The sequence below is a fragment of the Eulemur rufifrons genome, chromosome 20, assembly GCF_041146395.1.
Source record: "Eulemur rufifrons isolate Redbay chromosome 20, OSU_ERuf_1, whole genome shotgun sequence".
Classification (NCBI taxonomy): domain Eukaryota; kingdom Metazoa; phylum Chordata; class Mammalia; order Primates; family Lemuridae; genus Eulemur; species Eulemur rufifrons.
In genome coordinates this window covers 15,554,701-15,828,655 of record NC_091002.1, presented here as the reverse complement: position 1 = coordinate 15,828,655, position 273,955 = coordinate 15,554,701, and the positions used below count along the sequence as shown (strand labels likewise).

The following is a 273,955-nucleotide window of genomic DNA, read 5'->3' as shown; positions in this document are numbered from 1 at the left end:
TGCAGTGTGGGTGTGTCCTGTGGCCCCAGAGGGTGATCACAGAGCCAGTAGTTCAATGGACCCCGCCAAACGGTTGCTTTCGGGGCCATGGAGTGAACATGGGTGGTCTCAGTCCGTTCGGGCTGCCATAACAGAATGCCATCCGGGGTGGGGAACCTGCAGCCTTCTGATTTCAAGAATGTTCTTTTTTAAGCACCAAAAGAAGCAGAAAAGCCACATCTTTCTCTGTTGCACCCATTTTAATAAAATATTTGCTCTGTAAAATTTGGATTCAGTCAAAAGGCCACACTTAAGGACCTAGAAGGCCACATGTGGCCTTAAGGCTGCAGGCTGCCCGAGTGGCTTATGACAATAGAAATGTATTCCTCATCGTCTAGAGGCCAGGAGGTCCAAGGTCAAGGCCCCAGCAGATGTGGTGTCTGGTGAGGGCCCCCTTCCTGGTTCGTGGGCGTCCATCCTCTCGCTGTGTCCTCGCGGGGCAGGAGGCGCAGGGAGCTCCTAGTGGATCCCAGTCAGGAGGGGTCTGCCCTCGGGACCTGCTCGTCTCCCAAAGGCTCCACCTCCAAGTGCCATCATGTCAGGGGTTAAGGGGTCAACATACGAATTTTGGGGGGACGCAGGCATTCGGGCCACAGCACCGACTGCAGCAGGTGCTATTTGTGTCCCACCCAGGTCCCCTCTCCCGGCCAGAGCCCACCCCAGCTCCCGAGCGTCAGCTGCTGTAGCTCACAGCTGCCCTATCCCAGACTGATCGGGAGGTTGTGTCCCCAGAGCGGCCTGCAGCTAGTGACCAAATCATGGAGAAGCCGGCCCTGTGGCACCTCCGCACTCGGAGTGGCCGTGGGATCAGGCTGGAATGGCCCTGGCTGCAACACCGCCTGCCCTGCCCTTAGGACTTTACTCCCCTTCTGAGTGCACCCACTCGGCAAACCACTGGAACCAGAATCCCCATCGAAGGCTCTGTGTGTTTCTGTGGAGAGGGACCTGTGAACCAGCTGGGAATAGTGGGGCCACATCAGTGATGTCCCGCATTTCACTGGCTCTGGCTTTATCTGCAAATGTGCAAATGCAAGACTTTCAGTGTCTGAACACAACCCAAGCCCCAGCCAAGGGGCGTCCTCTTTCCTGGGAAGCAACGTGTGCTGCATTTTTCTGTTCCATCCTGCGGTGATGGTGGCCACAAGCCATGGAGCTGCAGAGAGCCCAATGCCACACTCACTGTAACAGCCCTGAGGTCCCTTCCCTGGATGCTCCCTCCCCCGCTGTGGTCCCTGCCTCTCCGTCCCGGAACTGCCAGCCCTGGATCCCACAGCTTTGTTGTGGGCCAGGCACTCCTGCAGCGGCAGTATCTGCCGTCTGCCAGGGCCGGGCCGTGGTCGGGGCCCGCCACATCTCAAGGCCACGTGCTATTGCTGGACCCTAGAGCAGTGGCCCTGACGTTGTGAAAACCTTTCCCTCCTCTGCCTGCAGCCTGTCCCCACTATCCAGGGAGCTGCCCCAGGGACCAGCACCGCTCACCCTTCCCGGTGCTTGGGCCTGCTTCAGGCTCCATCCCACACCTCTGCCTACACACCCGCGTCCTAGCAGGGGGCACCACCTGAGCCCAGGCTGACACTCCTGCCCCAGGACGAAGGCATGGCGGGCCCCAGATTGCCCAGCAATAATTCCTCCCTGGAGAGAGACGTGAATTTCCTTATTAGACTGCAATGTGGACAACATGGCATGGGTTAATTTTTTGATTAATTTTCAGATGAATGCTAAAATTCATGATGCTAAAATTCAATTTGTTCATTCAGCAAGAACACAAACAACTGAGCTGTTACTCTCTGCCAGGCCCTCGGCTGAGCACGTGGAATCAGACACAGATCCAGCCCCCGGGAGCACTTAAGGTCCAGCTGGGAAGGCAGAGAAGGAAAACCTAATTTTATAATTAATTAAATATTAGTAACTTGACATTATAAACCATAAAAATATAAAATTAAAGATACCGTGTGACCAGTGCAAGAAGGGAGAGTTGGGGGAATGCAGAAGAGGGCGGGATCTTGGAGGCTTCCCTGGTGACACCTGGGCTATGCCCTGACCAATGACTAGGGTGGGGTTAGGACTGACACGTGCTCCAGCGTGCCACGCTTTCCCGTTTGTATGTAGCATGCATGTATTAATACTTGTGCATATGTGTGTGGTAATGTGCATGTCTGCATGGTGTGTTTGGTGAGTCCAGGATATATATATATATATGTATGGTATGTGGTATGCATATGTGTAGCTGGTGTGCATGTGTGTTAGCACACACCTAAGCACAGCACCAAAACACATACAGATACATGCACACATATACCACACAAACACACCCACACACGTCAAACCCACACATCGGCACATCACACACGCCTACACCATGCAAACATATACACATGCACATGCATAGCAAACATATGCATAGCACATGGACACACACCACCACACAGCACATGCATGCCATGTGCACACATATACCATGCAATACAGACTACACACATGTCAACAAGCATACCACACTCATACATGCAAGGCCACCACACCCATATACACATACCACATAAACATCCCCCACATCCCTACCCACTAGACACACAAGTGCATCTTGCACACACATGCCCATCACATGCACACACACATGCATTCACACACACAAACCACACAACTGTTCACACTGGTATACAGCATGTGCATATACATGCATCAGCACGGGAATTATCTGTTCCTGAAAGTTTGAAAGAACTCACTTGCAAAAAAGATCTGGTGTGCTATTATAGATTCAAGGTTTTTTAAAAAATTGCTCAACACATCAGTTATCACTCAACCCTGCTTCCCAAATTGCCCAGAACTAATAACCCTGAATCCACTAGATGCCGGAGGGCAATCACTCCCAGCGAGCGAGAGAGGTGCTCTGCTATGATGGTTAAAAGTGAGGGCTTTGGACACAGCCTGCCTGGGAAAACACTGACTCACCTGCCCGCAAATTGTCTGAGTTTGGGCCAGTTTCTTAACTTCTCCATTTCCTCATATGTAACTTGGGGATAGCAGTCTCCTCTTGAAAGGGCTGTTGCACCAATGAGATAAAATATGTAAATTTCTTAGAATAGTATTATCATTATCATTATTATTCAATCTCCACACCAGAAGGTCAAGTTCTTGTATTATGCACTAGTCAGGATGTGCTAGGCGATGCTGTGGTAGCAACTCCCGACACCTCAGTGGCTTAACGCGGTACAGTTTATTTCTGGCTCGTTCTGGCCCTGATGCTTTTGGACGGTTCTCCTCCAAGCCTCTGAGAACACTGGGGGATCCAGGGCTCTTCTCTGCGATGGCTCTGCCACCCCCTCGGCCCTCAAGTCCTCCCCTGTATCCTCTGCGGCAGCCAGCCAATGGCAGGGGAGCAGAAGACTGTGCAGAAGATCTGGGAACGAGGCCTGGAGGTGACACATGTCACTGCTTCCATTTTCCGATGGTCAGAACTGGTCAGCAGGGCCGGGAAATGGAATCTTCCTGGAGAAAAATGCAAGTTTGTGGAACTCACAGCAATAGTTTCGCCATATACTGTAACAAATTTTCACATGAAGGACATGTTGCCCAGAGAGGTCGAGGTACTTGTTGGAGGCCACATAATTAAATGGAGCTGAGAAGTAAAATGACATCAGACCCCAATCTGTCCTCTTTCCAAATTTCTTACACTTGCACGCGGGAAGGAGTCCCTGCAGGAGGGCTGGGGCTTGACTTGCAGATGGTCCCAGAGCATCACTTTACACACAGCCCTAGCAAGCTCTGCCTTCCGGCTGTGAGCATATTAAAGAGGTCAGCAAGAAATTTCTCCTAGAGGCCGGCACACTAAACGGGTGAGAAGTAACGCTGGGCAGCGTGGGGAGAAACAGGGAAATGATGAAGCAGACACGGGAACTCAAGAAACGTGGCAATCTGGGGACATTCAGCACAGGATCAAACTGTCCTACACACACGCACTGCCCCTGTGGGCATCGGCACAAACACCTCGGCCCGGTATACTTTAAAGTAATGGCTGGATACGCAGCATTTGGGAAGGAATTTCGTCTAGCCTGCTTACAACTTTTTCTTAAGTGTCAACATTTCTGGGGGATGTGTATGGACTACTGGACACATTTATTTCTGCAAAATGGCTTCTATCCTGGCAAAGGGGACCGGATGAGCTGTCACTGTCCTTCAGATGAAGGGGTGTGGGCACAGTCTGGAGAGAGATGGCTTGGTTCAGAGTGTGAACCCCAGCAGGGCAGGACCAGAGAGGCTTCAGGCACAATGGAGGTTGCACAGCATCTGGCAAGAAGCAGAAACTGTGGGTGGCCACAGCCTTGGGGCTCTAGGACAACTGTGCCCTTCCTGCCTGTGACACTTGGGAAACTGTCCACCTGGAGGTTTGATTTCCTCATATGAAAAGCGGTGATGGTAACAGCAATGGCTCTGCTTAATGATTAAGTGAGAAAATCGGTGTGAATCACCCGAAACAATTTAATAAGTGTTGTTTGCTTGTCTCTCTAGGCCTTACTCTCCTCATCTGAGAAATGGGACTACTCTTACCCATCCCACAAAACGATTGTTAGCATCACAAGCGATGGCATGTGTGAAGATGTCTGGCTCCTAACAAATCATATTCTTGTTTATTATGATGTGGGCTTTTTTTTACCTGGACCTGAGAGTCAAAAGACCAGTGCCGCCCTTAATCTCTCTGGCCTCCGTCTCACTCTGCATGCAGGGGTCAAGCCTCGCCTCTCCTGTCCCCTTCCCTCCTGTTTTGTTCCCGCTACCGTAAGGCACCGCCACCCCCCACCCGCCTGCCCCTCTCTCTCTCTGCCCTCCTGGCTTTGCCTGTGTTTGACCTTAGACCTTAGCGCTACGCTTCCCAGTGGAGGACGGCTGCCCTCCAGAGGTTCCTGTTAAACACAAAACCAGATTAGTGGGCAGTTAGCAGATACTGATAAACTGTTAAGTGCCATGAGAAAGTGATGTCTTCTGCCTGGCCTCCATCCAAGCCCCGACTCCTACCACCTGGGGCTAAATATTCCCAACTCTTTTTGTAATTAAACAAATAAATATGCAGACATTGCTCTGTCTGGATATTTCTACTGTCTTTAAATATCATGTATTCACTTCTTTCTGTGGAAAAGAGGGGCTTAGTGCTCCACCCCGACCTGCCCCTGTGCCCCATCTTCCCAGTGAAGCTGAACAGTAACTGCAGTTCGTGGATAGTCCAGGCTCACGTAATCTCTCTTCTGTCACTCGTGTTTGCTGATGGGCCAAGCTGTGTGCTTGAATTATATTTTTTCCTTACACAATTTTTTTGCTTTTATTTTCTGTTTTTGATGTGCTTGATTTTCCTCTCTCTCAGTCACCAGTTCTTCCCCAAATCTCACAGAACAGGGAACTTCTCTCTGAACACGGTCAGGCCCTCTGTGCTCCAGCCGGGTCTCTCTTTCTCTAGGCAGATGACAGCTGTCAGCTGAACCTCCCTTTCACTGTTATTAATAGCAAATTCCTCGCCTTTCTCTGCTGATGGGGCCTCACCCCTCTGGATTCCCTCCATCCCTCTTTATTGTTTGGCTTCTTTGCTGAGGTAGAGCACATCTTCCGGGCGCTTTCTAAGCAAGGATATGTGGGAAATAAATTTGCAGTTCACAAATGTTTGCTTTCTACCCTCACCCTTGGTTGATGGTTTGAGTGGGCAGAGCCTTCTAGGCCAAAAGGAACTTTCTCACTGAATGTCGAAGGCATTGCCTCCTTGCTGTTGAAGAGTCGGATGTTATTCTGCCTCCCATTTCTTTCAACTTTGCTTACTTTTTGCCCCCTTCTCTAGTAACTTTTTGGTTTTCTCTTTATCCACTATATCTTGAAATTTCCCAGGGATGCACATTTAGCTGGGTGTTTTCTCCTTATACTGGTGCTGGGTGGACCCTTCCGATCTGAAGAGTGCTAGATTGTAGCTCCCGTCCAACTTCTTTGATCTTACTCCTAGACTATATTTTTAAACTTTTAAACCAAGAATTTGGCTTCTTTGTGTTCTCGTCCACGAAGAAATGGTGGTTCTCTTTGCTAATAGCAAGAGTGCGAGGAACAGAGCGCTCAGTTAATCCCCCCACTTGCCTGTCTTACCCTGGGGACAGTAGGGCATAGGAGGGTGGTCTCCCAGCACCTTCATCTCCCCGTCTTGGGCTGGCTCTAGCCACAGACTTACATCCTCAGCTCAGCCAGCCCTGCCTAAGCCCCTGCCAAGCCCACCTTTGATGAAGACAATGTAAGTCAGATCCAGCTGCCGTAACATCAGAAATGGCTTAAACAAGAGAAATTTATTTTCTCACAGTTCTAGAGACAAGAAGTCCAAGATCAAGGTTCCAGCAGACTTGGTTTCTTCTGAGGCCTCTCTCCTTGGCTTGCTGATGGCCACCTTCTCATCATGTCCTTGCATGGTCATCCCTCTGTGCACGCAGGCCCCTGGACACCAGGCAGATCGGATCAGGGCCCGCCCTAACAGCCTCATTAGAACTTAATCACCTCCTTGAAGACCCTATCTCCAAATACACCACTGGGGGTTAGGGCTTCAACATGGGGATTTTGGAGAACACAGTTCAGTCCATAACAGACAAGGAGCTCGATAAGGATTAGAAACCCCAGGATGCTGGTTAAGTCCAAGCATGGTTCACGGGCCAAGCAAAAGGAAACAGATGCAGGTCAGGAAGGATTCTGCTGAGTGCAGAGCAGTCACATCACTCTTCTAGGCGGACGCTGTGAAGTCCAAATGTGCCGCCCTCCACCTCCAGCTCAGCCTCGACCCCCCAGGAGACCCCCACGTCTTGCCAGGTGCCCGCATGCTGGCAGGGTGCAAAGGACACCTACTGATGTGTTGGGGTGGATGCTGCAGGACAGGGCTACTCCCCACATCTCCAGAAGGACCCCAGGCCACACCATGTGTCGCCTTACCGAGTGCCTTCCTAAACCCAAGCTTCCCCTCAGGTTTTTGTCTGGTGTCCGGTCCACAAAGTGTGGTTAATGTAAACGGAGTGAATAACCTGTTGTTAGCACCGGTGTAGCTGCAAGTCCAGATGACATCAGGGCCAGGCAGGTAATAGAAGCAGAGGGAGGAGACAGGGTGACATGCAGTCGGGAGGGCTGAGGACTCCGCTTAAGTGGAGAGCGACGCCTGCCCCAAAGCATTTAGATGGCATGTGTGCTAGCCCCCAACAGCGAGCAAACACAGACAAGCAAAACCAAGTTTGCCAACCACACCCAGCCTCCGCGCACCTAGTCCCTGACCTTTACTGAGTTGTGGTTAAGAACGTGGCTTTGAAGACAGACGCACAAACCCGATTTTGCATCTTAGCTTCTCCATGAAACACAGAGCTGTGTGAGGGATGTATGAAATAAAGCACGCAAAGCGCTCAGCGCAGGGCCCGAGGCATATAGTAAGTGCTTAATGAATAGTAGCTATTATTATTGTGGTAAATCAGAAGGAAGTAATGGTGATTTTTAAAATAATGGTGAGAGCCCTGCTGTGCGGGGTCATGGCGCCCCCTGGTGGTCGTGATCAAGAACTGCAGCGTGGTGTAGCAGACGTTACAATGGTTGGGAGCCAGGTTGCTCTTTAGAGTCAAACAGACAATGGGTTTGAATCCAGTTCTGCCACATGCAAGTAAGTAACACAGGTCATTCACCTCCACGCTTAGGCTCCACATGCAACCCCCTCTCCCGACAATTACGACCCGTGGAATGGCTCTGACAGTTTAATGAGACTGGGTAGTATCACCCGGCATGCAGTAAGTCCTTAATAAGTGCTGGCGATGATCCTAGCGTGACTGTAGCATGACCCCAGCACTCAGAGCACCCCGGCCCCACTGCGCCAACACCCTTCCATCTCATAAGAAGGCGAAAAAGGTACGTGCTTAGTTGTTATTATTTACTTTTTCTTTCATTGGGTGGCGGTGGGGAGCGGTTACTGTGGACTGGAGCCCCTGACCAAAAAAATAAAAATAAAAATAAAATAGATCCACTGTGGGTACCAGAATACTGAAGCCAAGTATTCCCTTGCATTAGGCATTAGGCATTGCTCTACCCAGACTTCTCTTTTAAACTGGAAGTTCCCCTGGAAGGACGACTGTTAGCCCCAAATACCCAGGTGAAGATGCGTTTATCAGCTGCCTCCCTCCCTGATAGGAGGGGCCTGGGGACGATGGAGGTAGGGGACACTTTGTGTTGTCATTGCCACTGGTTGGATCTCCCCCCAGGCCCCCGCCCCCAGCCATTGCTGTCATGCTGAGCTGGCGTCCTGCCTTCTCAGAGGCCAGGGCTGCCTAGGATGGGGGACTCTGTCTTCAAGCCAGCTGGGCCATCCCAGGAGGTGGGGAAGCAGAGACCGCAGGGGTCCCTCCCTGTGGCCCCGTGGAGCAGCTCCCTCCTCCAGCACGGCCCCCCACACCCTGCTAGTGCCTCCTTACAAAGTCCTCGGCTCTTTTTCCAGCAAACTGCAGCACTGTCTGTCCGGAAATCCAGGAAGAGCGGTCACCACTTGTTGTCTTGTCCTGCTGCTGAGATGGAGAACTATAACCAGGAACCACAGCTCATGTTGCCAGAGCGCTGTGTGCTGGGGCCTGGGCTGGGCATTGCAGACCAATCGCCTCACTTAATCACCTCGCCTACCCCGTGTGGGAGGCAACATAATTAATTATCTGCATTTCACAGATGAGGAAACTGAGGCTCACAGGGGCAAGTGGCTTGCCCAGGGTCACAGAGGTAGAGAGTGGTGGAGCCTGTGTGGGGACCAGGCCGTCTGACACCCACCCCTTCACCACGGTGGGACATCTGCCCCATGGGGAGCCGTGCCCTCCACCCCCAGATCCAGGGGCCTGCTGCAAACTGACCATTTGTCTCATGGACCAAGTTCCAACCCATTAACCCATTGCCAGATTGGACATAAAGGGACATAAACAGATCATCGAGCTGACTCTGACCACCCTGGTGAATGTAACTGGCCGAATGTATGACGGGTCATCACCAACTGATGGACAAACATTTGGCTTGGAAAAGCCATGACCCAGCAAGAATAATCTTTGCTCTTTGAAAGACCTTAATTTTTTTATTTTTAAAATGTTAAACTTTCAAAAAAATTGAGGTATAATTTACATCCTCTAAAATGTCCAGATTGAGGAGTTTTGACAGATGCATATGTCGCCACCGTCCCAGTCAAGATACAGAACATTCCCCTCCCCCCAGAAATCCCCCACTCCCCCTTCCAGCCAGTCTCTGCCCTCCTGCCCCAGGCAATCCCTGTCCTGATTTCTATCACTATAGAGAGAATTTTCTAGAATTTCATATAAACACACGCATTCAGTATGTACTATTTATGTGTCTGCTTCTTTCTCTTAACATATTGGCTTTTAAACCCATCCACGTCATTGCCTGCGTATCTGATCTGTTGCTTTTTGTTTCCTGAACAGAAGTCACCATGGGGAAGAGAGCGCAGTTTGTTTTCCGTTCTCCTGTTGACAGTCATGTGTGTTGTTTCTCGTTTTTGGCAATTATGTCTAAAGCTGCTATGAATATTCTTGTGCAAATCTTGTGGACATATGTTTTCATTTATTTTCGGTAAATACGTGGGAGTGGAAATACTGGATCATAGGGTAGGTATATGTTTAACTTCAAAAAATCCCTGCCAACCGTCTTCCAAAGTGGGTGTACGATCTGGCCAACTAATTTTGACTACTCATGTGATAAGCCAGAATTACCTCCCGACTGACCTCCTTTCCGAACACCACGTGACTAATTAATTAGCTGGGCTTCCGGGGACAGGACAGGAATGGCTCCCAGAGACAGGCTGGATGCTGACCAGAAGCACAGGATGAAATTGGGGACATTGCCTGGTGGACTGGCCAGCCGCCTGTCTCCTGCTCGGGCCCCTCCTACAGGCTCTGGGGCCAAAGGACTTGTGGGGGGTCAGCCCTCCCAGCCCCCTCTATGGAGATCCTCAGCAAGATGCTCATTCAGTCCCTCACATCAGCGCCAGGTGGAAAGAACATGACCCAGGGTGCCCTGAGGCTGCAGGTGGCCAAGGGAGGTGGGAGGGAGAAGGCAGGACCTCTCCGGTCCCTACTGGAGCTCCGTGCTCAGGTGTGAGCTGTACGACCCCATGTGCACCTCGGGGCGGAGAGAGGGAATTAGCCGGCCTACAGGAGTGTGGGCAATACTGTTGGTAGCAGCCCCGCCCTGGCCTGCTGTCAGTTATCAATTGCTGCATAACTAAGTACCCCAAAACTTATGGCTTTAAGTGATAATTCTAGCTCATGATTCTGTGGGTTGACTAGGTGGCTCTCCTGCTCCATGGGGTTAGCTGGGGCACTAGGTCAGCTGGAGCTGGGGCATCCAACACGGCTTCTCTCCTCTACCCAGGGCTCAGCTGGGATGGCTGGAACATCTGGGGTTGACTGGGCATCCCTCTTTCTCCACCCACATGGCCTGTCCATGAGGCCAGCTTGGGCTTCCTCACAGCATGGTGGTCTTAGGGACACTGGACTTCTCACGGTGTAGTGGGCTGATTAGTGTCCCCTCAAACTCCATGTCTACCTAGAACCTCAGAATATGACCTTACTTGAAAATAGGGTCATTTCAGATGTAACTAGTTCAGATGTGGTCACACTGGATTAGGGTGGGCCCTAAATCCAGTGCCAGGTGTCCTTGTAAGAAGAGTAGGGGACACGCAGGGACGAAGGCCGTGTGACGAGAGAGGCAGAGATTGGAGTTATGCTGACACAAGCCAAGGAAGGCCAGGGTAGCCAGAAGCCACCGGAAGCCAGGAGAGAGGCATGGAACAGATTCTCCCTTGGAGCCCTTGGAAGGAACTAACCCTGCCAATGCCTTGATTTTGAACTTCTAGCCTTCAGAACTGTGAGAGGATAAATTCTTTGTGTTCTAAGACACCCGGTTTGTGGTACCTTGTTATGGCAGCCCTAGCAAACTAACACGCAGGGTGCCTTCTGCTCCAAGGATGAACCAGAAGCTACCAGTTACCTTAAAGGCTGAGCCCAGAACTGACACAGCGTCACTCTGCCACGGTCTACTGGCCAGGGCAGAGCTTGTCAACCCAGGCACTACTGACATTTGAATGGGCTAGTTCTTTGTTTGGTGGGGGTGGAGGAATTGGGGGAGGTATTTGTGCTGTAGGATGTTTAGCAAGATCCTTCATCTCCACCCACTAGACGTCAGTAGCACCCCCCTGCCCCCAGGAGTAGCAACCAAAATGTCCCCAGAGATTGCCCAATGTCCCCTAGAGGACAAAACCACCCAGGTGAAGAACTGGTGGGTAAAAGTAAGTAACCGGACCTGTGCAGATCCCAGGGGAGTGAACTACACAAAGCACGCGAAGACCGGAGTCTCACTGAAGAGGGAAGTTAATTTAAAAGATTCAGATACTATTTTATTTTCAAGGATAAAATAAGACATTCACAAGACGTGCTCTGAGGTTCTTTCCAGTTCTAAAACATAGCATGATTCTGAACGTATTTAGACAGCCAAAAATTATACTATAGATGTGACAAAATCCGGCAAGATGGTGATTTAAGAGGCAGCCCCAGCTCACTCTCTGTGTTAGTTTTCCACTGCTGCCCTCAAACATTACCGGAAATGTGGTGAATTTAAACAACACAAATTTGTTATCTTATTATCTCATGGTTCTGCAGGTCAGAGTCCAGCAGGAGCTCGCCGGGATGAGATCGCAGTGTCAGCAGGGCTGTGTGCCGTTCTGGGGGCTTTAGAGGAGAATCTTTGTCCTTCTAGTGTCCAGAACCCGGTGACGTTCCTTAGACAGGGCCCCTCCTCCATCCTCAAAGCCAGCAGCATAGCACCTATGTGACACTACATCCCTCATCACGTGTCCTCTGACCTCAGCTGGAAATGGCTGTCTCTTTTAAGGAATCATGTGATTAGAATGGGCCCCCCTCCTGGATAATCCAGGATAATCTTCGCAACTCAAGGTCCCATGATAGCAACCTTAATTGCACCTGCAACCTTAATTCCTTTTTGTATGTAAGGTACCACACCCACAGCTTCTGGGAACTAGGACATGGACATTCCTAGGGGAGACATTCTTCTTCCTACCATACTCTTTTCCACCGTCTTGAGAGTTACCCAAAATCTAGACCTAGCAGAATAGTGAAGTTTAGAAGGAGCATTTAATTTTTTTTTTAATTTTTATTAACCTTTTTTTTTTTTTTTTTGGTCAGATCAGCCCTATCCATCTCCTGTCCTGTCCCCAAAATCTCTGGGCCTGGAGCCTAAATGATCCTTTATTTCCTGTAAAACAAAACACGAGGCAGCAAAAGCTCATGTCTCCACCAGGCGTTAAGTGAGACCAAGGACTTCCTGTGCTCCCTGAAGGGGTCTAGTCAGTAGATGTTTTTTAATTACCCAGATCAGGGGCTGGTGAGCCTTTTTTGTAGGACCCAGAAAGTAAATATTTTAGGCTTTGCAGGCCACATGGTTATCTATCACGACTAGGCAACTCTGCCATGATGAAGGTTAAAAAAACATAAATAAATGAGCATAGCTGTGTTCCAATAGAACTTTATGACTCCGAAATGTGAATTTCACATAATTTTTCACATCATGAAATATCCTTCATTTCCCACTATAACCATTAAAAAATGTCAAAATCATTCTTAGCTTACAAAAACAGACAGCAGGCCAGATGTGGCCCCTCAGCTGTATTTTGCCAGGCCCCCCCCCCCCCCCCCCGATATGCACAAAAGGCTGCCCTCTGCTGAGCATGGCCTTATTTGGCTGAATATCATAGACCCGAAGCAAGCATGACTCAAATTCTGCAGCTGGGAGAGTATTTTTAAATGCAGCTACAAAGTTTTCCTAAATATCTGATGTATTTACAGTGGCCAACCTGTTAGATAAGAGCTCACAGGATATTTCGCTCCCTGCTGGTGTGCCCTGGTCAACACTTTTACATCCTGACCTACAGGAGGGCTCAGAGAAAACAATGGCCAAGAATAAGCAAAGGAAAACAATTACTGGGGAGATCAAGTACCTGCTCTATCACCAAGAGATGGTGGAGGGTGGAGGTCACAACGGTGGGCCCTGGAGTCAGGGTGACCCACTCAGGGGAAATTGTGTCATTTTTCTGGCCATCAGTGTCCCGATCTGTATGATGTGGGTAATGGTAGTGTCTGTCCATCTAATTATACTGCTGTTAGGATTAAATGTTATCACTGAAACACTTAGTGTCTGTTAGATTTTGTGTGGTTGTTGTTCTATCTCCATGATCTATCCTGAGGATTCGCTAGAATTGTGTCAACCTACCCATCCCAAACCAAACACTGCCAGCATAATTTGCAAGATATATTTAGTATAATTAAGATCTATTACAGAATCTCTGCCAACAAGTGGGATATTAGAGAAATGGCTATTGGTTAGTTATAAATAAAATTTTAAAAGTCAGGTATTTGTACAATATACCATATAATACAGGTTGAGTATCCCTAATCCAACAATCCACAATCCAGGATGCTCCAGAACTCAAAACTTCTTGAGCATTGACATGATTCAAAGAAAATGATCATTGGATTATTTTGGATTTCAGATTTTCTGATTAGGAATGCTCAACAAGTATTAATGCAAATATTCCAAAATCTGAAAAAATCCAAAATCCAAAACACTTCTTGTCCCAAGCATTTCAGATAAGGGATACTCAATCTGTAACATCTTATCAACTACAATAAATATACATACGGTTTCTGGCTTTCATAATACTTGGTCTTTGTCCCAATGTATTTTATAGGCACCTTCTGGGAACTAGTAGAACATAAAACATAGGTTTTTTTTAAAACACTTATTTTTATCTTATAGTGCTTCTTAAATTTTTCTCACATTTACATTGTGTTAATGATTTGTATTTTACTGTTGCATATTATATGTGAGAATGCTTTCAAACACTTTCATAGACCCAGAACTATTAATACTAGAAAATACATTGGTTTTTAAAAATTAAAATTCAGCAAATGGACCATAAACATTTATATGCCAGAAAAGAATGGATAAGGGATTAATATATTTTAAATATGTCAAATAATATTTTATTTGAAATATGTTGTACTAAGATATAAAGATATACTATTAATACATGTTGAGAAAATCTTTGAAGTTCTTTTTTTAGAATTCTAGCACATACTTACCTACTCATAAGTATTTGAAACCCACAACCCATATATACAAATGATATATAAAATTAGTCATACTTACAAACATAGTCCCTGCATAACTACGACGTTGCTCGTGTGTACACTGAACATAATATCCATTTGGTTATTTGTCCTGTTTGTGCTTTTCTAATGACCTTCATATTGCTTACAGAACAATTATTTATACATGAATATTTTATTAATTTTTCTAGAGAAAGTTGAGCACTATAGCTAAAATATGACAATAAATATATCATTAATTGGAAAACGCTTTTTCTTATATTTCTTAAAGTTGATGACTTCATGAAGAAGTCATTATTTTCTTCATTATTTGAAAAATAATGTCTCAATTCTTTATTGCTAGCTTTTGCCCATTAAAATTTTTCAAAGTTTTCATTCCTTTATTTATCCATCCTGGGAATCTGTGGGATGGATTTCCTGTCTTTGTGGCCTTCTTAGGGTATCTATTCTGTGAGTCCTCTGATTTCACGTTGAAGGGTGACTTTTGGTCAACCGATGTCCCATACATTCATTACATTCATAGGTTCATAGGGTTTTGCCCCTGTATGGGTTCTCTTGGTGTACAACAGGGCTGACTTCTGGCAGAAGGATTTCACATAGGTTATAGCCATAGATGTCACTACTGTGTCAATTCTCTGACATATAAGACTCGCCAATCTGCCAGAGGACTGACTCCATTCATGATACACACAAGATTTCTCACCTACGTGAGTCCTCTGAGGTGCATTGAGACGTGGTCTCTGCTAGAACAAATTACCACATTATATTTACACTCATGGGGCTTCTCCCTTAAACGAATTATCTGTCATATAAAGAAATCTGACTCCTGACTGAATGATTTTCCACGTTTATTATGCTTACAACTGTTTTCCCTCCAGTTGGGTACTTGAGTGAGGACATAGTTATTGCTTCTGGGTAAAAGTATTTCAAAAATGATAACATTTGCAGGATTTTTTTCCTACAGAGCAATAGTTCTGGCACTATTTAGGCATGTGTCAGAAGCGCCTTATGGAAACCTTATGAGTCCTTGCGGAAACAGTTTGCTGGGCCCACACCCAGAGTTTCTGATTTCGTAGGTCTGCCCAAGACTTTGCATTTCTGATATGTTCCCAGCCACTGCTGCTGCTGTTGCTGGTCCGGGAACCACACACTGAGAACCACGGCGACGTTAGTTTTCTGATGGACAAAAGGGGTTGACTTCCAGCTGGATGACTTCAGACACCACCTGCATGCACAGGGAGCCCCCTTGTGTGTACTCTCTCATGCATATCGAAGGGTGTCCTCGGACCAAATGATTTCGTCCATTTGTTACATTTATGGGGCTTATTGCCTGTGTGTGTTCTGCGATGTGCAGTGAGGGCTGACTTGTCAATGACAGATTTTCCGCATACCTTGCATTCCTGGCGTTTCTCTCATTTATGAGCTCTCTCACGTGCAGCGAGACCTGATCCCATGACACAGGATTCCCCACACCAACTGCATTCATAGGGTTCCCCCGCGTGTGTTCCCACACGTACAGCGACGGTTGTGTTATGCCTGAATTATCTTACACGTGATTTACACGCATAGGGTTTCTCATCTGCATGAGTTCTCCTATGATGTCCTCTGAGGATTTCTTTCTAAGCAAACGATTCCCCACATTCAATACATATTTCATACATTACATTGCATGTTTCAGACATTACATCACATATTACATACATTACATTTTCCCCCGTGTGTATTCTCTGATGTACAATAAGGGATGACTTGTTGGTGTAGGGTTTCCCACACACGTTACATGTATATCGTCTCTCTCCTGTATGAGTTCTCTGATGTAAAATGACACGTGACTTCCTACCAAAGAATTTTCCACATTCATCACACACACAATTTCTCACCTGGGTGAGTTCTATGACGTGCAACAGGATGTATCCTCTGCCGAAAGGATTTGCCACATTCGCTACATTAAGGTTTTCCCCCTGAAGGAATTCTCCGATGTACAAGATTTAACTGCTGCCTACATATTTCTCTGCATTCCTTACATTCATGGGTTTTTCCCTGGGTATGTTCTCTGACGGAAGACGGAGTCTGACTTGTCCCTGAGACCTTTACTACACTTAATATATTCATATGGTTTCTCTCCTTCAGAAATACTCTTCTATGTAATAAGGCTTTTAAACCAGATCCCTTAGATGCAAAAAGTTTCCTGTCAGAGTCTTTAATTGTAGAAAGTGTCCTCTATTGCTTAGTATCATGAATATTTTTGCCACATTCAGTGTTGTTACTGGGACATCTTTCTGTACAGTTTTCCTTTCCAAAAATTACTCCCACAAGTGGTTTCAAACTTTGTCCCTATGAGTCATTTTCATGGTAAATTTTACTTGCAGGAACAAGAGTTGAACTAAGGGCAAATATTTCTCAAGTCCATTACCTCTCTCTCTAAGCAGTGCTTTGTTTGGCAGGAGTGTAATTCCCTGCGATGCTCGTAAGTTCATGCATGGCACAAAACACCTGAAATGAATCCAGGACATGGCAGGGGCCAGGTCAGATTTCCCTAGAGCTGCCTGGAGTCAACCTGGAAGAGGAGGCCTCGCCCGGCTGTGTCCTGGGCCTGCGCCACCAGGGGGCGCTGTCTCGAACCAATCCTACCTGTCTCCCACCCCACCCCCACACACACACCCCCCTAGTCTGAAGACCCGCTGACCAGGCTGGCTGCCCGCCCCCTTCCCCTCTGTGGGTTTTAGCAATGTCCCTGCAGACTAAAACAATCCCCTCCTCCCTCCCACTCCCACCACCCCTCCTGTGGTTCCTCCAAGCCCACCCTTCTTCCTGAGGACCCTGGGATCATTCCAGAGTTTTGAAAACCTCTACCACTCCTAATCTACCTCATTTGAGTCTCACAACTGCATTGCCTATGGCCAGGGGCAGAGATCATAGTCTCTTTGGCAGAAGAGGAAACTGAGGCACAGAAAGAGGGAATGAGTGAGCGGAGCGGACGCGCAGCAAGGCAGTGGCGGTGCTGGGGAGGGAACCAGGGCTCCTGATGCGTGAACCATTGCGGGGCGTGCCTGAACTCCAGCCTACTGCTGGGTGGGGGACCCTGCCCTCCAATCCTCTTGCTGGGGCCACTGGCTTTGAGAGAAGCTTCATGAACAAGGCTCGTGTCCAAACAGCTCAAGGGAACTGCTCTCCTACCACTGATCTGCTGTGTATGTGACCCTGGGCAAGTCCCTTCTCTGAGCCGCTGTGGAGCGAGGAGATGGTATCTGCGCCCATTCTGAGATATTCTATGACTGTGTAACTGGGGCCTGAATCATCTCCACCCGTTTGGGGTTCCCGGGGTTCTCCATCAAAATGCAACAGGGCTTGCAACAGAGCTAACAGTACTGCACATGGTAACAGTAATGATACACATCTTCATTTTTCAACTGTGGCTGACTTTCCATGAGCTTCGCATTTAATGTAATGCTCACCACAACCCCCGGAACTAGGCACTCCTATTATCCCCATTTTACAGATGAGGAAACTGAGACTTGGAGAAGTGAAGAAAGCAGCTGAGCCAGGATTGGAGCCCAGGGGTCTCCACCTCAAAGGGCAGGCTCTTGCTTCTACTGTAAGCTGCACAGAGAAGTTTCTGGAAGTCTGCTTTAGAAACTCAAACTCCACTGCAAAAGGTCTGTGGTCTTTGAACTCCCCTCCAGAACTGAAGCCCCTCAGTTGCCCAAGAGGTACCAAGGGAACTGCAAGGGAGAGGGAGGATATGGACTGGTAGGATGGCGTCCCCAGCCTCCCCCCATCTCCTTCAGCCAGCCCCTCATCCTGGGCCCAGCAGCAGACACGGCAGCCCAGCCACGGCCCGTGAGCAGATGCAGGTTTATTATTGCACAGACTGGAGCATCCTGAACCCTCACCCCAAATGCCAGCCCCAAACCTAGGCCTGGGAGCCCTGGCAGCCAAAGGCTTGTCCCCAGCACTGGACCAGGCCATAAAACTAGGACAATAATCTCTGAGCTGAGGCCTGAGGCCTGTCAGCACCAAGCAGTGCTCCCCCCACCCCACCTCCCCATTCCCTAGGAGTCCAGAGAAGCCCAAACACAGATGCAGAGCCCTGGGCCTCGGGGGCTGGGGGCGGGAGGATCCGCAGCTCTTTTCCGCAGAGATGCAGTCCCAGATTCCAGCCAAGCCGTGAAGCCTCAGCAGTGCTTGAAGCAGCAAGTGTGAAGCTGGAGGAGAAGGTTCCCCAGTATTGCCTGGGGCAAGGGAAAGCTGGCTCCATCAGAAGCAAACTTCCAGGTCCCGGAGCTGCCTGGGGGGGTCGGCCACAACGCCAAAGCCCCAAGGTCCAGAGGCAGGACAGCAGCAGTTCCCTCCAGCTCTGCTTGGTGCCATCACCACATCCTTTCCCAGGCTTGGAGGGGCCTGGAAGCCCTGTCCCTCCCTCCTCCTGGAAGCAGGGAAACATGGCCCTTGGCCCCCACCCCAATCCCAGCAAGCACGAGGGCCAGGAGCCAACGTGGTACAAAACATCTTTAAGTGAGGTACATGCAAGTATTGTCTTCTGCCAAGCAAGCCGAAGGGGAGCCCCCCACTTGCTCCCCTCTTCCTGGGAAATGCTTCTTGACAAACAGCCCGTTTGCAGCACCTGCCTGAGGGTCTGCCCCAGGGAAACCTCCCTGGGCTTCCATCATGCTCCCCTGAGCTTGCAGTGGGCCCTGGTGGGGCAAGGGGACAAACCAATTCACAGGGCAACATGGCAGCTATATCCCGCCAGCCCCAGGGCTCCTGCATGTGACCCGTTAGCACCCCAAGCACACCGGAAACCCCACCCGCAACCCCAGCCTTAGCCTCAGACACACTGAAAAACAGGGGCCGACATAACTGCCCCTTAACCCCTCTTCCCACCCCCACCCCTGGCCACTGGGCTAGTGGCTTCCCAGCCAGAGACTCCATCATCTTCCCTCTTCTATTGGTCCAGAGGGGAAACTAACTGGACTGTTGGGAGGAGACAGAGCACTGTATTCTGGGATATTCAGACTGAGCTTGTCCATTTCCTGTTGTCCAGAACATCTGTAAGCAAAGGAGGGCATGTGCGCTGGGTCCAGAATGCACGAGAAAGGGCCTCGGCCCTGGTCTGAGGGGGTCTTCTGTGCCCACCACAAGGGATTTCAGCACCCCCTGACCCATCAGCTACCCCAGGAGGCCTCAGCCCACAGCCAGAGGGCTAAACTGAAGTGGGGGTGGGGTAGGAGGGAGGGGGGATCGCATTTAATATTAATATTCTGGTTAGGTGACTTCTCCCAAAACACACAAAAGCCCAGGGAGGGGGTGACCTAGGGGCAAGGTGGGGGAGTGGATGAGGACGAGGGACAGGAGCAGATCAGGAAGCTCAAGGGACCTCGGCTCTTCCCTTGGGGCTTCCCTTGTCCTGGGTGGAAAGCTCCCGGAGGTTCCCAGCTCACTCTATCCCTCTGGGCACCACCAGCCACCCAGCGCAGGCGCACAGGAGGCTCCTTGAACGTCTGCGGTGTGAATGTGAGCTGGACCCCCAGGCTCCGGGTCCAGAGTCCAGTCCTCCTTGGCCACCCTGCCTGGCATTGCAGAAAGATAGGTCCTCGTGTCCTCAGCAGGAACTCCTGGCTCTGCAAAGAGATAGCAACAGGGTCAGATGAGGGAGAGAGGACGGTACCCTGAGACTGAGTCACCTAACTCAGGCTTGGTCTTCTCTGGGGCAAGATCCCACCTCTGCATCCCCCAGGACAGCTTCAGCCCTTGGCCGGGACACTCAGCGGAATTGGAAACAAATCCTCCAGGGCTCCCCCGGCCCGGATGCCTGCCTCTGTTTATGTACACGTGCTGTTCCCTTTGCTGGTCACGCTCCCTTCCTTCCTCCTCCCCACTGTCATCGGGTTCATTCAGTGCCTGGAGGACGCATTCCCAGGTTCCCTCGGAAACGTGGAACCCATGGAGCCCAGCGGTCACCCCCACGGCAGCACCTGCCAGGCTAATATTGTCATTGGCTATTTACATGGTGACAACATAGACTCTCTTGGGACTCAATAAGAACTTCCAGCCCACCTAAGCTAGGATCAAAAAAGAGGGTCCTTGGCGGGGGGCTGGGCAAGAGGCAGAAAGTCTGTTAGCTTCACCAAGCACGGGATTTAGGCTGTAAATGCTGGTCCGAGCAGGAGAAAGATTTTGTCCGGTAAATACACCATCTTGAGACCAGTGAGGGTCACTCGCCTTCAGCTCAGCCCAGCCCACCCGTTCTCACAGGACCTTACGCAGCCCCCCAGCGCCACCCACCGTGGGGAGAAAACTGAGATGGAGCCCACTGACAGATGAAGGGGTGGGGCTTGGGGGGCAGAAAGTTAAGAACTGAGGAGGGAGAAGAGAGAAAGGGAGGGCAGAGAGTCCCACCATCCCAGGGGAACCCAGTCTAGATGGGGGGGGCCTGCAAACATTTGCTTACTGTTTGAACTGCAAGACTTGCACGTAATGAGCTGTGAATCACAGGTTTACTCCTAGAGCGGGAGGGAGTGATTATCCTAGCTCCCAGCAGGGCAGCTGCTCGGTAAATGTTGGTCAAATGAATGAATGGGCAAGTGAATGAAGGTCCAGTGCTTACCTGACAGACAGCAGAGACCCTGCAAATGCTGACCTAATGAAGCATGTGTGGTGGGGAGGGGCACGATCTGTCACACCCACACTCTGGGTCCCTGCTTCTGCTGGGCAATGGGCCTCAATCAGTCACAGGGCTGTCATCCAGTACCGAGTAAGCCCCTTGTCCTCCCACCCTGGAGCCCAGAATCCCCGCCCCTTCCTCCAGCTGGCCGCACCTGGCAGATGAGGGTCAGGTCAGGAGGTGCACGAAGAGGATGGCCAGGCCAATGTTCAGCAGGATCACCATGCAGATGAGGACGGTGTTGGGGACCTGGGAGCAGGGGAGAGAGGCTGCCTGAGTCCCTGTGACCTCTGAGACATTCCCACCCAGCTCACAGCAAGGCCGGACAGAGGAGCGGTTCCTACTTCTGGAAGTACCCTCCTAAGAGCACCCCCCACTTTATTCACTGCTGTATCCGTAATCTGGACGCCAGACCATCACAGCTGGAAGGATTCTTGGAAATAATTAATCAAATCCCTCAGGGTCCAGAGAGAGACAGGAACAGGTCCCAAACCACACAGCATGCAGACTTGGCCCTGGAACCCAGGGACCCTGCCTTCCCTACTGTTAATTCCTCTTGGGACACATTCTCCAGTCCCTCAGAGCCTAGCTTCAGTCCTGCTGCCGCCTTCCCTGGCTCCCAGCCTCCCGTAAGCCCTTCCTCCACCCCCAGGAAGCCCTCCCTGCTACATCTGGCGCAGCTACTGGTACCCAGCCCAAATCCCCCTGACCTGGCAGGGGCACCCAACCTCCAGCTGTTTAGGCTCCCAGCTGCCCCCTGCTCCAGGTAACTGCCTCTGCTGATGGGATACCAGATGCAAAGGTACCTGCCTCAAGGTAGGAAGACTGCCTTGGGTTTATGTTCCAAAGTCCTCTGTGGATAGGTCAAGGCTACACTCGGCTAATCCACAGCCCGGCTGGACTCGCCCCTGCCCTATCCTGCTTCCATCTCCCCCACCCCTGCAACCCCGAAATCACCCGCACCTGAATCCTGCCTCAAGCCCCACTACCTCCAGGGAACCCCTTGGATGCTCCTTGGCCAACTGCCTCACCTCTTCCACCTCCACCTCAGCCTCCGCCGCCAGCGCTGCCTCCTTCCGTGCCTTCTTCTTGGCCCCAGCCTTGGTCAGCCCACGGGCCTCAGTCTTGCGGGCCTTGGCCTTGGGCTCAGCTTTGGGGACGATGGGCTTGGGCTCCAGCTTGGCGGGGCTCTCCGGCGCGGGGCCTCGGAGCGCGGGGGCGTGCATCGGGGCGCTGGCCGGGGACGAGGGAGCGGTGGACGGGGACGAGGGCGTGGAGTCGGGCCCGGAGAGCTCGGGCTCCGGCTCGTCCTCGAAGGGCGGCGGCTCGGGCGGCGCGGTGCGCACGGCGTAGCTGTGGTAGCCCCGGTAAAGCGCCACCTCGGGCTCCTGCGACGGCGTGTGCGGCGGCGACGCTGGCGGCGCCTGCAGTGCCTCAATGGCCATGTGCTCCGTGGCCGGGCGCGCCGGGCTGCGGCGACCCGCGCCCTCGGACGGCGTGGCCGGCCGGCTGCCCTCGCCCCCGGGGTCACCGTTCCAGGCACCCGGGCCCAGCAGGCCGTCCTTGGACGCCCCGGGCCGGGGCCGCTTGGGCTGCGGGGGCGTCCCGGCCGGCGACGGGGGCCCACCCTCGGGCCGAGGGGTCTCGCGGTCGTGCAGCTGTGGGCTCTCGCGGAGTCGCTCCGGGAGGCCCGCGGCGCCCCGCTGGGGGGGCTCCAGCAGGCTCTCCGAGTTCTCCAGGATCTCCTGGAGCAGCCGGCGCTTCTGGTATTCCGGACCTGCCAGGGACACGGCAGGGAGGCTGGATGAACCCCGGGCCCCTGCTGGGTGATCCTGGGCCAGCCACCTAACCTCTCTGAGCCTCATTCATTTACTCAGCACTCAAATAGCACGGACCAAGTGCCAGGCACTGTTCTAAGCAATTTACAAATATTAACTCATTTAATCATTTTAGTAACCCTATGAAGTTGATGTTATTGTGAAATTCCATTTTACAGATGAAGATACAGAGAGGTTAAATCACTTGCCCAAAGTCACACAGCTGGCAAAGAGCAGAGCCAGGGCTAGCACCTGGGCAGTCTGGCTCTCGTGATCCTGTCAACTGTGACACTGGTCTTTCCGTTTCCTTATCTGAGAAGTGGGTCTAATCATACCCTTTTCATAAATACTAATGGAAGGATTAATTGAGAAAATGCATGTACAATGCTGAGCTCACTCCCTGGCACAAGCAGTTACAGCTGTTGCTGTGACCACTCAAGGCAGAGGCAAGGCAGAGGCAGCCAGCTAGTGTCGCTCTTCTGGTACCACCAGGGGGAGAGCTGTGACCAGAAGTGACTGATCCTCCCAGGCACAGGTCTGTGCCCCTGGGTTTTCCATCGAGTTTCCTTTGGTCTCCTTTCTACAGCCAGAATAATGTTTAGAAAATGCAAATCTAATCATGTCACTCATTCACTGCTGAGAATGCCAATCTCCTGCCCTCAGGGGCTCCCCCTCCCCATCCATGCTCAAAGTCTGTGTCAGGGCCGGGAGGGCCCCCTCCCTCTCACCACCCACTGCCTATTTTATGCTGCCTATTTATGCCACCGCCATGGCACTCTGTTCCAAGTTTCTGTGCCTTTGTACCTGCAGTCCCCTCCTTTCGATTCACCTGTCCCACCCAGCACTACCTGGTGCCATAGTTCTCAAAGTGTGGTCCCAGCCTGGCAGCATCCCCATCACCTGATCCTTAGAAACGCACATTCATGGCTCCACCCCTAACCTACTGAATCGGAAACTCTGGGGGTGGGCCCAGAAATCTGCGTCCAGATTGAGACCCACTGACTTGATAAAACTTGTTCAGCCTTCAAGGTTCAGCTCAAAGGGCCTCTCCCCAGCCTTCCCTAACACCTCCCCTTGCCTACAAGCGTTAATTGCTTCCTGTGAGCTGCCACCATCCCTGTCCTAATGGCACAGCACTCATCCTGCTGTGTGAAACTTAACCATAACAGTGAGACAACAGCCACAGTCATTGACAGCTTACTGTGGACTGGGCACGCACCTTACATGCATTTAATCCATTCATGAAAAAGTAGGCATTATCCTTACTCCCATTTTACAGATCAGGAAACTGAGGTTTCCGGAGGTTAAAGACCTTAAAGGTCTCACAGCTGGTAAGCAGTGGAGTTAGCATTTAAATGAACACAGTCCATTTGCATCCCCCCAACTATGTTGTCTTCATGACTTCCTGCTCCTCTAGATTTGGGACCCCACTTATGTGTTCCCAGAGCCCACACAGTGCCTGACACATGGACAGTGCTCAGTTAATGCCTGACTGAAACTGCTGAGCAAGTACAAGAAGCCCTTTGCTCCCTCATCCACCAGTGACCTCTCCTCACTAAGCTTCACTAGATCCAGCTGTCTGCCCTGCTTGCAGCAGAGAGAAGGGACAACCTGCAGTGCCTCTGCCACCCCGCCACAAGCTCTGCATGAAGGCAGCTGTGTGTCTCCACATCCCCTTGCATCATCCCATCTCACATTTAGGGGCTATCCCACCATGCCCCACAGTTTCCAAAACTCACAGGCATCCACGAACCCACTTGGGCATCTCAGCTTCCAGCGGGCAAAGAAAATTCCCACCCCAGGGACTTGTCCCCACCCTGTCCTGCCCATCCCTCCCTGGCTGGCCCTACCTGGCTGGTAGAAGTCCGGAGCCAGCTCCCTGGCTAAAGTGCGGGCAATGTTGGACTCCTGGTTGGCGGCCACAGCGGCCTGTTCCGAAGCTTCAGCTTTGGCCTTGGCGTGGCTTGTCCTAAGGAAACAACATGGTGGGAGGCTCAGGATCCCTCCAGAGAACCAGCCTTCTTCCCCATCTCCCCAACCCACAAAGAGACACCCTGGGCAGAGAGATCAGTCGCTCAGGCTCTCCACGAATATTTATTGGTGCTGTGCATTCCCCAGACCATTTCCTCTTCTTACTGGGCACACAGATAGACTACATTTCCCAGCCTCCCTTGCAGTTAGGTGTAGTCAGGTGACTGAGTTCTGCAGTGCATTGTGGGAAGACATAATAGATGCTATTTCCAGGCCTGGCCCATAAAAATTTCTGTGCCTTCTCTTTTTCTCCCCATTGCTGATTGAATGCAGAGGAGGCCGATGCCTCAGAACAGGGTGGTACTTAACCTCTTTTGTGTCACAGATCTCTCGGGCAGTGTGATGAAGCCTATGGACCCCTTTTCAGAATAATGTTTTAAAATGCATAAAATAGGCCGGGCACAGTGGCTTACGCCTGTAATCCTAGCACTCTGGGAGGCCAAGGCAGGTGGATCATTTGAGTTCAGGAGTTCAAGACCAGCCTGAGCAAGAGCGAGATCCCGTCTCTACTAAAAATAGAAAGAAATTAGCTGGACAACTAAAAATATATACAAAAAATTAGCCAGGCATGGTGGCGCATGCCTGTAGTCCCCGCTACTCGGGAGGCTGAGGCAGTAGGATTGCTTGAGCCCAGGAGTTTGAGGTTGCTGTGAGCTAGGCTGACGCCACGGCACTCTAGCCTGGGCAACAGAGTGAGACTCTGTCTCGGAAAAAAGAAAATGCATAAAATACATGGAATTACAAATGGATGCAGTTACACAGTAGAATAATATGTCATTTATTAACAAATTAAACAAAATACTATCAAATCTAATAACTACTGTAATTTAAAAGTATAGATTAGCATAAAGGATATTTTAAGGATATCTGCAACAACAGTAATGTGACACGAAAATATATGTGATTTCTGTATATCTATTGGTGACAAAGTCACAGATACTACTGCTGCCACTGTGGTTTATTGCCTACTTCCATAATTGAAGAAAATGCTAAATTTCAGTTAGAGGTTAGTAAAAATAGAGATGTAGCTTTTCCCATCTGTAGTAGACACTTTTGGTGCCCTACCCAGATCCCTTTATGGAGCAAATGTGCCCGCCCCCTAGCTGCGGAGTGTTGGCTGCTAATGGCTCATTGCTACCCCAGAGAATTGCAAGCAGCTTGTTCCAGAAATTAAAATACTGCCCCACCCCTCCCACCTAGGCAACCCACACTAATGTTCTTTCCCAAGAGGAAAAAACTGCAACCGCAGTAGGTACAATTCATTCTCCAGAGCCCCTGGTGGGTCAGACCACATCCTCACTCAGCTCTTCCCTATCCTACCCTGCTTCTCTCACTCCCCTCTCTCCTGAGAGTCTCCTCAATAAATCACTTGCACAAGAATCCCCATCTCAGGCTCTGCTTCTAGGGAATCTAACCAAAAACACCATCCAAGTTCATGGGCTCCCAAATTCTATCCACAGAAGCTCTTGTTGGACTCCAAGTAAGCGAAGCAGTGGAAGGAACCTGAGCCCATAAATGATTGCAGAGAGCAAAGCCCCCCTTCCATAGACCCCAGTTGAATGTGATACAAGCAAATCTTAAGCCTTTATTGCAGTAAGTACCTGAGATTTGGGAGATGTCTGTTTCAGCTGTCAGTCTAGACTAACAGTCTGTATTACCTACGATAATAATAATGGTCCTATTCCAAATGGGTCAGGCATGGTTCTAAAGGAGTTAAGAAGATTATCTCATGTAATCATCCTAATGCCTTAGGAAGCTGGTGTTGTTATATTATCCCTATGTTACAGAAAAGGAAACTGAGGCACAAACAGGTCAAGTAACTTGCCCCAGGCCGCAGAGTCATAAAGCACACAAGCTGGGATTCTGACCCAGGCAACAGGACTCCAGGACTTGTGCACTCGAGTGCTGTTCTGGAGCATGCGCTGGGAGCTGGGCCAGGAGCTGAGGACAGAGATTCCTGGGGACCAGTCAGGCCAGCTCCTGCCCTCACTGTTGGGTGAGGGAGCTGGATAGTAAACAAACCTGAAAAAGCAATTAAATAAAAAGTACGTAATTACAGTTGTGAAATGTGCCATGAAGGAAGAGTGTAGAACACAGTGGAAATGCAGAATAGAAAGACTTACTGCAGACTGGTGGTGCAGGTGGCTGGTCAGGGAAGGTTTCCTTGAGGATGTGATATTTAAGTTGAGACTTGAAGAAACACATACATTAGGCCCGTAAGAGGAGGGTGGGGACAGTGAGCCAGGTAGACAGAAAAGCCTGTGCAAGAGATGGGGCAAGAGCCTGGTGCCCCTGGGGAACTGCAAAGTCGAGTCAGAATGTCCACTCTCTGCAGATGAGTTAATTTCTCGGGGAGGTGATATGCACGTCTCTCTATCACAGTCTCCAGCACAGAACTGGGCCCACAGCAAGAGACAGAGATTTCCTTAAGTTCCTACTACATTCTAGGCCTTTTCTCTATTCCTTGCAATCCTCAAAACTGCTCGTGAGGTCGTTTTTACCTGGTTCTACTTCACAGGTGGGAAAACTGAGGCTCGGGGAGGTATCTTGCTACAGGATGCAAAATAATTAACATTTACAAAGCATTGACTATGTGCTGAGCGCTTTACGGAAACTAACTCATTTGAGATGTTATTACCATGGTCCCTCTTTGCAGAGGAGGAACCTGAGGCACAAGCAGCTCTTAACAATTCACTGAAACTCACACAGCTAGAAAGTAACAGAGTCAGGATTCAAACCAAGGCATTCTGGGATCCAGTGTCTGTCCCCTAACCACAGGCTGGACTTGCACTCAATAATGAGTAGTGGAGTTAGCTTTCAAGCCCGGAGCTGTCCTCTCCACCACGTCACACTGCCAGGTGACAGAATGCACACATGCACGCACTCAGGTGCGCACCCGTGCACGGGCAAGGAGGCAACCCAGGGAAGAGTTAAGAGCGGGGCAAATCACTGGTCCTGGATCCCAATTTTGGCTCTGCCAAGGCTGGGGATAAAGTGAGATGACTGAGGCACTCACCTCAGGCGCAGAATGTACAGGGATGCCAAAACAACTCAGTGATCCAGATGAATCATACTTTAATTTTTTAATTTTTTTTTTTTTGAGACAAAGTCTCGCTCTGTTGCCCAGGCTAGAGTGCCGTGGCATCAGCCTAGTTCACAGCAACCTCAAACTCCTGGGCTCAAGCGATCCTCCATCCTCCTGCCTCAGCCTCCTGAGTAGCTGGGACTACAGGCATGCACCACCATGCCCAGCTAATTTTTCTATATATATTTTTACCTGTCCATATAATTTCTTTCTATTTTTAGTAGAGACAGGGTCTCGCTCTTGCTCAGGCTGGTCTTGAACTCCTGAGCTCAAACGATCCGCCCGCCTCGGCCTCCCAGAGTGCTAGGATAGATGAATCATACTTTAGTGCAATACCTTTAAAAGTCAAAATTAATGCAAAAAAAATCCTTGATGAACAAACTATGAAGAAGATTTTAAAGAAAGACTGGATTGGACCCTGCACTTGAATCCCTCACTCACTCACCTCACCCTGGTCCCAACCCCACCGGGACGCTAGGACCTTGGGTGCACGGCTTTGCTTCGCTGTGCCTCAGTTTCTTCACTTGTAAAGTGGAGATAATAATTCTCCCCTCCTGAAGTTGCCATGAAGATGAAATGCAAGGCAGCATGCGGAAGTGTCTAGCCCAGATGATGATGATGGTGATGATGATGATGGTGGTGGCGATCGTGATGGTGAAGGAGCAGCAGGAGGAGGAGGGGAAGAATGACATTTGTACAATAAAACCGAGTGTGGGACATGCATATCCCAGGCTCATTTTTGCCTGCGCATAGGTATATGTGAGATAAAGTCCTAAACTTCGTAGAGCCACTTCCCTGGGAACCTGGAACCCCAGGTGGAGGGAGGAGGGAAAGGGCTGGCAAACCTTCAGACTGAGAGAATGTCCTTTTTTGGTCATGTGAGCTGAATGACGCTCATTTTCTTCTGCCTTCCGAAGCTGGGTGTGGGACTCCTCAGGCGGGAATGGCAGCCTCCCCCCAGAGCCCTGGAAGATTCTGGGGTTCAACTGTGAACCTCCAGGGCAGCCAGAACAGGGGTCTAATGAAGGTGGCCACCCAGCCCAGGTGATGAGGGCTGTGTGTGGGAAGGAGGCACGTCTGCCAGCCCCATCGGCCGGACGACTGAGCCCTCATCAGCCCTTCTCCCCCTGCCCGGCCCGCTCCGGTTCCACACCCGCCCTCCCCTCTCCTGCAACGTCCACAGCCAATCAGTCACCAACTCCTGCCTCTCCCACTCCCTTTATAGCTCTTGGATCTGCCGCCTCCCCACCCCTCGGCCATTCCTCCTGCAAAGCCCCCATCTGTCGCGTCCCTGACTGCAGGCTCACTCCTGCCGCGGTTCCCGCACACGGGGCACAGTGAGCTCGGGCACAGTGAGCTCGCTCACCCCACACCCCAGGTGACCTCACCTCTTGCTTAAAATCTTTGCAGGGCTTCCTACTGTGCTCAAAATAAAGTCCCAATCACAGGGCCTGGCCTTCAAGGCTCTCCAGACCCCCAGATCAAGGCAGCCTCGATGGAGCCTGGATGGGGTGTACCAGGCGGCTCACAGGGGGAGGGCAGGCTGAATTGCTGTGGCCCAGGGGCCACCACTTCTAGGCGGGGGCCACTCACAGCGTCCCCCACCCCCACATCCTCATCACCTGGGAGCTTATTGGAAATGCAGATTCTCAGGCTCCACCCCAGACCTACTGAATCAGAATTTGAGGGGAACGAGCCCAGGAATCTGTGTTTGATGACCCCTCCAAATGCCCCTGCTGCTCACTGAAGTTTGAGAAGCATGTGTTCTGCAGACAGAAAATTCAGCTCCGTCTTGGGCTGTTCCTGCCTGCTGAACCCCCACGGCCACCTGACCCCGGGAGCCGTGGATGTTTTTCTTTGAGTACCAAGTGTCCGTCCTGCCGTCCAGGCCCAGCTAGGGAAATGCAGGAACCTTTCCTGCTCCTCTGACCTCTCCCCATTTCCGTGCTGATGCCTCTGGGGGAGGGTCTTGAGGGGGGCTCTGACCCCGCTGGGGAGAAGGGAAGGGAGCAGTCACTGGGGCCAAGAGAGGGACAGGGAGGCAGCACTCTTCTTGATTTCATTTGGATTAACTTTTGTCAGCAGGGTTAAAAATAAGGCTGGTGGTTCTGGGATAGGGGCAAGGCTGTCACCCAACAGAGCCACTTCTGAGAGCACCCACCCCCACCCTGGCCTGCTTTCCCACCCCTGGCCCCCCAACTGCTTGGTGACAGCCAGCCTTGTTTCCCAGTTGTCTCCAGCAGGCATTGGTGGCTTTGTGGGGCCTTTCATGCGGCTTTTGCTCAGCCTGTTCTGCTCCTGCCACGCCCCTGCCCTTAAAGGACCAGCCCAAGACCCACTTCTACGCATTGGTTCGCTCACTGGATGCAACTTTATAGAGTGCCGACTAGGCGCTAGGCAGCGTTCTGAGCGCTGTGGGCACAGAAGCAAACCAAACATCTAAAAACCCCTTTGGAGGTTACATTCAGGGATCAGCAGATTACAGTGGTGGCTAGATCCAGCCCGCTGCCTGTTTTTGTACCAACCTTGAGCTAAGAATAGTTTTTGTATTTTTGAATGGTTGGAAAAAAACAAAAGAGTAATACTTTATGACACATGAAAATTATACGAAATTTAAATACCCATGTCCCTTGCTAGGCTTGGTGGCTTGCGCCTACCTATAATCCCAGCTCCTCAGGGGGCTGAGGCTGGAGGATCGCTTGAGGCCAGGAGTTCAAGATCAGCTGGCAGAACAGAGTGAGACTCTATCTCTCTAAAAAATAAAACAAAATAAAAATATCCATGTCCCTACAAATAAAGTTTTATTGGACACAGCCATGCTCAATCATACTGTCTAAAGTTAAGTAGTTGCCATAGAGACTATAAGACCTGCAAGCTACAAAGTATTTACCATCTGGCCCTTTAAAGAAAGAGTTTGCTGACCCCTGTTCTAATGTATTCACGCAACAAATGTCTCTTCTACTACTGTCCTTAATGATACTGATCTCATTTGCTGAGCACTTTGTGCCCAACTCTGTGCTATGGTCTCCTTTACGAATATATATGACCTCAGAGAGGTGGAGTCACTTTCTCAAGGTCACACAGCTAGAAAGCGAATCCGCCCAAGCTTTAAACCCACTACACCAAGCTGCCGCCCTGCCGGTACCAACTCTGGGCCAGGTCCTCCCCGTGCTGGGACCGAGGATGGGGATGAATAGCCTAGCAGCCGCCTGGGGAGCTCCCAGCCTATGGCAGCCCTGCCAGGCCACCCGGGCAAGGCTTCTGGGAATCAGCGGATGAACAGGGGCTCAGAGCAAAGGCCACGAACCGCATGGTGGAGTGGTGACGGGGGACAACTCCGGCCAGGTTGCCTGGGCACAGGTTCCGGCTCCGCTCCTGGTAACCTTGAGCCCCAGGCTCCTGGTCTGACATGGGGATGATGACAGCACCTGCCTAGGGAGCGCTGTAAGGAGTAAATCAGCTCACGGCCATGTGGCTCTTAGGCCCGCGGCCACCAAACAGGAAGTGCTATGGAAGTGCTTGTTACAGAAAACGGATGAGGAGCGCAGTTTTTTGGAGGCGACTAAAACCAAAATCCTGAATATACTAAATGCCACCGAACTGTTCACTTTAGAATGGGGGGAAAAAAAGTCCTTCAGCACAGGAAGCCCATGCTAGTTTGGAAGATGGGGGCGGAAAATCAGAGTCCCCAGCTCAGGCCTCCGTCGGCCTCCCGGAGGCTGCAGACATGGTCACAGGGACGTTGCTGCCAAGCGTCCTCCTGAAGTGGAGATGCTTCAGATGCCACTGCCCTGCCCTCGCCCAAAATAGCACCTTGGCCCTGGCTCTGGCTGGCCACGGCCACGCCCCCAGAACAATATGGTCAGCCCAAGCCAGAGGGGGAGCCACAGCTGGGTCCAGCCGCGGCCCACCAGCTCCCCGCGAGAGACCCTCCCCCGCAAGGATGTAGGCAAGGGCACAGCCAGGAAGCCTGACTGAGGGGGCCCCTCTCCCCTCCACCTGGGACTCCATTCATTCTCACGGAGCGAACGTGCGCTGACTCCCTGCTACCTGGGGCCCAGTACTGGGTGCTAGAGCGACAGACAGCGGTCAGCGAGGCAGGCGGTGCCCCACCAGGAAGGCCCGCCCCAGAGAGATTAAGGGACAAACTCAAGTCCAAATCGTGGCACCATCATGTTCTAGGTGTCTGACCTTTGCTCTCGGGCCTCAGTTTCTACAACTGTAAAACGGATAAGAATATTTATCTCACAAAATGACTGGGAGTCCAAAATAAGATAGTACAAAAGTGCTTAGCTAAACTGAACACTTAAATATCAGCTATCACTATTATTATTATCGTTTTTGTCATTATTACAATGACGCTTGCCAGCATTCCCTTCTAAAATTCTGCTGGTTGCCAACACATTGGGATACGCCATGTCGCCACCGTTCCGAGGCTCACTCACGGCGCAGCATGTACCAGCGCTTCATTCCTTCCCGCTGTCAAATAACAGTCCATTGTGTGGAGAAACCATATTTTATCTGTTCAACAGCTGATGGACACTGGGCTATTTCCACTTTTTGGTTATTATGAATAAGGCTGCTATGGACATCTGTGCACAAGTTTTCATTCCTCTTGGGCACATACCTAGGAACAGAATTGCTGCATCGTATGGTAACTCAATGTTTAACCTTTTGAGGACCTGCCACACTGGCTGTGCCATTTTACGTCCCATCAGTGACACACAAGGGTATCTGTATAGCCACAACCTCCTAAACACTTTTATTGTCTGTATTTTTTATGAGAACCATAATAGTGGTCGGTGAAGTGCTAACTCATTGTGGTTTTGATTTGCATTTCCCTGATGGCTAATGACGTTGAGCATCTTTTTATGTGTTTAATGACTGTGTGTCTATCTTCTTGGGAGAAATGTTTGTTCAGATCCTGGGCCCAATTTTAATTGGGTTTTTTTTGTCTTTTTATTACTGAGCTGTAAAATGTCTTTATATATTCTAATGCAAGTCACTTATCAGATATATGATTTGCAAATATTTTTTCCCATTCTGTGGGTTCTCTTTTCACTTTCTTGATGGTGTCCTTTGAAGCACAAAAGTCTTTAATTTTTCTATACTTTTCCTTAAATTTTATAGTTTTGCATAGAGGGATTATCTAAAGAAAATTTTTAATTTTAATGAAGTCCAATTTAGCTATTTTTCCTTTTGTTGTCTGGACTTTTAATGTCATGTCTAAGAAGGTTTTTCCTGACCCGAGGTCACAAAGATTTACTCTTATATCTTCTTCTAAGAGTTTTATGGCTTTAGCTCTTACATTTAGGTTTATGAACACTGCTTCCAGTAAGAAAAAATGGGAAATAATCTATGGGCTCATACCACCCTATGAGGTAGGTACTACCACCATTTGACAGGTGAGGAAACTGGGGCAGAGAGAGGTTAAGTCACTTGCCCATTATTGTCTTAATGAGAGCTCCTGCTCTCGGGGGATGTAGAGTCTGGCAAGAGACAGAACAGAGTGGAACAAACACGACTACAGAGGAGGAGAAAGCCCACTGGGTAGGCTATGTGTTCATAAATTGTATTTTATCTCGAGATTATATAAAATATATAGTATAAATATTAGATAACAATATATATTATAAAAATAAATTGGCAACTGGGCATGGTGGCACACGCCCGTAGTCCCAGTTACTCAGGAGGCTGAGGCAGGAGGATCACCTAAGCCCAAGAGTTGGAGGCTGCGGTGAGCTGTGATCGCACCACTGCACTCCAGCCTGGGCGACAGGGCAAGACCCTGTCTCTAAAATAAAATAAAATAAAATGGCTTTCTCATAGAAAATTTTGGAAAGTAAGCAGATTTTTTTAAAAAAGAAGTAAATGGCTATGAACATTTTGGTATTCTGAACTGGTTAAGAGCACCACTGTTGACTGTGGGTCACTTACTAAATTTCTCTGTGCTTCGATTTTCCCACCTGTAAAATGGGGATAGGAATAGCCCCCATCTCACAGGGGAGGATAACAGAGTGAACTAATGGACATAGAGTACGGAGCACAGGGCTTGGCACGCAGTAAGCTCTCTGCAGAGCTGTTCTAGTTGAAGCAGGGAGTGGAGTGGTGTTGGGTGCGGGTTCTGAGTCTGGGGGCTGTGCCACCCTCAGGCCCTCTGCAGACCCCTCTATCTTGGAAGCCCCGCTGCAATCCCCCCACCGTGGTGGTGGCCTCTTCCAGATCATGTTTCTCAGCGACCCTTCTCCCTTCTTAGCGACGAGCCCCGAGCCTGGTGAGAAGCCTCCCCCAGGGACCGAGGGGGTGTGCGACACCCTCAGCCTAGGAGGGGGACCAGCGTCACAAGAGCTGCTGCTCACTGAGCGCTAACTATGTGCCAGACACTCGAGCTAGGCAGTCGGCTGAATAACGGCCCCAAAGACACCCAATCCTGATTGCTGGAAGCTGGGGATGTTACTTTATACGGCAACAGGGGTTTTGCAGATGTGGTGAAATTAAGGATCTAGAGATGGGGACGTTATCCTGGATTACACAGGTGGCCCTAACTGTCATCACAAGCGTCCTGATCAGAGAAGAGGAGGTGGTGCTGTGATGATGGGGGCAGGGGCTGCAGGGAGGAGCTTCGAAGACGCAGGAGGGGCCGAGGAGTGCCGAGTGGCCACTGCGACTGGAAAAGGTGAAGAATCGGATTCTCCCCGGAAGCCTCCAGAAGCAACCGGCCCTGCTGCACCTTGACTTTAGCCCCATAAATCTGGTTTCAGACTTCCAACCTCCAGAACTAGAAGAAAATATGTCTGTATGGTTTGAATCCACCAAGTTTGTAGGCATTAGTTGTGGCAGCAACAGGAAACTAAAGCAACCTGTGTGTCACACGTCGTCCTTAAGACAAGCCGCTCTACAGGACAGGAGCACATCATCTGCCCCAGGCTCCTAACTAGTGAGTCCAGAGCCGGCTCCAGCCCAAACCCAGGTCTGTCTGGCAGCACAGCCTTTGCTGAGCCACACGCACGCCACACCACCTCAGCTCCAGCCCTCTTTCCAGAAGGGCTGTGTGACCTGGGCAAGTCACTTACCCTCTCTGTGCATCCATTTTCTGTTCTGAAAAATGAGGTGACAGGTAGATTTCTCAGATGGCTTCCGGTATTCACACCCTTGTGTAATCCCCTCCCCTCGAGTGTGGGCTGGACCTAGTAACATGTTTCTGATGAACACAATATAGCAAAAGCCATGGGATGTCACTTCCCTGATTAGTTTATAAAAGACATGAATTAGTTCTTGCTAGCAGACTCTCTTGCTAGCTTTGATGAATCAAGTGCCGGGTCGGAGAGGAACTGAGGTCCTTAGTCTAACAGGCTACAAAAAACCAGATGCTGCCAACAACCATGTGCTGGAATTTGGAACGAATCCTTCCCCAGTGGAGCCTTCAGATGAGACCACAGCCCCGGCCAACCCCGCCCAGAGCCAGAGGACCCAGTTCTCATGCCCTGATACCGACCTGCAGAACTGTAACACAACAAACGTGTGTTGTTTTAAGCTGCTCTGTCTGGGGATAATTTGTTATGCAGCAATAGATAACTAACACAAAAGAGACAATAATAATACCTACCTCACAGGGTTGTTATGAAAATTGAAGGAGTTGATATTCATAAAGGGCTAAAAACAGTGCCTTGCACTAGTAAGCACTAGAGAAGTGTTAGCTGTTTCTACTATACTTTTTTCACTGAAATAATTTTCCATGTTTCCATATATTCATATTTATTTCATATTGTTCAACCTTTTTTTTTTTCTTTAGAAATCTAGCATCTATATATTTTTGTGTCTCCTCCTGGGGATGGGGCCAACAGATACATTCAAACTGCGCAAAATGACACATGTACAAGGGTACTTATTGCAACACTGTAATAGCAAAAGTTTGGAAATAAACCCAAAGCCAGCAGGCGGGAACTGGTTAAGTATATGGTGCCATAGCCACTTGAAGGACTGCTATGGAGCCAAGACTAATAACGAGACTGATCTTTCTGTACTGACACATGCCAAGATACGGAAAGCTAAAAAGCAAAGTGTAAAAGAATGCATATCGTAATACTTGTGCAAACAAACAACCCATTTGCTCTTCTATATATAGAGTATTTGTGGAAGGACAGGTAAGAAACTGGTAGTACAGGTGGCCTACTGGGAAGGAAACTAGGTGGCTGCGACAGGGGTGGAGGGGAGGAGACAGACAGCATTTGGGCTGGTTATTTCCCTTGTGCCCCAGCTCTTCCCCTGCCCCACCCCAACCATTGCCCACCCTGCTCTGCGCCTGGCGAGACTCTTCTGCAGCCTGCGTCGCCCAGCACCTTGCTCAAGGCTTCCAGCACATCTAGTTGATGGCAATGGAGGCACCAGCAAGAGGCTGGAGGGCGGGAGGAGAGGGCGGTCCAGGTTCCCATTCCCCTCTCTCTTACTGCCCGACTCCCTCCTCCAGAGCCGCAGCTCTCTCCCCCAGGCTCCAGTATTCACATCATTCCCCCCTTGTCCCTTCAGACCTGGGTGCCAGCAGCTTCCTACAGAGGCTAAAGCAATCCATCTTGGATGCTACCTCAGCATGCTGACTTCCGACTAACCCCAGTTCTGGGAACACCTCTAAGATTCCTGCTTTCGGGTACTTAACATAAATCCTGCCCTTAGGCAAATTCTTGCCTTTCCCTGAGAGGCCGACTTCAATTGTCCTGCACATTCCTTCCCCACAGTACAGAAGCCCTGGGTCTCAGGGTGAAGGTGCGGGTGCCAGAGACCCACCTTCTCCTCCTGTGGCCACGGGGACGGGACATGGCTTCTGTTCGAAAGCCCCTATTAAGAGTTTCTTTCTGAGAAACGGGGTTTGTCAGCCTCTTGCTTCATCCTCTCAGCTTCCTCCGACTTTATGGGTAGGTTTGCACAGACCCACTCACCAGATGCCTTAACACTCCTTGTTAATTTTCTGCCCATCTCTCTGCAAGCAGTACCTTCATTAAACTCGCCTCAGTTAAACCTTGGAATCTACCCTTCCCTGCCAGGGCTCTGACTGATACAACCCTAATGTATCTTCTGAATGTGCACGTAGTATACTCAGTACAAAATAAATAAAAAATTTTATAAAAATCTAGCACCTATGGGTGCTAGGATTTTTAGAGGTATGGTTACTTTATTCCTTACAACAACCCTAAGGGGCAGGCATTGCTGTGTCTGCTCAGTGGACAGGGAAAGGAGGCTCCCAGCAGCAGTGTGACCTACGAGGGCAGCCACACAGCCGGGAAGCCCTGGGATGGGACTGCAGGTCGACCTGATTCCAAAGCCTGTGCTAAGCCTCAGTCAGTGCAGGATGGCCCTAGCTGATGTTCCAGTCTAACCTTGTGCCTACCCAGTGAGAAGAGGGAAAGGACTGGGTTAAAAATCCAAGTTTCCCAGGCTGGGACCAGCTCTATCTGATGTTCTCTAATGCCTTCTTAGAGCTGGAAAGCTCCACTGAGAGGTAGACAGGAGGTGATAATTAAAATATATATATAACTACCTGCTGTGCCAGGTGGTGAACCACTTAGTTGCTGGGTGCTGGGGAAGACTATGTCCTGCACAAGAGGACAAATGGACAGAACGGCAACAGCGGCCAGGGGATACTCAGGGGGCTCAGGACAGCTGCTAGTTACGACCAGTACAGAGTATTTCCATATTTAACAACTGGCATGACCCTGCTGGAGTGCCTAGCTGGATACTAACCCTGGATCTAAGTTTTCCCTCTTATGCCCCATCTGGTCCAGGAAACCTTCCCCAGAGGCCACTTCTAGCGATTTGGTCTTGACCTTCTGCTTAAGTCCCCACAGTGCCTTTCCCGGTACCTGGAGGATAACATGGAAATGCTTCAATATGACTTCAGACTTAGCTCCTGCCAGCCTCTCATCTGACTCCAAACTCAGCCTTCTAGGCAGACAGAAACTTCCAGTTCTTCAGATGTGCTCTGTTTATTGTTCCTACCCCGGGGCTTTTACATAGGTGGTTTCTTCTCCTGGGAACTCTTGTCCCAATCCCATCCTTCATTTCTTTACCTGGCGAACTCCTACTCATCCTTCAGAACCCTTTCCCAGGAAACTGCCAGATCTCTGCTCTTACAGTCTCCTGCACTTGGCTGCCAGGTTACTTTATCTTCCTTTTATTAGTCTGTGAGCCCCATAAGGGGCAGAAACTTCACTATTGTGTGCCTTCTACCAGACAGAGCCTGGCACGTAGCAGGCCTGTTTATCCCACAAATATTCAGACTTGCTAAGTATTTGTTGGATAAATGTTTTGTTATATGGATCACATATACTTGACCGTGAGAGCTGGAAGGACCCTCAGAAAGCATCTCACCTCATTTAATACCAACACAGTGGACAAGATGGGGAAACTGAGGCCTGGAGAAGCTTGTATGATCATTTTCAATTTTCAATAATTGAAAGTTAGCCATTATAATTGTTATTCTGATACAGGCATGTTGGAAGGATCACTTACTATGTGACAGCCCTATTCTAAGTGTGTGCACACATTACATCACTTTACCTGAACAACCACTTTATGAAACAGTTACTATTATTATAATCCTCAGTGTACAGATGGGGAAACTTGGGCTCTGAGTATTTCAATAACTGGCCCGAGGGCACACAGACAGCAAGGATGGGAACCCGGACAACCGGCACACACAGTGCTGCTCATGGGAGCCTTGGGTGATCAAGCCGACAGAAGAATGTGATCACGCACCAGGTGTTAACAGAGGGTAAAACCCCAGACCCCTTCCAGCCTCTTGCTCTGGGAACCCGGGAGGCTTCAGATGGCCTAGGAGTAGTGAATGTTTCTCTTTAGGAAACCACAGGTGGAACGAAGGCCCTGCCACCCTCTCCAGAGGGCCACGACTGTCACTGTGTCCGGGGAGGGAGACAGCCTGCTAGAAGGTGGCCTCACCATTTGCCTACTCTGCTCCTTGGGTGCAACCCAGCAGGAGGATGCTGAAGGCCCATCATCATCACCATCATCACCATCATAATCATCACCACCGTTATCAATAGGCAATACTTGCTGAGCACCTACTATGTGCCAGGCACTGTGCTAAAACACTCGCATGTGTTATCTCAACAAATACCCACAATATTCTCTAAAGCAGATTTATCCAACAATTGCAATTTCCAATCCCCATTTTATAGGTGAGAAGGTTATGTATCCCATCCAACTCACACAGCCAGTAAAGGGCAAAGCCAGGAATTTCAATGTGGCTTTACTCCAAAATGAGAAGATGAAAGCATGGTTAGTGTTGAAGTCAGATGACCTAGTTTCAAACCCCAGCACCCCCACTTCCAACTCGCATGACCTTTGCCAAGTCATAGAGCCTCTCCAAGTCTCAGTTTCCCCATCTGTAGAATGGGTTAATAATAGCACTTAGCTACCACTAACTAGACTTATCATAAAGATTAACTGAACTATGACATATGAAGTGTATGTTCATTCAGTTGTGATAAGTATTTACTAAGCACCTACTGTGTGCCAAGTCTTCGGCTAGATTCTGGGGGTACAGCAGTGAACAGGAGGGATGTACCTCCTGGAGCTTACAGACTAGCGTTGCCTGGTGCCCGGCATGTAGCAGGCACCCCATGAATGGTAGCTGCTACTTTTGTTACTTAGAGAGTGAGTTTTCTCCCAAGGGGTTGCACTTCCACCCTGGGGACGGCCTGCACAACCGAGAGCCTGCTGACTTAGCTCTGGGTAGGCTCTGCCCCTGCCCCACCCGCCCGGAGCCTGCGATGGCATCCCACAGGGCCCAAGTCAGCAGACATCTCCTGCCTAAATAAGGACAAGGCGCCCCAGGGAGCTTTCTGTGAGCCGGAGGAATGTGACAGCTGAGCCCTCCCTGCCCAGCAGCCTCCCCCGCCTCCGGCCCCTCCCCAGGTGGGGCCTGCTGGGGCATTCCAGCTTTTCCCAGAGCAGCCCCCAGAGCCACTGACACCTACTGGCACCCCACGTAGGCTGCTCTGAAAACTGATAAGGAGCTCTTAGGAATTCCAGGCAGCTCCATTTGTTCCTGGGGGCTGGCGACCCTGCCGTCACACGGACAGGAAAGGAAGGGGCCAAACCCAGCCCTGCCCTGGAAAACTACATCCCTTGGTTCGGAAAGCATTTCCAGAGATCTTATTTGGCCCCAGGCCCTGTGCCAGGCATGAGGGGTCCCCAGAAGGGATTCCAACCCTGTTGCTGTCTTTCCGTCATGGCAGTCATGACTGGGACAAGCCCCTGGATCCTGGTGGTGTGGGCCACGGGAAGACACATGCATTCAGGGCGTGGGGCCGGGAAAGGCATCCTAGAGAAGTTCTTCCTGAGGTTGGGCAGAACTCTGGCACCAGATGACGTGGGTTCTCCCCAGCCCTGTGACCGTGAGCAAATTACTATATTGCTCTGGACCTCTGTTTCCCCATCCGTGAAATGGGTATAATAATAGCACCAACCTCATAGGGTTGGGAGGATTAAATGGCTTGGTATTTAAAAGGTAAGAGGCCATATTCTCAGGCCTTGTTTAGGGTGACCAGAGAGTTTATCATTCAAACTAGAGCATCTGCGAGCGAAAGGCAGGCTATTCATGCAATTATACCCACATGAGCCAGGACCATCCCAGGCACGCAGGGCTGTGTGGTCATCCTGGCTGAGATCACACCAGGTGCCAAGTGAGACCAAAGATCTGTATAACCCTGCAGCAGTGAACATCACACTCAGCACACAGTAGGTGCACACGAAGGGTATTTAGGTTTTGTTTAACAGATCTGACCTTCAGATTTCCCAGGAACAATATATAACCTGTATGATGAAGACATTTAAAACCAAGACTTGAGCTAGAGTTCAAGCAAAAACTAAGGCATCCAATGCATTCATGAAGAGATGTTTACTAAGCCCTCTGCGTGCAGCCATGCCTAGCCCCTGGGGCGGTGAGATGAAGGGACAGCGGTGTTGTGGGGGGGGCAAACAAAGAAAGATTCCACTCCAGGGACCTGAACAATGAGCAAGGAGGTGGAGACAGGGCCTGAGACATAGAAAAGACACCATCAGGGAGGAATCAGGTCTCGGTGGGCCTGAGGGATGTGTTCCCAGGAGCAGAGGGGACTCAGACCTGGACAAAGGCAGAGGGGCAGCAGGAATGGGCGTGCTGAGGGGGGCGGGGTATGTCCTGGTGGCTAAGAACATAGGTCCTGACACCAGATGCGGGGGTGAGTCCCCTCCCCACCCTTAGGCACCGGGTCATGTGTGGCAACTCAGCCAACTCTACTCCCAATAGCAGTAAAACAGAGCTTCACCCTTCAGGGCCGCCCAGGGATCAGATGGGATGACGCCTGTGAAATTCCACTCCGCTCATGGCAGGTTGCAAATGGGGAAAGTAAAGGCCAGGAGGAAAGGATCCTTGTCTGTTTTGTTCATTGGTGAATCCCCAGCACCCACGATAGGGTCTGGCTCAGAGCCGATGCTTCTTAAAAATTGGCCAAATGAACAAACGTAGCTATTACTATTATTATCATCCTAGTTACCAGGCAGGGATAGGTCTGGCCTAGCGGGAACAGAGGAAAATGAAAAAAGGAACTTTTTACAGAGGAGGAAACAGGCCTAGACAGGTGAAGGGATTTGCCTGCGGTCTCGCTGCCAAGAAGTCACAGAGCAGGAACTGGCTCCCTGGCACTCTTCAAAGCCACCTCCTTCGTCCCTCTCCCTGCTGCCTTCTGTAAGTGTTTATTGGGCCCACTGAGTGTGTGCCTCGGACAAGGCAGCAGAGATAGAAGGAAACTTAAAACCAAAGTTCTGGCCATAAGGAGCTTATAGACTAAGAGGGAAAATCTAGAGGAAAACCACCCAGTTGGGAATGTCCAGGCTTCTCAAATAGAGCTCAGGAGAAAAAGGGACCCAGAAAGCTGAGACCGCTGAGCTACAGCCTGGAGCAGGGGAGAGATGAAGAGATCAGTTGCAGGCTGCGCCGTGGGCTGGAGGGGCCCGTGCGGGCTCCCGCCTGCTCCAGAGAGCTGACTGCTCACATGCGGACATCACACCGGCAGCCTGAAATCGGCCACAGTGGTGGGATTTGCACCACGGAAATGGGCCAGTTCTAGGACGCAGCGTTCTTCCTACTCTGGAGAGCTATTTAATCAGCACACCACCTCTCCTTGCAGACATGAGCTAGGAAGAAAGTTAACTGTCTCAGCCATCAGACCCTTATGTTTCACCTCTGCCCTGGACAATGTGACCTCCTAAGAAAAACAGATTCTTAGCTCTCTTGACAAACAGCTCTTGAAGTCTGCCACCTATGTCTACAAGAGGTCCCCTTCCCTGTTTATCACAGGACAATTCTCAGAGTGGGTCTTAGGCAGCATCTGTGTATAAAAGAAAACCTGTAATTTGCTCTGTGAAGGAGCTGAGGACTCTTACAGCCTGTATACAGGTGTCCTCTCTTCTCCCTGCATGCAATTCTTACAAAATGGCAAAATCTTATTTTAAATTCTGAGGCTGTGGTCTTATTTTCCAAAACTGTATGAGCTGCTCAGTCAGAGAAGAGAGGAAAGGGTGTTTTATTAATAAATAGCAGGAACAGCAAGAGCCAAGGTACAAAAAGATGTTAAAACACACATACATGCGTGTGCGTGTGCGCGCGCGCACACACACACACACACACACACACAGTGTTTAAGAAACTGAGAAAAGTTCAGCCTGACAATGACAAAAGTAAGTGCAGAACTAGGATGGAGGCAGGTGATAAAGGACCTCGAAGGCCACGTTCACTAAGCATGGCTGAGCCCAGCCTGCAGTCCACTAGCCAGCCCCCTCCTCCTCCTCCTCCCGGGCACACACCTAGATGGTCACGTGACTGGCTTCTCGTCAGTCTTCTGTGAGAGGACATCATGCACCCACTTCCTGGCTCAGCCAACACAAACCTCCCATGACCATCCGTGTGCTTTCCCTTTTTGCAGGCTTGATGCAGAAGAGCATGATGACCTTGGAAGCCACATGCTGCAGGTGGCAGAGCCACAAGGTGGAAGGAGCCTAGGTCCCTGAATGGAGGCACCCATTTAAGACTCAGGCAAGAAATAAACTTGGGCTGATTGGTTCTACATTTGTGTGTTTGTTTATTTCCTGTTTAGTGCAAACAAATGAAGGGATGGAGGAAGATGAGGGAAAGGTGGCAAAGGTGACCCTGTGCTCTTCTCGTCCAGGTTGGGTGGCTCCTATTGCAGTGCTCCACCAACAAGCCTCAGCCATGAGGTCAGTCATTTGCCATGGAGGACAGAGTGAGAGGAGGACATTGGTTCTCTTTGGGCAAGATTCAGGAAGGCACCTGTTTGTCTGAAAGTTTGTCCTTCTCTCATGAGAGCCCCTTGAGCCCACTGATGAGCCAGTCACTGATGAGCATTTAGTGAGTGCCTACTGTGCACAAGGCCTGCCTAAGCTTGGGCTCCTCTTACCCAAAGCCCCCTGGAGTCTAGTTCCTGGAGGACAGGCCCTTCCAAAGAGTGGCTTTCCCTCTCTCTGAGGCTCTGGGAAGGGAGAGAAGAGAAATGTCTTTCGGGCCAATGTCTCTAAAATGTGCTTACTACTCATATGACCAAGAATGACAGATGGTACTAGGCCATTCATTAAGTAATACTGCTCTTTTAAAATTCAATTTCAACCATCCTGATGGCATCAATAGGAAAGTCTCATTTGGTGCTAACATGTCTTTAACGCCTCTCTTAAACTGTTTTTTAACCGAGAGAGCACAGCAGCCCTTGAGTTTGAGCTTCTAGTAGACTGAGGGATGATTTAAGGATGTTCTGCTTCATTCTGGTTCTTTTCTTTTTCTTTTTTCTTTTTGGCTAACTTCTTTTAATTTCATACTGAATTTCTATTTACGGCAATGATCTAAGGTTCCTTTATAAAAATAAATTTAGGTTTAAGAAAGTTAAGATATTTTTTAAATAGGAAGGGAATGATAAACCAGAGGGCGTGTGGCTATGGAAGGTACACCAGTGACTGGCATTTGGGAAACCCTGCTGTCACACCTCTGTGCCTTTGCCCAGGCTGGTCCCTCTGTCTGCTCCTCCTTGCTGACCTCCCTGGGCTGCCTGGGACTCCCTCTGGGCTGAAGTCATCTCCCAAAGAATCCTCAGTAACAACAGCCGCACGTGACTGGGGCGTGGGAAATGTGCGAGGCAAGGAAGTGAATCTGGGCCGGTGTTTTTTCCCCAAGCACAAGGCAAGGAGAGCTCAGTGCTCTGGGAAATGGAGACTCACAGAGGGGCAGGAACTTGCCCAGGGTCATTCAGCAAACCAGTGGCAGAGGCCTTCTCACCCTGAAACAATGTGGACGGGCAGATAAAATGGAACAATCACTGGAGAGCCTTTGCTCCTGCAACTGCACTTTGGGGGAATTTATTCTAGAAATAGATTGCCCCAGGGGTAAAATGATGTGTGTGCAGCTTTCTCTAACACAGCAGAAGTCTGACAGCCACCGAAACAATTGTGTTCACTAACAGGGGCCTGATTAAATAACTTACAGCACAGCTGTATAATGGAATGCTGTGCAGGTATTAAAAAACTGATAAAGGTCTTTATTTGGAAAGATATAGAAAGATCTCCAATATATATACACAGCAAAGAGAAAAAAGCAAGGTTCAAAACAGTATGTATACACTACCTTTGCATAAGGAAGAGGAAAATAGGAATCTAAATACGCATTTACGTATACTAGGTCGAATCATATGAAATTGCCATTTTGCAGGCAAACCTGGTCATACAGTAGCAGTTTCATGTGTTCTGCCTTTATTCATAAATGCAGAAAGTGACTCTGGAAGGAAAGGAAGGACACTACAAACAGCAGTTGCCTGTGGGGTGCGGAGCCGCCAACAAGGTGCAACACGGAGAGGAGACAGACTCTTCATACTTCTGTAGCCGTGGGATTTGGAACCAAATGAATGTATGACATATTTTTTTAAATAAAGAAAAAAATGACTAGGTCCTCACAGTGCGGGTTTTCTGCAGCAGGATGGATGCCTATCCCATATATACCCCAGCTGGGGTGGTCAGGGAAGAACTGTGTAGACCTGGGCCCGGGGGAGCACCCCGGTTTAGCCTCTGACAGTTCCCTTCTAGAGGCCCCATTCTGTGGCATTTCCCACCCTCCACTTGCTGGGTCAGAGCTCAAGGGGCCCCTCCGCTTGGCCAGGCTCCCAGCAAGGCTACAGCAAGTCCCGTGGGGCCAAGGTTTTGGCGCCCGGCTGCCAAACCTTGTGGGTCATACCCCCTTCCCAGCTAGGGCGGCCCGAGGCCAGGCCCAATGGGAACAGCATGTCAGCAGATGCGATGGGTGGGTCCCTACAAAGACATGGCTTGGCCAAAGGTGGCTTTGGAGATGGATCCCCACTGCAGACCCTCCCTCCTACCTGTGGCCCACAGCACACAGCCTCTGGAGACCTAAGGAGAGAGATGTCCTTGGGGCAGCCACTGGGTGATCCCACAGAGAGCTCACTCTGTATAACTATTATCATTCTTATGCTAGTGATTCTCTCTGGTTCTTCATTAAATAATACCGGGAGAAATCACTGGAGTAAGAATAATAATAGTCATAATAATTAAAACAACTGCCACTATTGGATGACTACTGTGTGCCAAGCACGGGGCTCAGTACTTGACACCCTCAGCAGTAAATACTACATCAACTTCTACCACCTTCCACAACTGGGGAACTTGAGGCTCAGGGAAGTGACCTGCCCAAGGAATGAGTGTTATCTGACCCCAAAGCCTGTGCTCTTTTTTTTTTTTTTTTTTTTGAGACAGAGTCTCACTCTGTTGCCCAGGCTAGAGTGAGTGCCGTGGCATCAGCCTAGCTCACAGCAACCTCAGACTCCTGAGCTCAAGCGATCCTCCTGTCTCAGCCTCCCGAGTAGCTGGGACTACAGGCATGTGCCACTATGCCCGGCTAATTTTTTCTATATTTTTAGCTGTCTATATCATTTCTTTCTATTTTTAGTAGAGATGGGGTCTCGCTCTTGCTCAGGCTGGTCTCGAACTCCTGAGCTCAAACGATCCGCCCACCTCGGCCTCCCAGAGTGCTAGGATTACAGGCATGAGCCACCGCGCCCGGCCCAAAGCCTGTGCTCTTAACCGTAAATGACGCCTGTGCCTCTGTTTCTCCATCTGGAAAATGGACAGATTGAGGAGATGTGAAAGCAGAGGCAGAGTGAAGGGACTAGGGATGTGGTGATGAGGGAAGACTCAGGGGTGTTAAGGTCACGGTCTTTATTTTATGTAGTGACAGGGTCTTGCTATATTGCCCAGGCTGGTCTCAAACTCCTGGCCTCAAGCGATCCTCCTACCTTGGCCTCCTGCTGGGATTATAGGCCTGAGCCACCGCGCCTGGTCCCCAAGATCACAGTCTTAAAGTCTCTGCAGGGACCGTGGGGCAGACATCACTGGCTGCTCACCAGTACCCATTCTCTCCCTCCTTCCCACTAACAGCAGCCTAAGCTTGTTCAGAGAAGCAACGCGTCTGGCTAAAAATATTCACCTTCCCAGACTCCTCTGCACTAGGGAACGGTAAATCCCTGGGGTGGGTTTCGCTTCCCCAGGAAGAGAAGCTTTTGCATTTTGACCTCTGATCTCTGCCCTTCCGCTTCTTCCCTCCTGGAATACAGAGGCCAAGCTGGGGTGCAATGGCTGTCTTTAAATGTGAGGACAAAAGCCACACTCTAAAATGGCAGGAGGACAGGCAGATGGAGGTGGGTCGCTGAGGGTGTCACGGAGCTGCCACATCAGCCTGGCACTGCCTCTCGATCACATTATGTAGAAAGGAAGCCCAGGCCGGGCGCGGTGGCTCACGCCTGTAATCCTAGCACTCTGGGAGGCCGAGGCGGGTGGATTGCTCAAGGTCAGAAGTTCGAGACCAGCCTGAGCGAGACCCCGTCTCTACTAAAAATAGAAAGACATTATATGGACAACTAAAAATCTATATAGAAAAAATTAGCCGGGCATAGTGGCGCATGCCTGTAGTCCCAGCTACTCGGGAGGCTGAGGCAGTAGGATCGCTTAAGCCGCGGAGTCTGAGGTTGCTGTGAGCTAAGCTGACGCCACGGCACTCACTCTAGCCTGGGCAACAAAGTGAGACTCTGTCTCAAAAAAAAAAAAAAAAAAAAAAAAAAAAAAGAAAGGAAGCCCAGGGCTGAGGCAGCACAGACGGGTTCTATTTCCTGATTGATACAGTCCTCAAGGGCAGACCTGGGACCCACGGGGAGAAGCTACAGACAGGCACAAAGTCCTTTGGTTTCAGCAAATCCAAACAGCAAAGCTGTCCAAAGCTGGCCTGGACCGTCTCGAGGGATGGTGAGCGCCCCGTGCCTGGAGATATAGAAGCAGTGACCCAGTGACTTGGCAAGGATGACCAGAAAGGCATTTTGACATTGGCCTGGGTTGGAGCAAATGGCCTCTCACGCTTTAATCATACCCACTTTGGGAGGTGAGGAAAGGCCCCCAGGCCGCGTGCCCAGTTATGTATGGGCAAGTGCGCGCGCCCCACGGTGACCCGCAGGCCCCACCGCGGCACCGTCCAGTGGAACTTTCAGCAATGAGGAGCACGTTGTATACCCGTGCTGTCCGAGACAGTAGCTATCAAGTGCTTGAAACGCGGCTACTGCGACTGAGGAACAAAACGTTTCATGTATTTATTAATAATTTCAGTTTATTTAAATAGCCACATGTTGCCAGCGGCTCCCATCCTGAATAAGATAGCCGCGTGTCCCCAGCCCGCACGTCTCTGGCCTCTTGTCTTACCACCGTCTTCCCCCACTGCAGCCACACGGGCTCCTTGTTGTCCCCGGAGCACTCCAGGCACACGCCCACCGCAGAGCTTCCCCTGGCTGCTCCTTCTGCTGGGCCACTGTCCCCCGGAAGTCCCAGGGCTCACTCTCCCAACTCCCTGGCGTCTCTGCTTAAATGTCCATGACGCCTTTCTCAGTGAGGCCAGGCCCGACCACAGGCGCCCTGATTTGTTTATGCCTGTGTGTGGGCTGCCTCCCCAGGGAGCTCCGAGCACCATGAAGGCCAGGATCTGCAGGTTTCCTTCCCCAGGGCCTGGAACACTACTCGGCACGTAGTAGGCTCTCAAGAAATACGCGCTGAATGTGTTCAAAGGCTGAAATGAGTGAAATGGAGGGTGCCCTGTACTGCAGCGTTTTCGCATTATAAGATGTTTATGGCCTGACATCAGTCAGTCAACCAGGCTTCCGGAGCCTCACACACCTGCCAGGTGCCATGCCAGGTGCCGGTACCTGGGACTAGGGTGTCAGGGGCACATGAAACAGGGAACCCAGACAGGAACGGACTCAGAGCTTCCCTGAGGAAGGAACATTTGAGCTGAGTGAGGCCAGATGAACGAGCAGGTGTCAGTGAGAGAGCAGAAGTAAAGGAAAAGCATTTCAGGCAAAGGGAATAGCGTGTGCGAAGGGCTGTAGGCAGGAAAGAGAATGGTGCTTTGGAGGAACAGATCGAAGGTGAGTGACATGGGCTGGTGGGGTAAATGAGACAGGGCTGGTGGGGTAAATGAGACAGGGCTGGTGGGGTAAATAGAGCCAGACAGGAAGTGTCTTGGGGGCCAACGTAGGGAATCTGGAATTTCTCCTAAAAGCAGACAGCCCTGGGGCCGGCAACACATCCCCTCTGCTACCCCCAATCTCACGCACAGCTGTGGAGGGCAGTTCCACACAAGGCCAGACTACCCAGCACTGTTGGGGTCCCACCCAAGCACAGCTGTCACCTTGTGCCTGGAGCCTGCTCAGGTGCTGCAGGAGGCCCCTCACCCTCGCCCCAAGGCAAGCACAACCGGAAGTGGAGGGAGGTCTGTCCCAGGGGAAACGCTCTGTGACTGAGGCACCCGAGGCCATGTCCATCCTTCAGGTGGACAGTCCTAGGGTGCAGAGGTCCCAGCAGGATCCAGTCCCCGTGGTCTGCAGTCACGTCGCAATAGCACCCACTTGCACTGGCTCCTCCTTCCCTCCCTCACTCCCCCCCGCCCTCTCCCTCTCATCTCTTCCTTCCTGGCGTCACCTCCCAAATAAACTACCTGTGCCCAAATCCTTGTCTCATAATCTGCTTCTGCAGGAACCCAAACTAAGGGCTCCATGAAAGTTTTGTACATCAGAGTCGGTGCAGTGGCTCATGCCTATAATCCTAGCACTTTGGAAGGCCAAGGTGGGAGGATCACTTGAGGCCAGGAGTTCGAGATCCCATCAATATAAAAATACAAAAAAATTAGCCAGGCATGGTGGTGCGCCTGTAGTCCCAACTACTCAGGAGGCTGAGGCAGGAGGATCCCTTGAGCTCAGGAGTTCGAGGTTGCAGTGAGCTCTGATCGGGCCACTGCACTCCAGCCTGGGCAACAGAGTGAGACCCTATCTCTTAAAAAAAAAAAAAAAAAAAAAGTTAGTTTGGTACATCAGAGTGGCATGGGCAGGCTAACATTTTAAAAGCTCGGGCTGGCTGCTGTGTGAAGAAGAGTAGAGGGGCAGGAAGAGCCAGTGAGGGACCCCAGTGGTGGGGTGTGAGGAGCCAGTGGCCAGCACTGGGCTGGTGGCAGTGGAGAGAGAGAAGGGGCTGGAGACAAATGGGGCGCTTGGCTCCCCGTGGGAGCAGAGGCTCGGCAGGCAGCACGGGGCGGCGGGGCACAGCTTGGGTCGTGCCTGGCTGCAAGGACCAGCCCCGCTGACTGCCAGCCCTCGAGCCCGGCCTGGCTCCGAAGACCTATTGCAAGGGCACTATTTTTAGAGAGCTGGGTGTTTACTTGAGGGATTTGAAGGCTGGCTTTATTTTTAACTCCCCTCCCGAAAGCAGAGACTTGCTGGTATGGACTTAGGAAGTCAAGGGGAAGCTGGACTAGGCTTTGGAAACCCAGGGAGCCAAACGGCACTTGGGGAAGAACGAAGCTTGGAGAAGGAGCCCGCTGGCTTCACCGAGTTCCACTCGCCTCAGCCTCCGGGTGAGACGAACGGTGATCAGACTGGCCACACTCCCCACTTATCAAGCACCTGCCAAGCGCCACGACCACGCAAAGCCCTTTCCACATATCACCATAACCCTGGGGGCAGGGCCATTGCTGTCCCCATTCTGCAGATGAGGACAGTGAGGCTCAGAGAGGACTGAGGATGCTCGGTGGGCAAGTAACAGGGTGGGATTTGAACCCCAGTTTCTCAGTCTCCCCTCTCAGCGCTCTCAGCGCTCTGCCACGCAAAAGGACGGCTGGCACCAAGGTCTAGGCTCGGAAGAACGGCCTGGCTGGACAGTGACGGGAAATGCTAGAGCTGAGAGACCTTCTCTTCCCGCAGTGGGTAGGAGGGTGGAATCCGGATCAGAGAATCTGAAGCCCAAGCTGCGTCCGTCACTGTGAGTTGGGACTGGCCTCCTCCTCTGCGACATGGTTAACATAATAAACAGCACCTCCTTCACGAGGAGTAAATGAAATGACGCACGGAAAGGACCTCAGTGCAGAGCCCGGGAGGTGGCACCAGGAGAGGCCCCGCTCCGTGCCAGGCGCCGCCCTGAGGTCTTCACGCTTGTGAATGGCCACCTGATCCTCTCACAGGCCCCAGGAGGCAGGTTCCCCAGGGCCCTCACCTTGGAGATGAAGAACTGGAGGTACAGGAAGCTTAGGGGGACGTCCCTTGCCCAAAGCCATGAAGGCCAGTAGCAGCGCAGGACTAGGGCCCAGGCCGCCTGACCGCAGTCTGAGCTCTCAACACCCTGCACGGCCACCGGCATTCTCCCTATTACTGTCATTCCAACATTCTTGTGTCCCGGTCCTTCCAGCACTGACCCCCAGTCTCTGGCACTCAGCTCAGGTGCCAGAATCGGGGCCAAGCACGGGGCTCACCAGGAGGTGGGGACTGCCTCGCTTTTGGGGGGAGGGGCATTTTTCTCCCAAAGGTGCGGGGTGCTGTGTGCCTGTCTGTTCTCTGACTCTGCTCGTTAGGCTAAAATGTAAAGCTGGAAATGTTCCGGAGCTGGACCCTGAGCACGCTTTATAGGGCTGGGGGTGGAGGAGACACAACGTGCCTTTCCACCTCGCAGAACCCTGTCCCCTTCCCATTTGATTTATGAACTGTGACCTCCCTCACCCGGCCTTCTGGCCACACGCCTCTCTGCTCTGGCCCAGGCTCACTGCACAACCCTGGCTGGGTCTCTGCCCCTTTCTAGGGAGGCCTCAGTTTCTTCATCTGTGAAATGAACACATTAGGCCTCCCTAAGGTGCCTTCCAGCTCTGACCTGCTCTTTCTGAGGACCAATGGGAACATGCTGAGTCCTTTCTCTAGTTCTCTACTCTCCAAGCTTGGAAGGCCTGACTGCCCCAAACACATTGTCCCCGTAGTTCTAACATCTCCCTGCTGCCAGGGACCCCGGCAAGCCCTTCTCTCTCTCCCCAGACCACTCAGCCTTGGAGTCACAGCTGTCTCGTGTATGTCGCGAGAATCCAGCTCTGACAACTCAGGAAATTCCATTCTCCCCAATCCCCAGTGTCTGGGCGCAAAGGGATTCTGTCCATCTGAAATTCGCAAAGGAGGGATGTGATAAAGGCAGGAGCCTGGGGCCAGGGGCCTTTCCAACATCGCTAGCCCATCCTCAAGGAGTTCAACCCACTCAATGGAACGGGGCATCCAGGAATCGCAGGAGGTGAGCCGGAAACAGCGAGAACGAGGGCAAACTTTGCCTTGTGGGTCTGGGCAGTTGTTCGGAGTGGTGTTGAAGGTGGTCACTGGGTTCCCGGAACACCTGACTGTCTTTAAACAACTTGGCAAAGGTGCAAAGACTGTTGGCAGCGAGCGTGTGAGGAAAACTGTTCTCTTGTGGACTGTTGGTGGCTGAAAGGGTATAAATTTGGGGCAACCCTTTTGGGGGTTAACTGGGATTCTGATAACTAAAATGCACATTCCTTTTGACCCAGCAATTCCACTTGTAAGAATTTAACACGTAAATGTTGATCTGTATGTTCCCTGCAACGATTATTCTTTAAATACTGTTGAACATTCATTAGAGGGCTGGGGCGAGACACCGGACAGAGGTGTATGAATTATTTGTTTGTGTTAATTCACTCAAGGGAACTGTGGACACCAAATCTGCATTTCGACAGGGAATGGCAGGCATCAGTCCCTCGCAGAGACCCCGGTGGACTGGCACTACATGTCCAATGTATTCCAACGATGCCTGAATGTCCCTGATGGGACGCGTTGCCTGGCTGGGCCATCCCTTTGCCCAGCCACGTGAGTAAAGCTCTGTGTCCAGGGCTGCTCACTGCAGCCTTGTTTGTCATCATGAAAATATGAAGTGGTTTCCATCTCCACCAAGAGAGATCTGGTTAAATAAATCGTGGTACCACCACACTGCAGACCAGTGCACAGCTGTTAAAGAGAGTGAGGCCGATCTATGAGCATAGATGAACAGATCTCAAAAAGGCAAGTTGAAAAACATTAACGTAGGCAGTGCTAGTTACGAAAAAAACAAGAACAAACACAACCAGAATAGGTAAATGGAAGAATTCTCTAAGTGAACTGTTAACAATGGTTACGGTTCACAGGTGCAACTGGGTTGGATGCAGGCGAGCGGTTTTATTACTTTTTATTTTTCATTATTCTGACCTTCCTTAAATTTTAAGGACAAGTATATTGTTTAGAATAATGTGAAAAAAAAAAAGAAAAAGAAAGAGAAAAAGAGAAGCTCAGTGTATTTGATATGGCAGAGTAGGTGAGTGGCTTGGGACATAGACTTGGGGTCAGAATCTCAGCCTTGTCACTTACAAGCTATGTGACTATGGACATGTTAAAAAAAAAAAATCTCTGTGTGCTTCAGAATTAGATGAGCTAATTCAGCTGAACACTTAATGCCTGCTATGTACTAAGTCCTCAATAAATGCCATCCAAGAACGCTGGCCATTGTGATCTGAGGTCCCCTGGGACCCTGTGAGGCAGCTGAGGCCGAGACATGTTAACGGCAAGGAGGGGCTGAGCCCAGGCCAGCCCCAGGTCCTCGGCCTCCCGTCCCAGGGCCCTCCTGCTCTGCGTGCCTGCCTCTGTTTCCAACACAAGGTCTTCCCCTAACAGAGGACGAGGAAACAAGGAAACAAAGGATTCTTGGTTTCCATCCCACCTGCTGCCAATGTCCTGGATGCACAGAGGAAGATTGTGCAGGGCGAAGGCGACCCCAGCTGCCCTTGGAGGTGCTGCAGGATCTTGGGTTCATCACTGCCCTTCTCTGCCCGTCTGCTCTGTGCGCCCCCCATCCCCAGTCTAAGGTGCACGTGTCTCTACACCTGCAAGCCCCCTGACTCAGCACTGGGCAGAGTGCCACCTCAACGCTCGACACTGGGATTCTCATCATTAAAATGCACATTCTTTTTAACCCAGCAATTCTACTTGAAAGAACTTAATACATAAATTCTTCAGTTAGGAAAAAAAGAATACAAAAAAGATAATTTGACCAACTCTACCCCAAGCCCCTGGCCAGCCTCCTACTGGTGCCACCATGCCCCTCCGCCCCACCCAATGGCCCCGTCACATTTCAGGTCTCTGTTATCTCCCCAAATCCCTGTGGCAGGCTTCTCCCTGACCCCTGGCGCCTGCTGTGTGACCCCTCACTGTCACAGCCAGTGATAGCCAGAGGGGTCCTACCCTCCTGAATGGGCCACTCTCAGCTCTAGTGCCCACCCACCGCCTAGAGAGAGAGAGCCAAAGGGGACCCAGGGGCAGCATATAGCACATGCATGATTTATTTGGCCTACATAATATTTGTGCACATGCGTGTGTGTGTGCACACGTGCGTGTACATGTTCCCGTGTTGGTGGGTTTTCATGCACAGATGTGAGAGCTTTAGGGTACAGTGTCAAAGATGTTCTAGGTCTCTCTTGCTGCTTCTCTGTTGCTCCGTGTCACTCCCTGTTGCTCTGACTTCCCTTTTCCCCACCCTCTTCACCTCCTCCCTTTCCCTTCCGTGCCCCTCCCCTGCTCCCAAACCAAGTTCCCCTGATTTGTTATGCAAAGTACTTAAGAACTGGAAGATTCATACCAACCAGGCATTGTATGCCTCCTGATGTGATACAACGTCAAGTATACAGAACCATTTATTAAGTTTTCATGCCAGAAAAGTTGACCCTGAATCTGTTCTAGGTAGAATTTACAGTAAGTACGGGAAAGCAAGAAACAAGTTAAATAGTACCATTAGGAATCAACCCGACAAATCCAGAAGACGTCCTGTCATTAAAAACAGGAAGAGGATGACTCTGGATTAAGAGAGATTTAGGATATAGCTCCTAATCTGAAAAAGAAATTAAGAAAACAATCCCATTTATAATAGCAGCAAAAAGAATAATATATTTCAGAATAAATTTAACAAAAATTGTACACCGACAACAAAACATCACGGAAAGAAATTAAAGACCTAAATAAATGGAAAGATGCTCCATGTTCATGGATTGGAAGACTTAAAATTGTTAAAATGACAGTGTTCCCCAAATTGATGATCTACAGAGTCAACAGAAATCCCTATCAAAATTCCAGCTGCCTTTTTTCTTCTTACAGAAATTGACAAGCTGATGCTAAAATCCATGTGGAAATGCAAAGGACTCAAAATATCCAAGATAATCTTGAAAAAGAACAAAGTTGGAGGACTCACAATTCCCAATTTCAGAACTTAATACAATGCTACGGTAATCAAGACCAGCGCTGGGCGTAAGGATGGACATACAGATCAACGGAATAGAACTGAAAATCTGGAAATGAACTCCCACATTTATGACCAATTAATTTTCAACAATGGTGTCTAGACAACTCAATAGGGTAAAGAATAGACTTTTCCACAAATAGTGCTGGGATAACTGGACATCCACAAGCCAAAGAATGAAATTAGATTCCACACCATGTACAAAAATTAACTCAGAATGAAGGATAGACTTAAATGTAAGAGGTAAAACTAGAAGACTCTTAGAAAAAAATATAGGAATAGATTTTATTTTGTTTTTTCATTTTTTTATTCCTTCTCCTAACCAGTAGGAGTAGATTTTGTATTAGACGATGTTTTCTTAGGCCTGACACCAAAAACACAGGCAACACAAGGAAACACAGATAAACCGGACTTCATCAACATCAAAAACTTTCAGGGTTCCAAGGACACCATCGAGAAAGTGAAAAGACAACCCACAGAATGGGAAAAAATATTTGCAAACCATATCTCTGATACAGGACTTGTATCCAGTTGTAATATGTTACAACTTGATTAAAAAAAAAAGACAGGCCGGGCGCGGTGGCTCACGCCTGTAATCCTAGCACTCTGGGAGGCCGAGGTGGGCGGATCGTTTGAGCTCAGGAGTTCGAGACCAGCCTGAGCAAGAGCGAGACCCCATCTCTACTAAAAATAGAAAGAAATTATATAGACAGCTAAAAATATATATAGAAAAAATTAGCCGGGCATGGTGGCGCATGCCTGTAGTCCCAGCTACTCGGGAGGCTGAGACAGGAGGATCCTTTGAGCTCAGGAGATTGAGGTTGCTGTGAGCTAGGCTGACGCCATGGCACTCACTCTAGCCTGGGCCACAGAGTGAGACTCTGTCTCAAAAAAAAAAAAAAAAAAAAAAAAAAAAAAAAAAAAAAAAAAAAAAAAGACAAATACAGTTGTCCCTTGGTATCTGTACCTCCTCAGACACCAAATTCTGTGGATGCTCGAGTCCCTATATAAAATGGTATATTTGCATATAACTTGCATACATCCTCCCGTATATTTTATATCATCTCTAGATGACTTAAAATACCTAATACAATGTAAATGCTATGTAAATAGTTGTTATACTGTATTTTTTAATTTGCATTATTTTTTACTCAAATATTTTTGATCAGTGGTTGAATCTGGGGATGTGGAACCCACAGATATGGAGGGCCAGTTGTAACCCAATTTAAAAATGAGCAAAGGATTTGAATAGATACTTCTCCAAAGAAGATATATGAATAACCCACAAGCATAACAAAAGATGCTCAACATCATTAGTCCTCAGGGAACTGCAAATTAAAACCACAAGAAGAGAACTCCTTATTGGAACCAATGAGATAAGAAACATATTGAATAAATTTGGAGGAAGAAATAATTCATAATGAATTGTCGTTGATCTGGTAGGTATGAGGGTGGCTTTAGGCTTATGTAGGAAATGCCCTTATCTTCCACAGGTGCACTTTAAAGTACTTTGAGGTGAATTCTCTCATGATATCTAAAATTTACTTTAGGCTTTTTCAGAAAAAAAAAATAGATGTAAAAGAAGCAAATATGGCAAAATTGCTATCAATTGTTAAATCCAGTTAATGAGTAAATGGGTGTTCATTATATCAGTCTCTCTATTTTTATATATACTTGATGTTTTCAATAAAAAGTCAAAAAACAAAAGGTCTTATGCCAAAATGCAAATCTCCAGTTTCTCCTGAAACATCAAGAGCTGGGCTAGCACTGAATCCACGTTCCTACAGGGCAGCCGGTAGGGGCAGGAGAGAAGTGGCCGCCCCTCCCAAGGGGGCTTGAGGAGACCAGGTCCCCAAAGTCCCACCACCCTCTAGCCACTAGGACACAGACAGGCCTGCTACCTGCCTGGGCCCCGTAATATTTTAGTTTGTAACATGGTTCACCTGGCATTCAGAGCCCGTCCTAACCTGGCCCCAGGCTGCCTCCCCTGCCTATCTCTAATCTTCCCCCACTCACCCCAGCATTCTCAATGACTCATGGCTCCCAAAATACACCATGCAAATTCCTACCTCCATGCCTTTGCACATTCTCATTCCTCTACCTGGAACGACCTCGGTCTCCCACTTCACCTGGCAAACTCCCAGCCTGGCCCCTGCAGGGAGCATTCCCAGACCTCCCCAGGGATAGGTAGGTGCTCTCTGCTCTGGGGCCCAGCGCTTGCAGGTCGTTCCTCCCTCTGCTCCACCACTGACTGTGTCCAATCCCGTCTGGCTTCACCACAAGGCTGGGGGCCCTGGAGGATGCTGACCACACTCATTCACCCCTGGCTGCCCGGTACCCCAGCACGAGCCAGAGCAGAGTAAATGCTAATCAAAATTTGTAAAAGAAAACTGACCAAAGGTCAGATCATGCACAGTTAAGAGCATTCTAGAACTAGGTCACCTGGCTTCCTACTCAGCTATGTCCTATTTGAGACACTTACCCTATCTGTGCCTCAGTTTTTCCATCTGTAAAATAAGAATAATAGTACTTTCCTTATAGGGTTACTTTTAGGATAAAATAAGTCAATATACGTATGGTACTTAGAATCATGCCTGGCTCCCAGAAATGAGGACTATACGAATGCTTGTTACATTAAAATTAAATAAACAGGCTCAGACATGGGCAATTACCAAGACCCTCCCTTGGACTAGTTCAGGGCCAGGTCCTCTTCCCTCTGGGTGACCCATACGTATCCCGTGGCGGTGTGGAAATGAGTGTTGGCAGTGAGAAGTCACGGCTTGAAATGACACCAAATTCATCCTTCTCTTTTGTCAAGGAAAAAGCCCCGGGTAGGTGCCTGCAGCCCTTTCATACTAGTCCATCTCTTGCCAATGTCTCTTTTCTTTTTTTTCTCTTTTGAGACAGTCTCACTCTGTTCCCTGGGCCAGCACATTGACTGCCACATTAGAAAAAAAAATTTTTTTTCCTTGGGGCCATGGTGTTTTATTACAAAAATAGAATAAAAACTTCAAAAACAAAACGATCCTTTCTAATTTAATGAAAAATGTGTTATTTTTTATTGTTTTCTCTGTGTGAGTTATATGCAACTTGAAAAATAGTTCACATGGCTCCCAAGGTAGAGACCTGTGAGTTACATATGCTTCATGAGGCCCCAGGCTCAAAACTAGTGTGAGTTAAATACAACTCACACAGCAGTTAATGTGCTAGAGTGCAGTGGCATCACCATAGCTCACTGCAACCTCAAACTCCTGGGCTCATGCAATCCTCCTGCCTCAGCCTCCCTGGTAGCTGGGACTACAGGTTCATGCCACCACACCCAGTTAAATTTGTATTTTATCTTTTGTCCAGATGGGTTCTGGCTATGTTGCCTAGGCTGATCTTGAACTGCTGGCCTCAAGCAATCCTCCTGCCTTGGCCTCCCAAAGTGCTGGGATTATAGGCGTGAACCACCACGCCCGGCCGAATGTCTCTTTTTAGCAAAAAGAAAACAGACTTCAGGGCCGGGCGCGGTGGCTCACGCCTGTAATCCTAGCACTCTGGGAGGCCGAGGTGGGCGGATCGTTTGAGCTCAGGAGTTCGAGACCAGCCTGAGCAAGAGCGAGACCCCATCTCTACTAAAAATAGAAAGAAATTATATGGACAGCTAAAAATATATATAGAAAAAATTAGCCGGGCATGGTGGTGCATGCCTGTAGTCCCAGCTACTCGGGAGGCTGAGACAGAAGGATCCCTTGAGCTCAGGAGTTTGAGGTTGCTGTGAGCTGACGCCACGGCACTCACTCTAGCCTGGGCAACAAAGTGAGACTCTGTCTCAAAAAAAAAAAAAAAAAAAAAAGAAAACAGACTTCAGGTTCAGTGTCTTTGGCCATCAATAGTTTGACCCCAGATTTCAATAACATTGTTCTGTTTTCAGAACTCCCTGTGATATTGGTTTCCCATTTATAACAGTGATTAGAAAGTCTTCCTTTTCAATAAATGTACCTAAGTATGTTTAAGTAAGTTGATTTAAAGATGAAGACAAGAAGGTAAGTAGGGCCGGGCGCGGTGGCTCACGCCTGTAATCCTAGCACTCTGGGAGGCCGAGGCGGGTGGATCGCTCGAGGTCAGGAGTTCGAGACCAGCCTGAGCAAGAGTGAGACCCCATCTCTACTAAAAATAGAAAGAAATTATATGGACAACTAAAATATATATAGAAAAAAAAATTAGCCGGGCATGGTGGCGCATGCCTGTAGTCCCAGCTACTCGGGAGGCTGAGGCAGTAGGATCGCTTAAGCCCAGGAGTTTGAGGTTGCTGTGAGCTAGGCTGACACCACGGCACTCACTCTAGCCCAGGCAACAAAGCGAGACTCTGTCTCAAAAAAAAAAAAAAAAAAGAAGGTAAGTAGAAGTGGTACATGGATGTAGCGAAAACTGAAAGTCATGCAGAAGATGAAAGCTGGGGAAGCACAGTTGCAGGAACTGCAAGACAGGGCAGGGTCTTCCATGAGTGATTTTCCTTCTCAGGGGAGACTCTTGGGTCAGTGCAGAATGCTACATGATTCACAAGAACAGCTTGCACCTCCTTGCATGCCTTCAACAGGAACTGTTTATTTTACTCTCTTCAGCAACACTTTGAGGGAGGAATTAATATAATTCCCACTTGATCGAAAAGGAAAGCGAGCCCCAGAGAGGTAAGATCATTTGCCTGAGGTCACACAGCTTATAAGAGGCTGAATCCATATTCAAATTTGGGTCCATCCAATGCCACGGCCCACGCTCTTAGCCACTGTAAAAATGCACATTCTCTTAGCTCACCTGGAGACATTCAGCTGCCTGCAAGAGAGCTCCTCGCAAAACCAACTCCAACTTGCTCTCAACTTGGGAGTTTCCAGGGCCAGGTGGGGAAGAGATGGAGATGGAGGTGGGATCGGGGGACAGAAGACAGACCAGTTCAGCGAAGCCATCCTGGTATAAAATCTGAGATGTTCTGAACCTCACCCCTCACCCGGCACTCCCCCAGGCCAGCCCTAAACTCTGCCCTGGTGGCACAGCAACAATACTAGAACACTGGACAATGGCAATGGTGGCTAACATTTATTGAGCACTTCCTGCTTGCCAGCCCTGTGCTGAGTGCTTCATGTACGGACTCTGCTTTAACCCTTGTGAAAACACTTTTGAGGTAGATCTCCTCTCAGACATGAGGGAACTGAGGTCTGAGAAGAAGACGAGATATAGCAAGAGGCACCGTCAAAGCCTCACTCGTAGCTACTGACTGTGCTCCTTCCAGAAGAGGGCCATTTATCAGGCGTTGGCATGACAACCAAAGTTGCAAAGTTTAGGCGCCTCCCCTAACATCCCAGCTTCCCTCCGCGATCCAGGATCCATTACCTTAAAAGGCGTTACAACAAGAGTTCTTAGCCACAAAACCAGAAGACATGAATCTAATACCCCCTCGATCACTTAGTGGCTGTGGGTGTATCTTTATGTCTTTCTGCACCTCAGTTTTCCCGTATGATCAGTGAAAGAACTGGACTACCCTGCGTAGCAAAAGGAAAACAGACTTCAGGCTCAGTGTCTTTGGCCATCAATAGTTTGACCCCCGACTTCAATAACATTGTTCTATTTTCAGAACTCCCTGTGATATTGGTTTCCCATTTATAACAGTGATTAGAAAGTCTTCCTTTTCGATAAATGTACCTAACTATGTTTAAGTAAGTTGACCGCTGAATGGGTCTACAGCCATGCTGTCCAATAAAAATATAATATGAGTTGCATATGTCATTTTAAATGTTCTGGTAACCACATTAAAAAATGTAAGAAGAAACAGGTGAAATTAATTTCAAGAACATTTTTTTCTCTAACCCAATATATCTAAATATATAATCATTTCGATACGTAATCAATATTTTAAAAATTATTCACAGGTACCTTCACATTCTTTTCATACTAAGTCTCCAAAATCCAGTGTGAGTTTCACACCTGCTGCCCGTCTCCGTCCAGACCAGCACATGTCTAGAGCCCAGCAGCACCTGCCGCCGTGGCTACCATATTAGACAGCACAGGCAAGAATCTCTTTCAGTCCCCCATAGCCCATTTCAGAAAGAAGAGATGTCTCAGCTTTCTCCCTTCTCCTGGGAAAGATGTCCTGTTTGTAGTCTCTGGGCTGACAAGTTCCATGCAAGTCCCACCGTGGAGACAAACGCCAGCCCTGCCCGGGTGCGAGGTGGCTGGTGGCTGAAGGGTTGCTGCCCGTCCCGCTGCAGCCAGGTTACTCACAAAGCCCCGGGACAGGGAAGACACCCTGAGGAACAAGGCCACATCCCGCTTTTCCTCCTGACCCCCAAATTCCCTTAATTGGGATCTCAGCCTGAGCTTGAAACCGAGCCAGGCAGCACCCTGTCCCCATGGCACCAGCCCCCTGGGCACACAGGACTCCTTCCTCATACACACGAGGAATCCAGATCTCCCCGAGCACCCACACAGCAGCATCGAGTGCAAGAGGCTGGATGCCAACTTCTCAGTCCATAGTTCCTGGCTGTGGGCCTGGCAGCCTTCACGGTGGGAGCTCAACACCGCCACGTTCAAGTACGGCAGGTATTTATTGGCAGAAACGACAAGGAGCGTGGGGAAAGGAAGGGGGAATCCTTCTTTCTCCCCAAACTTCCATTTCCTCACCTTTAAAATCTAACACTGTTAGATGACAGCAAGGATTATTTTTACTGCTGGCTGTCCCGGGGCCAAGCATTTTACAGGCATTAGCTCATCTACTCCTTCTAACAACCCTATGAGGAAAGAGGATCCCATGTTCCGAGTGGTGAAGCAACTTGGACAAGGTCACACAGCTATTTAGAAGAGCCAGAGTTCCAATTCATGGTCTTTTGAATCAAGAGCCTAAGCTCTTACCTACTTTTCTCTGCCCTGTCCCAGGGTGGCCCAGGACACTCCAGGCTTACACCTGTTGTAACCATATACATTTGGTACAATTATTAAAAATGTTTCCTTTGGAGGAAGGGGCAAATCTTCCACACAGAAGAATTTCAAATAATATATGTAGATATTTCCTGGCTCAGGCCTATAATCCCAGCACTTTGGGAAGCCAAAGTAGGAGGGTCACTTGAGGCCAGGAGTTCAAGACCAGCCTGGCAACACAGCAAGACCATGTCTCTACAAAATATTTAAAAAAAGAAATTAGCTGGGCATGGTGGCATGCATCTATAGTCCCAGCTACTCGGGAGGCTGAGGCAGGAGGATTACCCTCACCCAAGCATTCGAGGTTGCAGTGAGCTATGATCATGCCACTGCACTCCAGCCTGGGTGACAGAATGAGACTCTATCTGTTTTTTTTGTTTTTTTTTTTTTTGTTGAGACAGAGTCTCACTTTGTTGCCCAGGCTAGAGTGAGTGCCGTGGCGTCAGCTTAGCTCACAGCAACCTCAGACTCCTCGGCTTAAGCGATCCTACTGCCTCAGCCTCCCGAGTAGCTGGGACTACAGGCATGCGCCACTATGCCCGGCTAATTTTTTCTATATAGATTTTTAGTTGTCCATATAATGTCTTTCCATTTTTAGTAGAGACGGGGTCTCGCTCAGGCTGGTCTCGAACTCCTGACCTTGAGCAATCCACCCGCCTCGGCCTCCCAGAGTGCTAGGATTACAGGCGTGAGCCACCGCGCCCGGCCTGAGACCCTATCTGTTAAAAAAAAAAAAAAAATTCCTTTCTCCAAAGGGTGCAGCTTAATTCCAGACCCTTCTCCCTCTTCAGTGTGGGCTGAACTTAATGTCTGATTCCAAAGTCAGAGTATAGAAAAAAGGAAATAGTAACTTAACATCAGAGAAACTGGCAGACACGACCTTACCTAAGTGATCAAGGTTAACATCACCGGCGCTAAGTCATGCTGATGTCATGGGCCCCCCTGATGTGACGTGATAAGAAGGGCATTTTGCCTCTGTGGTATTCTTCCCCAAATCTATAACCTCAGTCTAATTATAAGAAACATATCAGGGCCAGGCAGGGTGGCTCACACCTGTAATCCTAGCACTTTGGGAGGCTGAGGTGGGAGACTGCTTGAGCCCAGGAGTTTGAGACTAGCCTGGGCAACACAGCAAGACGCTGTCTCTACACAAACTTTTTTCTTTTTTTAAATTAGCGGGGCGTGGTGGTGTATGCCTGTAGTCCCAGCTACCTGGGAGGCTGAGGTGGGAGGATTGCTTGAGCCCAGGAGTTTGAGGCTGCAGTGAGCTATGAGCATGCCACTACACTCCAGCCTGGGTAGCAGAGTGAGACCCTATTTTGACAAAGGAAAAAAAAAAGAGAGAAAAGAAACATATCAGACAAACCCAAATTGAGGGACAGTCTACAAAATCTCTGACGAGTACTCTTCAAAACTGTCAACGTCATAAAAAACAAGGAAAGAATGAGAAACTATCACAGATCAGAGGAGACCAAGGAGACCTGACAACTTAATGCCATGTGGGATCTGACATGGAATCCTGGAATAGCAGAAGGACCTTAGTGGAAAAACTAGTGAAATTCCAGCACAGTCTGGAGGTTAGCGAACAGTAACGTACCAATGTTTGTTTTGACAAATGCATTACGGTAATGTAAGATGTTGACATAAGGGGTAGAGAGTACATGGGAACTTTTTGTACTATCTTTGCAACTTTATAAATCTAAAATTATCCCCACATAAAAGTTTTATTTTTAAAAAGTGCTCCCTTTTACTCACAAAAGTGTCCAGGTTTAGACGATAAATTATATGATCACTGGGTCATAAGCCTGGCTCTGCCTCTGTCTTGGACCATTGGTGCGGCTGTCACAGCACCTGAGGCTGGCTCATAGACGCCCAACAGAAATGTGCTGGCCAACAGCTCTGGAGGCTGGGAAGTCTAAGGTCAAGGCGCCAGCATGCGCGGTGTCTGGCGAGGCCACTCTCTTTCTCCAAGATGACACCTTGCATGCTGCATTCTCCGAAGGGAGGAAGGCTGGATCCTCACATGGCAGGAGGGCCAAGAGGTGAAAGGGGCCAAATTCACTTTTTTTTTTTTTTTTTAAAGAGATAGGCTCTCACTCTGCTGCCAGGCTGGAACCTTGAACTCCTGGGCTCAAGGGATCCTCCCAAATAGCTAAGACTATAGGTACATACCACCTTGCCCAGTTGATTTTTTTTTTTTTTTTTTTTTTTTGTGGAGACAGGGTCTCATTATGTTGTCCAGGCTGGTCTTGAACTCCTGGGCTCAAGTGATCTGCCCACCTTGGCCTCCCAAAGCACTGGGAGTACAGGTGTGAACCACTGTGCTCAGCCCAAACCTGCTCTTTTATCAGGGCTTTAATCCTACCGGTGAGGGTACAGCCCTCATAGCCTAATCCCCTCTCTCAATACTGTTACCAGACTGTTACCATGGCAATCTGCTTTTGACATGAGTTTTGGAGGTGACAAACATTCACACCACAGTAGCTTCTAACCAGGAAGTCTTAAGAAAATCAACCATACCTTCTTTCCCCCTTAATGATATTAACTGCTCACACATTCATGGAAGCTTACAAAGTTTAGAGACAGCAAGATGTGCTGGTTGAAGTTCTGGAATCAGAAAGCTAGGGGCTGCTGCCCTGGGTCCCCCACTTGCTTGCCAGGCGGTCCTGGGCACATGACATTCCTTCTCTGGGCCTCAGTTTCCACATCTGTCAAACCAATTCGTTGAATGATGACAACGACAAGTAATATTTACTAAGCTCGTGCTTGGTGTCCCGAACTGTGTAGGATCCATGATGGGCCACCCAGGTTCCTCTTCAGAACTGCAGGACTTACGTCTCCACTCCCAGCTGCTCAGAGAGCTGCCAGCTGTCAGCCCTCCCCAGAGACTGCCCTTGGCTGAAGACAGCTGTCCAGCCCCAGGACAAGTCCCTTTCTGGAAGGTAGCCTGCATCCAATGCAGAGGGTACAAAGATTCAGCTCCCTTACCCCAATTTGGGACAACACTGAAGGTCATCACTACCGCAGGGTGCTGCCTGCGGTCGGCTGAGACCTCTGCGGAGACTGCATCGCAGCCCGGCCTCTCCCCACTGCCCATTCCTGCTTCCTTCCCATCCCCGCAGTGCTGATCCTGAGAGCACTCCCTAGAAACTCCCTGCCCGCTAATCTGCATCTCCAAGTCTGCTTCCTGGGGAACTCACCTCGAGACAGGGCTAGGCACCACGGCACCTGCACTACCTTTCTTAAGATCAACCCTATCTTTACAGATGAGACAACTGAGATTAGAGATGAAAACTGATTTGCAAGGACATACAACTAAGAAATAGTGTTGCCACCGATGGCAAAACTGAAGCTCAGACAGGTCACTGAGCTCAAAGATGGTAGGGCCAGGATTTGGCCCTAGGTCTGCTTAACTCTGAAGAACACAGGCCCCTTTTCCAATAGGACTGCTATAGCCCCAGGACAGGTGAGTGCCTTGCACGACCCTCCTGTCGCACCCACTGCTGTCTCTGCACCTCACACCAAATGTGCAAAATGAGAATAACAGCAGTGCCTGCCTCACCAGGACCTTGTAGAGATTACGTGACTTATAAAAGTAAAGACCTCAGAACAGTGACTGGCACACAGGGAGACCTTCACAAGTGGTAGGTTAAAAACAAATCACATAAGCAACGTGAAGCTGCAACTGTGATATGCTCTCAGCATAGGTCCCGCAGTTGAGTGAGAGCCTTCCTGTCCTGGGGGGTTGGACCTCGTCAGCTCTCCGAGGGAGTCAGGCCTGACCTGAGCTTTGAAGGAGACGTAGAAATTAAGTGGGCAGGAAGAGGAAGGAGAGCAATCCAGGCAGAGGAAGTAGCATGAGCAAAAGCCCTGTGGCAGGAGGAACTGAAGAAGAATGATAAAAGGCCAGAGTTACCAGCACAGAGGAAAACAATCCAGGCCCAAGGCACAAATGGTAAAAAAGAAAAAAAAATGAGGCTGGATAGGAGTGTGGGAACCAGATTAGGAAAGGCCACTCACTAAATGTGACTTTGGACAAGTCACATTATCTCTCTGAGCTTCATTTAGCTCATCTGCAAAATGGAGTCTTATAAGGTTGTTAAGGGGAGTGAATGAGTCAAATATTTGTAAAGCACTTAAAATTGCCATGTGCCTAGTAGGTGCTGCAAATGTTTGCAGCCAACACTAGAAGCTTATCTGAAGTACAATGAGATGACTTAGAGGGGTCTGAACGTAGATGACAGAGCGGGTGCTCAGTGGATGGGAGGGTGGATTGATGCAGGGTTGGGTGGGTGGGTGAGTGAATGCAAGTGTGGATGGACTGTTGGGTGGAACTGTGGTTGGGTGACGGGGGTGGTTGGATAAGTGGAGGTAGTTGTGTGAATGGATGTGTGATTGCATGTCAAGATGGGTGGCTGGGTGGATGGAAACAGTTGAATGAGAGCAGGTGATTGGTGGATAAGGGGATGGATGAGTGGTAGAATGGGTGTCTGCATGTTCGGATGGATGTCTGAAGAGTTGAGTTGATGGTTAAGGTGGATAAAAGGATGGACATTGGATGGGTGGATGGGAGTGAGTAAGTGGTTGTGTGGATGAGTGGTTGTTCAGGTGGACATTAGAGGGGCTGCCTGACTGGAGATGGTTGGGTGGATGAAGAGAGTTGATCGGTGGGTGTTGGAGAAGTTAGGTGAATGAAGGGATTGGGTGGATTCGGATGGATGTCTGGGTGGCTGACTGTGTGGCTGGGTGGATGGATAGCTGACTGGATGGCTGAGTGGGTAAATAGAAAGTGGAGCGGGAGGGTGGGTGGCGTGGATGATTGGAGAGATGGTTGTTCGGGTGGATATTAGAAAGGTTGGGTGAAGAGAAGGCTTAAGCCAATGGAGGGATTGGGTGAGGCTCAGTGGATGGACGAGAGGATGAATGGTTGGGTGAACAGGTGACACCAGCTCCTGGAGAGCATCCAATTAACCCCCTAAAGATCATGGGGAACCCCTGACGGCAAAAGAAGCAGAAACTGCCTTGGAGACAGGGCCTCCTAGGTTGCCCTGCCCCAGGACCCCTGCCCCAGGACCCCTTCCCCGACTGGAGCCCATCCCATCCGCCCCCACCCAGGGTCCTACCTGGAGGCGGCGATCTCCGCCTTCTGGCGCGCGATGGCGGCCGCGCGCTGGGCGCCCTCCACACTGCGCTCCACCTTCTGGCGGACCTTGTTGCTCTTGAGCGGCAGCACGCGGCGCTTGGTGCCCTTGACCAGCACGTTGTGGCGGTACTTGCCCTCCTCGCGGTGGCCGTCGGGCAGCGTGGTGCAGCCGTAGCCGTGGCGCAGGTTGTCCAGCCACTCGCCCTCGTAGCGGAGGCCGCTGGAGCGCTCGCTCACGCCGAAGCCCGAGCGCTTGTCATTCTTCCACTCGCCCATGTAGGTCTCGGTGGTGGTGGCGTCGATGTCAGCCTCGAAGGGCGCGGCCTCGTCGGCGCCCTCGGCGCCCTCGCCCAGGCTGGCGGTGGAGGCGGCGTCGCTGGCGCCCGAGCTGAGGTCGCTCTTGAGGAAGCTGACGCGGCTGCGCTGGCTGCCCAGCGACGTGCGCGACTCGGTGCGCCGCAGCTTGCCCAGCAGCGCGCCCCGCTGGAACAGGCCGCCGCCCCTGGGCGCCCGCGCGGCCGCGTCGGCGTTGGCCAGCAGGCTGAGCGCGAAGCCGCCGCGCGGGATGGCCGGCGACGGCAGCGTCGGGCCGTCGGAGGCCGGCGAGGCGGGCGAGTCCGGGGCCACCGTGCCGTTGCTGTGCTCGCTGCGCAGGGACGACAGCGACGTGCGCAGCGGCGAGCGCACCACCACGGCCATCCCGTAGGGCACGCTCTGGCGCACGCCGTAGCCGTGGCGCATGCCGTTGGTGAACTGGCCCTGGTACGTCCCTGCGGGAGGAGAGGGTGCGTCAGTGGGGCGGCACGACGGGGCCCCGCGTGTGCACCGTGACTTGGTGTGCAAGGCGGGGCGGGGCTGACAGAGAGCACGAACAGCTGCGGGGGCAGAGAGTGCCAGGTTACTGTGCCCATGTGAGGTTAGCACGAGTGGGCAAGCCAGGAGGAGTCTGCACCGCGTTGTGAATATTTCCTCCGGTGGGAACATGGCAAGGTCACAAGTGTGCAAGATAAGGTGAAGCTGTGTGAGACAGAGTGTAGAAGTGCAAAGCTGTGCGAACAGGCAAGGCCCTGTGGGTGTGTGAGGTTACATGTGCATGCACAGTAATCCCAGCATCCCGGGGGAGGTGAACATTCAAGGTCATGAATGCATAAGCCAGCGAGTTTGCACGGTGGTGTGAAAGTGGGAGAACACAGGGCTGTGAGTGTGCGTATCTGTACCAGATGGTGTTTACAAGACACTTTCGTGGGCATGCATGTCAGTGTCTTTTGATCATGAATGTTCAGGTTGGTGTGTACATGGTGGGGTGAGTGCCTGAGGTCCCATGGAGGTGACATTAGGGATGTGTATGAGGTTCTGAGTGTGCAAGGCCATCTGAGTGTCAGAGAACAAATAGGAGGCACTCGAGGCTGAGTGTATGAGGTTGTGGGCGTTAGTGAAGCTGAGAGCACGTGAAACCAAACATACAAAGGATAGTGGTGTGTACAAGCAGGTGTCAGCGACCAAGGCCCTGCCGGTACCCAAGTCATGAGCTTCTGGAATGCTAGAGTTTGTTAGTAGGCCACACAAGCTTTATGAGTTGAAAGCCAGCACAGACTAGTGGTTGGGAGCTCAGATTCCAGAGCCAGGCTCCTGGGTCCAAATCCTGCCTCTGCCCTTCCCAGCTGTGTGACCTTGGGCAACTGACTTAACCTCTCTGTGCCTCAGCTTCCTCATCTGTCAGAGATAATAACTGCCTCTTACCTCATAAGGGTATTTTTTAGGTTTAAATGAGTTAATACCACTGAAAAACTCTGAACAAAAAGATGTTGAGGCAGGGTGCGGTGGCTCACACCTGTAATCCTAGCACCCTGGGAGGCCGAGGTGGGAGGATTGCTTGAGCTCAGGAGTTCAAGACCAGCCTAAGCAAGAGCGAGACTCCGTCTCTACTAAACATAAGAGATTAGCTGGGTGTCACAGCACACTTGTAGTCCCAGCTGCTCAGGAGGCTGAGGCAGGAGAATTGCCTGAGCCCAGGAGTTTGAGGTTGCTGAGAGTGATGACACCATTGCACTCTACCCAGGATGACAGAGTAAGACTCTGTCTTGAAAAAAAAAAAAAAAAAAAATTGTTGTGATACTGTGATTTTATAAAATTGTGCTAACATGTGAGGGCACCTAAGTTATATGAACAAACTGATACAGAGCTGCCAGAATAACCCCCATCCCAACCTGTGGTTCTTCCCAGGGCTCCATCCAAAACCTTCTCCCATTCTCCCTGGGTGAATGCACCATCCAGTGTTTTTTAATTGCCATCTGTGTCCTGCTAACTTCCCCAACCCCTTCCTCTCCCCTCTGCAGATGTCAGCTTGGAGATTGATGTCCCCATAAATGGGGATACACAGCCACCTCCAGGTCACATCTCCCCTCACCCACCCACACACACACCTGTGCCACCATCTTGGTCTCTCTCTCCCATGGCAGCACCACTGCCTCCATCCCCATACCTCCAGCACATAGAACAGCACCTGATACATAACGTTCACTGAACTGAAGGTAGAAATTAGGAGCCTTTGTTTTAAACACATGCTGATACTTTCCCCTGGTTAACAAAAGCCAAATGGCCTTCTTCCCATCAAATGCCCAAGAGCAGGATGGCTGGGTAACTGAAACAGCCAACCAGGGGAGGGACTCCTAAGCTCACCCCAACAGGCATGCCCTCATTCTGTCTTTTGCACTGGCTGTTCCCTCTGCCTGGGACTCTTTTCCTCAAATATCCTTCAAGTCTTTGCTCCGTGAGACCTACCCTGACCATGCTATAGAAAATTGCAATATGTCGGCACCTCACCCCAGCCAGCGCTCTGCTCCCTTTCTTACTTATCCTTTTTTTCCCCCAGAATTTCTCACCCTCTAACACACATATGACCTGTTTATTACATTTATTGCTTTTCTCCCCTTGCTAGAATGGAAGCTCCATGAAGACAGGGATCTTTTCTATTTTGTTCTCTGATGGATCCTGGGAACCTGGAGGCGTGCCTGGCACATAGACGTGCTCCACTGATGTCTGCAGGATGACTATCTGGGCCTGTCCACGGATCCATCTCATTGGGTGACCTTGGGAAACCCCCTTTCTTAAGGCCTCAGTTGCCTTGTCTATCAACGATGTGTTGGGTGAAAAGCTCTCTAGGCCTTGACCTAACTCTGAGATGCTGGGCTTCTAGAAATTGGGGCACTGAGCCTCTGGAGGCAAAGGACAGCACGTCTAGATGCCCCTGCACTGCCTGGTCCCTCCCAGCACGGGCTGCTCCAGCTCGGGGCCCCACCCCTACCCCCACCATAGCCCCTTCTGCATTAGGAGCCCCCATTAAGGATCAGGTCCAATGTCAAAGGCTCACTTAAACCTCTCAGCAGTCCTGTGAGGGAGGTCCCATGGTGATGCTTATTTCCAGGAGGGGAAGCTGGTGGTCTGAGAGGTAAAGCAACTTGACCAAAGAAGCAGGATCCAAACCTAAGTCCATCTGATACCAAAGCTCATGCTCTGAACCCATGGTTCTTAATCCTGGTGCACATTAGAAGCACCAGGGAAGCTTTCCAATAAAACAATGGGTCCCTAGGCCTCACCACCAGAAGTTCTGATTTAATCTGTCAGAGAAGGTCCCTGGTGCTCCCACGCCCTCTGTACAGCAGGAGGAGCAGCCAGAGGTGAGAGACATCTGGGCCCTCCTTCCCTTCAGTGACCAGCCTGGAAAAATGAAGGATCTTGAAATATCAGCTATAAAAGGGCCAAAGAGAAATGGAGAGGAGAGCATCGGGCGGGCTCTCCAAGAGGAAGATGCAAAAATGACCTCCACTGCATAGGTGGATTGGCGTCCAGAGAAGTTATGTGACTGGGAACACAACTGGGACTTGAACTAAGATCCAACTCAAGCTGAGCAAGTGGAGAAATGGGGCTCTTGTGGCAGGTGCAGTGACCAGAGAAATGAGAATGTCGTCCAACAGATGAAAACTGGGGAGACAGATAGATGAGGAACGAATGGGTTCCACTTTCCAAGCTCATTCACATGTGACCACATTGGATGGGGGCAGAATGGACATGGAGTCAACCTGGTTTCAAATATCATCTAAGCCATGGAACCCTGGACAAGTTCCTCCTTCTGATTCTCAGTTTCCTTATCTGGAAAATGAAAAAGTAATACCCACTTTGCAGGATTTTCTTGAGGATAAAAAATGAGACAACACAAAATGGAAACAACCCAAAAGTCCGTCATATGGCACGTAGATAAACAAATGGTAGCGCAGCCATGTGATGAAGTACTGTTTCGTGCAACACGTGGATGGATATCCAGAACATGCTAAGTGAATGAAGCCAGAGACAAAGGAGCAACAACTGTATGATTCCAATTACATGAAAGTCTGGGGGAAACTAACCTATGGTGGCACGAAGTGGATCTGTGGTTGCCAGGGGGGATCAAATGCAGAGGGAGCACAGGGGACTTTCTGAGTTGGTGGAAATGTGCTGTAGCTTGACTGTGCTGGTAGTTTACACAGGTGTATACATTTGTCACCAATGTATACTTCGAATGCATTTTATTGCATGGAAATTATACGTCAATAAAGTTGATTGTTTAAAAATTTAAGTAAATAAATTGTAAATAAAATTTAAGAAAAAAAACACCCATCAGGAAATCCGTCAGTTCTACTTTCTGAATGAATCTTGAATCCAGCCGCTTCTCACCACCTCCACTTCGACTAGGTGGTCTGAGCCACTGTTCTCTCTCACCTGGATTTTCATAGTCACTGCCACACTGGTCTCCTGCTTCTGCCCTTGCCCCTTCTACCTATTTCTAACACAGCAATCTGAGGGATTCTGTTCAAATATAGTAAGTCAGATTATGACACTGCATTGCCCCTTCTCACTCAGAGGAAAAGCTGAAGTCCTTAATGGCCCACAAGGCCCTACCTGACCTCATCCCCATTACCCCTCTGTTCCCTTCTCTTCCATTCTCCCCTTTCCCTCACTCCACTCTAGCCACAAAGGCCTCTTTGCTGTTCCTCCCACACTCTAGCCATGGGCCTGCCTCAGGACCTTTGCACGTGCTGTTCCCTCTGCCTGGAATGCTCTTCCTCCAGATATCTATGTGGCTCACCTCCTTGCCATCTTCAAGCCTTTACTCAGATGTCACCTGCTCAGTAAAGCCATCCCTGACCACACTATTTAAAATTACCACCCCTACCTAAGATTTTATATCTCCCTTCTCTGCTTTATTTTTCCTGGTAGCATATCTACTATAACATATATTTTGCTTTTTCTTTTGTTTATTGACCATCTCCCTTACTGGCATGCAAGCTCCATAAAGGCAGGGATTCCTTTCTGGTTTTGTTCACTGCAGTATCCTCAGTGTCTAGAACAGTGCCAAATAGGGACTCAATAAATATTTGTTGAATGAATGAGTGAATGAACCGCATACATTCTATAACAGTTTGCTTTCTGCTTTATCCCTCTGAAAACACCTCTGTGAAAATAACTGGAGAGGCATTGTATGGTGACTATTTTATAGACGAGAAAAAACTAAGGTCTGGCAAGGACAGAGGACTCATCTAAGATGACACAGCCAATAAACAAGCCAGAGGCAAAACTCACATCCATGCACATCTAGCTATGCTCCTTCCACGTCTTCTCAGAAGAAAGAAGAAAAAAATACGAAAGGAGAAAGTGAACAAGAATAGAGCAGAGAAGATGGAAAATTCAGGGATAGAGAGAAGACATCTAATCTCTGGGTTGGACGAGTTGGTGAAATTAAATCAGCCAACCTACCTTTAGCTTAAACTTGGCATGAAATGGGCTGACATGGTCCCTTTAAGCTCAGGAAAAAACTGAGATTGCAACAGGAGAGCTGCTCTTGGCCACCGGTTGGGGAGGAAACGGCCAGGCTATATTAGGAAACTTACAAGCAAGTGGCAAGAGGCACAGACACCCAAGGGAGGCTGGGAGTGACGGGGCCCTGGGAAGGGGGAAAAGCCAGCTGCTGGGGCCATCCCCAGCCTGACTCTCTCTAAGACAGGACAGTTCTCCCTGGGGACAGGAAGAACACATCCAAAGAAGGAAGACCCTGCCCACAGCCATCTGCAGAGAGGGACCCTCTGCAGAAGGCAGTGCCTCCTCTTGGGCTGCCCCCTCGCTAGGCTTTGTAAACCCTGCAGGGCTTCCTATTGTCCTCGGGGCAAGGACCAAGATCCTGGGCAGCCCACAAAGCCTGGCATGGGCTGCCCCTGCCACCTTCCCTGCCTCACCTTGAACTACTCTCTCGTCACACTCACCTTCGCACCCCAGGGACTTTGCACATGCTGTCCCCTTTTCTCAGTGTGCTCTTCTCCTCCCCCGTCCCCCTGGCCAACTTCTACTGATAATTCAAGCTTCAGTTTAATTGTGACTTCATCCAGGAAGATTCCTTGAGCCCCATTCCCTGAGCACTGCCGGAAACAGACACACGCTGTTATGCCACCCTTCTTAGCGCTTTCCCCTAGTGCGCTTACATAGTTATCATGACCATTCGTGCACTGTAAGCCGTCCCTACCTGCCTCTGGCTTCCAAGAGGGAGAGAGCCGTGTCTACCTTATTCCCACTACGATCCTAGCAGATGCCTTCAGTAAACATCTGATGAATTCGCAATCATTTCCTGAATGTCCTTTGAGGGGTAGAAACCACATCTCTTTTCCCTCGTGACTCAGCATGCAATAGGTGCTCAATAGTGAATGGCGGTGACTGCCAAGGGCGTTCAGGTCTAGATTCAGCAGCTCAAACCCTGGGCGTTACTGGGGTGCATGGAAAAGGCTAGAGAAGGCTGTAACCAAGGTAAATACAGTCCTGTCTCTCAGACAGGGCTCCTGAATTCAGTAAAACCGAAATATAGCCTTCTCCCTGCAGTTGCTCTGGTTTAGTATAGAATAACATGGATTTTAACCTTAGCTATGACACTGAGTCATTCTAAAACATGCATAAATTAATGAAGCCTGCTGAGCTTCCATTTGTCCTGTGAAATATTTACTTCATCTGGGCGTTCATTCATTCCTTCGGATTTGACAAGTATTTGCTATGGACCACACATTCATCATTCGAGGCGCTGGGATACAACGGTGAACTAAACATATGCAGTTGCTGCCCGCAAGGGGCTTGGAGTTGGGTGCCAGGGATAGGCTAAATTTAATTAACCAATCACAAAAATAAACACATGGCACCACAGCAATGGTCCAGAGGAGAGGTGATGCTCCAGGTCTTGAGTGGCAAGGAATGGGGAGGGTGGGTTGAAGAATATATGATCTATGGCCGGGCGCGGTGGCTCACGCCTGTAATCCTAGCACTCTGGGAGGCTGAGGTGGGTGGATCGTTTGAGCTCAGGAGTTCAAGACCAGCCTGAGCAAGAGCAAGACCCCATCTCTACTAAAAATAGAAGGAAATTAGCTGGACAACTAAAAATACATAGAAAAAATTATCCAGGCATGGTGGCGCATGCCTGTGGTCCCAGCTACTCGGGAGGCTGAGGCAGTAGGATTGCTTGAGCCCAGGAGTTTGAGGTTGCTGTGAGCTAGGCTGACGCCATGGCACTCTAGCCCGGGCAACAGAGTGAGACTCTGTCTCAAAAAAAGAAAAAAGAATATATGAACTATATGTGAGGCAGCTAACACCGTGCCTGGCACACAGGAAGTGCTCAATAAAGGCTAGCTTTTTGGCAGGTCAGTGTCTTGGCTCAGAAAAGCTGGTCTAGAAAGGATTAACTGGAAAGATGAAAAGGACCCAGGGAAGACAGAGAGAACTAAGAGGGAGAAAGTGAGACCAGCTCCCATTTTCTGCCTAGGTCGAGTTACGTGTAAGAAAGCACGTCCGTGCTCTGGAACACCCCGGTCTTGCTGTTTTGGGCACAACCCCTGACTCAGTGACACGGCCTCAGAGCTTCTGTCCCTGGGAGGAAGAAAATGTTGGGGTCCCTTCGTCTGCCTTCACGTCCCTAAACACACACTACAGAACAGTTTTGGAAGCCGTATGTGCAGTACAAGATCCACCTTCCTGGCCAGAGATTGTGACTTAGTTGATCTGGACATTGGAGTTTTTTTAAGGCAGCTCAGATTATTCAGATGTGCTTCCTGGGCTGGGAGCTGTAAAACCTCTCCACCGACCTCCAAGCAACCAGCACGCTGCATTCCTCCTATAAAACCTGCTACCTGACGCCCTTAGCGCATGGCTATTGCGGGCGGGTAGACTGTACTCTAGCAAGCCCTCATGCTTCGATACCCACATGTGAAGTCGTACAGTTATGTTAACACTGTTCCCCAACTCGTTGACTTCAGTTGTGTTCATTATTGAGACGATGCGGTGTATTAATATTTATCATGTAAACCAGTGAAAAATGAATGTGCCAAAAAAAAGAGTTTTGTTGTTTCTCTGAAAAGCCAAATGCTTTTGGATGTCTCTAAAGGAGAATCCCTGAAAACGCGTCCTCAAATTCAGTATGAATTAAATAACTATAAAAGATTGGGAATGAAATGATAAAAATCCAGATATTTTCTATGTTTGGATTGCTTTGCAAGTGCCTTTAACTTCTCATTCCACTTTAAAGAAACCAAAAGAAATGGGAAATTGTAGACTATACATCATGAGAAAGACAATGAGAAACTTCATTCAATAAAGACTTTGTCACCAAAAGATTAATGAATGAAAAATAAAGGTTGAATGAGTATACATTATACACATATGTGATTTAAATTAAAATAAAAAATTATAATGTTTGTATCTTTTTTATGTCTCTCAGCTTTCACTGACTCATTCAATTAACCAACTTACAACTGGTCTTGATGATATCAGATAAAAGGGCTTCTCCTGTGGTTTTAAACGTCAGTCTGAATACATGTGCTTTGACAAAGAGGTCTGTCTATCTCAGGAAGGAAGACACTATATGGATCATCAGGGCTAAGGCAAGGAAAATAAGCAAATAACCATATACCAATGGCCTCGGCATGTGATCTTATGTGAGACTTTCCCACAGGGTATGAATCCAGGGTTTGGATGAGTGTAGCCCAGAGGAAACTGTACTTTTTGTTCTTTTTCAGGGAAATGATGACTGTGGTCTGAGCCCCTGGATACTCCGCCTTTGCCCTTATCTGTAGGAATTTTCCCAACATGTTTGTGCAGGTCATTCAGTTCCAACCAAAAGGGGTCACCGTGGCAGCATATAGCCTCTGGAAGATAATCCCTGCTGTACAAACAAAGAATCCATTAGGACAAGATCTCCAAAAATGTGTTTCTCAAGATTTGGGTTTTTGTCGGGGGGGGGGGGGGGGGAACCACAACAGTTCTGAAGTCAAGAAAGTTTGAGAAAAATCAAAGTTAAATACAATGAAAGGTTTCCTTATCAGGGGACTTATCAGAACCCTTAATGTACTCATGAGTACCATGAATGTCCAAGAGGCAGATGTTATTTAATGAGAAGACACTTTTTGCAGAACATCTGCCAGGATTTGTGTTCCATTAAACCCACTTTGCACAACAGTAATTTTCTACGTCTTTGCTGATAGAACTTCAATTTTGTTCCAGTGTCCAGTCCTCCTCCATGAATTAGAGAGAGGTAAGCCTGTCTCCAATTCCAGGGATAAATCCTGATTGCTCTAAGCCAGGCTTTCGGGTCTATCCCCCTTGCCTATGATTGAATTAAACACGAGTACATGATGAAATCTGACATTGAGACCAAGGGAAAGTCAGCTGGGTAGGGGAGCAGGGGAGGCAGGAAAGAATTCTTTGCTCTTATGAAGAGATACATGTAGAGAAACACACCCTCTTCTTCTGCTGGATGTTGATGCATCTGGAGGTGGCCCCTGGAGCTATGGTAGCCATCTTGGGGCCATGAGGAGAGTTAGCTGAAAACAAAGCTGACCTTCTGTGGATGGCAGAGCAGAAAGCTGGCAGGAACCTGGGGTCCTTGTTGACGCTGTTGAGCCTTTGAGTTAACCAATCCTAGAGTTGCTCTACTTCTGGATTCTAGTTTACATGAGATCATAAATATCCTTCTTGTTTAAGTCTGTGCTGTCCAATATGGTAGCCACTAGCCACATGTGGAAATTGAACAGCACTGAATTTCAAAGAATTTTTGCAAAAAGAATGTAAAATATTTCATCAATAATTATATATTGATTATACACAGGAATGATATTTTGAATAATGGGTTAAATAAAATATATTAAAATTAATTTCACCCTTTTTAAATGTGGCTACTAGAAAATTTTAAATTACATACATAGCTCACATTATACGTCTCTTGGAAAGTACTGGTTTAAGTCATTTCTATTACCTGCAGACAAAAATAAATTCCCAATAGATAACAGGTATCATCATTCTGATTTTACAGTTGGAAAAACTGAAACTAAGAATTTAAGTGACTTGCTTATGATGACACAGTGTGGCAGTTGTTGGCAGTCACACTCAAGTGCCCTGATGAGTGCTTGTACCTCTAAGAATCTTAGAACATCCCTTACAAGGTAAAGGTTCAGAAGTCCTCACCTAAACCTCAGGTTTGGATATTTGCCCCTTTCCGAACCTCGTGTTGAATTTTCCTCCCCAATGTTGGGGCCTAATAGGAGGTGTTTGGGCCATGGTGGTGGATCCCTCACGAATAGATGAATGCCCTCCCTCAGGGGGTGAGTGAATTCTTGCTCTATTAGTTCCCAAGAGCTGGTTGTTAAGAATAGTATGGCACCTCCCTCCTCTCTCTCTCTCTCTCTCTCTCTCTCTCTTGCTTCCTCTCCCATCATGTGATCTCTGCACATACTAGCTCCCCCTCCACCTTCTGCCATGAGTGGAAGCATCCTGAGGCCCTCAGCAGAGGCAGATGCCCAATCTTGAACTTTCTAGCTGACAGAATCGTGAGCCAAATAAACCTGTTTTTTTATAAGGTACCCAGCCTCGGGTATTCCTTTGTAGCAACCTGAAACAGACTAATACTTCAAGGAGAGGCTAAGAGATCCAGAATCCATCTTGAGACAGAGAAGAGACGTGTGGGCCAGACCAGGGATTCTGCTCCAAATACAGAATGGACACTGACAACACCACCCATCTGGCCAGCGACACCTTCCTACTGCTAGGAAATCATCTGAGGTTGGAACGTCAGTGTCCTTAGGTGCTATGACTTGAATATTTGCTACCCACCCCCCCAAAGTCATGTTGAAACGTAATCTCCAATGTGGCAGTATTGAGAAGTGGGGCCTTTGAGAAATGATTGGGACATGAGGTCTCTGCCTTCGTGGATGGATTGATCTATTCATGGATTAATGGAATAATGGGGTGTCATGGGAGTGGGACTCGTGGCTTTATTAGAAGAGGAAGAGAGACCTGAGTTAGCAAATTCAGCCCCCTCCACATGTGCTGCCCTGCACGGCCTCAGGACTCTGCAGAGAGTCCCCACCAGAAAGAAGGCCCTTTGACCTTGGACTTCCCAGCCTCCAGAACGGTAAGAAATAAATTTCATTTCTTTTAAATTACCCAGTTTCAGGTATTCTGTTGTACGTAACAGAAAACAGACTAAGGCACTGGAGAACTGAACAGAGGTGGAGAGAAAGGAAACAGGACTTGCTCCTCTCCAGGGGTCTCCCTGGCCTGTCAATGTCCTTACCTGACAGTCCAGTCCTTTTGTGACCTGGTTCTGACTCACCTCCCCAGCCTTGTCTCCCCACATCCTTCAAAGCCCAGTTTCAAAGCCACCGTCTTTGGGAAACCAACTTCCTTCCTTATTACCTGGGACATTTGTCACTTCGTACTTTCTAGGGCAGCTCTCTTGTCTACGCCTTGTCTACTTTATCTACCAGCCATTCCTGGTCCTTCTTCAAATCCTCTCACATAGTATCAGATGTTAGTACAAGGTCTGTGGGCAGCCCCATGAAAATGTCATCAACAGATTCCATACAGGGTTTAAGATGGAGCATGCAGGTGTGGAGGAAGCACCAGAGAGTCCACGGTCAGCGGCTCTTGTCCAAGCACACCAAGGCTAGACCAGGTAGATCAGAAATGCAAATTGTGGTGAACAGGTATGCCCATGCCACGGACGTCATATAGATGCTTCTGAGTACAGGGGACTCATCCTGGCTGGGCTCTAACCCACTTTGAGAAAGACTATGGACCCAGCATCCCAGAGAAAGCAAGTCAGGGCTAAGACAGCTTTGGGGGCAGCAAAGAATAGTGGGAACTGCATGGGCTTTGGAAACAGATAGACCTGACTCTATGTCCACTTCTCTTGATCTCCACCCCATCCATCTAGTCCAAGCCATCCCAGTCTCCCTGGCTGACTGTAGTGGATCCTCCCTGTTCCCCACTTCAGTTGACCCTTTGCTGCTGCCAGAGTCACCTTCTTTATAAGATGCAGATCTCGACAGGCTACTTCCGCTCTTAAGATCCTTGTAGCTTCCCAGTGCCTGAGGACTGCCTTGGGTCAGGATCCCCAGGGAACAGAGTCTGAGGCTGAGGTTACAGGTGGTGATTTGGGGGTTAGAGTTCTCAAAGAGAACACCTGTAGGGAAGGGTGCAGGAGTTGGCAGTGGAAGAAGTTGAACATCTGCAGCAGAATCTCCAGCTGATCCCAAGGGGATGTCTTGAGCCGGAACAACCCTTCAGAGTTGCTGAACAGTGAAGCAAGGGGGCCAGGTCTTTGTATTCCTGTAGTGAACAGTGGCTGAAGCAACTGCTTTCGGTGAGGGCAGTGCCCAGCTGGGCACAGTTCAGCACCTTACACTCCTGGGAGCCACGGGATCGAGGCCCCTGGTCCTGAGGGGTATTTGAGGGTGTACACCAGAGTCTATCAGAAAGATGAAGTGCAAACTCCTCACTGTGACTCATGAAGCCCACATGATCTGGGTCCTGCCAACCTCTCCATCCTCATCGACCCCACTCCCCTCTCAGTCTCTGTGCTCAGGCCTTTGCTAGAACACGACATGCTCTGGGCTCATCTCCAAGCCTTTGCATTTGCTTTCCCTTCTGCCTGCCACAACGTGGTCTCCCCTGTCATCAACTTAACCCATATTCATCCTGCAGATCTCACCTTAAACATCACTTCCTCAAGGAAGCCTTCTCTGATTACCAGACTGGGCCAGGATCCCCTGTTATTAGTTCATAAACCCTTCCACTTCCCCTTCCAATGGTTTATCACACCTTGTAGCTAAATAACTGTTAGGTGCAGGTCTCTGCTGTTAGGATCATGCTCCTAAGGGCAGCAACAGAGTCTGCCTCGCCCACCACAGCATTCCCTGCACTCGATGCAATGACTAACACACGGAGGGCATTCAGCAGACACTGTCAGATGAATTAATGAGCACACAGCCTTGGACACGTTCTCTGAGTCTATCTCCTCTCAGTAAAGTGAGCGTAGCAAGTTTACCTTATATGGTTGCTGTATTACATGGGTTGTCTAGCAGAGATTTCAGGCTCTCCACAAATGTCAGCTCCCTTCATTTCAGGGGGAAAGGACTGGAAGGTGACCAGTCGTCCCAGTTTGCCTGAGACTGAAGTGTTTCCTGAGATGTGGGACTTCTCATGATAACACCAGGATAGTTCCAAGCAAACCAAGATGATTGGTCACCCTAAATTTGCATAAGAAGAAAAGAAGGGCATTTCATATTAGCACAATATTCAGGGGCATACTGGTAAACTAGCTTTTCAGGAAAAACAAAGCAGCCAACCTTGAGTTGAAGCACTAACCAATTTCCACCGTGTAAATTCTCCCACCATGGCTGGTCAAGCTACCAACAGTTGAACAGGCAGTTCTCAAAAATTCCTGAAAATTTAACAATGGGCTCTCATGAGCCAGTGAGAGCTGGCGCCAGCACCCCATATTTAATATGGACTATCAGATCCCTGATATCTGCAAATGTGCAACACAGTCATAGACAACCGCAACTCTGGTGTAAAAGACAATATCTCAATCCTGAGGAGGTTACAGCTGGAATGGAGCTTGAAGACCATTTAGTCCCAGGCAATAAGTAATCTGCTACCACATGGGCCATCTCACCATCTCTTCCCCATCCTGTGTCCACAGCAGACATTGCTAATCAATCATGATGCAGAATCCCAATATGGCCTCACCACTTCTCCAGGTAGCCACAGCCCATTAGCAGGTATTGTATCTGGGAGAAAATTGACTTGTCTTTGGGGTAAGTGTGGTCCTGCTCCCTCATTATACAGGGGAGGAAGCTTAGGCTCAGAGGGGTAGAAGGACACGCCCAAGGCCAAACAGCCCGCAGTAGGCTTATTTGGGACTAAAGAACAGATCTCTTGTCTCAATTGCTCTTTCAACTCTGCCTTGCCTTGAAGAGCTGAATACCCCAGAGCAGGGAGGATAAAAGGGGGACCATCTGGGATTCTGAGCCTAGACTCTGGGGAACTCTGCTTAAACCCCCCAAATCGCTTTTGCACTCTGAGGGCTTCTTATCATTTCTACATATAAATATTGTTTGGTGTGGGGAGGGAGAACTTTTTAAAAATTATAAAAGTCATTAAGCTTTTATAGACGAGTACATAAAATAAATCACCTCTGTACTGTCATCTCCCTAGAGGTGACCACTGTTAACAATTTCGGTCCTTCAGCCAGGCTCACGGGCTCATGCCTATAATCCTAGCACTCTGGGAGGCCAAGGCGGGAGGATTGCTTGAGGTCAGGAGTTCGAGACCAGCCTGAGCAAGAGCAAGACCTCATCTATACTAAAAAATAGAAGGAAATTACCTGGACAACTAAAAATATATAGAGAAAAAAAAATTAGCCGGGCATGGTGGCACATGCCTGTAGTCCCAGCGAGTTGGGAGGCTGAGGCAGGAGGATTGCTTCAGCCCAGGAGTTTGAGGTTGCTGTGAGCTAGGCTGACACCACGGCACTCTAGCCAGGGCAAACGAGTGAGACTTTGTCTCCAAAAAAAAAAAACAAAAAACAATTTAGGTCCTTCCAGGCCTTCTTCTATTCATTTATGAGCATATACATGTCACAAACAGGTGAAATGGTAGCTGTTCTCCACCTCTGAGAACACTACCTAGCACATGGTAGGCACTCAACAAATATTTGTCAAATGGCTTTTGTTCACTTAAAATGCCTTAGATTCCTTTTCATATGTGTATAGGTGGGTCTACCTCTGTCTTTTTAAATGGCTTTCATACTTCATCACATGGTCTCATGAATTAATTTAAGTCGCTTTGGTGAGCATTTAGATGGCATTACGTTTTCCCCATAGCAATCCCAAGGCTTTGCTCCCTGGCTCTCCTGCAAGGGTGGCACCAAAGTCCCTTCCCATGCCTTCCAAATGCTGCCGTCCATCAAATCTCCACAGTCTCTGGTTTCCTGGGATCACCGACAGACAACCCAAAGCAAAGGGGCTGGCGGCGTTTGTGACCGGTTCCTGGGAGCAGGGTCGGGTTGCAGCGGGTGGATGACAAGTCCCTTCCCCTGCAAGGCTCCACCACCCCCACCCCAGAGGCTGCTGCCCCAGACGATGCCCCACAGCTCACACAAGCAGCAGAGGATTAGCCAGGTGACATGGCCTGGGTGCTGACAGCCTCGGGCTGTGTACTGGGTGACAGCCCCTTTGCCAGGCCCTGGATCAGCTCAGCACCTGAGGGCCTGGGAAACCAGAAAAAATTGTTTGTGCAGGAGGAAAAGGGGCCATGTGGGTAGAGTCTGGGTTCAAAAGGAGGCCCACCCTGCCTGAGCTCAGACCTGCCCACAGCCCCCATGCCCGTAGGCATGTCTCACCCGCGGTGTCCAACACCAAACTTCTGACCTTCCTTCCATAAACCTCACCCCATCTCAGTTCACGCCTGGGAACCACCCTTGACTCCTGTTTCTCTCACTCTTCTGCGCAATCTGTCAGCACAACCGACCAGCCCTTCCTTCAAATGCCACTTCTCACCAGCTCGCCTGCTACGGGACAATGGTCTCAGCCGCCATCCCCTCCCACCGGTGTCATTGCAGTAAACTCACTAACTGGTCTCAACGCTGCCTCCCCCTAACCCCATCCCCAAACAGGCTCTTCTTAATGTAGGAGCTAAAGAATTCAGATCTTGTCACTTTTAACCTTTTTATTAATTAATTAATTAATTTATTTATTTTTGAGACAGAGTCTCACTCTGTTGCCTGGGCTAGAGTGCCGTGGCATCAGCCTAGCTCACAGCAACCTCAAACTCCTGGGCTCAGACCATCCTCCTGGCTCAGTCTCCCGAGTAGCTGGGACTACAGGCATGCGTCACCATGCCCGGCTAATTTTTTCTATATATTTTTTAGTTGTCCAGCTAATTTTCTTTCTATTTTTAGTAGAGATGGGGTCTCGCTCTTGCTCAGGCTGGTCTTGAACTCCTGAGCTCAAACGATCCTTCTGCCTCGGCCTCCCAGAGTGCTAGGATTACAGGTGTGAGCCACCGCGCCCGGCCCAGATCTTGTCACTTTTGTCGTTCCCATTTTTCTCAGCATAAAAGCCAAAATCTTCCAATGGCCTATGAGGCCCTGCACAAACTACCCTCTCCCCACACCCTCCTGGCAGGAATAGTATACAGATGGTGTCATGTCCTTCTCTGCACGTCCCGTCATGGGTACATGCTGACAGTTTGTCCAGTCACTGATGATGTTAAATTTGATCACTTTGTTAAGAAGGTATCCATAAAGAATTCCAATGTAATTAAAAATAAAAGCAATAGGCCGGGCGCGGTGGCTCACGCCTGTAATCCTAGCACTCTGGTAGGCCGAGGCGGGTGGATCGCTCAAGGTCAGCAGTTCGAGACCAGCCTGAGCAAGAGCGAGACCCCGTCTCTACTAAAAATAGAAAGAAATTATATGGACAACTAAAAATATATATATACAAAAAAAAAATTAGCCGGGCATGGTGGCGCATGCCTGTAGTCCCAGCTACTCGGGAGGCTGAGGCAGTAGGATCGCTTAAGCCCAGGAGTTTGAGGTTGCTGTGAGCTAGACTGATGCCACGGCACTCACTCTAGCCCGGGCAACAGAGTGAGACTCTGTCTCAAAAAAATAAATAAAGAAAGAAAGAAAGAAAGAAAGAAAGAAAAAATAAAAGCAATAAAAGCATGAAACATGCCAAACAGGTTGCATGCGGCCCTCAGTCTACACTGTCCCTGGCCATGGTCAGTAGCCAGCACTGGCGTGAAGGCCTCCCAGGCACAGGGTGTCACTGGTGGCCTAGAAAGGGTCGTTCTGGAGTTCCTGCTGCCCATGGATTGCTCGGTGGGTTCTGCCAGGCCCGGGTCTGTGCCAGTCAACTCTCTTCAGCTCCCCCTTAAGCAGGGAGTGGAAGTTACTCAGCAGCCAAGAAGGCCAGACCCAGCCGCCCACCTACTCTGTGGCTCTGGCTTGGGAATGGACAGGACAGAACAAGGCCAGCCCTCTAGTCTACAGCAGGAAACAACGCTGTCCCCCTCACCCCGCACTCCACCCTCAGCCAGGGTCCTCCGAAAATGACACTTGACATTCCTCACAAGGGTGTGGCTTGCAAGACCTGGTCCCGGGAACAGCTGCTGGGGGCACGGAATGATCAGGCCCTGGAAACAAGCAAGCTCGGTGAATCCCAAAGGCCTGGCCCTGGACAGGGGCACGTCTGCAGAGACTTAGCCAATCGGACACATGAATCACTGAAAACAAGGCCACCGAGAGGAAAGACTGATTATGTCTCCTTTCCTGTCTTGCCGAGGGTCCGCTCTGCTCCCCCGGGGTCTCCAGACCATGCCAAGAAGCTGCCGAGACGGCGACTCAGCTGGCTGTCACGCTGACCCCTGGCTGTGAACTGGGACATGAGATTTTCAAGATGAGGTTAAATTATGCTGATTCTACATTCGAAATGGAATCGTGCCTGGCATGGATTCGACAGATACTAACAGGACTAAGCAAATCAAAGTCTTGTCATCTTAACTGCTCCAAAGTCAAAAACCAATTTTTGTGCTCAAATATTCTCCCAAAGACAGGGACAGTGATGGTTCAGGCCACCCTGAATTAATTCACCCTTTGGAGTAGGAAGGACATACAAGAAAAACATATATTTTGACATTTTCTTTTTCTTTTCTTTTCTTTTCTTTCTTTTCTTTTCTTTTTTTTTTTTTTTTTTTTTTTTTTTTGAGACAGAGTCTTGCTTTGTTGCCTGGGCTAGAGTGAGTGCTGTGGCATCAGCCTAGCTCACAGCAACCTCAAACTCCTGGGCTTAAGCAATCCTCCTGCCTCAGCCTCCCGAGTAGCTGGGACTACAGGCATGCACCACCATGTCCAGCTAATTTTTTTTATATATTTTTAATTGTCCAGATAATTTCTTTCTATTTTTAGTAGAGACGGGGTCTCGCTCTTGCTCAGGCTGGTCTGGAACTCCTGACCTCGAGCAATCCTCCCACCTCAGCCTCCCAGAGTGCTAGGATTACAGGCGTGAGCCACCGCGCCCGGCCTTATTTTGGCATTTTCTATGTGCCAGGATGCCAAGTGCTTTATATGTATATCTCCTTTCATTATCTCAACCCATATTCTGAGAGAGATTTTGACATCCCCAATGGAATAAAGGAAACGGAAGCTCAGAGAGGCTACATGACGTGCCCACGTTCACAGAGCTAAGAACCGGCACAGCTGGGATTTGAGCCCTGCTCTAGAGTGTTTAAGTACCACGTCTCCCTTTAGTAATATCAGATTGTCTTAGGACCTCTACATGTGATTTTTAATAGCAATCAAGAATTTTTAAATTAAAAAAGATACTCCTTTTAAACCTGAAAATCAAAAACAAACAAACCAAAAAAAAACCCTCACTTAAAACCAAGACATTAATTTAGCAAGGTAAAAGCATTCAAAGTCAATATACAGAGCTAATTGTATTTCTATAAACTAGCAATGAACAATTGAAAAAAATAAAGTTTAAATGCCATTTGCAATATCATAAAAAAACAAACTACTTAGGGATAAAATTAGCAAAAGATGTGCAAGACAGTGAAAACTCCAAAACACCACTGAGTGGAATTAAAGACTTATATAGGGACCTACACCAGGTGTGTGGGCTGGAAGACTCACCGCTGATGACAGGTCCATTCTTTCAACGTGATGTATAGGTCTAATACAATCACAATCAAAATCCCAGCAGGCTTTTTTATAAATCAACAAGCTGATTTTATAATGTATGTGGCAATGGAAATAACCTAGAATAATACAATCTTGAACAAGAAGAGCAAAGTTGGACGATTTCCTCTGTCTGCTTTTAAGATAATATAAAGCTACAGTAACTGAGGCGGCACGGCATTGGTATAAAGATAGACAAATAGATCAATAGAAACGATATTCTAAAAAATAAAAAGAAAAAAAAGATATTCTTTGGGGGAGCAAATAATAAATAAATATCGAGGTTAAGTTCCTTCAAGCTTATCTCTGCAAGGAACACATCGCACAGGCCCAGAGAATGTGACACCAGGTATTACTGCTCAGTCCTCTCTCCTGGCAAAGTCACTTAGCTCCTGCGTTCCGTGGACTAAAATGAACTCAAGTCGTTAGCTTTGGACAGGAGAAAGAAAACTGGATCCAGAGCACAGAAGCTTGGGTTTTTGACCCAATTGTCACAGTTAAACACAGAAGCTTCATCTTTTCAGCATGTAATATTAAAATAATAATGAAAGCATTAACACATGCCAAACTCTAAGAGCTTTACGCATATCAGGGCATTATTTAATTCTCACAACAAGATAAAATAAAAGAGAAAATAGCAAGCACTGCATGTAGGAAGGGAAATACTGGTTCGTGATGGTTTGTTTCAGTTTTACATTTTTGTAGCTGTGTGTAGATATAGAATTCCACTGTGAAATACATATATCAGGTTGCAATCAAAAAAGTTGGAAAGCCACTAGTGTAGTAGATAAGAGTTATTAAGAAGCCTAAGTAATACAATGCATGTAAGATTCTTAGCACAGAGGCTGGTACATAGCAAAGACTCAATAAATGTAGACACATTTATTGCTATTGTCAAGGCCAACTTCACGGGTGTTGGAACTACGTAGTCAAATAGGGCCTGGCACTTGGAAGGGTCCTGTGCTTGGGTTAATGCTCTGTGGTCACCATCTTGAAATTCTTAATGATTTTAAAAATCATTTCATTTTGAACCAGGTCCCACAAATTATATAGCCAGTCTTGACTATTTTGTATCATTGTTTATAATTTATTAAAATACATATTAATAATATGAAATATTTAATTATCATTTATCATTATCAAGTTCCATGTCTGTTGCTTGTTAGCCAGAGGAAAGTGAGTGAGACCACTTATAAGATCTCTGTCTCAGTGTCCTCGTCTGCAAAACAGAAGTAATAACAGTACTTCCCCGTAGGGTTATTGTGAAGGTTGAAATAACACAACGTACATCAAGTGCCAAGAAGCGCATCTAGCACATAATAAGCACTCCACGAATGTTAACTATTAATATTATCATTAGCTTTATGGAAAACGGTCAACCTTAGGCCTGGTTTTTCCACTGCACATTCTGGGGCAGGGATTATTAAACTAATCAATGGTTCTGGAATTTATTTGAGCACTAGATTACTTTGAGAATCTGATGACCATCTGAGAAAATGCCTCCCAGAAAAACACAGATAGCACATTGTGCACATCTTGCCTGAAGTTTCAGGGCATTTATAGGTCTCTGAGGCCAAGGCAGGGGCCCCAGGTCAAAAATCTCAGAAAGGAAGGTGCACTAATGGCTCTTGGGGTGCTGGAGTCCCTCGGTGGGAACAGCCAGCCAGCTAGCAGCACATTGCTCCTTCAGGGCTGGGGTGTGTGCATGTGCTTTAAGTCAGCAGCTATTTTTAGCTTTGCTATACATGGCCAGGGGAGGAGTGAGGGCTATAGGAGGGAGAGGGGGGCCAAGAAGCTTACAACAGGGTTTGGGAGGCCAGAGCTCCTATGCCAGCCTCAGTTTCCCCTTCCCAGGCGAGAGCTGGAGGGCTTAGCCCTAGACCAGAACAACAGCCTGGAAGACAGGAGGGTCCATGGAGGTAGGAATGACAGGAGCTTCAAAGAAGTTGCCAGGCCAAGTCACCATAGAACAGTGATTTGCAAGTTTTATTGACCATGACCTGGCCGGGCGCGGTGGCTCACACCTGTAATCCTAGCTCTCAGGGAGGCCAAGGAGGGAGGATCTCTTGAGGTCAGGAGTTTGAGGTTCCTGTGAGCTGTGATGATGCCACAGCACTCTAGCCCAGACAACAGAGCGAGACTCTGTCTCAAAAAAAAAAAAAAAAAAAAGACCATGACCTGTGGTAAGAAATACATTTTACATCATGGCATGTACATATTATAAATACAAACATTTAAAAACATACATACCGTCTCACACATTGTACGTACATACATCTATTCCCCAACTGAACAATCATTTCAGAAAATAATACTTTATCTTATTCTCTGTGAAATACTCTATTATTTTCTGTTCTATTCTATTCCTTCATTTTGGAAAGTGTAGGTCATGATTGATGGTGAAATTGATTTCACCACGCTCCAGGTTGGAAAATTGCTATTTTCTTTGGTTTAGAGCAGGCAGGCACCTGTAACATTTGACTACAGAAAAGGTGGTAGAATAAGATGCAAGTTTCAGCTTTATCTCCTGGCTGGATGGCACGTGTTGGACCTTCAACTTCTGTGCACTCTGTTTTCTCGCTGCCTGGAGTATCATCCTCCCGTCTTGTTACCTGCTAACTCTTGACCTACTTCAGAGCTTGGCTCTCCACGTACTTCAGGAAGCCTCCCTGAATGCCTAAGTCTTGCTAGTTGCCACATCTTGCTCCTTTGGTCCCCTGTGTGTCCCTGCCTAACACCCAACACAGTCCTGTAGTGCCATTTTCTGATAGGTTCGCTGCAAAGGCAGAGAGCTTTTCCATTCTGTTTATTTCCACACCCCCAGTGTAGCTAGTGCTGGCTTCATCACAATCACTCCAGAAGTATTTATTGGATGAATTAAAAATAGTTAATAGCCACTAGTAGCAACTACCATTTATTGAATACTCATTTATCCCATGAGAAACCTTTTGAGAGATCAGGATAGGTGCATTTTATGGATGAGGAAATTAAGGATCAAAGGGATGAAATCACATGGTGAGGCCAGAGCAAGAGCCCAGGGCTGCCCGACTCCCACCTGTTCCTAATCACAGGATCTTTCGTGCCCACGTTCCCTCAGCGCTGCCCAGGACGGGGCAAAGAGCATAGGGTAGATCCTTAACAAACCCACGGGGGACTGATGACAGGTTGATTAAAGAGATTTTCCGAAGCAGTGGCCACATCTAATTTTGGAGAGTTACACCTCGTGTGTGGCTTGGGAGAGAGAATCTGTGAGGTTTCCAGGGCCCCTGGATGTGGGGCCATCTCTCATGCGGGAGAAGTCTGGAACACAGGCTTCTGACACACCAGAGCAACGGGTGCTCTGGTTACCTGGCCTGAAGAGCTCCTGGGCACACCTAGGATAAACCCAGGGCCTACGACGCCTGTGTGATCCAGCCATGCCCACAATTTCAACGTCCTGCCTGTACCCTACATCCACTCTGTCCCTACTGCCCTGGCGTTCATTCCAAGCCCAGTCTTGCCTCAGGGCCTTTGCATTGACATTCCTTCTGCCCGGAAGTCTTTACTTCCTCTCTAGGCCTCCCCATCCTGCTTCTGAGACCCCCCTATCTAAAAACAGCACCCTCTTCCCTCTCTGATCTGGTCCTTACATATGTTTTTTTTTTTTTTTTTTCCTGGTTTATTTCTGTCTTCTCCACTACACACAGTTCCTTGAGGACCTTGTCTTGTTCGCTGCCCCAATCCCTAGAACTTGCTATGACATAGTGCCTGGCACAGAGTGGGTACTCAGTAATATTGGTTGCGTGAATGAATGAATCAACAGGTTTTCCCCCTTTTAGACATATTGGAAGATCAGCCCGTAGTTTCCCATACTCATCTCAACCCAGAAATATGTGTCTCTGTGACTCACATCCAGACTCCCGCCACACACACGCGCACACACACACACACACCCCTCTTGGTTTGGAGACAGAGAAGAGGGAAGGGAAGAGACATTCGGCGCATGCCTGCAGTGCACCACGTTGCATAGGTAACTGACACCATGTACACACTCAAGGATCACCCCCATTTTCTAGGCAGAGAAACTGAAGCTTGCTCTGTGCTATGTCGCCAGTGCCTAGCACAGTGCCCGGCATAAACCTCTGGTGAAATGAACTTCACTGAGCGGGAGGGGCTCAGTGAATGGCTCAAGGTCACCAAACTAGCAAGCGGTGGAGGCGGAATTTGTCCTGAGTGCTGTTCCATTCCAGCCAGTGCTGCGTAGCAGCCACATGTGCCTGCAGAAACTCCAGGGACACAACCTCGTTAACATCCAGACACACTGGAGGCCAGGCCTTGATCCAGACACCCACTAATTAGAAGCCCGGATATAAACCTGTCGTGCACCTGCAGCTGCTCTCGGTGTGCCCAAGCACAGCTGGCACCCTGGGCTAGCTGCTGCCTCTTCCTGCCGCTTCTGCCTCGTCCTCCGCCTCCCCCCCAGCGCACTCCCAGACTGCCCGCCCGCTTCCTGTCCTTCCGCATAAAGAGGGGACACCAGTGACAAACATAATATCCTACAAATGCCTTCTAATGCCAAATATGATTTTTTTAATTAGCCAGTTTTGAGAATTATCTGAGTCAGGAGGAGTCTGGATGACCATTTAAAGCAGGAGCCAGCAAACTTTTCTCTATAAAGAGTCAGGTAGTAAATACTTTAGGATCTGTGGGACAAGAGGCACAATGGAGGATGTATTATGTAGGGGCTTCCATATCATTTCACGTGTCAAAAATACTGTTCTTTTGACTTTTTCCAAACATTTAAACATGTAAAACCACTCTCATCTCACAAGCTGTACAGAACAGGCAGTGAGCCAGTGTGGCCCATGATTTGGTTTGTTAGCCCCTAATTTAAAGCAACACTTTTTAAACTGTAACGTGTATAAAAACTGCCTGATAAGCTTATTCAAACAGTTTTCTGGGCCCACACGCAGAGACTCTGATTCAGAAGATCTGGGTGGGGCCCCTGAATTTTCATTTCTAACTGGTAGACAGATGGAACTGACCTGTCCACTGACCACTTTTTAAGCACTACCAATATTATAAAACATCCCATTTTATGGATGAGGAAACTGAGGCCCAGATAAATACTATGTCCAAAGTTACACTCAGTGGATGAGATAATGACTGTGTCCTGTCACTTGACAGCGGTGTTTTGTCACAGAGAAGTCCTCTCTGATTCCTTAACCCACTGATTACTCTCATACTTCTGAACCTTTGTACCCAGGCCTCCCTGCCTGGATGGTCCCCACTCCCAGCCTCACAAATGCAACTTTCCTACCAAGATCAAGCTCAGGTGTCACCTCCACCAAAGCATTCCCCGATCTCCTCAAATCTAAGTGCTCCTTTCTGCCACAGCACTCTACATACTTGGGTAGAATGTGTGTAACTGTCTGCATGCCTCTCATTGAAGCAGGGACCGTATGTCTCTTATTCCTCTTTTTTTTTTTTTTTGAGACAGAGTCTCACTGTGTTGCCCAGGCTAGAGTGCCGTGGTGTCAGCCTAGCTCACAGCAACCTCAAACTCCTGGGCTCAGGCAATCCTACTGCCTCAGCCTCCCAAGTAGCCGGGACTACAGGCATGTGCCACCATACTTGGCTAATTTTTTTTGTATATATATTTTTTTAGTTGTCCATATAATTTCTTTCTATTTTTAGTAGAGACGGGGTCTCGCTCTTGCTCAGGCTGGTCTGGAACTCCCGAGCTACAACGATCCACTCGCCTCAGCCTCCCAGAGTGCTAGGATTACAGGCCTGAGCCACCGCGCCCGGCCCTTATTCCTCTTTAAAAAATCTAATCTTTTGTTCAATGCCTGGCAAAGAGGAAGTACCACGGAAATACTCATTGAACGAAAGAAGGCATGGATAGTGAGTGGCTAGATAGGTGGATGGCAGGGTGGGTGGGTGAGTGGATGAATGGGTGTACGGATGGATGGGCAGATGGGTGGGTGGCTGGGTGGGAGAACGGATAGATATGCGGATGGATGGGTGGGTAGGCGGATATGTGGATGAATAGATGGATGGATGAACACTCCTCATGATCTGTTGCTTGAAAATAATTTTCATGGCAAAGTTGAGACTAGACTCCAATTCTGCTAGAGCATAAGCTAGAGCAGATTCCATGGCTATTTATATACCCAACCTGCAAACAGTAGTAGTTACATTTTATTGAGTGTGTTTGGACAGTGCATGTATATGGCAGGCCTTGTACTAAGCACTCCTGCCAATCCTCTCAGTAACCTCTTTATTGGTCCCACCTTTACTACAAGAAAATAGACTTTCAGAAAGGTGGAGCAGCTTGCCCGAAGCCACGCAGCAAATCACACCCCAGCCCATCGGATTGTGCCAGCTGCCCCCCAGCCTTCCTGCCCTCGGCCAGTGCTCCCCACCCTCACTGGCCCCACCCCACCCCACAAGTCCCAGGCTGGGCTCACCTCCATCTGCGTAGGTCTCGGTGCCATAGCCATCCTGCAGGCCATTGTTCCAAGTGCCCTCATACTTGGCACCGCTGCTGGTGCTCTGCCGGATTCCATAGCGTCCCTTGAAGCCGTGTGTCCACTCGCCCTTGTAGAGCCAGCGCCCCTTGGTCTCTATGCCCAGCCCATGCCGTTTGCCCTGGCTCCAGTAGCCCTCAAAGGTGTTTCCGCTGGGCCAGGTATAGACGCCTGCCACTTCAAAGCCAAAGTTCCAGGAGCCCGAGTATTCGCCCTGGCCCTTAGGGCCCGTGCACAGTCCGTGCCCGTGGGCCTTGCCCCCCTCCCAGCCCCCGCAGTACGCCCCGCCATCGTCAAAGTCGAAGCGGCCCCCGCTCATCTCATCATAGCCCCTGACGGCCTCCCTGTCCTCCAGCTTGGGTGCAGAGGGCACCCTCGGGGCTGGGCCCCCAGACTCACCACCCCGCCCCGGGACGGGGGAAGCAGGATGCCAGCAGAGGCTGACCGAGCCCAGGAGCCAAGTCAGCACCGGGGCGACTGGTCAGTGCCATGCCCGGAGCCCCCCTCAGTCAGCCCGAGCGTGGCCGCCCGCGGGGAAGGGGGCTGGAAGGAAAGACTCCAAGTCCCCGCAAAGCGTCCCGCGTCTGGCTTCCATGGAGTCCAAGGAAAAACGCTGTGATCCCTTTAAGAAGCAAGGGGTCCCGCCTGCTTCAAAGCGGGGAAGCTCCCCTGGTGACCCCCGCGCCAGGCTGGCCCCCTTCTCCAGCGGTGGGTGTGCGGGGCTGTGTGTGGCTCGGCCGCTGCCCCGCCCCCTTCCCCAATCCTGCCCTCCTCCCGGGACGGAAAGGTCAGTGTTGCCCTAACAAGGCCATTGGATCTCAGAAGCTGCTCCCAAAATAACCCCCCGGCCAGCCCAGCCTCCTTCAAAGCGGGAAGGAGGGGTATTTCAAACCGGCCGTGCTGCTGGCCCGGGCAGGGGCCGGAGAGACCAGGAAGGAGGCTGAGGGCTAAGTGCAGGCAGCCCCGGGGGACGCGGTGTCTCTTCCTCCCTGGGGTGAGCGCTCCCTTCCACCCTGCGTCCCCGGGGTCTGCGGGCAGGGAGGACACAGAGGCGGCGGAGGGTGGAGAGAGGAAGACTCGCAGAACACCCCGTCCTGGAACACTTAAAATCCCCCAGAGCGTAGAGGTTGGCAAATCTCAGCCCCACCACCACTCACATGCCCCGACAGGACCTGGGGCTACAGCGCCACTGCCAGCCCCATCAAAGGAATCCAGTGACCTACAGAGAAAGGAACGGGACGGTTTCACATGTGCTTGTGAAAGCAGAGGAGAGAACTCAGAAAAAGAGGTGAGTTCTGCACACAGTCTGGAAGGTACCCCAAATATGAGTCCAGCGCTAACGCACAACCCCGCATTCCCTCCATCCCAGGAAGGCTGGGAGAACCCTCTGAAGGGAGTGAAGCCCGCCCTCCTGGCTCTGTCTCCAAGACACAGGGCCCTGCGGTGTGTTGGAACGAGGTCCTCTCAGAAATACTCAGGGATCATAATTTTTTTTTTTTTATTATTTCCTTTTCCAAGCTCTCTTTTGCTCTAGTGTCCTGAAAGCCTATGAGGCCAGACTTCCGAAAGCTCTTGGGGCAGGGTCAAGAACGAAGGGCCTGGGTGGATTCCCAGCACTCAGGTTCCCACCAGACTCCAGGAAAAAGAACAAATCAGTCTCCATGACAAGAACCTGGTGCCTGGGCCAGTGACTGTAAATCCCAGCTGAGCCGGGGTTAACAGGAGTAGAGAGCAACTCTGGGAAAGGTAAGAGCCACCAAGAATAGGAAGCTGGGGGCGTGGAGTAGGGGTGGGGGTGCGTGCTGAGGGTCAGGCAGAGAAATCGCCAAAAATCAAGCACAGAAGGCAGTAGAGAAAATTAGACTATTATCTGCCTTTAAACTTATCTGACGTTTCCAAATCCCATGATGACTTAGGCCACTTAAAGTCACTGCAGAAGTTTTGCTCTTGTTTTAGAAATGGGTAGAAAGTGTTCTCTCCTTTCCTCCCAGTTGATTATCTGTTCTCACGACTTGATTCTGTCTTTGTTCACAGCCCTGGACCTTAGAGAGTCCCTTCTGAGTCTACATTTTGCCACCAGGTAGAAACACCCAGCCTCTTGAGCTCACTGTCACTGTCTGCCAAGCCGACAGGCAGCAAATAGCAGTGCATAAAGACTATCATCTGGGTAGTTGGACTCATACCCTGGCCAGGTCAACTGACAGCCTGCTTGCGCAATTCTCTTCTAAGAACACCTCAACGCTACCCCAGATCATTCTGCTTTTACCACTTCTCACCACAGTCTTTGAAGAATCACAAGTCTCTCTCCAGCTGTGCTGTCAAAGAAAGAGGGAAGAGCATCACAAACTGGAAGCTAGAGAGTTTGACTCACCTGAGTTCACTACCCCCTATCATTAAATGCCAGGTAAATCACTGTAATCCTGTTCTAAGGCTGAGTGGCCATTTCTGTGTCCCAGTAAGCTGTTCCACCTACATAAATTTATCTACTGTTCATCCATAGCAGCTGCCTGTGGTGGTTCTCTACCAAGGGTGGGTACACCTAAGAATTAGCTGTACAACTTAAAAACATAAACAGATCCCAGAGGCCCACCCCAGACCTATAGAATACCTTGTCCTGGGAGAAGACTCAGGCAGTTGCATTGTTTTAAAAAGCTCCCCACTGAATCTGATTCTCATCTCTGGTTAAAAACCACTGTAAGTTTTCAAATCAAGAAACTGTTTCTTAATAACATGTATAAATTCATGAATTCTCTTACTTAACTGTAGGCTGTGTGGGATGGGTAGTTTTGGAGTTAGGTATGTGTTCAAATCCCAGTTCTGCCCCTAACAAGCTGTGTGACCTTAGACCAATTGTTAATTTCTCTAAGCTGCAAATTTCTCATCTGCAAAAGTACCTACCTCAAAGGGTTATTATTGGTATTAAGGATAGTTGTACCTGTCTTACATGGGTAGGTAAGGATTACATGAATTAGTTAATACTGTAAAAAGGCTTAGAACACACTAAACACCTAATAAATGTTAGCTGTTACTAATATTATTCTCACATAATAAATTTTTTTTCATACCATCATGCTTAATAAAATAATCACCGAAGAGAGAAAGAACCTCTCCTAAATTAAAGACCTGGACATTAACGTACTCCTTACTCTTCTCAATACATATTTACTCAACATTACTCTGTGGCTTCTCTTTTTTTTAGACTGCTAAACTAAGCTACTGGTAGAGGGACACTTTGACTTTATGAAAGTTTAAGTAAAATTCTTTGCGGAATTCGGTACTGGCCCTACCTGCCAGGTGTCGAGCTCTCTGACAAGCTGCTACTTTTTTGTCCCTCCCATTAAACCAGTGCATTTCAGGAAAAGGGAGACCTCTTGTGGCCATATGTGCATTGCAACAGATTTCCCTCAGGAAAACCAAGTTCTCAAACCAAGTGGAATTTAAACTTGAAATGAATTTTAAACTGTTTTTAAAGGTAGCTATCCCATTCTTTCCTCTTTCCAGGTCTTTTCTTTGGTTCTGTTCTTTGATCACGTCCTCCCTCTATTACTTTCCCAATTTCTCAAGCTTGGCTGCTTCTCAGGGCGCCTAGAGGGGAGAACCAAAAATCCAGAGCAGAAAGACTGCACAGAAACCCAGGTGAGCTCCTCGTGGCCACTGAAGGCTCAGCTGAGGAAGCCTGCCCTGCCCAGGAAGCCTTCCAGACAAGATTCCTGGCTGGGTCAGATACCCTTCCTACGTGCTGGCTCCTCCCCCAAACTGGGGGTTGTTAGAAACCAAAAACAAACCAAACCAAAAAAATGAACACCCATCCGGCAGACACCCTGGTGCACCTGTGCGTACCGGGGGGCCTGCACGTGGTGGGTGCTCCTCAGCTGTCCTTAGCAGCATTTGGCAGCTGGTGACTCCATTCTTAAAATGCTTCTTCAATTGACTTCTAGAATCCTCCTCTTGGTTCTGCTCCTGACTTACTGGTTCCTCCTCATTCCTCTGACCTCTGCTCCTTGGAAATGTCCCAGAGCTTAGTCCTCTGCCTTCTCTCTCTACATTCATTTCCTAGGTGATCTCTTCCAGTCACATGGCTTTGAATAACTGATAGCTCCTAAATTTGCATCTCCAGCCTGATCTTCATTTATCCAACCACCTACTCACATTTCTATGTATCTCATAAACACCTCAGACTTGACAAGAACAAACCAAACTCCCAATTTCCCCTTCCGAATCTGCTCCTCCAGTTGGCTCCCAACTTAACACCTTTGGAGTCATCCTTAATGTCTTTCTCTCACACCCTATATCCGGTGCATTAGCAAATCCCTTCAAAATAATTCCAGGGCACACCCTGTCTCCTGAACTGCCAAGTGTCCAAGCCACCAAACCCACTGCCTGATTTACTGCAAGAGCCTCCTAACTGCCCTCCTTGCCTTCCCTTAGTCTGCACGTAGCAGCCAGTGCTCTTTTAAAAGGTAAGTCTGCTAGCTAGGTGTGGTGGCACATGCACCTCTATAGTCCCAGCTACTCGGGAGGCTGAGGCAAGAGGATGGCTTGAGCCCAGGAGTTTGAAGTTGTGGGGAGCTATGATGATGCCACTGTACTCTAGCCAGGGCAACAGAGTGAGACTCTATCTCCAAAAAAAAAAAAAAAAAAGGTGTAAGCCTGACCATGTACCTCTCCTCTGCTCCAAACCCCCCAGCGGCTCCCTAGCTCACTCAGACTAGGAGCCAAAACCTTGAAAATGGCCTATCAGGACCTCCACCATCTGAGCCCACCTCATCTCTCTGACCCCACCTCCTCAAGGCACATTGATTATTTCCTCTGCCAATGTTCCTCCCTCAAATCCAAGGCTCACTCCACTTCCTTCCGATCTGTCACCTTATCACAGAAGCCTCTCTGACCACCCCAAATAAAATGGCAACCCCCTACCCCTACCCTGGCCCTTCATGTCTCCTAATCCTTTCTTTCCATACCACTTACATGTTCATCATCTTTCTCCACTGAGGACAATGATATTGTTCTGCTTACTGTTCTAGTCCTAGCACCTAGTACAGTGTACCTGGTGTTGTAGACACTTGATGAATATTTGTTGAATAAATGAATGAATGTTCAATGAAAAGTTGTTAAATGAAGACATGGAAATCAGAATGCTGCTTTGCCAGAACATCAAGTAAAACTCAAACAATCCCTCAATTCACAAACTGAACTCATTTTCCAGGATGCATCACAGAAAGATGAGTTCAGTAAGTCATATCCAGAAATGAAAGTCTAATGTTCCAATGAGGGACACTAATATTAAGTTGGTCCAATTGGGTCTGAGCAGAGTAACTTTTAACTTCATGTTTTCAGGAAGATTTTGATGAGATGTAGATAACTTACAACGAACTCCCACAAATCTGGAATGCCTAAACTTTCATCCAAGTTGGATTTCTTCAAGTTACTAGGTCATTGGAATTTTGTCCTTTTCAATCCTTACACCCCTTCTAACAACTTTGTATGAAAAGAGTATGTATCATTCTTCATTCTCTGGTGACTGCTGGGTTAATATAACAGCATTGAGTAAATAATCAGACCACTGGCTTGAAAAGCAAACTAAAAAGGACTTAAAAGGTTTAAGAACTAATCTTAATTCTACCATGTTAAGCCCACTTAACATGAACTTGAATTAAGTAGCTCACTATTTAGCAACAATAGCTCCATTACTCTCCAGTAAAAAGGGTGAGGCAAAACACTGTGGGGTGAGGTGAGGATGGGGTGGTACCTTTACAACCAGAAGCTTGAATAGCTTAGATTAGTGGTTCTCAAAGTGTGGTCTGGGAGTCCCTGCGATCCTTCTAGGGAATCTGAGAGGTCAAAACAATCTTCCCAGTACTAAGACATTACAGGCTGAGTATCCCTATCAAAAAATCCAGTCTTTTTGAGTGTCAACATGAGGCTCAAAGGACATGCACATTGAAGCATTTCAGATTTTAGGATTAGGGATGCTGAACCAGCAACTATATAGTGCAAATATTCTAAAATCTGAAAAAAAATCTGAGACATTTCTGGTCCGAAGCATTTCCTATAAGGGATACTCAACCTGTACTTGCCTTTTTCACACTCATTCTCACAAGTGTACAGGAGTTTGCTGGAGACCACACAGTATGTGATACCCTGAGAGATTACATCCAAGAGCATACATGAGAATATCTTCTACAAAGCCAAACATTAAAGAGATTTGCAAAAACGTAGAACAATGCCACTCTTCTAATATTTTTTTGTTTTGGAAAATTTATTTTTGATTTTAAAATGTTATTTATGTTAGTTTGTAATGGGTTATTTTTAAACAAAATAGTTTTAGAATTTCTTAGTTTTAATTTCTAATATGTTAAATATTGAGTTATAACCCACATAAATCAAACCTCTTTGGGGTCCTGAATTTGTCAGTGTAAAGGAGACCAAAAAGTTTGAGAATTGCTGCCCTAGATATACTAGTGTACCTTCTGTGTAAGAACTATGTTACAGCTTCTAGCGCTGTGATAAAGCATTTTGCTCCCTCACTGTAACAGCTTTCACATGTGTTACTAAACCTACACTAAGCCACTAACTAGCAGGGGACTCCCACTACTTGAGCGAGTTCAGAGCTTTTCTAGGAAATACCCCTCCCACCTCTCCCAAGTATAAATCACCTATTTGTGAAGCCCACACCCCACTGTCATGAATCAGCCATTCAGCCGATGCGATGTTAAACTATAAATAAAACAAACTTTCTGTTAACGTTAACATGGCTAGACACTGTCACTAAATTTGATGAGTATGTGATGGTCTGAATTAAACTATAAGCTACATGGCACATACAAAATTCATTTTGAAGATACCTGAAAAAGACAGGGATTCATCCTCTAGCTGAAACTGAGGACACTTTTTTTTTTTAAACCAAACTTTTGGGGAGATTTTGGGCTGGCTGACCAGAAATGTACAAAATTTTCTCTGTGGGTTATTGGGAATGAGAGGGCAGTTCAAAGAACTAATGACTATCTAGAACATTTGAAACTGAAGGATGAGACAGACCTATATTACAACTGATTGCAAAAAACATGCCATATATAAAAATGCCAGAGGTGGGAAAGATAGTCACTAGCTTCAAATATTACATCCCCTCCCTCCAACTAAAGCAGCCCACTCCAAGCTGCTCGAGAAACTTCATGTAATGCGCCTCGGAATGAATAGCATCAGCAGGGGTTTGTTTACTGATGGTTAATAACTCTCAAACAATACAGGGCATGCCAGCTAGTTTATTCAAATTGAATCTAAACCTTAGATCTCTGGCTTAACAATAACATAAAAAACCGTTATAGATACAATAAATCTTGTGTTAAATCAGAGATGGTTTAAATCAGTCTCATAACTTCTAATATTTTGGGCTGGCAACTACAGCATAACAAATGTTCAATATAGTTACAAAACCACATTTGATTTTCCTTGGCTACCGAATCTTGAGCAGATATGAAAAATGCACTGTTTCACAAAGGTGTTTCCTATATACCCACTGCCGTCAGTCTCAAGTAATTATGGTTTCTTCATCCCCCGGGAACATTTCTAAATGAGAGGCATTTTCCTTTCATCTGCTTGCCTTGATGGGTATTAAGAACTCAGTTAAGTTTAAAGAATGAAGATAAGATTAACTGAGATGCCAAGAAAAGTTTTTATTGCAAGCACAGTGAGCAGAAAGATGTCTTCTCACATAAAAGTGGCCGCAAGGTCTACCATTAACTAAATCTCTTTGATAACCCTTCATTGGTTTAAAGCACATGAATTAGCTTCTTGCTATCAGGTGTACATCATTTCTGCCATGTGGGACATTTTCTTGGGAATATACAAGTAATACTCCATGTAGCCTGATAGGTCCTCAATGGTCACATCATCCACATAGACTCGAGCTTGCTCAGAACAGGAACGGGGAGAGCCAGACAGAGTTCTGGTGTGCAGTGACTGAGAGTAGTCCTCAAGAGTTGATCTTCGTTCTGGAGCCAGGGGAGGGACATTCTGCAGGCCTGAAAAGGAATACACTTCCATATCATGCCATCTCTTACACTGGCATTCCTTGCCTATGCATGCACATGGCTTGCCCTGGTTTAGCTTGGAAACGGATCGAAAGTCAGAGAGATCACTGGCTTTGAGACTTGCTTGGGAGACTTGGGTAGTGTCAGAGGAGTCTTCTTTCTTACTCTCTGATGGGAGCCTTGGAACCGAAGTTATCAAAGGCTCAATGACTGCCCCTGTGTGATTAGCATCAAGAGAAGTGGAGCTTTCTCCTGCACTGAACTCTTTAGGAGTTGAAATTCCCAGCCCACTGCTGCCATCAGGGGAGTCAGTCTGGCTTTTGTGCTTGAGTTGGCTGCTGGAAGAAGATGCTATTGTACTGCAATGTATAAACTTTGGAGGATGAAGGACAGGAGACTTAGAACGTCGACGACGCTGAGTTCTCACTGCTCCTCGTGAAGACTTCCTTGTAGATCTAAGAGGAAAAAAATATACAGGAAGATGTTGGGATACAGAGCCCTCTTAAACAGAACTTTAGAAGAACTGGAAACTCACCTCCTCTCAGATTTGAGTCTAAGGTCATAAATTTTCCCCAAGAGAAATTTCCCCCAAGAGATGTATCTGCTTCCATATTCAAGCTGCCTAAGTCTTTGTCTCAAAAACTTCACATCTTCGTATTAGCAAGCTATAGAAATAGGTGAGATAAGGGTAGTTTTTAATTGACTCACTTGGGATAAACAGTTGGTGCAGAACACCTGCCCTGTCCCAACCCCAGGCTTGGGAACCATAACAGTGGGTCTGGGTGAAATCACTTCACAAAGACAATTTAAACCGATGCTGTAAAGCATAAAAGTTGTGCCCTAAACATGAATGTAGCTGCTTCAGTACCACCGTGAGGCTAATGCTACAAATCGCCCCTACGCCACTACTACCAAATAGAGCAGCAGATTTATGATTCGTTTCTATCACTGGTAACAGCTGGAAAAAAACAAACATTTAGAATTCCTGAGGTTTTCAGATACTGGACATACTATATTGCTATTTATAAAACATTTAAGTAAATGAAAGAACAGAACAAAGAAAAAATAGAGACTCAAAACTACCAAGCAAATTAGACAAAGAATCAAACAGGACTCCAAGAAATAAAACATTTTATATTTGGAATTAAACTAAATGGGTAGCCTAAATAGCAGAACACAGTAGTCCCCTCTTATTTGTGGTTTCACTTTCCAGAGTTTCAGGTACCCGTCAACTGTGGTCAACAGCGGTCCGAAAATATTAAATGGAAAATTCCAGAAATAAACAATTCGTTAAGTTTTAAATTGCACACCATTCTGAGTAGTGTCATGAAACTTTGCGATGTCCCACTCCGTACCATCTGGGATGAGAATCATCCTTTTGTCCCGTGTCTCCCCACTGTATACATTACCTGCCCATTAGTCACTCAGTAGCTGTCCTGGTTATCAGATCAACTGTTACAGTGTCGCAGTGCTTGTGTTCAAGGAACCCTTATTTTACTCAATAATGGCCCCGAAGTGCAAGAGTGGCGGCAATGCTGGCAATTCAGATACGCCAAAGGGAAGTCGTAAAGTGCTTCTGCTGTGGTTTGAATGTGTCCCCTAAAAGTTCGTGTGTTGGCAACTTGGTTCCCAGTGCAGCAGTGTTGAGAGGTGGGACCCTTGGGAGGTGACTGGGTGATAAGAGCTCTGCCTTCATGAATGGATTAGGGTTACAGAGGGAGGGGTTTAGTTATCCTAAGAGTGGGTCTGTTATAAAAGCTAGTTTGGCCATCTCTTGTGAGCCCCCTTGCCACGTGATGCCCTTCACCATGTTATGACACAGCAAGAAGGCGCTCACTCGACACTGGCACCATGCTCTTGGACTTCCCAGCTCCAGAACTGTAAGCAATAAATTTCTTTTCTTTAAAAAGTACCCAGTCTCAGGTACTCAATTCCAGAAACAGAAAAAGACAATTTCCTTTAAGTGAAAAGATGAGAGTTCTTGACTTAATAAGCAAAAAAAAAAAATCATATGCTGAGGTTGCTAAGATCTACAGTAAAATGAATCTTCTGTCCATGAAATTGTGAAGGAAAAAGAAATTTTTGAGCATTTTGCTGTTGTACCTCAAACTGCTGAAGTTAGAGCCATAGTGCATGACAGGTCCTTAGTTACAATGAAAAAGGCACCAAATTTGTGGAAAGAAGACATGAACAGAAACATGTTCCGACTGACAGCAATGAGTTCAGTGCTATCTGCAGTTTCGGGTATCCACTGGAGGTCTTAGAATGTATCCCCCACGGATAAGAGGCGGCTACTCTACACACAGCTAAAGAATGAATTACTGAACTGGAAGATAAATCTAAATCATTTACAACAGAGGTCAGCAAATTGCAGGCTATGGGTCAAATCTGGCCCCCTGCATGTTTTTGGTACAGCCTATGGACACCGCTCCAGCGGGCTAGCACTGTGGGCCACAGAGACCAGACTGGGGTGTTCCCCCACCCTGGTCTCTGTTCTCTCTGCCCGCCTTCCTGGTCAGTGGACATGTTGCACCACTGTCCAGGACCCACACTGGCTACCATCTACATGTTGGGTCTCTGCTATTGTCAACTGCTGAGCACTGAGCAACAGAATCTCAGTTTGAGACTCAACTGGTGCTAGGATCTCTGGAGAAGAGAAGAGCATGGTGGGATCTGGGTGTCACTGGGACAGAGTAAAACTGATCCTGGTGCTGCCCCTTACCCAACCACTCCTCCAAGCCCTCCTCTCAGGCTGCTCATTTCATTCTGGGACTGTCTCAGCAAGTGAACACAAAGTGTGTTCACCAGCCAGAATGGCCTAACCACAGGCAAACAGGGTAGGGTAAAAGTTTTCTCTCTTATATAACTACTTACCTAATATTCTTGGATTTGGCCTCTTGGCCTTCAAAGCTAAAATATTTACTATATGGCACTTAACAAAAAAAGTTTGCTAAGAGGCAATACAGAGACAAGGATTTGGAAAAAATGTAAAAGTTAAGAGAGATGGAAGACAGAACAAGTCTGTGGTCTCTGAAGGAATGAATACAGAGAATGGAGGACAGTGTTTTTTGAAGAGCTAATGACTGAGCAATTTTCTGACTGATGAAAGAAGAGAATCTATAAATATAGCAAGAACAATGGAGCAAAAGAAAAACAAATCCACATCTAGACACATTGTAGCAAAACTGTACAATAGCAAAATCACAAGAAGATCTTAAAAGCAGCCAGAGGCTAATCAGATTATTTCCAAAAGAACAACAATTAGATTGAAAGTAGGCTTTCAATATCAACACGACAAAGCCAGAAGACAATGAATTGTACCTTCAAGTGCTAAGAAAAAATAACTGCCAACCTATAAATATGATTTCAGGTATATCAAATCTTTCAAAAACAAGAATGACATAAAGATATTTTCAGAAAAATCAAAGCAAAGTGCAGTCGGCCCCACGTGTCCATGGGTTCTACATCTGTTGATTCAACTAACCCCAGTCAAAAATATTCTGGGGGGAAAAAAATTTCCACAAAGTTCCAAAAAAGCAAAATTTGAATTTGCTGTGCATGAAGTACTACATTGAATCTGCATGAATGAAATGATGGTAGGCACCGTATTAGGTATTATAAGTAACATAGAGATGATTTAAAGTATACGGGAGGATGTACGTAAGTTATATGCAAATACTATGCCATTTGGTATAAGAGACTTGAACATCCTCAGATTGTGGCAAGGGCGGGGTAGTCCTGGAACCAGTCCAATCCCCAGGGATACGGAGGGACAATTGCATATTTACCAATAGGACATAAATAACTCCAGGGGGCACCATTCAAATGTATTCTATGTGGAGTTATATAATGCAGAAGCCCTATTTACTAATAACAAGCCTTTACTAAAAAAACTAAGGAGAAAGTAGGTGATCCTATATGGAAAGTCTGGGGTGCAAAAATGGTGAACAAAGTAACTGTGAACAAGTAGAAAAGTCTAAACACTGTCTAATAATAACAAAACTTAGCTTGTGAGATTAAAAGAAGTAACAAAATTAAATACTGGGTAACTATATCATCATGGAAGTCAGAAGTCAGAGCAAAAGGATTCTAACAAGTAGGGTTAAAATACTATTAATTTGGCTAACTGCCCCCTCTAAGAAACAAACAGAAATATTAGCCAGGTGTGGTGGCACACACCTATAGTCCCAGCTACTCAGTAGGCTGAGGCAGGAGAATCGCTTAAGCCCAGGAGTTTGAGGTTGCAGTGAGCTGTGATGAAGCCACTGCACTCTAGCCCAGGCAACAGAGCGAGATAGTCTCAAAGGAAAAAAAAACAAACTACTGATTTTTGTCTGTTAAAAGCCTGCATGGTAAAATCAAGGCTAACTACTAAAAGAATAGAAACAAGTGTACAATTTCCAAATAAGTAGAGGGGAAAAAACAGAACCCTGTCAAGCCATTTTTAAAACAAATTTTTTTTTTTTTTTTTTTTTTTTTTGAGACAGAGTCTCACTCTGTTGCCCAGGCTAGAGTGAGTGCCGTGGCATCAGCCTAGCTCACAGCAACCTCAAACTCCTGAGCTCAAGGGATCCTCCTGCCTCAGCCTCCCGAGTAGCTGGAACTACAGGCATGCACCACCATGCCCGGCTAATTTTTTCTATATATATTTTTAGCTGTCCATATAATTTCTTTCTATTTTTAGTAGAGATGGGGTCTCGCTCTTGCTCAGGCTGGTCTCGAACTCCTGAGCTCAAACAATCCGCCCACCTCGGCCTCCCAGAGTGCTAGGATTACAGGCGTGAGCCACCACGCCCGGCCCAAAACAAATTTTTAAATTGAAAAAAAAATTTTTTAATTCCTGGGGGAAAAAGGAAAGGTAGAAAGAAAAAAAAAATAGGAAAAAGCAGGACAAATAACATAAAGTAAAATGGCAGAATCAAGTCCAAATATATCAATAATCAAAATAAAAGTAAATGCACTCAATTCAGCAGTTAAAAAGCTGAACAGATTGAATAAAACAGAACACAATAAAACCTAGCCATATGTTATTTTCATGAGACTATCTAAAACTTAAGAACACAGAATGGTTAGAAAAAAATAGAAAAAGATACACTAGGCAAACACTAACTAAAAGAAAACTGGATTAGCTATATTAATTCCAGACAAAGTAGACATTAAGACAAAAGCCAATATGAGGGATTAAGAATGTCACTACAACAGTGTAAGTTTCAATTCACCAGAAGGAAAACATTCTAAATTTGAATGAACCGAGGCTGTATGAACCTAACAAAATAACCTCGAAATATAGAAAGCAAAAATATAAAACACACAAATTCACTCCCATAGAGGAGATTTCACCATCTCAATTACTGACAGGTCAAGCTGACAAAAAAATTGAGAAAAGATTCAAATATCATATCTAAAAGCCTGATTTAATGGACCATAGAATCCAAGAACCCATTCTTCTCAAACACATGTAGATGTAGAAAATTTATAAAAACTGACTTTGATGGCCAGGCGTGGTGGCTCATGCCTGTAATCCTAGCACTCTGGGAGGCCGAGGCGGGTGCATCGTTTGAGCTCAGGAGTTCGAGACCAGCCTGAGCAAGAGCGAGACCCTGTCTCCACTAAAAATAGAAAGAAATTAGCTAAACAACTAAAATATATACACAAAAAAAATTACCCGGGCATGGTGGCGCACACCTGTAGTCCCAGCTACTGGGGAGGCCGAGGCAGAAGGATCGCTTGAGCCCAGGAGTTTGAAGTGCTGTGAGCTAGGCTGACGCCACAGCACTCTAGCCCGGGCAACAGAGTGAGACTCTGTCTCAAAAAAAAAAAACTGACTTTGGACCATGCAAAACAGAAAGTCTCAGTAAATTCACAACTGAGAAGAATGGGTCCTTCTCTTGATAGTTGGGTCTTAGGTTTTACATCATAACCTATTCTGTCCTGGACAGTCAGGAAAGAAAATTCAGTAATATTTTAAGGTATTGGGATAGAAATCATCTCAATAAAAAGCTCTTACCCATGCCAACTGTCTTTAGATGCACATGTGGTTTTAGGTTTGGTATCATCTGTTGCTGTTCTGACCGATGCTCTGACACTTGTGCCATCTCCAACCGACAGAGATGCTATGGACCTGAAGACAAGAACAAAGTTTATTGCTATAGAAACTTGTAAAATGAGGAGAATTTATTGCTCTCACCAACTCAAATAAAACTATTATCGATGCCTTAATTTTCTTTCTAGTTTGGGTTTCTCAAAAATTGCTCAGCACTTAGTGTAAATTTTCCTCCAAAACCAAATCTGAAGGATCCCTAAAAGCCCATGGTTGCAAAAGCATAAGCCAAAGAATGATCTGTAAGCATAACTAGCAGCAGGATATAAATAGACTTTTAGGCTGTTTCTCTGGGGCAGATCAGGCCTTATGTCCAGAGAGAATGCTAACACTGATGGCTTATTTTATGCAGGCAAACTAGAGCCATGAGAACTAAGTATAGAAGCTTTAGGAGACTCAATCTAACTTAAAAATGAATGAATATATTTTCAATTATTTTACAACTTTAAAAAATATTCTAATTTTTACATCTAATAAATGTGAAATACTACTGAGTGAAATCTTTGTGGTTTAAAATTACACAGGTAATATGGATTCCCAGTAAAAAACATGAAAAAATTCAAAAGAGAGAAAAAGAGAATCATCTACAATCTCACAACCCAGAGACTGTCAACATTTAACATTTTGGCGTAAATCCTTCCAGACATTTTCAATACATAACGCAGGACACCTACTATACATGCCATGGTATTGACAAAATCCTTTAGAAAGAGACATTAAATCTAGTTAAGTAAAAAGATGCTCACTGAAACACAAAATAAAAAGTAACTGGGAATAACCTAAATATCCAACAATAGAAAAATACTATATTATATAAATTATGGCACATCTATACAATGGAATATTAGGAATTTATTAAAAATTAAGTACACAAAGAACTTTTAATGATATGGGAGAATGCTTATATTAAATAACATTCGAAGAAAACAGCATAGATAAATACCTCTACATACATTATGGTATCAACTATGTAAAAAAAAGTATAGGGTATCAGGTACAGATGGTTTAGATGTTAATAGTAGTTATGGTAAATTGTAATTCTTTCTCATCTTTTTTTGCTTTTAGAAAGTTTTCTGTTATTTTTTCTATTGTATTATTCTATAGTCAGATAAAAAGGATTGTTGCTCTATAATAAATATATACAGATTTGTCCTGGTAAGATAAATACCGTTAGGAATCAAAAACCTGTTGAACAGGATCATGCTAAATTCCTGACAAAGCTTGGTTAGTTTATGAGTCAGTCCCTCAGATGTCCCATTTTTAAACTGGCAACAACATGAAACAACTAGAAACGTATGCTACTCTACACAAGTCTTATTCTGCTTAGTCATGCTAATGACTCACCCCTTGTACTCTTATTTGGTTTTTTAAAATGTTCTCTACTGTTCCTTCTCTTTCTATAATTTTACTCAAGGTAGATCAGAGCTACAAATATATAATTTTTGATCATATATTGTACAGATACTTTGAAAGATTTTTTTTATGTTCCAAGTAGTTGTTAGGGACACCAAAATGGCTTAATTTTACATTTTAACTTCTTAAAACATCAGGAAAGAAGTCTCTGTATCAAGAGTTACTTATATAACCTTACACACTGAGAGATTTGTATGTATGCGTGTGTGTATACATTCCTAGTATTCTCTTGATTTAAAAAAAATTATTTCTATACAAGAAATCACAAAGGAATAAATACACTACGACTACAATCTGGAACTGATTCTGTGCTTGTTGCCCAAAATGGCTTATCAAAGTCCTGATATGAAATGGCAAGATGACCATATTGAAGAACCACTGGGAAGAAAAGTACTTTTTTGGAGTATCACAGAAGCAAACATAAGCACTTGTAACATCTGTGCAAATCTATGAGCATAAATCTTCCCATTTGGTAGGCCAAAAATAATTCTAGCAATAGGCAGACAGCTGTAACAACATCTACTTAATTTTTACTTTATGCTAGATACTGCATATTGTCTTCATGGTACCACATAAAAGAATGGATAAGAGCACAGGTTCTGGAAAGAAATTACCTAGTTTCAAATATCCTGGCTCTGCAACTTCCTACCAATTTGACCTTTAGCAAGTGACTTAATTTGTGCTTTAATCTATAAACAGAAATGACAGTAGTATCTATCTTGTAAGGTAGCAGGAAGATTAAATAACATGCACAAAGTACTTAATCCAATGCTGAGGGCATAGCATGTGAGCAATAAACATTAGCAATTATTAATATTACTTGTGGAATGTTCTCTATACCTCCAGTGTTTGGTTTCCATTCATGAAAAGAAAAATTGTTATATCCATTAAAATTTTGAGGTCTCTTTTGGCCTGGGGCAAAGAATTGGGGTGAGAAGAGTCTTGTACAGAGTATTTTGCAAACGGTAAAATATTAACATTCAGACAGCAGCTGGTCTGCAGGTGCTCTAATTAGTTTGACCAAAGGATCCAAGATTATTGATCTCAGTGACAGAACCCTACTGAATAGAGGTTTCCATAGTGATAGACTCAGCAATCACACACCATGAAATCGACAATGTCTTCACAGATTTCTACTGAGCCAATTCACTTTTAGTGAAAAATACTGTCATTCCCTTGAGATGTATGAGGAAATCCCTGATGAGACACTGCTTGATAATCTTTGATTAAAAAGAATCTCTGATTAAAAAGAGAAGGGGGGGACTCCTCCTCAAAGGTAAAGAAACCCAAAACACCCAACCTTGGAGTACAAATGAGCTGCTATTTTTCAAATTTAACAGAAAAGAGTTTGTTTTTAAAATAAGACAATACCATACACAAATTAGAATGTCACACTACCAGCATTTATATCTTCTAAGAATGAGAAATATTAAAAGAGGAAGAACTCTTTAGGGGAAAGGGACTACTTAAAATTAGTAAATAAATAATTCTAAATAATATATTACACATTTAATTACCCTGATGCATCCACTCTTAACTTCTTGAAAGCAGTTTGTAGACTCTCCTCCTCTCCATCCTTGGCTTCAGATTTCATTGTGAAAGTTTTTACACTACTATGGATGTTCCGGTTAATACTAAAAAAGAAAAATAAGATGAGCAAAGTGAAAACAGGTGCGATCAAAAGCATAGCTTTTGTTAAAAATACATATTCCTGATACAATTACTGCTGGAAGGTAAAAAAAAGCCAAGTTTTATTTCTAAAAGGAAGTTTAAGTGTAGATAATTAGGACACTATAGGTTTTAAGAAATGAAATGATACAAAAAATGGGTATTATGACAGAATTTAAATTCTCCAAATACCTGATGCCAATATCCTACTACACAGTTTTGGAAACTAGATCACCTGAAATCTCTGTTTCAGTATACTTTCTAACGGGGAAAAAAATCTCCTCAAGTTGGTCTAGAAACCTATGGACAAAATGACTTTTACATCAGAAATAAAAGGAAAAAGCTCAAACTAGAGCACTCTGATTCTTTAGAATGATACCAAATATTTGTCTAGTCTAACTCTAATTCCAACTCTAATTACTTAATTCCAATTAAGTATAACTTCGTGACACATGACAGCGTATTTCTAAAGCAACCCTGACCCAGGTATCAATATTCATGAATACATGGTTTAGAGAACAAGATGTTACCACTGTTAAAGCAGAATTAGAAACTTATTTCAATGATTATTGATTTTTCAACACTCTGCCAATAAGACTCATTGGTTTTTTTCATAACTTTGAATACTGTAATTATTAAACAAGAAAGAAAATAAATGAACTATACTTGCAACTCAGCAAGATAAAAAACAGAATTTTTCTTTAGCCGAAAGAGGTAGGAAGTAAAGAAAAAAGAATTACTGTTCTATAGATGCACCTTTAAATGATCCCTTAACTTAGTTTGTTTAACCAAAGTTTTCCATTTCTTCCACCCTAATTTTTCTATTTAAACAAAGAAAGGGGAAAGAAGGACTAACCGAAGTGACAAGGAACACAACAAAGAAATCTGTTCATAAACCCTTGAATTTAGTCTCTAAATTATTTTTTTACTCAGGGTAATTAGTAGGCACCAAATCCCAAACAAAAAATAAGCAAACCAATATCTATAAACATATCACAGGGAATCAGAAAGAAAAAAAAAGTAAAACAAAAAATAGAAGATAGAGAATTTTTGTGCAGAGGATTCACTTCACTTCTTTATTTCTAAGCGATTACACCCAACCCCATCCTCCCACCCCCGCAGGCGGCACTCTCAGAGGGCACAGTGCCTCTCTTTGGACCCCTGGGTCCTCTCTGATTCCATATCTGCTCATTTCTCAGGGGTGGGTTTGATGTAATTGTGAGACCTCTACTATTCCAAAGGTCAAAGTGTCATAATTACAAAATAAAGACACAAGGAATCAAGATGCAATGCATTTATTTATTTACATATAGAAGCTAAGGTATTTTAGGCAGAGCTCTCTGAAGAACACTGAAAACAGTGTTTCTGAAAACAGTCTCAAAAGAATTCAGCTAACTTTCACCTCAATTGAACACAAAAAATTTAAATACACTCTCTACACACATTTTGCTGATTTATTTAACTAGTACTTGAACATGAGGACACATTATCCATACTATTCCATACTTCATCAGTCTCTAATTGAATTTAGAGCAGGATCCTCTCAAATAAACAATAATGTCCCATATACCTGGGGGAAGAGGGGAGCAAAGACCACTTATTCTAATATTTTGAAGCTCCACAGCTCTAATATTTTGAAGCTCCACAGCTCTAAACGAGTACTACTGCAGGTTGTAAACAAATTCTTCCTGCTGCCAGAACTAAATTAAAGTTTGATTTATAGTTCTCAATTACCTTATGACCAGTTAGTCAAATGCTCGGCCCTTAAAGAGTTAAAAAATCATCTGAGCCAGTCTCCCCAACCCACAGACCCCAAACAGTCCTCAATCCTCTTTAGGCCTCTCTAGAAATCAGTCAATATTTAAGCAAGCATCACATCTAAACAAACACTGCTGAATTCTATAGGTAGACATTCATTCCTTCCACAAATGTTTTACAGAATTTCTACCACGAGTGTAGCACTAGATCCTAGAGATAGAAGCCTGTGAACTCCATTTCTGTAAGGACTGGAATCTCATTCCTGCCCTCCAGGAGTTGACAATGTAACACTGTGCTAAGCTTTGCACCCACATATGTAACTTTTAATTATACAGTGCTGACTTAATAGCACGGCTGCTGACCACTCTAAATGTTAATACAAACTTAGTTAACATTCTAAAAGATCTAGCATCTAAAAAACAAGAGACCAAAAAAAAAAAAAAAAAAAAACTAGGGCTACAGACTAAAGCTTTAGAAATGAGGTTCTGTGTAAACATTTTCGCACTTCCAGGATTTTGATTACTCACCTTTTTTTTTCAATTATTTTAACCCACAGCAAAGGTGAGTCTTAGGCATGGCCTTAAGTACTAGATTAGAACCATGCTTGTAACTACAAAAAGCTTATGTTCTTCTGTATTCATAGCTTCCCATTCATTCAAAGCAAGAGCTGTACAACTCACTCCACACAACAGATAACTGGTTTGTCCTCCTTCATTAACATCAAAATTGTGGGAGACATTCTAGCCGTTTCCACCGAAGTGACTTCTTGTTGAACTAATCCCCAAAGAGAATTTTTAAAGGCCTATTAGAAGTTACTTTGTATTGTTTTAAGCCAAATCAGATAGGGCAATTTTAACTTTGTCTCGGATTTTCCCCAACGTTTCAAAAAAGGTAAGTTCTTCCAAGTTTCTCCATCACTAGGGCAAATTCCTGGTTCTCTTTCTACGAATAGTATGTGTCACAATCTTATTTACACCTTGCCATTTTAACCAAGACCTCCTTGAACCTCAAGCTAGGGTCTACATTTCCAGGACCCTTAAAAGACCGGAGAACGATAAATAAGGGATCCGCGCGTAAGCGTGTCATCACAATGTTAAAGGTTTCAAAACTTTCCCAGACCAGCAGGAAACGTGGAGTCTGGGGAAGAAAACCCGGCCCAGCAACTCTCGAAGAGGTAAACAAGACCGGGTTCAAACAATCGGCTTCTAGGACAAAAAACACATTTACATCTCTCTCTGCACACCCACTCACACTCGCAGTACTACAGCCGAAACACCATGTTAATTCTTTTCACGCAGAATCTGGACCTGTCGCGGTTAAAGAGGTTCAGGGGAAAAGGTCAAAACTTGGGGGGACACGGAGAGTAGGGACAACGCCGCGCAGGGAGCTATCCAGGCGCTCTGCCCGCCCGGGGTCTCCAGTTGGAAAGCTGCGTCCTCAGGAGAGTCCCCCGGCCAGAATGAGTGGCTGGAGTAGGGCCAAGGCTCAAGGGATGCGGGAGGAGAAAGGAGTGTGGCCGAAGAGGTAGCCAACGAGAATGGGGCTCAGAGGCGAGCGGGAAAGAGCGGGAAGGGGCAAAGGGCGGCCGAGGAAGGCGAAAAGGGAAGCTACGGCTGGGCGGGAGACCGCGGGGGAGCGGGACAGGGCGGGGGCCGCGGGAGGACAAGAGGGCGAGCAGGGGAGAGAGGGGAGCTCAGGCAGGTCCAGGCCGCAGTGGAAGAGGGGGCGCGGAGAGGCCCAGGCCCGGCCCAGGCAGTCGGCGCCGGGAGACGACGCGACTGGAGGCAGGCGGGCCCAGTGGAAGCCGCCCGCGGCCAGGCCGGGCGTGGAGGCCGAGATGCGGTGCCGCGGCCCCTCCCCATCACGTCAGGACACTCACCTCCTCGCAGCTGGGGCGCTCCGGTGATCCGGTCCCGTCAGTTCAGATCGTCTCTTCCCCGATCGCGGCGCCTGACTGACCCGGATCCAAACCCGCGGAGGGGTCGGCCCGCGCCTCAGAACTCGCACTGCGCCTGCGTCACTCGGGCACGCACCCCACCCCCTGCTCATGCTCCTCCCACCCCAGTGAGTCGGCTGCTCGGCAGGCGGTGGCTGCGCAGGCGCGGGGCGGTGGCAGCGCCTGGCAAACGCCCGGCACCCTCCCTCTCGGGAGCACGTGCGCCTTACGTCACTTCCTGTTATTCTTTTCTCTCCGTGCTCCCTCCCTCGTGGTTCGCTCCCGGCCCGCGTTTGGGGCGTGCCTGTTTCCTCCTCTGTCAGGTGAGTGAGTAGGCGTTATTTTTCGCAGTCGCCGACTGCCTCCACTTCCCCGCGGTCTCCTTGTGCTTAGTCCTCTACCTGGAGTCACCTAGGCAACGGAATTCTGTGGGTAAGGACGGGATCTGGAGTCTTTATCGCAGTCTAGCCCCGTCCAAGCGGTTGGCTTGATACTAGAATCTGGACCGCCTGCGACATCTCCCGGGCTCCGAAACCAGCCCTCTGCTCTTGGCATCTTTCAGGTCCTGCACAGAAGCGAGGAGGTGTTGGATATGGCCGGGGCCATGAATGTGAGGCCGGACTTGGAGTTGAATTGAAATGCTCGCTTTTGATGTCCCTGTTGTTTGACTTGAGGCAGCTGCTTTTCTCTCTCTGGGCCTCAGTTTCTCCATCTTGTATGTGAGAAAGTTGGACTGTATCAGCGAATATTTCTTTTTCAGGCGTACACTCCTTTGAGATTATGGTGAAAACTGTAGACCCGCTAGCCAGAGAAATGCGCATACACACCAAATTTTGCAAAAAGATTTAGGCAGTTCACCTAAGTGGGTGATTTTTAGGAATCTTTCCATTTCTGTGATTCTGAAGGTTGCTCAAATGGCAGGCAGGAAAGGGTGATCTGTGCAACCAGCTTCCACCTCCTCCATCACCGGGACTGGTTCTATTGCTCTAGTTGTGCCTCTCCTCTCCTGACACTCCCCTGTTCCACGTCTACACTTCTCAAAGCTTCGTGGGAAAAGATGGCTTTCCTCAATAGAGGTGGCTAGCGTCGCTTCTGGCCCAGCCCTAGAGTAAGGACTTTTCCAGGAACCAAAACAGGCCCCTCCCACGCCTTTTCCCAGTGCCTTAGGTATAGTCAACTAACTAGATAGGCTGCCAAAGATAGTTTAGCTATGTCCAGCTGAACTACAGTCAGGCCTTGGAATGCCTGGCCTATGTCTGGAAATGAAATCTACAACTTATTGTATGAGGTTGTTAAATATAAAGCACTTAGTCCTGGGTAAAGCATTTAAAATTTTTTTTATTCATACCAGAGGCTCAATAACTGGCAGGGGTGAAAGAAAACTGTTAATTGAACTTAATTATGATAATAATAATAGCTGTCCTCTACTGAGAAGCAGTTATGTACATATTCTTTCATTTAATGCTCCTGTGATTTTACACATTCTGCAGATGAGGATGACTGGGACTCAGCAAGATTAGATACTTGTTCTAACTTCCCTTGTCTTGTGTCACACAGTGCTATTAAATCAGGATTTAAACTGTCTCAAAAGCCTGTTTATCCATGTTTGCCCTTCTCAACAATTTCTCGAAAAAGAATAAAAAAGAGGAAAATACGATTTTTTTCTTAGACCTTGCCAAGTGAATTGCATCAAGTCTAAATAGTGTTTTTAAGCTGCCATTTCAAAATATAACTTCAGATAAAATCTCATACATCCTCGAGAGCAAGGACTGTGTCTAGATCACTGTTGAATTCCCAGATCTTAATACATTCCTGGGGGTTAGTAGATGTGCAATACAATTTTGGTGAATTCTCATTTTACCTGATTTCCACCTGTTATAACATTAAATACTATTATCTAAAAAGTTGAAGTGTTTCATTTTTTGTAAGCACATCTCCATCGTAAAGTTATGATGGAGAATGTGACTTATTACTCAAGGAGTACTTGGAAAATGAGAATCTCTTGGGAATACGAAGTCTCTTAACTTACACACCTGACATGGCCTGAAGTTTTAAGTCATTATACGTAGGATTGGTTCACTGTGTGGTACATCATGGCTTGGAATGAGTTAGAGAAGCCGCAAAACGTGATCTGAGTGAACAGAAGCCAGACCTGCCTCCTGTTCCAGCAACACAGGATCATTTTAGCCGTGGGAAAAAAACCTGAACTTGTGTGTGGACTTTACATTCAGGAAATTATCGTGGTATTAACTTAATACACATAGTAATGCCATTGAATTTAAAAGCTATGGTAGATGTAAAATTCCTCTAACAGTGCTTCCTTCTTGTTACAGGTGTCTTATAAGTGACTGAATAGAAACTTAATTCCATCATTTGTACTGTAAAAACAATTTATAGAGGAAGATAAGTTTTTGTTTTAAAATATAACTTTGAAGAAGACAAGTTCACAGTCTTAAATTTATTTCCCTGCCAATATGGCTGCCATCCTACCAGTTGGTAATCTGGAAAAGCATTCTTATCTTTTAAGGCTCAAATAATTTAATTTGTTCTTTACCTTAATATAATTTTTAAAATGGCTTTGGGATAGATAGAAGGTAGTGCTAATAATTATGATTTGTGTATTGATTTATAACTGTTCATTTAATTGTCATAACCAGCTTGTGAAACAGATACTTTTCTTATGTCCTGGAGAAACTAGATGGAGAAACTAAGGCTCAGAGCAGTTGGATAACCTGTCCAAGGTTACACAGCTTGTAAGTGGCAGAACACGGATTCTAATCTAAGCAGTCTGACTCCACACCACCCGCCTGATTGCTGAGTTACACTGCTTTTCTTAGCCTACCCACACCCACCTCCCATACACACCCAGCTAGATCGGGGACACTTGCTTTCACCTTGGAAACACCAGTGGACTTGAGGAAATTAGCTGCCCAGGGCCTGACACTGTGTTCCAGCCACACTTGCCTTGTGTGTCTTTGAACCTACCAGGCATATTTCCCCCTCAGGTCTTTTGCATTTGGTATTTCCTTTGCCAGAACAATGTTTACCCACAACTCATCTTTTCATTCAAACCCCTGCTCACATCATCTTCCCAGTGGGGCCTTCCCTGGCTACCCCAGCAGCCCCCTCTACTCTGTAGCCCTTTCCCCTACTTTGTTTTTCATTATAGCACTTACCACTGCCTGACAACGTCTGTTTATTATTTGGCCCCCTCACTGGAATAGAAGCTACCTGAGGACAGGGACTTTATCGCTTTTCTTTGTCACTACTTTTCTTTATTGAGTCTAAGCTGCACATTTTCCCCCAACTTAGCACTCTTAAAATCTGGATGTGTCTATAATCCGCAGTGTGTCCCGGTTTAATGGTAGTGTTTTTTTTCTTTCTTAATTGTACCTACAATAAATGGTAAGTCTTTAAAATGATGAGTTGATGAAAATACGGTATATCCCCAGGGCCTGAACTCTTGTGTGGCACATAGTTGGCACTCAGTAATTACTTATCAAAGGAAGGCATTGAGTGTTCACCGTGTGACAGAAACTATTTAAATATTTTTAATCCCCACAGTCATCCTGTTATGAAATACTTCCTGTTACCAAGGCAGCATGGTAGTGGAAATTAAATGTACGTTGCTCATTTTGGAAGGCTGGGGCAGTGAAGAGAGCTGTGTCCAGGGGCTCTGCTCAGCTGTGGGGCCACAGCGTGTCAGGTTGCCTCTTGTGTCCTCAGTTTCTGCTCGTTCTTTCTGCAGACTTTAGTGAACACTTGCTGCTTGCCTGGTGCTGTGCAGAAGCCCTCGCGAAGCTGGTGGTCTAGCTGGAGAGCCCCAGAGTCAGCAGAGGCACCGGGTGTTGTGCGGGAGGGTTGCCGAGCCCCTCTGGAGGTGCAGGGCCGTGTCTGGGAGAAGCTCCTGGGGAGGTTTGGAAAATCAGGGGTTGCCTGGGCAGAAGGAGGGGCTGGAACGAGCCTGGAGAGGGAGGCCAGGCCAGGTCAGGGAGAGAGTCAAGTTGAAGAGCTTGGATTTTATCCCGAAGGTCATGAATGATTTTCAACAAAATGGTGATGTCCCAGTTAGCAGTTGATACCATTCTGGCAGCCTCTTAGAAAGTAGCTGGGAGGGGGAGGGGAATGTAAAAGTGGCCACTTAGAAGGCACTGGAAATAATCTGGGGGAAGGCCAGACCTGACACCTGGGCTGAAGGACAAGTGAGTAAGCTGAACAGGGATGTCTCCGTAGGTGGCCCCACTCGCTGAGGGAGGGAATCCAGGAAGAACAGGTCTGGGGAAAGGGGAGAGTTTGCTTTCAGACATAAGGAGTTTGAGGTGCTGATGAAATCAGGAATCACGTCATGGGAAGTCTTAAAGGCCATGGCAAGGAGTTTATCCTAAGGACCATGGGGGTCATGGGAGAGAAAAGAAATGGCTGGATTTATTTTAGGAAGATTATTCTGGTCTCAGCGTGGCCTGGCACAGTGAGCCAGGCCTAAGGTAGCAGTGATCTAGAGAACAGGTGGCCATAGTATTGAGGACAAGTTAACACATTGAAAAGTTGTATAGATGAGGCTTTGGTGAGAGGGTGAACGTGAACAAGAGGGGCAGTGAGTGAAAGTCAATATTTTGCTTTCTGCTTTGCGCAGCCGAAGGGATATTACTGCCTATCTAATTAAACTCCACTAAATCCAGTTGACAGCAAACGGAGAAAGAGCAACATTTAAATGGAGGAAAATAATAACAGCTAATACTAGCTCTTAGTGTGTGTCAGAAAACTCATTTTAATTCTCGCAACAATCCTGTAAAATCACCATTATCTTCATTTTTCCAGATGAGGAAACTGAAGCAAAGAGAAGTAACTCACCTGAGGTCACACGGCTAGTAAGTGGCGGAGCTAGAATTTGAGCCTAGGCTGCCTGGCTAGAGTTTGTGCTGTCACTGCCTTCCCATGCTGAGATAGCTCTAAATGACGAGCTCAGGTGGGACATACTGAACTCTCGAGATCTGTGGGGCAGCTGTATGGAGGTGTCCGGGGGGCAGGAAGATACACAGGTCAGAAGCTCAAGTGGGAGATTGGAACTGGAAGTAGAGACTGTGGAGTCTGCATACAGGTGGCCTTGAAAGCCACAGGAAAGGATGAGGACCCCCAAGGAGAGGGTGGAAATAATAGGAGGAAAGTGGCAAACACGAGCATCCATCCCAGTTGTGGGGAGGATGTTTTTCCTTCTGTGAATTCTCATCTGGCTTATAGATCATCGATCAACACTGAGTCCATCCCCTTGAATTTTTTTTTTTTAATTTTTTGTAGAGACAGGATCTTGCTGCATTGTCCAGGCTGGTTTCCAACTCCTGAGCTCACGTGATCCTCCTGCCTCAGCTTCCCAAACTGCTGGGATTACGAGTGTGAGCCCCTGCACCTGGCCCATTCCCCCTGAATTTGATCAGCTCTGGGTAACCTGACAAAGTAGAGTTCGTGGACCCACAACCTGGGTTATGGGTGTAACCTACCCTGGATGGTGGCAATCCTTAATCCAAACCACTCTCTTCTCCCATGAGGTTCTACTTGGTGTCAGTTGACTTCACTGGGCATCTTTTTTTGCAAAAATCTATACTTGAAGAGCCTCTAGCCCCTCTGTCCACTGCCTGTCAACCTTGTCAGCTCAGGGCCCCTCTCTGTCTCTAGTACTCCAGTAACACTTAGGACTTCTTCAGGTGCCCCCTCAAGTTATTTTTTAGCCTTTTATCCATACATTTCTTGTATCTCCAGCTAGATTCTAAATTTCTGGAAGACAAAATACGTTTATATTGCGTTTTTTTCCCTTGCCTCCCCCCTATCCCTGGCCCCTGTTCCCATGGCACTTGACATGTAGCCCATCAGAGCAGGGGCTGCATTTTGCATCCCTGTACCGGGCACAGGATCTGCCACGGTATGTGCTGAATGAGTGAGTGAGCCAGTGAGTCCATCGGTCCTTCGCTCAGTGAACTCAGCAAATCCATTTGCCTGCTAATTTTTTAGCGCCATGACTGGGGACTGTGGACACCTTTGACAGGCGATTTGAGCATCAGGACCTTTCACACCAGTCTCTTGTTTGATTGGTGTTTGTTTGTTTGTTTTTGCGGGAGGAGGGTGGTGGCGGTGTGAGGGGTAATAGGTGAGGGCTGGGGAAGTGGGGATTAGTTAGTTGCCCTTTCTTGTCATTCTCTTCATAGCCCCAAAGCTACTGTGGCTGTTATTTTGGTAGTTGCTTTCCTGAAATGTTGGGGAACAGAATGGGGAGTGAAGGACTCTGTGACGCCTTGATAAGTGACCTGGCCATGCGCCTCTGTGCGGGTTCCCATTCTGTCTGCAGCAACTTGAATTCTGAGACTCCAGTTAATCCTCAGGAACTCTGGAGGTGGGATCGGGGGTCGGGGGTGTCTTCCTGGTAGCTACTGGTCACCAGCAGAGGGAGCCCTAGGGTTGCAGGTCCTCTTGCCTTAACTGTGGCAAAGCCTCTCACTGTGGACTTTCACACTGTTGAAGACCAAGTTTGTGAACTGCTTGCCTTCTCACTAAAATTGCCATTCATTTAAACTTTTCAGTTTGAACTGTATGATGACATCAGGAAGGTGTTAAGGCTAAAACGTAGAATCAAGAACTATAGCTACAAAAGAAAAGAATCTTTGGGAGTATTGAGGACAGCTTCTGGGGTGCTGGTAATATTGTTTCTTGATCTGATGTTGGTTATAGGAGTGTGCGCTGTAACAGTATATGTACATTTTTCTGTGTGTATTTAAACTTCAATTAAAAGTTTTAAAAACTTAAAAAATAAAAATAAACCCCTATATATATATATGCCACGAGATAGATACTGGATTAGTGTGAGTTCTTCCCCCACCCCCAACAATTGTTAACCTTTTCTGAGTCACAAGATCCCCTGAGAAAGCCACAGACCCCAGGTTAAGAACTTTTGCAGCAGCAGTAGAGAAAAAATGAGCAAAGGACACATAGATGGTTCACAGAAAAAGAAATACAGATGGCTCTTAAACTTATGAAAAGATGCTCAACCTTACTCTTCAAAAGATAAGTGCCTATGAAAAGTGCACCAAGATACCATTGTTAACCTATCAGATTGGCAGAGATCCCAGGGTTTCACAGCACACTCTGGATGGGGGTGGAGGTAGGGGCAGGTGAGGGGTAGAATAGGCAGCAGGCCCTTTGATACTTGCTGGAGGGATTGTGAAACAGGCAGCCCTGTTGATTGGTAATATCTACCAGAATTACAAGCCTAGGAATCTACCCTGTAGATGACATTTGTACATACATGTAATAACTTATGTAAAAGGTTATCCATTGCAACACTGGTTGCAATAGCAAAAGATTGGAAACAACTCAAGTGTCCGTCTGTAGAGGACTGGGCAAAAAAAAACTGTTGCATACGCAAAGTGAAACACTGTGTAGGGGTGGAGAGGCTGAGTAAATTCACAAGTAATGGGTGCAGAGCACACTGAGGGATGGGCACGCTTGGAGCTCTGGCTTGGGCAATGCAAAGGCAACATATGTAACCAAAACATACCCCCATAATATTCTGAAATTTAAAAATTAAAACAAAAAACACTGTAACTAGAAAAAAGTTTGAGGAAGCTCTGTGTGCACTGAGGAAAGATATCTAAGACATATAATAGTGAAAAAAGGATGAACAGCTGAGAATATGTTAATATATTTGTTTTGCTTGTATGTGCATAAAGAAACACTGACAAGATGGACAAGAAACTAAGACAAGTGTTTCAGAAATGGTGGGCAGGCGGGAGAGGCCAGACTTCTTAATGTGTAGCATGTGTTCTAGACTTTTGAATCATGTCAGTGTATTACTGTGCAAAACAAAAAATTTTAAGAGCCCCTGCTCTAAAGCTGTTGAGTTAATTAAGCCTTTAAGCATTCATAAATTATTATATCTGCCCAGCTGCAGAATCCCTGGGTTTGGATTTTCGGTTTGAATTACCTATGTCATGGTAAGAGTCTTCAGTTTGCTCTACATTGGAACTGTTGTGTCAGTTTCCTGGCTCGGCCTAACTCTCAAGAATTCTTTCCTTGCCCTACATGTGCTCTGACCCCATCTTCCCCCTCAAGTGTCACGACACTCAGGTGTTACTGTTCAAAGTGTATCTTCATTCTCTGCTTATACATTCATGAGCATCTAATTCTCCCTGAGGGAAAGAGAAAAGGTTTCACCATAGAAGTGTCCCCAGAAGCCACTAGATATGAGATCTTCTGTGTGTCCTTGATGGTTGCCTGTGTCTATATCCCTTCTGTCCTCCTTCCTCCTCCTGTCTGAGACCAGCCCCTACTCTGACGTCACATTGGTTCCCATCTCTCCCACCTTCTCAGGAAACTCACAGCGTTTTCTGTACATGCTGATACACATCATGTCTTCTCTCACATAAAAAAAAAAAAAAAAAAAAATGACGGGGCTGGGGGGAAGGGATGGGTGCACACCTACTTGATGAGTGCGATGCGATGCGCACTGCCTGGGGAATGGACACACTTGAAGCTCAGACTCGGGGGGATGGGGGGGCATGGGCAATGTATATAACCTGAACTTTTGTACCCCCATCATGAGCTGAAAAAAAAAACAAAAAACTTTAAATCAAGCATATGAAATTCCATTAAGAAAATCCTTTGGGGGGTTTTGACTGTAACTAAATAAGACTGCAGTTGAAAAAAAAGAAAAGAAAAAGAAACCCACAAAGCCCCCTTCTACCCAGGTTTCCCCGAGAGCTCCTTTCCTCCTTTCCTTTTCTCTTTTCTCCCCGTTGGAGCTGTAGTCAGTGTCTCTACTTCTTTCTCTCCCTCCCTCTCTCTTGTCAACCTACTGCAACCAGACTCCTCTCCCACAGAAACACAGCTTGCCGAGGTCGTGAATAACCTCCTTTGCTGAATCCAGCGTCCCGGTCTCTTTCTTACATTGCTTGAGTTGCGAGCACCGCCTGACACTGGACACAGCCTCCTTAACTGACCCTCCTTCCGGCTTTTGCGGCTGCTGCACGTGGGGATGTCCTCTGGGCCTGTCCTTGTCCATCTCCTTCGAAGACTTCCCCTGTCCATCTGCTGCTCCTCGGGGGCTGCACCTCGGCTCTCTTCTCATCTCACACCGACTTCCTGGATCATCCTGGGTCGGAGAATATAGAAAGCAACTCTGACCTGCTTCAGTGAAAAAGGAATCTACTGGAAGAATATCAGAAAACTAACTCAACAAAAGGAAAAGCTGAACAACCAGGCCTTATCAGCCTGGGAACCAGACCGAGCCTTTTCCAGGTGCCAGCAGTCTCTGGGGCATCGCCCAGGGTGATTCGGTTCCATGCATTTTTGGTCCCGATGTGTCTCTCCTTACAAGATTCAAATTCCAGGGAGAGAATCTCTGATTGGGCTCCGTGGCAGGGGCACATTTTGCCCATTCCTACTCAGGTGCAAAAACAATGCAGCGTCCTCTGTATCTCCCAGCTGATCTTACTTTCCTCTCAACCTCCATTCTCCCAACTGTAGGGGCATTTCAGTCTCTTCTGGCTTACGGCACTCTGTTTTGCACACATACTCAATAAGCCGGGGTTTCTCCTGTCTCCTGTCTGCTGCCATTGTCTCGGGGTGGCATCCGGGTATGAGGGGCGGCGGGTGAGCTCTATGGTTCAGATGCTGTTCTCTGCCCATTGCTGGTCTTCACTGCCACGTGGCCGCTCTGGGTCTGTCCCTAGCCATTATGGATCACGGTGGAACCATCAAGATGGGGCTGACCTAATTTATTAGTAGTTCCCGAGCAGTACACTGACCTGCTTACAATCATGAAAATTGCCAGTGTCTGCAGTCGTGAGGGCCATGTGTGTGCCGTGGCCCTCACAGCTTGTCACCTGGCCTTTCCTCATCCATCAGCCTTTCTTAGCACATCACTGGAGCATGTGCGCACTTCCAGATCACCTGCATGGCACCCCCAGGCCAGGGGCAATGGGGAGCTGCTGCTGTCCGGCACACCATCTCCCAGGGCTGCTTTGATGCAGCTGTGACATGGCCAGTGGCAGGTTCCTCTGAGAGGCCAGCGCTCTCCTTGGGCTGTGCTCGGGGAAATGGGACACCAGTGTCCCCTAAACCTGTCTAGGTGCTTCTGAGCCCCACACAGAGGATTTGACCTTAGAGGAGGGTGGACCAGAACTCTTGCATCTGAACTCTTGTCCTGCTTATTCTCCTTGGCGGCACCAGAAGACCTTTGTCCCTTCCTGCTGTGTGGGAGCTTGTCTTTAACCTTGTTCTGTGTCATCTCCACACTGTGGCTTATAGAAAATCTGTCTTCTCATCCCCAGGTTGTTCTCTTGATCTGCAAAGGAAAGATTTGGAAATTAGGAAAACTTTTCCTCCCTCAGCAAAGCCAGATTTTAAGACTATGTCACTGTGGACTCAAGAAAATTCGAATTTAAAACTTGGAGCTGAGCAGTGGCTCCCTAAGCAGCAAAGGCCATTGATTGCATGGCTGGGAGGCTGCATGCTAATGAGGAATTAGGAATTATCAGCCACAAACATGCATTGCTTTATACGTCACACTTTCTCCTTTCCGCCTGTCTTGGCAGATGTGCCCACTCACTGGGTGGCAGGGCACTGTGATTGTCTCACCAAGCCTTTGTGGAAAGGACAGGGTAGTTCTCCGAGGGGAAAAATGGGTTGCTATTCCCCAAAGAAAGTGGAGATGAAGGACAAGCAGAAACGGTGGTGTCTTTCACAGCTTCAGGCGTATCTGCTTGCTGTTCACGCCACATCTGTCTCCAGCGCATGTGTCTCCTCGGCGCCACACCTCTGTGTCCAGGGGTGTCCACTTGTCCTACTGGTCATCAAACACCTGGTGAAACGTGTTTCCAGTTGAGCTGCTTGTCTTCCCTCTAAGCCTTGTCTTCTGGCCTTTCCTGGTCCCTTCCAGTGTAGTTGAATTTGATTTCCCTCCTCCCATCTGTCTGGAGCTTAGGTTATTTAATATTGCCCCCCCCGTATTTTGGAAATATTTTAATGTGTTGATATTTTTGTAATAACCAATTTTAACAAAAGAAAAATATGCCTCCATAGAAAGTTTAGAAAATAAAGAAGAAAATGACCTGCCCTTCGGTCCCAGCACTGGAGGATGTCCATTTTCAGCATTTTGTCCCAGTGTTACAGAGGGCCTGAGAGCCACAAGGGCTCTGCTGGAAGCCCTGCCTCCCCGTGCCCACCCTTATGTGTCCTTGGACACCCACCCAAGCCCCTGTGCCCCGTTTACTACTATGAATCATGGGAGTAATGGAAGGACCTACCCTAGGGGGCAGGGAGAGGTGGAAATGAGTCATGTGATGGAACCCTGCCTGGCTCACGGCATCCGGTAAGTGTCAGCTACTGCTATTATCATCATCATCATCATTACTATTTTAAATGTTTATAAACTATATAAGTTTTATGTCCTGCTTTTTTTCATTTACTATTGTGAGCATTTTTCATGTCATAAAATATTCCTTGAACATGATTTGCATGACTGTATAATCCATCATTTAAATATATTCATAACTTTTTAATATTTTGTAGTTAACCATTCCTCTATTTTTGGACAGTTGGGGGGTGTCTGTGTGTGTGTGTGTGTGTGTGTGTGTATAACTCTGAGCTGAACATCTCTGTGTGAGTATATACATACAAAAACGTGTGTGTCTGCATCTGACCGTGAGTCTGATTATTTTCTTAGAATAGAATTTGCACCTAGAACTCCTGTGTGAGAAGGTGTGAACTGTTGAAAGTCTCCAGTGACATACTGATAAATTGCTTAAGAGGAAGGTAATGAACCACTCACACACTCAGCAGCGTATGTAATAGGGCCACCTCACCACACCCTGTCTGGCAGTGAGCTGAGCTTTCTTAAAGTGGCCTTTGTTGCTGCTGTTTCTTTACAAGGTGGGTTTTACTGCATTTCCCTGGGATGGTGGGAGTTGGCCCCATGCCCAAGGCACTTCCACCTGCATTACTTTTTATAATGTTAGTAAATTAACCAAGCAGTTCTATAAACCCTGGTGGACATATTAACCTGTTTCCTGCCTGGTCTGTTTTCCTGTGGGTGGAAATACAATCTGTAGTGCTGGTAACACATTGGTTTTTTTCTTGTTTCCTTGTTGCCCCTGCCCTAAGATGTTTAGCATTGCGGCATCTCTCCCTGGTGACAGCACAGGTCCCAAACCCCAATAATAGGTTCTAAAAAAACCTGACTTGGGTAAGATATGAGCTTAGGGGTACTGACCCATTATCTGAACTCTTCCCAACCTCCACGCCAATACTTGTGCCTGCTGCAACTTCGTATTTTCATTCAGCATACTCTCACTTGCAATTACCCTACTAATCTTATTTTAAACTTCCAGACAGAGAGAGCTAGAGTTTTATTCTGTTAAATACACTGTCATTTTTAAGTACTTTATATTTTACAAAATGCATTCACACACGATTCCTTTGATCCTCAAGACAGTTCTTGAGTTAGGTACGTTTATCTCCATTTTGCAGATGAGGCCCAGAGAGGTGAAGCCGCTGCTTGAGCTGGTGAGTGACAGTCAGATGCGCTTTCTAAAGCATGTTGCCTTCAGAAAAGGAGAGCCAGAGGATGGAAATTACTTTAGAGGGGTGAATACCCGCTGTGTGGGAAGGACTAAGCGCTGAAGAGGAGTTGAAGGAGTCGAGGCCCAAGCTTGACAGGCATGGATGTCAGACCCATGGTCCTAGGAGCCTCTTGCGGCACCTGCTGCTGTTACTTGGGGGGTGGCAGCAGAAGAAACCGCAGCCCAGGTCTCTAGAGATCTGGGTTCCCCCTCGATCTCTCCAGGGCTTGGGCAAGTCAGTGTACTTTTGGGTCTCAGTTTCCCCATTTGCAAAATGGAAATAACTACCCCTCTCTGCCAACTTAGAAGCATTGCTTTGAGGATCTGATAAGGTGGTTTGGGTGATGCTGCCCTGGGGACTTCATAGGGGAGCACAGGGAACCCCTTAAGCTTGGCTTGCTTACTCCAGGGGAGGGGAGGACTCCAGTGACAGTTCTTTTTCTCCTTTCTTCCCTTCCTACCTCTTATTTTTATCTTTATTATTTTACAATGTCCTTGTAAGATGACGCAAGTGATGCTGGAATATTTTAAGTAGAAATAAAAAATTCCATGTGCTCCCCTGTGCCCTTCCATCCTACTCTGCGGAGAAACAGCCACTGTCTGTGGTTTAGCGCACCTCCTTCCAGGCTTTAAATAAACAAAACCCATACATAGTTCTACGTATGTACTTTTTTAATACATATACATATGCATTTGTTTATACAGTTTTGTTTTTTAAATTGTATAAAACTGTCCTTTACACTGTCTGCACTTTGCCTTTTCACCTTACTAATTTTATCTTGAAGACCTTGCTACATCAGAGCTAATTTTCTTTTCTAGAAAGAAAGACATAGAAATTCTTTTCAGCAGGGCACAATGGCTCACGCCTGTAATCCCTGCACTTTGGGAGGCCAAGGTGGGTGGATCACTTGAGGCCAGGAGTTCAAGACCAGCCTGGACAACTTAGTGAGACCTTGTCTCTAAAAAAAAGTTTTTAAAAAATAAGCCAGGCATGGTGGCACACACCCAGGAGTTCAGGGTTACAATGAGCTGTGAATATGCCACTGTACTCTAGCCTGGGTGACAGAGTGAGACTCTGTCTCAAAAAAAAAAAAAAAAAAATTTTTTTCTATGTCTGGGCATTTTACATTTAACATTATTTAATTTGGGTCATTACCAATTTCTATTCAATATTATCAGTGGTGCTGCATTAAAAAGTTTGTCAAACAAGTTTGTGCTCCCTGAGCACAGTGGTGGACACCTGTAGTCCCAGCTACTTGGGAGGCTGAGGCAGGAGGATCACTTGGGTGGGCCCAGGAGTTCAAGTCCAGCCTAGACAACATAGTGAGACTCTGTCTCTTAATAAATACAGACACCAAAAAAAAAAAAAAAAAAAAAAAAAACCCCACAAGTTTTTACTCTTGTAAATGTATTTTAAGTGAAGTTACCCATGATACAAATTTTTATAAACAGGACAATCCCCTACAACAAGGAATTACATCAGCAGAGCCGAGGTTGAGAATTCCTGGCCTGCACCTTGCCAGTGCTAGATGTTGTCATTCCTTTTAATTTTGCCAATCCAGTAATTTAAAAAATGATACCTTATTTTATTCTGTGCCTCTTCAGGATAATGGAGTTATTTTTATTTCTTTCTTTATATATTATTTGAATTTGTTATCATGAACCTGTGTTTCTGTAATTCTTTTGAAAAGCCATTAAAGATTTTTCTAAAAATCTGCACATCTTTGACGATTAACGGTTTGCTGACTTTGCAACTGTTCTTAAGACTGAATCATGTAAATGCCTGCTGCTTAGTCCCTGATGAGGTATAGAAAGAAGTCCTCAGTGTGGGCCTGTGCTTCAGGTTCAAGTCTCCCCTCCTCTGGCCTTCAGAATTTCTCTATTGCTCTTCCAAAGCACCTTCACCTGGTGGAGCCATCTCTGAGCATCATCTTAGCCCAGAGATACTCCTCGTCACAGACCAGAGCTCAAAAACAAAATGCATCCTGTGGCCGACCTTAGGGAACCCAGAACACCCACCATGGGCTCATCTGTCCAGACGCCAGGAAAAAACCTTCACGCTCATTTCTCAGCTTTGAAACCTGAGATGCATTTGCCCAGTGAATTTCCAGCTGAGCCAAGCCTCCTGGTGCTTCTGCGGAGCCTGCAGCTGCTGGCATAGGCTCCGGTAGGGCATGAACGCAGACACGTTCCCTCACGTCCACCAGGTCCCCTCAGAGTGGAAATGGAGTGGAGCCCAGTCCTAAGCCCTGCCAGAGACAGCGAGGACTCCCAGGGCAGTGCCATGCTCCTTCCACTTGGTTCAGAGCAAGCTGGAGGATGTGTCTGTGATGGACTTGTCAGTATCACCTGGATATTCCCCAGAAAACATCCCGTGTGGCAGCCTTTGCAAATTCATGGCGTGGAATCCCCCAACAGCAGACTTTCAAAGTGGGCAGACAGCTCCTGGCCCTGGTGCCAGCAGTTGTGCATTTGATCCACAGCCCAGTGTGGTTTTCCAGTAGAGCAAAGGCATGTGTGGAGGCTGCTCGGCCCAGTGGCTTCCACTCTCTAGAATCCACACAGACCACGTCAGTGGAATGGCGTGTCTAGGCCACGAATGCCTGAGACACCCGAGCCCTGCTGGCTTAATGAGAGACAAAGCAGGAAGAGGCTCATGGTGGGAAAGGAAGGGAGGATGTAGGCAAAGGGCCTGAGTTCTGGTCCTGCCCTGCAGCCTGCCTGGGCCAGACAAATCACTGGGCCTGCTGGGGCCTCAGCTTCATTGTTAACTGGCTATTGGCAGCATCCACTTTTTAAAAATCTGCAATTTTCTCAAATAAAAACACTGCCAATTAGGTAGAGCTGGCTAAAATGAATTAAAGATTTAAAGTAGAGTTTAGAACAAGTCTGGTTCCTATTTGCTTGTTTTTCTTATTCAAAAGTAATAGATGCTCAGAACAGGGTGGGGGGGAAAGATACAGCCAAGCAAAAAGTAGAATCCCACCCACCTGGAGACCATGCTGTTGGCGTCTTGGTGGGATCCTTCCAGACACCTGGTTCTTACTCTGGATTGATGGGTGGGCTTTGGGGGGAAGAGAGCCCCTGAACTCACTAAAATTCTGTGTTTTGGTTTGATTTTCTACCTCTCCTTCAATTTGCAGACAGATTCCTGACTCTAGTCCAAAAAAGAACCACTATATTTTAGGTATTTTCTAGGAATATATATATTTAAAATATTTTTAATGAGATCTTACTATAAAGGCTATTTTGCAACCTGCTATTTTCATTTACGACCACAGTAAGCTTGTATCTTAATACTCTGACAACTTCTGTTTCATTGTTTAGCTAAGCATGATTTCACAAACCCCCTTTTGTGGGCCATTTAGGGTATTTTAGTTGTTTTGCTGTTGGAAAGAATGCGGTGCAGATATAAGCTGGATGAAAGAGAATTAGAACATACTGAGAAAACAAGAAAACACAGAAATTTGAACACCTGACAAAAAAAAAGCTTTAAAGGACACAAAAGGTTGCCAAATTATCCTACAGTGCACAGAAATTACCAATAATGGACAAACAAGGGATTTATGCTCATTTTTAACCAATTACATTTAAGGCAACAAATACTGATAGGGCAGATGCTGTTATATACCGGACCCCCTGCCGGGTGCAGCACACTCAGCAGGTAGCTGTCCTCCTCCAGGAACAGGAAGCTCACTACCCTCTGATCCAGCCCCTTCCTGCTTGTTTGAACTTTTCTTTATATTGAACCACAATCTCCTTTCCTAGAACCTCAGAATAAGTGTGTAGTGTCCCCAACCTGCATATCTAACGACCTTTAGGTCTTTGGGAGAAACACCCAATTCCATGGCTCACTCCTCGAGTGCATGCCCAGATTCTGTGTTGTCCTTGCCTGGCAGGAAAGGCCTGGGAACCCCTGTTGCTTCATCAAACCATGCATGTGCCCAGACCTTCCAACGAAGTAAGTACCCATGCACAGATGGCCACGGCATGGGAGCAGCAAGGCCCAGGTATTTGAGGACAGACTATGCCGATGACACTAGAAAAGTGTCTGCAGCTTCAAGAGGTGAGTGGGGATGGAAGAGAAGATGAGCCAGCCATGATCACAGAACCTAATCTGCTGTCCTCCCCAAAGGAGCCCATGCGCCTCACAGCAGAGCTGCTCACTAAAGGCGTGTGCTGATCTCCCGGGAGTCTGGCTAAACTGTGGTTTTCATTCATCAGGTCTAGGGTAGGGCCTGAGACTGCGTTTCTTACAAGCTCCCAGTGATGTGCTCCTGCTTCAGACCACATTTGGAATAGCCAGACCCTGGGGCAGTGGGGAGTGTCACAGTCTCTGGGGTGAAAGAGCCAGGCGTGGTGGCTCATGCCTGTAATGCCAGCACTTTAGGAGGCCGAGGCAAGAGGATTACTTGAGGCCAGGAGTTCCAGACCAGCCTGGGCAACAGAGCCAGACCTCATCTCTACAAGACATTGAAAAAAATTAGCCCGGTGTGATGGTGCATGCCTATAGCCCTAGCTACTTGGGAGGTTGAGGCAAGAGGCTCACTTTGCTTCAGCCCAGGAGTCCAAGGCTGCAGTGAACTATGATCTCACCACCGCATTCCCCTGGGTGGCAGAATGAGACCCTGTCTCTAAATATATATATATGTGTGTGTGTGTGTGTGTGTGTTTGTGTGTGTGTATGAAGTTTGATTTACCCCAAATCTACCAATTCAGAATCTTCTGGTCCATTTATTAAGTAGGTGTTAACCTAGACTGCACATTAAAATCATTTGAAGAACTTTTTAAATGCAAATTCCCAGGCCATACCATAAACCAATTAAATCAGAATCTCTGGGGGTGGGTCCCTAACACTGCTATTTCAGAAAAGGTCCGGTTAGTTCTAATGTGCACCCAGGGTAGAAAATCACCGATTGGTCCCCCATCCCATTCTCACTCACTGCTTTAGCTTGAAAAGCTCCCCCAGATGCCACTGTTGTGGTGCCAGCCCCTTTGGGTTTGGAGCAGACGCAGTGGTTCTCGGGATCACCTGGGAGCTATATATAATGTCAGTGTCAGGTCCCTGCTCCAGACCTGTTGAATCAGGATTTCTAGGGGGCAGGGCCAAGAGACTCGCACTTCCCAAAGCTCCCCGGGCTGTCTAAGGTCCAGCCACTGGTGTAGAGCACGATATAAGCATCATCCTAGGATTACCACACTCTTCCCCTGAGCATTCAGATTCAAGGTCTTGGGTGAAGTCTAGGAACCTGTCTGTTTAACAAGCGCCATAAGTGACTCTTATGAGATGGCAAATTTGGGAAACACTGAGATAGTGGAAAGAGCCCGAATGGGAGTAAGACAGTGCTCCTGGCTGTGTGACGTCTCACAGGTCACTTGCCCTCTCTGAGGTTTGTCTCCTCATCTGTAAAATAGAGATGATAATAATAAGTGCATGAGGCAGAGATGGATCACTGTCCCCCAGAGATCTGGGTACTCAGGCCATGGGATAGGGTTGTTGGAAAGTGGCTCCCCCGGCCAGGGACTACATTTCCCAGGTCCACTTTGCGTTTAGGTGGGCTGGCCATGTGACTGAGCTGTGGCCAGTGGAATGTGGGCAGAGGTGAGGAAGGCTGCTACCCATAAAAGCCTCCCATGATCCTCCACTCTCTCTCTTCCCACCTGCTCATTGCATATCAATGCCTAGGCCACCTTGGAAGCCCCAAGGGAAGGTGGACAGAACTCCTTGCATTGCAGTTACTGGACCAGGAGCAGCTGTCCTGTTAGGTGGAACTTGTGCTCTCTAGTTCGCCACAGCCGCCACCACATGCTGCTGCTTCATACCTGGTTTGCCTCACATTCATGCTACTTCTGCGACAGCTGTAGCTTCCTGAATCAGCGACCCCGATGTAACAGGTATAGAAGTTACATGCATTACAGCAAATTCCCTCAGGCGACTTCTAATTCCCAGGAAAACCATTTGTCCTGCCCAGAACTTGGAAGCAAAATCTCCTGAGTGATCCTCGGAGGCTGAAGGATGTCCCCCAGCCCCACCCCACCTGTATCTGTGACCCTTTCAGCATCTGCTCTACGGAAGCAGAGGCACGAAGTGAAGAGAGCTCAGCCTTATTTGGGGCTCAGATAAACCTGGGTCCGAATTCCAGCTCTGCTGCTTCCTAGCTGGTGATTTGGGCCAGCTATTTCATGTTTTCTGAGTCTCCGTCTCCCATCTGTCACGTGTGGATGTTAGTCCTCTTCCCATGGGATTTCTCTAAAGGGTCTAGCTCAAAAGGACACGCAGACAATGTGAATTTCTTCCCCTTTTCCTGTAGTTCAAGGACCAGGACTGGCTTCCCCCCAGTAGCGATGGGGACAACAAGCAGTATGTTTTTTCCTAAAACTCTTTGAATTTTTTACAAAAGATACAAATAGCTGGGCATGGTGGCTCATGCCTGTAATCCCAGCACTTTGGGAGGCTGAGGTGGGAGGATCACTTGAGGCCAGGAGTTCAAGACCAGCCTGGGCAACATAGCAAGACCCCATCTCTATAAAAAAAATTTAAAAATTAGCCAGGCATAGTGGCGCGTTCCTGCAGTCCCAGCTACTTGGGAGGCTGAGGCAGGAGGATCACTTGAGCACAGGAGTTTGAGGCTGCAGTGAGCTATAATTGTGCCACTGTACTCCAGCCTGGGTGACAGAGTGAGACCCTATCTCTAAAAACATAAAATAAAAGATAAAAATAATGCATGTGTATTGTAGGTATATCAATCTGCTTGGGCTGCCATAACAAAATACCACAGATCAGATGGCTTAAACATCAGAAACTTAACGAAAGAAGTGGGGTAAAAAAACCTAAACCTTATTTTCTCACAGTTCTAGAAGCTGGAAGTCCAAGATCAAGGTGCCAGCAGGGTTGTTTCTGTTGAGGCCTCTCTTGCTGGTTTGTGGACAACCACCTTCTCACTGTGTCCTCACAGGGCCTTTCCTCTGTGTGCGAGGACTTCTGTGTCTCTTCCTCTTTTTATAAGGACAAGAGCCTTATTGGATGAGGGCCCCACCCTTCCAACCCCATTTAGCCTTAATTACCTCCTTAAAGGCCCTGTCTTCAAATATGGTCACATTAGGGGTTAGGGATTCAATATATTAATTTTGGGGAACACAATTCAGTCCATAACAGTAGGAAAGCCAGAAACTGCCATTAAACAAAATAAACAAAAAAGCCCGTTTATGATCTCCTCTTACCCACCCCAATATACTCACATAACTACTATTAAACTTTAGTTGACTATCCTTCTATAATTTATGTATTTTAAAAATTGAATTGTACATTTTTGTTAACCTGCTTTTTTTTTTTACATTCTGAAGATTGTATTAATAAATAACCTAAATGAAATAAAATTGTTAGAGCACCCTATATAATTGTTACCTGTATTTATTTATTCATTTATTTATTTACTTGTGAGGCAGAGTCTCTCTCTGTTGGCCGGGCAAGTGCAGTGGCATCAGCCTAGCTCACAGCAACCTCAGACTCCTGGGCTCAAGCGATCCTGCTGCCTCAGCCTCCCGAGTAGCTGGGACTACAGGCGCACACCATCATGCCCGGCTAATTTTTCTGTTTTTAGTAGAGATGGGGTCTTGCTCTTGCTCAGGCTGGTCTTGAATTTCTGAGCTCAAGCGATCCTCCCGCCTCAGCCTCCCAGAGTGCTAGGATTACAGGCGTGAGCCATTGCACCTGGCCAGCTACCTGTTTGTAAAATTCAAACGTATCATGAAATCTTCCTTCCTCATGTTTAATGAATATAGATTATTCCAGATTATAGATGTTCTCTAATTTTTTAATCTAATCCCCTATTGTCTGGAAACTTAGATGTCCCTTTTCTATGGACTTGGTGTTTGTTAGCTCTTAACTTTGGGCGAATAATAACTTCATGCACTTGAGCGTCAGTTCTCTCATGTGTATTATCAGGATAATAACAATATCTATCTCAATTAAGATAATATCTGTAACGTGCTTAGCACAGTATCTGGCACATAGAAAACTCTCATATCTGTTATTATGGTTGTTATAAATTGTACACGCTTGTGTGCCGAGCCAATGGTTTCCGTGGGATAAATTCCTAAAAAGTCAAACTCCAGATCAAAAGGTAGGCACATCATAAAGACTTTTGTTATATTTTGCCAAATTTTCCTCCTGAAAGACTAGGCAAATCCACAATCTCTTATCTGAAATGGATTTTCGAATTCAGATTTGGTGGGATTTTAGGAAGGTAATATAGTGTTATAGTGTATATTATGTGACATTCCCAGTGGGGGCTGGGGCAGTACCTCATAAACAAATACATTTATATTTCTTTAGGGAGAGTGAGATAAGTAAAGATCATAAGTAGCCTCTATACTATGGACTGAGTACCCAGATCTCTCGCGGACAGTGATCCATCTCTGCCTCATGCACTTATTATTATCATCTCTATTTTACAGATGAAGAGACAAACCTCAGAGAGGGCAAGTGACCTGTGAGACGTCACACAGCCTGGAGCCCTGTCTTACTTACTCCCATCCTGGCTCTTCCCTCTATCTCAGTGTTTCGAAAATTTGCCATCTCATGAGAATCCCCTATGACACTTATTAAACATACAAGATATGCCCCTGGGGGCATACATGTTGAATTTTCCCCCAGAATGTACCATATCTTTCTTTGCAAAATCAAACAGTGAACAACAAGACACTCTGAAGAAACAGAAGAAAAAAATGCATAAAAGAGAGACAAAGAAAGTGTGCTGAACCAGGGAGGCTAATGTAGCAACTGGGACTTGATAAAAATGTAGCTCCAAGCTTCCTGGCAGCCAAGGCAAGAAGAGAAACCCATGGGCCACAGGACGTTTGTTACCTGGTAGAAGGAAGGGTGCTGATTCCTTATGAGCCATGCTTACAGTCTGGGGGATGTGCCCAGGAGTCCCGAGTAGCATGACCAGGTCGGGCTGGGGCCTTCGAAGCTTGTCTTCCTAATACATCTATTTGCATCTACTGTCTCAGGGCCTGCTTTTGTATCTGCTCAGCGGTAAATATGCTGAAACCCAGTATTTCCAGTGAGGGAAGCATGGGTGTATTAAGGAACTTCATGTAAAGTTCCCACAAATGTTTAGGATACATATATGGCAGCAAAAGCTTTGCAGCTTCTGTGGGCTCATCTGGTTGTGCCTTGGTCTCCTCTGGTGACGGTGCGATGTTGGACCAATGACTTGACATCTCTGAGCCTCACCTTCCCCATCTGGGAAAAATGATTATTGTGCAGATGAAATGAGATGGTGCCTGCAAACTGCTCTGGTTGCTAAACACTTGCTGCGCTGGGGTGGTAATATGTTACCATCCCGACCTTATGGCCAAGAGCAGACTCTGGAGCAAAACTGCCTGGGTTCGAATCAGCTCCACCACATACGGGCTAGATGACCTTGGGCAAGGTCACTTAGCCTCTTTGTGCCTCAATGTCCTTCTCTGTAAAATGAGGCCAATAGGATTATTGTGAGGGTTAAATGGGTCGATAGTTGTAAAGCCCTTAGAACAGTGCCTAGGCACACAGTAAGCGCTATGTAAGTGCTTGTGAAATAAATCATAGTTTGTTCCCTTCTGCCCTTGGAGGCCCTTCAGGGGAAAAGTTAGAACGTTACAGTTTCAGAGTGAGAGGAGATATTTCCAGACATTAATTTCTAAAAAGGAATAGATCTCTATAACCCCAGTGGTCCTAAGAGGTATTTGAGTTTTCCAAGATTGACAGGCACGAATGCGTTTATAATGGTGGAGTCTTTGGCAGGTGACTGGCCAGATATAAGCGGTTTGGGGGGCACGACCCACTCCCTTGCGCCCTTGCAGGGGAGCCTGACAGAGCGGGCTGGTGGCTTTTCTGGCGCGGGCCAGGGGCGGGCCAAGGGTGGCGAGGAGGAAGGAGCTCCCGGGATCCCCTCGCCCTCCCCCCACTCCTTGAGTAATGACATTCGTAGCGGAGGGAGGAAGGGAGGGAGGGAGGGAGAGGGGCAGGCTCGGCGAGGCCATGTGATGCTGGGCGCCAGAGCCGCCGCGCCGGAGCCTCCTTCTTTCATCCGTCGGATTGCGGGCTGTCATGGCGACCCCCAACAACCTGACCCCCACCAACTGCAGCTGGTGGCCCATCTCGGCGCTGGAGAGCGATGTGGCCAAGCCGGTGGAGGCCCCCGACGCGCCCGAGGCGGCCAGCCCCGCCCATTGGCCCAAGGAGAGCCTGGTTCTGTACCACTGGACCCAGTCCTTCAGCTCGCAGAAGGTAGAGCCCGCGGGCGCCCGGGAGGCTTGGGGCGGGGGACCCCGAGGGCTCCAGGGGTCTGACGGCGGCCAGGGACCCGAGGGTGAAATCTGGGCTTTGGGGGGCCCGGAAGACGGGGACGCGGGGTGCCAGGGCTGCTCTCCCGCGAGGTGACTGGCCCTGGCTGGGCCCCAGGAGCGCTGTGCTCCCAATTCTGGGAGCATCCATTCTGCCTCCTTCCCTCCCAGGGAGACCCGGGCTGTCGGGGGTCTGAGCAGAGAGACAAAGGCGAGAGGAAGGGGATGGGCACTGCTGGGAAGGCGGCCTGTTGGGGGGGCTGCATGGAGGAGAAGTGCTTTCTGGGGTCTGTCCCGGCAGCCCAGTCTCAGGCCCTCCCTCCGCGCTGCTGTGGGGGACACTGCAGGCCCCCAGGCCCCCTCCGCCCCTCTCTCCCGGCTGCGGGCCTTCTTCTGCCTGGGGCTTTGAGGATCTGTCCCCAGCCGTCACCTACCCCACCCCCATCTTGAGCTGAGAAGGAAGGAGTTAACGCATCCCCTCAGACCAGCTCAGCCCGGCCCATCAGATCTGTGTTTTGTTCTTAAAGACACAGAGTGGCCCCGGCCCCTTAGACCCTTCTCAGACCCAGGGGCTCCGGGGGCAGTTGGAAATCCAGTCTGGTGCTGAGTTATCAGGGTTTCAGCTTCCTGGGGGTAAGGCGGTGGACTGCGCCCATAAGACAGGGGCACAGTTTTCCCACCCTGGGCGTCTGTCCCGTCTCGGGGCAGGGATTCAGCACCAGGGCCAGGGCCAGGGGAGGGTCCTGGGAAGGCCAGAGCTGCACCCGCTGCCGCATCCTCCCACTCCTTTTCTTCCTGGAAGGTCCTTTTGTTCCAATCACCCCTTTTCCAGATGGAAAAATAGATTCCGTGGAGAGAAATGGCCTGAGAACCAAAAAGACTTGGGTTTGAGTCTTGGTCCAGGCTTAGTTTCATCATCTGGAAAGTGGGGTAATAATAATAATGGCTATTAATAGTTCTATTTACAAGCCCTCCTCAGGGTTGCTGATAGGCTTGTTGGAGAGGCAGTGTAACTTAGTGCTCTAGACTGGCACTGCTTAAACTTGAGCGTGCGTCGACATCACGGGGTGACCCTGGTTAACACACAGACTGCTGGATTCTACCCCAGAGATTGTGATTCAGGAGGTCTGGAGTGCCCCTCCAGCAAGCCACCAGCTGATGCTGGGGAAGCTGGTCCACTGATCACCCTTTGAGTGCCCCAGTTTAGAATATAGACTAGATAGTCCCCAGTAGGAGAGCCATCTTCCCCATTGCTCACCGTAGAGCTTTGGACAGGTCACCTTGTCTCTGCAAAGCCTCAGTTTTATAATCTGTGAAGTGGAGCTAATGCAATAACTTCCTCAGAGGGCTACTGTGAGGGTGAAATGAGATAGGATGCACAAAAAGTGCTGATAGCAGTGCCTGGCGAGGGGTCAAGGCTCTGTTAATAACGGGTGATATGGGGTTATTAAAGCTCTAGGTGGAGAAAGGGCCAGGGTTAGCCAAGGTCATACTGGGACTCATCCATAAGTCCTGCTCATGCTTGCTGAGCACCTACTGCATGCCAGGCCTCATGCAAGGGGCTGGGGGTTGGAGATGAATCAGATTGACCTTCAGATTCTAGAACCTCTTCCCACCTGAAACCTCAGGAATCAGGCCGCCGTGGCTGGCACAAGACAGAGGGCAGGCAAGTGGCACCTCCCACAACCACACTCTGACGGAGCCTCCTGCTCTTCCCCCTGAGAATATTTTCTATTCAGCCTGAGCTCAGGGCTGAGGTGGCCCCTTAGTCAGGGATAGGATCGTCCAGTGTAACCCCACTTTTGACCAAGTTTCTGCTCGAGCTGGCCTGGGCATTCTCCTGCCTCCCCCGCCAGGGCCTTCCTCCCGCACAGGGGCTCATGGTGGATTCTAGAAGCAGGGTACCCTGGCAGAAAGGGCATGGGCTCTACAGTCAGATAGTCCTGGGTTCCATTCTCATCTTGGATACTTTCTGACTGCGTGACCTTGGGCAAGTCACTTCACCTCTCTGTACCTCAACATCCTCATCTGGGAAAGGGGAATTTACATCCTACCCTGCAGAATTCTTGGAGGATTTAGAGTACACAGGCATATAGTAAGTACCTGTCATGTAGTAGGAGCTTAGCACGCGAGTTTTCTTCCTTCCCTCCCGGCTGAAGGGCCTTGCTGGCATGAAGGGGGCAGTCTCCCATTGTGAAGCATCTGAGAATGGCACATGGACTATTAATAGTGGAAAATAGCCACCTTTGGGAGCAATGGTGGCTCCACTGGGCATCTGGGGACCATTCTAGACCCAGAGGGCAGCAGGACAGTGTCGGGGTACTGGACCCAGAGTCTGGGGCCAGACTGCCCGGGCTTTGATCTCAGCTGCACCACTGACCCGCTGGGTAGTCCTGCGCAAGTTGCTTAACCTCTCATGCCTCAGTTATCCACATCTGTAAATTAGTGCCTCTCAACAGGGTCATTGTACGGATTCAGCAAATGCACCCATGTAAGTCACCCAGAATAGCACCTGGCACATAGAAAGCGCCATTTTAAGCGCTGGTTGCTGTTATAAAGACATGGACTTTGGAGTTAGGCAGACACGAGGTCGAACTCCACTTTGCCGCTTCTCAGCTATGTGACTTTGCGAAAGTGCCTTCCCCTCTCTAAGTCTCAGCTTCCTCGTATGTTTGGTGGTAATAGCAGTACCTATCTCGGAGGGTTGGGAAGAGTGAACGATATCGTGCATGGTCGCACTTAGCACAATGCCTGGAAAACTTGCACACTAGTAATGAACTTCCAGGCACCATCACAGGTGATGGTTTGGAGCCACAGGGTTCGGAAGAGGCTCTAAATGCACAGTGTAAATGTTAGCCTGCTTCTGAGGCTGTTCCTGCCCCCAGGCCCCTCTTTCTTTGCGGGGGAAGAATGAGGTTGGGAGGGGCAAAAACGCAGGGCGTCAAGAGACCGAGATTCTAGTGCTGGCAGTCCCAACTGGCTGTGTGACCTGACCCTTGCTTGTCCTCAGTTACCTCAACAGGAACAAGGGCTAGATGCCTGATACAACCTGCCTCCCTCCCTCCATCCCCAGGCAGGAAGCACTGCCCTGGCTCTCTGTGCCCCCTTCTGTCCTCACACCTGCCAGCCTTTCGAAAACCAAGATTGCTACTTCCTAGCTGTGTGACTTCAGGCAAGTTACTTACTATCTCTGTGCCTGTTTCCTCTTTTGTAAAATGAGGGTACTGGTAGGTACTAGAACCCACCTCGTTGGGTTCTGGAAGGATTAAGAGTTAATACATGTAAAGCTCTTAGAACTGGGCCTCACACAGAGGAAGTGCTATATGAGAGCTGGCTATTATTATTGCTGCTATTTCCACCAGAGCGCGTCTCCGGGGCCATCCTGCTCCCTGCAGCAAGCCTGGTTCAGGGTTCCCTTACTCCACACCCCAGGGTCTGCCCTGTCTTGAGCGTACCTATGGGGAGCCCCTGGCCCAGCCTTCGGCCCCCAGGTATACGAGACCCAAGTCTGGGGCCTGCCAGAGGCCATTCCTGACACCCAAGCAGGGCAGGACAAAGCAAGAGGTGAAGAATGACCTCTACCTCCCGCCCTGGCCTTGCCTTTCAAACTCTTGGGCATCAGCCCTCCAGCCTTGTCCAGGCTGCACTTGACCACTTGCCACCTTCCCCTGCCCAAGTGGCGGCCCACAGATGGAACACATCTTGTTACTTCTCTGCTCAGAAGCTTGCCGTGGCTCCCCAGGCCCCTCCAGGAAAAATCTAGAGTCCTCACGATGGCCTCGGGCCCTTCCGCAGGGTCCTAACCTTGCTTTGGTCAGGACTCAAGTCGAAGGAAGCCTATGGGTCGTTCTCAGGGCAATGTTTTTAACTGAATAAAATAAAATGCACAGCTTTTTAGATTAGAAAGGAAACCAATCATAGGGAAGTACAGCATTATATAATAATATATATGTTTCCGTATTAACCCCTTTATATAACACGATCTGGTGGCAGATCCGATAGCTACTGTCATGCTGAAGTCGTGATGAGTGTGCATGATATTTTGAGGTAACTGTAACAACCGCAAAGTGATGAAAATATCTGATTCCTGGTGGTGACAATATTGCAGGCGCTGCTAACACTACCATACTTTATCGCCTACATTCCTAATTGAAGAGGATGCTAAATGTCAGTTTGAGATGACTGAAAATAAACATGTAATTTTCCCATCCTAGTTCAAGGACTCCCTGAACGTATTCACGGGCCCCTTGGCCTAGGAGCGTCGATTAAAGGCCCCTGCACGGGATCCTTCTCCTTCTCTCCTCCCTGTCTGCCCTCACACCCTGCCCCAGCGATGCTTCCTCACTGCCGTCCCAGCTTGTCCCCTGTGCTCAGGGCCATTCCTGCTGCCTGGAGATCTTTTCCCCAGGCCCCTGTGTGGACCACTCCTCACCTTGTCCAAGCCTTTGCTCAAATGCCACCTGCGCGAGAGGCCTGCCCTAATGCACCAGGCTCTTTAAAACCGCCTCCGTCCCTCTGACACTCTGGGACCCGAGTCCCCTTCCCTACTCTAGTTTTTCTGTTTTCAGAAGCCCTCACCATCTTTTGACAGACCGAACCATTTTAACTGCTTATCATCTGTCTGTCCCCACTAACGTGTCAGTTCCCTGGGGGCGGGGATCTTTATTTTGTTCACTGGCACTTAGAACAAGACCCAGCACATAGTAGGCACTTAATAAGTAAGTCTCGAAAAGTGATGAATTGGTAAATATAAAGTGATATATTTAAAAGGTATGTAAAAACATAAAACTGCTCTTAAAAACAAAGTCTATTAATTTTTTTAAAAAGGTATTTGAAGGCCGGGCGCGGTGGCTCACGCCTGTAATCCTAGCACTCTGGGAGGCCGAGGCGGGTGGATCGCTCAAGGTCAGGAGTTCAAGACCAGCCTGAGCAAGAGTGAGACCCCGTCTCTACTAAAAATAGAAAGAAATTATATGGACAACTAAAATATATATATACAAAAATAACTAGCCGGGCATGGTGGCGCATGCCTGTAGTCCCAGCTACTGGGGAGGCTGAGGCAGTAGGATCGCTTAAGCCCAGGAGTTTGAGGTTGCTGTGAGCTAGACTGACGCCACGGCACTCACTCTAGCCCGGGCAACAGAGTGAGACTCTGTCTCAAAAAAAAAAAAAGGTATTTGAGACCAGGTGCAGTGGCTCACGCCTGTAATCCTAGCACTCTGGGAGGCCGAGGTGGGAGGATCACTTGAGCTCAGGAGTTCGAGACCAGCCTGAGCAAGAGTGAGACCCCATCTCTACTAAAAATAGAAAGAAATTATCTGGACAACTAAAAATATATATAGAAAAAATTAGCCAGGCATGGTGGCACATACCTGTAGTCCCAGCTACTCAGGAGGCTGAGGCAGGAGGATTGCTTGAGCCCAGGAGTTTGAGGTTGCTGTGAGCTAGGCTGATGACACGGCACTCTAGCCCGGGCAACAGAGTGAGACTCTGTTTCAAACAAACAAACAAACAAACAAAAAGGTATTTGAGATAAATAAACTGGGGTTCAGAGATGCTAAGTGTCTTTTACAAAATCACACAGCAACTAAATGGCTGGGCAGAGATGCCAACCCAGCCCATCATCCAAACAAGGGCCTGCGTGAGGAGGGCCAGGGCCTAATGTACAACAATGAAGTGCCCATGGGTGATTTTCAGGCACCCACAGGGAAGATAGTTTACCCAGAGACGGTTGATGTCTGGTCACACTGAGTGGTGACCACTTAAGCCTGGTCCAGCCTCTGGGAGGCAGAGATGGCAGATGGCCTTGGTGACTGCATGCCCTTCCCTTGGGCTTGGCTTCCTCTCCGGGTCCCCCTCCCCCGCAGGGTGACACATGGCTCTGGCCTGCAGCTCAGCTAAAGGTGAAAGTCTCCTTGGCCACCTGCCAGGGTGACCCTGAGGCAGCTCCAAGCAGGATTATTGTGCCTCTAAAGATAGTCCCCTCCCCAGACAGCAGCCACGCCTGACACCTTCACTGGAGCTCCAGGCTGGCCCAGGAGTGGCCCCTGCAGGATGGAAGGCCAAGTGTCTGGACCTGCCAAGGGCGAAGGCCTGGTTTGGTCTCTGTTTCCATCCAATTAGAGGTCCCAGTTCGGCCCAGAGGCTGGAGGACCAAGCTGAGGCCCAAGCTGAGGCCAGGACTGCAGGGATCAGAGAAGGCAGCCGTTTGCTTCAGCCAAACTCCAGCCTCGAGTCTCTGGGCTTCTCCAGGGCACAGGCCACCCACGAGCTCAAACATACACACACACACACACACACACACGCCCTCACACACACACACTCATGCTAACACAAGCACACACACAAGGCCCACACTACACATGCGCACACATACACTTACACCCACACTGACGCAATACTTGAATACTCACACTTACACATACAGTCGTCCATGCACGCCACACTCATGCACACACAGACGTGCACACACACTTGCTCGCTCATACACATGCACTCACACTCATGCGCACACACTTGCTCGCTCACACACACCCAAACAGATGCCACCCCCGGGCGTGCTGCTCGCTCTCTGCAACATTTCCCCCCCTCTCTCAGACAGAACCAGCAGTTTCCTCCCACTGCCAAGGGGGCAGGCAGAGCCAGCCCGGTCTCCTGCACGGTGGGGAATGCAGTAGTGTCAGCTCGCAGCAGGGCTGCAGGGCTCTCCGTGAACAGGGAGTCCAGCTGCCTTGTTTTGCTGATGAGAAGAAGGATGCTCAGAAGGGGCGCTGATAGCTCCAAGGTCACACAGTGCTGCTGCGGCGCCTCCTAGCCCGGGGGCTCTGTGTGGGCCCCACCTGTGGGACCTGCTTTTGGCTGACGGAGCAAATAAATCTGTTCGGGGTAAATTACCTCTCCCTCCCCACAGTCCACCAAACAGAAGGGGGTATTCGTGTTAGCTGTGAGGGTGGAGCATGGAGCACTCCAGGACATCAACCAGGGGTGCAGGGCAGTCTGTGTGTGTGTATGATAATAGTGACATTATCAGAATCCATGTATTGCGGGACTCCATCCACATCACCCCATCTCCACTTCATGCCAGCCTTGAAGGAGTGGATTGCATTCCTTATTTCACAGAAACTAGAAATCAGAGAGGTCAAGGGACTTGTCCAAGGTCACACAGCAAATAAGCAGTAGAGCCAGGCTTCAGGTCCAGGTCTGTCTGCCTCTAAAACCTGGTTTAATACAAGTAGCTAAGGCATATTACCCCCTACTGTGTGCCAGGCACCATTCCACAGGGACTAATGCATTTAATCCTTACAACAGCCCTCTGAGGAAATTGCTATAAGACTCCCATTGGACAGGAGGGGAAACTGAGGCACAAAGAAGTAAAGCTACTTGTAAAGCCAAGTCATCCAGCAAGTAAGTGCTAGAGCTGGGATTTGAACGGACGCAGTTCTGCCCACGACACCATGCTGCCTCTCTTGGGTGCTGAACTCCTAGTGTCCGGGAAGGAGGTTGGGGACGCCCAGTCCCAGCAGCCACCATCTCAGGTGTGTGTGGAGACGTCGGTGCTTGAGGAGAACGGACCTTTACCTCTCGCAGAGATGCCCTCCCTCACGGCAAGTGGACTGGAGCCACTTGCCGTCATCTTGCCATCCTCTTGCCGGGGGACCCTGGACAAGCCCATCCTTCTTTCTGAGTCTCAGTCCACAGGTAGAGGGCAATTGGACTAAGTGATCTCTAACCATTTTCTAGCTCAGAAACATTGGGCTGAGTCAGGAGCATGCCCCAGCCTCAAGGCTCTCTGTTAGCTTCCACCAGTTCAAATGTTTTTCTGGGACCTTCTAGAAACATAAGGAAAGACTCAGGAAGGGACAGGCCCAGTACTACCTGGAAGGAGCCCTCAAGGTAGAGAGCACTAGTCTGGGGGTCAGGAACTTTGCTTCCAGTTTTAAGTCAGCTGCTGAATTGCTGTGTGACTTTGGGTAGGTTACTTGCCCTCTCTGGGCTTTAGTTTTCTCATCAAGAAAAATAGGAAAATACTCTCTGTTCTGCCTTCTTCCAGGGAGCTATTTTGAGTATCCAACAAGGCAACCAGATGAGAAGGCGTTTGGGAGCAATTGATGCTGGCAAATTATGTTTCACCCCACTTTGTACCCCAAATAATTTGAGAAATTTAGCTATTGATTATGAGGATGATAAGAATGTTTGTGTATTTCCTGGCCAGATCCACTCCCAGAGGTCAGGCTGAGTGCCCAATCATGACAATGATAATCACGAATGGAGTCCCATCTGTGTACCAGACACTTGGTTGGTATTATTATTTTTTTTTTTTTTTTTTTTTTTTGAGACAGAGTCTCACTCTGTTGCCTGGGCTAGAGTGAGTGCCGTGGCGTCAGCCTAGCTCACAGCAACCTCAAACTCCTGGGCTTAAGTGATCCTCCTGCCTCAGCCTCCCGAGTAGCTGGGACTACAGGCATGCGCCACCATGCCCGGCTAATTTTTTGTATATATATATTTTAGTTGTCCATATAATTTCTTTCTATTTTTAGTAGAGACGGGGTCTCACTCTTGCTCAGGCTGGTCTCAAACTCCTGACCTCGAGCGATCCACCCGCCTCGGCCTCCCAGAGTGCTAGGATTACAGGCGTGAGCCACCACGCCCGGCCTTGGTTGGTATTATTAATACTCCCATCTTACAAATAAGGAAACTGAGGCTCAGAAAGTTTGAGGAATTTTGCCCACACTCACACAGCCAGGAATCCTATCCCAGGCGTGTCCAGCTGTCAAACCCCACGGCTTATCCACCAGGCAGCACTGCCCCTTGTCTCCAAACGGGGCTGTGTTCCTCCCACCACTAGGCGATGCCCCTGGGAGGTACACCCCCAACCAGAAGCCCAGGGTGGGCTGAAAGCAACGGTGTCCCCTCCCATGTGTGACCTCTGACCTCCCTCCCCGCACGCCCCACCCCACCTGGGCAGAGTGTCCCCTGTGTCCGCCCGCCTTCCCCGCTCTGACCCTGGCGCCTGCAGGTGCGGCTGGTGATCGCTGAGAAGGGCCTGGCGTGCGAGGAGCGCGACGTGAGCCTGCCGCAGAGTGAGCACAAGGAGCCCTGGTTCATGCGGCTCAACCTGGGCGAGGAGGTGCCCGTCATCATCCACCGCGACAACATCATCAGTGACTACGACCAGATCATCGACTACGTGGAGCGCACCTTCACAGGAGGTACAGCTGCTGCCACCACTCGATGCCACAGACCCCAGGGGGCCCCACAGGCTCAGCCGGGCTCCCGGGGCCTTGGGGAGCCTGGGGACATTCACTAGGGCCATGGGCAAGGCCCAGTCTCCCCCAAAAGGGGCCACAGGGCTACAGGCAGGGCTCAGATGGCCCCCAGAAACCACAGAGCCACAGGCACAGCCACAGGTCCCTGGGGACTCCAGGGACTCCTCCCGCCCCCAGCCCGCCACCCAGGGAAGAGGCATGGCCAGACCCCCGCTAGGAGCACTGGGGCAGCAGCCCCTTCCCCAGGAACTCTGGAGGCACAGACGTGGCCACAGACCCTCAGGAGCCCCTGGGACATGAGCAGGGCACAGACTCCCCTCCGGGTCCCCACAGACAGGGCCCAGCCCTTCTCACCACTACGGCTAAAGACTCCCCATAGATATGGTCTCAGATACCCCAGAACCCCCCGGCCCAGGCAGGGTCCAGACACCCCCAAACCCCACAAAACCCTCTGTCCTCTCCCTCCCTCAGGCCTTCCACAGGCCAGGATCGCGCTGCCCACGGCAGAGGCTCAGACAGCCTTAGAGAGGGGATCAGGGCCCAGACCGGTACTGTCGAAATGGAATATGAGTCAGTTGCCAACGCGGAGCCATCCAGGAGGCTTGCGTTTTGAGCTTCCAGGTTGCCAGCTCTCTTGAACTCCGGCAACACTGGGCCTAGACTCCCACCGGCAATAAGTCTGCAGCTGAGAGGGGCTGCTCCCGGGGGACAGTGTGGGCCCCAGGGCTCGGGTTCAGGGGTGCTGGGGGGGCGGTGGCCGAGGCAGGGCCCTCTGCTGCCCGGCCCAGCCCCTGGCGGTCCCCCGCAGAGCACGTGGTGGCCCTGATGCCCGAGGCCGGCAGCCCACAGCACGCGCGGGTGCTGCAGTACCGGGAGCTGCTGGACGCACTGCCCATGGATGCCTACACGCACGGCTGCATCCTGCACCCCGAGCTCACCACCGACTCCATGATCCCCAAGTACGCCACGGCCGAGATCCGCAGTGAGTGCCCGGTGGCCGGGAGAGCCCCCTCCCTGGCGCCCGCGTGGCGCCCTCCTTTCTTCCATGGGAGTCCTCCCTCCTTCACCACCTGCTCCTTCTCCTGTCATCCCCTTCCTCCTCCTCTCCCTGTCACTTTCTCTGCGTGTGTCCTGCCTCTCTCTGTGTGCCTGGGGGTTCTGTCTGGCTTTGGGCACTTCTCTCTCTCTCTCTCTCCCTCTCTGCCCCTTGCTTGCTTTCTCTCCCCTTTTTCTCTCTGGCCTCCCATCTCTTTCGCCCTGTTTCTAACTGAACATGTCTCTCTCCCTCTCTGCCAGTCTCTCTCTCCTTCCCCTCCCTGCCCCCTACTCTTGTCTTGCCATCCCATATAAGACTATGGGGCTGTCTGTCCCCCGCAAGGATTGTTTTGTCCAATGGGAGCTGGGGAACCTCCCCACAGGAGTCCCAGCGGCAGACACTTGGGTCAGGGCCCTGGGAGGGGCACCAACAGTCAGGGCTGTGGTTGGTGGCCAAGGGTACTGAGTGACCCCGGGGTTGGGTTACCAAGGAAGGACGTCCAGATGTGGCAAGGCCCCCAGTGGGGTCTCTGATTTCCCATTCAAGGTCACCCATGCACTGTCCTAACCGCCAGCCTGGACACGCCCATAGCCTGGTCCATCCTTTTGTATCCTGTGCCGGTGAATGGTGTTGGATTAAGTCAGATAAACCATCAACAGCTGTTTACTGACTTTGGTCCAGGCTCAGCACAGTCACCATGGAGTCCTACAGCCAGAAGGGACGTGAAAGGTGCTCAGCAAATGGTCACCTCCTCCCTCTCGAAGGAAGGAGGCTGATGTTCCAAGGCAGGGAGGAGGGTCAGGTTGTGGAACTCAGCCCTGTCCCTTTAGAATTCTATTGAACAAGACTCAGGAATTACCTGTACTGTCCTGCGACCAACGTCAGCCCTCCCGATGTTGTCGGGACAGGGGGCTTGGGGACAGATGGGATAGACACGGCTTCTACCATGCCAGGGGTACAGTTCTGTGGAAGCAAAGACAAGTAACCAGGTAACTGCAGTGCAGGACGACGTAAATCTGAGCAAGCCCTCGGGAAGGCTGTGTGGCAGTCTATGTCAAACATAAAAAAGTCCACGCCTTGGAGACTGCGCTGCAGTTACACTTGGATGTGGGCGCCAGGAAGAACGTACAAAGGTATTCACTGCAGCACAGTTAGTAATAGCAAGAAATTTCACTGGAAATAACCCATGAGTTGGGAACTAGGCAAATAAGCTACAGGTACTTCCATACAATGGGATCCTGTACAGATATTTAAAAATATAATAGGCATTTGGAGTGTTCTCTTAAGACACGTTAGTGAGTAGAAAAAAGTGAAGGGCAAAAATCCCACCCCTTCTAGTGTGCCGTCATTAATGTACTTAAAAGGGGTAAAATGGACACACAGGTGCTTACGATGCAAGGAGTGTTTCTAGAAGGATGCACAAGAAGCTGCCAATAGTGTTTGACTTCGGAGAACAGAACTAAGAGACTGCGGGTAGAGAGGGGAGGGATTTGCTTTTATTGCATATTCTCCGGATATTGTTTGAATTTTTAACAAGTATGCATGTATGAGCTGTGCAAAAATAAGTTAGTTAAAACTTTTTAAATGTAGTACCAATCAGTTACGATCCGGGGAGCAGGGAGGCTGTGGGACCAGAGATGATGCCCACGCCAGCTGCTGGGGTCAGGGAAGGCTCCCGAAACAATCAGCAACCGAGGCTGAGTGGCAGGTGGAGGGGAAAGGGAGGGAGAATCATTCCAGGTTCCGGGGTAGGACAGGCAGTGGTGTGTTTGGGAGACTGAAAGAAGTTCAGTGTGGTTGAAGTGTAGCCCCAGGCCAGTGGGAGGGGCTGTGGGGTGAGTCTGGGGAGGAGGTCTGACAGAATCGGGATTTTATCTAGAAAGCAGTGGAGAAACAGTGATGGGAAGTGACTTGATCAGATCCACATTTTACAAAGATCATTCCAGGAAAGAGGGGGTGGGGAGAATGGATGGGCAGTCAGGGGGCCCCGGCTGTTACCTAGGTGAGCAATACTGGGGACCTGGCTGAGGATGGAGACAGTCTCTAAGTTCTCCTGGGGGTGCTCCCCCAATCCTGTCCTGAGCTGTTGGAAGGTGCCTAGAAAGCAGCAAGTCCAGAGCAGGCCCGGCGGCTCCCGGCTCCCTCCCTCTCCCCTCCCTCCCTGAAGGCAGAGAGGACCTCAGGGCTCTAGCCCAGCTGGGGGAGGGGCAGAGGACTCAGGTGCAGGAGGAGCAGAAGCCAGGCTGCAGCAACCCCCACCCCCAGTCAGTCTGAGGTCTTGTCTCCGCCTGGCCTGCCCTCCTGGAGTCTAAAGAGAGCCACGCGGGCAGCCCCCGGTGACAGGAAGGAGAGAAGAGGCTGTCCTCGACCTTCACATTAATAAATCATCAATCAGACTTATTATAGCCCCAAAGCTGAAGGAGCTGGGATGTGTTTACTGAGGTTTATATCAGGCCAAGTGACGGGGTGGTGGGTGATGAAATCTCGGGGACAGAGCTAAACAAGTGCAGTCACTCATTCACTCGCTCCTGCCATTCGTTCCTTTGTTCATTCATCCGACACTCACTGAGCTCCTGCTCTGTGCCAGGCCTGGACACAGAGATGAATCTGTCCCAGCCACTGCTCTCCAGGAGTTCAAGTTCTAGTGAGAGACATATACATCCAGAGATAACTAGCATCAAAATCTCCATGTATAGCAAGTAGTACAGGTTGTGCACTGCACAAGTCCAGGTGGACACTGGTCACATAAACTACAAGGTTAATGGAGTTGTGCCATGGCAGCTCTGCTTAGTGTGCTTGCATTGCCTGGCAGGGTACACTGGGAAACAAAGGCAGTAAGTGGCCAGACCTCCTAGAGCTGCGGTTCTCAACCCCCAGGCCATGGCCCGTACTAGTCTGTGGCCTGTTCGGAAACAGGCCACGCATCACTGCCTGAGCTCTGCACCACCCTCCCACCACCCACAACACCTTCACCACCCCGATCCGTGGAAAAAATGTCTTCCATAAAATCTGTCCCTGGTGCCAAAAAGGTTGGGGGCCGCTGTTTGAGAGGAGCAGGAAGGGCTTCATGAAGGAGGTGACCTTCAGCAGGATCTAGAAGGAGGATTTCAGGAGAAGAGGATAAGGCTATTCCAGGAAGGTAGAAGTAGTGTGAGCAAAAGCCTGGAGGTCTGGGACAGTCTGGCACAGTCTGGGAACAGCAAGCATTTGGAGTGGCTAAAATGTACCCTCCGGGGACAGGGACACTTGGGGACACTCAGTGAAGGATGGAGGAGGTGAGACGGGGAGGAGATGGATCCTGCAGGCTCTCTTATGGCTGTTGAGGAGCTGGGACATTATCTGAGGGCAGTGAGGAGCCAGGGTGGGCTCTGAACAGGGAGTGGCATGGCCACTTGGGTGACTGAGGAACCGTCTCTCTGGCAGAGCGGAGAGAAGGGCTCGCGAAGGAGAGAGGGGAAGACAGAGAGCTGGAACTGGCATGGGGGAGGTTTAATGTGAGAAAAGACGAGAAAGGTGGAGAAGGAAGAATCCACAGCCCCTGAGACTGGTTTGCTGTGGGGAGGAGGGAGAGGGAGGAGTCGAGGACAAATCCCAGGCCTCGGGCATCGGGCGTGGCTCTGGTCGGGGGAGGTGCTGCAGTTTGGGAGGACGCAGGGGGAGAAGCAGGTGTGGGAGGGAAGATGATGAGGCCCAGGGCCCGGGTCCTGCCCATTTCTGGCATCTCCTACCCCTCCTCCTTGGTGAGGTCTCCTGGTCCCTGGGTCCCTCCCCATTAAGTTCATTCTTGGTTACCGACCGGTCATGCCGTGTCACGGGGATTGCTGTGTGTGCCCATCTCTCACGCTAACCTGAGCCCAGGGCAGGATGCCATGTCAGCCATCCCGGTGCTGCAGCCTGCAGCGCTCCCCACGTGCTGACTGTCGATGCTGTCACTTCTCCGGCCAGTGTTTGGCTGGGACCTACTGCCAGCTGTGTGGGGGAAGTGATGGGGGAGGCAGTGCCAGGGGGACTGGACTTTTCCTGTTCTCTCCCCAGGACATTTAGCCAACGCCACCACGGACCTCATGAAATTGGACCACGAAGAGGAGCCCCAGCTCTCTGAGCCCTACCTTTCTAAACAGAAGAAGCTCATGGTGAGGCCCCCAGGCCTGCTGGCTCCCCTCCCCCACCATCTCTTCCGTGGAAATGGACTGGGAGAAGCCGGTTCCCAGTAGAGGATCAGCGATGATGAGGAGTGGATTGCTTTTCCCACCCTGCCTCCTCTGCTGCTTACTGGCTGTTCAGCCCTGGGCAAGCCACTGCCTCGCTGGGCCCTCAGTTTCCTCATGGGCTAGGTTGTGTCCCTAAAAGCAGAGCAGTGAACAGAGGTTCTTGGAGGTACCGAGGGAGTGCTCAGAGGGGGACCCAGGAAGGATGGGCGGGACGGGAAGAGGAAGCGGCCAAGCTTCATCTGACCCCCAAGAAGCTCTGGAGCATAAATGGCACCACCATGCTGGCCAGGCTTGAGGCAAGGGGACAGCCTGTTATACTCCCAGATCAGTCTGTCATTGGACAGATTGCCGGGAGGAGGGGTAACCTCCCGAGTAGTTCCGAGCAAGGCAGTTCCCCATTGGCTGAGAGCAATTCTTGGAGAAGGGGCAGCTGTGAGCCACTGGCAACCAAGCTCCCAGCGGCTGGGTGTGTAAGTGCACCAGCTCCATGAAAGGGATCCAGGCAAGACAGCCAATCTCACAGGAGCGTTGCAAGCACCAGATGCAGGGGCATCCTGTACACTGGGGGATATCTGGAGGCTGGGTTTGCAGAAGGAGAGTTAGCAAAGCTCCTTCCATCCCCGGACATCCTGGCTCTAGTGAGGCCAACTCAGCTTCTCTGGCTCCTGCCTGTCCTGCCCCCAGGCCAAGATCTTGGAGCATGACGATGTGAGCTACCTGAAGAAGATCCTCGGGGAGCTGGCCATGGTGCTGGACCAGATCGAGGCCGAACTGGAGAAGAGAAAGCTGGAGAACGAAGGTGGGTCCCAGCCCTGGGGGGAGGTGAGGGTTGCAGCCCACCGAGCCCACCCTGAGCCTGCTCAGTCCCAGCCTGGTTTCCCCCCAAAGATCTGAGAGGACCTCCCGAGTGGTTAGGGTCACGGGCTATGGACTCAGATAGACTTAGGTTCAAGTCCCAGCTTGGCCACTGACTAGCTGAGTAACCATGGGCCAGGTTCTCCCCTCTCTGGACCTCAGTTTCCCACCTACAAAATGGGAAGAATAATAATAAGACCTGCCTCAGAGAGCTGCTGAGACACCACATGAGATAACACACATAGTGTGCTTAGATCAGGGCTTAGCACGTAGTAGGTGTTTAATAAAGGTTGGTGAAGATGATGGTGGTGGTGGTGGTGGTGACCGCTGCCCACCATACCACCTCACCTGCCCTGCTCCAGAATGTATTATGGCTCCTTCATCTGCACCCAAACATCCAAGCTCACCCGGACTCTCCGACCTTGACCCTTCCTGCTCCCAGGTGGGTCTCCGGACCCTGATGTGCCAGCTTCGTTCCCACCTCCACACCTTTGGTCCTGCAACCTCTCCCTCCTGGAGTCATCTCCCCACACTACTCTGCTCCATTCTGCCTGTTGCACACCATCTTTGCCACAGCCTTTCCTCAAACCTCATTCTGGACCTTTCCATCCTGCTCTGTTTTAGACTTGTCGGTCTTGTCCCCTGACAATGCAGCTTTGCGGAGCACATGCAGCATGCACTGCTGCACTTGCGGCTCCCCGCACACACATGTCTGCGTGAGTGGGAGGGCCGCAGAGCCCAGGGTTAGAGTCGGACGGGTTGGAGTTAGAGTCCCAGCTCTGGGGCCTGCCCTACGTGACCTTGGACAAGTTGCTTTCCCTATTGGAGCCTTAGTCCTCTTGTCTGTAAACTGAGATGGTAACAATACAACTGAAAACCTTAACCTCATCTTGCTGGACTCTCGTGAAAATTAAAAGCACTCAGCACAGGGCCTGGCACATTACTAGTTTAACACATGTGACGGCTAAAAGCATGCACATTCTGCAGATGGGAAAAGAGGCTCAGAGAGATGACATGCTTTGCTCAAGTTGACACGGCTCACGAGCGGCCTGGTTAGAGCAAGAACAGGTTCTTTCTCCATGAGTCCAGTGTTCTTTCCCGCATCTCACAACCAATGCCACAAGCACAAGACACACGCAGACACCCCACGTCCTGAGCAGGGACGATCGTCATGCATACTGATGCCAGCTGCCTTGAATCCTTTGTGGGAGAAAGCATGGGATGACTAAGAGAGTAAAAAATAATACCCACCTCAAGGAGGGACTTTCCTGATTCTATCAGAGGTAGAGCCACGGGGGAAGGATTACAGGAGAGCTCTCAGGGGCCAAATGCGAAGTGGTTCTGAGACTGGTTAGGGGGTCAGACAGAGTCCCAGCTCTGCCATTCTCTCACTGGGTGACCTTGGATCTCAGGTACATGTTATTTATTTACGCATTAGTTTGTTAAGGCTGCCATAACAAAATACCCAAGATGGGGTGGCTTAAATAGCAGAAATCTATTATCTCACAGTTGCAGAGGCTACAAGTCCAAGATCGAGGTGCTGGTGGGGCTGGTTTCTCCTGAGGCTTCTCTCCCTGGCCTGCAGGTGGCCGCCGTCTCGCGGTGTCCTCACACGGCCTTCCCTCTGTGCGGCACACCCCTGCTGTCTTCGCGTGTCCAAATTGCCTCTTATAAGCACATCAGTCACACTGAACTATGGCCCATGCTAGCATCCTCATTTTACCTAATCGTCCCTTTAAAGGGCCTGTCTCCAAATACCGTCACATTTTGAGATACTGGGGCTTACGGATTCAACGCGTGAATTTTGGGAGCGATACAGTTCAGCCCATAAGAATGTATATGCTTAACAACACTCACTGTGTGTTAGCTACTGTTCCAAGTGTTTCACTGACTTCAACTCACTCAATCCCCATAACAACTCTAGGTCGTCAGCAATATTAGTGATCCTATTTCACGGATGAGGAAACTAAGGCACAGGAAGGTTCAGTGACTTTCCCAAGGTCACACAGATAGAAGTGGCAGAGCCTGGCTTTGAACACACACTCGTGGGGGGATTTCCAGACTGGGAGGGGCCAATGCTAACTCTTGACCTGAGATCTTCCGAGAGGAGGCTGAGAGGAGGCCGCATTGCATGGCCCCATGGTGAGACGATGGTTGTTCAAGATGGAGAGGCATCAATAGTCCTGTGTCCCGGAGGGGTGGGCATGGGGGAAGCAGATACTCCAGGAAGGTGGCTATGGGTTTAAAGACCTGGCTGGGCCCACGTGGCCTCTGTCACTCATTCACCCACCAGGGTGCCCCTGAACCAAGCTGGGGTGGGGGTGCTCACACCCTCCACACTCCGCTTGTGGGCAGAATGCAGGGATGGGAGGTATTACAATGTCACAGTTAAAGAGCTCTTGCACGGAACCAGAGGATATTGATGCAGAATCCTGATCAAAATGTGAACAATAATAGACTCTAACTCATAGCAAGGTTATGAGGATTCAGGAAGATAGTAAGTGCTGAGCACTTTGCACAGTGCCAGGCTCAAGGGAAAATGTTCTAGAAATAGCAGTTTTTAAAAATAATTATTATTACCATTCTTTCCCATTCATGTATTCAAATATTCATCAAACACCTACTATGTGCCAGGCCCTAGGGATAAGATTATGAGCAAAAACTGACATCGTTCTTGCTCTCATGGAGTTTATAGTCTCGGAGAGGAAAAAGACACTAATCAGGTAATCCCATAAGTAAACACAGACTTACCAACAGTAATAAGTGTCAGGATTGAGAATAAATGAGCAGGACAAATTGGACAAAGTTTCTCTGAGGAGGTGACATTCAGAGTGAGACCTGATGGATGAGAAGGAGCCCAGAGAAGAGCAGGGATGTGCGTCCCAGCCTGAGGGATGCCCGGAGCAGGGAGAGGACCGGGGACCCTCAGGTGTCAGGTGACTGCCAGCGAGAGTGCTGTGAGTGAGGCTGGAGGGAGCGAGAGAGGACAAGGTGAGATCTTGGGCCCCAGAGCCTATATTCACATGTTTAGATTTTATACTGAGGTCAATGGGGACTCTTTAGAGGGTTTTGAGCAGGGGGATTGTATCAGTCAGCTTTTGCTGCGTAACAAACCACTGCAAATCTGAGTGACTTACCAGAAGAACCTTTTATTTGCTCCTGATTTGGGGCCTGGCAGCATGGGCTGGACTCAGCCGGGGTGGCACGCCTCTGTCCCACAGGGGGATGGGTTGACTTCACTCCTGCCTGTGTGGCCAGTGGGCAGTCGGTGTCCTCACTGGCTTGCCTGCAGGGCCAGGGGAGGTACCTGCAGGCTGACCCAGCCTCGTCTATGGAGTGGTGTTTGCAGGGTTACCAAGGGCAGCAAGAGAGCAAAGTTCCCACGTGCAAACCCTCCTCAAGCCTCTGCTCATGTCACATTTACTGAAGTCCCATGGGCTAAAGCAAGTGACACGGCAAAGCCCAGATTAAAGGGGTGGAGATTTAGACACCACCTCTTGGTAGCTGGAGGAGCAAAGCCACAGTACAAAGAGGCAATGGGAGGGGCTGGTGGCCATTGTCGCAGTCTACACGGGGGTCAGGTGTTCCAATCCTATGTTTAAGAGCATAAAGTATACCCCTTATTCAACCTGGCTCCACTGGAGGGAGGAGTCTACCAAGGAATTTGTGGTGTATCTTAAAATTACCACACCCGCCCTGGGGCTCCCCCATGGTGAGGGCAGTTACAGGCAAAGGAGTCGGCAAAGTGACTGAGGAGTGGCCAGTGGGGTGGGAGGACCCTCTTGTCATAGGAGCCGAGAAAGGATTGTCTTAAGGAGGCAGAACGGTGTCCAATGCTGCTGAGAAACCTTGTACACCAGGACAGGAAGTGTCCACTGGGTTCTGTGCCATGGCCGTGGTGGTGACCTCACCAAGGACAGCTGTAATGGGATGTGGGGTCAAAAGCCAGACTGGAGTGGGCTGAAGAGAGAATGGCAGGTGAGCAACAAAGACAGCGAGCATAGACGCCTCCTTTGAGAAGTGTGGCTGTAGAGGGGACAGAGTGGAGTGGTGGCCGAGGAAGGATGTGGGGTGCAGGGAGGAGCTGTTTTAAGGCAGCAGATGCTCGAGTGTGTTCTCATGCTGGTAGAAACCAAATTGGAAAGGAGGAATTGATGACGCTGGACGGCGGTGCAAAGCCCCTGAAGACCAGAGGCACGCTCAGGTTCAGGGCGTCCCCGGAGAACACAGAGGGCACCTGCAAACTGGGTGACCTGAAGAGGACCCAATAAAGGGACCATTTACAAAGGTGTGGGCAGGATGCGGGGACTCCACAGGGCAAAGAGCAGTGCTCGGGCCTGGGGACGCAGTCACGAGGCCATGGGAGCAGATTCTGGAGCCTGGGCAGAGGCTGTGTGGGGAAGGCCATCAATAGGGGCTGTGACTTCCAGCCTAGGGACACTTCCAGCCTAGGGACACCGCCAGCCAGTGCTGACCGCAGAGGGGAACCACGGGCAGTAAGTCTGACCTTGTCCTCGCCCACCCTCTGCCCCTGCCTCTGCTTAACACCAGGAGCCAGAGGGCATGAGCCCGGGCTGTATCCTCCAAGCCGGCCTCCCGGGGCACAGAACAGGTGCAGAGGCGGGGAGAGAGTCTACAAAGGCAAACTGAGTAGATGCGGCACAGGACGGTGCAGGGGACCTGCCGAGGGACTGGTCCGGGGACGAGGACGGGCCACCACTGCATCTGCATGAGCGGGAGGTGGAAGGCAGAGGCTCTCGGGGGCTTTGTGGTGGGGCGCGTGGGCTTTCACGTCTGAAGGCTGCTATCTTCCGAGAGAGTTGGGGAAAGAGTTGCGAGTCGTGTGAGGAGAGAAGACAGAAAGATCCGCAATTGTCTCGCAGGGAGCGGGAGGCAGCTTACTCGAGGAAGGCACTAGGACCCGGCAGCTCGGGGTGCCTTCCTGGGCTTTGTGGCCTGCATTGAAAGTGTAACTGTCAGCTTCATTGTGACACTGTCCTCAGCAGGCAGGCTCAGAGAAGTGCCAGGTGGGGTTCACCCAGGCCTGGGGGTTGCAAAGGGCACGCACGACCCGAGGAGAGGGAGGGGGAATTGAAGGGGTCAGGCCCTCTGGTGACATCCAGATAGCTACCCAGGCCCGCGCATGGTGGACTGTCAGTATTTGCCCACAGACGTAAGCGTAGGCATGACCCACACATACATGCTTGTGAACACATCTGCAGGCAAACAGCCAGGTGCACGTGGGCTCACCCTGCACTTACACGTGTGACACCCCTGTGTGTGGATAGCCACACGCGTATACACAATCAGCTGCGTGGATTTGTGCAGGCAGACACGGGGGCAAACACACAGTCCATGCAGGATGCAGACACTGGACAGATCTGCACACAGACCCAAGTAAAGAGTGCACTTACTGAAAGGGGCCTGAATGCTCGTGCAGTCACATGCCATGTCCGTGTTCATTTGCACATGGGAAGAAGTCGGGTCATACAGTGGTTACAAGCACAGACGCTGGAACCAGACGGCATGGGTTTGAATCCAGGCTCTGCGTTGCCACTTACTGGCTGTGTGGCTTTGACCAAGTTACTTAACCTCTCTGTGCCTCGGTCGTCTCATCTGTAAAATGGGGATAATAATAGCACCACTTGGTAGAATTGTGAGGATCCAGGGACTATACCACACTCTCTCGGTTCGATTCCTATTTTACAGGCTGCTCCTTCTCACCTCCTTGCTGGCTTCTCCTTGTTGCCCAGTATCTATACCCTGCAGGGCCCCAGGGCTCAGTCTGTGGGCCTATTCCCAAATCTGTCCACACTCAGCCTTGCCGATATTATGCAGTCTGTAGCTGGGGACTTCCATCCCTTGATCCCACCTCCCTTCACTGTCCCCTGCCTGACGTCACCTCTCTCCATACCTAGCTGCCATTCCCTGGTGCATCCTTAGAAGCACTTCCTGGCCTGCACATTCAATGCTTTGGCCCTTCATACTCCTCCTTCATACACCCTTGCTTCATCATACTTGCTTTGCAAAACCCCAAACCTGGTTGCACGCAACTTTCTACCCAGTCAGTGCCTGGACCTGGGAACCTAAATGTGGCTGGAGAAACACACACGATAGTGGCGGGACTCACTTTGAACTCATGACCACCAGCCTTAGAGGACCTTAGGCTGCCCCAGGCCTCCACTGCCCCACTCTCCAGGTGACTCCTCTGTACCTTCTCCTTTCTCCTTGACCCTCCAGCCATGTCCCCCACACCTTCATTCACAACTGATCGCTTTCTCTATGTCACCGAGAAATCAAAGCATTGGGAAGAGACCTTCACAGCTCTCGTCCCCACAGTGACCCACCAGCAGCATTAGTGTCCACATACCCTGCGTCTTATGGATTCTAAGATGCGTCTTTGTTAAACCACATCTTAGCATCTCTGAAATTGGAATGTTTCTTACAATCAATAATTTAATTCTTCTCTCTTACTTTTGGGTGGGTGTCTTACCTTTGATGGTACTTAGATTGGATGAAATGTGGTAGCACGTGTGCTCTCTTGTTACCAAGGGTGGACTGTCCTCGAACTAGCTACGACCACTCCCTTCCCTAGTGCACTAGATCCATCCACACTCCTCCCCTCCAGGACACCATGTCAGCAGCTCTCTCCCCTCTTCTTGCAGAATCCTTTCCCCTCTCTGCTGGGTTATTCTCATGCACATATTTTATTCCTTCCAACTTATAAAAATGTTCTTGAATTGTCTCACACTACCAGCCTATCTTTCCCATTCTAGCAAAACGCCTTAAGAGAGCTCTTTGCTCACCCTCTCCAATTCCTCTACTCCCTGTCTCTCTTGAACTCCCTCCACCCAGACTTGTATGTCAGTGTTCCATTCCAGCTGCTCTTGCCAAGGTCATCAGTCGATAAATGCAATCGCCAGCTCTCGGGCCTCCTCTTATCTGACCTCTGCACAGCGTTTGCACACAGGCGAGCACTCGCTCCCCTTGGAACACATTCTCATGGTGGCACCCAGGACGCCACTCTCTCCTGCCTCGCAGACAGCTCCTTTGCTGGTTTCTTTGTGGCCTAATATGTAAACCTTGGAGGGCCTCAGGGTGAGTCCCTGGCTTTTTTCTCAAGTCTGTCTACATTCACTCCCTGGCTGATAGCATCTACTGTCCTGGATTTAAATGCCACCTCTGTACTGATGGCGCCTCCTGAACTGGGCACCCGCATCTCTAACTGCCGACTCGTTTTCTCTCCTTGGGTGTTCATCAGGCATCTCGAAGGTTATGTACTCAAGAACAACTTCTGGTTAGAACAAGAAGATGCAGAGTGGAAGGAGCGGCTCAGGTTTTGATGGCGGGGGGCATTGGATTCATGGAATTCCACAGCCCGTTCCAAGGTGCATAAGCAAGCATCCCAGGAAGCAGACCTTCCAGCAAGGGATGGGGTGGGGGGAGAGCACTCCAGGTACGGGATGCAGCATGGGCAAAGGCCCAGAGGCTGAAACATACAGGGCTTGTTTGGGGTAAACAGTGGGCAGGTGGGCAGTTCGTGAGGAGTCAACATTAGAGAAGTGTACCGGAGCTAAACTAACTCTTGAAAGGGCCTTGGAAGCCAGGCATGGGAATTTGAACATTAACGTGTAGTCAGTGGGGAGAATTGAAGGTTTTTGAGCAAAGAGGTGATGTACGAGACCAAAGGAGCTCCAGAAGTTCAAGTCTAAACACCTGGAAGAAACATGTTTCACAAACAGGTGTTTTCTAAATACGCAGGCTAATTTTAGATGGCACACAAACATGGTGATGAATAATATAAAACCACATAGTGGGAGTTATTCACTTTCAAGTGCTTTGATTAGATCAAAGAAAGAGTGTTAGTATGATGCCAGTATTTAACCCCTTTATAGTATGTGTTAACATCTGCCCCTTTCTTAAAAATAAAACAAGTCTGGGGCATAGAGATTTTGGCAGGTGGTAGTATCCAGTTGGAATTTAATAGCATTTGTTTTGTTTTTGTTATGTTTACTTTTATTATTGCAGACAGTTTATGGCTAATGATACTGTTAATTATATAGTTTCTTTTCTCATTCATCAGTCATTCAGTAAAGATTTATTGAACACTGGCCAGCACAGTGGCTCACACCTGTAATCCTAGCACTCTGGGAGGCTGAGGCGGGAGGATCGCTTGAGCTCAGGAGTTCGAGACCAGCCTGTGCAAGAGCAAGACCCTGTCTCTACTAAAAATAGAAAAATTAGCCAAGTGTAATGGTGCGCCCCTGTAGTCCCAGCTATTAGGGAGGCTGAGGCAGCAGGATTGCTTGAGCCCAGGAGTTTGAGGTTGCAGTGAGCTATGATGATGCCACTGCACTCTACCCGGGGCGATGGAGTGAGATTCTGTCTCAAAAAAAAAAAAAAAAAGGGATCTGTTGAGCACCTACTGTGTGTCAGGCATAGTTCTAGGTGCAGAGGATACAGCCACAAGCAAGACAGACCAAAATCCCTGCCCTCATGGGGCTTCTGCTCCAGTAGAGGATGGCAGACAATAAACAAAGCAAGTGCATGAGACAGATGGTGCCATAATGGTGAGGCTCTCCATAGAAAAACAAAGCTGCGGAGGGGTGGTGACTGCTGGGGTTGGGAGTTTTAATCCTAAATGGGGGTCTGTGAAGCCCTCAGGAAGCTGGCATTTGAGCAAAGACCTCAAGGAAGTGGAGGAATGAGCCCCGTGGCTAGGTGGGAGAAGACTGTTCCAGGCAGAGGAAGCAGCCAGTGCAAAGGCCCTGAGGTGGCAATGTGCCTGGCATGAGGAACCGCAAGGAGGCCAGTGTGGCTGGAGAAGAGCAGTGGAGGGGAGAGAAGTAGAATCTGAGGTCTGGACGGGACCTGGGGGCCAGTTCACACAGGGCCACATAGGGCTTGAAAGGGCTTCAGCTTCTACTCTGGCCACAACGGCGAGTCCTTAGAGGGTTTTGAGAAGACAGAAGTGACATGATCTGCTTGGGTTTGAACAGTCCCCCTGTGAACAGTCAGCTGTTCTGAGAATAGACGCTAGGGGGCAAGGATGGAAGCAGAGAGAACTTTTAAGGGGACATTGTGCTAACTTAGGCAGGAGATAATGGTTGCTTGGACTAGGATGGTAGCAGCGGAGGTGATCAGATTCCGGATGTATTCTGAAGATAAAGCAGATGGAAACTGCGGACAGATTGTGCGTGGGGGGTGAGAGAAGGAGACGACTGCATGGTGGCACCAAGGCTTTCGGCCGGAGTCACAGGAGTGGGGGAGCTGCCGTTACTGAGATGGGGTGAGTGTGGAGGGCGGGGGGTGACAACCGGGAATTCTGTCCTGGACATGTCGAGTTTGAAATTAGAGTGGACCCCCAAGGTGAGCTGTCAAAGGGGCAGTTGGATACGTGAGTCTTGAGCTTAAACAGACATATTTGCTCTTTAAATGCCAGTTGATTTAAAGAGAAGACAGTAACAACAGAGGTAGTATAGGGACATGAGAAGTCATTGAAGTTGCACGGGAGTGAATGACCCTCGGGAGACACGATGGCGGGCGATGGCAGGCCAAGGCCGGGGGCGTTGACGAGACAGAAGTGAGCGAGCTGAGGGAGGAGGCTGAGCCACCCCGTGTCCTCTCTCCCACCCCAGGGCAGAAGTGCGAACTGTGGCTCTGCGGCTGTGCCTTCACCCTCGCGGATGTCCTCCTGGGAGCCACCCTGCACCGCCTCAAGTTCCTGGGACTGTCCAAGAAATACTGGGAAGACGGCAGCCGGCCCAACCTGCAGTCCTTCTTTGAGAGGGTCCAGAGACGCTTTGCCTTCCGGAAAGTCCTGGGCGACATACACACCACCCTGCTGTCGGCCGTCATCCCCAACGCGTTCCGGCTGGTCAAACGGAAACCCCCCTCTTTCTTCGGGGCGTCCTTCCTCATGGGCTCCCTGGGCGGGATGGGCTACTTTGCCTACTGGTACCTCAAGAAAAAATACATCTAGGGCCAGGCCTGGGGCTTGGTGTCTGACTGTTGGTCTCTGTGCTGTGTGATTCCCAACGAGCTCTCCGTAACTCGCTGTCTCATGAACATGTGGACAGCCATGCCCGCCCCTCGTTCTGAGTAACCCTGTCGTCAGTGTGAAACATTCCATAGTTTAGAAGTAGACGTTGCCAATGCCGTGACTTGAGGCCACGGCTCTACTAAAGGAGAGAAGGAGAAAGTGAGAGAGAGAGGAAAGAAAACAGAAACAAAACACGAATGCCTTTTCTTTCGACGCGAGGTCTCAAGATGGAACCGTGGGGACTGTTTGGGATCGGAGGTGAGTTCCAGGCCGTCTCATCCACCAGGGCCCAGATTCTGGGAGGTGCTGGGGGCTCCGAGGGCCTGACCCCTTGCCTCCCCTTCCCTCTTGCCCAGGGAACTCTTCCACAGGACAAAGCCAACATCCAGACTTGACTCTTCGGTACCTCCGGGTGGGACTGGAGAACCAGAGACCCCATGGGAGGCCCCTGAAGACCAGAAGGGGCTTCTTGCTTCTCCTGGATGTGCACTGAGACCGCACTGGCTTGAGCCAAGGCAGTGGCACCCACAGCCAGGTCATGGTTGGGACCAACACCATGAACACACCCTCTCCATTCTCCTCTGGATTTGGCCAGCGTGTTTGGTTTGGCACTAATATAACAGAAATCCCTTAAGGCAGCATCTGTCATCCTCTTCCTACTTTGAGTTGGGTTTTCCTGCCCTGTAAGGTGGGACTTCCAGTAAAAGCCATGTTGACCTCTTGGAAGGTCAGCCCCGGCCCAAGTACAGGGGTGGGTCAGGAGGTGGATGAACCCAGGTCCCCCTCCCAGCCTCTGCCCAAGCCTTCCCCTTCACACACACCCCTCCATCACTCCAGGGGCTCCCCCCAGGCTGCACCGTGCCATGCGGGGGGTCTCTGCATCCACGCTGCCGCCCTGGTCGGGTCTCACTTTCCTGTGCCTTTTGCATGTTGGGAAAGGGTCTGGGTGTCACTGCCACTCAGGCTTAGACACTGCTGAAAGCCCCCAATAAAGCATCCAGGAGGAACGGTTGCTTTTCATTTCTAAGCCTGTGTTGTCCACCCAGTTCTTATTTCCAAAAGCTGGGGCCAGAGGGGGAGAGACATGGGGTTTCAGACTCCGTCTTCGCAAGGGCGAGCAGGAGTTGAGTTTGGGTCTCAAGCAGCTGGGTCTGGGGCTGGCTTTGGGATAGAACTTCCAGAGCTCTGACCGTGACATAAATCCACCGCACGTGGGCACAGTACTTCACAGTTTACAGAGCATGTTCACAACCATTTGCTCACATTAACCTATACATGGACCTTAGGGGGTGCCCAGGGCACATGCCCCCCTACCCCAATTTCGCACAGGAAAAAAATGTGTTCAAATGCCCAAAGATCATTAAATCATTTATAGAACATACAGCATAATTTTGTTTATTTTGCCAAAAAAGTATAAGAATCTGTGCATTTTAAGATCAAGGTAGAAAGAAAACTCAGTGAGCCAGGGGCCAAGACAGGGCAAGGGTAGAACTTAGTGACCACAGACACTACCCACATCTTGGGCTACTCAAACATCCCCACGGGCCCTCCCTGCTCACAATTAAACTTCTACGCAAGAATAACGACATGATGCTTACTCCCAGCAGGATCAGCTGCCCTCCTGAATCGAGGAAACGCTCACCCTCTCTCCAAAAATGAGGCTCACAAAGCTCCGTCCGTCAGTAGCATCACCCTGGATGGTGCTGGGTTCTCTCCTCATTCCTGCTCTAGCTCTAGAGATCACGCTCGCATCTCAGTATCCTATAACATCCAGATTAAATGTAAATGATCATCACCAGCAGTCCTTACATCTGATGTATGTATACACACAAAACAAGCAAAGAGAATACTCATGCCTGCTACGGTGCTCATTTCTGTAACTGATTCCAAGGCCACTGCTGACGCTTTTCATTCCCTTTTCTCCCTTAGCTATTCTGTGTCCTCTTTGCCCTCAGCCAGCACCTAAGCCGGTCGGGGAATTTCCCCTGGTGAAACTACTCAGATGTTGGTGGTTCTTGGGTTGCTGTGGTCTTCCATTAATCTTTTACAATAGGATGTGGAAGTATCCTGGGGCACCCCAGAGGATCCCCTAGTTTCCATACATAGCCTTTCATGCCACCCTGGCATAGGAGCAGCCCAATTTACCCTTGGTCATCAGGATTGGTCACCCCGCCGGTAGAGTAACATACTTCTGTGCCTGCAGTTTCAGTGGTATGAGGAGCTCCAAATGGCCAAGCAGCAGTCTCGACTTTTAATTCCACTGAACCCCTGACGCGCTCCCCCAGTGGAAGTGTCCCACCCTGGGGAACTCTAATCTCCAAACCGTCAAAGTCCAAAGTTCCAGGGATGGGAAGTGACAGTTTTGTGACTGTGTTATTACATATAACAGCGAGAGTCACTGCCGCTTCCATCTCAGCATTGCTGACCTACGTGTTCTGGCTGTGGGAGAAACAGCACTGTGGTTGGTTCAAAGTACACGTGCATCCTGCAGGACAGCACTCCAACACCGCAGTGTCCCCTGGCTGGCACCAAAACACAGTCCCCAAAAGGCCACTTCAATGTTCTGTAAGCCCAGCTACTTCTGGGCAAAAAAGGACATGGTAAGACCAGAAAATTCCATAGGTATAATCACACTGCTACGTTTCTTTTGCTGTAATATCAACTCCTTGATCAGAAGTGATGTCATGTGGCACACCAAGGCTGTAACAAGGCATTCCTAAGTCCATGGATGTAGTGGTCAGAGACGGCAAATCCATACATAGAATAAGTGCGGATTGCTGCTCTCTCCATGATGGATGGAGTTCAGTGTAATCAGTCTGCCATTGGATGGCTAGTTGCTATGGTGAAGGTTGCCGTGTCAGGAACTCTGCACAAGTTTGGCACTCATTGGTGGTATTAGCTAAATCAGTCTTGATGAGAGGAAGTCCATGCTGTTGGTGTGGGATGCACCCGGCTAAGTGGCAGGTCCTCCGAAGGGCTGACGGGAAGATTGTAGTTTATATTCTTGGCAGTCGCAGGGTCTCTCCTCAAGGAGATCCAGCCTTCCTTGCGTTCATGGGGCTCCAGGACTCTGAACCGTGCAAGAGTTGTAAGTCTCTATTGTGATGACTTCTGCAGGATAGCCCCCCCCCTTTTCTTCGCAAAGATATGGAATCAATCTAAGTGCCCATCGACTGATGAGTGGATAAAGAAAATGTGGCATATATATACCATGGAGTACCACTCAGAGATAAAAAGGAATAAAATAATGTCTTTTGCAGCAACTTGGATGGAACTGGAGGTCATTATCCTAAGTGAAGTAACTCAGGAACGGAAAAATAAATGCCACATATTCTCATTTATAAATGAGAGCTAAACTGTAGCTACACAAGGGCACACAGAGTGGTAAAATGGACATCAGAGACTCAAAAAGTGGGAACCTGGAGGCGGCGTGGGATGAAAAATTACCTGTGGGTAATTACAATGTACACTACCTGGGTGATGGGTCCACCAGAAGCCCAGGCTCTGCCATGACACAATATATACATGTAATGGAATTAAACTTGTACCTTTTACATCTATTAAAATAAAATATAAAAAATAAAGTAAAAAAAATTTCACCCCCTATTTACCTGAGAAGATTGCTTTGAGGAACTGCTGAGATGATGATTATGAAATTACTTTATTAACTACCAAGTGCTGTACATTTGTGATAGGGTTTTATTATTATGGTTATTATTACATTGCATGGGCTGTTAGTACTATTGCTGTAATGGATACTGGGGTGTGTCACCATGTGCCCCTCCAGCACGGAGGGCCTTGTCTCCCCAGCTGCTGGGAGCGTTGGCTGCCGACAGCTCACAGCTGAGTCGCTCTCGGGCATTGTCTCAGCTGAAGGGAGCTGCCTCACTCAAAGTTACTGCATTCCCCGAGGGTGGCTTGCATCCAGTGACACACAGGGAGAGAGAGCTCTGCCCTCTTGCCTCAATTTAGGACATCATCTCTGAAGGGTCAGCCCGGGCCCAGAGCTCCCCATGGGGTTCTGCAGCAACTGCACCATGGCTCAACTTCTCTCTCTGCCCCGTCTGCTTCTCTCGCTCCCTTGCAAGTGAGGTTTCCAAGGGCACTTCTCAATAAACCCCCTAAGTGAAATCCCATCTCAGAGTCTGCTTCTGAGGAAGCCAGCCTAGTGCAATTACCACAGTGCTTCCTAGTGTCCGCCCATGCATTTGACCCTTAAGCCCACCCTAAGATGTGGGAAGGACAGAGAGCGTTACACATTCTCTTTCAGATGAAGAAATTGAGGTTCAGGTGAAGTAACTCACCCAAGGTCACACACGAAGTCAGGGCAGAGTCAGATCTGAGCACAGGCTCCCTTGACTCTCCGACAGATATTTTGATCATTCACTTCTGGAAAGAAGGCAGAGATGACTGTTGGGGGCGGGGCAAGGACTAGAGCTGGGGAGGATGCCGGGTGTCAGTCTCTTCTACTTGCCGCAGCAGGAGGAGAAGGGTAGTGTTATCCTGGGCTCCGGAATCCTGGCAGGACGAGGAGGGATTCACAAACACTCCTGGAGCACCTATGCTGGGCCAGACTCATTAAATAGGACCCACTGTGGGAGAGCTAGAGCCGAGAGTCCTGCCCCTGGGCCCATTCTTTCTCTCAGAATATCATGAAGAAGATCCAGGGTGGGGGACAGGAAGCGTCCATCCTTACGCAGAATCCATCAGCTGCCGAGCCTCTATGAGGAGCCATCGGGGGTGCAGAGGTGGAGAGGGCGGGGGCGTCATCCGAGTTCAGTAGTCAGGAAGATGGACAACACTGCCCGGACTGTGACAGCGGGAGCCCCCAAAGTCTGCACTGGAAGGACGGTCTCTCCAACACGCACAGAAGGATTCCAGTTGGGGAGGACAGTAAGAGGTGCTAAGGGGCGTATTTTCTTCAGCTCACTGGTTCCTCACTGCCAAAGTCACAGACTCGATTGCCCAGGTCACAGCCTATCTCCAGAGACCTCTTTGGTCCTTCTCTGGCAACCTGGGCCCACACTGCCTTAGTTTTCTCATCTCTGAAATGGAGCTGATAAAATAGCTACCATCCAGTGAATACTAACTACGCGCTAGGAAATTTACATGAGTTATTCATAACCCTGAGAAGCATAGGTTTTTAGGTTTCAGTGATGAGGAAACTGAGGTTCAGAGAGTTCAAGCACCCAAGGTATAAGCAGTAAATTGGCTTATTGGTCCTCCCCAACAGGATTATACATTCACAGCCTTTGACCTGAAACTCGGCTGCACCTCCCACCGCGGGCGGTTTATTCCCTACCCAGTCGATACTGGGCTTGTCCGTGGGACCTTCTTGGGCCTGTGGAATGTTAGTGGAAGGCTGTGACAGGAGCAGAAGCTTTAAATGTGCCATGTGGTGTGGCTAAGGCGTGGGCGCCCCGGTGATCATGAGAAGAGCATGGCCCCATGTGGGTGCTGTCCTTTTAATCTGGGCACCAGAACGGACAAGCAGAGCAGAGCTGAGCCCAGCTCGTGGCCAGGAGCCAAGCACAGTGGCCCTGCAGCCAGAAGCAGCGCTCACCAGCGGAGGCCAGCCCCTGGCAGCAGAGCTGCCCCTGACCCGGGAGCATTTGTCATAAGCCAGCGAGTTCTGGGGTGGTGCGTTACAAAACATTATTACAGCAAGAGCTACGGATACGGCGGCAGGGCTGGGATACGAAGCCAGATGTGTTAGAAGCCAAAGCCCTTACCATTTTCTCTGTGGTCTAGGTTCTTGGGAACTACAGGTGAGAAAATACAGTAAAAAATGTCAGGCACCAAATTAAAAAATCAAGAACAAATGCTAGTTATTAATTTCATTCATTGTTGCTTTTTAAAAATTACATTGATGACACTAAGTCATTACAGGGTTATTGGGGACATTTAGGAGCTATAGTGCATAGGCTTCTGAGAGAGACATTCATTAGGCAGAAATCTCTCTCTTCAATAATAAGCAGCCCTCACAGGGGCCTGACATTTTAAAGCTTGTATTTTCCAATCCATGACTTCATTAAGCCAATCAAACACTAGTGAGGCAGAAAGTATTACCTTCATTTCATAGTTGAGCAACAAGCTCAGAGAGACCAGGTGATTTGCCTGGAATCACACAGCTGAGGATTTGAATGCAGTCTGCTTGGCTGTGGGTCCAATGCTTCTAATAACTCCAGAAGAGTGTCAATTTACACCCTATCCATTCTCCCTGCACGGTCCCCAGCAGCCTGGCAGGGTGCCAGGCATGCAGCGTGCTCGGGAAATGCAGGCAAAAGCAGGCAGGGCTGGAAGGATGGGGCGGGAAATGGGCTGCAGTGGTTTGTTTGGGCAGGGCCTGAATAACTTTGCTTGGAAATTAAGATGCTAAACAGGGGTGGCTCCCAGGCTCCCCACCCACTCACCTCCCAGACACTCAGACACCTCCGAGGCACATGTCCTGGGCAGCCACATCCTGGCAAAGAAGACAGGGCAAGTGGCTGTGATAAGGACCCCTGGCCTGGTCCCCCAAGATAAGCAGGCTGAGAACCAGGCCAGGTAGCTCTTGGCTTATCTTGGAGCAGAGGGCACCTCAAACAGGAAGGGGACCTCCTTTACCTTCTGCTAAAAGGGCACCACGTATACAATGTGTCCTTTCCTTTCAGCTCTCCTGTAAAACAGCTCTCTCCTCTCCCCCTTCACCTAGTTAACCCTGAAAGCAGACTGCAGGCTCCATTCCCACAGCAGAGCCCTGGGACCCGGCCTTCCATGTTCATTAACCGTAACTTTTGACTACCTGTGAGTCAATCAAAACATGAAAGTCACATGTACGGGGTTTCTTCTTCCTGACTGTAAAGTGTGCTATGGCACTGGTGGCACAGTAGGGATTACTGTCCACTTGAAAGACATTCACAGGGGGCCTCCCAGCCCCAGGTATTGTTCTGAGCACAAGTATTAATTCATTTAATCCTCACAACCCTGTGAGGTAGGTACTTATCACCTGTCTTACAGATGAGGAAACTGAGGCCCAGAGAAGTTAAGGAACTTGTTCAAAGTCACGCAGCCAGTGGGTGTGGCAGAGCCAGGATTTGAACTCAGGCAGTCCCTGGTAACTCCTCACTCCTTTACTTTTCTAAATCCTTTCTATAAATCATCTCTGCCTGGGCTGTGACAATGTCAGGGTGGGTTGGGGGAACAGTCTGCTTTTGACGCTCAGCACACTGGTCACTGGTTTCATGCCCAGCTAGATTGCAAACCCACTGAAAGCAGGTCTGTGCCTCCCCAAATTAATGCTGCATCCCCGGTGCCCAGCATGGAGCCTGATACACTTGGTGCTCCTCAACGGTTGGGGCCAGGAATGGGGCATGAGGTGAGCCACCATGAACCCAACCTCACACTTCAGAAACACAGGCTCAGAGAGCTGACGTGGTCAAAGACACAGCTCTGAGCTGCAGTCAACATCAGCCCAGGTCTCCATGCCTCCATGCTAGACATAACATCACTTATTCTTTATAGTGACCATATTATGTTACTCATACAGAGTTATAATTTATTTAACTGGCATTTGGGTTCTTGACAATTTAACAGCAGTAATAAAATCTTTGCCCACATCCTTAAGCATTTCCAAAGCCCTAATCCCCAGACTGAAATTGTTGGGTCTGTGCATTTTAAGTTTGCACTCCTAGGGCACCATCTAAACAGGTGGTGCCAATTTACCACCCCACTTCCCTTAAGGTACAAGAACACCTGTTTCCTTTCCTGTACAGTATGTGTTCAACTTTAAAACGCCCCCGAGACTGTATCAGAGGTTTCTGGGACAATTTCTAAGGGTGTCTAAACCGTACAGGGTTTCTCTTAACAGGACCTACCTTCTTGACAGCTATCAAAAATGTTTTGATTTTGGAGACTTTTTTAAAGACCTCGGCAGTTTGGCCCTCTGGGAATCAGGTTCAGCTGTGTCTAGCAAGCCCATGTGAACCCATGTGGACCCACGTGATCAGGTCTGAACAACATTAGGGTGTTGACGCAGAGAAAAAGGAGGCAGGGAGGTGATCAAGTGCACCCAGAGGTCTGTCCCCCCATCACTCGCTGGGAAACCAGCTGTCACCTCAACTCTGAGTGAGCGGAGTTTCTTCTCGTGTTGTTTTGAAAATAAAGAAGCCATAAACCAGCTTGGGAAGAACTTTTCCTCAAGCAGAGGAGAAACAGAATAGAGAAAATTAGAAGAGCTGGTGAGATTATCCAGTCCACCCCCATCACTTATTGGATGAGAAAACTGAGACCAAGAGATGCTGAGTGACTAGTTCCAAGTCACACAGAACAGTAGAAAAAGGAGCGTGAGAACCCAGCTCAAAGCCAGGTATTCTAACCTCCAGCTGAGTGTTTTAGTGTTTTACCATCTTGGTCTGTTTTGTGTTGCTATAACAGAAGACTGCAGACTGGGTAATGTAAAAAGCACAGATTTATTTCTTACAGTTTGGGAGGCTGGGAAGTCCAAAATCAAGGGGCTGGGTCTGGCGAGGGCCTTCTTGCGTCACCTCATCGCAGAAGGGAAAAGGGCAAAAGATTTCGAGGGGGTCGGGCAGGGGGTGGGAGGGTGATGAACTCATCCTTTACAAGGACACCATTCCCACGATAACAAAGTCACTCCCACAATAATGACACTATTCATAAGGGCAGAGCCCTCGTGACCTAATCACCTCTTAAAGGTCCCACCTCTCAACACTGGGGCATTAGCAGGAAGCATCTTTGATCTCCACTGATAGTCCTTTAAGTCTGTCTTTCCTCCAATCTCAGTTGCTTTTGAAAATGACGGGAAAACTAGGTTTCTTAAAAAGGGACGTCTGGATAAAAGTCGTGGTAACATTTCCGTGTGCCTTTGCGTGTGCTGTCCCCACTGCCCTGGATGCCCCTCTCTGCCCAGCTGCTTGAACTCCTCATCCTTCAAGACCCAAGAGAACTGTGACCTTCTGTGAAAATATTCCCCAGTTCTCCAGGGCAGCTGGTTGTTCCTGCTCTGCGTTCCCAGGCCCTGACCTTGCCCCGGCACTCAGAACACTTGATGGTGGAACTGGTGCTTCTGCACAAGCGTAAAAGTTCCTCAAATGCACAGATGTACCAAATTCATCTTTGCGACCCCAGCACATGGTTTAAGCTACAAAGGGGTGGACTTTGGACCACAAACTCTGTGAAAGGGGGCGGTTATCATTCTACCCAGCTGCTGGCTCCCAGTGTGAGCTCAAGGAGGATTTGTTGCTGCCCAAGGAATCTGAACAGGGAATTTCTGCAGTGCGAGGAAATTCTAATCTTGCCGCCGTGGAGCTTTTGACAGACACTGCCTGGAGGTGCCAAGCAGGTCAGGCTGGCAAATGAGTGGGTACCAAAAGGCACGAGAAGCTCCCGGGTGCATAAAGGCCTCCAGGGCTACCCAGCACTTGCAAAGATGACCTCACTCAGTGCTCCTTCCATGAGGTCTGCCTCTGCTCCTTCTGCCAAGAGGACGGCTCCCACGTCACGCTGATCTAACCTCAGTACTGGAAGATACGACAGTGGCATGGAGGGAAGGAGTAAGTCAAGCTAAGAAATATAACTGAGGCCGGGCGCGGTAGCTCATGCCTGTAATCCTAGCACTCGGAGAGGCCGAAGCAGGAGGATTGTTTGAGCTGAGGAGTTTGAGACCAGCCTGAGCAAGAGCGAGACCCCGTCTCTACTAAAAAAATAGAAAGAAATTATACGGGACAGCTAAAAATATATATAGAAAAATTAGCCGGGCATGGTGGCGCATGCCTGTAGTCCCAGCTACTCAGGAGGCTGAGGCAGGAGGATCGCTTGAGCCCAGGAGTTTGAGGTTGCTGTGAGCTAGGCTAACGCCACGGCACTCTAGCCCGGGTAACAGAGCGAGACTCTGTCTCAAAAAAAAAAAGAAATATATAACTGAACATATACTTATTTTACAGGACTTACGGGGAAAAAGAGGAATAGCTACAGCCACGAAATACCCTATAGACGACGAGTAACTTCGGAAAGAATTACCGACTTTCACGAAGTGGGCTGGGGTTTACTGGGCTCTGGACTTCCTTAAGCCGTATTAGAAAGGAACACACGAAATGCTGGAATGTGGGATTTCATTATCTCCAGTTTACTTTAATGTGCTTGTTTACACACACGATCTGTGTGTATATAACGGTGGCAAGAGCCATTCTCTAAATACAATCTGGTACCCAGACTATGACAGATGCACGTGGAAAATGAGGCTTCGGTGAACGAGCCTCAACGAGGAGAGGCGAAAGCAGCACGGCCGTATTCTGTGATCACAGGTCCCCCAAAGTCTCTCGTTCAGCACCGGGCGCAACACTTTGCAAAACAATCGATGCAAGACTATTGTTTTGTACACCGGGAGACCCAGACTCCAGATGGCACCCAGAAGATGTTTGTTTCTCTGCCTTCTCTAGAGAAGCCAGAAAGTTCTAAAGGTCTCAGTCTATAAAAAAAGAGGCGGAGTGGTTATCACCTGCTAGGCATGTACGCTGGGCATTTCACACGCATCGTCCTTGATCTTCACAGAATGATCCCCACTTTACAGATGAGGAAAATGAGGTTTTCCATGGTCATACAGGTACCAGGAGGGGTGCCAAGAACCCACATCTCACGTCTGCCTGAGCCCAGAGTCTCCCCCTTATGCCACGCTGTCTCACGCAGGGACAGAGAGCGTGCTCCCAGGAACAGACAAGGGCGCTGGGCACGAGCAGGACGCTGGGCAATCGACACTTTCCACGTAGCGCGAGTTCAGGGCTGAGCCTGAGTCAGACCCACATGAGAAGAATGTCTGGGGATTTAAGTGTGACAGAGAACTTCCGGAGTCACCCTGTGCCTATTGCCTTTTGGTGCTGAACATGAAACTTAGGAGAGATTTCAATTCCTTCAGCAAACCCCTGCTATCTGTCCACCCTGACTCCCGCCCCTGGATGATGGATGAAAACTCCAGGTGGCAAAAAATCCTCCCTCACTGGACCCATCACATCTTGCCAATGCTTCCAAAGCACCATGGGGACACCTCTGCCATCTCACTGCCTGTGTTTCTGTCCCTTTTGGGTACGACGTATCATGCCTCATGTTTTGATTGATAAAGTTAACCTGCTCAATTGGATACAAAATATTTTAAATATATCTTTATATTAATAAAAGTACCCTGAAAAGTTACCTTCAAACTCCTAACAACCTAAGCTTGAGTCCGTGCTTATCAGTAATGCTATCACCAGGCTTGACTGGGGAGAGGAGCATCAAAGTGGCTTTAAGAATGAACCCAAGCAGCAAAGGGGCTCTGTTTGAAAGGCCTAAGGAGACGGCTGGGGAGAGGAGAGGGGCTGTCCCATCACAGAGTGTGGAACTGTGCCTTTGTGGGAGGGAGGTGACAGGATTTCTAACCCTTCCCAACACTCTCACAGTGGAGGCCACAGAGTGACAAGGTGGGAAACTGAGGCATGTGCAAAGGGGAAAGAAAAGGTCGACTGATTTCAAGGCCACATGAGCAGGCCCAGATTTGGTTTGGTTGGTGACGCAAGTAAAAGGAGGGCGGGGCCAAAGTCATGCCACCATCTAATAAGGATTTTGCAAACAGGTTGGCTTTTTGCCATCAGAGGGAGGCATTTTATAATCCTTCACTTCTGAATTACCATAATCTCGTCCACAAGGTAAAAATGCTCTGGGCCACAGCGGAGTGATCAATGCACCCAGCACGTGACCCCGAGACACCGTTCGGCCTGTATCACTGCTCTGTGGTCAGGAAAGTTTCAGTGGAAATACGCATTTTGCAAAACTACTTTGACTCAGCTTAAAATTCATCAGGTTTTTATTAAAAATGCCTGCTCTCTGGTTTTATTCTTAACACAGAAAACAGCCCCATGAGGTGGAATTTAATACTATAAGCCCAGAGGTCGGTTTATAAAAAGTAAATTAGTGTTCAAAAAAAAAAAACCCCTCAAAACAATCTACGTGTGCCGAAGTGCAGCACTGGAGTTGTCAGTTATTTTCAGGAGTTTTGTCAACAAAGAGCAAATGCCATAGTTGTCATTAAAACTACAAAGTATTCACTCAAAATAGAAGAAAAAAAAAGATCACCTTATTGCTCCAAAACCCAACATACAATAACAGACAACACAGACAGAAAATGTCACTGTTCACTCCATAAGAAGCATCCAATACTGGTTGCAGAGGCCCTGCAGTTCAACGGGCCTGTTTTGGTGGCTTACCACGAGCCAGTTGCTACAGATCTAAAACATTCCACGAATGAAACAAATACAACAACAAGAGAGTGTCTTTCAGGCATTGGGTGTTTTATAAAGAACCCTGCCAGAAATAAATGCTAATACAAAATTGGCCAGAGGGAAATGCCGTTGAATAACAGCATTTGCAGCCATTAAAATCAAAAGGCAACTAGAGTCAGGGAGACGGCAGCAGAGTTCTAAGGCTTCTGCCTCCCCCTCGGCCACACAACGGGGCTTTCCTGATCCTGTCCTTTCGCTGAGCCTAGCTCTCCCCTCTAAGGACAAAAGGGGTGTTCCAGATTAAGGTCAAGCCTTCGCAGGGACAAAACGTGCCTGACTGGGAACGGTGGTGACTGTGACACAGGTGACATCGCCAAGAATAGCCTGAGGACTGAAGTCACTCCCCAGACTCCACCACCGCCCACCCAGACTATCTGGGAAGCTTCCCCTCTGAAGTAGGATCGATAATTTAGCCAAATAACTAAGCAAAAAAAAAATGAAAAATATACCAGCCACTATCCTGCTGTACCCTCTTTTGTTTCTCTTTTATTTCTTGTAACTGTCTTGCTTCGAATTCAAACTGGAGCTCTGGGGAGGAAGTCCTGGGGAAAAGGATTTCAGATACCAAAACCCGTATGTGCCATACCAGCTCAGCAAACCAAAAAAGGTGCCAAACACTTTCTGGGACAAGTTGTGGAAATAAACGGCTGTGCACAGAAACATCAACACCCAAACGCAAGTCAGGAAGCCCAGGGCGACCACCAGGCTGGTGATGGCAGTGTGGAGGTAGTGGCTTTGGTCTGTCTTTACCTCGTGCAGCACGGACATCTCCTCCACAATCATGAGGGCACAGAAGGTCAGCAGGAAGGAGTGGCCTGAGATGTCAAAGCCGTGCCAAAAGCCTCCTTCCCGGTGGCACTGCTGCTTGCTCTGGTACTCCTTTCTGATGCCCTCCAGGGCCGGCGAGTGGTAGCAGCTGCCCGTGTAGTGCTCAATGTTGGAGAAGAGGGATGTGCAGACATACCAGATGACCGTGCCCACGAGCAGGGTGCTCAGCCGCCGCAGGACCAGGCCAGCCTTGCCTGTCAGGTGGTAGTTGGTGAGGGCAATGAAGGGCAGGAGGAGACAGAATGTCCAGGCCCAGGCCAGTTTGACAAAATACCTGGCAGAAGAGGAAAGTGGAAGTGAAGACATGGAACCCGGCAGAGGAGAAACAATGCCATGACTCAGGTGTCTAACCTGCCGAGGGAGGGAAAGTGAGAAAACTCGATCAAAGCTATAGATCATAACAACTATCACATTCTTCATTCACTTCCCTTCACTTACTAAGTACTTTAAATGTATTAACTATCTAATCCTTAAACGACTCTACGAAGTAGGTACAGTTACTATCCCCATTTTACAGATAAGAAAACTGAGGCCCAGAGAAGTGTCATGTTCAAAGTGGAGGCGGTATGTGGTGGAGCTAGGATTCTAATCCATGGTCTGTGGTCTTAAGCACTATGTTATTTACTCAGGAAAGCACCCACTAAATGTCACAAGCTTTCACACACATTCGCCTTCCCATTAGAACACTCACAATTACCCTGGGAGGAAGGTATCATTGTCCCATTTCAAAGACAAGGAATCTGAGGCTCGGAACACTTCAGTACCTTACCCAGGGTCACGCTCATACAACCAACAGGCGTAGATTAAACCATGGTTTGGCCAGCCCCAAAGCCCATGCTTTTTCTACCATTACCACGGTTCTTTCCTAAATGGCAGAAATGGCCTTGGAACAAAGAGCTTTACTTCCAGCCAAAAGATTTGGCTTCAAATCCTGACTCTGACTTAACTTGTTACTACACCTCTTCAGACCTCGGTTTCCTTAGCAGTTAAATAGAGCTTGGGGGAACCAAATGATTTTTAAGACCCCTTCCAGATCCAGTGATCTACTAGTTCCTTTCCATTAGCACAGAGGCTTGAAACGAAACGCCCCACTCCATGGCTACCCCCAAACAACAGACTTGCCTGCCAGGCTGCCTGGGTCCTGGCTCACCCAGGCCAGATATGGCAGCAGCTGCCTTGTCTGCCTCCTGCGCTCACGAAGGGTGGCTGACCTAGGGACCAGCTGCAGTAAACATTCCACCCAAGACTTGGGGCTACGACCACTATCATCATCTATTTTTAGCCCAGCCTCTCAGGGTGGGTGAGGAAGGAACGTGGGCCAGGGACAGAAGGACTCTTTCCCAGGTTCCAACAGTCACTCAGGCACTGCCCAAGTGCCTGTCACTAACACCTTCACTGGGACCGATGAGGAAAATACTGCCAGAGCCGAGACCCACCAGACATTTGATGAAGCTGCCTGGGAGAGAAACCAAGAGTTTAGTAGATAACCAAAGTTGGGCTGACTTTCAGAAGATGCCGGAGATGCTAATTCTGCGGAAAAATTAGGCTTACATCAAGGAGCAGTTTTATCTTTCAGAGTTTCCCTATATTACCGCAACTGTGTTTTTATGCAATGAACTTACAATCCAAGAGGTTTTTTTCAAAAAAAAAAAAAAAAAGAGAGAGAGAGAAGAGAGAAAGAAAACGAAAAGGAGTGGGTGGGTGTAATTAAGGAGACATCTCAAAGAGCCCAGCTGGGATTGCTTTTCTGGGCCACTGCCATGCACTCTGGGTGGCTGAGAAGGGCCAAGGACCAAGGAGATGCAGGGGAAAGGTCACAGACTGCAGGTCCCATTCCTCTGCGAGTATCTGGGAGAGGGACTCTGTCACAAGTTGGGGCAAGGCTCTCAAAGTGGGGGGGGGGGGCGGGAATCTTTCACAGATCGTGCTGGGATTCCCTCACAAGCTGGGGGGGATCTTACACAGGCAAGCAGCAGGGAGGTGGCATCTCCCAAATAGGACAGGGGCCAACTCCTAACTCCAAGGGGAAGTGGGGGTCGGGGCAGCAGCGACTAGGCTGGTTCATCTCCCCACCCCACCCCACCCCACCCCACATTCCTACATACAAACACAGACGTACACACAACCCTGCTCCTCACTGCCTGCCCAGCCTAGCTCAGGCTATCCTATCTGGGTCTGCAAACACGAACTGCTAGTGACACTAGCTATTCCGGGGTCTCTCAGTCGCGTGCAGATGCTGCTGTCACGACTCGGAGGACTTCCCTTCCAATGACTCGTCCACCACTGCAGCCAGCCCCCGGCTTCCCTGGACGAGGCGGCAGCGGCCGGCTTTGGCGGGGACGGAGAGGACCCGGGTGCACTCACACGTTGAGGACGTTGCGTTTGTTGCTCAGGTAGCTTTCGGGCAGCGGCGAGAGCTCCTTGAGGAGGGAGCCCCCCAGCATGGAGGCCACCAGCGCCCACGGCAGGTAGCGCCGCACGGCCGCCCGCACCAGCGTCCCCCGGAGGAACCACGCGCAGCGCTCCAGGTGCTCCATACCCGACCTCGTAGGCCACCGTCCGCGTTCCGTGCCCTCTCTCTCGGCCACCGTCTCACCCTTCGCCCGGGCTGGCGCCGCCGTCTCCATTTGAGCGCATGCGCGCCGCCCGCGGGCCCCACCCCTCGCTGGGCTCCCACGCGCTCCCCCTCGTGGCCACTGGCGGCCTCTGCAGTGTGCTCGTCTCCGAACTCCCCTCTCGCTGCTCCTGCCCCGCCCCCTGGCGACGCCCTCCGGGTACTGCAGGGTCCAGATAGCCCCCTGCGTCTGGCTCTTGTGGGAGTGTTTGCTGGAGGTTGGGGGAGAATAAATGCAGCCCTATAGGAACTGCAGCAGCGGTCACAGCATCATTTAGTCTCTCCTGGAGACTTGGAGACACTGCCTCCATCTGAGCCTCAGTTTTCTCATCTGTAAAGTGCGGGTGACAAGAGGAGATCAGCCCTTCCCAAGCAGGGGTTGATGATGTTGGTTCAGGTATAGCGACATGAGATGAAATTTCATTAAAAAGTTATTAAATCTGGCCGGGCGCGGTGGCTCACGCCTGTAATCCTAGCACTCTGGGAGGCCGAGGTGGGCGGATCGTTTGAGCTCAGAAGTTCGAGACCAGCCTGAGCAAGAGCGAGACCCCATCTCTACTAAAAATAGAAAGAAATTATATGGACAGCTAAAAATATATATAGAAAAAATTAGCCGGGCATGGTGGCGCATGCCTGTAGTCCCAGCTACTCGGGAGGCTGAGACAGGAGGATCCCTTGAGCTCAGGAGTTTGAGGTTGCTGTGAGCTAGGCTGATGCCACGGCACTCACTCTAGCCTGGGCAACAGAGTGAGACTCTGTCTCAAAAAAAAAAAAAAAAAAAAAAAGTTATTAAATGTAAATTTAAACTGTTAAATTTATTTTCACTTTTAAAACAGCTATGTATATTGAATGCAAACGGTGGATGGAGAGGGTTAATGGAGATCACTTGAGGGTGTCGTGTCGGTGACTCAGTGTAATGCCTAATCGAGCATTTCCCAACCTTGACTTACTCCTTTGCTCCTGTATTAGTTTCCTGTGGCAGCCATAGCAAAGTACCATAAACTCGATTTAAAACATCAGAAACTTGTTCTCTCACGGTTCTGGAAGCCAGAAGTCCAGAATCAAGGTGTCTGCCTGGTTGGTTCCTTCTGGAGGCTCTGCGGGAGAACCTTTCCATGCTTCCCTCCCGGCCTCTGGTGACTGCCAGCAATCCCGGCATTCCTTGGCTTGTAGCTGCACAACGCCAGTCTCTGCCCCCATCTTGGCTGTCTCCCCTCTGGGTCTCTGTGTGGCTGTCTTCTCGCCTGTTATGAGGATACTGGTCATTGGATTTAGGGCACACCCTAACTCCAGGATAATCTTATTTTGAGATCTTGAATTTACTTATATCTACAAAGACTATTTCCAAATAAGGTCACATTCCCAGGTACCAGGGGTTAGGATTTGGACAAATATTTTTAGAGGTCATCATTTAACCCATTACAGCCACCTTAACTACTCTTGGCTAAGTCCACCAATTCTATTATTTATTTAATACTGTATCTGTCTTTAAACAACACACGTTTATAACATATACTCACTGAATAGCCTCCCAAGCAAAATTACCCATGAAATCATGGATTCTGTGTGCCAGTTATATTTCTTGTATTACAAAGAAAACATTTCTATCAAAATAGTGGTCATTGCTGGCCACCTAAAATAATCTCATATCCCTCTACGAGGGATGGCTGCCACACTTTGGGGAACACTTGTCTGATTTATGCCTGTGATGGACTGATGTTTAAAGTCTTGTGCAGAGAATCAATAAATTGATGAACAGAAAAGTAATTCCTTAAAATCACTTTAAGATTATCTTCATATCTGTAAATTACATTTATCTGATCAGAGTTCTTATGAAGCAAGATGTCTCTGGGCTTTCCAAAAGCTAGGTTTTAGAAAGAAAATAGAGGGATAATTATTTCAATTTGGCTTTTCACGATTGGGAATAAAAACTATACAGCCAGAAAAGCGTTATTTGTGAAGGCAGCTTGTAAATAGTATCTGACACCACCTCTAGCATCTGAAGGTCAGCAGGTGCTCAGTTATTAATATTATTATTTTCTGTAGGAAACAGCTTGGCAGTTAAGAGCAGGGAGGCTGGGTTTGAGTGCCAGCTGCACTTCCCTATTGGCTGGGTGGTTCCCCCAGTGGAAATCAAGATCCTGATCCCCAACCTAAGGAAGGGGGAAAGAAGACTGCTGGGAACAGAAACACAAGATATCACCTGAAGGTACAATCACAAATGTACCTCCTGAAAGTTTCAGGATTCGTATTTCTGTAAAAAGGAAATGAGTTGGTTTCATTTGAAACTATGCAGCTTCACACCTGTAGATTTTTGATTTTTTTTTTTTTTTTTTTTTTGAGACAGAGTCTCACTCTGTTGTCCGGGCTAGAGTGCTGTGGCATCAGCCTAGCTCACAGCAACCTCAAACTCCTGGGCTCAAGTGATCCTACTGGCTCAGCTTCCTGAGTAGCTGCGACTACAGGCATGCGCCACCATGCCTGGCTAAGTTTTTTATGTATATATATTTTTTAGTTGTCCATATAATTTCTTTCTATTTTTAGTAGAAACAGGGGTCTTGCTCTTGCTCAGGCTGGTCTCGAACTCCTGAGTTCAAATGATCCGCCAGCCTCGGCCTCCCAAAGTCCTAGGATTACAGGCATGAGCCACAGCACCCAGCCTACAATAAAATTATTTTAAAAAGAAGTATATGGTCTCTGACCTCACGATATTTAAAATGTAGTGAAAGTGATAATCATTAATTTATGCAATCAGCTAACATTTATTAACAACTTAACTCTGCACTAAGCATTGGGCTAGATGTTGAAGCCTCTAATGTTTTAGATGAGTTTCCTTAATAACTGCAGATTTATCACCCTTTAAAAACATAGTTTCCCAGGTTTGAGACAGAATATATAAGATGAGCCTGAATCCTCTTGTCAAACCAGAAAGTAGCAAGTGTTAAAGCGAGTAAGAAGGAGGCTATTAGCCTGAGGTTGTCACTGTACCCAGAGCTCTTATGCAAGCAAACCGAAACTTAACTTGGAGGTGTTTCTTGTAATGGACATAGAAACAAAATAAAACAAAAACAGCCTCAGTCAATCCTAAATAGCCAACCACCCAAGTGGTTATATAACTAGGGACTTCCCATCACACCATACCCAAATAAGGCAAACACCTGCCTGTGGCCAGACAGGTAATTTCTCTACTTTGCTTTTGCGTTCAGCCTATAAAAGCTTGCTGTTCACACTGCTAGTAGAGTGTAGCTCTCTGAACCTCTTTTGGTTTTGAGTGCTGCCTATTTCATGAATCATTCTTTGTTCAAATAAACTCTATTACATTTATTTTGTCTAAAGTTTTTCTTTTAACAGTAACCATAAGCTCTCAAAGACTGCTAAGATCAGGAGAACACAGGAATTCGTGGGAAGCCTTCCCACAGGCTGAAGATGGGGCACTTTGAGCGTAAATAATAACTGCAATAGATGGAACATTAAACAAATATGTTTAAATCCATGGGTTCATAATGGTACTTAAAAAACTAATGGCCACTTTTGGAAGAACCAACGCATTATTTTGAAAACTATTGATAATAAATAAAAGGAAAGAATCAAGCATTTTCCTGCCTTTTCTATGTGAACTGAACCACTGAGTAACCGGAGAGTAGGTGAGTTTCTTTTTATAGAAATGTCTCAGCTAATAAATGAAGACGGAATGATAGAATTAGAATATCACCATATGCAACATGGAAGTAAAATTTAGGTTTGCAATATTGGTGAGCCATATTCATTAAAGAAGAGTCAGTTGCAGATATGCATAAAAAGAAAAGTTTAACAAAATAGCAGCACTTTAAACTAAATCTCTCCTCCAGGCATGGTGGCTCACACCTGCAACCCTAGCACTTTCAGAGGCTGAGGCGGGAGCATCACTTCGGGCCAGGAGGTCAAGACCAGCCTGAGCAACACAGAGAGCAACTGCCATCAAAATGAAAAGACAAGTAAAAGTGACTTTCAAAAAATTCAAAAAGTATTTATTTGCATAAGAGAGACTCAGATTTCAAGACAAATTCTATAATCTCCAAACTCTTGGGGGAAAAGTGACATATATATGGGGTTTGCTTATGAAATTACATTTAGCATTCAAAAAGAAAATGTGACTTTTTTGAGGCAGATATATTTTTGGTTATAGTTCCTTTCTGTAGTAAACATGAAGTTACTTGCTTCTGTAAAATCTGATTCTAAGAAACCTAAAATATAAAATTTTGAGCAAAGGTTAAAATTATGATAATCTGATTTTAAAAATTTAAACCTTATAAGGTGAATTTTTAGAGATTAAGCTTTTTTTTATTTTAGTTTTTTGAGACACAGTGTCTATCTGTTGCCCAGGCTAGAATGCAGTGGTGTCATCATAGCTCACAGCAACCTCAATCTCCTGGGCTCAAGAGATCCTCCTGCCTCAGCCTCCTGAGTAGCTGGGACTATAAGCATGTGCCACCACACCCAGCTAATTTTGAAATTTTTCTTAGAGATGAGATCTTGCTATGTTGCCCAGCCTGGCAACATAGCTTATTTTCTGTCTTCCCTAGAATGTCAGCTACAGGGGGTAGGGAACACTGTGTTGCTCACTGATACATCCCAAGTGTCTAGAACTCTGTCTGGCACCTATGAAGCATTCACAGAAATGTTTTGTTGTTGTTGAATAAATTAAAGAATCATTATTAACACAAAGCTCTAAAGGAAATTATTTTTGAATTTAAATTGCTTTTTTATAAACAGAAGAGAAACAACAGAAAATCACAATTATAATATTATTATTATTTTTTTAATCTTAAGGAGTTTGTAAGATTATACATCTGTGTGAAAGGGATTTCCTGGTCCATAAAAGTCTGAAAAATGTTGCAATAAAATGATGCTGGGTTAAGCAAAGGATGCTTGGGGCCACAGGAAAGAGGCCCCGCAGGGCCAAGGAAGGGTCAGCAAAGAGTTCTTGGAAGAGATGATTTCTGTCTAAGCAGAGATCTGAAGGATTGGCCAGAGCAACAGTGGGAACATTCCAGGAAGAGCAACCAGCAGGTGCCTTTTCTTGGCTAGTGTGCATGAAATAATTCACAGCAGGTTGGGCTGGGGGATAGACAGCCCAGCAACTCTCCCAGCGGGCAGCCCTCTTTGTCCACAGCTACTGGCCAGTGAGCAGGATTCAGCCCCAGAACCAATTCCTTCCTTCTGAGCTCTCCCCTGCAATGCCTCCCCCATTATTAACCTCTGGCTGCCTCTCCTTCTGGCCCGAGGGGACGACTAGTCACTCCCTGGGATGAGGCAGCTGAGCAAAGCTGGTGTCTGCCAGAGGCCAGGCTGCCTGGCTGTCTAACTGGGAGGGGCTTGTATCCACTGGCTGCGCCCTGAATCACACACAACCCCAGGCTTCCCTCAAAGGGCCCGTTTGAGCACAGGGTCAGCAGGGCTGGAGCTGAGGGCAGGGATCTGGCTTTGCTCATCTGCAGGCTGCAGGGCAGGTGGCAGGAGGGGTTTCTGGGACCCTACGCACCCCAGCAGCCTTGAAGCCCCTCCTGCTCCCTTCTCTGGCCACTGTCTACTGCAGACCCGGGTCTCTCCTATTTTAGAAAGTCACAGGGCCAAGGCCTGGGAGGAGGGGGAGCTTTTGTTGCCTGAAAGAGCACTGGCAAAACTAGAAAGAAAATCAATGAGTATCCCCGTGTCGGGATGGCAGTTACCCATAGGGTGGAGGGAGGGCACTGGGATCCAGGGGTTTCAGTGGTGCAATGTTCTTTTTTTTTTTTTTTTTTTTTTGAGACAGAGTCTTACTCTGTTGCCCAGGCTACAGTGCCGTGGCGTCAGCCCAGCTCACAGCAACCTCACACTCCTGGGCTCAAGCAATCCTTCTGCCTCAGCCTCCCGAGTAGCTGGGACTACAGCCAGCCATGTGCCACCATGCCTGGCTAATTTTTTCTCTATATATATTTCAGTTGGCCAGATAATTTCTTTCTATTTTTAGTAGAGACGGGGTCTCGCTCTTGCTCAGGCTGGTCTCGAACTCCTGACCTCGAGCGATCCACCCGCCTCAGCCTCCCAGAGTGCTAGGATTACAGGTGTGAGCCACCTCGCCCAGCCAGCGGTGCAATGTTCTAGTTCATTCCCTGGGGGGTAGACCATAGGCGTTTGCTCTAAAAATACTCATTAAGCTATACATTTATATCTTTAAAATCTTGTATGTTTGTTGTATTTCACAATAAAAACAAAAACGAAGAGCATCAGAGTGGGAATAAAATGCTAGGTTTTAGGAAGAGCCACTTATTTTACTGAGCCTTAGCTAAGTGCCAAGCACTGTGCTAAATGCTTAAGTGTCTTTGACTCACCCTTCTCACAACAACCCCGTGGGGTAGGTGTGCACGTACTGTTACTACTCCATTCTACAGATGGAAACACTGAGGCCCAGAGAGACCAAGAAACGTACATAAGGTCACACAGCTAGCAATCCTGTAGAGCCAGAATTCAAACTAAGGTCGGCGTGCCCCAAAGCACTTGACCACTACGGCTCACTGCCCCCCCCCCCCGCCGGGTCTGGAGGTGCCACTCAGACCTCACCTGCCTTCTGATAGTAAAGACTGGCATGGCCATAGCACTTTGCACAGTTTGCCAGGTCACAGTTGGCAAGGTTTAGAGGCCACGTAGTACATTGGTTGAGAACACAGTCAGCCAGACGCGGGTTCAAGTGTAGACTCAGTATTTATTACCTGCACACCCTAGAGCAAGTCTCTTCACCTCTGTTTCCTCGCCTGAACAATGAGAACGATATGGTAACTTCGTTGCCTGGGTAAGTATGGGAAATCTTATTTCATTTGTGTCTGGTATACAGTAGGTGCACAATAAATGGCCACCTCTAAACTAAAGATGCTCGTCTCTGACTGCTCATAATAGGGTGTGAGATAGGCCAGGCAAGGTGTCACCGTCCCCATTTAACAGACGGGAAGGCTGGCTCAGTTCTCAGGCACCCGCCCTGCTGAATTCTTAGGGTCCGGCCCAGAGGTGGCCGCGGGGCCTGCGCTCCCACTCTGCTCAGGGCTGTGGGGAGCCCGGCCGCCGGCTGGGAGGCTTTTTGGCTCCAGCTGCGCGGGCGGCGACACAGCAAATTCAGCGGCTCCAGCTGTGGGTGCAGCTGTCCCGGCTGGACCTGGGCGAGGATTTTCCAGTACTCGGAGGGCACGGGCTTCGCCCCGGGACTGCCGGGCGCCCCCTCGTGGTTAACCGCGCCAGGCCAGCCCTCGCCGTCCCCTCTGCCAACCCCACCCCTCTGGCACCCCGGGGTGGGAGGTGGCTCTGCCTCTGAAATGGCGCTGGCCCACCTTCCAGGTCCCCCTCAGTTTTTAGAGGGGACTAGTCCTCTCTAATGCTCAGGCGGGTGCGCTCCCTGGCTCAGTCCGGGAGAACACCCTGCTCAGCATCCTTAGTGGAGGGGAGGATGGGCAGGGACACCTGGGACACTCTCCCTGGTTTCAGGGTTCTGGGGGGGTCTGTGAGAAATCAGCTCCTAGGAAGTTGGACTGGGACAGGTGCCCCCTTTCCCTGGAGGACTAAGCTGTGATCCACTCTCCCCACCTCCCTCCCACCCCTACCCTCCATCCCCCAATAGGATGCCAGGACTGGGCCCAGGGCAAAGCATCCGAGGCCTCCAGCTCTGCAAGAACTGGCTTCTCTTTACTTCCGTGCCCATCTCTCCATCCTCCTCTCCATTCTCTTACAGGAGTCGTGCTATGTTGCCCGCTGGTCTTGAATGCCTGGGCTCAAGCCGTCCTCCCGCCTCGGCCTCCGGAGTGAATACCTGGATGACAGGCCTGAGCCACCACGCCAGGCTTCCATTCACCTCTTACACTCTCTTTACCCTCTGGGTCCTCCCTAAGCTGATCTTCCGTAGTTCTTCAAATGAGCCCAATTCCCTCCAGCCTCGGAGTCTGTGCGTGGGGCTTCCTGGCCTCGTCTTGCGTGTCCCGGCTCCCCGTGGTGGCCAGCCGTCCCTTTCGCTCAGCTGACCTCCACTTACTTTTCTGTTTTCTGCTTCGTGCTCACCTATTACTGACATGACTAATGAAATGTTTTGAAAATTCTTGGGCTGTAGCTCTCCTACATGAAATTTAGGATCAGCTTTCCAACTTCCTTCAGAAACCGTGTTGGAATTTTGATTGAGATTATACTGAATCTATAGATGAATCTGGGGTGAACTGATGACACACGTAAGTTTACTAATAATGACGTGATGTGAGCCACTGAGGATACAGAGACAAATTAGACATAGCTCCTTCCCTCAAAGAGCTTATTTGTTTATGTTCTTTTTTGTTTCGTTTTATTTTGTGAGAGAAGACCTTATTGGGCCCATTTTACAGACAGGGGACTGAGGCTTGTGAGTTGAAGTTGTGATGGTGAGGAAGTGGTGGGGCCAAGACCCCCATGCACACCTGTTTGGCTGGAGAATCTGCCCATCCAGTTAGGTCCGTGGGTTTGGTGCGTGTGTGTCTCCGTGTGTTTGCAGGTGGGGTGTGCTTCCGCGCACCCAGAGTGGAAAAGCATCTGTATTTAAAGATGAGTGTGCTGCGGGGTTGAGGGGGAGCGTGGTGCGTCTGCTCTATTAAACGGTGACTTCTGATCTTTGTTTTTTTTTTTTAGACAGGGTCTTACTCTGTTGCCTGGGCTAGAGTGCCGTGGCGTCAGCCTAGCTCACAGCAACCTCAAACTCCTGGGCTCAAGCGATCCTACTGCCTCAGCCTTCCAAGTAGCTGGGACTACAGGTGTGTGCCACCATGCCCGCCTAATTTTTTCTATTTTCAGTTGTCCAGCTAATTTCTTTCTATTTTTACTAGAGACAGGGGTCTCACTCTTGCTGAGGCTGGTCTGGAACTCCTAACCTCAAACGATCCTCCCGCCTCGGCCTCCCAGAGCTCTAGGATTACAGGCGTGAGCCACCACCACGCCCAGCCTAAACGGTGACTTCTATTTATGTTGGTGTCGGAGTCCTTAGCTATGTGTGTACAGTGTTGGGGGAGGTTCATGAGTATATTGGGGAGGGTATTTATGTGTATTGGGTAGAAAGTGTGTCTTGGGAGGACAAGAAAGGGATATTTCTGTTGATGTGTGTGTTTTTCCTTACGTAGGAAAGGAAATTTATTAATTTAATTTTATACTGTGTTGAAAGAAGTCTTTTAAATTAAACAAAGATTTTTTTTTTACCATATATAACTCTAAAATTTTTTATCGTGGTATAACTTAAGTCCCCAAGTCTTAAGTGTACAACTAGATGAATTTTTACATAGGTAAAAGTCACCCATGTAATCCCCGCCCAGGTGAAGCTATGAAACACACACAGCACCCCAGTAGGAGCTGCCTCCTGCCCCCTCTGAGTCAGTATCCCCAAAATAGCCACTGTTCTGACCTTCATTACCCTAAGTTAGTTTTGCCTGTTCTTGAGCATCTTCGAATGACACAGTGTTTCTTTTTGGGGAGGTGAATAGCTAATATTGAACAAATTTTGCCTTATATGCTAAAAAACTTTCCATATCTCACTGAATTTTTCATAATAGCCAAAGAAAGTAGCACCTATTCACTGTTCCCATTTCACGGATCAGGAGACTGAGGCTCAGAGCTCATCCCGGGTCCCTCAGAGCGATCTGACACCACAGCTCTGCTCCTTGCCCCCTAGACCACCCGTCTCCTTCTAGGTGATCTGCAGAGGAGGTGGCACTGCTGTCTGGGTGCAGGGAGAGCAGGAGACAGAGCCTGGGGCTCAGAGGTGGTTCTGGATGTGATTCATTTTCTGCAGCATTGCCTTCTCTGAATCTGTCGTGAGGCCTTTGCAAGCCCCCTTGCTGGGTCAGGGACTGCTACCAACAGCTCAGCCACCACTGTGCTGTGGTGACACATCAGCTGTGGGGGGCAAGTCCCGGCTCCCAGATTTATTTGCTCTGTGACTTTGGACGAGTTGCCTCCCTCTTTGAACTTCAGTGTCCTCAACCGTTAAAAGAAGATTAAAGTCTTCCTATGTGGTTAAGGCAGTAACAGATGGAAAGTGTCACTGGATCAATTACTACTGATTTTTTTTTTTTTGAGACAGGATCTTGCTCTGTCGCCCAGGAGAGTGTAGTGGCATCATCATAGCTCACTACAAACTCAAACTCCTGGGCTCAAGTGATCTTCTAGTCCTCAGCTGGGACTACAGGCATGTGCCACCACACTTGGCTAATTTTTCTATTTTTTGTAGAGACGAGGTCTCACTCTTGCTCAGGCTGCTCTCCTGGCCTCAAGCAATCCTCCCACTTTGGCCTCCCAGAGTGCTAGCATTACAGGTGTGAGCCACTGCCTGGCCTGGTAGTATTTTTTAAAAGGTCTTTTCATTTTAAAATAAAATGCAAATATAGAAAGTCACATAAAACTAGCCTGGGACCTACCAGGTTATTACGAGGTGAACCACCTGTAATTACCAGCCAGACCAAGAAATAGAAGCCCCCCTAATGCCCCACCCAAATCACAGCCTGAGTTTTATAGTATTTCCTTGTGTTTCCTTATAGTTTTATCACCCGAATGTATGGCTTTTACGTCTCCACTGATGACCCTTCCGTCCTTTTGTTGCCTTACAGTTTATGTTTTGAAGAAGCTGGAGCACTTGTGAAGCGTTTCGCACAGCCTGGATCCTCACCGCTGTTTTTCACAGGTGCCCCCCTCTCTTCGGTTCCCTCCCTCTTCCTCCTGCTTGGATTTGGAGGAACATAGGTCTGAGTTGCAATCCTGAGTCCACCAATTCCTGTGTGACCTTGGACAAGTCACTGAACCTCTCTGAACCTCTTTCCTGAACTGGCAAATGGGAAGGTGACTTACGTGATCCCTAAGCGAGGGCCTTCCAGCTTTCGCAGTCCCCTCTCTCAAGCACCAGGCTCCTGACCTATAGTTTCTTCTTAGAAACAACTTCACTGGGAGAGAAGATCCCTGGGTACGAGTCAGAGAGACCTGGCCTTGGAATCCAGTTTCCCCTGGTACTAGCTGTGTGAACTTGGGGAAGTTACTTAACCTCTCTGAGTTCCTACTTCCTCGTCTATAGAATGCAGATCATGCTACCCAACCCATGAAGCTGGGATGAGGCTTACACGAGATCATGTCCATAAAGCATTTAGTGCCTGACATCTAGTATGTGCTGCATAAATGTTGGCTGTTATCATTATTAGCTATTATTATTTATTTTTTGGCTGCTTTATTACCTGCCTGCTCTGTGCCGGGCACTGTGTCAAGTGTCTTCAGATGTACTAATTCATTTAATTCCCACAACCATGCCATGAAGGAGCCCCACTTTACAGATGAGGAAACTGAAGCACAGAAAGCTTAAGGAACTTGCTGACAGTCGCACGGCTAGCAAGCCATGGAGCTAGGCCCTGGCACCCGGGCTGTCTGGATCCAGAGCCAGGCTACGCCGCCTCAAATCCTACTACTCTCTGGAAGAATGTCTCCTTCCCTGCCAGAGTCCCGAGAGAATTCCAGTAGGGGTGAGGATGGGGCAGTTGCTGAATCCAGTGGGGTAAAACTCACCCTGCCCCCAACTGAGATATGCTTGGCCCAAGGTGAGAAAATGCCCAGGGCATTTATTTGGGCCCTAATTATTTCCTGCCCCCACCCCTTAACATTTTTACCTGCTGGAAACTGCCAGCATGAAACTGGGAACAGCCTTCTTCAGCGAGGATGAGGACAGCGGAGAGCGTCCCCCCAGGCGGAGTGGCCAGGGGCGTTGCCGTGTGTTTGCTACCCTGGGTGTGTGGGCGTGTCAGGGAGGAGACGGTGGTTTTGTCCGTGTGGCCGGACTGCGGGGCCTTCCCCGATGTCTGTCTCTGTGGAGACGCAGCGTCGGGGCGCACATCCCACTCCTGCCACCCACTGGATGGGTGACCCCCGGGCAAATGCCTCACTTCTGTGTGTCTCCACTTCTCCATGTATATAAAAATGGGTTTGGTGGTAAGAATAGGGTTGCTCTGAAGGTTAAATGAGGTCATCCGTGTAAAGTGGTTTGGAGAGAGGCGCACGACTGTTCACACTCTGGGTTCCTAAGGGCCAAGGCTATTTGTGTCGGTCTCCCTGAGCTGCAGAGGAGCCCAGCCTGCCACAGTCAGAAAGGCTCTAAGTTCAGTTTCTCCAGTGAGTGTTCAAAGCCCAGAGAAGGCTAGAGACTTGCCTCAGGACACCCAGCGTCCTGGAGGCAGAAATGGGGCTACCCTGAGCCAGTCTTTCTTGTCCTCCTGGCACTGTGGGAAAGCCCTGTAGGGGTCAGGAACTGCAGCTGCCACCCCTCAGCGCTCTGCCCTCCTGCCTTCCGCTAGCACCCAGCAGTGAGCCGCCTGGGCTCTGGAAGCCGCTACTGCAGGAAGGTGTGTGCTTTGGCAGCCAGCACTGTCTGGGCTGCTGGGCTTGGGGCTGGGCGGCTGCCTGGGGCAGGAATTCCATGTGTCTGGGGAGGACCCGGCTTGGGAAACCCAATCCCGGCCCCCAGCGGTGCGCCGCCAGCTGCCAGGCCAGCCTGCCCGCCCCACCTCGGCCCAGCCTGCGCTCGGCCTGGGCATTCTCAGAGGTCGCTAGAAGAGGAGTCTGCAGATTGCAAAGCTACGACTTGTGTTTTTGTATCTGACACCTTTCTTGCTGTAAGTCTACCCTCTCCTAGGACAAAAGTAATTCTTGCTATTTGTGGGGAATACAAGTAACAAAGAGAAGAAAACTGAATCCCGTCTTAACCCAGAAGTCCAGCAACTCGGACACCAACAGGGCTTTACCAGCTACACAAGTCCAGACATCTGCATACTCACACATGCACCTGGACACACACGTGTGACACACGGACACTCATACACACACGCATGTAAGCGTACTCACACACACAAAATACACAAGCGCATCCATACTCACACAAGTACATACGTGCACACACACACACACACACACACTTACAGAGCACATGCTGCACATCAGCCACTGTTCTCAGCGCTCCACAAATGTTAACTCATTTCGTCCTCGTGACAGGGCTATGAGGCAGGTACCATTATTTCTCCCGTTTTACAGATGAAGCACAAAGTGGTTGAGTAACTTGCCCAACACCCAGTTAGTGAGGCAGTGGAATAATGGGGATTTTTACCCAGATCTGCGGGCTTGATGAATGATGCGACCTGGTGCTGTGTTTTAGTGGCATCGAGATGAATACCGCCCCCCCCCCCACCACCACCCCAGGCTTTTTCCCCTATGCGGCTCTATTTGGTTGGGCTGGAAAAATGGCATCAACACTACACACTAACCGGGCCCTGGGGGCAGACTTGGATTTAAATCCCGGCTCTATTGCAGATTGGCTGGCTTTACTCTGGGCTTGTTCCTTCACCTCTCTGGGGTTCAGTTTCTTCATCTGTAAAATGGGCAGCTATTGCACCTGCTCCGGAAGGCTGGCTGAGCTTGTGAGAGAAACACTCGGTCATGGGTCTAGCACATAGTAGGTGCCCATTAGACAGGGCCGTATCAACTGCCTGCTCTGAGGCTGGATGCCAGGTGGCCTTAATATGCTGGGGTGTGGAAGGCAGAAAGAAGCCTCTGGGTCTGAGGTCTCCCGAGGGGGATGAGTATTTTTTCCTGGAATCCCTGCCCTGTTGCCACATCCCTGTGCTCAGCCCTGCGCTCTCCAGGTGGAAGCAGGAGCAGCAGCGATGGGAGAGGGGAGGGGAGGCAGGCGGAGCCTCCCTGTCCAAGTCTGGCCTGGCTGGAAGGGGAGGGGGCTGTGGGGACATCCGATGCCATCAGCTCCCAGGGGACCGTTAAAGTCAAAGTCGCTGTGCAGGCAGGCAGGCCAGGGTACCTGCAGAGATCCCCCACCTCCTCCACCACCTGCTGCCACCGTCTGGGCTGCCCGTCCTGGGTACGCACCCCTGGGGAGCCTGCTGCCTCTCTGCCAGGCTCTCTTGTCCTTCTCCTTCTCTGTGTTTCTCTCTCCTTCTTCTCTGTTATTTCTTTTCTGCCTTTGTCTCTGCCTCTCTTTCCTCTATTTGTCTCTCCTGTGTTCTCTTTCTGTCCTCCCATAACTGTCTCTCTCTCTCTCTCTTTCTATTTCTCTTTCATTCCTTTTCTCTGTATCTCTTTTTTCGTGTCGCCTTTCTGATCACTCTTTTTTCTCTGTCTCTTTCATTCTCTGCCATCCGGTTCCCTCTGTGTCTCACTCTGAATCCCAAAGTTGCAGCCACTCGGGGACAGGAGGGCTGGGCAATATGCCTTGGGGAAGCTTGGTCCTGCCCTCCGAGGGCATCATCTGAGCCCACACAAGTGGGACTGGTGAAGAGGATGTCTGGCTGGAGAGGACTCCTGTCTGTCTCCTGGGCTGGGGGAACAGAACCCTGGCTTTGAAGTGGTGGCCCCATCTCAACCCAGAGCTGGTCTGGATTAGCCACCGTCTGGGCATTTCTTCCTGTTGGCCAACCTGCTCAGTCCAGTGGGGTAGAGAGGAAGGGTGCAGGGCATCTGGACCAGAGCTGCATCAAGAGGTCTTTGCCAAGTGCCCAGGGGATAGCATCCTCTGGGTTGGCAACGCTGGAGAACACTCAGAGTTTGGTGCTCTCGTGCCTGCCCCTTCCAGGCAGCCAGCTCTGATTGCACCAGGCAGACGTGTGACCCCTTCAGCCAGCTATGCCCCTGCTGCCCAGCGCCATGGGCCTGGCGGGCCTGCTCTTCTGGGCAGGCCAGACAGTGAATGTCTTGAAGATGCCTAATGCTACCCTGCCCCTGGCCCGGCCCGAGAGCACAGCCTTGCGGCCCCTGAGTGGCCTAGGAGTGCCCCGGTACCGCCGGAAGCGCCACATCTCTGCCCGGGACATGAGTGCCTTATTGGATTATCACAACCACATCCGGGCCAGCGTGCACCCACCTGCTGCCAACATGGAGTACATGGTGAGTTCCCACGCCCCCCCCGGGGCCCCTTCCAGCAAACAACAGCTAACTCACCTTGGCCGGGAATGACCAGTTTGGAGAGCTGGACCATTTGCCAGCCTGGCCCCACTCGTCAGAATTGGGGTGTCCAGGCCCCGTGGAAAGAGCAGGAATGAGTCTGCCCATTTTACAGACAAGGAGACTAATGAGATTGCACAGATCTTCCCGTGAGTCAGGGGTAGGGCCACTGCTTACGGAGCACTTTTGTGTGCCAGGCACTGCACAGAACCCTGGGTGTACTTCTCTTCCTTAAAGGTGAAGGTCATCTCCATTTTCCCAGTGAAGAAACTGAGACTCAGGGAATTAATTTGCCCAGAGTCACCCAGCCAAGATTCCAACCCGGGTCTGCCTGCTGCTGAGGCTGTGATCTCCACTGCGGACCTGCAGCGGAGCGGGGATGGCCGGGGCTTGCTGGGGGAGTGGCTGGTGCTTTCTGCGCTACTGTCTCTTTGCCCCAGGGCTGTGAGTGACACCCCCAGGACATCCTCAGTGAGTCTGTGGAGGTGGGGTTTGGAGCAGAGGGGACAGGCGCCCTTATCTCAGGCTGAGGAAAACCAGCCCCTGAGCAGTGGAGGAAGTCGAGATGTCTTCCCGCACAGAGGCGAGGCTGGCGGCTCTCACTCGGGGGCCCCAGAAGCCAGTCTCTGGCGTGGAGGCAGGAACCTTCCGTCTTATTGAAGCTCCTCTCAGGACCACTGTCCCAAACCAGCCTGGAGAGCCGGCCTCTAGCCTGCCCATAGACTTCTTTACGGAAAGAGCTTGCCAGTCCCCACCCCCAAAAGACAAACGCATGCTGCTCAACCGTCTGAAAACTCTTCTGCTTTTGCACCGTGTCCGTTGACTCACACTTGGAGCCGGGCACCGGGCTCAGCCTTGCGGTGACTGCCGAGGACAGGAAGGCCAAGGCCCCTTCCCTCGTGGAGCTGGTGCTTTAGTGAGGGTGAGAGGAAACAGGCAGGAGGAAATGAAAGGGACAGGAGTAGGAGCCGGGATGGCAGGCAGGTAGAGGTAGAGTCATTCATTTGTTCATTGACTGACTCATTCATTCATTCATTCACTAACACAGGACTGGCACCTAGAACGCCCTCTATTTTTCAAGCAAATGGCACATTTATTGAGCACCACTTGGGGGTGCGTGGCACCTACCCTAACAGGTGTTTAATGATGACATGCAGCATGGAAACAGAGAGAGCCAGGTGTCTCACCAGGGATGCTGGAGTGGGTCTGATGTTTAGCTCCTTCCCTCAGTTTACCCCTTTGTAGCATGAGGGAAACATTGCTCTGCTCTCCCTGAGAGATTATGAGTCACATAACCCTGGGGAGATGTCTGGGGCCCTCTTTTGGTACCGCCATGTCTTCTTCACTGCCTTCTGCCCACAGATCAGTGTCTGACTCAACATCCCCGACTCCAGAAGCCTTTAATCCCACAGCCCCAGTAAAGTGTGGGTCCTGTTTCACATTCTTACACCCGCCGGGGTCAAATGATGAATGACTTGCTTAATGCCTTGTTTCCTTGCTAGACCGAGAGTCCTCAGTGCCTAAAAATATTGTTTGGTATTTGCTGAATGAACAACTAATGTCTCAGAGCATCCCAGAAAGTCAGAGCTGGAAGGGAACTAGTATTTTATTAAGTGACACTTGTTCCAGTTATAAAGCTTGGGTAATTCATCCATTGGAAAATTATGAAGTTGTAAAGAAGGGTCAGGAGGGTGTTCACTGACTTGGAATAATCACCAGGATAAACTATTAATATCTTGTTAAGGTGCAGAATAGAATGCTGCCGTTTGTCAAATTACACGCAGACAGACACAGACATACACACACATACATGCGTGTGTCTGCTTATACAGGTATAAATGTCTGCTTATACAGGTATAGAATATTTCTGGAAGAAAATAGGAGAAGCCAGTGGCGACTGCCTCTGGGGGCAGGGGACAGGGTGGCTGGAGAGATAAATGTAGGAGAAAGATTGGAGACTTTCCACTTTTCCTGCTTGGATATCTTATATATTAAATTTGTGCATGTTTTTACTATTAAAAAAAGCTTTTGCTAGCCGGGAGGCTGAGACAGGAGGATCACTTGAGCCCAGGAGTTCGAGGCTGCAGTGAGCTGTGATTGCACCACTGCACTCCAGGCTGGGCAACAGAGTGAAACCTTGTCTCTAAAAGGAAAAAAAAAAGCTTATGAATTAAAATTTTTTTAATGTTAAAATAAACACATTTAGAAAATACTATAAGTACAATTTTAAAATTAGTTATTTTCCCATCATTCTGGGTTTGGTCACTTTCAGGGATTGCTGAGAACTCCTTGACAAGTACCCTGGGTACTCTCGGGTGGGCTTGAGGATGACCTTGAAGTCACAGGCCTTCTCTGAGCATCAGTCCTCTAATGTGTCAAGTGGGTTTGTTGCAGGGTTCCAGGGAGAAAGGGGAGGAAGGCACCAGGTAATGTGCATCTCTGGACGCTGCTGTGATGATGGTGGTTACTCCCCCGGGGCACTTCACGGCCTTTCTTCCTCCAGGTCTGGGACGAGCGGCTGGCCCGGTCTGCTGAGGCCTGGGCCACCCGGTGCATCTGGGCCCACGGGCCCTCACAGCTGATGAGATACGTGGGCCAGAACCTCTCCATCCACTCTGGCCGGTGAGTGACCCTCTGCCCTTCTTTCACTCAGTCATTCATCAAACACGAATGGAGCGCTTACTTGGTACCAGGTGCTGCGCTTGGCAGTGGGATACGGGGAGAACAAGGCAGACAAGCTCCCTACCTGCAGGGAGCCTACCTTCTAGTTAGGAGAGACAGGCAGTACCTGGCTGAACAATGTAGTGCACAGACTGTTTCGGACAGTGAGGAGTGGTTTGAGGCTCATGAGGCAGGATGAGGGGAGGGAGCCACAGGGAGCAGGGGGTGGGGGTTGAGGGGGCAGGGGTTGGCGGATGGGGGCATCAGGCCCAAGGGTGCCCTGCCAAAGTCTGAGAATGGCAAACCACTCCTCCGGCCTGACTCCCTGGCTACCATTCCGACTGTTGAGTCAGAGTCTGTGCGCCTTCTGATCTGGGTGGCCTTGGGAAGTTATGTCCACTTTCTGAACCCTGGTGTCCTTGACCGTAAAACAAAGGTGCTGTCCTAGCTCAATTCTTTCCAGACTTGTGATAGAAAAAGCCCTCAGGTCCCACCAGATGGCTTTCCAGACTCCACCCACCGGGCCAGGGTGGGGAACCTGCGGCCTTAAGGCCACATGTGGCCTTCTAGGTCCTTACGTGTGGCCTTTTGACTGAATCCAAATATTACAGAACAAATCCTTTTATTGAAAGGGGTGCAGCAGAGAAAGAGGAAGCTTTTCTTGCTTCCTTTGGTGCTTAAAAAAGAACAATCTCGAAATCAGAAGGCCACAGGTTCCCCGCCCCATGGTCCAATGAGCCTCTCCTTCCCTAAAACGCAGGCTGCCCTGTCGGAGATGCCCACCTCACACATGGCCCCTTGCATGACTTAGCAAGTGTGCTTTATTGAGCACTTACTATGTGCCAGGCACATGTAAGCACTTTACATGGGTTATCTCAATTAATCTCCTGTTCAGAACACCCCTGTGAGGCAGGTGCTGCTGTCCTCATTCTCATTTTATAGACGAGGAAACCAAGGGGAGGGAGGCAAAGTGACTTACCCAAGGTCCCCAACAGGCTGGTGGCAGAGCCACTTTTACACTCTCCCGCCCAACTTCTTCCATGTTCTCCGCCTCCCCAGGTACCGCTCGGTGGTGGATCTCATGAAGTCTTGGTCTGAGGAGAAGCAGCACTACTTGTTTCCTGCCCGGAAGGACTGTGACCCGCACTGCCCCTGGCACTGCCGCGGCTCTGCCTGCTCCCACTACACCCAGGTATCCTCCGTCAGGGCTGGGATGGGACGGCGAATCCCGGTAACTTAGAAAGAAAAGGACGTGGTGGAACAGAAATCAGAATTAAAACAGAGGCCCTTATGGGCTTCTCCTACATAAGAAATATACCCCTGGGAAGTTGTGTGTACGCTGAATTGAGGTGACTCTCGTTCGTTTTGAGTGCCTTAAGTATTTTTCATTTTCGAAGGCTCCCACTATCTTAAAAAAAAAATGTCAAAATAAGATTACAAAAATTGTAGTATTTTGAGTGCTAATATTGAATATGTTAACACTTATTACACATAAAAATACAATGCAATGCACTGTTGCAAGTCACAGGACAGAAACTTCCAGTTGTACGACAAATGTCTTCTTTCAGCTTTGTCCGTCTCTCTGTGACCCATGGGGAGATAATGCCAAAAATCTAAATTTGAGACCCGCTAGGAAATGTGACACCTAAACCAATGTCCTTCCTGACTTCTCATGATACATTATTACCTCCATTTTATTAATGAAGAAACTGAGGCACAAATTAAGTGACTTGGTCAAAGTCACAAAGCTGATGATATTGAGATTAGTTTTTTTTTTTGGAGATAGAGTCTCGCTTTGTTGCCCAGGCTAGAGTGCAGTGGCGTCATCACAGCTCACTGCAACCTCCAACTCGTGGGCTCAGGCGATCCTCCTGTCTCAGCCTCCGGAGTAGCTGCGACTACATCTGGTGGCGCACTCTACCACACCCAGCTAAGTGTTCTATTTTTTGTAGAGATGGGGGATCTCACTCTTGCTCATGCTGGTCTCGAACTCCTGACCTTAAGTGATTCCCCCCGCGTCAGCCTCCCAGAGCGCTAGGATTACAGGTGCAGCCCACCACTCCCAGCTGATATTGAGATTCTGATTGAAGTCTGTTGGACTCCAAAGTTTGTATTTTAACTTCCAGCACAACAATGATTTTCAAAGGTTGATCATTAGGGCAAAAAAGACAGTGAATAGGACAGCACAGAAAATATATCACACATGATAAGGCTAAATATTGGTTCATAAAACTTTTCTTCCAATTGCATGTGTATGTGTATGTGTGTGTGTGTACACTAGTAACAACATACAATTTATTCCTTACTGTTGGTTGTATAAGAAAAAAAAGTTTGAGAAATATTATATTACAATATAAATGCTTCCAGCCCCTCTGCCGTGGACAGGCAGACTGCCTCCCCCAGGAAGACCTCACCTAATGCACTCACCTGGAGCCACGCCCAGGGACCACGCAGCCCCAAGGAACCTGGGCCCCTTGCATCCTCATAGCCTCCTCTGTCTTTGTCCTTACTCAGATGGTGTGGGCATCCTCCAGTCGGCTGGGCTGCGCCATCCACACCTGCAGCAGAATCAACGTGCGGGGCAGCACCTGGCATCAGGCAGTATACCTGGTCTGCAACTATGCCATCAAGTAAGTGCCAGCAGAGGGGGCTCTGGGGCAGGGGGCTGGATCCTGAGAATTCAAAAAAAAAAGAAAGACACACACAGTGTCCCTGCTTCCTCCATTCTAAGTACCCCGAATACCATAAGATTTGGGTAGTTTTAGAGAGTCAATTAATAATCCTTTTTCTTTTCTTTTTTTTAAAGAAGTCAGTTGTATTGAAATATAGGCATCAAAGAATTTTAAAAAGTGAGATTTTGAAGCACATGTGCTTCTTTTTTATTATTATTTTGTTTCAAAATATTAAGGTGATACAAATGTTTTAGGTTACATGGATTGCTTTTGTAATGCTTGAGTCCCAGCTATGCATGCCCATCTCCAAATAGTGTTCATAGGACCCATTGGGTAGGTTTTTCCCCTCCTCTCCTCCCCTCTTCCACCTGGTTGATTTCCACTGAGTTTTACCTTCCTCTGTGCACACGTGTGCTCATCGGTTAGTTCCAATTTAATAGTGAGTACATGTGGTGTTTGTTTCTCCATTCTTGAGATACTTTACTTAGGAGAATTGTCTCCAGGTCCACCCAGATTGCTGCAAAAGGTATTAATTCATCTTTTTTATGGCTGAGTAGTGCTCCATGATATACATATACCACATTTTATTAATCCACTCCTGAACTGATGGGCACTCGGGTTGATTCCACATCTTTGCAATTGTGAATTGTGCTGCAAGAAACATTCGAGTGCAGGTGTCTTCTTGATGAATAATCCTTTTTCTTCATCCAAGTTTCAGAATCAGTTGGGAGACAGAAAGGGGACAAAGGCAGGTGTAAAGGCAGTGTCACAGAAGATGTCAATAGTGGAGAATGTGGTTTAGATCTGCCAATCTGCCAGCCATGTGGGCTTGCAAACACCCACTGTTGAATTAGACCTACACACCCAGTGACAGGCAACACCGGACAACCATAGCGTCTTCTCAGAAGTGCAGTGCCAGTCCCTCTACGCTTACCACAAGAAATAGACAACCAAGAACACATCCTCCCTGCGGGCAGGCAGAGCCCAAAGCAAAGATAACAAACCCTACAGGCCAGTGGTGAGGTTATTATGCAGCCGTGAGCAAGAGCTGGGGGGATGATTTTAGGCTTTGAGGGCAGAAAGGGGGAGAAAAAGAGGGAAATCTATGGACTGTGCTAGAGAAGAGAATGTGGGAAGACGAGGCATGTAAGTTGGATCCACGTGCTGCTAGGGCAGTCTGGAATGCACGACCAAAAGCTGTTGATGTGAGTCTATCAACCATAAGTCCACAAACTCCCGCCTTATGGCCTGATCTGGCCGGCTGCCTGTTTTGTAAATAAAGTTTTATTGAAACACAGCCGTGCCATTGCTTTACATATCATCTACAGCTCCTTCCATGTGACAGAGACAGCCTGGCTGGCAAAGCCTAAAATATTTGCTATCTGGGGGTTTACAGAAAAAGTTTGCCAACTCCTGCATAGGGACTGGGAACACCCTAAGAGTTCTTGAATAGGAGAATGTGATGGGAGTTTCAACAGCTTTATTGAAACATACAGTCGGCCCTCCAGATCTGTGGGGTCAACTTCCATGGATTCAACCAACCACAGATGGAAAATATTTGGAAAAATCATCTATACTGAACATGTCCAGGCTTTTTTCCTTGTCATTATTCCCTAGACAATACAGTATAACAACTATTTACATAGCATTTACACTGTATTAGGTATTATAAGTAATCTAGAGATGATGTAAAGTGTACGGGAGGATGTGCGTAGGTTATATGCAAATATACACCATTTTATATCAGGGACTTGAACATTCTAGGATTTGGGTATCTGCAAGAGGTCCTAGAATCAATGCTGCAAGAATACCAAGAGACAACTGTAATTCACATCCCAAACAACCCACCAATGAGTTTTGGTATATTACATTACCGATTTTTTTTTAATTGTGGCAAAGTATATGTAACACAAATTATGCCATTTTAACTATTTTAAATGTACAACTCAGAGGCATTATTTACAATCACAATGTTGTGCCTCCATCCCCACTACCTATTCCCAAAATCTTTTCATCAGCCCAAAGAGAAACTCTAATCATTAAGCAGTAACTCCCTCTCCCACCTCCTCTTAAAAGGTGGTGGTCTTTTGAGAGGATTAATTCAGCAGCAGGTAGGATGGATTTGGGACAAAGCTGCTGAAGAAGTGTCCACAGTGGCCGTGATGAGGCTCGGGTGGGCACGTCCCCCATGACTGGATTGTACTTATCTGATTATTCTAGCTCCCGTCTGCACGGCACTCATAAAGTTAGAGTGTCTTCTCGTAGGTCATTTCAAGTAATGTTCACGTACACCATTTCATTTATTTATTTTATCCAGAGGAGAAAAATCAAGTCTCAAGAAATGAGGTGGCTTCTCTTGTCATTAGCTAGCAGGTGGCAGAGTTCAGGACCAAACTCAGATCTGCCTACTCTGCGGGGAGTTGGGGGAGTAAGGAAATCAACCCTTGCAGGGGAGTCACTTGTTTGGCAGGCTCGGCGCTGGGTACATTCACACATGCCTCCCTTTGATCTTTGCTGCATTGCTGAAACGGTGGGGGGTTAGGGGTTCTTCTCTTAGATTTTCAGAGAAAACCAAGGCTTACAGATGTGTCTTGCCCCAGGTCCCTCGGCTAGTCAATGGCAGTGCTGAGATTTGAACATCTGTGTGAAGGTTGCTCTCTGTCCCCCAACCCTGCCTCCCTGAGACCTTTTCTCTTCCAGGGGCAACTGGATCGGCGAGGCCCCATACAAGATGGGGAGGCCCTGTTCTTCCTGTCCCCCCAGCTACCAAGGCATCTGCAATAGCAACATGTGCTTCTCTGGGCCGAAATCCAACAGGTTCCTCTGGTTCTGAAATTTCCCGGGGCTCTGGTGTGCCTCCGACTGGGCCCACCCTCCAAGATCCCTCCCCAGAGACTGGGTGGAGAAACAATTTTTAAAAAAGGATACGAATTGGGATCACCCCACTGAATTTTCCGCCCCAGATTCCCTTTCCTCGTTGTCTAGCATGTGTCGGAAGAAAATGACCCCCTTGCCTTCCTTCTTTCTGTAGTTACATCTTTCTTTTCTCCAGCCTGGGAAAGAGACCTGCATCTTTCGTTAACTCAATTCTCGGAGAGCCGGGGCTGGGAGGCGCAGTGATACAAGCTTGGTTTTGTGACTCTCAGCAAACCCAAAAGACTTTGTCCACACAATGAAAGGCATTTATTATACCAGATGTAGCCTGAAACCCACCTTCATTCACCCAATAACAGCCAACAGGCTTCTGGGCAGCCTTGGAGGACTCGTAGTTCCCTCCGTGAGGGTGCACATTTCAGAGCCATGCTTTTAAAAAACACTGAAATTAGCTGTGGACATCCCACTCCCACCCCCTGACATGTGACTGGAGCCACCACAGGTCCAGGCTTCCCTTTTACAGATGGGCACACGGAAGCTCAGAGGACGGGTGTGACTTGCTCAACGCCGCACAGCTTGTCTTCCACAAGAGTGACCACTCTGAGAAGAACTGATCTCAGAACCCAGGCGTGAAAACCAACGCCGGCCCGAGGGAGCTCTCTCTTTCTGGGCCATTTTCTCTCTTTCCCCGTCTTCTATCTCTCTCTGCCTCAGTCCCTCTCTCTTGTCTACTTCTCTGCTCTATCCTTGTCTGGTTTTCTGTCTTAATCTCTGCATCGGATTCTCTTTTTCTCCCATACTATCTTATTCTCATTCCAATAAACCATTTCCCTCTCCCCACCCCATCCCACCCAGAGACCGCAGCACACAAAAGTCCTTTTGTCTCCAGAGATAGTAAAAGCTCCTTCCTCAGACCTTGCCCTCGGGCTGGGGCCCACCCCCTGCCTGGCTGGAGAGAACCCCAAAGACCCAGGATGGGGAACAGGCCCTCCTCTGCGGAACCCCTACCTTGTCTTGGACACAGTTTTCTTTCTTCTTGGTCATCTGCACCCAGGCCAGACCTATGCGCGTCACTCCCTCCCTGCTGCCCCCAATAAAATTCAATGCAGTGGCTCCTTCTGGTCCCTCCCTCTGTCAGCTCTGGGGAGGGTCAAAAGACAGGGGAAGGGACTTGGTGTGGGAGAGGGGTTAGGGAAAAACCAGCTCAACTGGAAGACCAGGGGAGGGGACTGACAGCCCCTCGGGCCCATGCACCATGCAAAGGTGTGCATATTATTACTCCACTTTACAGATAAGAAAGATGAGGCTTCAGGTGAGTATAAATTTTCAAAGGCTGAAATTAAGTGAAATAAGAAAACAAGGACACTGTTGTGAGTTCGTTATTCTCAGATTTTTATCTTTCCTACTTTATTTTTTTGGCATGGGCTCTTCTCAAACGCAGTATCAGAAATGGCGAACCTGGGAGATCACCTGGAATGCCCCCCCTTTTTGCTTAATTGTGTCTGCCTTTGTCCAAGCCCTGAGTTTGTCCCTTCTGGGCTGAGAGGCAAGAGAGCAAAGGGGTTACCACATTGATCTTTTGGACCATGGAGCAGATTCAATGCAGTCTCTTGAGCCTCAGCTTTTACATCTGTGAAATGGGGATGGGAACGCCGCCAATTCAATGCGATTGAGGGTGTAGGGTGCTGACAGATGAAGCAGTTCTTAAATGCCAGTGGTTGTCATTCTCACTGTCCTGGTACTCCACACAGGAGGACAATGTGGGGCAGCTGAAAAACAGCATGGGCTTTGGGGGCAGGTGACACTGAATTCAAATCCCACATCTGCTCCTTATTGGTCATGTGACCTTATGATGTCACTTAATCTAGGGGGTCACGTACCACTTAAATTCCCAGAACATTTTGGGAAATTGACATAGGGTTGGCAAGCTTTTCCCTCACCTAATACAACAATATTAATAATTTTTTTTAATCTAACATTTGCTCTCGCCATTGTTTTACTGAAGAAAGGGTGTTTTAATACAGCCCTCTCCCACCAATAGGGTATGGGGGTCCCCGTGAGGTGGCTGAATAAGCACCTGTGAGACTCCCAGCAAGAAACTTCCCTTTGTGCCTCAATTTCCTCATCTCAAGGTTTAATTTAAATGTGGCAATGCCTGTATGCAGCTCCCAGCATCCAGTAGGCACTCAATAAACACAGTTCGCCACCCTCCTTTTCTCCTCTGCCCCTCCCTCGGCTTCCCTACTCCTTCCTGCACCGCCACACCCATAGCTTGGAGTCATAAAACCCAACCCAGATTGGACTCTTACCTCTCCAGCCCCTCCTGCCCAGTCCCTTCCCTCAATTTGGGGGGCTGGTGTCCCTTACATCTGGCTCCAGGTGCCCCTGACCCCCAGAGTGCAGGACTGGGGCCCGAGTGGACCTCGGCTCTGGCCAGGTCGCCATTGCCATGGCGACAGCAACAGTCCCCAGCTACAGGTTCCCTAAGTGACTGGTTACTCTTTAACGTATCCACCCACCTTGGGTGATTAGAAGAATCAATAAGATAACCGGGCGGTGGCAGCTGGCCGCGCTCACTGCCTTCCTGGTGGACTGGCTCCTGGTGGCCCTGCTGCTGTGCTGTGTGGGCCCCGGCTCCTCCATGCCCCGGGGTCTCCGGCTGGTTGGGCTTGGCCATGGTCAGCGTGAACGCGTCCCTCGGGGCTCCAGTGGAGGGTCCTTATGGTAAGTGAGGCCAGCAGCTGGGGCCAGGGGAGGACTGGACAGGGCAGGATGAGGGTCAGGTTTGGGAGGACATGGGACACCTGCCTGTGTGTTTCTGGCAGGCCCAAAGCCCTTTCTGGGGCTCCTCTAGAATGGCAGGAAGCCCAGTGGAGGCGTGGGGCTTGCTGGGCGAAGCTCTCAAGCAGGGGCCTGGCCAGTTTGGTGTGGGAAGTGCTGGGAGGGGCTGCAAGAGCCCTGGGCAGAGGCTTGGCTGCTCTGCCTGCCTGGAGGCTTTTCTGGGAATGCCTCTCAGGGGTCTTCCCTAAATCCCAGCATGTCAGCTTTGCCTCGGGGCAAACTGAGGTCCACAGAGAGCCTGCTGAGCCCAGGTCATGGAGCTGCTGCCTGGTCTGGCTGAGGGGGGACCTGAGCCAGTGAATGCCGCGGGACAGTGGGCTTGGTCCCTCCACACCTCCCCTGGCTCTGGACAAAGGAGAAGAGGTAGAAAGTGCCGCACAGCACGGGTGTTGGAAAACAGGAGTATCTTGTGCTGAGTGTGTGAAACTTAGATGCACGACCAGGAAAGCGTGTTACTGACAGTGAAGGGCCCGGGCTCTACTGCTGGGGTGACCCTGGAGTGTCCCTCCTTAGAGGGAGGAGGGGTAAATAAAGCTGCATCTTTACGATGGAATGCGATCCCATTGTTGAAGGAAAGACTGCAGATCTGTGTGCTGATAAGGAAGAACCTCCGAGATACATTAAGTGAAAACAGTAAGCTGAAGAAATGTGTGTAGTTTCTGATATCAAAACGGATGTAGATGTCTATATGTACACACACGTTTGTATTTGCATAGAAAATTGGTGGAAAGACACAAACTGGTGACAATTTTGTTTCTTAGGAAGGAGATTCAAGAGAATGTTTGTTTCACCTTTTTGGGGGCGCATTCTGGATTTTTTTTAAAGAGTAGGTGCATTTTATAAACCTGTTTAAATCTCACACGTGCACAGAGATCGGCCTCTGGAATCCACTAGATCTCGGTTCTCATTCTGTGACGGTAGTCAAATGACTCAATGTTTACGTGCCTCTGTGGCTTTCCTTGCGAAGTGGAGTCAGCACTAGGATGTGTCTTAGGGGCACCATGGACAACTAAAGGAGAGTAAGAGTGTAAAGTCCTTGACACCACGGACAGTGTAAAGATCAACAAATGTTACTTCATGGCATTAGCTGAGGACAGATGGCCAGTGCATGACAGAATCAGGGACTGGCCTCTGGACTCTGGTCTGGTGCATCTTTTTTGCTTTGCCCACCACCAAGCAGGATTAGATACCCTGGAAGTAGCAGAGGCTGAAGAACTAAACAGCCCGAGGGCCCATCCCACACACCGGCTGTTTGACCTTGCTCAAGACACTTCCCCTCTCTGAACCTATTTCCTCCTCTGTGAAATGGAGATAACAGCGGAACCTATCTCACTGAGGGTGGGGGGCGATTAGAGGAGACAGCCGAGCTAAAGGGCGAGGCAACCGTTAAGCCACAAGACCAGGTGTGAAGACACCTGCACGACTTGCCTGAGCCTGTGGCGGAGGAAGACACAGCTCCTGATGAAGGACAGCCCAGGTGGTGAGCCCAGGCTAAGGGGGAGCAGGGGGCCCCACAGAGTCCCTCTCAAAGGATAATACAATGGTAACATAACCTGACAGCCTCTCACTGTCGCCAGGGCTAGCCACCTTGTAGGATGTCCCCATGTTCCTCCATCTCAGCCACCGTGCAGCCCTCACCACGTAGCGAGCCTTCAACCAATGTTAGCGTGGTTGGTTGTGTGGGTGGATGGATGGATGGATGGTCTATACCTGTTAGCTCATTTCATTTTCAGAACAGCTGCCTGAGATAAAGAATGTTGTCGGCCGGGCGTGGTGGCTCACGCCTGTAATCCTAGCACTCTGGGAGGCCGAGGCGGGAGGATTGCTTGAGCTCAGGAGTTCAAGACCAGCCTGAGCAAGAGTGAGACCCCTGTCTCTACTAAAAATAGAAAAGTTAGCCGAAACGTCATGGTGTGTGCCTTTGAGTCCCAGCTACTCGGGAGGCTGAGGCAGGAGGATCCCTTAAGCCCAGGAGTTTGAGGTTGCTGTGAGCTAGGCAGACGCCACAGCACTCTACTCAGGGTAATGGAGTGAGGCTCTGTCTCCAAAAAAAAAAAAAAAAAAAAAAAGAATGCTGTCATCTCCAAGGGTAGAAGAGAAAACTAACGCTCAGGATTATTTAGAAAAGAAAAATTGCCTGACTCTACCCCTGACACAGTCCAGCTGTTGCAGATCCTCTCGGCTGCGCTGCAGACAGGGCTGGGCAAAGAAGGGAGTGCTCCAGCGGCCGGGTGTGCAGCACACGCAACCAGAAAAGAGCACTTTTGTCCTGGGACCGTGGGGCGTTAGCTGTAGTATGTGTGTGATAGTGGCTAAGAGACCCTGATTTTACCTGTGGGGCTCTATAAGTCACTACCTATCTCTGAACCTCATATGTTTCACCTGCAAAATGAGCTAGGGAAGTGTGTCGGGAGGCTCCAGAAAAAAATCACTTTCTGATTTTTTTTTTAAAGAAATGTTTTGAGGGAAAAAAAAAGAAAAACCCTCTCCTGGGGTCCTCTCATGGGATATAACAATGACCGTTTCCTGAGATGACAACAGCAGAAGTGAGTTGTTGGGTAAGGGACATGGTACATAGCGGGTGTCAGTTAGAGGGAGTGGAGGGCGCGATTATTGTGAGGGTGAAAGGGATGAATCTGGGAGCACTCAGGAAATCCTAGGTGCTGTTTCATGGTTTTGAACCCCAGCAGAACTGTCTCTAAAGAGCTGCTCTTTGGTGTGAACTTGGCCCTCCTCAGACTCCGGGGAGTCCGTTGGCACACTGGATTCGGCTTTGTTGTTCTCACCATTACTCTGATCAGATAGGCATTGGTGTGAATTGTGGTGTCTGTCCCTCCCTGCACCAGACTGTAAACTCCACGAGGCCTGGGACTTCGACAGTTTGTTTGTCCCCGTGTGTCTCACAACGTCTCACACGGTGACGGACACAGAAGAAATGCTCAGTGAGCAGTTGCTGGATGAATGAATGGAGGAAGGGCTTAGAAAGAGCCCTGGACAATGGTGGTCAGTATGAGCCATATCCACACTCTTCCTTCCCTCCTCTCTGCAGTCCCCGCTGCGTTGGTTTTTGGCTTTTGGTCCTTGTGTTTGTTCCATTACGACCCATGGTGGCTGTCCCGGCATCAGGCATCATGTCTGCACTTGAGTGTCTGAAGGTGGAGGCAGGAGGAGAAGGGGTTTTCCTCCATGCACTTGTTTCTTTTATCCAAAAGCAAAATTTCCCCAGAAACCTCCCAGCAGACTTCCCTAGTTCAAGGAAAGAAACGGGAAAGCTGAGACTGGCCTAAAACAGTGACTCTGCCCTCGGGATCTGCACACGACTGCGCCACACAAAACTGAGGCTGTGGTCCAGTGAGCTCTCACCCTCAGCACTGTGGGCATTTTGGCTTGGAGAATTCTCTAGCGGGGGACTGTCCTGTGCATTGTAGGATGTTAAGCAGCATCTGTGGCCTCTGCTCTACTCACTAGATGCCAGAAGCATCTCTCCCCATCAGTTGTAACAGCCAAAAATGTCTCCAGAAAGCCAAAGGTCCCCCAGAGCACATAGAACACCAGTGTGTTATGAGGGAGCAGGAGTACCTGCTGGGTCGTGTCTACCACAGTTGAGTCTACTGTGACTCTTGTGTTGTAGTATTATTTGCTTTGAGTGTCAGGATCTAGCTCAGAGCCAGATTTGGGGCTGCCCTGAGCAACTGTGCGGATAAGATACTATGGTGTGCTTATCTGTGTACTAACCTGACTCCTGGCCTTATTACTTTCCTAGCCTTGTTTTCATTTCAGCAAGGTTCCCTTGGTTATTTATTTTGGCCCTTTGGTAGTCTGCCATTTCTGTAAGTACCTCAAATCTCCTTGAAGGCAAGGTCTGTATTTGTCTGATTCTTTTCGTTATACTCCAGGTTGCTACGGGGCCTGGCCCATGTAGACTTCGATGAAGGTTAATTGAATGGGTGAATGAACGGGAAGATGGATGGATGAATGAATGGATGTCTGGGTGGGTGAGTGGATGGATGGTTGGATGGATAGATAGAATAGATGGAGAGATGGATGGATGGGACAAATGGATGGATGAGTAACAGGGAAGATGGATGGATGGATGGATTAATATATAGATGGGATGGATGGAAAGATATGTAGATGCATGTGATAAATGGATGACTAAGTAGCTGGATAGATGGGTGAGTGGTTGATGGAGGATGGATGGACGAGTGATATGATGGGTGGGTGGGTAGATGAAAAGATGGATGGATGGATTAGATGGGGTGGGCTGAGATGGCCTGGAATTGCTAGCAGCACCTTCAAGAGCTCTGGACAGGACAAGTGATGATTTAGCCACTGGCCAATAATCCTCCATCAGGGCAGTACTGTATATCTGTCTCTAAGTGCCAGATGAGCCTACTTTTCCCTAGGTATGTCCGCCTAGTCCCCTTGACCAATAGCATCAGCCCCAGGCTAGATCAGAGCTATTGTCAGAAGCAGTTTGGTGAAGCGTCTCTCCCACTTAAAGCTCTGCGAAAGCTGGTGCTTTGCTTCAGTTCTCTGTTCCTCAATTTCTTTACGCATCAAATGAACCTTGGTTCTTGTGAGGATTCCATGGGCTAATGAAAGAGAAAAGGTGACATAAACTATCACATGCTTTGTCCCTGTGAAGGGCTGATGGGCCCTAAGTTGGGTAGGACACGAGGCTGTGTCTGGTGTCAGGCTAGGGCTGCTGCCCCCGTTCATTCCCGCAGTATAGTCCCTGCCACCGCCTCCCTACCTCCCCGCTCCACATCATCTTCCCATCCCACCTCAATTCGGTCCTCAGCCCCTGTGGTTCACAAACTCGGTTGCACATGGGAAACTTTCTTAAATCAGCATGTTTTAGGGCGCCACTCCAGACACAGCGAATCAGAATCTCCTGGGATGAGTTCCAAGGGTCCGTAATTTTTCGTGGAGTTTTTTATGTGATTTTGGGTATCCAGGTCATCTGGAATATGGAACCATTGCCTTACTTTGTCCCATCTGGTAAAGGGAGGAAATAGACACCCACAGTGTGTCCTGTCTCCCTCCACCCAGAAGCCTCCTGCATTCATTCATTCATTCATTGTTTGCTTAAATGTCCACTGGGAGCGTACGATATGCAAGACGTCCTGCTAGGCACCGGGGAATGTAGGAGGGTAAAACTTGGCTTCAGATCTTGCATGCGTCCAATTTGGTGGGAAGATGTCAAGCCAGTAGCAAGCAAAGACAGAGTGCCATGGTGTGGCTGGATAGGGCACTGTGGGACTCAGAGGGACTTGGGAGGAGGGGAAGGGGCCAGGGGCCCGTTGACACTGGAGGTGGACTGATATCTAAGCTGAAACCTGAAGATTTAGCAGGAGTCAGCCAAGAGAAGAGAGGGAAGAGTGTTCCCAGCTGAGGGAAGAGCATGTGCAAAGGCTTAGAGCCTGGCTACACACCACACTGATTTCATTTTCACTTGACTGCTATTAATTCCTTCCTTCATTGGAGGTATCTTAGGACCTGTCTGGTTGTTTCTTGGATGATTTATCTTGGTCCTAGAAGCATCCAGAGATGCTTTTTAAGTATAGGAACTGCGCCTTCTGTTTTTTCTGACTTACCTGCTTCTAGCATAAGGGTGGGCCTATGAGGAGGAAAGAAATCTGTTTCCATTTTTCCATTTCAGCCTCTTCTATGTGACAGGCTGGATGCCACCTACATTATGTGTCTTCTCCCCTGTAATCCTTGAAATAACCCATCAAAGTGGGAAGTGTATCCCTATTTTATAAACAAAGAAATTGAGACTCAGAGTTGTTAAGTGAGTTTCTCTGCATCACACAGCAAATAGGAGATTAAAATCTAGTCTGACACCAAATCTTCATTCTCTCAGCTGCACTTGTCACCCCTCGTAATAGCATCCAAGGGACTCAGACTCTGGAGTCAGGCTGCCTGGGTTCAAATTACAACCTATTAGTTGTGTGACCTCAAGTAAATTATGCAAACTTTTGTACCTCAGTTTCTTCATCTGTCAAATGGGGGTGATAATTACAACATCTGCTTCACAGCTTTTGGCTGTGGTGGGACAAATTGAAATGAATGAGGTCCCAGGTTGCAAGCCTTCTGTTGCCCTGGGATGCCTGGGGTCTCTTCCTGGGGGCACTGGTTCATGTCTGTGAGCGTGTGGCTCCCCCCACCCTACAACCACTAATTCAATCAGAGACACTCCATTTTGACTTTTGAATGAAACACTTAATGAAAGGACTCCACGGTTCAAAAATGTTTGAAAACCAGAAGACTAGACCAACGTGTTTCAAACTGCAATCTTGATCCAGTAATAATGGGTCATGCAATTTATTAGGTTGTGTTAGTTCGGGCAATACCAGCTGATACAACAAACAAACTCAAAATTTAAGTTAGAAGTTTATTTATCTCTATCACGTAGCCGGGGATCCCAGAAGTGGCCCCAGCCCAGAGTGACAGACACTTATCACTTCTGTTCACATTCCATTGGTGAGAACTAGTCACATGGCCCTACTTGAATGCAAAGGAGTCTGGGATGTGTGGTCCTTAGCTGGGCAGAACTAATTCTAAATTAGGGAAAGGGAAGTATGACTTCGTCGGTTCACAGTTGATCATCTTTGCCATAGGATCATGCTCACACACGCCCCCCACACAGAGAATATGTATAACAAAATGTGAATACACAATTTTTTAGATAAATTGTTTCAATTTAAAAAGTGCATCAGGCAGGGTATGGTAGCTCACGCCTGTAATCCTAGCACTCTAGAAGGCTAAGGTGGGAATACTACTTGAGTTCAGGAGTTCCAGACTGGCCTGAGCAAGAGGGAGACCTTGTCTCTACAAAAAATAGAAAAATCAGCCGGGTGTGGTGGTGTGTGCCTGTATTCCCAGCTACTGGGGAGGCTGAGGCAGGAGGATCACTTAAGCCCAGGAGTTTGAGGTTGCAGTGAGCTATGATGATGCCACTGCACTCTACTCAGGGTAACAGAACAAGACCCCATCTCAAAAAACAGAACAAAAAGAATAGAGTAAAATAGAATATAAAATATCATTGTGCATCCCGTGTAGTAAGAGTAAGATCTGTGTGTGTATGGAACTTGTTTCATTTTTCTATGTCTATGGATATGTGCTTGTGGTTGTGATAATAGCAAACATTTATAGAGCAATTTACTAAGGTTTTGCACATATTAACCACTAAGTCTTAAAATGACCTTGGGACGTAAATGCTATCATTGTCCTCCCCCTTTTACAGATGAGGAAACGGAGACTCAGAGAAGTCAAATCACTCAGCCAAAGTGATGCAGGTGATGGAAGTTCCAACCCAGGCAGGCAGCCTCCAGGGTCTATGTTTTGACTACCACCCTTTGCCGCCACTGTTTATAAAGTATGTGAAAAAAAATGTGTTTCTTACCGAGGGTCATGGTCAAAGGGTTTAAAAGCCACTAGACAGAATGTTCCCACAGGTTCTTTACCAACTTAAAAATAGCATACTTTTTGAGAAGTGTACCCAGAGAGTACAGAGGCCAATTTTAGGTAGTACATGGGCAAACACTTTTAAATCTTGTGCATTTATTTTATTGCATGTTAGGGAAGAATTTATAACTAGCACATTAAAGCCTTAATATAAAATATCCTTTAAAAATTAATATGTGTCTTCAACGGAAAGAAAAATATCAAGTAAACAGTTACAGGTAGATAAAGAACAGGTCACAGGTGGATGTTGTAACAGTCATGCAGAAGAACAGAAGTGTCTGGAGCTTGGGGGCCAGACGCTGAACTTGGCATCGGAAGGCCCAGATCTGAGTCCGGGCTCATTCATCTTCTAGCTCTCAGCTACTAAAGTTACTTAGTATGGGCCAGGCAGCGTTCTAAGTGAACACTTCATAAAAATTAACTCCTATAATGCTCACAACTGTACTGTCATCATACCCGTTTCTCAAGAGAGATAACAAAGGCTCAGAGAGGTTACACGGTTTATCCAAAACCACACAGCCCATGAGAGGCAGAGCTAGGATGGAAACCCCAACACTGTATTAGTGAAGACAATACTAGCTGATATAACAAATAAACCCAAAATGTGACAGGAGAGTTTATCTCCTTCACACGGTTGTCCAGCGACCCCCAACTCCTTCCTTCCTAGGTGGACGATGGGTGTTATTTTAACCATCGCACTCTGCTGCAATAGATGAAATTTTCTTCGTCATGCTGGGCTCGACGTCCACCCCTGAAAATGGAGTTAATAATGCCGGTTCTGCTTACTCCTCAGAAAGCTCTGCTGATCAAGGGCATGGAGACAAGAGTCTTCCGCCAACTGCAGAGAGTTTCTTGGGATGTAAAACGTTAGAATTATTATGTTGTTGACCAACACCTACACTGTAGTGTCATCCTGAGGATTAATTGAGATAATGCTCGGAAAGACCTCAGTTCACATACAGGTGAAGTCAGCTGTGAGTAACAGTAATAACAGTAACATGGGTGGTTATGCAAAGGAAATATTGATTTGCTTCCAAAGTAGGATACAGTTACACGGGATCTTTCATACTAGCAAGTTTACATGTTACATTTATAACTGAAAAATCAAGAAGTAGCAGTATAACCATGGTATTTAGAAATACAAGTAATTTAAGGCTGAGCGTGGTGGCTCTCACCTGTAATCCCAGCACTTTGGGAGGCCAAGGGCAGGAGCATCGCTTGAGGCCAGGAGTTCGAGACTAGCCCATGCAACTTACAGAGAACTCATCTCAAAAAAAAACAAAAACAAAAAAAAACAAAAACAAAACTACAATATAGAGGAAAACACCAGGGAAAGAATAAAACAGCTAAAATTGTTGCCTCTGGGTGGTGGGATCTGGTTCAGAAAGTGGAGAGTGGGCCAACTACTCCTATTATAAGCCTTGTAGTATTTGACTTTTTCAACTGTGTACCTATACGGCTTTGATTAAGAAGGTAAAAAGGAAAGGGGACTAATTATGCACTATTTCAAACACCCAAGGATTCAGGCAGAAAGTCATGGAGGGAAAAAGGAGAGTTAGAGGAGAAGTTCAGGGTACGGTCATTTCAAATCCCAGCTGCAAACTCTCTGATGGCTTCGTATCACCCTTAAAATGAAACTCGAGCGCTTTTCTTTGACCACAAAAACCCCACAGGCTTTGACTCTCATCTGGTGGTCTCTTGTCTTTCTCCCTTTTGCTTACTTCATGTCAGCCACATTGGCCGTGTGACTGTCTTTCAGTCAAGCTAAGTGCACTGCTACCTCAGGGCCTTTGCACCGGCAGTTCCCGCTGACGGGAACACATTTCCCCCAGATCTTCCTGTAGCTGATTTCTTCTCATAAGTTGGGGCTTAGCTCAAATGCCCTGCTCTCAGAGGGGCCTCCCGTGAACACCCCAGTCTAAGACTGTCAATCCCATTGTCCTCTGCAGCTCTGTTTATGGTAGATCTGTGTATCATCTGTCTCCTTCACCAGAACAAAAGTGTCATCACAGCAGGGAATCTGGCTGTCTTCTCCCCTGCCATATCCTCGCAGGTAGAACAGTGCTTGGCACACAGTAGGCGCTGCGTAAATATTTGCGGAATGAGCAAGTACAGAGGCGACAGCTGAGTCAGTCTGCCGGGCAGTGGGATGGGCCAGTGATGCAGGGAGGAAGCTGCGGCCCTGCCTGGGCCCTGCCCTGGGTAAACAGCCCTCCCTCTGCCCAGACAGCCACTGTTTGACGACTGTCTGCCGTGGGACCGGCCGGGCCTGGGTTCCCTGGGACAAGCAGCGCAGGCAGCTGGACCTTAGGGGGCGCTTGTGAAGGAACAGGTCAACAAGTTATCCAAATAGGCGGAGCGGGTGGCGAGACAGAGGGAGAGCAGGCGCCCTTCCCTGGGCAGAGCCCGGAGGAGCCGGAGGGGGGCCGGGGCACACCCCTGGGTGAGGAAACCCAGGTGCGGTCCCAGCCCCGGTCCCGACCTGTGCGCAGGGACCTTAGGTACTTGCCCTCTCTGGGCCTCAACTGAGAAAGCATGGGCAGATCAGTGGCTTCCGAACTTAAGAAAGAAAAAAAAAAAAAAAAAAGGTAACGAAGGCCTTCTTCAAACAAAACCTTGCCCGGAAGGCAGTTCTCAGCAAGGACCGGGGAGGTGCTCAGGTTAAAGCAAGCCTAGAGGTGCAGGGGGCTGCCCGCTGGAGCCCCTTGCCCTTCAGGGGAGCCCCAGGGCAAAAACCACCAGGCTTCTTATTCTCTGAGGTTCTTTGGCCTGGTGAGGTGGAAGGGAGTATGGCAAGAGGAAGCATCTAGAAGCTTGTAATCAAACATAGATTCAGATTCAGGTCCCACAGTGTGATCTTGGGCAATTTACCTCACTTTTCTGAGCCTCAGTTACCCCCTCTTTAAATTTGGCATCCTAAACAGTACCTCCTTCGTGGTGTCAGCCTAATATATTCAGCACAGAACCTGGCACCTAGTAAACTCTCAGTAAGAGCAGCGAGAACTCAGTGTTTGTTGTTAGCTTCATAGCAGAAATGACCTGGAATGGGAGCCTTAAGAACCAATTCTTGGTCTTTGCTGAGAGATGGGAAAATATTTAACCACTCTGAACCTCAGTTTCCTTTTCTGCAAAATATGATTTAAACCTGTAGAAAGGGTTTAAAGGAGATCAGATGTTGAGATCCAGCCCATTCAAGTTTTTTTAAAAATAAAATTTGAATTGGCTGTTCACCTTTAAAAATCCTGACTTCCAGTTTCTTTCAAAAAATTAGAAGCTCTTGGTGGGGCATGGTGGCTCACACCTGTAATCCTAGTACTCTGGAAGGCAAGGTGGGAGGATTGCTTGAGGTCAGGAGTTCGAGACCAGCCTGAGCAAAAGTGAGACCCTGTCTCTACAAAAAAATAGAAAAATTAGCTGGTTGTGGTGGCTCATGCCTGTAGTCCCAGCTACTCAGAGACTGAGGCAGGAGGATCACCTGAGCCCAGGAGTCTGAGGTTGCTGTGACCTATGATGAGGCCACTGCATTCCAGCCTGGGTAACAGAGCAAGACCCTGTCTCAAAAAAAAAAAAAAAATCAGAAGCTCTGGCAACAGTGACTCCCCCATGCCCATGAGGCAGCAGTCTCCCGGAGCTGACTTAGATTGAGTGTGCTGTCTCTAATTTGCCACAGTTCCCACCATTCCTTAGTGTCCCTACACTGAAATTATATTAACGAACATAACCCATTATGTTTGCTGCATTGTTTTTCTTACAGGAAAGTGTAAAATTTGCTCACACCCCGTCTGTTCCATACATTTCACGTACCTGTGCGTCAAGGGCTCTTGAGTTTGGGATTGCTAAGACCAAGGGCAAGCTCACTATTTGTACGAGCCATCTCCCGTTGCATAGATTTACCATTTTTTAAAATGTGACTACCAGAAATCGGTGGCTCACATTCTATTTCTATTAGGCAGCACTGCTCCGGCCCCTTCAATTCACCGACCCATTCTGTCTCCATTGTCCGTTCCTGATTGGACCCGTCCTAGCCAGACCTCTTCGGCTGCGTCTTCTCCCCACCCCACAATTATCTCTGGTGTCCCCACCCTTGTTGCCTGGCGACCCAGTCAGTCAGTCCGGAGGACCTGGCTCCAGAACTCCAGGCCTGTCTTCTAGAATTCTCCACATGGGAAATCTCTCTCCCAGCCCCCATCTGGCAGCCATTGTGTTCTCTTTATCAGACATTCACATAAAACAATGGTCAATTTGGAACTTCATTACACACCCATTCTTCTGTTCCTAGCTTGTGAATTTACCCCAAATCCAGTGCTTTGGGGGGCGGAGTTGGGGTGGGGAGAGGCTTATTTTTTTCCCCTTCTCCAGGGCAAGTCAATAGTTTTTCCAGAGATAAGGTGGACTGACTTGGGGGAGGGACACAGGTCCTTCTACAGTGGAGGTGCTGACTTTGTTTCTGGAGGAGATGGTGTCCATAGCTCCTCCTCCGGGGAGATGAGAGAACCCCATAGGGAGCTGGGAGGAAAAGGAATCTTGGCAGTGGTGAAGACTCCCTTCAAAGGAGGAGGCCTAATGTGGTAGTGGATGAGAATTTGTGTTGTAGAATCAGAAAGACCTAGGTTAGAGCCACACCAGCTGTATGCCCTTGGACGGGTGACTTTACCTCTCTGACCCTCAGTCTCCTCTTCTGTACAATGAGGTTAAGAATAGACTTGACTGACACATTAATGAGAAGTTAAATGAGATATCTTAGTGCTGGGCTTTGCACATAAAGGCTCCATAAACACCAGCCGTCATTATGCCTTTTGAAAAAGAGCCCAAAGTGGCATTTGGAGTAAATTTTTTTTTTTATTTTGCTTCTGTGTATTTTTATAATTCCTCTATCATGACCCTGCTTTAGTTAAAGTAAGAAAAAGTTAACTGGAATAAAATTAAGTGGAAATGTCATCTACACACAGGGCTCTAACACAAGGTTTTACTTATTTATTTTTTTTCTTTCTTTTGTTATTATTTTTACCCTGGCTGTGCTAAGAGGATAACACACGGTTTTAGTCCAGGAAAAAGATAAGAGGATCTTATAGTCCAAACTACACACACCAATTTAATAGCTTAATAAACTGAGGCCCAAGAGGAAAGGTGATTTGGCCAAAGTCATACAACAAGTTAGTGGCAGAGCCAGGACAAGAGTGGTGGGCTGGGGGAATTGGAAGGAAAGTTTGAGGTCACTAGGTCAGCCTTTCCCAAGGTGAGGCAGAGGGAGTCTATTGTCAGATGTTTGAAAAATAGTGGATTAAAGAAAGCTGCACAAATTTCATTATCAGAGAACTTCTCAGAGTCCTTAACACAAGACAATGCCTTGGGCCCTCTAAGAAATGCCTACAGTGTGCGGGGCCCGACACACAGAGCCCCTTGAAAAACACTGACACCTCTTATTAAAGCCGTCCCTGACCCTAGACAGAGAAATCCCATATCTTAGATATATTTCTTTTTGTTTTTAAAAATAGTTTTCTAGATTTTTTTCATAGTTGTCTGTCAGTGTGCAAATTTTCTAGGTGCTTTAAATAGTATGCTTTTAAAAATTATACTACTGAATTGTTGCCGATATATAGGAAGATTGTTGATTTTTTTTCATAATCTCTTGTCTCCTTTTTTTTAAAAGTAGGAAATATTATGAACATGCAGAAAGGTATAAAGAATACTATTGTGAACATCAACATATGCATCATTCAGTTTTTCAAATCCTACTACATGGCCATGTTTCCTTTGGATTTTTTTTTTTTATTTTAATGAAAAATGAAACATTGTACTTAGAGGTGAAGCCCCCTGTTCCCCTCCCTGCCACCATCCTCAGAGGTGACCACTGTCAACATTTGGTGTTTATCATCACTAGACATGTTTTCATACTTTTACCATACACGGCTACATAAACAATATATAATATTATTTTGCATATCTGGGATATTTATTCTAGAGACAGGGTCTCACTCTGTCACCCAGGCTGGAGTACAGTGGCACTAACATAGGTCACTGCAGCCTCGACCTCCTGGGCTCAAGTGATCCTCTTGCTTCAGCCTCCCGAGTAGCTGGGACTACAGGCACGTGCCATGACACCTGGCTAATTTTTTTCTATTTTTTGTAGAGATGGGGTCTCACTATGTTGCCCAGGCTGGCCTCAAGTGATCCTCCCACTTTGACCTCCCAAAGTGGTAGGATTACAGGCGTGAGCCACAGTGTGCTTGTTCATATCCTTTATCCATTTTTCTATTGCATTGTTTACCTTTTCTTATCAATTTGTAGGAATTTTTTTAAGGGCTTGCAGAAACATATTTTATACATTTTTTTTTTTAAAAGTTTTCACTACATGCGCTGTGGTGGGGTCAGCACATCCATTCACTGAAATAAACCTGTTCTTTGTGTAGTGGGGGAATTATTTATTCTTGATACTAATCCTTTTTCAGTTATATTAGTGCAAATACCTTTGATCAGTCAGTAACTTGTATTTTCACTCTCTTTAGAGGGTCTTTTGTTGTACAGAGTTTACAATTTTAATGTAGTTGCATTTTGGTTAAATTACAAATAAAGCCATTAAATTTAATTATCTTTTTCTTTATGGTTTGCCCTTTTTGTATATTTTCTATAAAATTTTGCAGTGCCCTGAAGTCATAAAGATATTATCCTAAATATTTTCCATAAATTTTAAGGCTTTATTTTTCATATTTGGGTCTTTATTCTATAGGGATTGATTGATTCGGTCCACTTATTGAATAGGGCATACTTTCTTTTTTTTTCTGTCGCCGGGGCTAGAGGGCTAGAGTGCCGTGGCATCAGCCTAGCTTACAGCAACCTCAAACTCCTGGGCTCGAGTGATCCTCCTCCCTCAGCCTCCAGAGTAGCTGAGACTACAGGTGAGCACCACCACTCCTGGCTAATTTTTTCTATTTTTTAGTAGAAACAAGGTCCCCCTCTTGCTCAGGCTGGTCTCGAACTCCTGACCTCAAGCAACCCTCCTGCTCGGCCTCCCAGGATGCTAGGATTACCGGCGTGAGCCACCGAGCCTGGCCAGGACATCCTTTCTTGACTTGATGATATGCGGTGCCATCACTTTTGTCTCGCACTTTCAAATGTGTGTAGAGCTGTTTCTAGGCTCTCTATACTGTCTCGCTTATCTGTTTCCTCACTTAAACAATTTTAAAAAATGGTGAGTGAATCTACAATTATACCAAAATAAGGTTTAATTTTAAAAGAGCCAAAAAAGAAACAGTTGAAATTAATTTTAATAATATAATTTATTTAACCCAGTGTTTCTAAAATATCATTGCAACATCTAATTAATAAAAAATAATTAATGAGTTTTTTAATATTAAGTCTTCAAAATGCAATATGTATTCTACGTTTACAAGACTGACCACATTCCAAGTGCTCAGGAGCCCCATGTGGCTGCCGGCTGCCATCTTGGACAGCACAGCTATAGCTTTGCATATTGTCCAACACATGCTCCCCATTTTATAGTTGTTCTTTAAAATCAACCCATCTCCCAGCACTTTGGGAGGCTGTGGCAGGAGGATTGCTTGAGGTCAGGAGTTCGAGACCAGACTGGGCAACATAGTGAGACCTCGTCTCTAAAAAAATTTTTTAAAGAAAATTAGCTGGGTTTGGTGGTACACAGCAGTAGTTCCAGAACATACCTGCATGGTCACACCTAGCTTCAAGGAAGGCTTGAGATAAGTCTTTTGGGGGGGCAGCCAGGCACTCACATGAAAATTAGAGGGTCTATTACAAAAGAAAACAGGGAGACTACATAATATAGGACAACTTGCAGTTTCCCCCCTAGTGGGCAACCTTGTTTGATTCCTAACTATAAAGGGAATCCTACTTTGGCTAAGCACAGTAGCTCACGCCTATAATCCCAGCACTTTGGGAGGCAAAGGCAGGAGGATCACTTTGAGGCCAGGAGTTTGAGACCAACCTGGGTAACATAGCAAGACCTCATCTCTACAAAAAATAGAAAAATTAACCAAGTGTGGTGGCATGCGCCTGTAGTCCCAGCTACTCAGGAGGCTGAGGCAGGAGGATTGCTTGAGCCCAGGAGTTTAAGGCGCTGTGAGCTAGGCTGACGCCACGGCACCCTAGTCAAGGCAACAGAGCTGTCTCAAAAAAAAAAAAAATCAGTGAAGCTTTGGAAAGACAGTGTTCAGTCAAGTCAACTGAAGTTACGCTGCAGTAACAAAAAAAGGCTCCAAGTCTCAGTGAGTTAACGCAGCAGCTGTTTATTGCTCACTTACAGTCCATGTCCATCGAGGGTCGCCAGGGCCTCTCCTCACCATGGCGACTCCGCATCTACACTCGGTTCCACAACACCTGCAGCGCTGGCTCCGAAAGCTTCTGCCCAGCAGTGACACAGGTTGTTTTCTGCTCACATCTCATTGGCCAAAACAAGTCCCACGTAACTCCAAAGGAAGCAAGAACAGTGTGATCCTCCTATGGGCCTGAAAGGAGAGAAGCGGCATAGTTGAGAACAGCAGATACACTAAGAGTAAAGGGGCCTAAAAGATGGGTCTAGAAAAACGGGCTGCGTCACGACTCATTGGGTTTGTCTGACTTTGGCCACTGTGACCAAGCCCACCAAGTGGCCTTCAGCACCTGTCCTCCGAGATGGGAGGAGATGGTCTGACAACACTATTCTGATAAGCAGACATTTCTCCCAGGCAACAGCGCGGGATTCCTCTTGTTTGCTGCGGGAGGCAGGAGATGCTGCCGTTTCCTAAGTGGTTTCATCCGAACTCGGTGGTCAGTTTTTGTCTATTCCCTGAAGGGAGATGAGGCAATGTGGGCTTTGGCTGAGCTACGATTTGGTTCTGTCACTAGTTTTAAAAGATATCTGGGGAAGGGCATTGGAAAGGAAGGGAATTCAAGGGTAGGGTCCCAGCGAGCAGGGAGCCTGGCGCAGCGCTTGGTTATGTGGTTATCAGGCGGCTTCCTGGAGGAGGTTTCAAAGTGGGGTCTGAGGGCTCCCTGTGTCAGAAGCACCTGGAAGCTCATTAAGCATCGAGGCCTGGGCCCACTGCCGATCCTGGAGCCTAGAGACAGGGCCCCAGGCATTGGAATTTTTATTAATGGCTCTACAGGATTCCTGAGGACACTGAAATTTGAGACGCACTAAATTACCGAGAGAAAATTTCTTGTGCGTCTAGAGGTCTAGCATAGTGATTCTTGACTGGGGGTGATTTTAACCCGAAAGGAACATTTGTAGATGTTGGAGACATTTTTGGTTGTCACACCGTGGGAGTGGAGGAAGGTGCCCCTGGCATCTGCTGGGTAGAGGCCAGAGATGCTGCTAAGTGGCCTGCAACACTCGGACAGCCTCCCCACAGCAAAGGTCAAATTAACAGTTTGAACCCTTCTCAATGTAGGAGCACAGATGATGTTTAAATCTCTTTTTATTTTGCTTTCCAAAATTTCTACAATAATGCATGGAATCCTTTCCACTGAATACCTGCTATGTACTAAGCACTTCATGTATGTTGTTATCAGTTCCTCCTCAAAAACCTTTCAATCATTTATCCAGCAAATATCTATTAAGCACCTACTATGTCTTTAATCTTAAACTATTCAAGATGTGGGGTGTACCCTGGGGAATACAACAGACGAGGATCATCTCCTTCATGGGGGTTGAAGACATGGAAATAGATGATACACCAGTAACTAGTCACACGTGTAATTTCAAATTGTGATAAGTGTTAAGAAGAAATCACAGCTACAGGGACAGAAAATAAAAAGGTGAGCAGTGGGGAGAACCCACATAAACAGGAAGTAGAGTCCTCCCAGAGAAGGTGACAATTAAGTCACAATCTGAAGGATCCTTTTTGCCAGCCATGCAAAGAACCAATGAACCATATTCCTGGCAAAGGGGAAAGGATGTGCAAAGGCCCTGAGGTGGGAAAGAAAAACTGAAAGAAGGGCCAGGATGGTTGCTGCCAATAGGGATGGGGGCAGTGGAATGAAATGAGGTTGGAGGTGTGGGGATCTAGAAACAAGGTCTTGCACCGTCTCACCGTCTATGGCAGCTTTATGAGTTTTATTATAAATGCATAGGAAGTCACGAAAGTTGAAGTCGGGGAGGGATCTGATCCAATGTGTGTTTGTGCGAGATCACTCCCGGCCCCTGGGTGAAGAGTGGGTGGTAAAGCCAGAGTGGAAAAAGGAGAGAAGTGGGAAGACTTTTACAGACCTGGAGAGGATGGTGATGCGACCGGGTGGGGACGAACAGATGATGACAATTCTAGATACCGTCGGAAGTGGCAAGAACTGGATTCTCTGATGAGTTGGGGTGAGAGGGAGGGCGCGACGACAGTGACTAGCAGCGTTTGGGCTTGAATCACTGAGAGCAGTCGGGGGTGGAATATGACATGGAGATATTACTGTTGTTCTCTTTTAACAACTGAGGAAGGGGAAGTGAATCGTCCAGCTTCACCAGGCCAGTATGCGGACTCCAATTCAGGTGTGTCTAACCCAAAGATCATACTTTTCCCACTCCCCTGTACCCACACATTATTTTTTATAATGGGGGGAGTGATGTGTAATACTAGTAATATCATTATAAATGCCCCTAGATGCTAATGCGGGCTTCCACAGGGAACCCCTACAAGGCCTGGGACCGTCCTCAAAGTCGCCCGCACGTTGGGACAGGGTGTTGGGTACAGACGTTTTGCAGATAGTGGAATGGCAGCAAGGTGCCGGCCTTGGGAACTAGTTTTAAAATCCTGCATTCTGATTGGTGCAGTGGCCACCTGCTGGTGTGTGATTGGAGGGAAGCTCGCCGGAAACCCAACGAACTGTGATTGGTGATCTTGCCAGGCTGGCTTCTGCTGGATTTGGAAAGGCGTAGCCTGTCTGGGCCTGTGATTGGTGAGATTGTAGGGCGGCCTTCGCTGTGATTGGTGAAGCCCGTGCGGCTGTTTAAGTTTCTGAGCGCCAGTTCCTGCATCGGCCACTAGGAGGAGCCCGGGAAGCGCAAAGCTCGGCACTGTGGCACGTCTGGGCCGCCTCCTCCCGGACGCCCTCTGGCTCAGCGCGGTGCCAGTTCTGCTCTCCACAATGGGGCAGCCGCGGGACAGAAGTGGGGCGGGGAGTGTGTCAGGGCTCCCAGCTGCGGCCCGGGTGGCCACGCTTCTCTGCACAGCTCCTTTGGCCTCTTCCTCTGGCTCCCAGCCCCGCAGAGGACATTGGCTGACCCGAGGGGTGGAGCTGAGAGTTCTCGAAGGTTTGCGAAGGCCTGGGTCCAAGTTGCAAAATTGTGGAGCCTGTCAAGTGAGACTCAGCAGCCCCTCTCCTTGGCTGCGCTCTCTGCCCGCCGCCGCGGAGTCCTCAAGTTTAACAGCCTCCACCGTTTCCTTTAAGGTCGTTAAAGAGTTTTTCCCAGGTAGCATCTCATTGGAGCTTAGAACTGTCCCGTGCAGGTAAAGGCCACTAGCTCGGGAGACTGCCCCATCCAGAGAGGTCCCCTGCCCATCCCCAGGTGCCACCACACCGTGCTGTTCCTTGTCTTCGCTGCACGTGACCACTGTGTGTAATTTATTTCATTTTTTATTTATTTGCTTCTTGCTGTCTGTCTGCACCCAGCCTGCTGTGCAGGGAGGGAGTAGGGTTGCCGGGCACAATACAGAACACCTAGTTTCATGCGAATTTGAGGTAAACAGCACATTTTGAAAGTGTAAGCACATCCCATGCTTTATTTGGGACATAACTCATACTAAAAATATTATTCATTGTTTATCTGAACTTCGTATGTAACTGGGCATCCTGTGTTTTTATTTGCTAAGCTGCGACCCCGAGAAGGAGGCATCTCGCCTGTTGTGTTCAGGGCTGCATTTCCCGCGCCCACAGCGCAAGGTGAAGGTGCTGAGCAAACGCTCGCTCGCCCACCCATTCACCCAGCCTGTCCATGCGAAGTGCCAGCTGGGTCCTGGGACTATGGCAGTAAATGGAACACAGTCCAGTGGAGGAGGCAGACGGGTCACCACTAACCACCATCTGACTAAACTGTGATGACGTAAACCTTTGGGACATGTGAGGGGACAGAGGAGGAACCCCTAACCCTGCCCAGACCAGCAGGACTTGCCAGAAGAAGATGACCAAGATGGGGTTTGGAGAATGAGGGGCGAAGACAGAGGGGCGATAGCTCTCTGCTCCAGACAAGGAGAGGCCGTGGGGTTCTGGAAGCTGCGGGTGGCTGGGGAGGGCAGATGCGCCGTGTGGATGGGGCGGTCGGACAGAGGTGAGAAGGGCACGTTCACGTTCACTGGGCGTTCCTGTGAATGAGTCAGGCGCAAGAGCGAGGCCATGTTGGCATTATTGTGCCCATCATATAGGTGAGGAAACTGAGGCTTAGGGCAGTGAAATGCCTTGACCAGGTTTACAGTCTGAGAGGGAAAAGCCAAGCTTCAAACTCAGGTCTGGCAGACCCTGAAGCCTGCACCCTTCTAGAAAAGCTGCTGAGTGAAGGATTATAACCCCAGTGGGAGAAACTGAGGCTCAGCAAGGCAACAGGGCTCTCGCTGTGAGTGCCCAGTTCGGCAGAAGAACGCTGAGGCGGTGCACGGGGTGTGGTTTGTCCCACGCCCTCCAGAGAGACAACAGGAGAGCCGGGGCAGGACCCAGGGGTCCAGGCCACTGTGTCTCCCATTCCTATGAGGGTTGGGTCTCTGGGAGCCCCTTGCTGAGCCCTGTGGCTAATTCCTTGCCTGGGTCCTGGACAGGTCTGCGGTTTCCATGGAGACCACCTCCCACCATCCCTGAAATCTCATTGTGACCAGTATTAAGGGATTAACTCTGCCTGGCGGCGCTCGCAGGGTCTGGGGTGCCGGGGGGCAGCAGGAGCTCCCTCAAGGATGAAGAGGTTGGCCACTGTGCACCAGGAGGAGGATGTCAGACTGGGGCCAGGGCTTCCCCCAGGACCCACCAGGTATGGTCCTGACTCCACATCTGCCTGGAAGGAAGGATGGGGTGGCAGGAGAGAGACACAGAACCAAGGGGAGGGGTTCCAGATTTGGGAGCAGTGTGGAGGACTGGTCCCTGCAGTCCCCAACCCAGGAAGGCCAAGGGCCCTGAGGGGTGAATGACATTCTGATCAAAGCAGGATCCAGATACTCTCAACAAGGTGAGGGGATCCCCATAGAGTCTTTTAGGGGTACTCCAAGGCTGCCCAAAGACCAGCTATTTAATCTCCTTCATTTTGCAGTTGGGGAAACTGAGGCACCGAGAGGGAAAGTGACTTTCCCAAAGTCAGTGAGTCGGTGGACTGAAGCAGGTCAAGAATCCAGAGGGAACCCGGAGGTTGCCTGGGTAGCAAACATTTGGTTAAAATCTCATTGCCACTTCTGCCTCGAATTCCAAATCCTCCTCCCTGAGCTCAGGAATGGGGTGCCCTCAGTCTCCTCCTCTGGGGCCCGTCCCATCGGCCGTGCTTCCATCCCCTCCCTGCCTCTCCTGCTCCTCCTGACTCTGCCACCCGCACACCCTGAGGCTGGCAGAGAGGTCCAGGCAGGCTCCGCAGTGCGGGAGGGCATGGCCACCAGGCCCTGACTATTCCATGCAGGGGACAGCCCCTCTCTGGGTCCCTATCTGGATGACTTTGGACATTTTTGTTCCACACTTCAGGGGTTTGGGGGCCCAGCCACAGTGGGGACCCTGACAGCCCACCCTACTTCTTGCCCTAGGAAGGCCAGGTCTGCCCGGGAGAGATTTAGGCCAGGCTCCAAAGCTGTCTGGGCTGGGTTCCTGGAAGGCCACATCAATGCAGGGGGACAAACACTGGCTCTGGAGCCAGGTAGAGACAGTTCACATGCTATTGACTTAGCTCACTGAGAAAATGGTGTTTCCTGAGCCTCAGTTTCCTCACCCGTGATGGGGGACAAGAATCCCACCTTCCTCAAAGCTTGCTCTCAACATCTGTGGCAAAATCTGTGATGTCACATAAACAAAGCAAGGCACAGCACAGTGTCAGCGGCAGGGGTAGGATGTATGTTCTCATATGCCATTTGGTCTGGAGAAAGAACCCTTGGAAGATACATTGGAAAGCGAGAGAAGTGGTTCCCCACGGTGAAGGAGTCGGGGGAGAAGAGCAGACAGCAGACAGGGTAGAAGCAAGTCTTCTCTGTTTGTACCTTTTTTTTTCCAGACAGAGCCTCACTCTGTCACCTGGGTTAGAGTACCGGGGTGTCAGCCTACCTCACAGCAACCTCAAACTCCTGGGCTCAAGTGATCCTTCTGCCTCAGCCTCCTGGGTATCTGGGACTACAGGTGTGCACCACCGCACCCGGCTAATTTTTCTATTTTTAATAGAAATGGGGTCTCGCTCTTGCTCAGGCTCGTCTCGAATTTCTGAGCTCAAGCAGTCTTCCCGCCTTGGCCTCCCAGAGTGCTAGGATTACAGGCGTGAGCCATCACACCCAGCCTGTACCTTTTTGTATTTTGATTTTGTACCATGTAAATGTAGAAGCAATTCAAAACTAAATGGGGCCGGGCGCGGTGGCTCACGCCTGTAATCCTAGCACTCTGGGAGGCCGAGGTGGGCGGATCGTTTGAGCTCAGGAGTTCGAGACCAGCCTGAGCAAGAGCGAGACCCCACCTCTACTAAAAATAGAAAGAAATTATATGGACAGCTAAAAATATATATAGAAAAAATTAGCCGGGCATGGTGGCGCATGCCTGTAGTCCCAGCTACTCGGGAGGCTGAGACAGGAGGATCGCTTGAGCTCAGGAGTTTGAGGTTGCTGTGAGCTAGGCTGACGCCACGGCACTCACTCTAGCCTGGGCAACAGAGTGAGACTCTGTCTCAAAAAAAATAAAAAAATAAAAAAAATAAAAAAAATAACTAAATGGAACAATTTTAACAAATTAGGTAAAATATCAAATAATAATTACACACACCTCAGTAATATGACAGGTGTGCAGCCAAGATTGAAACCCCTGCACTAGGAACAGAGAAAGCCTGGCTCCGAGTCACAGAATCTTGACCTGGAAGGGCCCTTTGTTTTAAGTCAATCTCTTATTGCCAATAGCAGCAATAAAAGTCTTGCTACCAAGAATCAGGAGCTCTCTAAGTGCTGGACACAGTGCCAAGCACTGTCTGAACATCATCTCATTTCATCAGCATTTTGACTTCGTGAGGGAGTTATCATTCCCATTTTATGGATGGGGAAACTAAGTCTCACTGAAGCTTTGACTAGTAAGTTGCAGTGAGTTGTAGAACTTGGATGCACATCTAGGCCTTTCCGGCTTCAAATTTTGAGCCCTCCTACAGCTGCTTTCAATCTTGGCTGCACATCAGAATAATCTGGGAATTTTAAAAATACACTGGTGCCTGCCCTGTGGCCCCAAGACCAAGGATTTGATCGTTGGTCTGTGATGGGACCTGGCTATTTTTTAAAGGTCCCGGATGATTTTGTTTCACCATCAGGGTCGAATCTCTGCTTTGTGCTAGACAGAACTTCTCAAATGGGAAACCAAGTCCGGGTAGGGAAATGACCTTGCCCAAGGTCACACAGAACCAGAGCGGGGGCAGGGCTCCCAGAAGCTCACATGGAGCCTTTGTGCACATAAGAGAAAGGCACCCCACTCTGGGCCGACAAAGCTCTGTGGGCACATGGCTTGGCAGTTACGACAAAGGCTACATTTCCACCCCACTTGCCCTCTCGGCTAGAGAACTTTTGCGCAGTGAGCAACCTGCACAATTGTTTACAGTGACCCTGGCCTGAGTCTCAGGACTTCCAAACACTTCACCTTAGTGACCTCCAGGCAAATCCCTGGGGCCCCTCAAAACAAGGGTTCAGGGAGACCAAGGGTGGCTTCTGCGATGTGGGCTCATCCTTCACTCCCCGAACCAGAGTCTGAGCCAGACAAGGACTCCTCATGATCCTTAAGGCCCCACAAGGGCTGGGCAGGCCCCATCTAACTCCCAAGGTCACCCCTGCAGATAAAGTCAGGAACATCAACAGGAGGGAGGAACATAAACAAGAGGACAGCAACACACTCAGATGTCACAAGCCACCTGGCAGGAGGCAGCCTGAGGGGAGGACCCACCCACACAGGCCCAAGTCCTCCTGGCTTCCTTCCTAATCACTCTCCAGACCACACTCTGTACCCTACCTCCTGAGCCCCGCGGTCAGCATCTCCCACAGTGCCCAGCTCTCTGGGCACCTGTCTTTGGCACTCACCGTGTGGTAGCCCTGGAGTGGCCGGGGAGCCTCAGGTTAGGGGCTCAGACTCTGGAGCCAGACTGCTAAGGTTTGAATCCTCTTCTTATTGCTCATCAGCTGTGTGAGCTGGGGCATAGCGCTCAACCTCTCTGTGCCTCTGGTCTGTACAGTAGTGATAAAAGCATTACCTGCCTCCCAGAGTGGCTGTGAGGATCAATGAAGGAACACAAAGTCCCTAAAACAGCCGTAACACAGAGACTGTGTTGATCGAGGCACATGTTTTGCTCCATTTCATCCTCATGACAACACTCAGAGTTAGGTATCATTGTTCCCAATTTACAGGTGAAGAAACTGAGGCTCAGAGAGTTCGAGAGAGTCAGGGCCGGGCTCTGTGTCTTTCTCTCGGGCCTGATGCCCCCAGAGACAAGACATGGCTGAGATGGGTTATAATGCAGAGTCTCGACTGGTCACACTCCTCAGGGGGCCCACAGGACTCAAGGCGAGGTGAATGCCCCTGACTTGGGCCTTCTGGTGGCTTTCAGACACCTCTGTTTCCAGCCAGCCCTGGGAGAGAGGGGAGGGTGGCAGGGGAGGGCATTTGCAGAGACATCTTGTTCACAGATGTCCTTCAACATGTCCAGAGAGAGCCCTTTGTTCCCATCCAGGCTGGAGACCCTGACTACCTGGGGTGACCTTCTATCCTTGGACAAGTCACTTGTCCCCGACCTCCATCTCCCCATCTGTACAATGAGGGGATGAGGCCGGACCAGTGGTTTTCCAGCTCTCAAGTGAATATTAAGGAAGATCACATCTAAAAGGCAGTCTCTGTTGAGACAGGGTCTGTGGATACATGGGCTTGGCCCCTGGGAGCCTCAGAACCCACTTTGAAAAGCCCCAGCCCGCATCCTCCTAAAGGTTCTTCCGGCTCTGACACCGCAGGATTCTAGAACCCCGAGCTCAAAGCTGCTGCTTTGCATCCCTGTTTGGAGAGCTCTTCCCCAGCGGCTTTTATCTCTCTTTGGTAACAGAGCAAATTTGCTCAGGACCCGGTGCAGGGGAGCAAGCAGACTGTTGACTCTTGAGCAAAACCTGGCCTTTGGAGGGCGGCAGAGGAGGCCGCGGGATGTGCGCGGGGAGGCCAGTGGCCTCTTGCATAACCCGGGAGGCCTCCTGCCCACCCAGGCCTTTTCGGGGTTAGGGGTGAGGCAAACCGCAAACTCATGCCCAGTTAATTTTTTAAGGCAAAATCAACAGGCTCAGCAATGATTAGCAGGCAGGTAAGTTGGTCTTAATCGTGCCGAGGAGAGGGAGGGAGGAAGGAGGCCTGTAGAGGCCCAGGGATGGGGTCAGTTATCAGTTAACCACATGAATGTTGTCTCCTTCCAAACCCACTGGCCTTCAGCCCCCGAGCTCCCTCATCTTCCTCTCGGAAACACTCCCGTGGCAACCCAGTGGCCATCAGTCATTGAGTGAACCAACACACCACCGTCCACGGCGCTGCCGGGGCCCATGAGGGCTGGGATGAAGCAAAGGGTGCTCCTTGTTAAGATCAAGCTCACCCACTGCCACTGTGTGGCCTTGAGCAAGTCTCTTCCACACCCTGAGGCTCACTGAGGGACCCCAGGTCTACGGTTCAACCCGCACCTGCCGCCAGTGCCCTGGAGGCCTCACTGTCTCCATCCACGAAATGGGTGGATTAGCGGAGACATCCTTTCCAGCCTTGAACTTTTGTGGGGTCGTGATTTAATGAAGCCGCAGTGGCCTGCAGCCAGGGTGCAGAGGGTGGTAGGAGCAGCATTTCAGGAGCTCAAGGAGGAGCAAAGATGCCCCGACAGGGAGGGGGCCTACCTGATATCTGGTGTTGGTACCAGCAAGCGTCAGATCCCAGCTCCGGGAAGAAGCCAGTCCTCTCAGATGGGAGGCAGGGGTCCCTGTGGGGCGGATGGGGCGGCAGGGATGGCCCCCTACCTCCCGGACTGCTGCCAAAGGAAGCGGCGAGGCCGGGCCAGCCTCGGGCCCCGTGGCTGCCTGGACTGGAGTTTGGTCAGTGGTTGGGGACCTATATTGTGAGATAGTTAGGACTTTGTCCACAAACTGGAATTTGAAATTTCAAAGGGGCGAAACTGAAGGGCCCTACCCCAGAGTGGAGATGGCTCTTGGCTTCTTTCCCCCACGACTTTTGTTCTTTGTCTCGATAAGTCCCAGGTTTTCCCTGCACCACTTCCAGGTGCGGGGTGGGGGAGAAAAGATAGGAGATAGTGGGGTGGCGAGCAGCGGGTGGCTGGGCGTGTGGAGGATGCCCCTGAACGTGCCTGTGCCCAGGGACAGGGTCCTTCACTTCTCAGGTCCTTGAGCTCCTCAGCAGTCCTGCGATGGTGAAGCCACCGGCCCTCGTGCTGTGGGATTCTGGCATTCTCTCCAGGATTCCAGGAGTGAGGCAGCACGTAGAGGAGCACAGCCCTTGAGCTCTGAGTCAGACTCGGGTTCAAGTGATAGCCCCTCTGTTACGAGCTGTGTGACTTTGGGCCAGTCACTACACCTCTCTGAGCCTCAGCGTTATCGTTTATAAAGTAGGAATGACAATAGTCCCTACCTCTATGGGCAGATAATGTGAGAAGAGTGGAGGTTCTTAGCACCAGACTTGGCACAAAATTTCTCTTTAAACATTAGTCGTTATTACGATTTAAAAGAAAAATGATGTAGTCTGTAGAGGCAGCCCCTTCCCCACTGTGCACAGCAGAGGCATGAGACCCCTGCCTCCTTCTCAAGGTCCCCATTTCTCCATCTACAACATGAAGGACTCGGACCTCTCAGTGGGCTCTAAGGTCCTCTGTTGTCCCCTGGGAGCTGCTGCCTCTTGCGCTGAGGCCGGACAGCTCAAAAGTGAGGGTCAGAGAGAAAGAACAGCTGCCGGATCGATGGCCTCGAGGCCAGTGCTTGTTCCGGGCTGGGCATACCATGTCCAGGAGCTCTCCTGAGCAGCGGTCCTGACTGGCAGCGTATGTGGCCGCCCGCAGTCCCGGCATCAGTGGCCAGGGAGGAGAATCGCTGCTGTTGCCCTGTACGCCTACGCGTGGTCGTTTCACGCCTGCAAAGAGGGTATCAATCCTAGTTTTCTTACGCTGAAACTAAAGCTGGGAGAGGTAGAACCAGAGGCCACAGAGTTTGGTACATTGGCACTGCCTGGATTTTGGCCAGATCTGTCTGGCTTCGGGGTCTGTGGCTTACATCCCTACGTAGGGGTGGAGGGAAGGAGGGCTGAGAACCTTATAGTATTCTCTCACGTAATCTTCACAACAAACTGCAAATTAGGCCCATTTTACGGAAGGAGAAATTGAGGCTTCAAAATACTAACTTGCCCCGTGCAGCCAGCTGGCAATGGAGCCTGCTATAGCATGGCCTGGAATGCAAACAGCCACCGGTGTGCAGGCACCAGAGAGCAACTCCCACAGGCTAACACCTGTCCAGTCTGCACAAAGAAGCTTAATATTTTTATAAGCAGGGAAATAAAAACTAATACTTGTGACATTTGCTCTGCTACCTGCAGTATTTATCATGTGCTTATGTGGAGGCATCTAAGCACTGTCAGGTTAGTGTTCTTCCTCAATGCTCTTCCGCATTGGAGAGCATTCTGATGTTGCTTGCTTTCTTTCCAGTAGTTAAAAATTGTGTTTTTTTCCCTTGGAAGAAGGGAATGAAACTTTTTTATTGATACATAATAACTGGACATATTTATGGGGTGCATGTGATATTTTGATACACGCATACAATGTGTAATAATCCAATCAGAGTAATCAGGATATCCATCACCTCAAACACTTACCATTTCTTTGTGTTGGGAACATTTCAGATCTCTTCTAGCTATTCTGAAATTTATGATCAATTATTGTTAACTGTCGTCATCCTACTGTGCTGTCGGACACTAGAACTTACTCTTTCTAACTATTTTTGTGCCCATTAACCAACCTGTCTTCATCCCCTGAATGAAACTTTTAAGACCTCAAGATAATATACATTTAAAGCACCCTGATGTCTTGTTTTTTCCACCTCCTTCCCCTTTTCCCTCCTTGTATAACATGAAGAACGTTGTATTAACCTGATTTTTAAGGATCTTTGTGTATGTTATGTGTTAAGGTATCCTATCCCACTGAACGTTCCATGTTGCAGATCAAAGTCTACTTATTTCAGGGGCATGGGACCATGGCATCCTTAGCCATTGTTACAAAATACGTGGAATAGTAATTTAAAATGTAAAGTTGTGGCCAGGCATGGTGGCTCACACCTGTAATCCTAACACTCTGGGAGGCCGAGGCGGGAGGATCACTTGAGCTCAGGAGTTTGAGACCAGCCTGAGCAAGAGCAAGACAAAAAAATAGAGAAATTAGCTGGACATGGTGGCTCACACCTGTAGTCCCAGCTACTTGGGAGGCTGAGGCAGGAGGATCGCTTGAGCCCAGGCGTTTGCAGTTGCAGTGAGCTATGATGATGTCACTGTACTCTAGCCTGGGCGACACAGCCAGACTCTGTTTCCAAAAAAAAAAAAGGTAAAGTTTTAATGTAAATATGTTTAAAACGGAAACACAAGGGAAAAAGCCGTGAAATGTCTTGTGTCTTAAGTTCTCTGTATTTATGCAGCTGACTTGTCTGTTACTGAACTATGAATCCAAAGACTTGTTTCCAGCTACTTGTATCTGTAATCCGCAAGGATTCTGGGCAGCTGCCACCTCAGTCTCTTCCCTGGATTATCATAGTTTGGTTGAAATAAACTATACAGTAACAACGAACACAAAAAAGAAATAATAACTTGCCTGAGGTCACAGAGCCAGTAGATCTCATAGGTGGTGGGTCATTTATATGAGGGATATGTATCTAGAAGATATTGTTTGGAGTTGGCTAAGGCTGGGGTGAATCATGTATGTGATAAATTATGCAACGTAGAGTTGATGAGTGGATAGATTTACTTATGGGGTAGGTTGTGGTGGAACATGAATCTGGAATGTGCCTCATAGACAGTCATGCATGTTGTGCGTTTGGTAAGTCATGTATGTCATAGTTTTTGTACTTAACTTACTGTGTGCAGGGTGTACGCTTAGTAGTTCTTGTGCGTAACAGGTCACACATGTGGCATGGCATGGTTGACCCGAGTTGATTATAGACCTTATTTAATTGAATCTAATCTGTCATCTATAGAGAGGTGCATTGTTATTCTTGTTACCAGGTAAACTCTGACATGCTAATGATCACATTCCACTTTCAGAAACGCGGAAGTGTGCCTCCTTGGGTTGACGAGGCACCATTCATAAAGGCCATGGCTTGCTGGCTCGTACAGGGAGTACCTGTGCAGGGAATAGCCGCGCATGGCCTGTCACTGGAGCCAGACAGGTGGCAGGGACCTGGGTCGGCCCCCAGAGGCCCCTCCCAGAACCGCCCTCCACTTCTCTTCCGTGTTTGTCCCTGGTCAGATCTTCCTTCTCTGCTCAGCTCTGCACTGCTCCCAAGGCCAAGGGACCAGGGATTGGCTGTCCCTGTGGTGGGGGCACGACACAGGAGGAACCGCCGGGTTTTGAAGTCTCCTTCAGGCCCGTAACGAATGTTGAGGGCTTGGGAGGCCTCTCTCTTCTTCCCTCCCTCAGAATCCTGTCCTCACCAAAAAACAACTGGGCCAGAATCGCCTCCCTATTTTACAGATGGGGATATTGAGGCCCTGAGAAGAGAGGGGATGTCAACAAAGCCATCCGAATAGTGACAGAGCTAGTTCCTAAACCCAGGTCTCCTGACACCAAACCTAGCCTGTCTTCCCCTTCAGAACAGCTGCTCCCTGTCCCCTCCTTCCTCCCAGGACATAGCACTTCCCGGTTCTCGGCTCCAGGGGAGGGGTGGGGGCGAGGGTGGGGAATAAAGCTAAGCTGAGAGAAAGGGCTGCTAGGAGCTGGACCAGTGAGGAAAGGATGCCTCCTATGCCCCTAAACACACCTCGTCCCCTGATTTGCCCACTCAGTAATTCACCTGCCCATTCACTCATTCATTTACTCACTAATTCACTAATTCACGCACTCATTAACGCTCATTCACTCAACTCACACATTAATTCACTGTCTCTGATCCACCCACTCATCTTGGCTCTCACACTAATTTGCTCTTGCTCAGAGGTGTTACCAAGTCCCTCCGACCTGCCCCTCCAGCTGCAGCAGGGGGACAGGGTCTCAGGACCTTCTGCTCTGTCCTTGCTCTCTACCTTCCATGTGGTGACTTTACCTCCCCAGCTAGATCGGGAGCCCACGAAAGTGTCCGCACAAGAAGTCAGTGAGGGCTGGAGGGGCGAAAGGAACAGGGTGCGCCGTGAGCCAAAGACAGGCAGGTGCAGCTGCACAACTTCAGGGCCCAAGTCCAAAATGGAAACCATAGCCCCTTGTTCGAAAATCACGATGCATTTCAGGATAGCAACAGCAGAGCATTAAACCAAGCCCGGGGGCTTTCTAAGCGTGGGGCTCCATGTGACTGCACGGTGGTACACCCATGAAGCCCCCTCCGAAGGGAGGAGACGGGTGGAGAACAACAAGGGAGACAGAAACGGGGACACAAAATGGAGAGGGAGGAGGAGGAGGGGCGTTGGCTAGGCACTGCTTGGCGTTTTATTTATGCCATCGCAAATCACTATTCAAAGCACCCTTTGAGGTTGATTGTACATTTCACAGAGAAGGAAACTGAGGCTCAGAGAAGAGAATCATTTACCCAAAGTCACGATTAGTAGGCGGCAGGCGCCTGAATGTAAACCCAGGTCTGCGGGACTGGAAACCTTGTCTCCGCCTGTCCTGGGAGGGGGCGGGGTGTGCGGGACAGGAGAATGTGACAGGGAGATGGGAGATGGAGTCTGTCTGGGCCAGAGCAGCGGGGGGCTGTGAGGGCTGGTGGGTACCATAATAGGATCACAGAGAACAGAGGAGGGGGCCTAGAGGTGAGTCTGGCCCTCCCAAACCTCCAACCCATTCTGCTCCCGGGAGGTGGGAAATTGCACGGGAGGGAACTGGAAGAAAGTTCCCAGGACAAGGAACCAAAAGATGGGCGTCTGGGGGAGCTGGGATTTGGGTTCCTAAGTCATGGGCCATGAGGCAGCTTTATCTCTGCAAGAGCATTGAGGATAGAAGTCAATGATTTGGGAAGTTATTGAATTAGGGCGTCTTGGAGGTGGGCTGTCAGCGTCTGATCATATCAGTTAGAATGCCCGACTTGGGGGGACAATGGGTGGGGGGTGGCTGAGTCAGGGGTCAAATGAGCTCAGGGGAGTTATAGTGCCTGCCTCACAGAATTGATAATTGAGTATTGGTGAGTTAGGGCCCCAACAGTTGTAATTATCACCCCCCCCACCGAGTGTCAGCCAGAAACCAACAAACAGCCAAATCCCCAAGGCCCTGCCCAGGCTATCCACCAGCGGGGGACTGATTAACCATTAACCCCCACTCCTCCCCGACAGAGCCTCCACCCCTCTGCAGGGGCTAGGCCAACACTCAGGCCAACACTCAGATCCTCCCAGAGGAAGGCAGAGACAGAGGGCGCCTGGGAGGAGGCAGTGGGAGGGCGGAGGGCGGGGGGCCGGAGCTCAGCCCAGAGGCTTCAGGGTGGGCATCGTGGGCAGGGCAGGTGGCCGAGGTGTGGAGCAGGGGAGAATGCGCCTCTCCAAAACCCTCGTCGACATGGACATGGCTGACTACAGTGCTGCGCTGGACCCAGCCTACACCACCCTGGAGTTTGAGAATGTGCAGGTGTTGACGATGGGCAATGGTAGGTGGGGGCAGGGGAGCCCAGGTGTGCCAGCGGGGGCAGGTGTGCCCAGATATGGGAGTGGATCTTTGGCACTTAACTTTGGGGTAGGAGAATGATCGAGAATAGTAGGTTGGTCCTATAGCTGGCATAGGTGTCGCCGAGTGAAGTGCCCAGGTATGACGATGGAGGCATTCTGAGCGAGAGGAGGCCGGCAAGGGCAAAATTCCAGAAAAGTAGACCCCAAGTCTTCCCCCCGCCCATGCCCTCCTGGTCCCTGTTGCTTCAGAGCTGCTCTGCTCCATGCAGTGACATGATGGCGAACTCCCTCCTGGCGTCCAGCTCCAGTAATTTAGCCCAACATGGTCCCTTCCTGAACCCCTCGGGGCTAGGTCCAGAGCGATGGAAAGATACGTCCTGTGCCCGGAGTCGGAGGTTGGAGCCGTGCCTGCGTTTCAGAATGTCTTTGGGACTTTCCTAGGGGAATTGGCGCTTAGAGAAAATGGTGTCTTCAGGGAAGGTTTGCTAAGTAAGAAGCCAACTTAGCAGTGTGCGTGTTGTTTGTGTTCATGTGTGTTCATGTGTGTGATCGCGTGTTCCCACGTAAGTGTGCAGGTGAGGTAGTTTACATATAGGCAAATGTGTGCCTTGGGGAAGACATTTGGCATATTTTCTGTGTTCGAGTGTCCGCATGGGCGCCTGCTGTGTCCATTTCCATTCGTATTTGTTCACTGAGGGGGCCTGTGTTTGTGTCTCCACCGGGTGTCTGTGTTTGCCTTGCTTATGTTAAGTGACTGTGAGTGCGCATGTGCGTGCGTCTGTACATGTTTCTACACGTGTGCATGTGCATGTTCGTGTGCCCTGTGCTTTCTGCACCCGCATCCTGGGTGGGTGTTTTGTCACGTGCCCATGTTTGCACCTTCTCTGTACATGTGCCCATGCCCTGTTCCTGCGGGAGCTCGTGGCCAGCATGGCTAGAAAGGGCTGGGGGGAGGGAGCCGCCGGGCACTGCCTATGGTCAGTCTCACCAGGTGCTCGCCCGCCCTGCACTCACTGTGTGACCTAGGGAATGTCACCTCCCCTCTCCTGGCATCTGTGTCTTGTACAAAATGGGCTGCATCACCCCAGGCCTGCTGGCCGGCCTGCAGGAGCCTCTGAGGATCGTGTGAGAGGTTTGAGGGGAAAATGCACCGGAAATGGCAGCAAGTTGCTGCTGCACTAGGCAGAATGTCGTGTGTCCCCACAGGGACAGAATGTGCTGTCACCCTCCTAAGCCCAGCCCTGGGCTGCTCCCCGGGGCGTCCCCATTGCCCCTTCAGAGCCCAGGAATCAAGTGCTCCTGAGGGGGAGGCCAAGCTCCTCAACTTGGGGGTCCCAAGGACAAGACAGCCTCCAGCTCCGGAACCGGAAAGATCTGGGCTCCAATCTGGCATAGGTCCTTCCCACCTGTGTGAACGCAGCCAGCCATTTTCCTCTCTGAGCCTCACTTTCCTCATCTATAAAATGGGGATAAATCATAGTACCTGCCTTCCAGGGCTAACCAGAGGACGAATAAGATAAGATGCCTGAGTGCTTAGTCCTGGTTACTGGTCCTGGCCCCCACAGGGGTGGGCTCAAGGCCGCTGAGCATCTGTAACAAGAGCCTCCAGCATTCCTCGCTGGAGTTGGAAGTGGTCTACAAGTTGGGGTTATGCGAGGTTGTCCTTCAAAGTGTTTTGAGTACATCCCCCACCGGTGGCTGGAAAGCTCCAAGGAGAGCCCCCCGCCCATCCCTCACCCCAATAGAGCAGCAGCGGCTGGGGATCCTTGTTGATTAAAGGCCCCAGCAGACACCTCGACACATGCAGCCCTGGCCAGAGTCGTCCAGCACTCCTGGACCAGAAATCTGGCCGCTCTACTCAACAGCAGTGTGAAGACCCTGGGCGAGTCACTTGCGCTCTCTGAGCCTCAGTGTTCTCCCCTAAAGAATGGGGGTGATCAGCTGACCTGGGGAGGGGGAGATGATATATCTGACAACACCCAAGCCATCCTGCCCACGAGGTGGGAGCTCCTTCCCCAGCCTCCCCCTGAACGGCCGGGAGTTGTGGGGTCAGCTCTCCCTGGGGGTTGGGGGAGGAGAGGCTGAGGGAGAAAGGGCACCTACACGGCTTAACAATTATCCCCATCTCCAGGAATAATTCACCAAGTGGAGGGGGCTGCACTCCTGGGCACACTCGGGAGTCTGGGATGTTCCCCAGGCGATGGCAGGAATGAGATGCGGCAACGTCTGCTTGTGCGTGGAGCCCGAAAGTCCTCTGCTCCCAGAGTTTTCTCCTGCAGAAAAGTTTTATTTCACAAGGGCCGATACAGTGCTTGCTACGTGCCAAGCGCTTCACATACATTGATTCACTGAATCCTCATAACAAGCCCAGGGGGTTATCGGGTCCCCATTTTACAAGTGAGTGAACGATAGCAGGGAGAAGGAAAGCAACACAGCCAACACCACACAGCTGGAAAGTGGGCAGGCTGGGACTTGAACCCGGGCAGAAGGGCTTCAGAGTTTGCGCTCTTACCTACAGTGCAATGGCCCCTCCAGTTCTTAACTGGATGTCTCCTAAGGGGACATCCTGAATCCCCAAGGTCGGATTCAGGGTGTCTATGGAAACGTGTGTGTGCGTGCACATGCATGTGTGTGTGTGTGTGTGTGTGTGGCTGTGCGGTGTGCACAGGGGTTCCTGGGGGGATGGTCCACAGTGTTTATCATCTTCTCCAAAGGGTCTATCCTTGGTGGAAGATTTGCTTACAAGAAAGGGGATTCAGCCACTGATATTTTTTTAAAAATTTGAAAACAAACAGAGCAGTCAAATTGCTGCTCCTTTTACAGCTGGGGAAACTGAGGCCCGGGGGCAACTGAAGCAAGGGAAAGGAACTTACCCACAGTCACAGGCGAGTTAGTCAACACTAGCGCCCAGCCCAAGGCCTCCTTTGCCACCCACCTGGGATCCCTCTCCCCACGTTTATGATGATGCAGTCAGTAGCTTCTGCCTCTGGGACAGGGGTGTTCAAGGCTGCCATGATCCTCTTACGAGGGCCAGTGACTGTCTGTTCTTGGTGCAAGTCCTCCCTGTTCCCCAGAGAGTCTGCAAGGCCTCTGGGCTCCAAGCTGAGATCCACTCAGTCCTGGTCACTCAACGAGAAATGAGGGACAGGACCTGGTTCCAGGGAGAATCAGGGGAATATTTGTCCCTTCCACAGCGCCCTCTGCTCAGTGAGGAGGCTATCGGTGTCATATGCCCCCTAGGAGGTGGCCAGGTCTTCGTTCCTTCCCAGAGAAGCTGAGGCCAGTAGCCTCCACCGCAGGGAGAAGCAGACCCTGGCAAACAACGCTGTGAAGAGAGTGTCACAACCATCCCCAGTTTCTAGATGAAGTTCCAAAAGGCCAAGTGACTTGCCCAAGGCCATTGAGGGCCTGGCTGGGGTTGAAGCCCCAGAAAGATCCCCCACAAGCCTCCTATTGGTCTCTGACTTCCTGCCTCACCTGAGACCTCGCTCTCTTCTCTTCTGGCGCAGACACATCCCCGTCAGAAGGCGCCAACCTCAACGCGCCCAACAGCTTGGGTGTCAGCGCCCTGTGCGCCATCTGCGGGGACCGAGCCACGGGCAAACACTACGGTGCCTCGAGCTGTGACGGCTGCAAGGGCTTCTTCCGGAGGAGCGTGAGGAAGAACCATATGTACTCCTGCAGGTGAGGAGACCCCAGGCGGGGGCCTCGATTTCTATAGCTGGGAAATGGGCACACTTGGGCTCCCATCCCCAGAGTCTGTCTTCTCCCGGAGGGAGTCCCAGAGGCACCTGCCCTTCGAGGCCTTCAGGGCTCTTCTGCTTTCTCAGGCTTTGCGGATCGAGGGGGAATAGCTATTCTAGGAACCCCGTTTGCTGATCATAAAGCTATTAGCCGCCCTTTAATGAGCACCTGCCATATACCAGGCGCCATCCTACGTCTTTGCATGTATTTTACCGTCCCCGTGAGCCTGTTGTTAATTTTCCCATTTAGCAAATGAGGATCCCTGAGGCTTAGGACCACGCCTCCTACGAAGCTTAAAAGGATGGGCCCATCCTCTGACCTGGTGCTTTTTCTGGGACAAAGAGGGGATTGGCCCCAGACCTTTCCACCCACCCTATGGGCTTCCCAAGGCCGTGGGGAGCCCTTTTCCAAACCCGTTCTGGGCAGCAGCAATGAAATCATAGCAGCTGTCAGTCGTGAGCAATGGCCACGTGCAGAGGCCGGGCCCCATCGGTGTGATCTCATCTCACCTGTCAACATCCCTCTGGGATGGTCACTGTTGTTACTCCCATTTTATAGATGAGGAAGCTGTGGCTTGGAGGGCTGGGCATTTGCCCAAGGTCACACTGCTTGAATCAGTGGCAGGACCGAGGTGGACACCCAGGGTCCCACCCGTAACCACTGTGTGGCACTGCCTCTATGTCCTGCCCTCTTCAGAGAGAGGCTGATGTGGACCAAGTACTGTTGGCCATGACCAGGGGCCTGCTGTGGGTGCTGGGCTTTGCAGGATGGCACTAGCAGGGCTCTGGCACTCAAGAGGCTAAGGTCCCCGACTCAGCTCTACCTCCAACCAGCTGAGTGACACAGGGCCACATGTTGCCTCTCTGAGCCTCAGTTTCCCCATGTTTAGCAGGATGGGACTGGACTCTTAGGGAGTCCATAGGACCTCTCCAGCTCTTGGTCAGTTCGCACGAGAACGCCAGGGATGAAGGGATACAGCACAGAGATTGGGGGTCCCCCTGAGGGCCGGGGGCCCTAGCTCTGTCCTCAGAGAGGGAAGTTGTTTCTTCCCCATCCAACCATCCAAAGCCCTCCCCAGATTTAGCCGGCAGTGCGTGGTGGACAAAGACAAGAGGAACCAGTGCCGCTACTGCAGGCTCAAGAAGTGCTTCCGGGCTGGCATGAAGAAGGAAGGTGAGCCTCAGCCCTCCCCCCGTCCCCCTGCCACCCCACCCGCACCCACGCTCTGGACAGTCATTTACAACTGTAGCCACACTTTATGACTCAGTGACAGGCCCCGGGGTGACTGGCTAATGACTGAGAGGAGGGAGGGCCTGGAAATCTGACCATGGGGAGCGGCTGGGCTTGGTCTTGAGAAAGATTCGGAGATAAGCGCCCACTCTCAGCTACGCAGGCTCCCAGCAACCACCACCCCTGCCTGCCCGCGCCACCGCCAGGCAGCCACATTGGGTGTTTTTATTCTTAATATGAGATTCCAAACGTTAGGAAAAGTGTAGAGACAGAGACATTGCCAACATCGAAGTACCCACCACGCCGACTTCACAAAGGTGACAGCGGAGGGAGCCCTATTCCTGAGCTTCCCATCCCAGGGACAAGTGCCCCTCCAGAAACAGGAACAAGGCCCCAGGCTCGGCCTGGCTGTAGGAGGATGAGAAGAGCAGAGCATACAGCATTTATTAGGGTCGTGCCAGGCCTCCTGCCAGCCCCAGACACCAGTCCCTGGGCTGGGCTTTTTCCACGTTTGATAGCTCCTGGAACTGTCACAATGCCCCTTGTCATGGCTGAGGGGACCGAGGCCCACAGAGCCGGAGCGACTTGCCGGAGGCCCCACAGCCAGCCCTGGGAAGACCTGAGGTCTGAGCCCTGGAGCTTGTGCGGTTTGGACACCACCTTGGCGCTGCCTGCTTTATGCCCTCCACAGCCCAGGAAAATTGTTTTCAGCCCAAGAACAGGAAGCAAAAATCTTTTCACTGCTTTTTCAAAGTAACTGGGATTCATTTGCAAATTCTTCGTCTCCTTCTCCTCTCAGCTCACCTTTCCCCGCTCTGGGACTAGTCCCCAGCCTAGCCGGCAGCTGTACCACACCAGCCAAGCCTTGCCCTGGTGCTGTACAAACACACACACACATACACACACACACACACACACACACCCCACCCCAGAAGCAGGAACCTGGGACTCCACCTGCCCCGGGCCCTGTCTCTGCCTCTGAGCCCCTGTTTTCTCTGCTCCCTCCCTTGGAGATATGTTCTGTGTCTCACTCCTGCAGGGCCTTAGTTTCATGAGCACTGTTGGAAAATCTGGGCTGGCTCATCCCGATGAAGGAGTTGGGGTGGTCCCCACAGGCCCCTCCTGCTCTAAATACCACAATTCTAACATCGAGACCTCAGTAGTTCTGCAAGTGGAGAAGGGGCTTTTTCAACCTGCAAATACCGTTGCTCTCAACCCAGCTCTCAATGGGGCTGAGCCTCTCTCCCCCACTGTCACTGTGCGGTGAGAGATGTTATGAGTGATGCATGTATGAACAGTGGGACACAAGGAAAAGACTGAGAACTGCAGTCGCAGGGTCTAACATTTTGTGGTTCTAATAGTCAGTGATTCTATTATCCCAGTAGCCCAAGATTGTAGGCACTGATCATCCTGAGGCGTGGCCAGGGGGCGTTGTGTTTGAGAGGATGAATCTCTCGCGTTGGCATTTCAGGCCTGGTCACAGGCAGGCGGGAGAGTGGTTGGCAGCACCTGAGCAGGTGCTTACCTGCCTGGGCTGTGTGTGGCCTGGTCCTGCGTATGGTCAGTCTTTGTATATGTCTCTTGTTAAACATCCAGAGTCATTGTCACCTGTGTAGCTTTAGGGAAGTTTCTGCGCCTTCTGGGATCCAGTTTCTCCATCTATAAAATGAGGGGGTTGGATAATGATCCCTCAGCCGTATGAATCTAGCCCCGTACTCCCCGCCCTATCTGTACAAGGTCCTCCACTGAGCTGCCGCTGCGCCAGCAGTCCCCACAGCCGGCTCCTGGAGGGGGAAGGAGAGCCCCAGGCCATTCAGCCTTGGCTCAGCCTTGCAAATAGCCCTTTGCTTCTTAGCCCAGGGAAACTGACATTCTGCCAGGAGGAGAGGGGAGTTGGCTGGTGGCAAGTGCGTGTGGGCTCGTAAACGTTGGTGCTTACTTACATGCCTGGGTTAACTGGAAGATCATGACACAGGCAGTTGCTTGGTTGCTTTACGAAGCGACAGGGCGGCAAAGTGTTCAGTTGCCACGGCCGCCAAGCCCTGGGAAGTTAGGGTATCACTAGCTCCAACTACGTCTTCCAGACCCCAACACCCCACCCTTGGCCTGGTGGGAAGTTCCCAAAGCCAAAGAAAGTCGCAGTGGACGTCTCTCTGATCAGGAGAGTTGGGACAAGTTCTCATTTCCTTTTCTTGATGACCTTAGGACAATTTGGGGACTGAAACTTAGTCCCTTGAGGACCAGAAACCATGAACTGGAAATTTAGGATTTATAGCCAGCTGGATCTATAAAAGATCATCAAACCTATCCCCTCATACTTCACAGATGAGGAAACTGAGGCCAGAGAGGTGATGTGATGTGTCAGGGGTGGAGTCAGGACCCAAACTCGGGCTCCCGGAGCCCAGCAGACACCAACCTCCCTGGCGTGGAGCTGGGAGTGATCAGCTGGGAGATGCATTCTCTGGCCTGGGTTCCCAAATATCCTCTGGACCACAGGAAAGGGCTTCAAATCTCATAGGCCTATACGTCTTGGCCAGAGGATATCCCACAGTGGCTAAAAGGGACTTCCTATAGGGACAAAGACTCCAGGGAGAAACCTGAGGGTCATTGTGCCAACAGCAGGCCAAGGGTTCTTTCTTATAAGCCAAGGTCAGGGCAACAGACACCTGCCTGGGCCTCAGCTGTCAGGCCCAGGACAAATACCTGTCTCCTGGCCTCAGAGACCCAGCCCAGAGAGTGGGACCCGGGGTTGCAGGAGGTGAGGGTTGTTAATGGGCCAGGGGCCATCTGATGCCACCTTCCTCGGACGCCCTGGCCAGCTCCCCACAGGCCCCCACCCACAGGTTCTATGAAGACAGGCTCATCTCCTCTCCGCCTCTGCCCAGGTCGGTTAATATTCAATAGAAGTTACATTAGGTCCCCGACCCTGCTAATACTGAGCAAACATTTGGAAAACATCATTCCGTGACTGAGCTCGCGCCGGGCACTGATAACGCCTGCCTAACCTTGAGGAGCTCTAGCCGCAGCTGCTGACAGCAGCCCTTTCATTCCGCCCGCCGGCCACTCGGCGCCCTGGTGGGTGCAGGCGCTGGCAGGGCCGCGTGGGCGGGACGCAGGCGGGCGGGGCGGGCAGTGCTGGGCAGGGCAGCGGTGCTCTGAGCCGGCCTGTGCAGGTGCCGGGGCTCTGAGAGAAGATCGCTTACCCTGGGGTCTCTGTTAGACCCCACGGATCCCCTGGGCTCGGTGTAGACTGACTTTTATTCTCAGATTTCAACAATGTGTGAAAATCAAGAGAGAGCAGAATAGCTGGGATGTCGTGTTCCATGGAGAAATAGGGAGGTCGTCAGAATTAGGGCCAGTCTCATCCATCGCTTCTTTCACTCACTCAGTAAATCCTTACCGAGCACCTACTGTGTGCCAGGTTCTCTCCCGGTTGCCGTGGCTACAGCAGTAAGAGGGATAGCGTTCTGGCTTTCTGGAGCGTTCCTTCTTGGAAGGCAAACAGTAGAGAAATTAACAAATCATTCTACAATAGGTGGCTTGAAGACCAATAAGGCAGGATGGGAGCAGAGCATGGGGGAAGGACCATGTCAGATGGGGCTGCCGGAGCGGGTATCTGAGGGGGCGGTGCTTGTATGGAGATGCGAGTGAAGGGAGGAAACAACTGAGCCGGGGAAGAGAATTCCAGGCAGCAGGAACAGCAGCGGCAAAGGCCCAGAGGACGGGTGTGCAGATGTACCCGAGGAGGGAGGCAGGTTTGGCAGGGACAGAGAGGATGGGACGGGCCATCCCACCATGAGGACCTGTGAGGTGGGAGGCACTGGATTTGAGCACCCGGGGACATGACCTGGGTATGTTTGATGGGTCCCTCTGTCTTCTGAGAGGAGTGCAAATGGGAGGGGCCAGGCCGGAAGCGGAGCCCGGAGAGGAGGCCCCTGCTAACTGGGGAGAGAGTGGGGCCCTGGCCGGGACAGGAGGGCAAGGGAAGCAGAGGACGCCGCCCAGGCTCTGGCCTGAGAGCCTGGAAGAACCGACCTGCCGGTTCCTGAGATGGGCGAGAGTCCAGGGAGCAGGCGGGGAGGGAAAAGCTTAAGGATGGGGAAACTGAGGCCCAGAGAGAGGATGCCATTCTCAGCAGCACACAGAGAGAGGGTGGCAGATTCTGGCCAGGAGCTCGGGTCTCCCGTAGCCTCGTCCTCTCTCCCTCCCGTGTCAGCAGAGCTCATTCCTTGGGGACGTCAGGACAGTGGAAGGACTGTCTTGTATCTTAGGCTGGGACTGACCTGAGGGGGGGCCGCAGGCGCGGGGGTGTGGGGCCCTGGTGGGCCAAGGCCCCGGGTCCCCGAGTGCCCAGGGGAGAGCCCAGCGGGGGGGCAGGAGGGAGACAGAGCCTGGCTGACTCTCAGAAGGTCAGTCTGGAGCACATGCGGCTCCTGCCGATGCGCAAGACCGTCAGGGCAGGAGGGGGCCTCAGGTCCTGTCTCAGGAACCCCTCCCTGGGCTGTTCCTGTGTCACCCAGAGCAATTTGTTTGGTTTGCTTTCCCTCTTCCATGTGGAAAGAAAGGGACTCTTTTCTAGAACAGAGTTTGAAAATCTAGTCAGATCCCCTCCTCCGAGCCCAAGACTTCTCATGAGCCCTCTGCCAAGCCACCGCTGTCTTGCACGCCCCTGGTGACGGGTGGATCACTCCTGCAGCCTCCCCATTGTGCAGGGGGCAGTTCTGGTGTTTGGAAAGTTCTCCCACAAGCTAAGTTAGACCCCATCTCCCCTCAGTCCCACATGCTGATGTGGGCTCTGTCCCCTGGGTACCCTCCATCTGCTCCCACCCCTAACTGTGTCTCCGGGACAGCCATGCAGTGTCTCTGTCTGGGTTGAACTTGAACTCTCTCCTCCTGCTCCTCACCCCCTCATTGGTCATGGACACCCCCGGCCCCCTCGCCCCGTCCTTGTCCTCCCTCCTCACCTCTCTCTGCCTCCCCACAGCCGTCCAGAATGAGCGGGACCGGATCAGCACGCGCAGGTCAAGCTACGAGGACAGCAGCCTGCCCTCCATCAACGCGCTCCTGCAGGCGGAGGCCCTGTCCCAGCAGGTACCAGGGCGCCCCGCCCACTCACCTGGGGATCCCCCACACTGCAGAGGAGTGTGGGGGACCCACCCCCTCCACCTCTGTCCTCCCCAGCCAGGCCTGGGGCAGCTGATACCACAGAAGGGACACTGAGCCCAGTGTCACACAGCCAGTTTAGTAGCAAAGACAGAACTGGAACCCAGGTCTGGTGCTCTGGCACCCTTTCTAGTTCATCCCCCAGGCCAAGCAGAGTCTTTGCTCTCACTGAGGGCCCGAGATGAGCTCAGCCCCAAGAGAACAGAGGAGTGGGCCAGTGGACAGACCGAGGCCTCAAACAGGCCCAGCCAGCCCTTTGCTGTGTGACCTTGGGCAAGTCACAGCCCCTCTCTGGGCCATGCTTGCATCATCTGTCAGAGGAGGAGGAGGATTTCTACTCTGCTTCTTCTCTGAGGCTGAGAGATTCCTTGGGGCTCCAGAGAGCTGGCGGAGGAGGAGGCTGGAGGCCAGCAGCTGCCGAAGGCCCAGAGGGACACCCCCCCTTCCTCCCGTCCGCCCATTTCCCAAGCTTCCTTCAGAGCTGGAAGGTTCCCACAGCCCAGCTCCCTCCCTCACCCCTTTCCCTACAGGGAAACTATCCAGGCAGGGGGCTCTGTCCCTACCATCCCAGCATTTTCCTTACCTCCTGCAGATCACCTCCCCCGTCTCTGGGCTCAACGGCGACATCCGGGCGAAGAAGATCGCCAGCATCGCGGACGTGTGCGAGTCCATGAAGGAGCAGCTGCTGGTGCTCGTGGAGTGGGCCAAGTACATCCCGGCTTTCTGTGAGCTGCCCCTGGACGACCAGGTGAGGGCGGACGTGGCGTGGGCAGCGGTGGACACCGGGCAGCCAGGGGCCTGCTAGTCCACCTGGGATTTAGCCTTGGACTAGTCTGATTTTATTTAACAAAACACATAGAGCTCACATATGCCTGAAACTGTTTAAATCACTTTACAAATATTAACTCATTTAATCCCTCCAACAACCCTCTGAGGTAGATGTTATTATTATTCTCGTCTTATAGGTGAAGAAACTGGGACACAGAGAGGTTAAGTAACTTGCTCAAGGTCACACAGCTAGTATCCAGTACAGCTGGGATTACAGCCAGGCAGGGAAGCTCCAAAGTCCAGGCCCTGCACCACTGCACATTCTGGGGGGATGTTGACAGGGACTCAGGGCCAGGGATCAGGAGATTTTGGCTTAAGCTGTGGCTCTGAGACTGGTTCTCTGGGTGATCCTGGAACAAATGACTTCCTCTCTCTGAGCCTCGGTCTTCTTATCTGTAAAGTGGGAATTATAATATTCTCTGCAGAGCGTTGCTGGGAGGATTGAGGACATTACTGTCTGAACAGTGCAAATTCATATAGTGGAGACCAGAGCTGGCCTCCCTGGACGTTAGTTTCTTCCTTCTATCCCACCTGGATGGCCTAACTCAGCATTTTGTTTTCCAAAGGACATTCTCTGGAATACTGAAAATATCCCAGGAGAAAAGACAGGGCTGGCGGGAGGGTGGCATGTGTTTGTGGACAGATGAGTTTCCGAGATACCACATATGACAGCTCCTGCCCAGAGCACCCCCGCAGATACTTTCCCTGTCTAGGAAAGGGGACCTGGACTGGGTCACCATCCCAGCTTTGGAGGAAGCTCCTGGTGCATTTGCTTACCTGTTCTGCACCTTTGCACCAGACACGACACTGCAACGCATGCCAGTGTGGGAGAGCTTCCGAGAAGCCGTGTGGTCCAGCCGTGTGGCTGTCCGGGCGTCCCAAACTCCTCTGGGCCCCAGACTCTCCTGGAACACCTATTACTGTCGCACAGGGGGACACTCTGTGGAAACACTGGTTTGGCTGGTCCTCAGCCTCTCACAGGGGCTGGACCAGAGACCCTCCCCCGAGGTTCCTCACTCTGTCAGGGGAGTTGACAGGGCAGGGATCCTGGCCAGTCTGCCCCTTCCTTCTCCCTGCTCCTCGCGCTCTGGCCATGGTCCCCTCTGCTGGAGACTCTGCATTAATGTTTAATCCCGCCTGTTCCTTCCCAGGGGCTTAGCAGGGCAACAGGATACCCCTAAGCTGAGCAATTGTTAACCTCAATTTCCCACCCAAACCTTTCTGGCTGGGGCTCAGAGCATTCTCAGAGAGCAGTGATGGGTGGCCAGTAACACGGGACAATCATTAATCCCCCCACCCGCCTGCCCACCCCCAGAACAGCCACCATGTCGGGGGGTTGAAGCTGGGACCAGGAGGGTACCCAGCTCCCCATTCGTGGTGTATGAGGAGCCCATCTTGCCCTGCACGGGTGGGCATATCTGGGACAGCTGGGGACATTGTCCTCAGGGACACCCAATTCTGTCCACACTGCCCCAGGAACCAGCTTATTTGTCCTGGACATCAACCCATTGAGACCTAGAAGTCCAGGACGATCGGATAAGGGGGTGGCGGCCTAGAGAAAGGAAGTCTTTTGTCGACAGCCACAGTGCTGGGATCCGAATCCAGTTTGAGAGCCACCGGGGTGGCTGACGAAAGCCCGGCACGGAGCCTGGCGCACCGGAGGCGCTCGGTAGTGAGCATCCTTCGCCTCCTTCACACTGGTCTTGCAAAGTGGCTTCTCAAGTCCAAGGCTGTTTCCCATTTTCCTCTTTCTCTGTCTTCCTCACAAGGTTCTAACCCTGGGGGGAGAGAAGGGGTAGGGACAGGTGGCTGCCCAGGGGGCTAGAGCTAGAGAGGAAGTCAAGACGTTTGCTCATTCATTCATTCATTCCCCTGCCTTCATTCACTCATTCAAATATTTATGGAAGGCTTACTCTGTGCCAGGTACCGCCGTGACTTACAACAGTTTCGCCTCCTTAGAGAGGCCTTCTCTGCCCTCCCCATCTAGCGTAGCCATTCCTGCCCCACCGCTCTGTTCCTCGCACCCCCCATCTTCCTTTCTTCCCCCCTCCTTCCGCCTGCCGGCCTGCCTCACCCCCTCGTCCATCTCTTTTCCTTCCCTCCCTTCTTTCCTTCCTTCCTTCCCTCCCTCCTTCCTTCCTTCCTTCCTCCTCAGCGCTACCATCCTCTGTCCTATTATTTGTTCCTACTTTATTATCTGTTCCACCCCCTCCCCCATAGGATGTTAGTTCTACGATATCAGAGACCTTGTCTCTCTCTTTTTAACATTGTGTTCCATTGTCTAAAAAAGCATCTGGCACTAGTAGGCATTTGAGATTTGATAACCAGAAGAATGAACAATCGAATGAACGGACAAGAGCATTTTAACCTTCTGGTCTGGCTTGCTATAGAATCTCTAAACTCCCTAACCCAATGTTAAGGACAAGCTCCCTGAGGCCACCAGCCTGCTACTATTTTTTACCAACCCATCTCTTGGTCCTCACACAAGCACTGAAGCAGATGGTTCTGAAAGGGCAGGAGATGTCCCCCTGTGAGCCAGCTGGGCCCAGCTCAGACTCCAGTCTCCAAAGGCTGCCGTGTCCTCCCTGCAGAGAAGGGGCCTGTACAGCAGATGCTCTCCAAGGACCAGGGCTCACACCTCTGCTTTGGGAAGGACCAGCCCTGAGAAGCAATGTCCACATCCAAGTTCTTGTAATGCTCTCTTGGGGTCCTAGAGTCTTGCAAAGTCAAGTGGGCAAATGCCCAGGAGATCTTCCAGACCAGGGATTTCCCAAATAGAATTGCACTTCAGAATCAACTGAGGAGCCCATTAAATGCAGATCCCTGGGCCGACCCATACATACAGAATCAGAATCTCTGGTTGTAGGGCCTAAGAATCTGTGTTTTTAATTGCAATAATATTGCATAATTCTCCATAGCTGGTCCATGGGTAGAAATTTGGGACTCACAGTTTTAAAACTTTTGGGGGTCATAGTCCCATTTGAGAATCTCAAACAAATGCACACAAATTGTTGCTTATGGTTTCATGGGCACAGAGGGGGTCAGGGGGGAGCAGCTGCTTGCCCAAGGACACAGCAGTTCAAGGCCAGGGTCAGCACAAAGTCTCCCAGCCCTGAGTGTGTGTTCTTTCCCCTTCCATGTTTCTGCCAAATCCTTTCCAGGTCCCTAGTTTTATCAGTTATGGGAGGAAGGCTGCAGTTTTATGATTGCTATTTTATAGTTCAGGCAGGCAGAGGCAGAGGGGAACAATAAGCTGACATTCCCACGGTCACTGAGTTGGCTAGGAGCAGCCTTCCCGAGGGTGCAGATGCCAGACGCTGTCCCTTCTCTCTTCAAGGTGGCCCTGCTCAGAGCACATGCCGGCGAGCACCTGCTACTCGGAGCCACCAAGCGATCCATGGTGTTCAAGGATGTGCTGCTCCTAGGTGAGGAGGCCACCTGCCCCAGCCAGGGCTCTGCGGAGGGCATGCCCAGCGTGGCACGCACTCAGCAAGGGAGATTTGCATGGGGGCATGCAGGGGCGAGGGAGACAGGCCAAGAATGGCCCTGTCCTCAGGCTTGGGAATGGAGGACTCCAGGACTCAGTTCTCAGCTGGATACCCTGCTCGGATGCAAGGAAATGTGGATGCAAGGAATACAATTCTCCAGCATTAAAGTTAGAGCCCAGTCAGGGTTATCCCTGGAATTACCCGTGCATTCTGATATTCTTTCTGGGGTAGGAGAAAGAGGTGGCCAGGAATGGCACAAAGCCCCAGCCCATGTCACCTGTGCCTTCATGACATATTTATTATTTCAAATGCTCATATAGCATTTCAAATGAGCATTTCAAATGCTCATATAGCACTGTATGCCAGAGACTATGCTAACTGCTTTTCAGACATTACCTCTTTTAATACAACAACCCTCTAAAGGAAGCTCTATTATTTATCCCCATTTTATAGATGAGAAAACTGAGACCCAGAGAGGTTAAGTAACTTATCCAAATATAACCAGCTATAAGTGGTGAAGCCTTTCAACCGGGGCAGTCCAGCTCCAGAACCTGGTCCCTTAACTCTGATGCTTTCGTGCCTCCCAAGTGGCCTTTGAATGTCATCAATCGTGTGAGTCATGTTGGTAAAAGGAGCTCGGAGGTTCTAGAAAACCAAGTTCCAAACTCAGCCTGATGACTTCGGGACTTGAGGCAACTCACCCTCTTAATCTGGGCCTCGGCTTCCTTGTCTGTAAAATGGGCGTGACAATCCCTCCAGGTCCTCCTCCCACGGGCACCAGCTGCGTCACCAACTGAAGAGCCAAAACCAGAGGAGAGGTGTCAACTCAGCAAGGGAGACCAGGCTGAGTTGACAAAGTGACTGCCGCATCTCTCCCTCCCAACCCCATCCAGGCAATGACTACATCGTCCCTCGGCACTGCCCAGAACTGGCGGAGATGAACCGGGTGTCCATGCGCATCCTGGACGAGCTGGTGCTGCCCTTCCAGGAGCTGCAGATCGATGACAACGAGTACGCTTGCCTCAAGGCCATCATCTTCTTTGACCCAGGTACAGGCCGCACCTCCTAACCCACCCGTGACTGTGCGGACCTTCGGTCAGGCTTCTCCTGCTGGGTCATGGACGCTGAGTTCACAGCCTCCTCTCATTGTTAACGACAGCCAGGAGGGTCATTTGCATCAGCTGCATTTAACAGAGGAGGCAAATCGAAGCCCAGAGAGGTGATTTGACTCGACAGGGCACACCGACTCCAAAGCCTGGATGTTTTCTTTTTCTTTTTTTTTTTCTTTTTTTAAATTTCAGAATATTATGGGGGCACAAACATTTCGGTTACGTATATTGCTTGTGCATCGCCCAGGCTAGGCTGGGTGTTTTCTTTCTCTTCTTTCCTCCCTCCTTTCTTCATTCTCATCTCCTAGCCTCCTTCTTTTCTTTCATCTTTGCTTCTTTTTTTTTTTTTTTTTTTTGCACTTAGCCTTGACTTCTCAATCTTTGCTTCTTTTCCTCAAAAAATTTTATCAAAATAATATCTACACATACTTAAAATGCAAACAGTTCTCCCCACCCTACCTCACTGTTCCTGGCTGAAGGCTGTTCCCCGAAAGCACTTCTGATTCTTTTAACTGTTTTTTCTGGCAGTTACCTCCACAGTTCTCAGTAAAATCCCAAGCCTTCTACCTCTTGATTTACCCATTTTAGATCGTGTCTTTCCTCCTAGATGGCTGAGGGTCTTGCTCAACTCCATCACCATTACCACGTTTTCTCCCTGTCCTCCCAATCACCTATAGGCAGCATCTCCCAACCCTTCGCTCGGCCAGGTGGGGAGGAAGCACCCTACACGTCCGCTCGGCTCCTGCCTCTCCTCTCTGCCCTCCTCATACTGACTTTTGCATCTGCTTCTTTACCAAATGTCTCTGTGGCCGTCTTTGTGCACAGCCTGCGTTCATTTCACAACGTCAGGGTGCCCCAGCCCTGGAGGCTTGCCTGCTTCCTCCCTTACGTGTTAGAGAGGACCTACTGTGCGCACTGTCCTTAGTGCTAGGGCCCTGTCTGCATAGAGATCATCGCTAGCAATTCGGTAATGAAGAGGAAGAGGCCCGCCATTGATTGAATGCTCACAAACACCCTTTTAGACACTTTATGTGGCTTATCTTATTACACGTACCTACGAAGTAGGTATTATTATTATCTCCACTTTGCAGATAAGGAAACTGAGGCATGGGGAGATTGATTAACTTGCTCAAGGTCACACAACCGGGAAATGGCAGAGCTCGGATTTGAACTTCAGACTACTTATCAGTCCCTATCTATCTATCTCTCAAGTCCATGCTCTTACCTGCCACATGCTAGTCCCCATTCCCGAAGGGTGAGATTTCTAGTTCTGGTTTCCTCTGGAGCCTGGCCCAGGCTGTATCCCCCGCAGTGCTCCACCTGGGCCTGGACAGGTTGAATTGCTCCATAAAATGGGTAGGATTACTGGTGCTGAGTCAGAGGCAGCAGCCCCCAGCAACCTGAAGGGGCAGGCTACCTGGTCCAGGGCCTGGCATGTAGGTGACCCTTGCCCTGGATCACCCAGCCAGTGCTTGATAAATGGTTGAATGAAATAATGCACAAACATGGTTCAGTGCAGAGAGAGCTCACTGGAATTGTGGGTGAATTCTCTTTCAGCTACTTTCCTTGTTCCTATAAGAGGAAATAAATGCATTATCTCCATGAAGGTTGAGATTAAGGTATGGGATGAGCTCTTGGGTTCCTTTCCAGATTGAGGATCTAGAATTTATGCACTGGTGTTTTCATTCATCCTTCCTGCCATCTACTCCTCCCCTTATCCCATTATCTATTCAATAAATATCGACTATGCACGGTACTAGGTGGTGGGTTTAAAATGGCAAATGAGACATCTGGCTGCCCACATGCAGCTCACAGCCTAACTGAAGGACAGTTACATCCTGTGCGGTCCGTAGTGATGGAGGAGCCACAGAAATTTGGGGACATAAGGGACGCTTATGAGGCAGACTTAGGAGGGTAGATGGAGAAGGCTTCCTGGAGGAGGTGAAACTTCACCTGCATCCCCAGGGTGAAAGGAGGCAGGAGCCGGGGAAAGGGAGACTATTCTAATACAGCAGAAGCAGCATGTCCTGAGGTCTGAATGGCGGGACCTCAGCTGTGGGCCAGAACCCCGAGTTCACATCATGGCTCTGCCAGCAACTGGCTGTGTGGCCCATGGCAGGTCCTTTCCTTGCTCTGTGCCTCAGTTTCCCCATGTGTAAGATGAGGAGGTTGGCAGGTGCCTGCTGGGCATGGTCCTGAAGTCCTGCCCTCCCTCCCCTGTTCCCCACTCCCTCAGTTTAGTATCTTACGAAATGTGGCAGAAATCTTTTTCTCCCTGAGTCTTGGAAGCCACGGTGGGAGGGCACCCTGGATGCTGACGACCCTCAATCCTTGTCCCAGCACTGCTGAAGACTCCCTGTGTGAGCTTGGGTAGCTGGGCCACACGAGTCAGGGGGCATCTGGGTCCTGGCGCCCCAGACACTCCAGCTGGGCCCTGCTGCCCTCCCTTGCCCACCCCCTTCCATTGCAGATGCCAAGGGGCTGAGCGACCCGGGCAAGATCAAGCGGCTGCGTTCCCAGGTGCAGGTGAGCTTGGAGGACTACATCAACGACCGCCAGTACGACTCGCGCGGCCGCTTCGGCGAGCTGCTGCTGCTGCTGCCCACCCTGCAGAGCATCACCTGGCAGATGATCGAGCAGATCCAGTTCATCAAGCTCTTCGGCATGGCCAAGATCGACAACCTGCTGCAGGAGATGCTGCTGGGAGGTCCGTACCAGGTCCAAGAGGGGTGGGGGGAGGGGGGTGCTGGGGAGACCCACCAGGAGACAAGCCTCCCACGGACCTGAGCTCACCTCTCAGCTCCATCGCTTCCCCACTGTGTGGCCTTGGGAAAGTTGCTTAATCTGCCTGTGCCTCAGTTTCCCCATGATAAAATGGGGACAGGGACAATGGCCCATTTGTTCAGGCACTGAGAACCTAGCATGTGGCAGCCACTGTTCTCAGTGATGGAAATTCAGCAAAGAACAAGGTCTTTGCCCAGCTGGAGGTTATATGTGTGCGTGCATGCGGTTGGGGGAGTGTGTATGTGCATATATAAAAGCTGGTGGGAACAGACAGTAGCCAGGTCTATAATAAAGAAGGTAACAGCAGCTTTCGAAATAAACAGGAAATAAACAGAGCTTAACTGATGAGAGGGCCTCTTTAGATAGGTGGGAGAACTCTCCGAAGTGGCGACTTCTGTGCTAAGGCCTGATGGGCAAAAGGAAATGGAAGATTTAAAAGCCAAGAGAACATTCCAAGCAGAAGTAACTAGTTCAAGGCCCTGAGGCAGGAGGGGTTTGTGAGTTTGAGAAAGAAGGGCAAGGTTGTGAGACGGGAAAGATGTAGGAGGTGATGACGGACCCTGGGCAGAAACCAGATCAGAACCATAGGGCTTTGGAAGCCAAGGTCAGAAATTTGAATTTTAGTTTCATTGCAACTCTTGTAAAGAGAGTGAAAAATCAGGCTAATGTGTTAAACAAACCACTCCAGTTGTTGGGTAGAGAATGAAGTTCAGGGGCAAAGTGGAGCCCCCTGAGGCTGTTGCAGCTGCAGCCGTGTGAAGGACGGAGGCTTGGACCGTGGAAATGGAGACACACAGATAAGCTTCCTCCGTTTGGAGAAAGAACCCACGGGATTTGCTGACGGGTCAGATGTGGGGAGTGAGGGGAAGAGGAAGAGTCGAGGACAAAGTCTACATTTTTACTCTGAGTAGCAGAAATGATGGAATAATTAACGCGATGAGGAAGACTGAAAGTGGGGACCGGGGTGGTGGCGAGGGTGACCTGAGAGAACCGTCTTGCTTCTGTTAAGCAAGAGATGATTATTGGATACCCAAGTCGAGTTGTCAAGGAGGCAGTCGAAGGTACGAGTCTTGCTGGGACACCAGATGAAAAGGCAGCTCTGTGGCCACGGCTTCCAGCCTTGACAAGTCAGGAGAAGAGGAGGGTGCCTTGGAGGCAGTGGAGGAAGACTAGCCAGGGAGCTTCCAGAATTCGAGAGAATTGCGTGTGGGAAGGAGGACAGAGCATTTCGTGGTGTGAAACTCTGCAGAGAGAGAGAAAGGGGGGAAGGGGAGGGGAAGGGGGGACGGGAAGAGAGAGGGAGGTGCCCATTGCACCGGTGACTTGGGGGCCTTGGCTGTTGTGTGGGGAGCAGCGTCAGAGCTGGGAGGGTGGAAACCAGGTTGGAGGTGTTCCAGAGCGAGCGGCGGTGGCGTAGACCAGCCTTTGAGCATGTGTGGCTGGGAAGAGAAGCCACGAGGAGGATGGCAAGGGAGTGACTAGAACGACGGCGCGTGGAATCTTGTCTGCACGCAGAGAGCAGTGAAGATGGGGTGATAGGGAGTGGAAAGTGGGGACAGTAGCTGACAGCCTCAGCAGGGTTGAAGAATTTTTGCAGCAATGGTACTAGATTAAGGAATCTGGAAGAACAGGAGGCAAAACCAAAGCGAGGATGCTTGAACTCGAGATGTTGGAGGTGATGCAGTCACCGGTGATGGCACGGCCTAGGGCAAAGGTCTCGCCCTCGGCACTAGTGATATTTGGGACTGGATAAGTCCTCCTTGTGGGCGGCTGCCCTGTGCATTGCTTGTCTGCATCCCTGGCCTCTAACCGTGAGACACCAGTGGCACTTCTCCAGCAGTGACAAACAAAAATGTCAAATGTCTCCTGATGGGCCAAAGTGATCCCCAGCTGTGAAGTGCTGTCATGTGGTAGCTCATTTCGTTCTCACTTTGACCCTGCGAATGTAGGCTAATTATGAACCAGGTGTCTCTGAGATCAGGGTCAGGGGCTTGTGGTCTGTTGCCAGGTAAACTTGGGTAAGGTACTCTGTGGGCCCTGCTATCCCATCTGTAGAAAGGGATAATAATGGTATCCGCCCTATAGGATTGCTGTGAGTATTAAATTATGTAAAATATGAAAAGCGCTGTAAAACAGTGCCTGGCACATGATAGGTGCTCAATAGTTATTAGTTATTGAAAGATGTACTTGCAAGGCTGGAAATCCCATCATTGTCATATCACTGACTGTGGCCTCTTACTAAACCATACCCCACATGGTATTATCACTCCCTGACATGGTTTTTGAAGCAGTTACTGTGTTCCAGATACTTTGCTGGGCCCTCAAAGACAGAAGAAAAATACACATGTAATTGTCATGCTCATAGACAGAAGAAGGGGTTGTTCCCCAAAGCTGTGTTGCAGATAAATTACTCCGGGAATTCCCAGGAAGGAGAGGAAGGAGGGCGGGGAGACCCAGGAGAGGCTTCCAAGAGGAGGAAATATCTAATCTGGGATTTGGATGTACGGGCGTGGGGGCTGGAGAGAACATCTCTGATGGAAGCGGCAATGACATAGGAAAACGCAGGGGACACATAGATGCTCTGAGTAGGTCAGGTTGGCTTAAGCAGAGATGTGGGGGATGAGCTGAAAGGTGAGTTGGACCAAATGGTCAGAGGACTTTCATGGCAAGGGGCTGAGAGCCATTGAGTAAATCTAGCGTATTACTATACAACCAGTGCACAACTCATTATAATATTTCTTTTTTTTTTTTTTTTTTTTTTTTTGTTGAGACAGAGTCTCACTTTGTTGCCCAGGCTAGAGTGAGTGCCGTGGCGTCAGCTTAGCTCACAGCAACCTCAGACTCCTCGGCTTAAGCGATCCTACTGCCTCAGCCTCCCGAGTAGCTGGGACTACAGGCATGCGCCACCATGCCCGGCTAATTTTTTCTATATAGATTTTTAGTTGTCCATATAATGTCTTTCTATTTTTAGTAGAGACGGGGTCTCGCTCAGGCTGGTCTCGAACTCCTGACCTTGAGCGATCCACCCGCCTCGGCCTCCCAGAGTGCTAGGATTACAGGCGTGAGCCACCGCGCCCGGCCTACATTATAATATTTCAATGATCTCAGAGCTTCCTTATATGCTCCTTGTTTCTTTCAACGCACTTTTGTCCTCTTGGTTTGTTGGGTCCTCTCAATACCCTCCTTAAGCCTGTACAAAGGGACGGTCAGCCCTAGTTTACTGGCCCAGGAACAGGCACCCGACAGGCACGGTCAGTGCGGGTGATTGGCCACATCGGAGGAAGATGGTGCCTGAGGCCTGCGGTCCTCATCCCAGACTCTCCCTCCCGACTGATCGCCTCTCTACCTTCAGGGTCCTCCAGTGACGCACCCCATGCCCACCACCCCCTGCACCCTCACCTGATGCAGGAACACATGGGCACCAACGTCATTGTTGCCAACACGATGCCCGCTCACCTCAGCAACGGACAGATGTGTGAGTGGCCCCGACCCAGGGGGCAGGCAGGTGGGCACCCTGGGCTCTACCTGGCACGGGGTGAGGATGGGGGCCTAGGAGAGGAGGCGGGAGCAGGTTGAGTCTAGAAGGCAGACCCAGGAGATGACAGTTCTCTGTGCTCCAGGGCAGGGAATGAGGGGTGAGGCTGCCCATTCAGAGAGGTGACTGACAGCCTCTGCTGAATGAAGCTGTCCTTGGGGCCAGGCAGTCCCCTGGATGAGGCTCCCCGCTGGGTGAAGATGGTCACTGGGTGAGAATAACTTTAGGTGACATTGTCCAGTAGAAAAGTCTTCACTGAAGTAAGGCTGCCCAACTGCGTAAGGCCACTCATTAGACCATTAGGTGAGACTGTCCATTGGGTCAGGATGTCACTGGGCCAGACCATCCTCTGAAGTGAAATCTCCAAAGTGTGAGTGTCATTGGGCAAAGCTCTTCAAAGAATAAGATTATCAATGGGATGAGGTGGTCCCCTGAGATGAGATGGCATTTCATTGAGATTGTTCTTTGGGAAAGTTGTCCATTTCTTAAATTCTATTTTAGAATGTCACACAGAGGAGGAAAGTTGTCCATTGAATGGAGTTGGCCAATTGGGTCAAAGTTACTCTCCGAACCTGTGGTGAGGGTGGGGCCAATTAGTTTCTGTTACTCATCTCCTAAAGAGATGGGCATTTTTTTTGAGCCTTTTAGCCCTAGGTCTCATCAACTGCTGCTCCTCCCAAGAAAGAGTCACCTATCCCATTGCCCTTGGCTCAGTTGGACCTAGGCCCTGGTTTGGGAGAAACAGCCCAAGATTCCATATCCAATGGTGGGGGAGATGGGTGGTAGGATCTTCCAGACCTCTTTTGTACCATAAGAGACCTTACGGATTATCTGGTTTAATGCCCCCCTTTTGCAGCAGAGGAAACTAAGTCTGGGGGTGGGGTGGGGAGGGAAGAACTTTCCAAGGGCTCTTCATTTACTTCCCCCAAGGGCTGAGTTCTGAGCAGCCCCTCTCTGTCTTTGTCCTTCCAGCCACCCCTGAGACTCCACAGCCCTCACCGCCAGGTGGCTCGGGGTCCGAGCCCTACAAGCTCCTGCCAGGAGCCATCGCCACAATCGTCAAGCCCCCGTCTGCCATCCCCCAGCCGACCATCACCAAGCAGGAAGTCATCTAGCAAGCCGCTGGGGGTCGGGGGCTCTGCTGGCTCCCCCCAGCCCCCTCAGAGCCTGCCTGGTGATCGCTTGGTCCCAGCAAAGGAAGGCGTGACACCAGGGCCAGCCCCAGAGTGGTAATGGAAAGGGTGAAGGGCCCAAGCACATGGTTGATGGCCACAGTCCATTGCCACCCTTGACGCCCTGCCCTGGGAGACACGGCTTTGACTTGGGGAGACCCCAGCTGGAAAGTCCTCTGCTGCCTTGGACAACTTTTCTCGTGTTGAAGCCACTGCCTTCACCTTCATCCATATCTACCCCCAACTTCACCCTGGAAGGACGGCTGGCTGGAGATGATTCGGGGCCCTGCTTAAACCCAGCTCCCATCGCCCCAGACTGGTGCTGCTTCCCTCCCAGTCCCGGTCGTGGTGTCCAGGCGCAGAGCACCTCACTCCTCCCTCTTCTGCTGCCCCCAGCTCCAACACCCCTCTCCCTCCACCCACCTCCTTGGCCAGGCTGTCTTCTCCAAAGCCACCTCTCTAGAGGTTGGGGGAGACTTAGAAACGATCCCTCAGTCATTCCTGGAACATCTCGTAATCCCGGACTGGGGCTAGGCAGAGTGCAGGAGACTCCATTCCCATGCTCCAGCCCCACCGCACTTCCCTGCTTCAGGGACCTGGGTGGGTCTTCAGAGTGATGATGGCTTTAGGCTTTCAACACAAGAGAGCAAGCCAAGGTTGACAACTGCAACAGGAACTTGGAAGGAGGGCTGGAGCGGTCAGAGAAAGCATCTGGGAAGAGGCAGACCACGCACCAGGCCTTTGAGGAAGAGTGGGATTCTGGCTGGTAGAGTAGATGAGACAGGACATTCCATAGAACAGCCTGGACAAAGGCCTGGAGGTAGGAAGAATAGCGTGGGAGGGAGGCAGCACAGAGACAGGGCCTGCTGGGCCTGGAAGGCCAGACTCAGACCCTGAGCAGACATGCGCAGTAAGCCAGCTTTCATAGATGAATACAGCAGTCCTACCAAGGTGGGGTGGCAGGGAGGGAGCAGGGAGGTCAAATGGGGTTGATGATGTAATGCGGGTGAGAGTGACATGGCTTGGGGATGGATGAACCCTCAGACCAGAGTGACATCAGGGAGGAATTGTCCCCCAGGGCCTGCCTCAAGCTCTTCCTAACTCCCAGGCACTGTCTTAAGGCATTTGCCATGCATGGTCTCATGTAATCTCCCCCAGTACCTGGAGATTGTTACAGACGGTGAAGTTGGGTTCTAAGAGGTGACGAGATTTTTTGCTGAAACTCATGCAGCTGGTAAGTGGCCAAGTCAGGACTTGAACCCAGGTCTCCCGAGACTAGGAGCTCTTAACCACAGTGGCTGAACATCTTCTCCAACATCTTCTCTGTCCTCACTGTGATCGAGTCAAGGGACTTCCTGGCCCTTTCACCAGCCTCAGAAACCAAAGGCTCCTTCTTCCCAGGAGCCCGGCCAACTCCTGGGACTAAGATTGGCCTGAGGTGGCACCGAAATCCACTTAGGGTCCAGAATCCTGTTTGTTGGTAAATATTAAGGAGAATTTCTGACTCTTGACCCCTTTTCTCTGTTCACTCCCCCAAGTCTGGGGGAGGAGCAGCAGGGGCTGGTTCCTGGGACACAGAGCTATCTGGTGGGCAGCCTGGGGGGGGTGGTGGTGGTGACAGTCTGAGTGGGGGCAGGGAGGGCTAAGAAGACCTGGGTGTGAGGCCTGCTCTGGGGACCGACACTCAGGTGCATTCTGGACACATTAAACCCCAAGATAGAGCAGCCAGCGCTTCACCCATGCAGAATCTTGGAGGCTTTGGGGACAGTCTGGAAAATGCCACTGGCCAGTGGGAACAAAAGGGATGTGTCCTGGGGCTGGAGGTGTGATTAGGTAGGACAGTGAACTGCTAGACTGACCACGTACCCTCCACCCAAGGCTGACCCTTCTGAGTGGAGGGGGCAGTACCCCAGGGCCCAGAAGTCCCACCATTGGTGATTGTTCCTTTCTGCGAAAGAGACACAGGCAAGTATTGAGACGGTGCGTCATGGAGAAATCTGCACGTCCCCCGCGCTGTCAGGATCGGCCTTCCCCGGTCCCCCAAGCCAGGTCCCCAATCCCAGGAGACACTGCTCCCTGCACAGAGCTCCCAAGCCTCCCTCGGCCACCTCACTCCAGTGCCACAGAAGCCCCACAGGGCAGGGAAGCTGGAATCATTCTGGACATCGTGGTCATTCCCACTCTTCCTCCAGCAGTGTGGCTCAGGCCTCTGTCATGGGAGCAAAGCTGAGATAAGAATGCCCCATGGAGTGCAGGGGGTAACGGTGGCCTCTAATGGTAGCAATCTTTTGTAGCAGGGGGTTGGTCCTTTGCCCCCGAGCCACCCTTTCTGGAGGAGAAATCCATTCCACTTTAATAACTTTATTGCAATTCAGGAAACATGAAGCAAAGAAAAGTTTACTTTTCTGATTCTAAGCTTGAGGACACAACATTGGAAAATCATCTTTTTATTTTTTTCCCTATTTGAGTCGTGGTCCGAAAACATGAAATCTGTCGGACCAAGAATGGCTGTTAGGGGGCAAGTGTGGGCGCTATAATTCCTCCACCAACGCACCCCCTTCTTCAGACAGCTCTCAGGAGCTTCTAGAATCCACATGGCTCTCCTGAGAGTGGGTGGAGGAGAAGAGAGAGTTGGAAATGGATGCTCTTCCGTTTCTTGTGATGACCAAGCCAATGGCGTCTGCCAAATGTTCCTGTGATCTGCCCCGGTTCAGAGGAATTGTGAAATTCACATCAAGCGATTCGGGAAGTGGGCTGGGTCCCATCAGACCCACCCCCATCTGCCTGTGGGTGTGAGTGTCATTAGGTCCCGTGCTGACCCCTGAGCACCCGTCACTGCCGCCCGATGGGGCAAAGAAGCAAAAAACATTTCTTACTCTTGTGTGTTTTAACAAAAGTTTATAAAACAAAATAAATAGCACGTATGTTTTCTAAGTCCTTGGATGGGCGTCTTTTCTTTCTTTCAGGTGTTAGAAGTAAGAATGAGGGTAATCTCATAGTTCTTGATAGTGTACAAAACGCTTTCATATCCGTGATTATTTTCTTCATCTTCCCATCCAGAGGTGAGCAGGTTAGACGTTATGATTACCTCCCACTTTACAGATGGGGAGACTGAGGCTAAGGGGAGGTGATTTTCTTTGAGAAGCAGAGGCAGACGTCCAACCCTGGTGTCTTGACTCCAGGCACTCAGTATGTGGGGAGAGCGAAAGCTGAGCCTCCCTCCTGAAGAGGGGAGGGACGAGGGAGAAGGTGATAGAAAAGTCTGGAAAAATGGCAAGAGGATCCAACAGTCTGTCGTCTACCATCAGGGTCGACGACGGAACCCTTTTCTGGGTCACCTCAACCTACCAGCAATAGGAGATGAGTAGCCATGGGGACATTTCACAGAAGCAAGTGTTGTTTTTTTGAAAAAGAAGAAAAGCAAGGGAGGCACTTGAGGCTCTCCAGGCAGGTCTGGAGCTACTTTGGTCCTCTCACCTGCTAGACGGGGTAGGTGGCCTTGTGTCTTGGCCACCACCGCCTCATATTCACTCGGGGATGTGCTTGTAGCCGGCTCGTGAGAGTCGATCATCAGTTTCTCTTCCCAGCTCCATGTTTGCCGATGTCACCGTACTAGCTTGAAATGGGCCACGGTGGGAGCACTGACACCACGAGGACCAGCCAGTGATACAAATCAGGACTTTCTCTCCTGGAGAAGCGGTGGTTAAACGTTCACCGGCACACCACAGCAGTCAGCGATGGCCGCACCGCGGCCTGCCTGGGTACGCTGGCACTCAGGGATGAGGGTAGAGCAGGGTGACCCTTTCAGCTCCTCCCAAAGAGGAGAGGACAACAGTTCTGGTCTGGGAGTCACACATCTTGGAGATCAGTGCAACCTCGGGCAGGTCACTCCACCTCTCTGAGCCTCATCTATAAAATGGGAATGATATCTCCCTCAAGGGACGCTGCCAGGGTTAAGCAGAATGACATAACAGTAATTGCAAGAGCCACCGTTATACGAGGCAGACAGTGAACTCTCCACGCAGCCTCTCTCTAGTGAGGGGCGAACCATTAAGTTCTCCAGCCTCAAGAGCACCCATTAGCTTCCTGCCTGGTCTCCGGGGCCCCTCCCGCCTTCCCCGTCCCGTCCCTCCACTCATCAGCACCAGGAAATGTTTCCAATAACATCGCAACGGAGGCCTTGTCCATGCCACTGCCCGCATGGACACGGGGGAGGTGGGGGTCAGGGGAGGCTATTTCAATCCTAAATTGTGCTTAATAAATCCATATCAAAACCATAAACCCCGGGCTGCCATAAATTCCTCCGGCCCCGGCTCCTCCACCTCATCAGCCCTTTGCCCCAGTTAATCTCAAACTTCAGCACAGGCGGCCAGAGCCTCGGGCTCGGTTTCCATTTCAGTTGCTAAACAAGATCAGCTCGGGTGACAAGCAGCAAAACCCCCATTTTAGAGATGATGAGACTGAGGTTCAGAAGGTGAGGGAACTTGTCCAAGGCCACACAGCTAAGGAGCTGTTGAGCTGTCGAGCCCACGCCACTTCTACCAACCCTTGTGGCCTGATCAAGAATTGGGACTTCTGAGAAGCTTCCTCTTTTCACCTCCTCTACAAAAGTTGCTTGCCCAAGCCATGCTGCTAGAAGCCTCTTATCCCGCCATCCCAAATGGAACCGCATAGCTCAGAGTGGGGACCAGAAGTAGAAGGGACGTGGGTGACAAGCAGCTTGAAGGTCCACAGAAAGTGCCGTGCTGTGACTGCCCGGCCTTCCCACGTGGGTGCAGCTGCCCTGCCCCTTGTCCCTAGGACCCAGATCGCCTTTGATCCACGTATCTCGAGTCGGCGTGTCATGTGTAAATTCCAAGACATGATCTAAGAGACCTGGATCGCCAGATCCCATGCAGCTGTTTAATGGTGGCGGAGCTAGAAACCAAGTCATGACGCCAACAATGACACGAACTAAGCTCTTTCTCTTTGCCAAACGTTGCTGGACATAATGGAATCCCCACGACAAGCCTCCGAGGCAGTTATTCTTGCTGTTCTGTTTTATACACGAAGAAACAGGCTTAGAAGGAAGACAGGCCTTGCCCTGGGCCCACAGCTGGCATGACAGCTGACCCAGTGCCTGTCGTCTGACTCCAGGGGCCTCCACAAGGGGATTGAGGAGGACACTGATGACTCTGTCCCTGTATGGTGGGCACAGAAGTCGCGTGAATGGGGGAAAGTTCATCATGTGACAAATGTGAATGGGCACAGCCCCATGCTGCAGCACCCTGGGGTGGTGGAGAAGCAACACCACAAGGCGCTGCCCCCTGGAGCTTTCAGTTTCACCCGGGGGGTGGCGGAAATAAGACGCTCTTGGCTACCATGAGCCAAAGCAGCGAGAGTGGCAGCTGGTGGGAGGGTAGCGAGGAGAGATGACTGCGCCCTGGGAAAGGGAGGGCTGTGCACTTTGAAGGAGGAGGATTCAGAGGTGACAATGAGACAGAGCCAAGGCCGAGCGCCCTCCAGGCTGAGGAGCAAACCAGCAGCAAGTCGGAGGAGGCAGCGGGAAGCCTGGGAATGAGGGAGGAGGAAGGCCGGCACTTCCCACCCTTGGGCATTGCACATGCCACCTTGACCTCTCTGTGCCCGCGGACCGCTGTGACTTCCACTACTTAACATTTTTCTTTAAATCAGTTCATCATCATCCTAGTTATTTATGTTTTTATTTGTATGTTTTTAGAGACAGGGTCTCACTCTGTCACCCAGGCTGGAGTACGGTGGCACAATCGAAGCTCACTGCAGCCTCGAACTCCTGGGCGCAAGCCATCCTCCAACCTTGGCCTCCCAGAGTGCTGGGATTACAGGCGTCACCCTGGCCCATCATTCTCTTTAAACTTTAGGTCACTGACATAACCAGGAAACCGGTATCATTTGCCGTAAATAGAAGGTGATTGCAAAATTAAAATGAAAAGAAAACAATGTTCTTAAGCTGCAGCCAAAGCTCTGCTCTTTCTTTCTTTATTAAAAATGAAAATTGACAAGTGTTACAGAGATGTTAAGGCACACACTTACCCAGTGGAGACTTTCTCCTTCAGGTTTTCAGGGGAAGACGTGTGAAGAGATAGACTTTGGGGACAGTGTCACTTAATGCCATTCCTGTGTATCCCTGAAACCACCCGGCATTCCACTGGAGGCCCTCACCCCACTCCTGGAAGCCCGCTCACCACTGCGGCTGGTCTGCACACAGGTGGTGGGGGCCTCGAACACTGGACAGAAGAGTCTGGAATTTCTTCTGAGGAAGTGGGAAGCCACCGGAGGTTTGACAGCAGGGAAGCGGTCAGGATCACTCTGGCTGCTTTGGGATAGAAAGAATTTTAGAAGGAGTGTGACAAATGAAGGCACACTTATGCTGTGTCGGGTGAGAGCAGTGTCCACACCATGATAGGGGTGGTAGAGTAGAAGAGAGAACCCATCCAAGAGACATTCATTCACTCATTCATTCATTCCTTCAACAAATACTTAGCGATTGCCTATGATGTGTGGAGCACTTTTCTGAGTCCGAGAGGTGGGCGGGCAAGACCAGATAGGGCCTTCTAGGCCACGAGAAAGAGCTTGTATTTTATTATAGGTGCCATGGGAAGTTCTTAGAAGTATTACCTTCATGTTCTAAGGCCACTCTCCTGTGTAAACAATGGAGTATGTGGGAAAAAAGTGGATGCAGAGAAGCCGATAGGTGGCCTGTGTAGTCCAAGTGTGAGAAAATGGCAGCGTGGATGGGGGTCACGTAACAGACAGAATTCTAAGATGGCGCCCAAGATGCCCAATTCTAAGATGGCGCCCAAGATGCCCACCCTGGGCGCATACACACTTTCTCTCAATTATTCAATGAGACGCTAAGCTAGGTGCTGCTGTGAAGGGGTTTGGCAGATGTACTTAAGGTCCCAAACCAACTGATGTTATGACGGGGAAATTTTCCTTGGTGGGCCTGACCTAATCAGGTGAGCCCTTCAAAGGGACTGGGCTCTTTCTGCCAAATGAAATGAGAAGCATGAGAGGGATCCATGTGCGGGAGATTCTCTGCTGCTGGACTGGAAGATGGAGGAGGCCCCATGGCAAGGAGTGGGGGCAGCCTCCAGGAGCTGAGAGAGACCGCTGGCTGACAGCCAGCCATGAAATGGTGACCTCCATCCTACAACCATGAGGAACTGAATTTAGCCAACAACAGGCAGGAGCTTGGATCCTTCCCTAGGGGCTTCAGGTAGGAACACAGCCCAGCTGACCCCTTGATTTCAACTGCATAAAACCCTGGGCAGAGAGAACCCATTCACGCCACATGTGGACCTCAGACCTACCAAACTGTGAGATAACAAATGCGTGTTGGCAGCAAAAAAAAAAAAAACAAAACAAAAAAAACCAAAAGCGTGTTGTTTCAAGCAACTACATGAGTGGTCATTTGTTACGCAGCAGCAGAAAATGAATACAGGCTGGGCGTGGTGGTGCACACCTGTAGTCCCAGCTACTCGGGAGGCTGAGGCAGGAGGATCGCTTGAGCCCAGGAGTTTGAGGCTGCAGTGAGCTATGATTGCACCACTGCACTCCAGTCTGGGTGACAGACCAAGACCCCGTCTCTAAAAAAAAAAAAAAAAAAAAAGGAGGAAGTGTAGGTAGCAAACAGATTACAGGTTAGGTGAGGACTTCGCTCTGGGTCACAGCACCATGGAGGTTGGAAAGAGGAAGAGGAGCCAGCAAAGAACAAGTAAGACGAATGTTCGTGGTGAACAAAAGGATTCAGGGGGCTTTGCTGTGGGCCTACTATGTGCTAAGTGTGCTGACATACTCACCGTCTTACCTGGTCACCTCGGTGAGGTTGTGGAGCAGGTGAAATGAACTATCCTCGTTATACAGAGGGGGGAAGTGACTTGCCCTGGGTCCATATGCAGCAGAATAGTGGCAAAGTGAGACTCTCCATGCTGGTGTGGCCTGCACACTGTTTCCTGTTTATCACATGAGTGAGTGAATGAGTGAATGGATGAATGAGTGAATGGATGAGTGAGTGAATGGGTATCACTGTGCTCCAGGTGCTCCAGGAGGTTTCACCAGCAGATTCAACCTGAGGCTCTGAGAACATGGTATTTTTAGAGAAGTCAAGGCCATAAAACTTGTCCCATTTCCTGACTTGCGCAACGCCCAGCCTCTCCCCCTGTGCCGCTGAGATTGCTCCCCGGCCTTGAGAAGGCTCCCGGGCCTTATCTCGGGGGACAGTGAAACTGTAAAGCCTTTATGGCTTTCAGATCGAGTCTGGCGGGAGCAGGATTGTCGCCATAAACCTGAGCCTGCCAAGCGGAGGAGGGCGATGCCCTGGACCGAGAGAAGTCGGGGACAGTTGAGCAATGCCCAGGGAGTGGCCTCTGCTGAGCCAGGTACTTTGAGGCCTGTCACAGACTTACCTCATTTCATCCTCACATAAACCCTGAGAGGCAACAGTTACTGTGATATCTCTAAAAATTCTGTGACACGCACTGTTCCACGTTATGATATCTCCAAACTAAGATTTGTCTTTTTTTTTTTTTTTTTTTTTTTTTGAGACAGAGTCTCACTCGGTCACCTGGGCTAGAGTGCTGTGGCATCATCATAGCTCATCGCAGCCTCAAACTTCTGGGCTCAAGCGATCCTCCTGCCTCAGCCTCCGGAGTAGCTGGGACTACAGGTGCATGCCACGGACCTCCGGCTACTTTTTCTATTTTTAGTAGAGACGAGGTCTCACTCTTGCTCAGGCTGGTCTCGAAATCCTGAGCTCAAGCAACCCTCCCGCCTCAGCCGCCCAGAGTGCTAGGGTTACAGGCGTGAGCCACCGCGCCCGGCCAGGATTGTCTTTAAATCAGTGGCTTCCCACATAGCTGTTGGTTAGGTCAGATGGTGGCCACTGCCTAATTGGTGCTGATCATTATTTCTGGTGGCCTGACTGAACAACTGCACTCCCTTTGCATTTAATCACAAATGACTTAAGGACCACTTGAGGAAGGGACATAAGTCCCAGTTGTTTCCCAAAACCTTGCATTGCCATTGCCACCTTCTGATAAGAGCAAGAAAGCACCAGGGGCAAAACCTCAAGAGCGGGAGTCAGTGGGTTGGGAGAAAATCCCAGAGACAACAGCGGCACATTCTTTCATGAAATGTTGCGTGATCAAAGCGGTTAATAGTATGGGGGACAATATTGCACAAAAAAATGTAGGAAGTGTAGACTCTGAGTGGAAAAGTGACCTGGATGAGCCGGATGCTGACTGTGAAAAAGTTTTAGGACTTTTTAAAACTAATTTATCTCACTTATATTTGCCGTTTTATGTATGCACAAAAATGATACATGGGTTTTTAAAAACTATGTCTAAATCTCAAAGAGCCTTTTTAGTAAATATAAAATAAAAATTCTAGGTGATAAGAAAGCAGTATGTAGCAGTCTGATTGGCAGTGTGTTTTATTCCTAAGTAACGCATGAAACACTAGTGCCTCTTTAGGTAGTATGGACATTTTAACGATGTTGATTCTACCAATCCATGAACAAGGTAGATTTTTCCATCTGTTTACATCTTCTACAATTTCTTTTCTTAGTGTTTCATAGTTCTCCCTGTATATGTCTCTCACATCTTTCATTAAATATATGCCTAGATATTTAATTTTCTTTGAGGCTATTGTAAAAGGTATTGCATTTTTTATTTGAATTTTGGCTTGACTGTTATTAGCCTATATGAATGCCTCTGATTTGTATGTATTGATTTTGTGTCCTGAGACTTTACTGAATTCATTTATCAATTCCAGGAGTCTCTTGGTTGAATCCTTGGGATTTTCTGGATATAATATCATATCATTGACAAAGAGCGAGAGTTTGATCTCATCTGCCCCCATTTGGATGCCCTTAATTCCCCTCTCCTGTCTAATTGCTCTAGCAAGGACTTCCAGCACTATATTGAATAGAAGTGGAGATAGTGGGCAATCTTGTCTGGTTCTAAGTGGGAATGGTTTCAATTTTTCCCCATTCAGTATGATAAAGTGATCTACAGAATTAATGCAATCCCTATCAAAATACCATGGTCATTCTTTACAGATCTAGAAAAAATAATTCTACACTTTGTATGGAACCAGAGAAGACCTCATATAGCCAAAGTAATCCTAAGTAAAAAGAACAAACTTGGAGGTATCAGTCTACCAGACTTCAAGCTTTACTACAAGGCAAGAACAGAGACATAGACCTTTGGAACAGGACTGAGAATCCAGAGATGAAACCATCCACATATGGTAATCTAATCTTTGACAAAGCAGACAAAAATATATGCTGGGGAAAAGAAATTCTTTTGAATAAATGGTGCTGGGAAAACTGGATAGCTACATGCAGAAGATTGAAACTGGATCCCCACCTCTCACCTCTCACAAAAATCAATTCAAGATGGATAACAGACTTAAACCTAAGGCATGAAACCTTAGGAATTCTAGAAGATGTTGGGAAGACCCTTTCAGACATCGGCCTAGGCAAAGAATTTTTGAAGAAGACCCCCAAAGCTATCACAGCAACAACAAAAATAAAGAAATGGGCTCTGATCAAATTAAAAAGCTTTTACACAGCCAAGGAAACTATCATTAGAGCAAATAGACAGCCTACAGAATGGGAGAAAATATTTGCTCTCTACACATCCAATAAAGACTGTTAACAAGACTCTATCTAGAACTTAAAAAATCAACAAGAAAAAATCAAACAACCCCATCAATAAATGGGCAAAGGAAATGAACAGAAACTTTTCAAAAGAAGACAGAATAATGGCCAGCAAACATAAAAAAAAAATGCTCAACATCTCTAATCATTAGAGAAATGCAAATCAAAACCACAGTGAGATATCACCTAACTCCAGTGAGATTGGCCTCTATCAAAAAATCCCAAAACAGCAAATGCTGGTGAAGATGTAGAGAGACAGGAACACTCTTACACTGCTGGTGGGACTGCAAATTAGTGCAACCTCTGTGGAAAAGAATATGGAGATACCTCAAAGAGCTAAAAATAGAAATACCATTCGATCCAGCAATAGCACTATTAGGCATCTACCCAAAAGAGCAAAAGACATTCTATAATAAAGACATCTGCACCCCAATATTTATGGCAGCACAATTCATTATTGCAAGGATGTGGAAGTAACCCAAGTGCCTGTCAATTCATGAGTGGATTATTAAGATTCGGTATATGTATACAGTGGAATATGACTCAATTATAAGAAACGACGATGATCTAGCACCTCTTATATTTTTCTTGGTAGAGCTTGAGCCCATCCTCTGAAGTGAGGTATCACAAGATCAGAAGAATAGGCTCCACATGTACTCGCCATTAAATTGGCACTAACTGATCAACACTAGGGTGCTCACAAGGTAGTAATATTCTCCAGGGATTAGGGGTTGGGGGTGGGTAAACTCACAACTAATGGACGCAGTGAGCGTTGTAGAGGGGAAGGGCCTGCCTCTAATCCTCGCTTGGGTGAGGCAAGGTCATGAAGTGTAGCCAAAGTGTTTGTACCCTCATTATATCCTGAAATAAAAATAAAAATAAAATAAAATACCCATATATTAAAAAAAAATGCTAGTGCCTCTTACAATTGAAGCACCTTAGGTCAGGTTTCCCATTTCATAGATGAGAAAACTGAGGATACAGAGGGCACAAGGCAGATAAGTGAGGGAGCCTGGACTCTCTCTGACAACAGATCCTGTGCTCTGTCTAATACCTGAGGCTGACTTGGATGCCGATTAGCACCCAGGCCCTTCCTCCCTCACAGGTCTTGCCCCAAACAGCTCTAGCTCTGCCACCCCAGGGGGCTCTGGGAGGCAGTGAGCTGCTCTGTTGTTCAAAATTCAAACAGAGGAGGGTTAGCAGGAAGCCTCCTGCCTGATGGACCAACCACCCCTGCCCTCCTCTGCCCACATCAGCAACCCCAGTCTGGGCAAGTCCACCCCGATCTGTGCTGCCAACACGCCCTTTGCACTCTTCCTGGGGCCTTTAATCACCTGGTCTTGGGCCAAGCAGACCGGACTCCCCGCTCATTTTACAGAGGAGGAAACTGAGACCCAGAGAGGTTGCCTGACTCTCTCAAAGTCACGGGTGAGTCAGTGGCAGGGCAGGGTCTGGAATCCAGGGTTCAAAGTCCAGTGCTCATTTTAACTTCACAGATGTCTTGGATCCAGAAGAGACAGGCCAGGCTGGGAGAACAAGGAACTCAAAGTGGGTCAAAAGAAAGGACTTCCTGGTAAGAGGGATTGCTGAGTCCTGAACGTGTAGTGGAGGGATGATGCCAGAGGTTTGACCTGGGTCTTGTCAAGACCTACACGTTCTGGGACAGCTGCGCTCAGCAGACAGCAGAGGCACAATCTTGCTCAGAGGATGGTGCCAAACTACCCCAGGCATCTTTCCCATCCCCATCTGATGCTGCCTCTCCCTGCTTAAAACCCTCCAGTGGCTTCCCATCATTCCCGGAACAAATTCAAATGCCTCTCCAGGGCCCCAAGGTCCTACATAACCTGCCTCCTGATCATGTGTCCAAGGTCATCCCCCTGTGGTCACTCCGTCCCAGCCCCCTTGGCCTCTGCCCTCTTCCTCAACCCACTAAAGCTGTTCCCATTTCACAGCTGATGTTCCCTTTGTCTGGAACATTCTTTCCTTAGCCCTTCCCATGGCCACTTCCTTCTAACCATTCGGGTTTCTTTCTGTTCAAATGCCATCTCTTGGAGAGGCCTTCCCTGATCAACTTAGCGAAATATATAAGGTTTTGCAGGCTACACAGTCTCTGTTGCTACTGTTACAGCATGAAAGCAGCCATAAGCAGTATGTGCATGAACGGGCATGGTTGAGCTCCAATGAAACTTAATTTATAAAAGCAGGCAGCAGGCTGGATTTGTCCCATGATCCAAGTTTGTGCCAACCCCTGCTCTCATTCATCGTCTTGTTTGATTTTCTTCATTGCACTTACAACGATCCAAAATCATCTATCTGTTTGTTTATCGATGCCTTGTCTCCCTCTACCTTTCCCTCCCTAGACTGTTAACTCCACAAGGGCAGGGACTTTGTCAGTTTTGTTCAATTTCTGCGGAAGTAACCAGCCTTCATCCCCATTTCCTGGTATTCACACCACTGTGTAGTCCCCCTGAAAAGTGAATAAAGCTGTCCTTTGTAATCCCCAGGATCTTGTGGAAATGGTGGGCATTGTGGCTTCCATCTTGCCATCTTGGATCACTTGCTCTGGGGAAGCCAGCAGCCATGTTGTAAGGACACTCAAGCAATCCTATGGTGAAGTCCACATGGAGAGGAGCTGAGGACCCCTGCCAGCTACCAGCCGCCAGCCACGTGGATGATCCAAATTGGCGGTGAATTCTGCAGCCCCAATCAAGTCTTCAGGGAACCATGGTCCCAGCTGACATTTTACTGCAATCTCATGAGAGACCTAAGCCCAAATCATGCAGCTAAACCATTCCTGAAGTCCTAGCATACAAAAACTATAAGTTCATACACGTTTGGCGTTTTAAAATTGGGGTAATTTGTTATGCAGCCATAGATGACTAACAAAGTTGCCTAGCACAGTGTCTGATACATAGTATATGTTCACTTAATATCGGCCAATAAGTAAGTTAGGTGATTAATAAATATAGAAGGATACATTATAAAAATAAATATTTGAAAGACAAACATATTTCCTTGATGCAAAGGTATACAATAAAAAAATAAAATAAAATAAAAGATGAAAGACAAACATAATATTTATGTAAATAAAAATATAAATTAAATAATATAGAAGGGCACAATTAAAACTTTCCTAAGAAACTGATAGTCTTTGGACAAGATGCCTATACAAGAATTCTTCCAACTTTGAGACCTTAAGCTTCCAGGATTGTCAGTTTCTGTGTATCTTATGCTCTCTTAGGTCCAGGATTATATGATTCTGAGATTTTAGGCTTCTTTTTCGCCAAGTCCATGATTCTAAAAGTTCGTTGGTTCTGTAATTCCAACATCTTATGATTCATTTATCAACACATATCTTTGCTCAGCAACTCTCTCTGCCAGGCACAGTGCAGGGAGATAGGGATTTAGTAAAGAAAAAGGTGACAGTTTTTGCCCTCCTGTGGCTCATGAGCTGATGGGACACAGGCAAGCTCACGGGCACATGTGATTCACAGTGAGCTTTGTCACACGGGTAAGCACAGGAGCTGCAGTGAGAAGTGTGAGGAGGGAAGAGGCACCAAGCTCGACTAGTTGGGAGGGATGTGAGCAGAAACTGTACCCAGAGGAAACAGAAAGAGGGCATTTCAACCAGAGAAGAGGGTGCTGGTGTAGACTGTGTTCCAAGTAGAGGCAACAGCATGTGCAAAGGTCCAGGGATCAGGAGGAAGGAAAGAGACAGAGAGCATACAGTGCATCTGGTGAACTAAAGTTCAGTGTGTGTTAGTGTGGAGTTGGGGGATGGGGGCAAAAGAGGGGTGGAATGGTGACAGACTGTGGCCATATGACAGAGGACCTAGCAGACCATGTGAAGGCGTTTGAACTTTATCCTGAGGGCAAAGGGGAGCCAGTGAGGGGTTTTAAGGGAAAGAGTGACACGGTCCGCTCAGTAGTTTGCAAAGATGCCTCCAGCTGCTGTGTGTAGGTCTGAAAGGAGGAGAGAGAGAGAGAAGGCTGGAACGATACCCCAGGTGAGAGAAGAAGCGGCCTGAATGGATAGGAGACGGCCCGAGAGAGACATTTCATCCACGGCGTGGTGAACGGATGGAGGGGTGGTGATGCTGGTAACCTGTGAGTCCCGGACTCCTGGATTTCATGATTCTAAGATTCTCCAATTCTGTGTTCCATACTCCATCATTCTGCGACACAAAATGCCCATTGACATACGTTTACGATCCCGACCTCACTGCCTCTCTCCCTCCTTTCTGAGCTTCAGTATTCCTTGCTTGCAAAGTCAGGACCATCAACACTGTCCCTGCAGAGCAGCCATGGCGGTGAGAGCTGGTATGTGCTCAGCATGTTTGCCCCGAAGTGCTCAACACACAAGCGTTGTCAGGAAAGAGCTGGGTGTCAAGAGAACAGACGAGATCAGAACGGAATAGCAGGACATGTAAAGAAAATCCTGTCCTTGTCTGGTGACCGGGGCTGCTCTGGCCTCTAGACTTATTTTCTTTCTCTCTCTTTCTTTCTTTCTTTCTTTCTTTCTTTCTTTCTTTCTTTCTTTCTTTCTTTCTTTCTTGGCAGAATCTTTCTCTGTTGCCCAGGCTAGAGTGCTATGGGGTGAGCCTAGCTCACAGCAACCTCAAACTCCTGGGCTCAAGAGATCCTCCTGCCTCAGCCTCCCGAGTAGCTGGGACTACAGGCATGTGCCACCATGCCCGGCTAATTTTTTTTATCTATTTTTAGTTGTCCAGCTAATTTCTTTCAATTTTTAGTAGAGAGGGGGTCTTGCTCTTGCTCAGGCTGGTCTTGAACTCCTGACCTCGAGCGATCCTCCTGCCTCGACCTCCCAGAGCCTCTCCAAGTCTTAAACTCCTTCAAGGGCAGCAGACACAAGCTGGGCATAGCCAGGCAATACCTAGTCTTCCCCGGGCAGGTCGGAGCCATGCCAAATCCCACCAAGGTGATTGGACCCAACCCGCTCACAACCAGGCGCCCCCTCTAGGCCATGCCATAGACCTCATCTGCTTAGGCAACTATTCCATTGGCTCCAACAAGTGCAGCTCTTTGGAGACAGAACCCTCACTCTTCTCCCCAAAACAAGTGGTCTCCTGAACCACACCCAAGGCTTTTATATGTGCTCCTGCGTTATAATTTCCTTCTTGCCAACAGTTCAGTTTTATCAATAGGATAACATAACTGTGGGCAAACCCCAGAGCCGGCAGGACCCTTGGAGACCAACTCATTGCCTGGAGGAGAAGATGGCAGGCCAAGAGTGGGGGGCCTGAGGCTGCACAGCACTCGGTGGAAAACTTGGGCTCAGAGTCTTTGCACACAGTCTGTGTTCCACAGATGTCCACGAAGTTAAGTCAAATTAGGAGTTTCAGTGACATACGTCGTATGCATTTATAGGCTAGCATGTGCACCAACTATTTCTGGAAGGTGAGGAGAGACCAGAGAGAAAACTGGCCTCTGGG

At 49.2% G+C, this 273,955-nt stretch overlaps 6 protein-coding genes across 15 annotated transcripts; 3 read left to right on the top strand and 3 right to left on the bottom strand.

Annotated features, from left to right (window-relative positions):
- Positions 1–19,823: 19,823 nt before the first annotated feature.
- On the bottom strand, positions 19,824–92,591 carry JPH2 (junctophilin 2). The gene is made up of 6 exons (XM_069496157.1): positions 92,213–92,591; positions 66,660–67,449; positions 24,584–24,702; positions 21,948–22,693; positions 21,071–21,165; positions 19,824–19,873 (listed from the first exon to the last, which is right to left on the bottom strand). Exons 1-5 carry the CDS (start codon positions 92,589–92,591, stop codon positions 21,085–21,087), a joined length of 2,115 nt encoding a protein of 704 aa, XP_069352258.1. The 3' UTR covers positions 19,824–19,873; positions 21,071–21,084.
- A 6,416-nt stretch (positions 92,592–99,007) lies between these two features.
- OSER1 (oxidative stress responsive serine rich 1) lies at positions 99,008–113,233 on the bottom strand. Its single transcript, XM_069495962.1, has 4 exons — positions 113,121–113,233; positions 109,333–109,449; positions 106,310–106,423; positions 99,008–100,757 (listed from the first exon to the last, which is right to left on the bottom strand). Exons 2-4 carry the CDS (start codon positions 109,407–109,409, stop codon positions 100,070–100,072), a joined length of 879 nt encoding a protein of 292 aa, XP_069352063.1. The 5' UTR covers positions 109,410–109,449; positions 113,121–113,233; the 3' UTR covers positions 99,008–100,069.
- A 22,615-nt stretch (positions 113,234–135,848) lies between these two features.
- On the top strand, positions 135,849–162,800 carry GDAP1L1 (ganglioside induced differentiation associated protein 1 like 1). Of its 6 annotated transcripts, XM_069496020.1 has the most exons (7): positions 135,943–135,992; positions 136,031–136,055; positions 145,128–145,320; positions 146,186–146,359; positions 150,449–150,546; positions 151,309–151,423; positions 161,118–161,461. In XM_069496020.1, exons 1-7 carry the CDS (start codon positions 135,943–135,945, stop codon positions 161,459–161,461), a joined length of 999 nt encoding a protein of 332 aa, XP_069352121.1. The 6 variants fall into 6 exon arrangements, with proteins under 6 accessions (XP_069352120.1, XP_069352122.1, XP_069352123.1 ...); XM_069496019.1 differs by having other exon boundaries at positions 135,849–136,055; positions 161,118–162,800; XM_069496018.1 differs by having other exon boundaries at positions 135,876–136,054; positions 145,118–145,320.
- Positions 162,801–171,582: 8,782 nt separating this feature from the next.
- On the bottom strand, positions 171,583–177,238 carry FITM2 (fat storage inducing transmembrane protein 2). Of its 2 annotated transcripts, XM_069495619.1 has the most exons (3): positions 177,025–177,238; positions 174,583–174,934; positions 171,583–171,989 (listed from the first exon to the last, which is right to left on the bottom strand). In XM_069495619.1, the coding sequence occupies exons 1-3, from the start codon at positions 177,195–177,197 to the stop codon at positions 171,957–171,959; spliced, it is 558 nt and encodes a 185-aa protein (XP_069351720.1). In that variant the 5' UTR covers positions 177,198–177,238; the 3' UTR covers positions 171,583–171,956. The 2 variants fall into 2 exon arrangements, with proteins under 2 accessions (XP_069351720.1, XP_069351719.1); XM_069495618.1 differs by having other exon boundaries at positions 171,583–174,934.
- Positions 177,239–191,944: 14,706 nt separating this feature from the next.
- Positions 191,945–200,428, top strand: R3HDML (R3H domain containing like). The gene is made up of 5 exons (XM_069496453.1): positions 191,945–192,205; positions 194,766–194,884; positions 195,983–196,115; positions 197,438–197,553; positions 200,296–200,428. The coding sequence occupies exons 1-5, from the start codon at positions 191,945–191,947 to the stop codon at positions 200,426–200,428; spliced, it is 762 nt and encodes a 253-aa protein (XP_069352554.1).
- A 2,610-nt stretch (positions 200,429–203,038) lies between these two features.
- HNF4A (hepatocyte nuclear factor 4 alpha) lies at positions 203,039–259,886 on the top strand. Of its 4 annotated transcripts, none has more exons than XM_069496568.1 (10): positions 203,062–203,193; positions 238,278–238,452; positions 239,591–239,685; positions 244,727–244,833; positions 245,498–245,653; positions 249,071–249,158; positions 250,115–250,270; positions 252,801–253,037; positions 256,467–256,619; positions 257,622–259,886. In XM_069496568.1, the coding sequence occupies exons 1-10, from the start codon at positions 203,145–203,147 to the stop codon at positions 257,762–257,764; spliced, it is 1,359 nt and encodes a 452-aa protein (XP_069352669.1). In that variant the 5' UTR covers positions 203,062–203,144; the 3' UTR covers positions 257,765–259,886. The 4 variants fall into 4 exon arrangements, with proteins under 4 accessions (XP_069352670.1, XP_069352669.1, XP_069352668.1 ...); XM_069496567.1 differs by lacking the exon at positions 203,062–203,193 and adding an exon at positions 234,490–234,749 and having other exon boundaries at positions 256,467–256,589; XM_069496566.1 differs by lacking the exon at positions 203,062–203,193 and adding an exon at positions 234,490–234,749.
- The last annotated feature ends 14,069 nt before the right edge of the window (positions 259,887–273,955 follow it).

Coding starts and splice junctions, on each gene's coding strand:
- JPH2 (XM_069496157.1), bottom strand. CDS start 92,591: ATGAGCGGGGGCCGCTTCGACTTTGACGATGGCGGGGCGTACTGCGGG. Junction 67,450..92,212: donor CGAGACCTACGCAGATGGAG/GTGAGCCCAGCC, acceptor CTCCTCCCGCAG/GGACGTACCAGGGCCAGTTC. Junction 21,166..21,947: donor CTGAGGTGGAGGTGGAAGAG/GTGAGGCAGTTG, acceptor CCCTGCTCCCAG/GTCCCCAACACCGTCCTCAT.
- OSER1 (XM_069495962.1), bottom strand. CDS start 109,409: ATGAAATCTGAAGCCAAGGATGGAGAGGAGGAGAGTCTACAAACTGCT. Junction 106,424..109,332: donor TTAAGAGTGGATGCATCAGG/GTAATTAAATGT, acceptor TCTTGTCTTCAG/GTCCATAGCATCTCTGTCGG. Junction 100,758..106,309: donor TCTAAAGACAGTTGGCATGG/GTAAGAGCTTTT, acceptor TTTTCCTCTTAG/ATCTACAAGGAAGTCTTCAC.
- GDAP1L1 (XM_069496017.1), top strand. CDS start 135,876: ATGGCGACCCCCAACAACCTGACCCCCACCAACTGCAGCTGGTGGCCC. Junction 136,056..145,127: donor AGTCCTTCAGCTCGCAGAAG/GTAGAGCCCGCG, acceptor TGGCGCCTGCAG/GTGCGGCTGGTGATCGCTGA. Junction 151,424..161,117: donor GAGAAAGCTGGAGAACGAAG/GTGGGTCCCAGC, acceptor CTCCCACCCCAG/GGCAGAAGTGCGAACTGTGG.
- FITM2 (XM_069495618.1), bottom strand. CDS start 177,197: ATGGAGCACCTGGAGCGCTGCGCGTGGTTCCTCCGGGGGACGCTGGTG. Junction 174,935..177,024: donor AAACGCAACGTCCTCAACGT/GTGAGTGCACCC, acceptor CTCTTCTGCCAG/GTATTTTGTCAAACTGGCCT.
- R3HDML (XM_069496453.1), top strand. CDS start 191,945: ATGCCCCTGCTGCCCAGCGCCATGGGCCTGGCGGGCCTGCTCTTCTGG. Junction 194,885..195,982: donor CTCTCCATCCACTCTGGCCG/GTGAGTGACCCT, acceptor CCGCCTCCCCAG/GTACCGCTCGGTGGTGGATC. Junction 197,554..200,295: donor GTCTGCAACTATGCCATCAA/GTAAGTGCCAGC, acceptor TTTCTCTTCCAG/GGGCAACTGGATCGGCGAGG.
- HNF4A (XM_069496566.1), top strand. CDS start 234,635: ATGCGCCTCTCCAAAACCCTCGTCGACATGGACATGGCTGACTACAGT. Junction 245,654..249,070: donor AGCTGCCCCTGGACGACCAG/GTGAGGGCGGAC, acceptor TCTCTCTTCAAG/GTGGCCCTGCTCAGAGCACA. Junction 256,620..257,621: donor CCGACCCAGGGGGCAGGCAG/GTGGGCACCCTG, acceptor TTGTCCTTCCAG/CCACCCCTGAGACTCCACAG.